Raw genomic sequence first — 288,358 nt, 5'->3', positions numbered from 1 at the left:
ACTCTAACATGTTCCACATGTTCCACATGTAGCCATCTTCTAACATGTTCCACATGTTCCACATGCATCCATCTTCTAACTCTAACATGTTCCACATGCATCCATCTTCTAACTCTAGCATGTTCCACATGCATCCATCTTCTAACTCTAACATGTTCCACATGTATCCATCTTCTAACTCTAACATGTTCCACATGTATCCATCTTCTAACTCTAACATGTTCCACATGCATCCATCTTCTAACTCTAACATGTTCCACATGTATCCATCTTCTAACTCTAACATGTTCCACATGTTCCACATGTAGCCATCTTCTAACATGTTCCACATGTTCCACATGCATCCATCTTCTAACTCTAACATGTTCCACATGTATCCATCTTCTAACTCTAGCATGTTGTGTGTTGTTTATGTGCAAAGTGTGTTTGTCTGTTGTTTATGTGCAAAGTGTGTTTGTGTGTTGTTTATGTGCAAAGTGTGTGTGTGTGTGTGTGTTGTTTATGTGCAAAGTGTGTTTGTGTGTTGTTGAAGTACAAAGTGTGTGTTTGTGTGTTGCTTATGTGCAAAGTGTGTGTGTTGTTGATGTGCAAAGTGTGTGTGTGTTGTTTATGTGCAAAGTGTGTTTGTGTGTTGTTTATGTGCAAAGTGTGTGTGTGTGTGTGTGTGTTGTTTATGTGCAAAGTGTGTGTGTGTGTTGTTTATTTGCAAAGTGTGTTTGTGTGTTGTTTATGTGCAAAGTGTGTTTGTGTGTTGTTTATGTACAAAGTGTGTTTGTGTGTTGTTTATGTGCAAAATGTGTTTGTGTGTTGTTTATGTGCAAAGTGTGTTTGTGTGTTGTTTATGTACAAAGTGTGTTTGTGTGTTGTTTATGTGCAACGTGTGTTTGTGTGTTGTTTATGTGCAAAGTGTGTTTGTGTGTTGTTTATGTACAAAGTGTGTTTGTGTGTTGTTTATGTGCAAAGTGTGTGTGTGTGTGTGTTGTTTATGTGCAAAGTGTGTGTGTGTTGTTTATGTGCAAAGTGTGTTTGTATGTTGTTGAAGTACAAAGTGTGTGTTTGTGTGTTGCTTATGTACAAAGTGTGTGTGTTGTTGATGTGCAAAGTGTGTGTGTGTTGTTTATGTGCAAAGTGTGTTGTGTGTTGTTTATGTACACTGCGTGTGTGTGTTGTTTATGTACAAAGTGTGAGTGTGTGTGTTGTTTATGTACAAAGTGTGTGTGTGTGTGTTGTTTATGTGCAAAGTGTGTTTGTGTGTTGTTGAAGTACAAAGTGTGTGTTTGTGTGTTGCTTATGTACAAAGTGTGTGTGTTGTTGATGTGCAAAGTGTGTCTGTGTGTTGTTTATGTGCAAAGTGTGTGAGTGTGTTGTTTATGTGCAAAGTGTGTGTGTGTATTATTTATGTGCAAAGTGTGTTTGTGTGTTGTTTATGTGCAAAGTGTCTTTGTGTGTTGTTTATGTGCGAAGTGTGTGTGTGTTGTTTATGTGCAAAGTGTGTTTGTGTGTTGTTTATGTGCAAAGTGTGTTTGTGTGTTGTTTATGTGCAAAGTGTGTTTGTGTGTTGTTTATGTGCAAAGTGTGTGTGTTGTTTATGTGCAAAGTGTGTGTGTTGTTTATGTGCAAAGTGTGTGTGTTTTTTATGTGCAAAGTGTGTGTGTGTTTTTTATGTGCAAAGTGTGTTGTGTGTTGTTTATGTACACAGTGTGTGTTGTTTATGTACAAAGTGTGTTTGTGTGTTGTTTATGTGCAAAGTGTGTGTGTTTTGTTTATGTGCAAAGTGTGTTTGTGTGTTGTTTTAGTACAAATTGCGTGCGTGTGTTGTTTATGTGCAAAGTGTGTGTTGTTTATGTACAAAGTGTGTTTGTGTGTTGTTTTAGTACAAAGTGTGTGTGTGTTGTTTATGTGCAAAGTGTGTGTTATTTATGTACAAAGTGTTTGTGTGTTGTTTATGTACAAAGTGTGTGTGTGTGTTGTTTATGTGCAAAGTGTGTTTGTGTGTTGTTTATGTTTAAAGTGTGTTTGTGTGTTGTTTATGTGCAAAGTGTGTCTGTGTGTTGTTTATGTGCAAAGTGTGTGTGTGTGTGTGTTGTTTATGTGTAAAGTGTGTGTGTGTGTTGTTTATGTGCAAAGTGTGTTTGTGTGTTGTTGAAGTACAAAGTGTGTGTTTGTGTGTTGCTTATTTGCAAAGTGTGTGTGTTGTTGATGTGCAAAGTGTGTGTGTTGTTTATGTGCAAAGTGTGTGTGTGTGTTGTTTATGTGCAAAGTGTGTGTTATTTATGTACAAAGTGTTTGTGTGTTGTTTATGTACAATGTGTGTTTGTGTGTTGTTTATGTGCAAAGTGTGTTTGTGTGTTGTTTATGTGCAAAGTGTGTTTGTGTGTTGTTTATGTTTAAAGTGTGTTTGTGTGTTGTTTATTTGCAAAGTGTGTGTGTGTGTTGTTTATGTGCAAAGTGTGTTTGTGTGTTGTTTATGTGCAAAGTGTGTGTGTGTGTGTGTTGTTTATGTGCAAAGTGTGTGTGTGTGTGTGTGTGTTGTTTATGTGCAAAGTTTGTGTGTGTTGTTTATGTGCAAAGTGTGTTTGTGTGTTGTTTATGTACAAACTGTGTGTGTGTTGTTTATGTGCAAAGTGTGTTTGTGTGTTTTTTATGTGCAAAGTGTGTTTGTGTGTTGTCTATGTACAAAGTTTGTTTGTATGTTGTTTATGTGCAAAGTGTGTTTGTGTGTTGTTGATGTACAAAGTGTGTGTGTGTGTTGCTTATGTGCAAAGTGTGTGTGTTGTTGATGTGCAAAGTGTGTGTGTGTTGTTTATGTGCAAGGTGTGTGTGTTGTTTATGTACAAAGTGTGTTTGTGTGTTGTTTATGTACACAGTGTGTGTGTTGTTTACGTACAAAGTGTGTGTGTTGTTTATGTGCAAAGTGTGTGTGTGTGTGTTTGTTTGTTGTTTATGTGCAAAGTGTGTGTGTGTTGTTGATGTGTAAACTGTGTGTGTTGTTTATGTGCAAAGTGTGTGTGTGTGTGTTTGTTTGTTGTTTATGTGCAAAGTGTGTGTGTGTTGTTGATGTGTAAACTGTGTGTGTTGTTTATGTACAAAGTGTGTCTGTGTGTTGTTTATGTGCAAAGTGTGTTTGTGTGTTGTCTATGTACAAAGTTTGTTTGTATGTTGTTTATGTGCAAAGTGTTTTTGTGTGTTGTTTATGTACAAAGTGTGTGTGTTGTTTACGAACAAAGTGTGTGTGTTGTTTAGGTGCAAAGTGTGTTTATGTGTTGTTTATGTACAAAGTGTGTGTGTTGTTTATGTACAAAGTGTGTGTGTTGTTTATGTGCAAAGTGTGTTTGTGTGTTGTTTTAGTACAAAGTTTGTTTGTATGTTGTTTATGTGCAAAGTGTTTTTGTGTGTTGTTTATGTACAAAGTGTGTGTGTTGTTTACGAACAAAGTGTGTGTGTTGTTTAGGTGCAAAGTGTGTTTATGTGTTGTTTATGTACAAAGTGTGTGTGTTGTTTATGTACAAAGTGTGTGTGTTGTTTATGTGCAAAGAGTGTTTGTGTGTTGTTTATGTACAAAGTGTGTGTGTTGTTTATGTGAAAAGTGTTTGTGTGTTGTTTATGTTTAAAGTGTGTTTGTGTGTTGTTTATGTGCAAAGTGTGTCTGTGTGTTGTTTATGTGCAAAGTGTGTGTGTGTGTGTGTTGTTTATGTGCAAAGTGTGTGTGTTGTTGATGTGCAAAGTGTGTTTGTGTGTTGTTTATGTACAAAGTGTGTTTGTGTGTTGTTTATGTGCAAAGTGTGTTTGTGTGTTGTTTATGTGCAAAGTGTGTTTGTGTGTTGTTTATGTACAAAGTGTGTGTGTTGTTTACGTACAAAGTGTGTGTGTTGTTTATGTGCAAAGTGTGTTCGTGTGTTGTTTATGTACAAAGTGTGTGTGTGTGTGTGTGTGTGTGTGTGTGTGTTGTTTATGTGCAAAGTGTGTTTGTGTGTTGATGTGTAAAGTGTGTGTGTTTTTGATGTGCAAAGTGTGTGTGTTGTTTATGTGCAAAGTGTGTTCGTGTGTTGTTTATGTACAAAGTGTGTGTGTGTGTGTGTGTTGTTTATGTACAATGTGTGTGTGTGTGTTGTTTATGTACAATGTGTGTGTGTGTGTGTTGTTTATGTACAAAGTGTGTGTGTGTGCATGTTTTTGATGTGCAAAGTGTGTGTGTTGTTTATGTGCAAAGTGTGTGTGTGTTGTTGATGTGTGTTGTGTACATGCGACGTGTGTAACATCTGGCGCGGGGGTGATTGGTGTGGCGAGCCCTGCGGCCTAACCCAGGTGATAGATGACACCTGTCAGCAGGGAGCCAGCCGGCCAACAGGCCAGCCAATCAGAAGCCTCCATCTTCACTCTCCTGTTTGCTATTCGCTGTGACTTCCCAGCGGCGACCAGACGAAGCAAGCGAGTGCGGAGAGAAAGTGGCTGACTTTTATGGACAACATGCGGCACTTTTACACAACACAAAGGAAAACAACTATCGTAAAATGGAACGACCTAAGAGAGCTGCTGCGCATTACAATTACGGTTTTTTTTTGTTTTTTTTTAAAGTAATCCAGAAAGTGTTTTTTGTAAGTACTTTTTTTTTTTTTTTTTTACTTCTGTTTGTAATGATTTATATTTCATTACATACTGTAAGTATTTACATCTATTTCATTTGACAATATTGCATTCAAATAAGTCTCTTTCTTTAGATTTCACATTTTGAATTTTTACATGACACCGAAACCTGTATATAGTATGTGTGAGTGCGTGTGTGTGTGCGTGTGTGTGTGTGTGTGTGTGTGTGTGCGTATGTGTGTGTGTGTGTGTGTGTGTGTGTGTGTGTGTGTGTGTGTGTGTGTGTGTGTGTGTGTGTGTGTGCGTGCATTTGACCAACCTACTCCAACCTCCGAGGACAAAGCTACGAACAATGGGAGACCGGGCTTTCTGCTCCGCCGCTCCCAGTCTGTGGAACGCTCTCCCTGACCACCTGAGGGCACCACAGACTGTGAATATTCTTAAAAAAGGCTTAAAAAACCCTCTTTTTTTTTTTGAAAGCCTTTTGTTAGATATATGCATTCTAGTTTTAGCTATTTGGCTGTTCTAGTTTTTATTTTTATTTATTTTTTATTATCTTTTTATTTTTATTTTTTTAAATACACTGCACTTTGAGGTTGTTTACCCCACGTAAAGTCCTTTTTACAAATAAAATCTATTATTATTATTATTATTATTATTTCTATTCCTAAATACAGCAACAAAAATGATTAGATTTGACATTTTATATTTTATTATACAGTTTTCAGATTTTTTTTATTTTGTTTGTGCATTGTGCAACTTAGCATTTTTTTAAATTTTAATTATTTTATGAAATAGACCCGTTTGAGCATAATAGCATGAACTTTCTAAACCACAGAGAACAAGTGAAAACGATCACTTTCTCGGTTGTGATCTGTCGGGGGCCGCAGTGGTACTCACTTGTAATACACTTTTCCACCACTTGTGGCAGTAAGGGCAATACAAAAAAAAAACAAAAAAACAGAAGAAGTCTGAAGCTAAAGTCATAGGGAAGTTCCTTTTTTAATTTTTTTTTTAGGGAAGTTTCTTAAGTGCACAAATTATGACTGAAGTCGTGAAGCTGTATTTTTTTTTGGCACTTTAATTTTATTGACAGTTTATTTAAGAACCATAAATATTATTATTATGTATTCTTTTTAGCACTGCATAATTGTATCGGAATTAATTTTTCATCAATTTTTAGGAGTTACTTCTTTTGCAGTTTGTTTGGTTAGTATTTATATTTTTTTCAATCAGCCTGACCTAAGCCTGGGTCATAATCTTTGTGATTAAAACACGCTTTTCATATCATTTGTCAAGGTGTTTCCTCTTTAAACTGTAAGTAGGTTAGATATAATGATCAAATATGGTCGGACTAAGACGACTAATTCAGTGTTCATGTTTGACGGGGCCCCTCTGTAGTGGAAAAAATTGGGCCCCCATGTCAAAAAGGCGACAAGTTCCGCCAAAAATGTGAAAATTGTATCTTCAGTTGTCATTAAAAAAATGCAAAGCTACATCCCAGTGAATGAGATGAATGAATGAATTGATTAACGTGGACCCCGACTTAAACAAGTTGATAAACTTATCGGGGTGTTACGATTTAGTGGTCAATTGTAGGGAATATGTACTGTACTGCGCACAGTACGTGACGGAATGTGCTGGGGGCCTTGTGATTTCGCCTTGTCTCCGCTTCGTCTGCGTGTTGTCATCTTATCTTCGTTGAGGTCCTTGAAGTCAATCAATCAATCAATCAATCAATTCCTTTATTGTCAATAATACTTAAGTAATACTTAAGTCATACATGAACAACGAGGTTTTGTTTGAGCTTTGTCCAGCGGCATAGAAACTGCATTGATGTGCAGGTTGACAATAGTTTACATTTTAGCATTTTAGCATTGTCAGGAAGATCGCGATAAGACGATGACATTGCTGGTTTTGCCAGCAGAGGAGCATGTTGGGCAGCGCACACACACAGAGTACTTACAAGCAGACACAGTGTGTAGACAGAAAAGGGAGAATATATGCATTTTGTCTTAAAAACTACCAAATGTGTTTTAGCTACTTCTAAATCACTAATCTTCGCCTCCATGGTGACACATAAAGTAAGTTTCTTACAAGTAGCATTATCACTGGAGGACAAGGAATAGCACCGTAGGAGGATACAATAGCTCACCGCTAACACAATAGCACTCCTCAATGTAAACAAATGCCATGGGTGGATCTACACCTGATATCCACTCTAATGATACCAAGTACAAGAGCGTTTCTAATCGATACTACTATGATTACATCGATATTTTGTAGCATCACTAAATCTTTTTTTCGTTTTTTATTTATTTATACGATACACATGAGGACTTTGAATATGACCAATGTATGATCCTGTATCAATACCTAAATGTGTGGTATCATCCAAAACTAATGTAAAGTATCCAAGAAGAAAATAAGCAGATATTAACAGTAAATGAACAAGTCGATTAATAGTCAATTTTTTACAGTTTGTCCCTCATAATGTGTACAAAATAATAGGTGTATAAATGACACAATATGTTACTGCAGACTAATTAGGAGTCTTTGTTTGTTTACTTACTACTAAAAAACAAGTTGTTTTTATTTTATTTAAGGACTAAATGACAATAATAAACATATGTTTCATGTAACCTAAGATTTTTTGTTCAAATAAAGCCAATAGTGACATTTTTTGTGGTCCCCTTTATTTAGAAAAGTATCGAAAAGTATCGAAATAAAACATAACACAAGGAATCCACCATGATGGATTTTTAATTAGGTTTGGATGGTGAGAAGAGGTGCCAGGAACGAGACGTGCAATATTCTCCGTATATAAAGTCAGTAAATACGTCCCTGGACACATGAGGACTTTGAATTTGACCAATGTATGATCCTGTAACTACTTGATATCGCATCGATACCTAAATATTTGGTATCATCCAAAACTAATGTAAAGTATCAAAGAAGAGAAGAATAAGTGACTATTACATTTGAACAGAAGTGTAGATAGAACATGTTAAAACAGAAATTAAGCAGATATTATCAGTAAATGAACAAGTTGATTAATAGTCAATTTTTTTACAGTTTGTCCCTCATAATGTGTACAAAATAATAGGTGTATAAATGACACAATATGTTACTGCAGACTAATTAGGAGTCTTTGTTTGTTTACTTACTACTAAAAAACAAGTTGTTTTCATTTTATTTAAGGACTAAATGACAATAATAAACATATGTTTCATGTAACCTAAGATTTTTTGTTCAAATAAAGCCAAAAGTGACATTTTTTGTGGTCCCCTTTATTTAGAAAAGTATCGAAAAGTATCAAAATAAAACATAACACAAGGAATCCACCATGGATTTTTAATTAGGTTTGGATGGTGAGAAGAGGTGCCAGGAACGAGACGTGCAATATTCTCCGTATATAAAGTCAGTAAATACGTCCCTGGACACATGAGGACTTTGAATATGACCAATGTATGATCCTGTAACTACTTGGTATCGCATCGATACCTAAATGTGTGGTATCATCCAAAACTAATGTAAAGTATCAAAGAAGAGAAGAATAAGTGATTATTACATTTGAACAGAAGTGTAGATAGAACATGTTAAAACAGAAATTAAGCAGATATTAACAGTAAATGAACAAGTCGATTAATAGTCAATTTTTTACAGTTTGTCCCTCATATTGTGTACAAAATAATAGGTGTATAAATGACACAATATGTTACTGCAGACTAATTAGGAGTCTTTGTTTGTTTACTTACTACTAAAAAACAAGTTGTTTTTATTTTATTTAAGGACTAAATGACAATAATAAACATATGTTTCATGTACAAACATTTTTTGTTCAAATAAACACAATAATGACACTTTTTGTGGTCCCCTTTATTTAGAAAAGTATCAAAATAAAACATAACACAAGGAATCCACCATGGATTTTTAATTAGGTTTGGATGGTGAGAAGAGGTGCCAGGAACGAGACGTGCAATATTCTCCGTATATAAAGTCAGTAAATACGTCCCTGGACACATGAGGACTTTGAATATGACCAATGTATGATCCTGTAACTACTTGATATCGGATCGATACCTAAATGTGTGGTATCATCCAAAACTAATGTAAAGTATCAAAGAAGAGAAGAATAAGTGATTATTACATTTGAACAGAAGTGTAGATAGAACATGTTAAAACAGAAATTAAGCAGATATTAACAGTAAATGAACAAGTCGATTAATAGTCAATTTTTTACAGTTTGTCCCTCATAATGTGTACAAAATAATAGGTGTATAAATGACACAATATGTTACTGCAGACTAATTAGGAGTCTTTGTTTGTTTACTTACTACTAAAAAACAAGTTGTTTTTATTTTATTTAAGGACTAAATGACAATAATAAACATATGTTTCATGTAACCTAAGATTTTTTGTTCAAATAAAGCCAATAGTGACATTTTTTGTGGTCCCCTTTATTTAGAAAAGTATCAAAATAAAACCTAACACAAGGAATCCACCATGGATTTTTAATTAGGTTTGGATGGTGAGAAGAGGTGCCAGGAACGAGACGTGCAATATTCTCCGTATATAAAGTCAGTAAATACGTCCCTGGACACATGAGGACTTTGAATATGACCAATGTATGATCCTGTAACTACTTGATATCGCATCGATACCTAAATGTGTGGTATCATCCAAAACTAATGTCAAGTACCAAAGAAGAGAAGAATAAGTGATTATTACATTTGAACAGAAGTGTAGATAGAACATGTTAAAACAGAAATTAAGCAGATATTATTAGTAAATGAACAAGTCGATTAATAGTCAATTTTTTACAGTTTGTCCTTCATAATGTGTACAAAATAATGGGTGTATAAATGACACAATATGTTACTGCAGACTAATTAGGAGTCTTTGTTTGTTTACTTACTACCAAAAAACAAGTTGTTTTTATTTTATTTAAGGATTAAATGACAATAATAAACATATGTTTCATGTAACCTAAGATTTTTTGTTCAAATAAACACAATAATGACACTTTTTGTGGTCCCCTTTATTTAGAAAAGTATCGAAATAAAACATAACAAAAGGAATCCACCATGGATTTTTAATTAGGTTTGGATGGTGAGAAGAGGTGCCAGGAACGAGACGTGCAATATTCTCCGTATATAAAGTCAGTAAATACGTCCCTGGACACATGAGGACTTTGAATATGACCAATGTATGATCCTGTAACTACTTGGTATCGCATCCATACCTAAATGTGTGGTATCATCCAAAACTAATGTAAAGTATCAAAGAAGAGAAGAATAAGTGATTATTACATTTGAACAGAAGTGTAGATAGAACATGTTAAAACAGAAATTAAGCAGATATTAACAGTAAATGAACAAGTGGATTAATAATCAATTTTTTACAGTTTGTCCCTCATAATGTGTACAAAATAATAGGTGTATAAATGACACAATATGTTACTGCAGACTAATTAGGAGTCTTTGTTTGTTTACTTACTACTAAAAAACAAGTTGTTTTTATTTTATTTAAGGACTAAATGACAATAATAAACATATGTTTCATGTACACTAACATTTTTTGTTCAAATAAAGACAATAATGACACTTTTTGTGGTCCCCTTTATTTAGAAAAGTATCGAAATAAAACATAACACAAGGAATCCACCATGGATTTTTAATTAGGTTTGGATGGTGAGAAGAGGTGCCAGGAACGAGACGTGCAATATTCTCCGTATATAAAGTCAGTAAATACGTCCCTGGACACATGAGGACTTTGAATATGACCAATGTATGATCCTGTAACTACTTGGTATCGCATCGATACCTAAATATTTGGTATCATCCAAAACTAATGTAAAGTATCAAAGAAGAGAAGAATAAGTGATTATTACATTTGAACAGAAGTGTAGATAGAACATGTTAAAACAGAAATTAAGCAGATATTATCAGTAAATGAACAAGTTGATTAATAGTCAATTTTTTTACAGTTTGTCCCTCATAATGTGTACAAAATAATAGGTGTATAAATGACACAATATGTTACTGCAGACTAATTAGGAGTCTTTGTTTGTTTACTTACTACTAAAAAACAAGTTGTTTTTATTTTATTTAAGGACTAAATGACAATAATAAACATATGTTTCATGTAACCTAAGATTTTTTGTTCAAATAAAGCCAATAGTGACATTTTTTGTGGTCCCCTTTATTTTGAAAAGTATCGAAAAGTATCGAAATAAAACATAACACAAGGAATCCACCATGGATTTTTAATTAGGTTTGGATGGTGAGAAGAGGTGCCAGGAACGAGACGTGCAATATTCTCCGTATATAAAGTCAGTAAATACGTCCCTGGACACATGAGGACTTTGAATATGACCAATGTATGATCCTGTAACTACTTGGTATCGCATCTATACCTAAATGTGTGGTATCATCCAAAACTAATGTAAAGTATCAAAGAAGAGAAGAATAAGTGATTATTACATTTGAACAGAAGTGTAGATAGAACATGTTAAAACAGAAATTAAGCAGATATTAACAGTAAATGAACAAGTCGATTAATAGTCAATTTTTTACAGTTTGTCCCTCATAATGTGTACAAAATAATAGGTGTATAAATGACACAATATGTTACTGCAGACTAATTAGGAGTCTTTGTTTGTTTACTTACTACTAAAAAACAAGTTGTTTTTATTTTATTTAAGGACTAAATGACAATAATAAACATATGTTTCATGTAACCTAAGATTTTTTGTTCAAATAAAGCCAATAGTGACATTTTTTGTGGTCCCCTTTATTTAGAAAAGTATCAAAATAAAACCTAACACAAGGAATCCACCATGGATTTTTAATTAGGTTTGGATGGTGAGAAGAGGTGCCAGGAACGAGACGTGCAATATTCTCCGTATATAAAGTCAGTAAATACGTCCCTGGACACATGAGGACTTTGAATATGACCAATGTATGATCCTGTAACTACTTGATATCGCATCGATACCTAAATGTGTGGTATCATCCAAAACTAATGTCAAGTACCAAAGAAGAGAAGAATAAGTGATTATTACATTTGAACAGAAGTGTAGATAGAACATGTTAAAACAGAAATTAAGCAGATATTATTAGTAAATGAACAAGTCGATTAATAGTCAATTTTTTACAGTTTGTCCTTCATAATGTGTACAAAATAATGGGTGTATAAATGACACAATATGTTACTGCAGACTAATTAGGAGTCTTTGTTTGTTTACTTACTACCAAAAAACAAGTTGTTTTTATTTTATTTAAGGATTAAATGACAATAATAAACATATGTTTCATGTAACCTAAGATTTTTTGTTCAAATAAACACAATAATGACACTTTTTGTGGTCCCCTTTATTTAGAAAAGTATCGAAATAAAACATAACAAAAGGAATCCACCATGGATTTTTAATTAGGTTTGGATGGTGAGAAGAGGTGCCAGGAACGAGACGTGCAATATTCTCCGTATATAAAGTCAGTAAATACGTCCCTGGACACATGAGGACTTTGAATATGACCAATGTATGATCCTGTAACTACTTGGTATCGCATCCATACCTAAATGTGTGGTATCATCCAAAACTAATGTAAAGTATCAAAGAAGAGAAGAATAAGTGATTATTACATTTGAACAGAAGTGTAGATAGAACATGTTGAAACAGAAATTAAGCAGATATTAACAGTAAATGAACAAGTCGATTAATAGTCAATTTTCTTACAGTTTGTCCCTCATAATGTGTACAAAATAATAGGTGTATAAATGACACAATATGTTACTGCAGACTAATTAGGAGTCTTTGTTTGTTTACTTACTACTAAAAAACAAGTTGTTTTTATTTTATTTAAGGACTAAATGACAATAATAAACATATGTTTCATGTACACTAACATTTTTTGTTCAAATAAAGACAATAATGACACTTTTTATGGTCCCCTTTATTTAGAAAAGTATCGAAATAAAACATAACACAAGGAATCCACCATGGATTTTTAATTAGGTTTGGATGGTGAGAAGAGGTGCCAGGAACGAGACGTGCAATATTCTCCGTATATAAAGTCAGTAAATACGTCCCTGGACACATGAGGACTTTGAATATGACCAATGTATGATCCTGTAACTACTTGGTATCGCATCGATACCTAAATATTTGGTATCATCCAAAACTAATGTAAAGTATCAAAGAAGAGAAGAATAAGTGATTATTACATTTGAACAGAAGTGTAGATAGAACATGTTAAAACAGAAATTAAGCAGATATTATCAGTAAATGAACAAGTTGATTAATAGTCAATTTTTTTACAGTTTGTCCCTCATAATGTGTACAAAATAATAGGTGTATAAATGACACAATATGTTACTGCAGACTAATTAGGAGTCTTTGTTTGTTTACTTACTACTAAAAAACAAGTTGTTTTTATTTTATTTAAGGACTAAATGACAATAATAAACATATGTTTCATGTAACCTAAGATTTTTTGTTCAAATAAAGCCAATAGTGACATTTTTTGTGGTCCCCTTTATTTTGAAAAGTATCGAAAAGTATCGAAATAAAACATAACACAAGGAATCCACCATGGATTTTTAATTAGGTTTGGATGGTGAGAAGAGGTGCCAGGAACGAGACGTGCAATATTCTCCGTATATAAAGTCAGTAAATACGTCCCTGGACACATGAGGACTTTGAATATGACCAATGTATGATCCTGTAACTACTTGGTATCGCATCTATACCTAAATGTGTGGTATCATCCAAAACTAATGTAAAGTATCAAAGAAGAGAAGAATAAGTGATTATTACATTTGAACAGAAGTGTAGATAGAACATGTTGAAACAGAAATTAAGCAGATATTAACAGTAACTGAACAAGTCGATTAATAGTCAATTTTTTACAGTTTGTCCTTCATAATGTGTACAAAATAATGGGTGTATAAATGACACAATAAGTTACTGCAGACTAATTAGGAGTCTTTGTTTGTTTACTTACTACTAAAAAACAAGTTGTTTTTATTTTATTTAAGGACTAAATTACAATAATAAACATATGTTTCATGTACACTAACATTTTTTGTTCAAATAAACACAATAATGACACTTTTTGTGGTCCCCTTTATTTAGAAAAGTATCGAAATAAAACATAACACAAGGAATCCACCATGGATTTTTAATTAGGTTTGGATGGTGAGAAGAGGTGCCAGGAACGAGACGTGCAATATTCTCCGTTTATAAAGTCAGTAAATACGTCCCTGGACACATGAGGACTTTGAATATGACCAATGTATGATCCTGTAACTACTTGGTATCGCATCGATACCTAAATGTGTGGTATCATCCAAAACTAATGTAAAGTATCAAAGAAGAGAAGAATAAGTGATTATTACATTTGAACAGAAGTGTAGATAGAACATGTTAAAACAGAAATTAAGCAGATATTAACAGTAAATGAACAAGTCGATTAATAGTCAATTTTTTACAGTTTGTCCCTCATAATGTGTACAAAATAATAGGTGTATAAATGACACAATATGTTACTGCAGACTAATTAGGAGTCTTTGTTTGTTTACATACTACTAAAAAACAAGTTGTTTTTATTTTATTTAAGGACTAAATGACAATAATAAACATATGTTTCATGTACACTAACATTTTTTGTTCAAATAAAGACAATAATGACACTTTTTGTGGTCCCCTTTATTTAGAAAAGTATCGAAAAGTATCGATATAAAACATAACACAAGGAATCCACCATGGATTTTTAATTAGGTTTGGATGGTGAGAAGAGGTGCCAGGAACGAGACGTGCAATATTCTCCGTATATAAAGTCAGTAAATACGTCCCTGGACACATGAGGACTTTGAATATGACCAATGTATGATCCTGTAACTACTTGATATCGCATCGATACCTAAATGTGTGGTATCATCCAAAACTAATGTAAAGTATCAAAGAAGAGAAGAATAAGTGATTATTACATTTGAACAGAAGTGTAGATAGAACATGTTAAAACAGAAATTAAGCAGATATTATTAGTAAATGAACAAGTCGATTAATAGTCAATTTTTTACAGTTTGTCCCTCATAATGTGTACAAAATAATAGGTGTATAAATGACACAATATGTTACTGCAGACTAATTAGGAGTCTTTGTTTGTTTACTTACTACTAAAAAACAAGTTGTTTTTATTTTATTTAAGGACTAAATGACAATAATAAACATATGTTTCATGTACACTAACATTTTTTGTTCAAATAAAGACAATAATGACACTTTTTAGGGTCCCCTTTATTTAGAAAAGTATCGAAATAAAACATAACACAAGGAATCCACCATGGATTTTTAATTAGGTTTGGATGGTGAGAAGAGGTGCCAGGAACGAGACGTGCAATATTCTCCGTATATAAAGTCAGTAAATACGTCCCTGGACACATGAGGACTTTGAATATGACCAATGTATGATCCTGTAACTACTTGGTATCGCATCCATACCTAAATGTGTGGTATCATCCAAAACTAATGTAAAGTATCAAAGAAGAGAAGAATAAGTGATTATTACATTTGAACAGAAGTGTAGATAGAACATGTTAAAACAGAAATTAAGCAGATATTATTAGTAAATGAACAAGTTGATTAATAGTCAATTTTTTTACAGTTTGTCCCTCATAATGTGTACAAAATAATAGGTGTATAAATGACACAATATGTTACTGCAGACTAATTAGGAGTCTTTGTTTGTTTACTTACTACTAAAAAACAAGTTGTTTTTATTTTATTTAAGGACTAAATGACAATAATAAACATATGTTTCATGTAACCTAAGATTTTTTGTTCAAATAAAGACAATAATGACACTTTTTGTGGTCCCCTTTATTTAGAAAAGTAGCGAAATACAGTTTCGTATTTTTGGACAACCCTATGAGAAACAAACATGTCTTTTCCCTTTCTAAATAGTAAAAGACTGCTAGTACGAGGTGTCTTAAAATGTTCAACTGGCGGCCTGCCAAAGTTTTCCTTTTGGCCCCGCCAAACATCTCCCAAATAGGGTCACGTGGTCCTACATTTGAACATTGAAGCTCTTCAAGGCTACTTCCAGTAGAAGTCAGCCATGACATAGCAGAGACATCTTGTTGATCAATATCCAATTGAAGAAGAAGTCCAATTGAGACCACAGTCCATCCATCCATCCATCCATCTTCTTCCGCTTATCCGAGGTCGGGTCGCGGGGGCAGCAGCCTAAGCAGGGAAGCCCAGACTTCCCTCTCCCCAGCCACTTCGTCCAGCTCTTCCTGTGGGACCCCGAGGCGTTCCCAGGCCAGCCGGGAGACATAGTCTTCCCAACGTGTCCTGGGTCTTCCCCGCGGCCTCCTACCGGTCGGACGTGCCCTAAACACCTCCCTAGGGAGGCGTTCGGGTGGCATCCTGACCAGATGCCCGAACCACCTCATCTGGCTCCTCTCGATGTGGAGGAGCAGCGGCTTTACTTTGAGCTCCTCCCGGATGGCAGAGCTTCTCACCCTATCTCTAAGGGAGAGCCCCGCCACCCGGCGGAGGAAACTCATTTCGGCCGCTTGTACCCGTGATCTTGTCCTTTCGGTCATAACCCAAAGCTCATGACCATAGGTGAGGATGGGAACGTAGATCAACCGGTAAATTGAGAGCTTTGCCTTCCGGCTTAGCTCCTTCTTCACCACAATGGATCGATACAGCGTCCGCATTACTGAAGACGCCGCACCGATCCGCCTGTCGATCTCACGATCCACTCTTCCCTCACTCGTGAACAAGACTCCGAGGTACTTGAACTCCTCCACTTGGGGCAAGATCTCCTCCCCAACCCGGAGATGGCACTCCACCCTTTTCCGGGCGAGAACCATGGACTCGGACTTGGAGGTGCTGATTCTCATCCCAGTCGCTTCACACTCAGCTGCGAACCAATCCAGTGAGAGCTGAAGATCCTGGCCAGATGAAGCCATCAGGACCACATCATCTGCAAAAAGCAGAGACCTAATCCTGCAGCCACCAAACCAGATCCCCTCAACGCCATGACTGCGCCTAGAAATTCTGTCCATAAAAGTTATGAATAGAATCGGTGACAAAGGGCAGCCTTGGCGGAGTCCAACCCTCACTGGAAACGTGTCCGACTTACTACCGGCAATGCGGACCAAGCTCTGGCACTGATCATACAGGGAGCGGACTGCCACAATCAGACAGTCCGATACCCCGTACTCTCTGAGCACTCCCCACAGGACTTCCCGAGGGACACGGTCGAATGCCTTCTCCAAGTCCACAAAACACATGTAGACTGGTTGGGCAAACTCCCATGCACCCTCAAGGACCCTGCCGAGAGTATAGAGCTGGTCCACAGTTCCACGACCAGGACGAAAAAGACCACAGTCTTTAGTGACAAACTTTGACACGTCCATGGTCTACAGAGATCTCCATGGCTACAGACTTGACCCAGTACCAACAAAGTGTAGGTTTTCCTGCTAATAATTGATGGATGACTGCGTCCAGGACTCTGACAGGCTGCTTGCTGGCCTTCAACCCTCACTTCTGTGAAATAGCCAATTAGTGCCACACCTATTCAAAGTAAGAGGCTGACGATGGAGGATCCTCGTAGGAGGAGAATGAAGAATACAATCTGGATAGCGTTGGCGGGAATAAGGTCAGTGAGGTGATTCTTTTCTCCTCCCCCGTCTTGTATTGACTTAAACTTTACGATCCGTGCTGCACTCCTGTTCTACAGGAGCTCATTTGCCCAAATAAATCCTTCCTTCAAGGGGCTGTTAAATGGCTAATGGAAGCATTAAATGTGGCTTTTTGCAGCGGGATGGAAAGGAATGTGAAGTTATTGGCCGCACTAACACTAGCCAGCTATAGCTATTGACGTCTTTGTAGCAGTTCTGGAATCATCTTAGCAGAAGTACAAGATGAAGGCATGTAAAGGTGTGGAGGGTTGTATGTTTGGAGAAAGGAGAATGTTGAAGATGAAGGCATCTAAAGGTGTGGAGGGTTGTATGTTTGGAGAAAGGAGAATGTTGAAGATGAAGGCATCTAAAGGTGTTGTATGTTTGGAGAAAGGAGAATGTTGAAGATGAAGGCATCTAAAGGTGTTGTATGTTTGGAGAAAGGAGAATGTTGAAGATGAAGGCATCTAAAGATGTTGTATGTTTGGAGAAAGGAGAATGTTGAAGATGAAGGCATCTAAAGATGTTGTATGTTTGGAGAAAGGAGAATGTTTAAGATGAAGGCATCTAAAGGTGTTGAGGATTGTATGTTTGGAGAAAGGAGAATGTTGAAGATGAAGGCATCTAAAGGTGTGGAGGGTTGTATGTTTGGAGAAAGGAGAATGTTGAAGATGAAGGCATCTAAAGATGTTGTATGTTTGGAGAAAGGAGAATGTTGAAGATGAAGGCATCTAAAGATGTTGTATGTTTGGAGAAAGGAGAATGTTGAAGATGAAGGCATCTAAAGGTGTTGAGGGTTGTATGTTTGGAGAAAGGAGAATGTTGAAGTTGAAGGAATCTAAAGGTGTTGTCTGGAGAAAGGAGAATGTTGAAGATGAAGGCATCTAAAGGTGTTGAGGGTTGTATGTTTGGAGAAAAGAGAATGTTTAAGATGAAGGCATCTAAAGGTGTTGTATGTTTGGAGAAAAGAGAATGTTTAAGATGAAGGCATCTAAAGGTGTTGAGGATTGTATGTTTGGAGAAAGGAGAATGTTTAAGATGAAGGCATCTAAAGGTGTTGTATGTTTGGAGAAAGGAGAATGTTGAAGATGAAGGCATCTAAAGGTGTTGTATGTTTGGAGAAAGGAGAATGTTTAAGATGAAGGCATCTAAAGGTGTTGTATGTTTGGAGAAAGGAGAATGTTTAAGATGAAGGCATCTAAAGGTGTTGTATGTTTGGAGAAAGGAGAATGTTTAAGATGAAGGCATCTAAAGATGTTGAGGATTGTATGTTTGGAGAAAGGAGAATGTTTAAGATGAAGGCATCTAAAGGTGTTGTATGTTTGGAGAAAGGAGAATGTTGAAGATGAAGGCATCTAAAGATGTTGTATGTTTGGAGAAAGGAGAATGTTTAAGATGAAGGCATCTAAAGGTGTTGAGGATTGTATGTTTGGAGAAAGGAGAATGTTGAAGATGAAGGCATCTAAAGGTGTTGAGGGTTGTATGTTTGGAGAAAGGAGAATGTTGAAGTTGAAGGAATCTAAAGATGTTGTATGTTTGGAGAAAGGAGAATGTTGAAGATGAAGGCATCTAAAGGTGTTGAGGGTTGTATGTTTGGAGAAAAGAGAATGTTTAAGATGAAGGCATCTAAAGGTGTTGTATGTTTGGAGAAAAGAGAATGTTTAAGATGAAGGCATCTAAAGGTGTTGAGGATTGTATGTTTGGAGAAAGGAGAATGTTTAAGATGAAGGCATCTAAAGTTGTTGTAAGTTTGGAGAAAGGAGAATGTTGAAGATGAAGGCATCTAAAGGTGTTGTATGTTTGGAGAAAGGAGAATGTTTAAGATGAAGGCATCTAAAGGTGTTGTATGTTTGGAGAAAGGAGAATGTTTAAGATGAAGGCATCTAAAGATGTTGAGGATTGTATGTTTGGAGAAAGGAGAATGTTTAAGATGAAGGCATCTAAAGGTGTTGTATGTTTGGAGAAAGGAGAATGTTGAAGATGAAGGCTTCTAAAGGTGTTGAGGATTGCATGTTTGGAGAAAGGAGAATGTTTAAGATGAAGGCATCTAAAGGTGTTGAGGATTGTTTGTTTGGAGAATGTTTAAAATGAAGGCATCTAAAGGTGTTGTATGTTTAGAGAAAGGAGAATGTTGAAGATGAAGGCATCTAAAGGTGTTGTCTGTTTAGAGAAAGAAGAATGTTTTAGATGAAGGCATCTAAAGGTGTTGTATGTTTGAAGAAAGGAGAATGTTGAAGATGAAGGCATCTAAAGGTGTTGTCTGGAGAAAAGAGAATGTTTAAGATGAAGGCATCTAAAGGTGTTGAGGATTGTCTGTTTGGAGAAAGAAGAATGTTTAAGATGAAGGCATCTAAAGGTGTTGAGGATTGTATGTTTGGAGAAAGGAGAATGTTTAAGATGAAGGCATCTAAAGGTGTTGTATGTTTGAAGAAAGGAGAATGTTGAAGATGAAGGCATCTAAAGGTGTTGTCTGGAGAAAAGAGAATGTTGAAGATGAAGGCATCTAAAGGTGTTGAGGGTTGGAGAAAGGAGAATGTTTAAGATGAAGGCATCTAAAGGTGTTGAGGGTTGTCTGCTTAGAGAAAGAAGAATGTTTAAGATGAAGGCATCTAAAGGTGTTGAGGATTGTATGTTTGGAGAAAGGAGAATGTTTAAGATGAAGGCATCTAAAGGTGTTGAGGGTTGTATGTTTGGAGAAAGGAGAATGTTTAAGATGAAGGCATCTAAAGGTGTTGTCTGGAGAAAAGAGAATGTTTAAGATGAAGGCATCTAAAGGTGTTGAGGATTGTCTGTTTGGAGAAAGAAGAATGTTTAAGATGAAGGCATCTAAAGGTGTTGAGGATTGTATGTTTGGAGAAAGGAGAATGTTTAAGATGAAGGCATCTAAAGGTGTTGTATGTTTGAAGAAAGGAGAATGTTGAAGATGAAGGCATCTAAAGGTGTTGTCTGGAGAAAAGAGAATGTTGAAGATGAAGGCATCTAAAGGTGTTGAGGGTTGGAGAAAGGAGAATGTTTAAGATGAAGGCATCTAAAGGTGTTGAGGGTTGTCTGCTTAGAGAAAGAAGAATGTTTAAGATGAAGGCATCTAAAGGTGTTGAGGATTGTATGTTTGGAGAAAGGAGAATGTTTAAGATGAAGGCATCTAAAGGTGTTGAGGGTTGTATGTTTGGAGAAAGGAGAATGTTGAAGATGAAGGCATCTAAAGGTGTTGTATGTTTGGAGAAAGGAGAATGTTTAAGATGAAGGAATCTAAAGGTGTTGTCTGGAGAAAAGAGAATGTTGAAGATGAAGGCATCTAAAGGTGTTGAGGGTTGGAGAAAGGAGAATGTTTAAGATGAAGGCATCTAAAGGTGTTGAGGATTGTTTGTTTGGAGAATGTTTAAGATGAAGGCATCTAAAGGTGTTGTATGTTTAGAGAAAGGAGAATGTTGAAGATGAAGGCATCTAAAGGTGTTGTCTGTTTAGAGAAAGAAGAATGTTTTAGATGAAGGCATCAAAAGGTGTTGTATGTTTGAAGAAAGGAGAATGTTGAAGATGAAGGCATCTAAAGGTGTTGAGGGTTGTATGGTTGGAGAAAGGAGAATGTTTAAGATGAAGGCATCTAAAGGTGTTGAGGATTGTCTGTTTGGAGAAAGAAGAATGTTTAAAATGAAGGCATCTAAAGGTGTTGAGGATTGTATGTTTGGAGAAAGGAGAATGTTTAAGATGAAGGCATCTAAAGGTGTTGTCTGGAGAAAAGAGAATGTTGAAGATGAAGGCATCTAAAGGTGTTGAGGGTTGGAGAAAGGAGAATGTTTAAGATGAAGGCATCTAAAGGTGTTGAGGGTTGTCTGCTTAGAGAAAGAAGAATGTTTAAGATGAAGGCATCTAAAGGTGTTGAGGATTGTATGTTTGGAGAAAGGAGAATGTTTAAGATGAAGGCATCTAAAGGTGTTGTATGTTTAGAGAAAGGAGAATGTTGAAGATGAAGGCATCTAAAGGTGTTGTCTGTTTAGAGAAAGAAGAATGTTTTAGAAGAAGGCATCTAAAGGTGTTGTATGTTTGGAGAAAGGAGAATGTTTAAGATGAAGGCATCTAAAGGTGTGGAGGGTTGTATGTTTGAAGAAAGGAGAATGTTGAAGATGAAGGCATCTAAAGGTGTTGTATGTTTGGAGAAAGGAGAATGTTTAAGATGAAGGAATCTAAAGGTGTTGTCTGGAGAAAAGAGAATGTTGAAGATGAAGGCATCTAAAGGTGTTGAGGGTTGTATGTTTGGAGAAAGGAGAATGTTTAAGATGAAGGCATCTAAAGGTGTTGAGGATTGTTTGTTTGGGGAATGTTTAAGATGAAGGCATCTAAAGGTGTTGTATGTTTAGAGAAAGGAGAATGTTGAAGATGAAGGCATCTAAAGGTGTTGTCTGTTTAGAGAAAGAAGAATGTTTTAGATGAAGGCATCTAAAGGTGTTGTATGTTTGAAGAAAGGAGAACGTTGAAGATGAAGGCATCTAAAGGTGTTGTCTGGAGAAAAGAGAATGTTTAAGATGAAGGCATCTAAAGGTGTTGAGGGTTGTATGGTTGGAGAAAGGAGAATGTTTAAGATGAAGGCATCTAAAGGTGTTGAGGGTTGTCTGCTTAGAGAAAGAAGAATGTTTAAGATGAAGGCATCTAAAGGTGTTGAGGATTGTATGTTTGGAGAAAGGAGAATGTTTAAGATGAAGGCATCTAAAGGTGTTGTATGTTTGAAGAAAGGAGAATGTTGAAGATGAAGGCATCTAAAGGTGTTGTCTGGAGAAAAGAGAATGTTGAAGATGAAGGCATCTAAAGGTGTTGAGGGTTGGAGAAAGGAGAATGTTTAAGATGAAGGCATCTAAAGGTGTTGAGGGTTGTATGTTTGGAGAAAGGAGAATGTTGAAGATGAAGGCATCTAAAGGTGTTGTCTGTTTGGAGAAAGGAGAATGTTGAAGATGAAGGCATCTAAAGGTGTTGTCTGTTTGGAGAAAGGAGAATGTTGAAGATGAAGGCATCTAAAGGTGTGGAGGGTTGTTTGTTTGGAGAAAGGAGAATGTTTAGAATGAAGGCATCTAAAGATGTTGAGGGTTGTATGTTTGGAGAAAGGAGAATGTTGAAGATGAAGGCATCTAAATGTGTTGAGGGTTGTATGTTTGGAGAAAGGAGAATGTTTAGAATGAAGGCATCTAAAGATGTTGAGGATTGTTTGTTTGGAGAAAGGAGAATGTTTAGAATGAAGGCATCTAAAGATGTTGAGGGTTGTTTGTTTGGAGAAAGGAGAATGTTTAGAATGAAGGCATCTAAAGATGTTGAGGGTTGTATGTTTGGAGAAAGAAGAATGTTGAAGATGAAGGCATCTAAAGGTGTTGAGGGTTGTATGTTTGGAGAAAGGAGAATGTTTAGAATGAAGGCATCTAAAGATGTTGAGGGTTGTTTGTTTGGTGAAAGGAGAATGTTTAGAATGAAGGCATCTAAAGATGTTGAGGGTTGTTTGTTTGGTGAAAGGAGAATGTTTAGAATGAAGGCATCTAAAGATGTTGAGGGTTGTATGTTTGGAGAAAGGAGAATGTTGAAGATGAAGGCATCTAAAGGTGTTGAGGGTTGTATGTTTGGAGAAAGGAGAATTATTAAGATGAAGGCATCTAAAGGTGTTGTCTGTTTAAAGAAAGGAGAATGTTGAAGATGAAGGCATCTAAAGGTTTTGAGGATTGTATGTTTGGAGAAAGGAGAATGTTGAAGATGAAGGCATCTAAAGGTGTTGAGGGTTGTATGTTTGGAGAAAGGACAATGTTTAAGATGAAGGCATCTAAAGGTGTTGTCTGTTTGGAGAAAGGCGAATGTTGAAGATGAAGGCATCTAAAGATGTTGTATGTTTGGAGAAAGGAGAATGTTTAGAATGAAGGCATCTAAAGGTGTTGAGGGTTGTATGTTTGGAGAAAGGAGAATGTTTAAGATGAAGGCATCTAAAGGTGTTGTCTGTTTGGAGAAAGGAGAATGTTGAAGATGAAGGCATCTAAAGATGTTGTATGTTTGGAGAAAGGAGAATGTTGAAGATGAAGGCATCTAAAGGTGTTGTCTGTTTGGAGAAAGGAGAATGTTGAAGATGAAGGCATCTAAAGGTGTTGTATGTTTGGAGAAAGGAGAATGTTGAAGATGAAGGCATCTAAAGGTGTGGAGGGTTGTATGTTTGGAGAAAGGAGAATGTTGAAGATGAAGGCATCTAAAGGTGTTGTCTGTTTGGAGAAAGGAGAATGTTTAAGATGAAGGCATCTAAAGGTGTTGAAGATTGTATGTTTGGAGAAAGGAGAATGTTGAAGATGAAGGCATCTAAAGGTGTTGTCTGTTTGGAGAAAGGAGAATGTTGAAGATGAAGGCATCTAAAGGTGTTGTCTGGAGAAAAGAGAATGTTGAAGATGAAGGCATCTAAAGGTGTTGTCTGTTTAGAGAAAGAAGAATGTTGAAGATGAAGGCATCTAAAGGTGTTGTCTGTTTAGAGAAAGAAGAATGTTGAAGATGAAGGCATCTAAAGGTGTTGTATGTTTGGAGAAAGGAGAATGTTTAAGATGAAGGCATCTAAAGGTGTTGTATGTTTGGAGAAAGGAGAATGTTTAAGATGAAGGCATCTAAAGGTGTTGAGGATTGTATGTTTGGAGAAAGGAGAATGTTTAAGATGAAGGCATCTAAAGGTGTTGTATGTTTGAAGAAAGGAGAATGTTGAAGATGAAGGCATCTAAAGGTGTTGAGGATTGTATGTTTGGAGAAAGGAGAATGTTTAAGATGAAGGCATCTAAAGGTGTTGAGGGTTGTAAGTTTGGAGAACTTGTCCTTGGGCAAGACACTTTACCCACCTGCTCCCAGTGCCACCCACACTGGTTTAAATGTAACTTAGATATTGGGTTTCACAATGGAAAGCGCTTTGAGTCACTTGAGAAAAAGCGCGGTATAAATGTAATTCACTTCACACTTCACTTCTTTTTGCACTGCTCTCCAAATCAACATTGGAACTATTTAACTGGCCTCAACGAAATTGACAAGATCTTGGGTTTGGGGGGAACCTGCTTGTCGTGACGGAGCGGTTGTTGCTGGACACACGACGGACTCTTGGGAGAAGAAGGAGTGCCTGGCGACCCTTTTCTGTCGAGGACGTGAAGATATCTACCTATTGGGAATGATGACAACAGGACATCTGCTGATTGGAGTAAGCGTTGCTCTGGTTTGTCCACAAATTGGAAGTTGCTGGCAGTCTTCAAAGTACCCCAAAGCTGCCACAAATGATTGGAGGATGCGGGAAGAACTGTGGACACTCTTGTGATTTTTGGATCACTGTGGACACTCATGTGATTTTGGATCACATCGGACTGTCTGCCCCGCAGGTTTGAGGACCAGTCATAGACAATTTAGAGTGAAAAGCAAATTTTATTTTCACATTCTAACTTGGATTGTTTCCCTGGCTTGGAGACTCTCCTGAAGGACAGTGCAGCGAAGACACAACAAACTCCCTTCTTGTCTCTCATGGACACACAGCTGTTGTTGTTGACTTTGGACTAGCGATTGCACAAGATCAAGGCCGCGGAACAGAGACACACTGCAGGCTTACACACAAAACATGCATCCACAAACATATACGCCACACATTAGAGATGCGCGGTTTGCGGACACAACCGCGGAGTCCGCCCGGGCGGTTGAAATAAAAAAAAATTAGATTTTATCCGCGGGTCGGGTCGGGCGGTTGAAATAAAAAAAAAATTAGATTTTAAATAGATTCAGGCGGGTGGCAGTTAAACCAATTGGGAAATATATATACATAGTTAAATGTTGTTACCCACATACGAAAAACGAGCAGGCACCTGCAGCATATGCCACAACAGAAGAAGAAAAAAAAAAGAGATGGACACTTTCACGGAGCGGAGAAGGGACGCCTCGCCGGGGTCCGGGACCGAGGCCCCTTCCCCCGAGAGGGCCCCACCGGGAGCCGTAGCTGAGGTGATCCGCGAGAAGGGCCCGACGCACGTCCAGGGTCACCACCGCGCCCACCGCACCGACACCCCGCCTCGTCCGCCTTCGCCGCGGCCGGCGTCACGCGCAGCAGTTAAGCAGCTTACCTGCCCGCCACCCCTGTTGCTGGGGGGCGCGTAACAGGGGTCACTCCGCGCGCAGTGCGCTCAGGAAAGGGGTGGGAAGACAGCAGGACGGTGGCCATGGAAGTCGGAACCCGCTAAGGAGTGTGTAACAACCCACCTGCCGAATCAACTAGCCCTGAAAATGGATGGCGCTGGAGCATCGGGCCCATACCCGGCCGTCGCCGGCAGCGAGAGCCGCGAGGGCTCGGCCGCGACGAGTAGGATGGCCGCCGCGGTGCGCGCTGAAGCCTCGGGCGCGAGCCCGGGTGGAGCCGCCGCGGGTGCGAGGGACACCTGAGCGCACCTCCAAGCGCTTGGAGGTGCGCTCAGCGCGGCTCCCATATGATTGCGCACTGGTGTGCGTCTGGGCCGTGACAGCGTGGCACGCATTGAATGTCTCTGCTCCATTGGATGAGTCTCCTTTCTTTAACAGGCAAAAGCTTTATAACCTCACTAATGCCTTGCATCGTCTATATTAGATATATAACAACGGGCGGGTGGCGGATGGCGGGCGGGTGCGGTTTTGATTAAATGTTAAAACGGGTGGATGGCGGATGGTTGACAACTTTCTGATGCGGTTGCGGATGAAATAATTGCCTATCCGCGCATCTCTACCACACATACACCCCCCACCCAACCCAACGCCCTCGACCCAAATCCCATAGGGGTGATGAAAGGATGGTCAGCGCCTGAGAGCTGCAGCCGATCATCATGACCCCGCACTCCCTTCCCTCTGTTGCTAGATATCTGGAAATGTACGTTGTAATATGTATATGTGCTTTGCAATGGAGGTTTTTTCCCACTCCAGATTGTATTTTTTTACTCATCCTTCCCCAGCGTTATACCTTTTTCCCCATCTTTTACGGGGCGCCTTGTGGCGACCCATCAGCGTTCCTGTTCTGTAACCCTGTACACTGTTTGTTTGTCTCATCTTGAACGGGTTTGTGCTGAAAACAAAGTTTTGTTGTACTTGTGCAATGACAATAAAGACCTATCCATCTATCTATCTATCTATCTATCTATCTATCTATCTATCTATCTATCTATCTATCTATCTATCTATCTATCTATCTATTCAGGAGCAAAGTGACGATCAACACACCGTTTCTTTGTCTCTCCGATGCTTTTTCAAACAAACACACTTTTGGACTTCCTGTCTCAGGACCACTTGCATAAAGCTTTGCTCTAATCCCAGTTGACAGTTACCTCCATTTATGCCTTTAAAGGCTGCCTCTTGAAAGAAAGCCCTTGGCGTGTTTCAGACCTCCCTTGCCCCGTTCCAGACCCGGGTGATGGATCCCCGCTCATCCATCACCTGGGTCCACCTGTCAGGCACTTGTCAGGAATTGGAAGCTCCGTAAATCCGGCTACTTCACTTCCGTAATGAAGCGGGAATAAACTCCTCTTTTGGATTGAACTGGGCCCCAAAAAGTGTTGTAAGGATTAGCACAAGTGATTTTTGCTCTTGACTTTTCCCCCGTTGGCAGGTGGTTGGTCAAAGCTTTGACTAATCCAGTGAAAGACCATCTTTAAAAGGGATTAGTAAAGCGTTTTGTGCATACTTCCCATTCCCTTGTTGAACCTTGATGCCTTGGCTGTGTTTTGGGTTCCCCCATGCTGCTCTGGGGAGGCAATTAGCATCTGAATACTCATCACTTCTTGAAGACCACGGTAAGATCCAGTCTTTGGCAAATATCGTTGTTGTTGCTGGTCTGCCATCTTGCACTGTATCAACCAACAAATAGCTGATGATATCTTCATATTGGTCTTAAACATATATAAGTTAACATTAAAGGCCTTAAAGGTTGTACTATTTGGACTTTGACTATTAATTAATATTTTTCTAAAGTCATGCATATCACACCTATTGTCAATTCTCTTCAACAGACTAACTCTTTACTCGTGGTATAATCTTTTTTTTGGTTTTGGTTTTTAATACGATATAATAATAGATCTTGCCCCAAGTGGAGGAGTTCAAGTACCTCGGAGTCTTGTTCACGAGTGAGGGAAGAGTGGATCGTGAGATCGACAGGCGGATCGGTGCGGCATCTTCAGTAATGCGGACGCTGTATCGATCCGTTGTGGTGAAGAAGGAGCTGAGCCGGAAGGCAAAGCTCTCGATTTACCGGTCGATCTACGTTCCCATCCTCACCTATGGTCATGAGCTTTGGGTCATGACCGAAAGGACAAGATCACGGGTACAAGCGGCCGAAATGAGTTTCCTCCGCCGGGTGGCGGGGCTCTCCCTTAGAGATAGGGTGAGAAGCTCTGTCATCCGGGGGGAGCTCAAAGTAAAGCCGCTGCTCCTCCACATCGAGAGGAGCCAGATGAGGTGGTTCGGGCATCTGGTCAGGATGCCACCCGAACGCCTCCCTCGGGAGGTGTTTCGGGCACGTCCGACCGGTAGGAGGCCACGGGGAAGACCCAGGACACGTTGGGAAGACTATGTCTCCCGGCTGGCCTGGGAACGCCTCGGGATCCCCCGGGAGGAGCTGGACGAAGTGGCTGGGGAGAGGAAAGTCTGGGCTTCCCTGCTTAGGCTGCTGCCCCCGCGACCCGACCTCGGATAAGCGGAAGAAGATGGATGGAATATTGTTTTAGCGTATTTTTCTGAGGTTTAAAAATTGTTTTTACGCTTTTGTGACCCGCGTTTACCCTTTCTTTGGGCAAGGGACCACATTTGAAACGTAACAATGAAAATAGTATCGAAAAAGTTCTTAGTTCAGTTTATTCATTTATATAGCACATTTGGGGCGGCATAGCTCGGTTGGTAGAGCGGCCGTGCCAGCAACTTGAGGGTTGCAGGTTCGATTCCCGCTTCCGCCATCCTAGTCACTGTCGTTGTGTCCTTGGGCAAGAGACTTTACCCACCTGCTCCCAGTGCCACCCACACTGGTTTAGATATTGGGTTTCACTATGTAAAGCGCTTTGAGTCACTAGAGAAAAGCGCTATATAAATATAATTCACTTCACTTCACTTCACTTGAAACAACCCCAGTTGGCCAAAATGCTGTACAGACGTAATATTATTATAATTTTTTTATATTTATATTGTAACACAAAAGGATGAACAAAAAAACAATAATAAAAAATACCTTAAAAGGAGGGCAAAATATATCAACTAATAAATAATAAATAAATAAAACGTGTATAAAACAAAAGTAGTACAATACATTGTACTGGTATATATAATTTTCAGGAATATGAATATATATATTGAAGAGCTCCTCTAATGCTGACAGTTATTTCATAGTTCTGGACCTAAAAATGTCTATAGGGAAAATTCCCCCCAAAATAGATACAATATAAATTTTTGCTTGTTTTCGAAGAATTTCAGCACATTTTTTAACACCCACTGTTAGCTCCAAAATATGGGCGGGCCAGCATCAGCCTATATATATATATATTAGAGATGCGCGGATAGGCAATTATTTCATCCGCAACCGCATCAGAAAGTCGTCAACCATCCGCCATCCATACCTAACATTTGATCAGAACCGCACCCGCCCGCACCCGCCCGCACCCGCCCGCACCCGCCTGTTGTTATATATCTAATATAGACGATGCAAGGCATTAGTGAGGTTATAAAGCTTTTGCATGTTAAAGAAAGGAGACTGATCCAATACAGCACAGACATTCGCGTGCCACGCTGTCACGACCCAGACGCACACCAGTGCGCAATCATATGGGAGCCGCGCTGAGCGCACCTCCAAGCGCGTCTCGATGCCGGCGACGGCCGGGTATGGGCCCGACGCTCCAGCGCCATCCATTTTCAGGGCTAGTTGATTCGGCAGGTGGGTTGTTATACACTCCTTAGCGGGTTCCGACTTCCATGGCCACCGTCCTGCTGTCTATATCAACCAGGGTGAGCCCCACCCCTTTCGTGAGCGCACTGTGCGCGGAGTGACCCCTGTTACGCGCCCCCGGCAACAGGGGTGGCGGGCAGGTAAGCTGCGCGGTCGGAGCGCGCGGAGTGACCCCTGTTACGAGCCCCCGGCCACGGAGGTGGCGGGCAGGTAAGCTGCTTACCTGCTGCGCGTGACGTCGGCCACGGCGAAGGCGGACGAGGCGGGGTGTCGGTGCGGTGGGCGCGGTGGTGACCCTGGACGTGCGTCGGGCCCTTCTCGCGGATCGCCTCAGCTACGGCTCCCGGTGGGGCCCTCTCGGGGGAAGGGGCCTCGGTCCCGGACCCCTTCTCCGCTCCGTAAAAGTGTCCATCTCTTTTTTTTTTCTTCTTCTGTTGTGGCATATGCTGCAGGTGCCTGCTCGTTTTTCGTATGTGGGTAACAACATTTAACTATGTATATATATTTCCCAATTGGTTTAACTGCCACCCGCCTGAATCTATTTAAAATCTAATTTTTTTTTATTTTAACCGCCCGACCCGACCCGCGGATAAAATCTAATTTTTTTTAATTTCATCCGCCCGATCCGCGGATAATCCGCGGACTCCGCGGTTGTGCCCGCAAACCGCGCATCTCTAATATATATATATATATATATATACACACATGTATATATACATATATATATATACACACACATATATATATATATATATATATATATATATATATATATATATATATATATATATATATATATATATATATATATGTCTTAATAAGGTTATCCAAAAAATAGTGCTCGATACCGTAGTAGAGCGCAATATATGTATGTGTGGGAAAAAAAATCACAAGACTATTTCATCTCTACAGGCCTGTTTCATGAGGGGGGGTACCCTCAATCATCAGGAGATTTTAATGTGAGCATTCGCATACCATGGTTTATATAGGGCACAGAGTGGGTGGGTACAGGCTGGCCTAGGGGCGTGGTGATTGGCTCATGTGTTACCTAGGAGGTGTTTCCGTCTGTGGCGGCATGCTGTTACAATTTCGCTGCGCTTGTTGAGGGATGACAGGTCTGGACGGTAAATAATAAACAGTTTCTCTTTCAAGCATAGGTTGCATCTTTTTTATTACCACTATTGTAAGGTGTGCTGGATGCAAGAATTTGCCATGTTATTGAATATTCAACATTATTGTCTTTGAGGTCCCAAATGTGTTTGCTGAGTTCTGTGGTATTTCGCAGGTTTTGGTTCCTGAAAGAAGCCTTGTGATTGTTCCATCTGGTTTTGAATTCTCCCTCGGTTAATCCTACATATGTGTCGGATGTGTTAATGTCCTTGCGTATTACCTTAGATTGGTAGACAACTGATGTTTGTAAGCACCCCCCGTTGAGAGGGCAATCAGGTTTCTTTCGACAGTTACAGTCTTTGTTGGTTTTGGAGTTGCTCTGTCTGGGGGCCGACGGCTCATTTGCAATTGTTTTGTTGTGGTTTGAGATGATTTGTCGTATATTGTTCATGCAGCTGTAGCTCAATTTAATGTTGTTCTTGTTGAATACTTTTCTTAGGGTGTTGTCTTTGGGAAAGTGTTTGTCAACACAAAAATCAAGGACAAAACACCACTCAACCAATGGAGAAATACAGCAGCAGTAATCAAATGGTTCAACAACATCCAAGACAAACAACAGCACAACTTTATCTCCTTTGATATCGAGGAATTTTACCCTTCCATCACGCAAGACCTACTGACTCAAGCACTAGACTTCGCCTCAGACTACGACTCAATCACAGGCAACGAAAGAAACATCATCATCCACGCAAAAAACTCCATTCTCATCCACAACAGTACACCATGGCAAAAAAAGAACAATGCAACATTTGATGTCACTATGGGAAGTTTTGACGGAGCAGAAACGCGTGAACTCGTTGGGAGTTTCCTCCTCTCCCAGCTCGCTAGCCTCAATCTGAACCTTGGTATTTACCGTGATGATGGACTGGCAGTGTGTCGCGCCTCGCCAAGGAGCAGCGAGAATACCAAGAAGTGCATATGCCAAATTTTCAAAGAGAACGGCCTACGGATCACGATTGAAGCCAACAAGCAAACCGTCAACTTCCTTGACGTCACTTTCAACCTGAGAAATAACAGCTACCAACCATTCACGAAACCCAACACAACACTCCAATACGTGCACCATGACAGCAACCACCCATATATATATATATATATATATATATATATATATATATATATATATATATATATATATATATATATATATATATATGTTTATATGTATATGTATATACGATGAAAATGCTAGATGGAAACAGATGATTTGTATTCCTTTTATCACGATGGTTGTGTTGAAGCCCAATGGTTCCTCCGCGTGCGGATGTTCCGCTGATGCTTTATGGCATTTAGTGAAATCCATGTAAAAATGTTCGGTCAGCCATTTCAAATCCCCAATATAACGGTGTTAAAGTAAAGATAATGAAATTAGCTGAGAGGTTCATTGGGTCCATTAGATGGATTTCCGTGATATTTCCCTCAGGGGCACTTTGACCACATTTGATGATTCCATATGTTTGCATTCTTGCAGTTGTTCCCAAAGGTGTTGGAGGACCAGAAGGTGTATCTATCTAAAGATACAAGTGTAGACTTGTCACTGATCAGACTGCAGTGCAGACACCTTAGTGATCAGACTGCAGTGCAAAACACCTTAGTGTTCCACAGCCTCGGGCCAGCATGGCTAGGACTTGACGGCGTGATTGACACGTCTGGGATTGAAGCTGGCGTGAACTCTGCTCGTGTTCCCTTCATTAGACGGGCCTGGCGGAATGACCCCGTGACCCCACGATGACCCCCCCGACACAATTACAAACCACATGATTGATGGCTGTCAGCGACATAAGCTGAGGCGCCACTCTGTCAGAACTATGGAGACAGCAAGCAAGAGTGGGCTTGTTGATGGATACTTGAGGGTGAAGAAGAGTAATACAAGTAATCATAAGAGTAATAGAAGTAATCATGAAAGTACAGAACTCTGCATGTGTCTAGTCTCCATGGAGTGAAGACTCTGCATGTGTCTTGTCTCCATGGAGTGAAGACTCTGCATGTGTCTTGTCTCCATGGAGTGAAGACTCTGCATGTGTCTTGTCTCCATGGAGTGAAGACTCTGCATGTGTCTTGTCTCCATGAAGTGAAGACTCTGCATGTGTCTTGTCTCCATGGAGTGAAGACTCTGCATGTGTTTTGGTCTCCGTGGAGTGAAGAATCTGCATGTGTCTTGTCTCCGTGGAGTGAAGACTCTGCATGTGTTTTGTTCTCCATGGAGTGAAGACTCTGCATGTGTCTTGTCTACATGGAGTGAAGACTCTGCATGTGTCTAGTCTCCGTGGAGTGAAGACTCTGCATGTGTCTTGTCTCCATGGAGTGAAAACTCTGCATGTGTCTTGTCTCCATGGAGTGAAGACTCTGCATGTGTCTTGTCTCCGTGGAGTGAAGACTCTGCATGTGTCTTGTTTCCATGGAGTGAAGACTCTGCATGTGTCTTGTCTCCGTGGAGTGAAGACTCTGCATGTGTCTTGTCTCCATGGAGTGAAAACTCTGCATGTGTCTTGTCTCCGTGGAGTGAAGACTCTGCATGTGTATTGTCTCCATGGAGTGAAGACTCTGCATGTGTCTTGTCTCCATGGAGTGAAAACTCTGCATGTGTCTTGTCTCCATGGAGTGATGACTCTGCATGTGTCTTGTCTCCATGGAGTGATGACTCTGCATGTGTCTTGTCTCCGTGGAGTTAAGACTCTGCATGTGTCTTGTCTCCATAGAGTGAAGACTCTGCATGTGTCTTGTCTCCGTGGAGTGAAGACTCTGCATGTGTCTTGTCTCCATGGAGTGAAAACTCTGCATGTGTCTTGTCTCCATGGAGTGATGACTCTGCATGTGTCTTGTCTCCAAAGAGTGAAGACTCTGCATGTGTCTTGTCTCCATGGAGTGATGACTCTGCATGTGTCTTGTCTCCGTGGAGTTAAGACTCTGCATGTGTCTTGTCTCCATAGAGTGAAGACTCTGCATGTGTCTTGTCTCCGTGGAGTGAAGACTCTGCATGTGTCTTGTCTCCATGGAGTGAAAACTCTGCATGTGTCTTGTCTCCATGGAGTGATGACTCTGCATGTGTCTTGTCTCCGTGGAGTGAAGACTCTGTATGTGTCTTGTCTCCATGGAGTGAAGACTCTGCATGTGTCTTGTCTCCATGGAGTGAAGACTCTGCATGTGTTTTGGTCTCCGTGGAGTGAAGACTCTGAATGTGTCTTGTCTCTGTGGAGTGAAGACTCTGCATGTGTCTTGTCTCCATGGAGTGAAAACTCTGCATGTGTCTTGTCTCCATGGAGTGATGACTCTGCATGTGTCTTGTCTCCAAAGAGTGAAGACTCTGCATGTGTCTTGTCTCCATAGAGTGAAGACTCTGCATGTGTCTTGTCTCCGTGGAGTGAAGACTCTGCATGTGTCTTGTCTCCATGGAGTGAAAACTCTGCATGTGTCTTGTCTCCATGGAGTGATGACTCTGCATGTGTCTTGTCTCCAAAGAGTGAAGACTCTGCATGTGTCTTGTCTCCATGGAGTGAAGACTCTGTATGTGTCTTGTCTCCGTGGAGTGAAGACTCTGCATGTGTTTTGTCTCCGTGGAGTGAAGACTCTGCATGTGTCTTGTCTCCATGGAGTGATGACTCTGCATGTGTCTTGTCTCCGTGGAGTGAAGACTCTGCATGTGTCTTGTCTCCGTGGAGTGAAGACTCTGCATGTGTCTTGTCTCCATGGAGTGAAGACTCTGCATGTGTCTTGTCTCCATGGAGTGAAGACTCTGTATGTGTCTTGTCTCCGTGGAGTGAAGACTCTGCATGTGTCTTGTCTCCATGGAGTGATGACTCTGCATGTGTCTTGTTTCCATGGAGTGAAAACTCTGCATGTGTCTTGTCTCCATGGAGTGATGACTCTGCATGTGTCTTGTCTCCGTGGAGTGAAGACTCTGCATGTATTTTGTTCTCCATGGAGTGAAGACTCTGCATGTGTCTTGTCTCCATGGAGTGAAGACTCTGCATGTGTCTTGTCTCCATGGAGTGAAAACTCTGCATGTGTCTTGTCTCCATGGAGTGATGACTCTGCATGTGTCTTGTCTCCGTGGAGTGAAGACTCTGCATGTGTCTTGTTCTCCATGGAGTGATGACTCTGCATGTGTCTTGTCTCCGTGGAGTGAAGACTCTGCATGTGTCTTGTCTCCATGGAGTGAAGACTCTGCATGTGTCTTGTCTCCGTGGAGTGAAGACTCTGCATGTGTTTTGTTCTCCATGGAGTGAAGACTCTGCATGTCTCTTGTCTCCGTGGAGTGAAGACTCTGCATGTGTCTTGTCTCTGTGGAGTGAAGACTCTGCATGTGTTTTGTTCTCCATGGAGTGAAGACTCTGCATGTGTCTTGTCTCCATGGAGTGAAGACTCTGCATGTGTCTTGTTTCCATGGAGTGAAGACTCTGCATGTGTCTTGTCTCCGTGGAGTGATGACTCTGCATGTGTCTTGTCTCCAAAGAGTGAAGACTCTGCATGTGTCTTGTGTCCATGGAGTGAAGACTCTGCATGTGTCTTGTCTCCGTGGAGTGAAGACTCTGCATGTGTCTTGTCTCCATGGAGTGAAAACTCTGCATGTGTCTTGTCTCCATGGAGTGAAGACTATGCATGTGTCTTGTCTCCATGGAGTGATGACTCTGCATGTGTCTTGTCTCCATGGAGTGAAGACTATGCATGTGTTTTGTCTCCGTGGAGTGAAGACTCTGCATGTGAACCGCATTTTTCGGACTATAAAGTCCTTTCATTTTCTCAAAGCTCGACAGTGCTCTTTATAACCCGGTGCGCCTAATGTACGGAATTTTCTGGCTGTGCTTACCGACCTGGAAGCTATTTTATTTGGTACATGGTATAATGATAAGCGTGACCCGTAGATGGCAGTCACACATAAGAGATACGTGCGACCTGCAAGATGACGCCAGTAAACAACACCAAAACTTTGAAAGTCCCATTGAGAATATAGAACATTACACACGGCGCTCAAAAATCTGTCAAAATGTTTTAGTATGATTTAGTAAGCTATGATTGTCGAAGCATTACGGCTACCATAGTCAGACGTACTGTGCTTCAACATACAGTATTATTATGGTGTGTGTGTATAAGGACCCCAAAATGGCACCTATTAGCAGACATTTCATAATATTATGCAAAAACAATTTCTCTTACCTATTGGTACATGCTGATGTGTATTTGGGATCTGCATAAGTTCCGAAAATTTGCGCGTAGCCGCCTTTGTAGTACGTGCCGACACCGTAGTTAATAAGCCCCTTCTTTTTTTTGCTATCTTCTCGTTATTGCCACTTCTTGCCATTTATTGGCTTGGTTGAAGCGAGTCATTGCAGACGCGTTGGACAAATGGGCGGGGCCAAGCCACATAATGGTTGGTGCGTGTCCTCCTTTAATGGACTCCCTGTCAAGGTCCGGGGTCAAGACAGGTCGACGTTCCCCGTGTTTACTTTGGCCAAGAGAAGGTCGAGGGGGGGGGGGGGGGGGGGCTTTCTCCTGCCAATTAGGACACAGGAGATAAATTAAGGCTCCGCCTCCTGGGAATAGTTTCCGCCTCACAGCACAGATTGGACCGGGGGCGGACCGGGGGGGGGGGGGGGGGGGGGTCCTTCAGGAACACAAAAATATCCTCACACTTGTCATCTTTTGCATGGCGCTAACAACTCATGCTAATGGCTGTTTTGGCGGAAATGTTAGCGTTCCTGTACGCCGGGTCTGGTGGTTGGTCCTGCAGCACCCGCTCACCCCCACCTGTTTTTTGTATCCCGTACCGAATGTTCTGCACCAAATAAACCAAATCAATGCACTCTTTTAAAACCTTTGTTTATAGTTTTTTTGCCAGCTTTTCTACTTCCTGTTTTTTTATGGTTCTGTCTCAATGAGACTCAGCTGGGATTTAGCAACTTCTTGGTTATCAAGGACTTTTCTTTGGATCTTCTTCTCATTGGGGACCAAGGTTAAGAGGGTGTTTACTGCGTAGGCTGAATTGTTTTTAACGATTTATTTGACTGGTTAACGTCTGGTCATTCTTCACAATTTACCCGACACATGAAAAGTCTCAGATGACAGTAGCGACGTGCCTCCACTTGGACAGCGTCTTCTCCCCGTCATCTTTGTTGTGGCGGTGTAGCGTGCAAGGACGGGAGTGGAAGAAGTGTCAAAAGATGGCGCAAACTGTTTTAATGCCATTCAGACTTTACTTCAATCAATAACGGAGCAGCATCTCCTCATTTAAGGCTCACTAGTGCAACATTAACGCCCGAAATGTGTCTCGTGAAAAAACGTCCAACCGGTCTCTCTAATAACTAAAGTTCCTTGGGTGAATAATGTACACTCACTACACCGGTATGTTTTAGTGCTTTTATGGTGAGTTTACTAACAGATATAAGTAAGAACTTTACCATACTTGCCAACCCTCCCGGATTTTCCGGGAGACTCCCGAAATTCAGCGCCTCTCCCGAAAACCTCCCGGGACAAATTTTCTCCCGAAAATCTCCCGAAATTCAGGCGGAGCTGGAGGCCACGCCCCCTCCAGCTCCATGCGGACCTGAGTGACGTGTTGACAGCCTGTTCACAACATTGCCGTAAACAGCAATGTCGTGACACTTTTAAACAGGACAATACTGCCATCTACTGTACATGCATATGTGACCCACCCATAATGTGTCACATTTTTGTGTTGATTTATTTATTTTATTTTGTGGTTTGAATTCGTTTTTGGAGCTGTCATTCCACATTTATCAGTATTCACATTGGTCAGTAGTGGGCAGTAGGGCGTTTCTTCCCAATTGAATGCTATCACCTGCAGACCAGAAGTGTCTTGTCATTCTGATGAGAACGACCAGTCTGTGAACAATTGAAACGTCCTGTGTGCTTTTTCCTCCTGTATAACAGGTTAGTTTTGGTGAATCAACTCACTGAATAATATCCATGTGATCTTTATAAGTTTAAGTACACATTCTGATGGTGGAGCCTAACTCTAAAGTGTTTGTGAGTTGTAGTTTGTATTTGTGAATGAATCCAGTGCACAGCTGCAGTAATCAATACAAAAAGGCGACGTGAGTGCGCAATGTTTATATAGGAACTTCTGATCCTAATTCAGACTCCCAAATTAGAGCTCCCGTTTTCTTATTGATTTTATAATGTATATTTGTATAATGTGTGTGTTCTGAAATAGTGACAGAGAATAGAACAAGGATGGCCAATTCAACCCTTAACTCAATGAGTAGGTGAGTGTTATGTGTGTGTATATGTGTAAATAAATGAACACTGAAATTCAAGTATTTCTTTATATATATATATATATATATATATATATATATATATATATATATATATATATATATATATATATATATATATATATATATATATATATCTTAACCACGCCCCCGCCCCACCCCCGACCACGCCCCCCACCTCCCGAAATCGGAGGTCTCAAGGTTGGCAAGTATGACTTTACACTACTTATATTAGAAATGGCAACAGTGGAGGATGAATGTCACATAACAAGAAGATAGAGAAAAAGAAAAAGCTTACCGACCACGGTGTTGGCACGGACTACAAAGGCGGATATGCACAAATTTTCAGGACTTATGCAGGTCTCAAATACACATCAGCAGGTACCAGAAGGTAAGAAAGGTTGGTTTTACATAACATTGTGAAGCACAGTACGTCTGACTATGGTAGTCGTAATGCTCCAACAATCCATCAAGCGGTGCGGCTTCAGAGCTCACCAAAGTCGTACTAAAACATTTTGACAGATTTTTGAGCGCCGTGTGTAATGTTCTTTATTTTCAATAGAACATCAAAGTTATAAATACATGAGTTGTTGTTGACTTAGTCAATGTGGGATAAATACATGAGTTGTTGTTGACTTAGTCAATGTGGGATAAATACATGAGTTGTTGTTGACTTAGTCAATGTGGGATAAATACATGAGTTGTTGTTGACTTAGTCAATGTGGGATAAATACATGAGTTGTTGTTGACTTAGTCAATGTGGGATAAATACATGAGTTGTTGTTGACTTAGTTTATGTGGGATAAATACATGAGTTGTTGTTGACTTAGTTTATGTGGGATAAATACATGAGTTGTTGTTGACTTAGTCAATGTGGGATAAATACATGAGTTGTTGTTGACTTAGTCAATGTGGGATAAATACATGAGTTGTTGTTGACTTAGTTTATGTGGGATAAATACATGAGTTGTTGTTGACTTAGTCAATGTGGGATAAATACGTGAGTTGTTGTTGACTTAGTCAATGTGGGATAAATACATGAGTTGTTGTTGACTTAGTCAATGTGGGATAAATACATGAGTTGTTGTTGACTTAGTCAATGTGGATAAATACATGAGTTGTTGTTGACTTAGTCAATGTGGGATAAATACATGAGTTGTTGACTTAGTCAATGTGGGATAAATACATGAGTTGTTGTTGACAAAGTCCATGTGGATAAATACATGAGTTGTTGTTGACTTAGTCAATGTGGGATAAATACATGAGTTGTTGACTTAGTCAATGTGGGATAAATACATGAGTTGTTGTTGACAAAGTCCATGTGGGATACAGACATGAGTTGTTGTTGACTTAGTCAATGTGGGATAAATACATGAGTTGTTGTTGACAAAGTCAATGTGGGATAAATACATGAGTTGTTGTTGACAAAGTCTATGTGGGATAAGTACATGAGTTGTTGTTGACTTAGTCAATGTGGGATAAATACATTAGTTGTTGTTGACTTAGTCAATGTGAGATAAATATATGAGTTGTTGTTGACTTAGTCAATGTGGGATAAATACATGAGTTGTTGTTGACAAAGTCAATGTGGGATAAATATATGAGTTGTTGTTGACAAAGTCTATGTGGAATATATACATGAGTTGTTGTTGACTTAGTCAATGTGGGATAAATACATGAGTTGTTGTTGACGTAGTCCATGTGGGATAAATACATGAGTTGTTGTTGACTTAGTCAATGTGGGATAAATACATGAGTTGTTGTTGACAAAGTCAATGTGGGATAAATACATGAGTTGTTGTTGACTTAGTCAATGTGGGATAAATACATGAGTTGTTGACTTAGTCAATGTGGGATAAATACATGAGTTGTTGTTGACTTAGTCAATGTGGGATAAATACATGAGTTGTTGTTGACTTAGTCAATGTGGATAAATACATGAGTTGTTGTTGACTTAGTCAATGTGGGATAAATACATGAGTTGTTGACTTAGTCAATGTGGGATAAATACATGAGTTGTTGTTGACTTAGTCAATGTGGGATAAATACATTAGTTGTTGTTGACTTAGTCAATGTGAGATAAATATATGAGTTGTTGTTGACAAAGTCAATGTGGGATAAATACATGAGTTGTTGTTGACAAAGTCTATGTGGAATATATACATGAGTTGTTGTTGACTTAGTCAATGTGGGATAAATACATGAGTTGTTGTTGACGTAGTCCATGTGGGATAAATACATGAGTTGTTGTTGACTTAGTCAATGTGGGATAAATACATGAGTTGTTGTTGACAAAGTCTATGTGGGATAAATACATGAGTTGTTGTTGACTTAGTTTATGTGGGATAAATGCTGAGAAGCTGTATCCTCGGTGTGAGATCCTTCATCCCTTCGGTTGTGACTTTGCACTGGCCATGATTCAAGTTGCATTTAGAAGAAGGAGGTGAAGCCTCCATCTTACAGATGTTGCTGAGAGAAAGACATGGTCCTTCACTCCCCTTCCGAGCATTAGAAGATGATTTCACCCTGGTTTAAAAGTGCTGCGTCAGCACTTTCTCATCGTTGTGTCTTTATTGGCCCCCAGATGTTGCAGCAACATCATGAACGAGTCATCAGAGCTGTTCTCCCGCGGATGAAATCATTCAATTATTTATTCATTATCGCTTCATTCACAAAAGTTTGAAGACACAATTGATCAATTTATTATTCCATTTGGGGGTCGGGCTCCATGAATATTGCATCCTGATTAAGACATGAAGGATCCTGGGAGATAATGAAAACTCTGTTCTACAACCTTTGTTTATTGGTTTCTTTTCGCCAGCTTTTCTACTTTCTGGGTTTTTTTTATGGTTCTGTTTGGCTCAACAAGACTCAGCTGGAATTGAGTTTTTTTTTTTGCTTCTTAACTCAATCAATCAATCAATCAATGTTTATCTATATAGCCCTAAATCACAAGTGTCTCAAAGGGCTGCACAAGCCACAATGACATCCCCGCGGTTCAGCGCCCACATAAGGGCAAGGAAAAACTCACAACCCAGTGGGACGTCGATGAGAATGTCTATGAGAAACCTTGGAGAGGACCCCTAGGGAGACCGGGTGCAATGGACGTCGAGTGGGTCTGACATAATATTGTGAAAGTCTAGTCCATAGTGGATCTAACATAATAGTGAGAGTCCAGTCCATAGTGGATCTAACATAATAGTGAGAGTCCAGCCCATAGTGGATCTAACATAATAGTGTTGAGAGTCCAGTCCATAGTGGATCTAAAATAATAGTGAGAGTCCAGTCCATAGTGGATCTAACATAATAGTGTGAGAGTCCAGTCCATAGTGGATCTAACATAATAGTGAGAGTCCAGTCCATAGTGGATCTAACATAATAGTGTGAGAGTCCAGTCCATAGTGGATCTAACATAATAGTGTGAGAGTCCAGTCCATAGTGGATCTAAAATAATAGTGAGAGTCCAGTCCATAGTGGATCTAACATAATAGTGTGAGAGTCCAGTCCATAGTGGATCTAACATAATAGTGTGAGAGTCCAGTCCATAGTGGATCTAACATAATAGTGTGAGAGTCCAGTTCATAGTGGATCTAACATAATAGTGAGAGTCCAGTCCATAGTGGATCTAACATAATAGTGAGAGTCCAGTCCATAGTGGATCTAACATAATAGTGAGAGTCCAGTCCATAGTGGATCTAACATAATAGTGAGAGTCCAGTCTATAGTGGATCTAACATAATAGTGTGAGAGTCCAGTTCATAGTGGATCTAACATAATAGTGAGAGAGTCCAGTCCATTGTGGATCTAACATAATAGTGAGAGTCCAGTCCATAGTGGATCTAACATAATAGTGAGAGAGTCCAGTCCATAGTGGACCTAACATAATAGTGAGAGTCCAGTCCATAGTGGATCTAACATAATAGTGAGAGTCCAGTCCATAGTGGATCTAACATAATAGTGAGAGTCCAGTCCATAGTGGATCTAACATAATAGTGTGAGAGTCCAGTCCATAGTGGATCTAAAATAATAGTGAGAGTCCAGTCCATAGTGGATCTAACATAATAGTGTGAGAGTCCAGTCCATAGTGGATCTAACATAATAGTGAGAGTCCAGACCATAGTGGATCTAACATAATAGTGAGAGTCCAGTTCATAGTGGATCTAACATAATAGTGAGAGTCCAGTCTATACTGGATCTAACATAATAGTGTGAGAGTCCAGTCCATAGTGGATCTAAAATAATAGTGAGAGTCCAGTCCATAGTGGATCTAACATAATAGTGTGAGAGTCCAGTCCATAGTGGATCTAACATAATAGTGTGAGAGTCCAGTCCATAGTGGATCTAACATAATAGTGTGAGAGTCCAGTTCATAGTGGATCTAACATAATAGTGAGAGAGTCCAGTCCATTTTGGATCTAACATAATAGTGAGAGTCCAGTCCATAGTGGATCTAACATAATAGTGAGAGTCCAGTCCATAGTGGATCTAACATAATAGTGAGAGTCCAGTCTATAGTGGATCTAACATAATAGTGTGAGAGTCCAGTCCATAGTGGATCTAACATAATAGTGAGAGTCCAGTCCATAGTGGATCTAACATAATAGTGAGAGTCCAGTCTATAGTGGATCTAACATAATAATGTGAGAGTCCAGTCCATAGTGGATCTAACATAATAGTGTGAGAGTCCAGTCCATAGTGGATCTAACATAATAGTGTGAGAGTCCAGTTCATAGTGGATCTAACATAATAGTGAGAGAGTCCAGTCCATAGTGGATCTAACATAATAGTGAGAGTCCAGTCCATAGTGGATCTAACATAATAGTGAGAGTCCAGTCTATAGTGGATCTAACATAATAGTGTGAGAGTCCAGTCCATAGTGGATCTAACATAATAGTGTGAGAGTCCAGTTCATAGTGGATCTAACATAATAGTGAGAGTCCAGTCTATAGTGGATCTAACATAATAGTGTAAGAGTCCAGTCCATAGTGGATCTAACATAATAGTGTAAGAGTCCAGTCCATAGTGGATCTAACATAATAGCGAGAGTCCAGTCCATAGTGGATCTAACATAATAGTGAGAGTCCAGTCTATAGTGGATCTAACATAATAGTGTGAGAGTCCAGTTCATAGTGGATCTAACATAATAGTGAGAGAGTCCAGTCCATTGTGGATCTAACATAATAGTGAGAGTCCAGTCCATAGTGGATCTAACATAATAGTGAGAGTCCAGTCCATAGTGGATCTAACATAATAGTTTGAGAGTCCAGTCCATAGTGGCTCTAACATAATAGTGTGAGAGTCCAGTCCATAGTGGATCTAACATAATAGTGAGAGTCCAGTCCATAGTGGATCTAACATAATAGTGAGAGTCCAGTCCATAGTGGGGCCAGCAGAAGACCATCCCGAGCGGAGACGGGTCAGCAGCGCAGAGATGTTCCCAACCGATGCACAGGTGAGCGGTCCACCCCGGGTCCCGACTCTGGACAGCCAGCACTTCATCCATGGCCTCCGGACCTGTGTGTCTCCCCCCTCCACAAGGGAGAGGGGGGCAGAGGAGAAAAGAAAAGAAACGGCAGATCAACTGGTCTAAAAAGGGGGTCTATTTTAAATGCTAGAGTATACAAATGAGTTTTAAGATGGGACTTAAATGCTTCTACTGAGGTAGCATCTCTAACTGTTACCGGGAGGGCATTCCATAGTACTGGAGCCCCAATAGAAAACGCTCTATATTTTTTTGGGCTCTGGGAATTGTCATGATCTGTGGTCTGGATCATGTTTTTTGTTATTTTCGGTTTAAGACTCCATAGTTCCTGTTTGCGCTCCCTTGTTTGTTTTAGTTTCCACGACGACTGATTAGTTTCACCTGTCTCATGTGTTTGACTCACGCACCTGCTCTAATCAGAGACTATTATTTAAGCCTGTTTTGCCAGTTAGTCGTCCTGGCGACATTGCTCCGTTTTGACTTTTCTTGCCATAGTTCATGCTGTTCGATTCATGCCGTGTCCGGTAAGTCTTTTTGTTTCATGTCCGTAGTTCTTGCTATTTGTTTCAAGCCACAGTTTAGTGAGTTTTTTGTCATGTTTTTAGTTTCATGGTTCATGTCCGTAGCTAAATCTCAGCTTTTGTTTCCTGCGTTAAGCTTGTCTTCGCCTTGAGCGCTTTTTGTAGTACTTTGCGTTTGAATAATTAAATAATGTTCCTACCTTCAAGCCTTGTCCAGTGTAGTCCGATTGCATCCCGGTAGAACAATCCTCGCAGTAAGCTGCGAAAACCTCGTCATGACAGGAATCACTAATAAACCGGAGTTCTTTGAACGCAGATTTCTTGCCGGGACATATGGTACGATACAATCGGCAAGATAGGATGGAGCTAGCTAGCTATACGTATTGATGGCACCTGGCTCATCCATCCATCCATCTTCTTCCGCTTATCCGAGGTCGGGTCGCGGGGGCAGCAGCCTAAGCAGGGAAGCCCAGACTTCCCTCTCCCCAGCCACTTCGTCCAGCTCTTCCTGTGGGACCCCGAGGCGTTCCCAGGCCAGCCGGGAGACATAGTCTTCCCAACGTGTCCTGGGTCTTCCCCGCGGCCTCCTACCGGTCGGACGTGCCCTAAACACCTCCCTAGGGAGGCGTTCGGGTGGCATCCTGACCAGATGCCCGAACCACCTCATCTGGCTCCTCTCCATGTGGAGGAGCAGCGGCTTTACTTTGAGCTCCTCCCGGATGGCAGAGCTTCTCACCCTATCTCTAAGGGAGAGCCCCGCCACCCGGCGGAGGAAACTCATTTCGGCCGCTTGTACCCGTGATCTTGTCCTTTCGGTCATAACCCAAAGCTCATGACCATAGGTGAGGATGGGAACGTAGATCGACCGGTAAATTGAGAGCTTTGCCTTCCGGCTCAGCTCCTTCTTCACCACAACGGATCGATACAGCGTCCGCATTACTAAAGACGCCGCACCGATCCGCCTGTCGATCTCACGATCTACTCTTCCCTCACTCGTGAACAAGACTCCGAGGTAGTTGAACTCCTCCACTTGGGGCAAGATCTCCTCCCCAACCCGGAGATGGCACTCCACCCTTTTCCGGGCGAGAACCAAGGACTCGGACTTGGAGGTGCTGATTCTCATCCCTGCACCTGGCTATCAGTTTAAAAGACGCAACCTCCAAACTCCACTTTATTCCTTTTCCTGCACTCTCACCTCAAGGTTATTGTTGACTTGTGTTGACGTTTCCTTTTATTTCTGCTTTAAACCCTGAGATATCATCACCAGAGGATCGTTACGTTTGAAATAAAAATGTTGACATGTTTTTTTTCTCTCCCGCTCCTTGTTTTCCATAGGTCGTTAAAAAAAAAAAAACATCAATCATTATCGATCCCGAGCAACAAAGAAATACGGTTTTCAGCCCTGATTGTACAGGAAGAATACAACTTCTTTTGTTCCACATGCACAAGTCAATCAGAGCGAGAGAAATGAACGTAATCATCCTGAGTGATGATGATGTGTCACGTAATAAAACTCTCCTCCTTGACAAATGGTCCATGACGCTAACATATGACACACTTTATGTAGCCTCCGGCTGTAAATCCTCTAACTTCATCATTTACATTAGGACCAGGAGCTGAACTCTCTTCGTTAAGCTCAAATTGGACTTATGTTTAATAAGCCCATTTGCATTCTAGTCCTGTGGCGGTACATTAGAACCTCTGAAGTCCCACACTGTGATACTTGGAGACAGTGATGGGCAGTAACAGGCTACATGTAGTTTAATATTGTATAAACTCATGCTTACCTTAGCTAAAGCTAAATATTACTCAAATCTCATCCGCCTCAACAAAAACGACCCTAAATTTTTGTTTAGTACAGTAGCATCGCTAACCCAACAAGGGACTCCTCCCAATAGCTCCACCCACTCGGCAGATGACTTTATGAATTTCTTTAATAAGAAAATTGAACTCATTAGAAAGGAGATTAAAGACAACGCATCCCAGCTACAACTGGGTTCTATTAACACAGATACAACTGTATCTACGACGGATAATGCAATACAAAATAGTCTCTCTCTTTTTGATGAATTAACATTAGAGGAACTATTACGGCGTGTAAGTGGGATAAAACAAACAACAACTATACTGGACAAGGCTTGAAGGTAGGAACATTATTTAATTATTCAAACGCAAAGTACTACAAAAAGCGCTCAAGGCGAAGACAAGCTTAACGCAGGAAACAAAAGCTGAGATTTAGCTACGGACATGAACCATGAAATTAAAAACATGAAAAAAAACTCACTAAACTGTGGCTTGAAACAAATAGCAAGAACTATGGACATGAAACAAAAAGACTTACCGGACACGGCATGAATCGAACAGCATGAACTATGGCAAGAAAAGTCAAAACGGAGCAATGTCGCCAGGACGACTAACTGGCAAAACAGGCTTAAATAATAGTCTCTGATTAGAGCAGGCGCGTGAGTCAAACACATGAGACAGGTGAAACTAATCAGTCGTCGTGGAAACTAAAACAAACAAGGGAGCGCAAACAGGAACTATGGAGTCTTAAACCGAAAATAACAAAAAACATGATCCAGACCACAGATCATGACAATTCCCAGAGCCCAAAAAAATATAGAGCGTTTTCTATTGGGGCTCCAGTACTATGGAATGCCCTCCCGGTAACAATTAGAGATGCTACCTCAGTAGAAGCATTTAAGTCCCATCTTAAAACTCATTTGTATACTCTAGCCTTTAAATAGCCCCCCTTGTAGACCAGTTGATCTGCCGTTTCTTTTCTTTTCTCCTCTGCTCCCCTCTTCCTTGTGGAGGGCGGGGGCGCACAGGTCCGGTGGCCATGGATGAAGTGCTGGCTGTCCAGAGTCGGGACCCGGGGTGGACCGCTCGCCTGTGCATCGGCTGGGAACATCTCTGCGCTGCTGACCCGTCTCCGCTCGGGATGGTGTCCTGCTGGCCCCACTATGGACTGGACTCTTACTATTATGTTAGATCCACTATGGACTGGACTCTCACTATTATGTTAGATCCACTATGGACTGGACTCTCACTATTATGTTAGATCCACTATGGACTGGACTCTCACTATTATGTTGGATCCACTATGGACTGGACTCTCACTATTATGTTAGATCCACTATGGACTGGACTCTCACTATTATGTTAGATCCACTATGGACTGGACTCTTACTATTATGTTGGATCCACTATGGACTAGACTCTCACAATATTATGTCAGACCCACTCGACATTCATTGCATTCGGTCTCCCCTAGAGGGGGGGTTACCCACATATGCGGTCCTCTCCAAGGTTTCTCTTAGTCATTCACATCGACGTCCCACTGGGGTGAGTTTTTCCTTGCCCTTATGTGGGCTTTGTACCGAGGATGTCGTTGTGGCTTGTGCAGCCCTTTGAGACACTTGTGATTTAGGGCTATATAAATAAACATTGATTGATTGATTGATTGATGTAGCTAAGCTTTTTTTGATTGAACCTTGTATTAGTAGATTGCACAGTACAGTACATATTCCGTACAATTGACCACTAAATGGTAACACCCCAATAAGTTTTTCAACTTGTTTAAGTCGGGGTCCAAGTAAATCAATTCATGGTATAAATATATACTATCATCATAATACAGTCATCACACAAGTTAATCATCAGAGTGTATACATTGAATTATCTACAATCCGGGGGGTGGGATGAGGAGGGTTTAGTTGATATCAACACTTCAGTCATCAACAATTGCATCATCTGCAGAGGTGGGTAGTAACGCGCTACATTTACTCCGTTACATCTACTTGAGTAACTTTTGGGATAAATTGTACTTCTAAGAGTAGTTTTAATGCAACATACTTTTACTTTTACTTGAGTATATTTATAGAGAAGAAACGCTAGTTTTACTCCGCTACTTTTATCTACATTCAGCTCGCTACTCGCTACTCATTTTTATCGATCTGTTAATGCACGCTTTGTTTGTTTTGGTCTGTCAGACAGACCTTCATAGTGCCTGCGTTTCAACAAATACAGTCACTGGTGACGTTCACTCCGTTCCACCAATCAGATGCAGTCACTGGTGACGTTGGACCAATCAAACAGAGCCAGGCGGTCACATGACCTGACTTAAACAAGTTGAAAAACGTATTGGGGTGTTACCATTTAGTGGTCAATCGTACGGAATATGTACTGTACTGTGCAATCTACTAATACAAGTTCCAATCAATCAATCAAAAGTGTGAAGGAAAAAAGACCCTTTTTTATTTTAACCGTACATCCCGTCAAAAGCCTAAAGACTGACTGCACAGTTCCTGTCTTCACAATAAAAGTGCCGCTCCATCGCCGCCTGCGCTTTCAAAACAAGAGTCTCCGAAAGCCAGCGCAAACAAGCTAGCAAGCTACGGAGTTTGCCGCCAATGTATTTCTTGTAAAGTGTATAAAAACGAATATGGAAGCTGGACAAATAAGATGCCAAAAACCAACCACTTTCATGTGATATTAGACAGAAAGGAGGAACTTTTTTTCTCCTCCATTTGAAAACGTGGACGTTATCATCACTACTGTCTGATTACAATCAATGCAAGTCATCAGAATCAGGTAATACACCAACTTATATTCTTGTTTTCATGAAAGAAAGGAATCTATATGTGTTAAACATGCATGTATATTCATTAAAACATCTTTAACATGTAAACAAAAACGGCAAAATAAATAAATATAAATTATATACTGTATATATCAATGTATGTATACATATATATGTGTGTGTATATATATATATATGTATGTGTGGGAAAAAAATCACAAGACTATTTCATCTCTACAGGCCTGTTTCATGAGGGAGGGTACCCTCAATCATCAGGAGATTTTAATGGGAGCATTCGCATACCATGGTTTATATAGGGCACAGAGTGGGTGGGTACAGGCTGGCCTAGGGGCGTGGTGATTGGCTCATGTGTTACCTAGGAGGTGTTTCCGTCTATGGCGGCATGTTGTTACAATTTCGCTGCGCTTGTTGAGGGATGACAGGTCTGGACGGTAAATAATAAACAGTTTCTCTTTCAAGCATAGGTTGCATCTTTTATTACCACTATTGTAAGGTGTGCTGGATGCAAGAATTTGCCATGTTATTGAATATTCAACATTATTGTCTTTGAGGTCCCAAATGTGTTTGCTGAGTTCTGTGGTATTCCGCAGGTTTTGGTTCCTGAAAGAAGCCTTGTGATTGTTCCATCTGGTTTTGAATTCTCCCTCGGTTAATCCTACATATGTGTCGGATGTGTTAATGTCCTTGCGTATTACCTTAGATTGGTAGACAACTGATGTTTGTAAGCACCCCCCGTTGAGAGGGCAATCAGGTTTCTTTCGACAGTTACATCCTTTGTTGGTTTTGGAGTCGCTCTGTCTGGGGGTCGACGGCTCATTTGCAATTGTTTCGTTGTGGTTTGAGATGATTTGTCGTATATTGTTCATGCAGCTGTAGCTCAATTTAATGTTGTTCTTGTTGAATACTTTTCTTAGGGTGTTGTCTTTGGGAAAGTGTTTGTCAATCAGATTGAGGAATTTGTGTCCAATGTTCGTTGAGACGTTTTTGCTGTATGGGGGGTTGTACCAGATGATGTCGTTTCGTTTTCTGTTCTATATATATATATGTGTGTGTGTGTGTGTATATGTTACTCATCAGTTACTCAGTACTTGAGTAGTTTTTTCACAACATACTTTTTATTTTTACTCAAGTAAATATTTGGGTGACTACTCCTTACTTTTACTTGAGTAATAAATCTCTAAAGTAACAGTACTCTTGCTTGAGTACAATTTCTGGCTACTCTACCCACCTCTGATCATCTGAGAAATGGACATTGAAACAGTGTAGGTGTGACTTGGTAGGATATGTACAGCGAGCAGTGAACATAGTGAGTTCAGAAAGCATAAGAACGAGTATATACATTTGATTATTTACATTTGATTATTTACAAACCGGGGAGGTGGGATGTGGAGGGGGGAGGGTGTTAGTTTAGGGTTAAAGTTGCCTGGAGATGTTCTTTTAGTGCGGTTTTGAAGGAGGATAGAGATGCACTTTCTTTTACACCTGTTGGGAGTGCATTCCATATTGATGTGGCATAGAAGGAGAATGAGTTAAGACCTTTGTTAGATCGGAATCTGGGTTTAACGTGGTTAGTGGAGCTCCCCCTGGTGTTGTGGTTATGGCGGTCATTTACGTTAAAGGGGAACATTATTACAATTTTAGAATTGTTAAAACCATTAAAAATCAGTTCCCAGTGGCTTATTATATTTTTCGAAGTTTTTTTCAAAATTTTACCCATCACGCAATATCCCTAAAAAAGGCTTCAAAGTGCCTGATTTTAACCACCCGTCCATTTTCCTGTGACGTCACATAGTGAAGCCAACACAAACAAACATGGCGGAAAGAACAGCAAGCTATAGCGACATTAGCTCGGATTCAGACTCGGATTTCAGCGGCTTAAGAGATTCAACAGATTACGAATGTATTGAAACGGATGGTTGTGTTATGATCCGCTGCCCGGATCATAGTTTGTTTATGTTTTCTCGTCACATGTGTTTTCAGGACCTTGAGTTCCGTTTGTTTCTGTTGCCATGACGGCAGATTGTATACACCTGCCTCTGGTTAGTGTCCGGGACGCGCACCTGTTGCCCGGGCGCTAATCAGAGGGCTATTTAGTCTTTGCCCTGGCCTCACTCGGTCTGGCTTCCTAGTTTGTTCCCATACAACTGATAACGACTACTTAGATTTCATGCTATGCTATTTTTGCCTGCTAGCTCCCACGCTAGTCCTTTTGTTTTGCCTTTTGTGCTACGTGCATGTCTTTTGTTTGTTCATCGAATGATTTATATTTTGAATAAATCATTTTCCTACCTGCAAGCTGTGTCCGAAGCCGTCTGCATCCTTGGGAGAACCACACCCGCATCACGATGCGACCAAGTCGTTACAGGTTGTAGTGTGGAGGCAGGTAGCGAAAACCAAATTGAAGAAGAAACTGAAGCTATTGAGCCATATCGGTTTGAACCGTATGCAAGCGAAACCGACGAAAACGACACGACAGCCAGCGACACGGGAGAAAGCGAGGACGAATTCGGCGATCGAAGTAACTTGTAGCTTGGTTACGTTGAATGGAGAGCAACTTGTAGCTTAGTTACATTTAATGGAGAGTAACTTGTAACTTAGTTACATTTAATAGAGAGTAACTTGTAGCTTAGTTACATTTAATGGAGAGTAACTTGTAACTTGGTTACATTTAATGGAGAGTAACTTGTAGCTTAGCTACATTTAATGGAGAGCAACTCGTAGCTTAGTTACGTTTAATGAAGAGTAACTTGTAGCTTAGTTACATTTAATGGAGAGTAACTCGTAGCTTGGTTACGTTTAATGGAGAGTAACTTGTAGCTTAGTTACATTTAATGGAGAGTAACTTGTAGCTTGGTTACGTTGAATGGAGAGTAACTTGTAGCTTAGTTACATTTAATGGAGAGCAACTTGTAGCTTAGTTACATTTAATGGAGAGAAACTTGTAACTTAGCTACATTTAATGGAGAGTAACTTGTAGCTTAGCTACATTTAATGGAGAGTAACTTGTTGCTTAGCTACATTTAATGGAGAGTATTTTGTCGCTTAATTACATTTAATGGATAGTAACTTGTAGCTTAGTTACATTTAATGGAGAGTAACTTGTAGCTTAGTTACATTTAATGGAGAGCAACTTGTAGCTTAGTTACATTTAATGGAGAGTAACTTGTAACTTAGCTACATTTAATGGAGAGTAACTTGTAGCTTAGCTACATTTAATGGAGAGTAACTTGTTGCTTAGCTACATTTAATGGAGAGTATTTTGTCGCTTAATTACATTTAATGGATAGTAACTTGTAGCTTAGTTACATTTAATGGAGAGTAACTTGTAGCTTAGTTACATTTAATGGAGAGTAACTTGTAGCTTAGTTACATTTAATGGAGAGTAACTTGTAGCTTAGTTACATTTAATGGAGAGTAACTTGTAGCTTAGCTACATTTAATGGAGAGCAACTTGTAGCGTAGCTACATTTAATGGAGAATAACTTGTTGCTTAGCTACATTTAATGGAGAGCAACTCGTAGCTTCGTTACGTTTAATCGAGAGTAACTTGTAGCTTAGTTGCATTTAATGGAGAGTAACTTGTAACTTGGCTACATTTAATGGAGAGTAACTTGTAGCTTAGCTACATTTAATGGAGAGCAACTCGTAGCTTAGTTACGTTTAATGAAGAGTAACTTGTAGCTTAGTTACATTTAATGGAGAGTAACTCGTATCTTGGTTACGTTTAATGGAGAGTAACTTGTAGCTTAGTTACATTTAATGGAGAGTAACTTGTAGCTTGGTTACGTTGAATGGAGAGTAACTTGTAGCTTAGTTACATTTAATGGAGAGCAACTTGTAGCTTAGTTACATTTAATGGAGAGTAACTTGTAACTTAGCTACATTTAATGGAGAGTAACGTGTAGCTTAGTTACATTTAATGGAGAGTAACTTGTAGCTTAGTTACATTTAATGGAGAGTAACTTGTAGCTTAGTTACATTTAATGGAGAGTAACTTGTAGCTTAGCTACATTTAATGGAGAGTAACTTGTAGCTTAGTTACATTTAATGGAGAGTAACTTGTAGCTTAATTACATTTAATGATAGTAACTTGTAGCTTAGTTACATTTAATGGAGAGTAACTTGTAGCGTAGCTACATTTAATGGAGAGTAACTTGTTGCTTAGCTACATTTAATGGAGAGCAACTTGTAGCTTAGTTACATTTAATGGAGAGTAACTTGTAGCTTAGCTACATTTAATGGAGAGCAACTCGTAGCTTGGTTACGTTGAATGGAGAGCAACTTGTAACTTAGTTACATTTAATAGAGAGTAACTTGTAGCTTAGCTACATTTAATGGAGAGTAACTTGTAGCTTAGCTACATTTAATGGAGAGCAACTCGTAGCTTAGTTACGTTTAATGAAGAGTAACTTGTAGCTTAGCTACATTTAATGGAGAGTAACTTGTTGCTTAGCTACATTTAATGGAGAGCAACTTGTAGCTTAGTTACATTTAATGGAGAGTAACTTGTAGCTTAGCTACATTTAATGGAGAGCAACTCGTAGCTTCGTTACGTTTAATGGAGAGTAACTTGTAGCTTAGTTGCATTTAATGGAGAGTAACTTGTAACTTGGTTACATTTAATGGAGAGTAACTTGTAGCTTAGCTACATTTAATGGAGAGCAACTCGTAGCTTAGTTACGTTTAATGAAGAGTAACTTGTAGCTTAGTTATATTTAATGGAGAGTAACTCGTAGCTTGGTTACGTTTAATGGAGAGTAACTTGTAGCTTAGTTACATTTAATGGAGAGCAACTTGTAGCTTAGTTACATTTAATGGAGAGTAACTTAGCTACATTTAATGGAGAGTAACTTGTAGCGTAGCTACATTTAATGGAGAATAACTTGTAGCTTAGCTACATTTAATGGAGAGTGACTTGTAGCTTAGCTACATTTAATGGAGAGCAACTCGTAGCTTCGTTACGTTTAATCGAGAGTAACTTGTAGCTTAGTTGCATTTAATGAAGAGTAACTTGTAACTTGGTTACATTTAATGGAGAGTAACTTGTAGCTTAGCTACATTTAATGGAGAGCAACTCGTAGCTTAGTTACGTTTAATGAAGAGTAACTTGTAGCTTAGTTACATTTAATGGAGAGTAACTCGTAGCTTGGTTACGTTTAATGGAGAGTAACTTGTAGCTTAGTTACATTTAATGGAGAGTAACTTGTAGCTTGGTTACGTTGAATGGAGAGTAACTTGTAGCTTAGTTACATTTAATGGAGAGTAACTTGTTGCTTAGCTACATTTAATGGAGAGTATTTTGTCGCTTAATTACATTTAATGGATAGTAACTTGTAGCTTAGTTACATTTAATGGAGAGTAACTTGTAGCTTAGTTACATTTAATGGAGAGTAACTTGTAGCTTAGCTACATTTAATGGAGAGCAACTTGTAGCTTAGTTACATTTAATGGAGAGTAACTTGTAGCTTAGCTACATTTAATGGAGAGCAACTCGTAGCTTGGTTACGTTGAATGGAGAGCAACTTGTAACTTAGTTACATTTAATAGAGAGTAACTTGTAGCTTAGCTACATTTAATGGAGAGTAACTTGTAGCTTAGCTACATTTAATGGAGAGCAACTCGTAGCTTAGTTACGTTTAATGAAGAGTAACTTGTAGCTTAGCTACATTTAATGGAGAGTAACTTGTTGCTTAGCTACATTTAATGGAGAGCAACTTGTAGCTTAGTTACATTTAATGGAGAGTAACTTGTAGCTTAGCTACATTTAATGGAGAGCAACTCGTAGCTTCGTTACGTTTAATGGAGAGTAACTTGTAGCTTAGTTGCATTTAATGGAGAGTAACTTGTAACTTGGTTACATTTAATGGAGAGTAACTTGTAGCTTAGCTACATTTAATGGAGAGCAACTCGTAGCTTAGTTACGTTTAATGAAGAGTAACTTGTAGCTTAGTTATATTTAATGGAGAGTAACTCGTAGCTTGGTTACGTTTAATGGAGAGTAACTTGTAGCTTAGTTACATTTAATGGAGAGCAACTTGTAGCTTAGTTACATTTAATGGAGAGTAACTTAGCTACATTTAATGGAGAGTAACTTGTAGCGTAGCTACATTTAATGGAGAATAACTTGTAGCTTAGCTACATTTAATGGAGAGTGACTTGTAGCTTAGCTACATTTAATGGAGAGCAACTCGTAGCTTCGTTACGTTTAATCGAGAGTAACTTGTAGCTTAGTTGCATTTAATGAAGAGTAACTTGTAACTTGGTTACATTTAATGGAGAGTAACTTGTAGCTTAGCTACATTTAATGGAGAGCAACTCGTAGCTTAGTTACGTTTAATGAAGAGTAACTTGTAGCTTAGTTACATTTAATGGAGAGTAACTCGTAGCTTGGTTACGTTTAATGGAGAGTAACTTGTAGCTTAGTTACATTTAATGGAGAGTAACTTGTAGCTTGGTTACGTTGAATGGAGAGTAACTTGTAGCTTAGCTACATTTAATGGAGAGTAACTTGTTGCTTAGCTACATTTAATGGAGAGTATTTTGTCGCTTAATTACATTTAATGGATAGTAACTTGTAGCTTAGTTACATTTAATGGAGAGTAACTTGTAGCTTAGTTACATTTAATGGAGAGTAACTTGTAGCTTAGTTACATTTAATGGAGAGTAACTTGTAGCTTAGCTACATTTAATGGAGAGCAACTTGTAGCGTAGCTACATTTAATGGAGAATAACTTGTAGCTTAGCTACATTTAATGGAGAGTGACTTGTAGCTTAGCTACATTTAATGGAGAGTAACTTGTAGCTTAATTACATTTAATGATAGTAACTTGTAGCTTAGTTACATTTAATGGAGAGCAACTTGTAGCTTAGTTACATTTAATGGAGAGTAACTTGTAACTTAGCTACATTTAATGGAGAGTAACTTGTAGCTTAGCTACATTTAATGGAGAGCAACTTGTAGCTTAGTTACATTTAATGGAGAGTAACTTGTAGCTTAGTTACATTTAATGGAGAGTAACTTGTAGCTTAGTTACATTTAATGGAGAGTAACTTGTAGCTTAGCTACATTTAATGGAGAGCAACTTGTAGCGTAGCTACATTTAATGGAGAATAACTTGTAGCTTAGCTACATTTAATGGAGAGTAACTTGTAGCTTAGTTACATTTAATGGAGAGTAACTTGTAGCTTAGTTACATTTAATGGAGAGTAACTCGTAGCTTGGTTACGTTTAATGGAGAGTAACTTGTAGCTTAGTTACATTTAATGGAGAGTAACTTGTAGCTTGGTTACGTTGAATGGAGAGTAACTTGTAGCTTAGTTACATTTAATGGAGAGTAACTTGTAACGTAGCTACATTTAATGGAGAGTAACTTGTAGCTTAGCTACACTTAATGGAGAGTAACTTGTTGCTTAGCTACATTTAATGGAGAGTATTTTGTCGCTTAATTACATTTAGTGGATAGTAACTTGTAGCTTAGTTACATTTAATGGAGAGTAACTTGTAGCTTAGTTACATTTAATGGAGAGTAACTTGTAGCTTAGCTACATTTAATGGAGAGCAACTTGTAGCGTAGCTACATTTAATGGAGAGTAACTTGTAGCTTAGCTACATTTAATGGAGAGTAACTTGTAGCTTAGTTACATTTAATGGAGAGTAACTTGTAGCTTAGTTACATTTAATGGAGAGTAACTCGTAGCTTGGTTACGTTTAATGGAGAGTAACTTGTAGCTTAGTTACATTTAATGGAGAGTAACTTGTAGCTTGGTTACGTTGAATGGAGAGTAACTTGTAGCTTAGTTACATTTAATGGAGAGCAACTTGTAGCTTAGTTACATTTAATGGAGAGTAACTTGTAACGTAGCTACATTTAATGGAGAGTAACTTGTAGCTTAGCTACATTTAATGGAGAGTAACTTGTTGCTTAGCTACATTTAATGGAGAGTATTTTGTCGCTTAATTACATTTAGTGGATAGTAACTTGTAGCTTAGTTACATTTAATGGAGAGTAACTTGTAGCTTAGTTACATTTAATGGAGAGTAACTTGTAGCTTAGTTACATTGAATGGAGAGTAACTTGTAGCTTAGCTACATTTAATGGAGAGCAACTTGTAGCGTAGCTACATTTAATGGAGAACAACTTGTAGCTTAGCTACATTTAATGGAGAGTGACTTGTATCTTAGCTACATTTAATGGAGAGCAACTTGTAGCGTAGCTACATTTAATGGAGAATAACTTGTAGCTTAGCTACATTTAATGGAGAGTGACTTGTAGCTTAGCTACATTTAATGGAGAGTAACTTGTAGCTTAGCTACATTTAATGGAGAGCAACTTGTAGCGTAGCTACATTTAATGGAGAATAATTTGTAGCTTAGCTACATTTAATGGAGAGTAACTTGTAGCTTAATTACATTTAATGATAGTAACTTGTAGCTTAGTTACATTTAATGGAGAGTAACTTGTAGCTTGGTTACATTTAATGGAGAGTAACTTGTTGCTTAGCTACATTTAATGGATAGTAACTTGTAGCTTAGTTACATTTAATGGAGAGTAACTTGTTGCTTAGCTACATTTAATGGTTAGTAACTTGTAGCTTAGTTACATTTAATGGAGAGTAACTTGTAGCTTAGTTACATTTAATGGAGAATAACTTGTAGCTTAGCTACATTTAATGGAGAGTGACTTGTAGCTTAGCTACATTTAATGGAGAGTAACTTGTAGCTTAATTACATTTAATGATAGTAACTTGTAGCTTAGTTACATTTAATGGAGAGTAACTTGTAGCTTGGTTACATTTAATGGAGAGTAACTTGTTGCTTAGCTACATTTAATGGACAGTAACTTGTAGCTTAGCTACATTTAATGGAGAGCAACTTGTAGCTTAGTTACATTTAATGGAGAGTAACTTGTAGCTTAGTTACATTTAATGGAGAGTAACTTGTAGCTTAGCTACATTTAATGGAGAGTAACTTGTTGCTTAGCTACATTTAATGGAGAGTATTTTGTCGCTTAATTACATTTAATGGAGAGTAACTTGTAGCTTAGTTACATTTAATGGAGAGTAACTCGTAGCTTGGTTACGTTTAATGGAGAGTAACTTGTAGCTTAGTTACATTTAATGGAGAGTAACTTGTAGCTTGGTTACGTTGAATGGAGAGTAACTTGTAGCTTAGTTACATTTAATGGAGAGCAACTTGTAGCTTAGTTACATTTAATGGAGAGTAACTTGTAACGTAGCTACATTTAATGGAGAGTAACTTGTAGCTTAGCTACATTTAATGGAGAGTAACTTGTTGCTTAGCTACATTTAATGGAGAGTATTTTGTCGCTTAATTACATTTAGTGGATAGTAACTTGTAGCTTAGTTACATTTAATGGAGAGTAACTTGTAGCTTAGTTACATTTAATGGAGAGTAACTTGTAGCTTAGTTACATTGAATGGAGAGTAACTTGTAGCTTAGCTACATTTAATGGAGAGCAACTTGTAGCGTAGCTACATTTAATGGAGAACAACTTGTAGCTTAGCTACATTTAATGGAGAGTGACTTGTATCTTAGCTACATTTAATGGAGAGCAACTTGTAGCGTAGCTACATTTAATGGAGAATAACTTGTAGCTTAGCTACATTTAATGGAGAGTGACTTGTAGCTTAGCTACATTTAATGGAGAGTAACTTGTAGCTTAGCTACATTTAATGGAGAGCAACTTGTAGCGTAGCTACATTTAATGGAGAATAACTTGTAGCTTAGCTACATTTAATGGAGAGTAACTTGTAGCTTAATTACATTTAATGATAGTAACTTGTAGCTTAGTTACATTTAATGGAGAGTAACTTGTAGCTTGGTTACATTTAATGGAGAGTAACTTGTTGCTTAGCTACATTTAATGGATAGTAACTTGTAGCTTAGTTACATTTAATGGAGAGTAACTTGTTGCTTAGCTACATTTAATGGATAGTAACTTGTAGCTTAGTTACATTTAATGGAGAGTAACTTGTAGCTTAGTTACATTTAATGGAGAATAACTTGTAGCTTAGCTACATTTAATGGAGAGTGACTTGTAGCTTAGCTACATTTAATGGAGAGTAACTTGTAGCTTAATTACATTTAATGATAGTAACTTGTAGCTTAGTTACATTTAATGGAGAGTAACTTGTAGCTTGGTTACATTTAATGGAGAGTAACTTGTTGCTTAGCTACATTTAATGGACAGTAACTTGTAGCTTAGTTACATTTAATGGAGAGTAACTTGTAGCTTAGTTACATTTAATGGAGAGTAACTTGTTGCTTAGCTACATTTAATGGAGAGCAACTTGTAGCGTAGCTACATTTAATGGAGAATAACTTGTAGCTTAGCTACATTTAATGGAGAGCAACTCGTAGCTTAGTTACATTTAATCGAGAGAAACTTGTAGCTTAGTTACATTTAATGGAGAGTAACTTGTAGCTTGGTTACGTTTAATGGAGAGTAACTTGTAGCTTAGTTTCATTTAATGGAGAGTAGCTTGTAGCTTGGTTACGTTGAATGGAGAGCAACTTGTAGCTTAGTTACATTTAATGGAGAGTAACTTGTTGCTTAGCTACATTTAATGCATAGTAACTTGTAGCTTAGTTACATTTAATGGAGAGTAACTTGTAGCTTAGTTACATTTAATGGAGAGTAACTTGTTGCTTAGCTACATTCAATGGAGAGCAACTTGTAGCGTAGCTACATTTAATGGAGAATAACTTGTAGCTTAGCTACATTTAATGGAGAGTAACTTGTAGCTTGGTTACATTTAATGGAGAGTAACTTGTAGCTTAGTTACATTTAATGGAGAGTAACTTGTAGCATAGCTACATTTAATGGAGAATAACTTGTAGCTTAGCTACATTTAATGGAGAGTAACTTGTAGCTTAGCTACATTTAATGGATAGTAACTTGTAGCTTAGTTACATTTAATGGAGAGTAACTTGTAACTTAGCTACATTTAATGGAGAGTAACTTGTAGCTTAGCTACATTTAATGGAGAGCAACTTGTAGCATAGCTACATTTAATGGAGAATAACTTGTAGCTTAGTTACATTTAATGGAGAGTAACTTGTAGCTTAGTTACATTTAATGGAGAGAAACTTGTAGCTTAGTTACATTTGATGGAGAGTAACTTGTAGCTTAGCTACATGTAGCTAGTTACTGCCCATCACTGGTTGTTAGCTATATACCTGGTACTTGCCGTCTATTACAAATTGATTATGAATGAAAGGCTAAATTAAAAAGTGCAGTTCCCCTTTAATACTTGTTGCGTAGTATAATTACGTGAGTGCCATCTTCAGGCAGCCTCTGTGGTCGCGTCCCCCAAACAAACATCATATATCATGACATTGGCGAGCATGGGATGTGTTCTAGTGCAACACCCGTCCTAGACAATGTGCTATTTATATCAAGTTCCCACATGAATGAAACATGCATTTGAATAATTGATACTTGCTCTGAGACATGTTTTGCTCGGCGTGGCCACTTTGAAGGCCACGCAGCTGGACCCAGAGCTGCCATCCCACGCAGAGACCCAGGTGACCATGCACTCACCTGGGGAGTTGAATTACTGGCCGATCAGATCACAGGACGCCATCAGCAGGATTTCAAACCATTACTGTTGGCGCTCCATGAAAGATGTTTCTGTGTGCAGGCTTGCTTTTCCACACATGAGTGATCACACTTCTTATTACTTGTCTTTGAAGGTGTTTCCTTGTCTTGTTGCCAGGGTTACCGAGCGCCAGTGTTGTGATAAAGACGTCTTCTTTCCTAATCCTGAGCTTTTGCATGCGTGGTATTGAACTATCTAACCTCTATGATCCTTCTGGAAGAAGTCTTTTCCTTTTCATACCCATGGAAAAAGAAGTGAATGTGATAATAATAACAAAAGTGCAGATCACTCTTGAAAAAAAAAAAATATATATATATATATATACAGGTAAAAGCCAGTAAATTAGAATATTTTGAAAAACTTGACTTATTTCAGTAATTGCATTCAAAAGGTGTAACTTGTACATTATATTTATTCATTGCACACAGACTGATGCATTCAAATGTTTATTTCATTTAATTTTGATGATTTGAAGTGGCAACAAATGAAAATCCAAAATTCCGTGTGTCACAAAATTAGAATATTACTTAAGGCTAATACAAAAAAGGGATTTTTAGAAATGTTGGCCAACTGAAAAGTATGAAAATGAAAAATATGAGCATGTACAATACTCAATACTTGGTTGGAGCTCCTTTTGCCTCAATTACTGCGTTAATGCGGCGTGGCATGGAGTCGATGAGTTTCTGGCACTGCTCAGGTGTTATGAGAGCCCAGGTTGCTCTGATAGTGGCCTTCAACTCTTCTGCGTTTTTGGGTCTGGCATTCTGCATCTTCCTTTTCACAATACCCCACAGATTTTCTATGGGGCTAAGGTCAGGGGAGTTGGCGGGCCAATTTAGAACAGAAATACCATGGTCCGTAAACCAGGCACGGGTAGATTTTGCGCTGTGTGCAGGCGCCAAGTCCTGTTGGAACTTGAAATCTCCATCTCCATAGAGCAGGTCAGCAGCAGGAAGCATGAAGTGCTCTAAAACTTGCTGGTAGACGGCTGCGTTGACCCTGGATCTCAGGAAACAGAGTGGACCGACACCAGCAGATGACATGGCACCCCAAACCATCACCCAACCATGCAAATTTTGCATTTCCTTTGGAAATCGAGGTCCCAGAGTCTGGAGGAAGACAGGAGAGGCACAGGATCCACGTTGCCTGAAGTCTAGTGTAAAGTTTCCACCATCAGTGATGGTTTGGGGTGCCATGTCATCTGCTGGTGTCGGTCCACTCTGTTTCCTGAGATCCAGGGTCAACGCAGCCGTCTACCAGCAAGTTTTAGAGCACTTCATGCTTCCTGCTGCTGACCTGCTCTATGGAGATGGAGATTTCAAGTTCCAACAGGACTTGGCGCCTGCACACAGCGCAAAATCTACCCGTGCCTGGTTTACGGACCATGGTATTTCTGTTCTAAATTGGCCCGCCAACTCCCCTGACCTTAGCCCCATAGAAAATCTGTGGGGTATTGTGAAAAGGAAGATGCAGAATGCCAGATCCAAAAACGCAGAAGAGTTGAAGGCCACTATCAGAGCAACCTGGGCTCTCATAACACCTGAGCAGTGCCAGAAACTCATCGACTCCATGCCACGCCGCATTAACGCAGTAATTGAGGCAAAAGGAGCTCCAACCAAGTATTGAGTATTGTACATGCTCATATTTTTCATTTTCATACTTTTCAGTTGGCCAACATTTCTAAAAATCCCTTTTTTGTATTAGCCTTAAGTAATATTCTAATTTTGTGACACACGGAATTTTGGATTTTCATTTGTTGCCACTTCAAATCATCAAAATTAAAAGAAATAAACATTTGAATGCATCAGTCTGTGTGCAATGAATAAATATAATGTACAAGTTACACCTTTTGAATGCAATTACTGAAATAAATCAAGTTTTTCAAAATATTCTAATTTACTGGCTTTTACCTGTATATATATGTTTTGGATGTAAACAATTTGATGTTTCAACAGATTACTGTGAAAATGTGTGAAGGACGTGTGAAGATAATAAGTTTCATTGCAAACAAAGTGTTGATAGCTGGTCCATATGTGCAGTTTGCGTAGGTCTTTCAGGATGTCTCTTGGAAAGGTGGACTTTTATCTTCCTGGCGCCCTGGTGGCTCGGGCTGAGGGTGGAGAGTTGAGCAGCCTGGTGGACAAAGCTGGTATTGACATCATGTCAGGCAGACTTCCTGTGTGTCTAACAAAGGGAGTGAAAGGTGCAGGACCAGACCTCCTTAGAATGGTCTACAGACCCCCTTAGAATGGTCTTCAGACCTCCTTAGAATGGTCTACAGACCTCCTTAGAATGGTCTACCGACCTCCTTAGAATGGTCTTCAGAACTCCTTAGAATGGTCTACAGACCTCCTTAGAATGGTCTACAAACCTCCTTAGAATGGTCTACAGACCTCCTTAGAATGGTCTACAGACCCCCTTAGAATGGTCTTCAGAACTCCTTAGAATGGTCTACCGACCTCCTTAGAATGGTCTTCAGACCTCCTTAGAATGGTCTACAGACCTCCTTAGAATGGTCTTCAGACCTCCTTAGAATGGTCTACAGACCTCCTTAGAATGGTCTTCAGACCTCCTTAGAATGGTCTACAGACCTCCTTAGAATGGTCTTCAGACCTCCTTAGAATGGTCTACAGACCTCCTTAGAATGGTCTACAGACCTCCTTAGAATGGTCTACAGACCCCCTTAGAATGGTCTTCAGAACTCCTTAGAATGGTCTACCGACCTCCTTAGAATGGTCTTCAGACCTCCTTAGAATGGTCTACAGACCTCCTTAGAATGGTCTTCAGACCTCCTTAGAATGGTCTACAGACCTCCTTAGAATGGTCTTCAGACCTCCTTAGAATGGTCTACAGACCTCCTTAGAATGGTCTACAGACCTCCTTAGAATGGTCTACAGACCCCCTTAGAATGGTCTTCAGAACTCCTTAGAATGGTCTACCGACCTCCTTAGAATGGTCTTCAGACCTCCTTAGAATGGTCTACAGACCTCCTTAGAATGGTCTTCAGACCTCCTTAGAATGGTCTACAGACCTCCTTAGAATGATCTTCAGACCTCCTTAGAATGGTCTACAGACCTACTTAAAATGGTATACAGACCTCCTTAGAATGGTCTACAGACCTACATAGAATGGTCTTCAGACCTCCTTAGAATGGTCTACAGACCTCCTTAGAATGGTCTTCAGACCTCCTTAGAATGGTCTACAGACCTCCTTAGAATGGTCTTCAGACCTCCTTAGAATGGTCTTCAGACCTCCTTAGAATGGTCTACAGACCTCCTTAGAATGGTCTTCAGACCTCCTTAGAATGGTCTACAGACCTCCTTAGAATGGTCTACAGACCTCCTTAGAATGGTATACAGACCTCCTTAGAATGGTCTACAGACCTACATAGAATGGTCTTCAGACCTCCTTATACACACTGAGAAGCAGGGAAAGTCCATCCATCCATCCATTTTTTCTACCGCTTGTCCCTTTCGGGGTCGCAGGGGGTCGCTGGAGCCTATCTCAGCTGCACACGGGTAGAAGGCGGGGTACACCCTGGACAAGTCGCCACCTCATCACAGGGCCAACACAGATAGACAACATTCACACACTAGGGACCATTTAGTGTTGCCAATCAACCTATCTCCAGGTGCATGTCTTTGGAGGTGGGAGGGGCCTATCTCTCCAAAGACATGCACCTGTCTTTGGAGGTGGGAGGAAGCCGGAGTACCCGGAGGGAACCCACGCAGTCATGGGGAGAACATGCAAACTCCACACAGAAAGATCCTGAGCTCGGGATTGAACTCAGGACCTTCGTATTGTGAGGCAGACGCAATAACCCCTCTTCCACTGTGCTGCCCTATATTTGCATGTCTCATGACATATTATCTCATGTATTCCTCATCAGTTATACACACTGAGAAGCAGGTAAAGTCATGTATTCATAATCAGTTATACTGGGATACTTCTCTAATGATTAAGGTTGTATGATTATTTGTGTCAAATGTTTTGTTAGCTCCATAAACACTTCATGGATATTGTTTATATTGAAGTCTTTATAAGACCAAAAAGCTTCCCCACACTTAACTGAAATCTCATGGTACTCAAAGGCGCTTTCAAATCCTGACGAGCGGCGCGAAGGAAGTCCTGAGGTTCCAGCTGCCAGATCTATGGCTGTCCACCTTGTTTCCATTTGAATGTGCTTTGCAAGGAGCATCCGTCACTCTCAGCTGACCGCAGGCAGCGGCGACTGTATCGTCTCGCTTGGCGGGTGATGAGATCAACCATTTGGGTGACTGATGAGCCTCTTGACCTCAGGGGTCACTGATTGCCGTGTCACCGCGTAACGCTCGTTTTTCTACTTTCCAGCCAATAATGGATGCTGTCAGCACACTTGTGTATTATCTTGTTCTAACGCACAGCACATTGTGGCCAAGACTCTGATTCACATCTTCATTGTAGTCAAGCCAACATGGCAGCCTGCTTGTCGAAGTCAGTGCAACTATAAATACAAATAATCATCAAGTCAGTACATCTGACATTACCATACTTGCCAACCCTCCCGAATTTTAAGGGAGACTCCCGAATTTCAGTGCCTCTCCCGAAAATCTCCCGGGACAACCATTCTCCCGAATTTCTCCCGATATCCAGCCGGACAACTATATTGGGGGCGTGCCTTAAAGGCACTGCCTTTAGCGTCCTCTACAACCTGAAAAGGAGACCATTACATATGTCTCCGTTATCCATAGGTTTATCTATAACCCATAACACGGTGGCCGAATGGATATAGTCACTCATGAACGGTCAGAGAAGCACAAGCATACTTGCCAAACCTCCCGATTTTTCCGGGAGACTCCGGAATTTCAGTGCCCCTCCCGAAAATCTCCCGTGACAACCATTCTCCCGAATTTCTCCCGATTTTCCAGCCGGACAACAATAAACTGCCTTTAGCATCCTCTCTCACCTGAAAAGGAGACTATTATATATGTCCCCGTTATCCATAGGTTTATCTATAACCCATAAAGTAGGCAGGCACGGAGCTATTTCTCAGCGTGTGTTTATTCCAGCCGGTACCTGAATACACTGACACACAACATCCGGATTCCCATCATGCATTGCTTCAAAACTACGGCAAGTAGTAATGTCCAAAATTTCCAGCCGGACAAACAATATTGGGGGCGTGCCTTAAAGGCTTTGCCTTTAGCGTCCTCTCACCTGAAAAGGAGACTATTATATATGTCTCTGTTATCCATAGGTTTATCTATAACCCATAACACGGTGGCCGAATGGATATAGTCACTCATGAACGGTCAGAGAAGCACAAGCATACTTGCCAAACCTCCCGATTTTTCCGGGAGACTCCGGAATTTCAGTACCCCTCCCGAAAATCTCCCGTGACAACCATTCTCCCGAGTTTTTCCCGATTTTCCAGCCGGACAACAATAAACTGCCTTTAGCATCCTCTCACCTGAAAAGGAGACTATTATATATGTCTCCGTTATCCATAGGTTTATCTATAACCCATAAAGTAGGCAGGCACGGAGCTATTTCTCAGCGTGTGTTTATTCCAGCCGGCACGTTAATACACTGACACACAACGTCCGGATTCCCATCATGCATTGCTTCAAAACTACGGCAAGTAGTAATGTCCAAAATTTCCAGCCGGACAAACAATATTGCCTCTAGCGTCCTCTCTCACTTGAAAAGGAGACTATTATATATGTCTCTGTTATCCATAGGTTTATCTATAACCCATAACACGGTGGCCGAATTGATATAGTCACTCATGAACGGTCAGAGAAGCACAAGCATACTTGCCAAACCTCCCGATTTTTCCGGGAGACTCCGGAATTTCAGTGCCCCTCCCGAAAATCTCCCGTGACAACCATTCTCCCGAATTTCTCCCGATTTTCCAGCCGGACAACAATAAACTGCCTTTAGCATCCTCTCAACTGAAAAGGAGACTATTATATATGTCCCCGTTATCCATAGGTTTATCTATAACCCATAAAGTAGGCAGGCACGGAGCTATTTCTCAGCGTGTGTTTATTCCAGCCGGTACGTGAATACACTGACACACAACATCCGGATTCCCGTCATGCATTGCTTCAAAACTACGGCAAGTAGTAATGTCCAAAATTTCCAGCCGGACAAACAATATTGCCTTTAGCGTCCTCTCTCACTTGAAAAGGAGACTATTATATATGTCTCCGTTATCCATAGGTTTATCTATAACCCATAACACGGTGGCCGAATGGATATAGTCACTCATGAACGGTCAGAGAAGCACAAGCATACTTGCCTAACCTCCCGATTTTTCCGGGAGACTCTGGAATTTCAGTGCCCCTCCCGAAAATCTCCCGTGACAACCATTCTCCCGAATTTCTCCCAGTTTTTCCAGCCGGACAACAATAAACTGCCCTTAGCATCCTCTCTCACCTGAAAAGGAGACTATTATATATGTCCCCGTTATCCATAGGTTTATCTATAACCCATAAAGTAGGCAGGCACGGAGCTATTTCTCAGCGTGTGTGTATTCCAGCCGGCACGTGAATACACTGACACACAACATCCGGATTCCCGTCATGCATTGCTTCAAAACTACGGCAAGTAGTAATGTCCAAAATTTCCAGCCGGACAAACAATATTGGGGGCGTGCCTAAAGGCACTGCCTTTAGCGTCCTCTCACCTGAAAAAGAGACTATTATATATGTCTCCGTTATCCATAGGTTTATCTATAACCCATAAAGTAGGCAGGCACGGAGCTATTTCTCAGCGTGTGTTTATTCCAGCCGGCACGTGAATACACTGACACACAACATCCGGATTCCCGTCATGCATTGCTTCAAAACTACGGCAAGTAGTAATGTCCAAAATTTCCAGCCGGACAAACAATATTGGGGGCGTGCCTTAAAGGCACTGCCTTTAGCGTCCTCTCACCTGAAAAGGAGACTATTATATATGTCTCCGTTATCCATAGGTTTATCTATAACCCATAACACGGTGGCCGAATGGATATAGTCACTCATGAACGGTCAGAGAAGCACAAGCATACTTGCCAAACCTCCCGATTTTTCCGGGAGACTCTGGAATTTCAGTGCCCCTCCCGAAAATCTCCCGTGACAACCATTCTCCCGAATTTCTCCCGATTTTCCAGCCGGACAACAATAAACTGCCTTTAGCATCCTCTCTCACCTGAAAAGGAGACTATTATATATGTCTCCGTTATCCATAGGTTTATCTATAACCCATAAAGTAGGCAGGCACGGAGCTATTTCTCAGCGTGTGTTTATTCCAGCCGGCACGTTAATACACTGACACACAACATCCGGATTCCCGTCATGCATTGCTTCAAAACTACGGCAAGTAGTAATGTCCAAAATTTCCAGCCGGACAAACAATATTGCCTTTAGCATCCTCTCTCACTTGAAAAGGAGACTATTATATATGTCTCCGTTATCCATAGGTTTATCTATAACCCATAACACGGTGGCCGAATGGATATAGTCACTCATGAACGGTCAGAGAAGCACAAGCATACTTGCCAAACCTCCCGATTTTTCCGGGAGACTCCGGAATTTCAGTGCCCCTCCCGAAAATCTCCCGTGACAACCATTCTCCCGAATTTCTCCCGATTTTCCAGCCGGACAACAATAAACTGCCTTTAGCATCCTCTCTCACCTGAAAAGGAGACTATTATATATGTCTCCGTTATCCATAGGTTTATCTATAACCCATAAATTAGGCAGGCACGGAGCTATTTCTCAGCGTGTGTTTATTCCAGCCGGTACGTGAATACACTGACACACAACATCCCGATTCCCGTCATGCATTGCTTCAAAACTACGGCAAGTAGTAATGTCCAAAATTTCCAGCCGGACAAACAATATTGCCTTTAGCGTCCTCTCTCACCTGAAAAGGAGACTATTATATATGTCTCTGTTATCCATAGGTTTATCTATAACCCATAACATGGTGGTCGAATGGATATAGTCACTTATGAACGGTCAGAGAAGCACAAGCATACTTGCCAGACCTCCCAATTTTTCCGGGAGACTCCGGAATTTCAGTGCCTCTCCCGAAAATCTCCCGTGACAACCATTCTCCCGAATTTCTCCCGATTTTCCAGCCGGACAACAATAAACTGCCTTTAGCATCCTCTCAACTGAAAAGGAGACTATTATATATGTCCCCGTTATCCATAGGTTTATCTATAACCCATAAAGTAGGCAGGCACGGAGCTATTTCTCAGCGTGTGTTTATTCCAGCCGGCACGTTAATACACTGACACACAACATCCGGATTCCCGTCATGCATTGCTTCAAAACTACGGCAAGTAGTAATGTCCAAAATTTCCAGCCGGACAAACAATATTGGGGGCGTGCCTTAAAGGCACTGCCTTTAGCGTCCTCTCACCTGAAAAGGAGACTATTATATATGTCTCCGTTATCCATAGGTTTATCTATAACCCATAACACGGTGGTCGAATGGATATAGTCACTCATGAACGGTCAGAGAAGCACAAACATACTTGCCAAACCTCCCGATTTTTCCGGGAGACTCTGGAATTTCAGTGCCCCTCCCGAAAACAACCAATCTCCCGAATTTCTCCCGATTTCCAGCCGGACAACTATATTGGGGGAGTGCCTTAAAGGCACTGCCTTTAGCGTTGTCTCTCACCTGAAAAGGAGACTATTATATATGTCTCCGTTATCCATAGGTTTATCTATAACCCATAAAGTAGGCAGGCACGGAGCTATTTGTCAGCGTGTGTTTATTCCAGCCGGTACGTGAATACACTGACACACAACATCCGGATTCCCGTCATGCATTGCTTCAAAACTACGGCAAGTAGTAATGTCCAAAATTTCCAGCCGGACAAACAATATTGCCTTTAGCGTCCTCTCTCACCTGAAAAGGAGACTATTATATATGTCTCTGTTATCCATAGGTTTATCTATAACCCATAACACGGTGGCCGAATGGATATAGTCACTCATGAACGGTCAGAGAAGCACAAGCATACTTGCCAGACCTCCCGATTTTTCCCGGAGACTCCGGAATTTCAGTACCCCTCCCGACAATCTCCCGTGACAACCATTCTCCCGAATTTCTCCCGATTTTCCAGCCGGACAACAATAAACTGCCTTTAGCATCCTCTCACCTGAAAAGGAGACTATTATATATGTCTCCGTTATCCATAGGTTTATCTATAACCCATAAAGTAGGCAGGCACGGAGCTATTTCTCAGCGTATGTTTATTCCAGCCGGCACGTAAATACACTGACACACAACATCCAGATTCCCGTCATGCATTGCTTCAAAACTACGGCAAGTAGTAATGTCCAAAATTTCCAGCCGGACAAACAATATTGCCTTTAGCGTCCTCTCTCACCTGAAAAGGAGACTATTATATATGTCTCTGTTATCCATAGGTTTATCTATAACCCATAACGGTGGCCGAATGGATATAGTCACTCATGAACGGTCAGAGAAGCACAAGCATACTTGCCAGACCTCCCAATTTTTCCGGGAGACTCCGGAATTTCAGTGCCCCTCCCGAAAATCTCCCAGGACAACCATTTTCCCGAATTTCTCCCGATTTTCCAGCCGGACAACAATAAACTGCCCTTAGCATCCTCTCAACTGAAAAGGAGACTATTATATATGTCTCCGTTATCCATAGGTTTATCCATAACCCATGAAGTAGGCAGGCACGGAGCTATTTCTCAGCGTGTGTTTATTCCAGCCGGTACGTGAATACACTGACACACAACATCCGGATTCTCATCATGCATTGCTTCAAAACTACGGCAAGTAGTAATGTCCAAAATTTCCAGCCGGACAAACAATATTGCCTTTAGCGTCCTCTCTCACTTGAAAAGGAGACTATTATATATGTCTCTGTTATCCATAGGTTTATCTATAACCCATAACACGGTGGTCGAATGGATATAGTCACTCATGAACGGTCAGAGAAGCACAAGCATACTTGCCAAACCTCCCGATTTTTCCGGGAGACTCCGGAATTTCAGTGCCCCTCCCGAAAATCTCCCGTGACAACCATTCTCCCGAATTTCTCCCGATTTTCCAGCCGGACAACAATAAACTGCCTTTAGCATCCTCTCAACTGAAAAGGAGACTATTATATATGTCCCCGTTATCCATAGGTTTATCTATAACCCATAAAGTAGGCAGGCACGGAGCTATTTCTCAGCGTGTGTTTATTCCAGCCGGCACGTTAATACACTGACACACAACATCCGGATTCCCGTCATGCATTGCTTCAAAACTACGGCAAGTAGTAATGTCCAAAATTTCCAGCCGGACAAACAATATTGGGGGCGTGCCTTAAAGGCACTGCCTTTAGCGTCCTCTCACCTGAAAAAGAGACTATTATATATATGTCTCCGTTATCCATAGGTTTATCTATAACCCATAAAGTAGGCAGGCACGGAGCTATTTCTCAGCGTGTGTTTATTCCAGCCGGTACGTGAATACACTGACACACAACATCCGGATTCCCGTCATGCATTGCTTCAAAACTACGGCAAGTAGTAATGTCCAAAATTTCCAGCCGGACAAACAATATTGGGGGCGTGCCTTAAAGGCACTGCCTTTAGCGTCCTCTCACCTGAAAAAGAGACTATTATATATATGTCTCCGTTATCCATAGGTTTATCTATAACCCATAAAGTAGGCAGGCACGGAGCTATTTCTCAGCGTGTGTTTATTCCAGCCGGTACGTGAATACACTGACACACAACATCCGGATTCCCGTCATGCATTGCTTCAAAACTACGGCAAGTAGTAATGTCCAAAATTTCCAGCCGGACAAACAATATTGGGGGCGTGCATATAGGCACTGCCTTTAGCGTCCTCTCACCTGAAAAGGAGACTATTATATATGTCTCCGTTATCCATAGGTTTATCTATAACCCATAACACGGTGGCCGAATGGATATAGTCACTCATGAACGGTCAGAGAAGCACAAGCATACTTGCCTAACCTCCCGATTTTTCCGGGAGACTCTGGAATTTCAGTGCCCCTCCCGAAAACAACCAATCTCCCGAATTTCTCCCGATTTCCAGCCGGACAACTATATTGGGGGAGTGCCTTAAAGGCACTGCCTTTAGCGTTGTCTCTCACCTGAAAAGGAGACTATTATATATGTCCCCGTTATCCATAGGTTTATCTATAACCCATAAAGTAGGCAGGCACGGAGCTATTTCTCAGCGTGTGTTTATTCCAGCCGGTACGTGAATACACTGACACACATCATCCGGATTCCCGTCATGCATTGCTTCAAAACTACGGCAAGTAGTAATGTCCAAAATTTCCAGCCGGACAAACAATATTGGGGGCGTGCCTTAAAGGCACTGCCTTTAGCGTCCTCTCACCTGAAAAAGGAGACTATTATATATGTCCCCGTTATCCATAGGTTTATCTATAACCCATAACACGGTGGCCGAATGGATATAGTCACTCATGAACGGTCAGAGAAGCACAAGCATACTTGCCAACCCTCCCGATTTTTCCCGGGAGACTCCCAAATTTCAGTGCCCTTCCCGAAAATCTCCCAGGACAACCATTTTCCCGAATTTCTCCCGATTTTCCAGCCGGACAACAATAAACTGCCTTTAGCATTCTCTCTCACCTGAAAAGGAGACTATTATATATGTCTCCGTTATCCATAGGTTTATCTATAACCCATAACACGGTGGCCGAATGGATATAGTCACTCATGAACGGTCAGAGAAGCACAAGCATACTTGCCAGACCTCCCAATTTTCCCGGGAGACTCCGGAATTTCAGTGCCTCTCCCGAAAATCTCCCGTGACAACCATTCTCCCGAATTTCTCCCAGTTTTTCCAGCCGGACAACAATAAACTGCCCTTAGCATCCTCTCTCACCTGAAAAGGAGACTATTATATATGTCCCCGTTATCCATAGGTTTATCTATAACCCATAAAGTAGGCAGGCACGGAGCTATTTCTCAGCGTGTGTTTATTCCAGCCGGTACGTGAATACACTGACACACAACGTCCGGATTCCCATCATGCATTGATTCAAAACTACGGCAAGTAGTAATGTCCAAAATTTCCAGCCGGACAAACAATATTGCCTTTAGCGCCCTCTCTCACCTGAAAAGGAGACTATTATATATGTCTCCGTTATCCATAGGTTTATCTATAACCCATAACACGGTGGCCGAATGGATATAGTCACTCATGAACGGTCAGAGAAGCACAAGCATACTTGCCAAACCTCCCAATTTTTCCGGGAGACTCCGGAATTTCAGTGCCCCTCCCGAAAATCTCCCGTGACAACCATTCTCCCGAATTTCTCCCGATTTTCCAGCCGGACAACAATAAACTGCCTTTAGCATCCTCTCAACTGAAAAGGAGACTATTATATATGTCTCCGTTATCCATAGGTTTATCTATAACCCATAAATTAGGCAGGCACGGAGCTATTTCTCAGCGTGTGTTTATTCCAGCCGGTACGTGAATACACTGACACACAACATCCGGATTCCCGTCATGCATTGCTTCAAAACTACGGCAAGTAGTAATGGCCAAAATTTCCAGCCGGACAAACAATATTGGGGACGTGTCTTAAAGGCACTGCCTTTAGCGTCCTCTCACTTGAAAAGGAGACTATTATATATGTCTCCGTTATCCATAGGTTTATCTATAACCCATAACACGGTGGCCGAATGGATATAGTCACTCATGAACGGTCAGAGAAGCACAAGCATACTTGCCAGACCTCCCAATTTTTCCGGGAGACTCTGGAATTTCAGTGCCCCTCCCGAAAACAACCAATCTCCCGAATTTCTCCCGATTTCCAGCCGGACAACTATATTGGGGGAGTGCCTTAAAGGCACTGCCTTTAGCGTTGTCTCTCACCTGAAAAGGAGACTATTATATATGTCCCCGTTATCCATAGGTTTATCTATAACCCATAAAGTAGGCAGGCACGGAGCTATTTCTCAGCGTGTGTTTATTCCAGCCGGTACGTGAATACACTGACACACAACATCCGGATTCCCGTCATGCATTGCTTCAAAACTACGGCAAGTAGTAATGTCCAAAATTTCCAGCCGGACAAACAATATTGGGGGCGTGCCTTAAAGGCACTGCCTTTAGCGTCCTCTCACCTGAAAAGGAGACTACTATATATGTCTCTGTTATCCATAGGTTTATCTATAACCTATAACGGCGCCGAATGGATATAGTCACTCATGAACGGTCAGAGAAGCACAAGCATACTTGCCAGACCTCCCAATTTTTCCGGGAGACTCCGGAATTTCAGTGCCTCTCCCGAAAATCTCCCGTGACAACCATTCTCCCGAATTTCTCCCGATTTTCCAGCCGGACAACAATAAACTGCCTTTAGCATCCTCTCTCACCTGAAAAGGAGACTATTATATATGTCCCCGTTATCCATAGGTTTATCTATAACCCATAAAGTAGGCAGGCACGGAGCTATTTCTCAGCGTGTGTTTATTCCAGCCGGTACGTGAATACACTGACACACAACATCCGGATTCCCGTCATGCATTGCTTCAAAACTACGGCAAGTAGTAATGTCCAAAATTTCCAGCCGGACAAACAATATTGCCTTTAGCGTCCTCTCTCACTTGAAAAGGAGACTATTATATATGTCTCTGTTATCCATAGGTTTATCTATAACCCATAACACGGTGGCCGAATGGATATAGTCACTCATGAACGGTCAGAGAAGCACAAGCATACTTGCCAAACCTCCCAATTTTTCCGGGAGACTCTGGAATTTCAGTGTCCCTCCCGAAAATCTCCCGTGACAACCATTCTCCCGAATTTCTCCCGATTTTCCAGCCGGACAACAATAAACTGCCTTTAGCATCCTCTCAACTGAAAAGGAGACTATTATATATGTCTCCGTTATCCATAGGTTTATCTATAACCCATAAAGTAGGCAGGCACGGAGCTATTTCTCAGCGTGTGTTTATTCCAGCCGGTACGTGAATACACTGACACACAACATCCGGATTCCCGACATGCATTGCTTCAAAACTACGGCAAGTAGTAATGGCCAAAATTTCTAGCTGGACAAACAATATTGCCTTTAGCGTCCTCTCTCACCTGAAAAGGAGACTATTATATATGTCTCCGTTATCCATAGGTTTATCTATAACCCATAACACGGTGGCCGAATGGATATAGTCACTCATGAACGGTCAGAGAAGCACAAGCATACTTGCCAAACCTCCCAATTTTTCGGGGAGACTCCGGAATTTCAGTGCCCCTCCCGAAAATCTCCTGTGACAACCATTCTCCCGATTTTCCAGCCGGACAACAATAAACTGCCTTTAGCATCCTCTCAACTGAAAAGGAGACTATTATATATGTCCCCGTTATCCATAGGTTTATCTATAACCCATAAAGTAGGCAGGCACGGAGCTATTTCTCAGCGTGTGTTTATTCCAGCCGGTACGTGAATACACTGACACACAACATCCGGATTCCCGTCATGCATTGCTTCAAAACTACGGCAAGTAGTAATGGCCAAAATTTCTAGCCGGACAAACAATATTGCCTTTAGCGTCCTTTCTCACCTGAAAAGGAGACTATTATATATGTCTCCGTTATCCATAGGTTTATCTATAACCCATAACACGGTGGCCGAATGGATATAGTCACTCATGAACGGTCAGAGAAGCACAAGGCGGGTATGAACACCACACACACAAATCAAAACAACTCAACTAAAAAAAACATGTATTGGGCTCTGGACTTGTTGGACTAATGTTTGGAGCAATTCAAAGTTGTTTGGCTATTTTCAGCAGTCCTGCATCACAAGACTCTTTGATCTCAAAGAGCTTCTTCAGGAGCCTCCAATTGTGGAGGTTTGTAATCACCTAGCAACGACTCCTTGTTGGTTCTTGAGTATGAAGCCATGTTGACTGCGAGTGCTATTAGCCGTGACGTTGATCTGCGTCTGGCTCGCCTCCAGAAAATGAAAGCCCAGAAAATGGGATTATGAGGCTCCCCCGGGACGAGATGCCCGCTTGCCCGCTGATGAGCAGTGTTATTGGCTGGGAGGCCAATTTGTTAACAATTATTGCTCGTTAGCGGGGGCTTCCTGCTCGTCAGAGGGTTTTCCACAGTGGAGACAATAATAACGAAGGTATAGCAATTATCGCAGTTTGTGGGGAGACACAGGTCAATGTGGATTTCTTTTTCCCCAAATCTGCAGTTACTGATTGTCAATTTGCTGCAAACATCGCTCATTAGTGCTAACACCTGCGGTTCCATCGCGTTATAAATATGCAATCAGTTGTTTTTTTCAACCCCCCCCCTCAGACTTAATCAAGGTCAGGGCATGTTGGACTACTGACACAATGTCAGTGATTTGTGTTGAAAAGTCATGTCTTTTCTTGCATCAACAATATCTCTTAATACTTGTTCTGTTGATTTTTAACGTCCCAACGTTACTGTTTGCAACTTGCCCCAAGTTATATTTTTCAAACCAACAAATACAACAAGAACACAGCTTATGTTACATATGTCATGCCAAATATGACAGTGTGTGTATATACGAGTAAATTTCGGGGCTGTTAATGTTAACGTATGTGATTAATAACCAGAAGTGGGTAGTAACGCGCTACATTTACTCCGTTACATCTACTTGAGTAACTTTTGCGATAAATTGTACTTCTAAGAGTAGTTTTAATGCAACATACTTATACTTTTACTTAAGTATATTTATAGAGAAGAAACGCTACTTTTACTCCGCTACTTTTATCTACATTCAGCTCGCTACTCGCTACTCATTTTTATCGATCTGTTAATGCACGCTTTGTTTGTTTTGGTCTGTCAGACAGACCTTCAAAGTGCCTGCCTTACTGGTGACGTTTCACTTCGTTCCACCAATCAGATGCAGTCACTGGTGACGTTGGACCAATCAAACAGAGCCAGGCGGTCACATGACCTGACTTAAACAAGTTGAAAAACTTATTGGGGTGTTACCATTTAGTGATCAATTATACGGAATATGTACTGTACTGTGCAATCTACTAATACAAGTTCCAATCAATCAATCAAAAGTGTGAAGGAAAAAAGATACTTTTTTATTTCAACCGTACATCCCGTCAAAAGCCTAAAGACTGACCGCACATGAGGACGTTCCTGTCTTCACAATAAAAGTGCCGCTCCATCGCGCCTGCGCTTTCAAAACAAGAGTCTCCGAAAGCCAGCGCAAACAAGCTAGCAAGCTACGGAGTTTGACGCCAATATATTTCTTGTAAAGTGTATAAAAACGAGTTTGGAAGCTGGACAAATAAGATGCCAAAAACCCACCACTTTCATGTGGTATTAGACAGAAAGGAGGAACTTTTCTTCTCCTCCATTTGAAAACGTGGATGTTATCATCACTACTGTCTGATTACAATCAATGCAAGTCATCAGAATCAGGTAATACACCAACTTATATTCTAGTCTGCATGAAAGAAAGGAATCTATATGTGTTAAACATGCATGTATATTCATTAAAACACCTTTAACATGTAAACAAAAACAGCAAAATAAATAAATATAAATTATATACTGTATATATCAATGTATATGTATGTATGTATGTATATATATATATATATATATATATATATATATATATATATATATATATATATATATATATATATATATATATATATATATATATGATATGAGTGTGTATGTTACTCATCAGTTACTCAGTACTTGAGTAGTTTTTTCACAACATACTTTTTACTTTTACTCAAGTAAATATTTGGGTGACTACTCCTTACTTTTACTTGAGTAATAAATCTCTAAAGTAACAGTACTCTTACTTGAGTACAATTTCTGGCTACTCTACCCACCTCTGTTAATAACAAACAAAAGATCATGAATGAATCAAAATAAATCACAGCATTTGTAAAGCTGGAAATCTGCGCCTGTTGCGATCAGAGATCAGAGATCAGAGATCAGATGGAACTTTAGATCAAACTGAGGTCAATTGTTGTCATTGCAGTGACAAACTTGTTCATCATCGGCGCACAGCAAGTTAAAGATAGCAACTTAAAGCAAAGCACAAACACGGGCCATTAAAAAGCAATTCATGGATTTTGGGAACTTTAACGCCTTAAATAGCAGTGAGTTTGATGTCCAGAAACATGAAAGATGTTTATATATATATATATATATATATATATATATATATATATATATATATATATATATATATATATATATATATATATATATATATATATATATATATATATATATATATATACACATAGAGAGAGAGAGAGATATATATATAGATAAGAGAAATACTTGAATTTCAGTGTTCATTTATTTACACATATACACACATAACACTCATCTACTCATTGTTGAGTTACGGGTTGAATTGTCCATCCTTGTTCTATTCTCTGTCACTATTTTTCTAACCATGCTGAACACCCTCTCTGATGATGCATTCTGCTTCGTCTCCTTGTTGTGCGCGCAGTTGCGCACTGCACTCTCTAAAAAGCCCTAGATGTTATTGTCACATATGCATGTACAGTAGATGGCAGTATTGTCCTGTTTAAGAGTGTCACAACATTGCTGTTTACGGCAGACGAACTTGCTTTACGTTAGACGAAAAACGTGACTGCTGTTGTTGTGTGTTGTTACCGCGCTGGGAGGACGTTAATGAAACTGCCTAACAATAAACCCACATAAGAAACCAAAGAACTCGCCCTCGGTCATTCTACAGTTATAACGTGATTGGGGCAGGCACGCTGTTTATATTGTGGGAAAGCGGACGTGAAAACTGGCTGTCGACACGTCACTCGGGTCCGCCTGAATTTCGGGAGATTTTCGGGAGAAAATTTGTCCCGGGAGGTTTTCGGGGGAGGCGCTGAATTTCGGGATTATGTCTCAAGTATGCTTTTCGCTGTGTGCCATAAGAAAGATGCAACTTGATCTTATGTTTTTAGTCCTTGTTTAACCACTAATCATGAAGTTCCCATTTTTGTAGATGGTGTGGGCGCGAATGTAAAAAGCGACCAAGCAAGTAAAAAAAAAAAACCTAATGTAGCGTCCTCCTTGTAGTGTGTACTGATGTTAAAGACAATGCACACTTCATTACACATCTACCATAACACTATATCCATCATTAAATGCTTTATAATTCCACAAGGGTTTTGCAGTCCGTGTTCCTTTTATGTGCACTCAAACATGCAAAATGCTCTCCTTGGGTGGTTAGTGTGTGTGCGCTTCATGTCATACATCATCATGTTGCTGATTAAACATCTTATAATTCCACGAGTGTTGGCTTTCAGCAGCACAGGCGCACTTTAAACACGACAAAAAGAGATCATGTTCCAGGGCTGTGTGTACACGAGGCAGGTTATAAAGATGATGTACATGTCTAGTAATAATCATAATTAAAGCTGCAAGCAGCGTTGGTCGGGCCCGCGTATTTGGCAGGTGCTAGTCCTAAGTGTCCCAATACTTTTGTCTACTTGTAGTCTGAAGTGTCCCAAGACTTTTGTCTAGTGTACCTACCTTGTCTGCATTGTGTGGGCACGTTGGTGCTTCCTGCTTTTGAGCAGCCATCTTAAAAAAACAGCACCGCAGGAGCATCAGTGCAGCGGGTCTTTGAAGGGTCATAAAATCAAAACCGGAGCAGGTATCACAAAACGGTTCTGTTATTTTATGCACAAGGGTTTAATCTCTCTCCTGTGTTAGTTTGAAGGCAAAACGTCAAACGCGCTCAGAGGATTTCGTTTTTGAAGGAAGGTGACCGGTTTTTACAAAAAAATTGTTTTGAAGGGGGAATAGCAAACTTCCTGTTGATTTTTGCTGGGGGTTGTCAATTTATGAAATGTAGGTCTAAGTGAGACCTACATAGAGGTTTTTGTTTCATGTCTCTCCGACCTTCCCAGTGGGAGTTACAGGCAGTTTTGTAATTTTTTTCTTCCGAAGAGCAGTTTTTTCTCCGTTTTATTCAAAAATTGCTGTAGAGCGCAATTTTTGAATTTGGGGTTAGGTCTTTTTATTAGATCACAGTTTTTGCCAGTCCTGATGTGTGTGTTCAGTTTGGTGAGTTTTGAAGCATGTTAAGGGGTTCAAATTAGAGCTCAAAGAGGCAAAAGTGACTGTTTTTAGTACTTTTTTGTCTTGAAGGGGGAATTGCCAACTTCCTGTTGATTTCTGCCCAAGGATGTACGATTATGAAATCTAGGTGTAAGTCAGACCTAAATAGAGAATTTTGTTTCATGTCTTTCCGACCTTCCTAGTGGGAGTTACAGGCAGTCTAGTTTTTTTTTTCCTAGGGGGCGCTAGAGCGCAATTTTGAGTTTTGGGGTTCGGTTTTTTTATTAAAAGACAATTTTTGCAGGTCCTGATGTGTGGGTCAAATATGGTGAGTTTTGAAGCATGTTAAGTGGGTCAAATTACAGTTTGTTGTGGCGGCGGAAGAATAAAGAATAAATAATAATTAAAGCTGCAAGCAGCGTTGGTCGGGCCCGCGTATTTGGCAGGTGCTAGTCCTAAGTGTCCCAATACTTTTGTCTACTTTTAGTCTGAAGTGTCCCAAGACTTTTGTCTAGTGTACCTACCTTGTCTGCATTGTGTGGGCACGTTGGTGCTTCCTGCTTTTAAGCAGCCATCTTAAAAAAAAACAGCAGCGCAGCAGCATCAGTGCAGCGGGTCTTTGAAGGGTCATAAAATCAAAACCGGAGCAGGTATCACAACTCTTTCACCAACTTTTAATCAGAAGGGTTCAATCTCTCTCCTGTGTTAGTTTGAAGCCGAAACAACAAACGCGCTCAGAGGAGATAATGTTTGAAGAAAGGGGACGGGTTTTTACAAAAATGTTGTGTTGAAGGGGGAATATTAAAAAAACGGCACCGCAGGAGCATCAGTGCAGCGGGTCTTTGAAGGGTCATAAAATCAAAACCGGAGCAGGTATCACAACTCTTTCACCAACTTTTAATCAGAAGGGTTCAATCTCTCTCCTGTGTTAGTTTGAAGCCGAAACAACAAACGCGCTCAGAGGAGATAATGTTTGAAGAAAGGGGACGGGTTTTTACAAAAATGTTGTGTTGAAGGGGGAATAGCAAACTTCCTGTATATTTTTGCTGGGGGTTGTCAATTTATGAAATGTAGGTCTAAGTGAGACCTACAGAGAGGTTTTTGTTTCATCTCTCTCCGACCTTCCCAGTGGGAGTTACAAGCAGTTTTGTCAGATTTTTCATCCGAGGAGCAGTTTTTTGTGCGTTTTATTAAAAAATTGCTGTAGAGCACAATTTTTAGATTTGGGGTTAGGTTTTTTCATTAGATCACAGTTTTAGCCAGTCCTGATATGTGTGTGTTCAGTTTAGTGAGTTTTGAAGCATGTTAAGGGGGTCAAATCAGAGCTCAAAGAGGCAAAAGTGACTGTTTTTAGTACTTTTTTGTCTTGAAGGGGGAATTGCCAACTTCCTGTTGATTTTAGCCCGAAGATGTACAATTGAAAAATGTAGGTCTAAGTCAGACCTACATAAAGGTTTTTGTTTCATGTCTCTCCGACCTTCTTAGTGGGAGTTACAGACAGCGTAGTTTTTTCTTCTTCCTAGGGGGCGCTAGAGCGCAATTTTTATTTTTGGGGTTTGGTTTTTTCATCAAAAGGCAATTTTCGCAGGTCCTGATGTGTGGGTCAAATATGGTGAGTTTTGAAGCATGTTAAGTGGGTCAAATTAGTGCTCGAAGAGGCGGCGGAAGAAGAAAGAAAGAAAGAATAATTATTTTGAAGGGGGAATAGCAAAATTCCTGTTGATTTTTGCTGGGGGTTGTCAATTTATGAAATGTAGGTCTAAGTGAGACCTACGGAGAGGTTTTTGTTTCATGTCTCTCCGACCTTCCCAGTGGGAGTTACAGGCAGTTTTGTCAGATTTTTCATCCGAAGAGCAGTTTTTTTCTCCGTTTTATTCAAAAATTGCTGTAGAGCGCAATTTTTGAATTTGGGGTTAGGTCTTTTTATTAGATCACAGTTTTTGCCAGTCCTGATGTGTGTGTTCAGTTTGGTGAGTTTTGAAGCATGTTAAGGGGTTCAATTTAGAGCTCAAAGAGGCAAAAGTGACTGTTTTTAGTACTTTTTTTGTCTTGAAGGGGGAATTGCCAACTTCCTGTTGATTTTAGCCCGAAGATGTACAATTGCAAAATGTAGGTCTAAGTCAGACCTACATAAAGGTTTTTGTTTCATGTCTCTCCGACCTTCCTAGTGGGAGTTACAGGCAGCGTAGTTTTTTCTTCTTCCTAGGGGGTGCTAGAGCGCAATTTTGAGTTTTGGGGTTTGGTTTTTTTTCATTAAAAGGCAATTTTCGCAGGTCCTGATGTGTGGGTCAAATATGGTGAGTTTTGAAGCATGTTAAGTGGGTCAAATTAGTGCTCGAAGAGGCGGCGGAAGAAGAAAGAAAGAAAGAATTAAAGCTGCAAGCACCGTTGTTCGGGCCCGCGTATTTGGCAGGTGCTAGTCCTAAGTGTCCCAATACTTTTGTGTACTTTTAGTCTGAAGTGTCCCAAGACTTTTGTCTAGTGTACCTACCTTGTCTGCATTGTGTGGGCACGTTGGTGCTTCCTGCTTTTAAGCAGCCATCTTAAAAAAACAGCATTGCAGCAGCATCAGCGCAGCGGGTCTTTGAAGGGTCATAAAATCAAAACCGGAGCAGGTATCACAAAACGGTTCTGTTATTTTATGCACTCTCCTGTGTTATTTTGAAGCCGAAACGACTCAGAGGAGATAGTTTTTGAAGGAAGGTGACCGGTTTTTACAAAATAATTGTTTTGAAGGGGGAATAGCAAACTTCCTGTTGATTTTTGCTGGGGGTTGTCAATTTATGAAATGTAGGTCTAAGTGAGACCTACGGAGAGATTTTTGTTTCATGTCTCTCCGACCTTCCCAGTGGGAGTTACAGGCAGTTTTGTAATTTTTTTCTTCCGAAGAGCAGTTTTTTCTCCGTTTTATTCAAAAATTGCTGTAGAGCGCAATTTTTGAATTTGGGGTTAGGTCTTTTTATTAGATCACAGTTTTTGCCAGTCCTGATGTGTGTGTTCAGTTTGGTGAGTTTTGAAGCATGTTAAGGGGTTCAAATTAGAGCTCAAAGAGGCAAAAGTGACTGTTTTTAGTACTTTTTTGTCTTGAAGGGGGAATTGCCAACTTCCTGTTGATTTTAGCCCGAAGATGTACAAATGTAGGTCTAAGTCAGACCTACATAAAGGTTTTTGTTTTATGTCTCTCCGACCTTCCTAGTGGGAGTTACAGGCAGCGTAGTTTTTTCTTCTTCCTAGGGGGCGCTAGAGCGCAATTTTGAGTTTTGGGGTTTGGTTTTTTTTATTAAAAGGCAATTTTCGCAGGTCCTGATGTGTGGGTCAAATATGGTGAGTTTTGAAGCATGTTAAGTGGGTCAAATTAGTGCTCGAAGAGGCGGCGGAAGAAGAAAGAAAGAAAGAATAATTAAAGCTGCAAGCAGCGTTGTTCGGGCCCGCGTATTTGGCAGGTGCTAGTCCTAAGTGTCCCAATACTTTTGTCTACTTTTAGTCTGAAGTGTCCCAAAACTTTTGTCTAGTGTACCTACCTTGTCTGCATTGTGTGGGCACGTTGGTGCTTCCTGCTTTTGAGCAGCCATCTTAAAAAAACAGCAGCGCGGCAGCATCAGTGCAGCGGGTCTTTGAAGGGTCATAAAATCAAAACCGGAGCAGGTATCACAAAACGGTTCTGTTATTTTATGCACAAGGGTTTAATCTCTCTCCTGTGTTAGTTTGAAGGCGAAACGACAAACGCGCTCAGAGGAGTTCGTTTTTGAAGGAAGGTGACCGGTTTTTACAAAAAAATTGTTTTGAAGGGGGAATAGCAAACTTCATGTTGATTTTTGCTGGGGGTTGTCAATTATATGAAATGTAGGTCTAAGTGAGACCTACGGAGAGATTTTTGTTTCATGTCTCTCCGACCTTCCTTTAGATCACAGTTTTTGCCAGTCCTGATGTGTGTGTTCAGTTTGGTGAGTTTTGAAGCATGTTAAGGGGTTCAAATTAGAGCTCAAAGAGGCAAAAGTGACTGTTTTTAGTACTTTTTTGTCTTGAAGGGGGAATTGCCAACTTCCTGTTGATTTTTGCCCGACAATGTACAATTATGAAAGGTAGGTGTAAGTCAGACCTACATAGAGGTTTTTGTTTCATGTCTGTCTGACCTTCCTAGTGGGAGTTATAGGCAGTCTAGTATTTTTTTTTTCTAGGGGGCGCTAGAGCGCAAATTTGAGTTTTGTGGTTCGTTTTTTTTTTTTAAAAAGGCAATTTTCGCAGGTCCTGATGTGTGGGTCAAATATGGTGAGTTTTGAAGCATGTTAAGTGGGTCAAATTACAGTTTGTTGTGGCGGCGGAAGAATAAAGAATAATTAAAGCTGCAAGCAGCGTTGGACGGGCCCGCGTATTTGGCAGGTGCTAGTCCTAAGTGTCCCAATACTTTTGTCCAGTTTTAGTCCCAAGTGTCCCAATACTTTTGGCAAGTTGTAGTCCTAAGTGTCCCAATACTTTTGTCAAGTTGTAGTCCCAAGTGTCCCAATACTTTTGTCCAGTTTTTCGGCCTAAGTGTCCCAATACTTTTGTCCAGTTTTCGGCTTAAGTGTCCCAATACTTTTGTCCAGTGGTAGTCCTAAGTGTCCCAATACTTTTGTCTGGTGGTAGTCATAAGTGTCCCAATACTTTTGTCTAGTGTACCTACCTTGTCTGCATTGTGTGGGCACACTGGTGCTTCCTGCTTTAAAGCAGCCATCTTAAAAAAACAGCAGCGCAGCGGGTCTTTGAAGGGTCATAAAATCAAAACCGGAGCAGGTATTAAAAAGCTGTTCTGTTATTTTATACACAAGGGTTTAATCTCTCTCCTGTGTTAGTTTGAAGCCAAAACGACAAACGCGCTCAGAGGAGATAGATTTTGAAGAAAGGTGACCGTTTTTTACAAAAAGTTTGTTTTGAAGGGGGAATAGCAAAATTCCTGTTGATTTTTGCTGGGGGTTGTCAATTTATGAAATGTAGGTCTAAGTGAGACCTACATAGAGGTTTTTGTTTCATGTCTCTCCGACCTTCCCAGTCGGAGTTACAGGCAGTTTTGTCAGATTTTTCATCCGAGGAGCAGTTTTTTGTGCGTTTTATTAAAAAATTGCTGTAGAGCACAATTTTTAGATTTGGGGTTAGGTTTTTTCATTAGATCACAGTTTTTGCCAGTCCTGATATGTGTGTGTTCAGTTTGGTGAGTTTTGAAGCATGTTAAGGGGGTCAAATTAGAGCTCAAAGAGGCAAAAGTGACTGTTTTTAGTACTTTTTTGTCTTGAAGGGGGAATTGCCAACTTCCTGTTGATTTTAGCCCGAAGATGTACAATTGAAAAATGTAGGTCTAAGTCAGACCTACATAAAGGTTTTTGTTTCATGTCTCTCCGACCTTCCTAGTGGGAGTTACAGGCAGCGTAGTTTTTTCTTCTTCCTAGGGGGGCGCAATTTTGAGTTTTGGGGTTTGGTTTTTTTTTATTAAAAGGCAATTTTCGCAGGTCCTGATGTGTGGGTCAAATATGGTGAGTTTTGAAGCATGTTAAGTGGGTCAAATTAGTGCTCGAAGAGGCGGCGGAAGAAGAAAGAAAGAAAGAATAATAAAACCTTACAATAACAATAGGTCCTTATGTCCCATTGCGGGCCCTAATAATAATAATAATAGGAGGTGTAATGCCAGCAAGTCAGCTCTGGCTTCTTTTCCAGGCTTCTGATTGGACAGCAGGTGTGTGTGTTTGTGTGTAGACATAAACACTTTTCAAACTACACTCCTTTCAACCCCAAATATGTGCTTGTGAGCCTCTGTTGACGCGGACATGGCCTCAGCCTCTATCGTCAACATAATGAAGTAGGAGCACATCCCTGATGTCTCCATCCTCAGAAGTGAAGCGGCTCTCACACAAAGAAGCTCATCGTCTAAGCAGCCACACAAGCTCCTCCCCCTCTCCTCTCTAGTCCCGCCTCGCCGGCATCAGCAGCCTGCGTCATCATGTGATGGGAGGGCTGGTCCAGCCACAACTCCTCCAGCGTGCGAGACACACCGAGACGCGGGGAAGGAAGGACGAGGCGGCGGACGTGAAGCTGCCAAAGGAGAGTGGCGCCTCCTCTGCACCTGGAGATGACAAGCAGCGCTGCGCCGTGTGGACCCTGACCCCCTCCCCGCTGACCCCCTCCCCACTTCCCCTCTCGCTCGTGTCCGCCGCCGCGGAGGATTGGACGCCTGCCGTTTCCACGACAACTATAATGGGCTGCAATCTGTGCACTTTACAGAAGCGAGAGGAACACTACAAGCTGCTGTATGAGATAGGACAGGTGAGATGCTGCTGATGGAGGGCTGAAAGTGAAAGTGAAAGTGAGAGAGAGAGCGTCTTGACCTCCCAGCAGGTGTGTGGTGACCATAGTGTGAAGCGGTTTCCTTCTGCTGACGGAGGGATGGAAGTGAAAGTGAAAGTGAAGAGGTCTTGACCTCCCAGCAGGTGTGTGGTGACCATAGTGTGAAGCGGTTTCCTTCTGCTGACGGAGGGATGGAAGTGAAAGTGAAAGTGAAGAGGTCTTGACCTCCCAGCAGGTGTGTGGTGACCATAGTGTCAAGCTCTTTCCTTCTGCTGATGGAAGGATGAAAGTGAAAGTGAAAGAGGGGGTTTTGACCTCACATCAGGTGTGTGGTGACCATAGTGTCAAGCTCTTTCCTTCTGCTGATGGAGGGATGAAAGTGAAAGTGAAAGTGAAGGGGTCTTGACCTCCCAGCAGGTGTGTGGTGGCCATAGGGTCAAGCTATTTCCTTCTGCTGATGGAGGGATGAAAGTGAAAGTGAAAGAGGGGGTTTTGACCTCCCATCAGGTGTGTGGTGACCATAGTGTGAAGCGGTTTCCTTCTGCTAACAGAGGGGTGAAAGTGAAAGTGAAAGTGAAAGGGAAGGGGTCTTGACCTCCCAGCAGGTGTGTGGTGACCATAGTGTCAAACTCTTTTCTTCTGCTGATGGAGGGATGAAAGTGAAAGTGAAAGTGAAGGGGTCTTGACCTCCAAGCAGGTGTGTGGTGACCATAGGGTCAAGCTCTTTCCTTCTGCTGATGAAAGTGAAAGTGAAAGTGAAAGTGAAGGGGTCTTGACCTCCCAGCAGGTGTGTGGTGACCATAGTGTCAAGCTCTTTTCTTCTGCTGATGGAGGGATGAAAGTGAAAGTGAAAGTGTGAGAGAGCGTCTTGACCTCCCAGCAGGTGTGTGGTGACCATAGTGTGAAGCGGTTTTTTTCCGCTGACAGAGGGATGAAAGTGAAAGTGAAAGTGAAAGGGAAGGAGTCTTGACCTCCCAGCAGGTGTGTGGTGACCATAGTGTCAAGCGCTTTCCTTCTGCTGATGGAGGGATGAAAGTGAAAGTGAAAGTGAAGGGGTCTTCACCTCCCAGTAGGTGTGTGGTGACCATAGTGTCAAGCTCTTTCTTTCTGCTGATGAGGGATGAAAGTGAAAGTGAAAGTGAAGGGGTCTTGACCTCCCAGCTGGTGTGTGGTGACCATAGTGTGAAACAGTTTCCTTTTGCTGACGGAGGGTTGGAAGTGAAAGTGAAAGTGAAAGTGAAGAGGTCTTGACCTCTCAGCAGGTGTGTGGTAACCATAGTGTCAAGCTCTTTCTTTCTGCTGATGGAGGGGATGAAAGTGAAAGTGAAAGTGAAGGGGTCTTGACCACCCAGCAGGTGTGTGGTGACCATAGTGTGAAGCAGTTTCCTTTTGCTGACGGAGGGTTGGAAGTGAAAGTGAAAGTGAAAGTGAAGAGGTCTTGACCTCCCAGCAGGTGTGTGGTAACCATAGTGTCAAGCTCTTTCCTTCTGCTGACTTTCGCTTTTATGGAGTCTATTTGTTTCTAATCATTGGTAAAGTTTAGGCAGTGGTCAGGAGATCCTGCTTGGATAGGAATGTTTGTGTGTGAACTTTGCTCTCCTGGGACTTCCTCACCTTCTCTAAATCACATCTCGGTGGTGCAGAGACTTTCTTTTCTTTTCTTTGTTGTGACGCCAACTTGTGGTTGAGTGAGCGTGTGCTTGTTTCCCTCCTGAGGACTCTGCACTGCTCCTTGGAGTCTTGCTCATAAAAAGCTTATTTTTGGTTGGAGTCTTGCTCATAAAAAAGACTATTTTGTCCCAGAATTTGTAAATCTGAAAAAAAAAGAAATAAAATCCAAACAAACTGCGGAGGTCCTCAGGAGGACACATTCACCTCAATTATTCAACTCAATCAGGGGCCAATTTCTTTATTATTGGCCCTGGACAGATTTGAAATTAATTCATGATTATCGTCAAACAATTACTTTTTAAAATCAGATTAATCACACTTTTGAATGTAGATGAATCACTAATATTATTAGCAGAATGACTCACTTGCATTTAACTTACAAAAATAACCCCAATATTTGGACACAAATGCCATTTTACTGTTAGTATTGATTAGAAGGCATAGAAGAAATACATTGGGTGATTAATTTGCATATATACATGATTAATGCTATGTTTGTTGTGATTAATCTGCATATAAACATGATTAATGCTATGTTTGTTGGGATTAATCTGCATATATACATGATTAATGCTATGTTTGTTGGGATTAATCTGCATATAAACATGATTAATGCAATGTTTGTTGTGATTAATCTGCATATATACATGATTAATGCAATGTTTGTTGTGATTAATCTGCATATATACATGATTAATGCAATGTTTGTTGTGATTAATCTGCATATATACATGATTAATGCAATGTTTGTTGGGATTAATTTGTGTATATACATTATTAATGCTATGTTTGTTGTGATTAATCTGCATATATACATGATTAATACAATGTTTGTTGTAATTAATCTGTGTATATACATGATTAATGAAATGTTGTTTGTGATTAATCTGCGTATATACATGATTAATGCAATGTTTTTTGTGATTAATCTGTGTATATACATGATTAATGCAATGTTTGTTGTGATTAATCTGCATATATACATGATTAATGCAATGTTTGTTGGGATTAATCTGTGTATATACATGATTAGTGCAATGTTTGTTGGGATTAATCTGCATATATACATGATTAATGCTATGTTTGTTGTGATTAATCTGCATATATACATGATTAATGCAATGTTTGTTGGGATTAATTTGTGTATATACATTATTAATGCTATGTTTGTTGTGATTAATCTGCATATATACATGATTAATACAATGTTTGTTGTAATTAATCTGTGTATATACATGATTAATGCAATGTTGTTTGTGATTAATCTGCGTATATACATGATTAATGCAATGTTTTTTGTGATTAATCTGTGTATATACATGATTAATGCAATGTTTGTTGTGATTAATCTGCATATATACATGATTAATGCAATGTTTGTTGGTATTAATCTGCATATAAACATGATTAATGCAATGTTTGTTGTGATTAATCTGCATTTATACATGATTAATGCTATGTTTGTTGTGATTAATCTGCATATATACATGATTAATGCAATGTTTGTTGGGATTAATTTGTGTATATACATTATTAATGCTATGTTTGTTGTGATTAATCTGCATATATACATGATTAATACAATGTTTGTTGTAATTAATCTGTGTATATACATGATTAATGAAATGTTGTTTGTGATTAATCTGCGTATATACATGATTAATGCAATGTTTGTTGTAATTAATCTGTGTATATACATGATTAATGAAATGTTGTTTGTGATTAATCTGCGTATATACATGATTAATGCAATGTTTTTTGTGATTAATCTGTGTATATACATGATTAATGCAATGTTTGTTGTGATTAATCTGCATATATACATGATTAATGCAATGTTTGTTGGGATTAATCTGTGTATATACATGATTAGTGCAATGTTTGTTGGGATTAATCTGCATATATACATGATTAATGCTATGTTTGTTGTGATTAATCTGCATATATACATGATTAATGCAATGTTTGTTGGGATTAATTTGTGTATATACATTATTAATGCTATGTTTGTTGTGATTAATCTGCATATATACATGATTAATACAATGTTTGTTGTAATTAATCTGTGTATATACATGATTAATGCAATGTTGTTTGTGATTAATCTGCGTATATACATGATTAATGCAATGTTTTTTGTGATTAATCTGTGTATATACATGATTAATGCAATGTTTGTTGTGATTAATCTGCATATATACATGATTAATGCAATGTTTGTTGGTATTAATCTGCATATAAACATGATTAATGCAATGTTTGTTGTGATTAATCTGCATTTATACATGATTAATGCTATGTTTGTTGTGATTAATCTGCATATATACATGATTAATGCAATGTTTGTTGGGATTAATTTGTGTATATACATTATTAATGCTATGTTTGTTGTGATTAATCTGCATATATACATGATTAATACAATGTTTGTTGTAATTAATCTGTGTATATACATGATTAATGAAATGTTGTTTGTGATTAATCTGCGTATATACATGATTAATGCAATGTTTGTTGTAATTAATCTGTGTATATACATGATTAATGAAATGTTGTTTGTGATTAATCTGCGTATATACATGATTAATGCAATGTTTTTTGTGATTAATCTGTGTATATACATGATTAATGCAATGTTTGTTGTGATTAATCTGCATATATACATGATTAATGCAATGTTTGTTGGGATTAATCTGTGTATATACATGATTAGTGCAATGTTTGTTGGGATTAATCTGCATATATACATGATTAATGCTATGTTTGTTGTGATTAATCTGCATATATACATGATTAATGCAATGTTTGTTGGGATTAATTTGTGTATATACATTATTAATGCTATGTTTGTTGTGATTAATCTGCATATATACATGATTAATACAATGTTTGTTGTAATTAATCTGTGTATATACATGATTAATGCAATGTTGTTTGTGATTAATCTGCGTATATACATGATTAATGCAATGTTTTTTGTGATTAATCTGTGTATATACATGATTAATGCAATGTTTGTTGTGATTAATCTGCATATATACATGATTAATGCTGTTTGTTGTGATTAATCTGTGTATATACATGATTAATGCAATGTTTGTTGGGATTAATCTGTGTATATACATGATTAGTGCAATGTTTGTTGGGATTAATCTGCATATATACATGATTAATGCTATGTTTGTTGTGATTAATCTGCATATATACATGATTAATGCTATGTTTGTTGGTATTAATCTGCGTGTATACATGATTAATGCAATGTTTGTTGTGATTAGTCTGCATATATACATGATTAATGCTATGTTTGTTGTGATTAATCTGCATATATACATGATTAATGCTATGTTTGTTGGGATTAATCTGCATATAAACATGATTAATGCAATGTTTGTTGTGATTAATCTGCATGTATACATGATTAATGCAATGTTTGTTGTGATTAATCTGCATATATACATGATTAATGCAATGTTTGTTGTGATTAATCTGCATATAAACATGATTAATACAATGTTTGTTGTGATTAATCTGCATGTATACATGATTAATGCAATGTTTGTTGTGATTAATCTGTGTATATACATGATTAATGCAATGTTTGTTGTGATTAATTTGTGTATATACATGATTAATGCAATGTTTGTTGTGATTAATCTGCATATAAACATGATTAATGCAATGTTTGTTGGGATTAATCTGCATATATACATGATTAATGCAATGTTGTTTGTGATTAATCTGCATATATACATGATTAATGCTATGTTTGTTGGTATTAATCTGCGTATATACATGATTAATGCAATGTTTGTTGTGATTAATCTGCATATATACATGATTAATGCAATTTTGTTTGTGATTAATCTGCATATATACACGATGAATGCAATGTTTGTTGGGATTAATCTGCATATATACATGATTAATGCAATGTTTGTTGTGATTAATCTGCATATATACATGATAAATGCAATGTTTGTTGTGATTAATCTGCATATATACATGATTAATGCTATGTTTGTTTTGATTAATCTGAGTATAAACATGATTAATGCTATGTTTGTTGGGATTAATCTGCATATATACATGATTAATGCAATGTTGTTTGTGATTAATCTGCATATATACATGATTAATGCAATGTTTGTTGTGATTAATCTGCATATATACATGATTAATGCTATGTTTGTTTTGATTAATCTGCATATATACATGATTAATGCTATGTTTGTTTTGATTAATCTGCATATATACATGATTAATGCTATGTTTGTTGTGATTAATCTGCATATATACATGATGAATGCAATGTTTGTTGGGATTAATCTGCATATATACATGATTAATGCTATGTTTGTTGTGATTAATCTGCATATATACATGATTAATGCAATGTTTGTTGTGATTAATCTGCGTATAATCATGATCAATGCAATGTTGTTTGTGATTAATTTGTGTATATACATGATTAATGCAATGTTGCTTGTGATTAATCTGCATATATACATGATTAATGCAATGTTTGTTGTGATTAATCTGTGTATATACATGATGAATGCAATGTTTGTTGGGATTAATCTGCGTATATACACGATTAATGCAACGTTGTTTGTGATTAATTTGTGTATATACATGATTAATGCTATGTTTGTTGTGATTAATCTGCATATATACATGATTAATGCAATGTTTGTTGTGATTAATCTGCATATATACATGATTAATGCAATGTTTGTTGTGATTAATCTGAGTATAAACATGATTAATGCAATGTTTGTTGTGATTAATCTGCATATATACATGATCAATGCAATGTTTGTTGTGATTAATCTGCATATATACATGATTAATGCAATGTTTGTTGGGATTAATCTGCATATATACATGATTAATGCAATGTTTGTTGTGATTAATCTGCATATATACATGATTAATGCTATGTTTGTTGTGATTAATCTGCATATATACATGATTAATGCAATATTGTTTGTGATTAATTGCAGTTAGATTGTTTTGCAACTTGCTCACAGTTACATTTTTCAAACCAAAACGTACAACAAGAACTGGCTGGTTTATGTCACAGGACTTATATTTTTAGATGTGTATATTTTCACAACTACTAATCATATTAAATGTCATGCTGAGGAAGTAAGAGGGACCAACACGGAGATGCAGGGAGCGCAGAAAATATACGCACGTATCATGTTGTAACTGTAGACATGTTGGAAGTACACTAGGACCATGACCTAAAACATCTATCATTAGATAACATCACACACAGATATATATATATATATATGTGTGTGGTATACTTTCCCCATCAAGGTCACAAACAACTCCCTACTTTTCCCATCAAGGTCACAAACAACTCCCTACTTTCCCCATCAAAGTCAAAAACAACTCCCTACTTTTCTCATCAAGGTCACAAACAACTCCCTACTTTTGCCATCAAGGTCAAAAACAACTCCCTACTTTTCCCATCAAGGTCACAAACAACTCCCTACTTTTCCTATCAAGGTCGCAAACAACTACTTACTTTTCCCATCAAGGTCACAAACAACTCCCTACTTTCCCCATCAAGGTCGCAAACAACTCCCTACTTTTCCCATCAAGGTAAAAAACAACTCCCTATTGTCCCATCAAGGTCACAAACAACTCCCTACTTTTCCCATCAAGGTCACAAACAACTCCCTACTTTTCCCATCAAGGTAAAAAGAAACTCGTTACTTTCCCCATCAAGGTAAAAAAAACTCCCTACTTTCCCCATCAAGGTCACAAACAACTCCCTACTTTTCTCATCAAGGTCACAAACAACTCCCTATTTTCCCATCAAGATCACAAACAACTCCCTACTTTTCCCATCAAGGTCAAAAACAACTCCCTACTTTTCCCATCAAGGTCCCAAAAAACTCCCTATTTTCCCATCAAGGTCACAAACAACTCCCTATGTTTCCCATCAAGGTCACAAACAACTCCCTACTTTCCCCATCAAGGTCACAAACAACTCCCTACTTTTCTCATCAAGGTCACAAACAACTCCCTATTTTCCCATCAAGATCACAAACAACTCCCTACTTTTCCCATCAAGGTCAAAAACAACTCCCTACTTTTCCCATCAAGGTCCCAAAAAACTCCCTATTTTCCCATCAAGGTCACAAACAACTCCCTATGTTTCCCATCAAGGTCACAAACAACTCCCTACTTTTACCATCAAGGTCAAAAACAACTCCCTATTTTCCCATCAAGGTCACAAACAACTCCCTACTTTTCCCATCAAGGTCGCAAACAACTCCCTATTTTTCCCATCAAGGTCACAAACAACTCCCTACTTTTCCCATCAAGGTCACAAACAACTACCTACTTTTCCCATCAAGGTCACAAACAACTACTTACTTTTCCCATCAAGGTCAAAAACAACTCCCTACTTTTCCCATCAAGGTCACAAACAACTCCCTACTTTTCCTATCAAGGTCGCAAACAACTACTTACTTTTCCCATCAAGGTCACAAACAACTCCCTACTTTCCCCATCAAGGTCGCAAACAACTCCCTACTTTTCCCATCAAGGTAAAAAACAACTCCCTATTGTCCCATCAAGGTCACAAACAACTCCCTACTTTTCTCATCAAGGTCACAAACAACTCCCTATTTTCCCATCAAGATCACAAACAACTCCCTACTTTTCCCATCAAGGTCAAAAACAACTCCCTACTTTTCCCATCAAGGTCCCAAAAAACTCCCTATTTTCCCATCAAGGTCACAAACAACTCCCTATGTTTCCCATCAAGGTCACAAACAACTCCCTACTTTCCCCATCAAGGTCACAAACAACTCCCTACTTTTCTCATCAAGGTCACAAACAACTCCCTATTTTCCCATCAAGATCACAAACAACTCCCTACTTTTCCCATCAAGGTCAAAAACAACTCCCTACTTTTCCCATCAAGGTCCCAAAAAACTCCCTATTTTCCCATCAAGGTCACAAACAACTCCCTATGTTTCCCATCAAGGTCACAAACAACTCCCTACTTTTACCATCAAGGTCAAAAACAACTCCCTATTTTCCCATCAAGGTCACAAACAACTCCCTACTTTTCCCATCAAGGTCGCAAACAACTCCCTATTTTTCCCATCAAGGTCACAAACAACTCCCTACTTTTCCCATCAAGGTCACAAACAACTACCTACTTTTCCCATCAAGGTCACAAACAACTACTTACTTTTCCCATCAAGGTCAAAAACAACTCCCTACTTTTCCCATCAAGGTCACAAACAACTCCCTACTTTTCCCAACAAGGTGATGTGGCGGGAGAGTCTCTGGACTGGACTGGATGATGTGGTGAGACAGTCTCTGCACTGGACTGGATGATGTGGTGGGAGAGTCTCTGGACTGAACTGGATGATGTGGTGGGAGAGTCACTGAACTGGACTGGATGATGTGGTGAGAGAGTCTCTGAACTGGACTGGATGATGTGGTGGGAGAGTCTCTGGACTGAACTGGATGATGTGGTGGGAGAGTCACTGAACTGGACTGGATGATGTGGTGACAGAGTCTCTGGACTGAACTGGATGATGTGGTGGGAGAGTCTCTGAACTGGACTGGATGATGTGGTGAGAGAGTCTCTGGACTGGACTGGATGATGTGGTGGGAGAGTCTCTGGACTGGACTGGATGATGTGGTGGGAGAGTCACTGAACTGGACTGGATGATGTGGTGAGAGAGTATCTGGACTGGACTGGATGATGTGGTGGGAGAGTCTCTGGACTGGACTAGATGATGTGGTGGGAGAGTCACTGAACTGGACTGGATGATGTGGTGAGAGAGTCTCTGGACTGGACTAGATGATGTGGTGGGAGAGTCTCTGGACTGGACTGCATGATGTGGTGAGAGAGTCTCTGGACTGGACTGGATGATGTGGTGGGAGAGTCTCTGGACTGAACTGGATGATGTGTTGGGAGAGTCTCTGAACTGGACTGGATGATGTGGTGAGAGAGTCTCTGGACTGGACTAGATGATGTGGTGGGAGAGTCACTGAACTGGACTGGATGATGTGGTGAGAGAGTCTCTGGACTGCACTGGATGATGTGGTGAGAGAGTCTCTGGACTGGACTAGATGATGTGGTGGGAGAGTCTCTGGACTGGACTAGATGATGTGGTGGGAGAGTCTCTGGACTGGACTGGATGATGTGGTGAGAGAGTCTCTGGACTGGACTGGATGATGTGGTGGGAGAGTCTCTGGACTGAACTGGATGATGTGTTGGGAGAGTCTCTGAACTGGACTGGATGATGTGGTGAGAGAGTCTCTGGACTGGACTGGATGATGTGGTGGGAAAGTCTCTGGACTGGACTAGATGATGTCGCTGGGAGAGTGACTGGACTGGACTGAACGATGTCGCTGGGAGAGTGACTGGACTGGACTGAACGATGTCGCTGGGAGAGTCTCTAGACTTGGTTGGATGATGTCAGCTGGGCGACACTTTGGAAAACAAAATTATTTGTATCTCTAGCTACAAGCTAATGCTAACAAGTTAGAACGGATATTTTGGGGCAGATCTGTGGCATTAGCTGCACCATGTAGCATCTCTAAAGCTGATAACTTCAACCATGCTCAATATTTAAAGCATTAGAAAAAGCCGGGAGATAACTTTGTTCCCAAAATATTACTAAGTTGAGCTACCAATGTATTTATTTCTGTTTTAACAACAAAAACACTATTTGGAAAATACGATGTTAGAGCTGTTTCCATGCAACTTTTTCCACTTCTGATACCGATATTAGAGCCTTGAGTATTGGTCAATACTGAGCTTGAGCCGTTGCCGTGTCCGTAACCGACTTTGATACTGCCAACGATGTGGTGAAGACGGTGAGGATCATGAAGCCATGTTTGGATGGCGTTCCTGTAGGAAGTGACCATGAAAGGACTGTTGTCACCAGGACAGTGCTTATCCTTATGGACTGGGAGTATATGTGTGATAGACTGGGAGTATATGTGTGATGGACTGGGAGTATATGTGTGATGGACTGGGAGTATATGTGTGATGGACTGGGAGTATATGTTTGATGGACTGGGAGTATAGTTTGGGGTGAGGTAGCTGCTGGCAGAAGCTCTCCAGCGAGTCTGTCCACCTGCTGATCCACTGAGCCTGCTTGAGTCACAGCATCAGCATCTTCTCTCCGACTGCCCGCTGCGAGGGTTAAGGCTGTGAGAGTTAATGCTGCGAGGGTTCATGCTGCGAGGGTTAAGGCTGCGAGGGTTAAGACTGGGGACCATGCCGAGGATAAATATTGGGGGGAAAGAGAGGAAAAGAATCAGTCAAAGGCTTTTTTAAAGTGTGGCGTGGTGAGTCTCTTCCTAGTAGGGATGGCAATTGGTTGCATTTTTCTGGTTCCACTTTCGATACTGCTTAACGATTCGGTTCTTTATCGGTTCTCTCATTGATTGTTATTTGGGGGAAAAAAGCAAACAAATTGGGGGAGGGATTAGCCTCAACTGTGTTTAGCTGAGAGCTAACAGGACCTTACCAAGCCAACAGGGAGGTCTGAGGAGGCACACAGCCTGGAAAAACTACTTTTGGAAATACACGAAAAACATGAAAAATCTGTAGAATTTATTTTTTTTGATAGAAAGAGAAAAAAAAAGGAAGGCAGAGGGGAAAATTGCAAGGACAAGAGGGGGATAAGACAGAGAGAAACAATAACAACAATAACAGCAACAACAAAACAGCATCAGCAAATAGGATATGTACAAATATGATAGTAAAAGTGATAGCAAAGAAGTAGTTAGTGAAATAAATAATAATAATACAGAAATGACAATGAACATTATTAGACTACAAATGGATTAATACAAATACCAATAGAAATATCCATCCATCCATCCATCTTCTTCCGCTTATCCGAGGTCGGGTCGCGGGGGCAGCAGCCTAAGCAGGGAAGCCCAGACTTCCCTCTCCCCAACCACTTCGTCCAGCTCCTCCCGGGGGATCCCGAGGCGTTCCCAGGCCAGCCGGGAGAGATAGTCTTCCCAACGTGTCCTGGGTCTTCCCCGTGGCCTCCTACCGGTCGGACGTGCCCGAAACACCTTCCTAGGGAGGGGTTCGGGTGGCATCCTGACCAGATGCCCAAACCACCTCATCTGGCTCCTCTCGATGTGGAGGAGCAGCGGCTTTACTTTGAGCTCCCCCCGAATGACAGAGCTTCTCACCCTATCTCTAAGGGAGAGCCCGCCACCCGGCGGAGGAAACTCATTTCGGCCGATTGTACCCGTGATCTTGTCCTTTCGGTCATGACCCAAAGCTCATGACCATAGGTGAGGATGGGAACGTAGATCGACCGGTAAATTGAGAGCTTTGCCTTCCGGCTCAGCTCCTTCTTCACCACAACGGATCGATACAGCGTCCGCATTACTGAAGACGCCGCACCGATCCGCCTGTCGATCTCACGATCCACTCTTCCCCCACTCGTGAACAAGACTCCGAGGTACTTGAACTCCTCCACTTGGGGCAAGATCTCCTCCCCAACCCGGAGATGGCACTCCACCCTTTTCCGGGAGAGAACCATGGACTTGGACTTGGAGGTGCTGATTCCCATCCCAGTCGCTTCACACTCGGCTGCGAACCTATCCAGTGAGAGCTGAAGATCTTGGCCGGAGGAAGCCATCAGGACCACATCATCTGCAAATAGCAGTGACCTAATCCTGCAGCCACCAAACCAGATCCCCTCAATGCCTTGACTGCGCCTAGAAATTCTGTCCATAAAGGTTATGAACAGAATCAGTGACAAAGGGCAGCCTTGGCGGAGTCCAACCCTCACTGGAAACGTGTCCGACTTACTGCCGGCAATGCGGACCAAGCTCTGACACTGATCATACAGGGAGCGAACTGCCACAATAAGACAGTCCGTTACCCCATACTCTCTGAGCACTCCCCACAGGAATGTCTTCTCCAAGTCCACAAAGCACATGTAGACTGGTTGGGCAAACTCCCATGCACCCTCAAGGACCCTGCCGAGAGTATAGAGCTGGTCCACAGTTCCACGACCAGGACGAAAACCACACTGTTCCTCCTGAATCCGAGGTTCGACTATCCGATAGAAATATCACTATTGATAATGATAATAACAATAATTACCTCTATTATCAACAATACAGTTGTTCAAATGCAACAAGACATATATGTCATGATAACTTGAAATACAAAGGAAAGCAGAAAACTGGAGGGGAAGAAAGAGAAGCAAACTGTATTAACCTTGTAGATTGTTATAGTAAAACTAGGTTAAGTTTTGTCAGTGTGCCCTCGGGCAACAACGTTAATATATGTTTGATGAAACGTGATTATATTCTGTAGAATTCAACAAATTACAACATGTGGATATTACTCAAGAATGGAATATTTTGTAACATTTTACAACGTTGAAGAATCTTTGTCATCTACCTAGAAAATACACCGTGCAAAGGTTTGTTTACATTTACAAGGTGAAACTAATATATGACGTAGGCTATCTCAAACCTTCTTGTGATACAATGATGATGTGAATTGCTTACAGCTTATAAAGACCTCACATTGATCATCTCAGCTTATGAAGACCTCACATTGATCATCTATTGAGACACTTGTGATTTAGGGCTATATAAATAAACATTGATTTATATATATATATATATATATATATATATATGTCTTAATAAGGTTATCCAAAAAATAGTGCTCGATACCGTAGTAGAGCGCAATATATGTATGTGTGGGAAAAAAAAAATCACAAGACTATTTCATCTCTACAGGCCTGTTTCATGAGGGGGGGTACCCTCAATCGTCAGGAGATTTTAATGGGAGCATTCGCATACCATGGTTTATATAGGGCACAGAGTGGGTGGGTACAGGCTGGCCTAGGGGCGTGGTGATTGGCTCATGTGTTACCTAGGAGGTGTTTCCGTCTGTGGCGGCATGCTGTTACAATTTCGCTGCGCTTGTTGAGGGATGACAGGTCTGGACGGTAAATAATAAACAGTTTCTCTTTCAAGCATAGGTTGCATCTTTTATTACCACTATTGTAAGGTGTGCTGGATGCAAGAATTTGCCATGTTATTGAATATTCAACATTATTGTCTTCGAGGTCCCAAATGTGTTTGCTGAGTTCTGTGGTATTTCGCAGGTTTTTGTTCCTGAAAGAAGCCTTGTGATTGTTCCATCTGGTTTTGAATTCACCCTCGGTTAATCCTACATATGTGTCGGATGTGTTAATGTCCTTGCGTATTACATTAGATTGGTAGACAACTGATGTTTGTAAGCACCCCCCGTTGAGAGGGCAATCAGGTTTCTTTCGACAGTTACATCCTTTGTTGGTTTTGGAGTCGCTCTGTCTGAGGGCCGACGGCTCATTTGCAATTGTTTTGTTGTGGTTTGAGATGATTTGTCGTATATTGTTCATGCAGCTGTAGCTCAATTTAATGTTGTTCTTGTTGAATACTTTTCTTAGGGTGTTGTCTTTGGGAAAGTGTTTGTCAATCAGATTGAGGAATTTGTGTCCAATGTTCGTTGAGACGTTTTTGCTGTATGGGGGGTTGTACCAGATGATGTCGTTCCGTTTTCTGTTCTTTTTTGGCTGGTTTCCTGGCGTGGGTTCATAGGTGAGGGTGAAATTGTATCCGCTTTCATCAAGGGCTTTTTGGTACGGGGGGGTTGCTTGGTCAAATTCAGCTTTGCTAGATGACAGCATCGATAGCCTTTTATTGATTCCCGTAGGTGTTCTTTTCGTGGTGGTGGGTGGGTGGTTGCTGTCATGGTGCACGTATTGGAGTGTTGTGTTGGGTTTCGTGAATGGTTGGTAGCTGTTATTTCTCAGGTTGAAAGTGACGTCAAGGAAGTTGACGGTTTGCTTGTTGGCTTCAATCGTGATCCGTAGGCCGTTCTCTTTGAAAATTTGGCATATGCGCTTCTTGGTATTCTCGCTGCTCCTTGGCGAGGCGCGACACACTGCCAGTCCGTCATCACGGTAAATACCAAGGTTATATATATATATGTATGTATTTATACAGTATATGGCATCCTCACTGCTGCTGGTGGCATATACAGTGTAAAAGCACACCCATCTGGTTTTGAGATTATGCAGAGTTGCCTGGATATGAAAATGCAAATGAGACAGAAGCGTGACCGTCCGTGGTTTGATTCAGGGAGCAGAAGTCGGTCACGGCGGTTGCTTAGACGCCCGTTTCATTGGCACAAGAAGCACCACATCCCCCTTCCTTGCCTGACCCCACTGGATTTATGACTAATTTCCATCCCGTCCACTCCTCAATCTTCTCACTGACTGCTTGTCCTGCATGTGCACATGTTCTAAACTAAGTGTCCTGCATGTGCACATGTTCTAAACTAAGTGTCCTGCATGTGCACATGTTCTAAACTAAGTGTTCTGCATGTGCACATGTTCTAAACTAAGTGTCCTGCATGTGCACATGTTCTAAACTAAGTGTTCTGCATGTGCACATGTTCTAAACTAAGTGTTCTGTATGTGCACATGTTCTAAACTAAGTGTTCTGCATGTGCACATGTTCTAAACTAAGTGTTCTGCATGTGCACATGTTCTAAACTAAGTGTTGTGCATGTGCACATGTTCTAAACTAAGTGTCCTGCATGTGCATGTGTTCTAAACTAAGTGTTCTGCATGTGCACATGTTCTAAACTAAGTGTTGTGCTTGTGCACATGTTCTAAACTAAGTGTTCTGCATGTGCACATGTTCTAAACTAAGTGTTGTGCTTGTGCACATGTTCTAAACTAAGTGTTCTGCTTGTGCACATGTTCTAAACTAAGTGTTCTGCATGTGCACATGTTCTAAACTAAGTGTTCTGCATGTGCACATGTTCTAAACTAAGTGTCCTGCATGTGCACGTGTTCTAAACTAAGTGTTCTGCATGTGCACATGTTCTAAACTAAGTGTTGTGCTTGTGCACATGTTCTAAACTAAGTGTTCTGCATGTGCACATGTTCTAAACTAAGTGTTGTGCTTGTGCACATGTTCTAAACTAAGTGTTCTGCTTGTGCACATGTTCTAAACTAAGTGTTCTGCATGTGCACATGTTCTAAACTAAGTGTCCTGCATGTGCACATGTTCTAAACTAAGTGTCCTGCATGTGCACATGTTCTAAACTAAGTGTTCTGCAAGTGCACATGTTCTAAACTAAGTGTTTTGCATGTGCACATGTTCTAAACTAAGTGTTCTGCATGTGCACATGTTCTAAACTAAGTGTTCTGCATGTGCACGTGTTCTAAACTAAGTGTTCTGCTTGTGCACATGTTCTAAACTAAGTGTTCTGCATGTGCACATGTTCTAAACTAAGTGTTCTGCAAGTGCACATGTTCTAAACTAAGTGTTCTGCATGTGCACATGTTCTAAACTAAGTGTCCTGCATGTGCACATGTTCTAAACTAAGTGTTCTGCATGTGCACGTGTTCTAAACTAAGTGTTGTGCATGTGCACATGTTCTAAACGAAGTGTTCTGCATGTGCACATGTTCTAAACTAAGTGTTCTGCATGTGCACATGTTCTAAACTAAGTGTTGTGCAAGTGCACATGTTCTAAACTAAGTGTTGTGCATGTGCACATGTTCTAAACTAAGTGTTCTGCAAGTGCACATGTTCTAAACTAAGTGTTCTGCAAGTGCACATGTTCTAAACTAAGTGTTCTGCATGTGCACATGTTCTAAACTAAGTGTTGTGCATGTGCACATGTTCTAAACTAAGTGTTGTGCCCGGTGGTATTGATGATCTTTTCATGCTCTGTTTTGACTTTTCTTGCCATAGTTCATGCTGTTCGATTCATGCCGTGTCCAGTAAGTCTTTTTGTTTCATGTCCATAGTTCTTGCTATTTATTTCAAGCCAGAGTTTAGTGAGTTTTTTCACGTTTTTAGTTTCATGGTTCATAGTTTATGCTAAGTCTTAGCTTTTGTTCCCTGTGCATGTGCACATGTTCTAAACTAAGTGTTGCGCCCGGTGTTATTGATGATCTTTTCATGCTCTGTTTTGACTTTTCTTGCCATAGTTCATGCTGTTCGATTCATGCCGTGTCCAGTAAGTCTTTTTGTTTCATGTCCATAGTTCTTGCTATTTATTTCAAGCCAAAGTTTAGTGAGTTTTTTCACGTTTTTAGTTTCATGGTTCATAGTTTATGCTAAGTCTTAGCTTTTGTTCCCTGTGCATGTGCACATGTTCTAAACTAAGTGTTGCGCCCGGTGTTATTGATGATCTTTTCATGCTCTGTTTTGACTTTTCTTGCCATAGTTCATGCTGTTCGATTCATGCCGTGTCCAGTAAGTCTTTTTGTTTCATGTCCATAGTTCTTGCTATTTATTTCAAGCCAAAGTTTAGTGAGTTTTTTCACGTTTTTAGTTTCATGGTTCATAGTTTATGCTAAGTCTTAGCTTTTGTTCCCTGCGTTAAGCTTGTATTTGCCTTGAGCGCTTTTTGTAGTACTTTGAGTTTGAATAATCAAATAATTGTCATGACTTGGTCCTGGGTGTTTGCTTTTCCGGAATGCAACGGAAAGTTGGCTCGGGCGAGACGGGAATGTAAATACATGATTTATTTAATATATCAAAATAAAGTACAAACAAAAAGCGCGCTCAGTGGCGGAGAACAAACTATGAAACCAAAAGACTATAGCATTAATAAACAAAACTTACTTGGCATGGACTAAAAGGAGCAGGATGGACATGAAATCAAGTGTCAGAAATGTGCAGAGCATAATTGTGGGATGTCACCAGCAAGACAAACTGAAAACAATGAACTTAAATACTACAGACATGATTAACGAAAACAGCTGCGTGACTCAAAAACGTGAAACAGGTGCGTGACGTGACAGGTGAAAACTAATGGTTGCTATGGTGACAAAACAAAAGTGCACAAAAAGTCCAAAAAACAAAACCGAACATGACCAAAACAAAAACATGATCACACAGACATGACAATAATGTCCCTACCTTCAAGCCTTGTCCAGTATAGTACGATCGCATCCCGGGAGAACAATCCTTGCAGTAAGCTGTGAAAAAAAACCCTCGTCTTGACATAGACGTTCAACCCGCAGCACCTGCAGTGAACAAACTCGTCCAAAAGATGGTGCCGTAGCACACGCACTAACACACCTTTTCAGTGTCTCTGTCTGTGTTTTTAAACAATGTGTTGAATACAAAACATTATGGACGTTGGCGAATAAAAATCCGTAAATAAGCCGCGTCAATTTATAAGCCGCAGGGTTTAAAGGAGGGGGAAAAAAAGTAAAATAGGTAAATAATAATGTACAGCATTTATCTTATTTTTTCATGGATAAATGTTTAGATATTATTTTAACATTGTCGGCTAGCGCCAGACTCACATGTTTGAGTCTTCATCCTCGTGTGCTCCTCTTTTCTGTGTCGTGACAACGCCAGCCTGGATTCTTCTCTTCTGGACATCGTCCACTTGCACTTCTGACAAAAAACAGTCTGCCAGACTTTCTCAGCTTATTTTCTCTGCGAAACACAAAAGGTACGCTCCGTCTCATTGCAGCCGTGTCCATGTCTCTCCCCCCCCCCCCCGCCTGGGTGGTCTGCAGCCGCGAAGTCAGCTTTGAAGGCGCTCTCATTAGCACATGTTGATACTCGCCATGCAAGGCACATTTAATGGTCTTAGTGTCCCTTTACTGTCCAAAAATAACTCAAACTTAAGGTGTCAGGTTTATTTCTTTCTTTGCCAGAGTGGCTTCCTGGTGTACGCAGCATATCTGCTCGTTGTCAGTCTTGTTACAGTCTTGTTACAGTCTTATTACAGTCTTGTTACAGTCTTATTACAGTCTTGTTACAGTGTTATTACAGTCTTATTACAGTCTTATTACAGTCTTGTTACAGTCTTGTTACAGTCTTATTACAGTCTTGTTACAGTCTTATTACAGTCTTGTTACAGTGTTATTACAGTCTTATTACAGTCTTATTACAGTCTTATTACAGTCTTGTTACAGTCTCATTACAGTCTTGTTACAGTCTTATTACAGTCTTATTACAGTCTTATTACAGTCGTATTACAGTCTTATTACAGTCTTATTACAGTCATATTACAGTCCTTTTACAGTCTTATTACAGTCTTATTACAGCCGTATTAGAGTCTTATTACAGTCTTATTACAGTCGTATTACAGTCTTAATACAGTCTTATTACAGTCGTATTACAGTCTTATTACAGTCGTATTACAGTCTTATTACAGTCTTATTACAATCTTATTACAGTCGTATTACAGTCTTATTACAGTCTTATTACAGTCTTATTACAGTCGTATTAGTCGTATTACAGTCTTATTACAGTCGTATTAGAGTCTTCTTACAGTCGTATTACAGTCTTATTACAGTCTTATTACAGTCTTATTACAGTCGTATTACAGTCTTATTACAGTCTTATTACAGTCGTATTACAGTCTTATTACAGTCTTATTACAGTCTTATTCCAGTCGTATTAGTCTTATTACAGTCTTATTACAGTCTTATTACAGTCTTATTAAAGTCTTATTACAGCCGTATTACAGTCTTATTACAGTCTTATTACAGTCGTATTACAGTCTTATTACAGTCTTATTACAGTCGTATTACAGTCTTATTACAGTCTTATTACAGTCTTATTACAGTCGTATTACAGTCTTATTACAGTCGTATTCCAGTCTTATTACAGTCTTATTACAGTCTTATTACAGTCTTATTACAGTCGTATTACAGTCTTATTACAGTCTTATTACAGTCGTATTACATTCTTATTACAGTTGTATTACAGTCGTATTACAGTCGTATTACAGTCTTATTACAGTCGTATTACAGTCTTATTACAGTCTTATTACAGTCGTATTACAGTCTTATTACAGTCTTATTACAGTCTTATTACAGTCGTATTAAAGTCTTATTACAGTCTTATTACAGTCGTATTACAGTCTTATTACAGTCTTATTGCAGTCATATTACAGTCTTATTACAGTTATATTACAGTCGTATTACAGTCGTATTAGTCTTATTACAGTCTTATTACAGTCTTACTACAGTCTTATTACAGTAGTATTACAGTCTTATTACAGTCGTATTACAGTCGTATTACAGTCTTATTACAGTCGTATTACAGTCTTATTACAGTCTTATTACAGTCGTATTACAGTCTTATTACAGTCTTATTACAGTCTTATTCCAGTCTTATTACAGTCGTATTACAGTCTTATTACAGTCTTATTACAGTCTTATTACAGTCGTATTCCAGTCTTATTACAGTCGTATTCCAGTCTTATTACAGTCTTATTTCAGTCGTATTACAGTCTTATTACAGTCGTATTACAGTCTTATTACAGTCTTATTACAGTCGTATTAAAGTCTTATTACAGTCGTATTACAGTCTTATTACAGTCTTATTACAGTCTTATTACAGTCGTATTACATTCTTATTACAGTTGTATTACAGTCGTATTACAGTCGTATTACAGTCTTATTACAGTCGTATTACAGTCGTATTACAGTCTTATTACAGTCGTATTACAGTCTTATTACAGTCTTATTACAGTCATATTACAGTCGTATTACAGTCTTATTACAGTCGTATTCCAGTCTTATTACAGTCTTATTTCAGTCGTATTACAGTCTTATTACAGTCTTATTACAGTCGTATTACAGTCTTATTACAGTCTTATTACAGTCTTATTACAGTCGTATTACAGTCTTATTACAGTCGTATTAAAGTCTTATTACAGTCGTATTACAGTCTTATTACAGTCTTATTACAGTCTTATTACAGTCGTATTACATTCTTATTACAGTTGTATTACAGTCGTATTACAGTCGTATTACAGTCTTATTACAGTCGTATTACAGTCTTATTACAGTCTTATTACAGTCTTATTACAGTCGTATTACAGTCTTATTACAGTCTTATTACAGTCTTATTACAGTCGTATTACAGTCTTATTACAGTCTTATTACAGTAGTATTACAGTCTTATTACAGTCTTATTACAGTCTTATTACAGTTGTATTACAGTGTTATTACAGTCTTATTACAGTCGTATTACAGTCTTATTACAGTTGTATTACAGTCTTATTACAGTCTTATTACAGTCTTATTACAGTCGTATTACAGTCTTATTACAGTCTTATTACAGTTGTATTACAGTGTTATTACAGTCTTATTACAGTCGTATTACAGTCTTATTACAGTCTTATTACAGTCGTATTACAGTCGTATTAGAGTCTTATTACAGTCTTATTACAGTCGTATTACAGTCTTAATACAGTCTTATTAGAGTCTTATTAGAGTCTTATTACAGTCTTATTACAGTCGTATTACAGTCTTAATACAGTCTTATTACAGTCGTATTACAGTCTTATTACAGTCGTATTACAGTCTTATTACAGTCGTATTACAGTCTTATTACAGTCGTATTACAGTCTTATTACAGTCTTATTACAATCTTATTACAGTCGTATTACAGTCTTATTACAGTCTTATTACAGTCGTATTAGTCGTATTACAGTCTTATTACAGTCGTATTAGAGTCTTATTACAGTCGTATTACAGTCTTATTACAGTCTTATTACAGTCATATTACAGTCCTTTTACAGTCTTATTACAGTCTTATTACAGCCGTATTAGAGTCTTATTACAGTCTTATTACAGTCGTATTACAGTCTTAATACAGTCTTATTACAGTCGTATTAAAGTCTTATTACAGTCGTATTACAGTCTTATTACAGTCTTATTACAATCTTATTACAGTCGTATTACAGTCTTATTACAGTCTTATTACAGTCTTATTACAGTCGTATTAGTCGTATTACAGTCTTATTACAGTCGTATTAGAGTCTTCTTACAGTCGTATTACAGTCTTATTACAGTCTTATTACAGTCGTATTACAGTCTTATTACAGTCTTATTACAGTCGTATTACAGTCTTATTACAGTCTTATTACAGTCTTATTCCAGTCGTATTAGTCTTATTACAGTCTTATTACAGTCTTATTACAGTCTTATTAAAGTCTTATTACAGCCGTATTACAGTCTTATTACAGTCTTATTACAGTCGTATTACAGTCTTATTACAGTCTTATTACAGTCGTATTACAGTCTTATTACAGTCTTATTACAGTCTTATTACAGTCGTATTACAGTCTTATTACAGTCGTATTCCAGTCTTATTACAGTCTTATTTCAGTCGTATTACAGTCTTATTACAGTCTTATTACAGTCGTATTACAGTCTTATTACAGTCTTATTACAGTCGTATTACATTCTTATTACAGTTGTATTACAGTCGTATTACAGTCGTATTACAGTCTTATTACAGTCTTATTACAGTCGTATTACAGTCTTATTACAGTCTTATTACAGTCGTATTACAGTCTTATTACAGTCTTATTACAGTCTTATTACAGTCGTATTAAAGTCTTATTACAGTCTTATTACAGTCGTATTACAGTCTTATTACAGTCTTATTGCAGTCATATTACAGTCTTATTACAGTTATATTACAGTCGTATTACAGTCGTATTAGTCTTATTACAGTCTTATTACAGTCTTACTACAGTCTTATTACAGTAGTATTACAGTCTTATTACAGTCGTATTACAGTCGTATTACAGTCTTATTACAGTCGTATTACAGTCTTATTACAGTCTTATTACAGTCGTATTACAGTCTTATTACAGTCTTATTACAGTCTTATTCCAGTCTTATTACAGTCGTATTACAGTCTTATTACAGTCTTATTACAGTCTTATTACAGTCGTATTCCAGTCTTATTACAGTCGTATTCCAGTCTTATTACAGTCTTATTTCAGTCGTATTACAGTCTTATTACAGTCGTATTACAGTCTTATTACAGTCTTATTACAGTCGTATTAAAGTCTTATTACAGTCGTATTACAGTCTTATTACAGTCTTATTACAGTCTTATTACAGTCGTATTACATTCTTATTACAGTTGTATTACAGTCGTATTACAGTCGTATTACAGTCTTATTACAGTCGTATTACAGTCGTATTACAGTCTTATTACAGTCGTATTACAGTCTTATTACAGTCTTATTACAGTCTTATTACAGTCGTATTACAGTCTTATTACAGTCGTATTCCAGTCTTATTACAGTCTTATTTCAGTCGTATTACAGTCTTATTACAGTCTTATTACAGTCTTATTACAGTCGTATTACAGTCTTATTACAGTCGTATTAAAGTCTTATTACAGTCGTATTACAGTCTTATTACAGTCTTATTACAGTCTTATTACAGTCGTATTACATTCTTATTACAGTTGTATTACAGTCGTATTACAGTCGTATTACAGTCTTATTACAGTCGTATTACAGTCTTATTACAGTCTTATTACAGTCTTATTACAGTCGTATTACAGTCTTATTACAGTCTTATTACAGTCTTATTACAGTCGTATTACAGTCTTATTACAGTCTTATTACAGTAGTATTACAGTCTTATTACAGTCTTATTACAGTCTTATTACAGTTGTATTACAGTGTTATTACAGTCTTATTACAGTCGTATTACAGTCTTATTACAGTTGTATTACAGTCTTATTACAGTCTTATTACAGTCTTATTACAGTCTTATTACAGTCGTATTACAGTCTTATTACAGTCTTATTACAGTTGTATTACAGTGTTATTACAGTCTTATTACAGTCGTATTACAGTCTTATTACAGTCTTATTACAGTCGTATTACAGTCGTATTAGAGTCTTATTACAGTCTTATTACAGTCGTATTACAGTCTTAATACAGTCTTATTAGAGTCTTATTAGAGTCTTATTACAGTCTTATTACAGTCGTATTACAGTCTTAATACAGTCTTATTACAGTCGTATTACAGTCTTATTACAGTCTTATTACAGTCGTATTACATTCTTATTACAGTTGTATTACAGTCGTATTACAGTCGTATTACAGTCTTATTACAGTCGTATTACAGTCTTATTACAGTCTTATTACAGTCTTATTACAGTCGTATTACAGTCTTATTACAGTCTTATTACAGTCTTATTACAGTCGTATTACAGTCTTATTACAGTCTTATTACAGTAGTATTACAGTCTTATTACAGTCTTATTACAGTCTTATTACAGTTGTATTACAGTGTTATTACAGTCTTATTACAGTCGTATTACAGTCTTATTACAGTTGTATTACAGTCTTATTACAGTCTTATTACAGTCTTATTACAGTCTTATTACAGTCGTATTACAGTCTTATTACAGTCTTATTACAGTTGTATTACAGTGTTATTACAGTCTTATTACAGTCGTATTACAGTCTTATTACAGTCTTATTACAGTCGTATTACAGTCGTATTAGAGTCTTATTACAGTCTTATTACAGTCGTATTACAGTCTTAATACAGTCTTATTAGAGTCTTATTAGAGTCTTATTACAGTCTTATTACAGTCGTATTACAGTCTTAATACAGTCTTATTACAGTCGTATTACAGTCTTATTACAGTCGTATTACAGTCTTATTACAGTCGTATTACAGTCTTATTACAGTCGTATTACAGTCTTATTACAGTCTTATTACAATCTTATTACAGTCGTATTACAGTCTTATTACAGTCTTATTACAGTCTTATTACAGTCGTATTAGTCGTATTACAGTCTTATTACAGTCGTATTAGAGTCTTATTACAGTCGTATTACAGTCTTATTACAGTCTTATTACAGTCGTATTACAGTCTTATTACAGTCTTATTACAGTCGTATTACAGTCTTATTACATTCTTATTACAGTCTTATTACAGTCTTATTACAGTCGTATTACAGTCTTATTACAGTCGTATTACAGTCTTATTACAGTCGTATTACAGTCTTATTACAGTCTTATTACAGTCTTATTACAGTCGTATTAAAGTCTTAATACAGTCTTATTACAGTCGTATTACAGTCTTATTACAGTCTTATTACAGTCGTATTACAGTCTTATTACAGTCTTATTACAGTCATATTACAGTCTTATTACAGTTATATTACAGTCGTATTACAGTCGTATTACAGTCTTATTAGTCTTATTACAGTCGTATTAGTCTTATTACAGTCTTATTACAGTCTTATTACAGTCTTATTACAGTAGTATTACAGTCTTATTACAGTCTTATTACAGTCGTATTACAGTCTTATTACAGTCTTATTACAGTCTTATTACAGTCGTATTACAGTCTTATTACAGTCTTATTCCAGTCGTATTACAGTCTTATTACAGTCTTATTACAGTCGTATTACAGTCGTATTACAGTCTTATTACAGTCTTATTACAGTCGTATTAAAGTCTTATTACAGTCGTATTACAGTCTTATTACAGTCTTATTACAGTCTTATTACAGTCTTATTACAGTCGTATTACAGTCTTATTACAGTCTTATTACAGTCGTATTACAGTCGTATTACAGTCTTATTACAGTCTTATTACAGTCGTATTAAAGTCTTATTACAGTCGTATTACAGTCTTATTACAGTCTTATTACAGTCTTATTACAGTCGTATTACAGTCGTATTACATTCTTATTACAGTTGTATTGCAGTCGTATTACAGTCTTATTACAGTCTTATTACAGTCGTATTACAGTCTTATTACAGTCTTATTACAGTCTTATTACAGTCGTATTAGTCTTATTACAGTCGTATTACAGTCGTATTACAGTCTTATTACAGTCTTATTACAGTTTTATTACAGTAGTATTACAGTCTTATTACAGTCTTATTACAGTCGTATTACAGTCTTATTACAGTCTTATTACAGTCTTATTACAGTCGTATTACAGTCTTATTACAGTCTTATTCCAGTCTTATTCCAGTCGTATTAGTCTTATTACAGTCTTATTACAGTCTTATTACAGTCTTATTACAGTAGTATTAGTCTTATTACAGTCGTATTACAGTCGTATTACAGTCGTATTACAGTCTTATTGCAGTCGTATTACAGTCTTATTACAGTCGTATTACAGTCTTATTACAGTCTTATTACAGTCGTATTCCAGTCTTATTACAGTCTTATTACAGTCGTATTACAGTATTATTACAGTCTTATTACAGTCGTATTACAGTCTTATTACAGTCGTATTACAGTCTTATTACAGTCGTATTACAGTCTTATTACAGTCTTATTACAGTCGTATTACAGTCTTATTACAGTCTTATTACAGTCTTATTGCAGTCGTATTACAGTCTTATTACAGTCGTATTACAGTCGTATTACAGTCGTATTACAGTCTTATTACAGTCGTATTACAGTCTTATTACAGTCTTATTACAGTCTTTTTACAGTCGTATTACAGTCTTATTACAGTCTTATTACAGTCGTATTCCAGTCTTTTTACAGTCTTATTACAGTCGTATTACAGTCTTATTACAGTCTTATTACAGTCGTATTTTAGTCATATTACAGTCTTTTTACTGTCGTATTACAGTCTTATTACAGTCGTATTACAGTCTTATTACAGTCGTTTTACAGTCCTTTTACAGTCGTATTACAGTCTTATTACAGTCTTATTACAGTCGTATTACATTCTTATTACAGTCGTATTACAGTCTTATTACAGTATTATTACAGTTGTATTACAGTCTTATTACAGTCTTATTACAGTCTTATTACAGTCGTATTACAGTCTTATTACAGTCTTATTACAGTTGTATTACAGTGTTATTACAGTCTTATTACAGTCGTATTACAGTCTTATTACAGTCTTATTACAGTCGTATTACAGTTTAATTACAGTCTTATTACAGTCTTATTACAGTCGTATTACAGTCTTATTACAGTCTTATTATAGTCGAATTACAGTGTTATTACAGTCTTATTGTAGTCGTATTACAGTCTTATTACAGTCTTATTACAGTCGTATTACAGTCTTATTACAGTCGTATTACAGTCGTATTACAGTCTTATTACAGTCGTATTACAGTCTTATTACAGTCGTATTACAGTCTTATTACAGTCTTATTACAGTCGTATTACAGTCTTATTACAGTCTTATTACAGTCTTATTACAGTCGTATTACAGTGTTATTACAGTCGTATTACAGTCTTATTACAGTCTTATTACAGTCTTATTACAGTCTTATTACAGTCTTATTACAGTCTTTTTACAGTCTGCTGCTGTTGACAAGCAAATAGGAGCTTCTAGTACACTATATTGCCAAAAGTATTTGGCCACCTGCCTTGACTCACATATGAACTTTAAGTGCCATCCCATTCCTAACCCATAGTGTTCAATATGACCTTTTGCAGCTATTACAGCTTCAACCCTTCTGGGAAGGCTGTCCACAAGGTTGCGGAGTGTGTTTATAGCAATTTTCCACCATTCTTCCAATAGCGCATTGGTGAGGTCACACACTGAAGGCCTGGCTCTCAGTCTCCGTTCTAATTCATCCCAAAGGTGTTCTATCGGGTTCAGGTCAGGACTCTGTGCAGGCCAGTCAAGTCCATCCACACCAGACTCTGTCATCCATGTCTTTATGGACCTTGATTTGTGCAGTCATGTTGGAAGAGGAAGGGGCCCGCTCCAAACTGTTCCCACAAGGTTGGGAGCATGGAATTGTCCAAAATGTTTTGGTATGCTGGAGCATTCAAAGTTCCTTTCACCGGAACTAAGGGGCCAAGCCCAACTCCTGAAAAACAACCCTGCACCATAATTCCTCCTCCGCCAAATTTCACACAGCGTTTTCCTGGCAACTACCAAACCCAGACTGGTCCATCAGATTGCCAGATGGAAAAGCGTGATTCATCAGTCCAGAGAAGGCGTCTCCACTGCTCTAGAGTCCAGTGTTGATGTCCTTTACACCACTGCATCCCACGCTATGCGTTGGACTTGGTGATGAATGGCTTAGATGCAGCTGCTCGGCCATGGAAACCCATTCCATGAAGCTCTCTGCGTACTGTACGTGGGCTAATTGGAAGGTGACATGAAGTTTGGAGCTCTGTAGCGACTGACTGTGCAGAAAGTCTTTGCACTATGCTGACCCTCTCTGTCAGTTTACATGGCCTACCACTTGGTGGCTGAGTTGCTGTTGTTCCCAAACTCTTCACTTTCTTTTAATAAAGTCGACTTTGGAATATTTAGGAGGGAGGGAATTTCACGACTGGATTTGTCGCACAGGTGGCATCCTGTGACAGTTCCACGCTGGAAATCACTGAGAGCGGCCCATTCTTTCAAAAATGTTTGTAGAAACAGTCTGCATGAATAAGTGCTTTATTTGATACACCGGGCCAAGTGATTAGTGATTCTCATCACTTGGATGGCTGGTGTTGCATTTCATGACCTTTTGGTAGCGGGGGTGTATAATGTAGCCCGGAAGAGTTAGGGATACATGGGATTCTGGGTATTTGTTCTGTTGTGTTTATTTTGTGCTACGGTGCGGATGTTCTCCCGAAATGTGTTTGTCATTCTTGTTTGGTGTGGGTTCACAGTGTGGCGCATATTTGTAACAGTGTTAAAGTTGTTTGTACGTGTAACCTGTATGGCTGTTGACCAAGTATGCCTTGCTGTCACTTAAGTGTGCAAGCAGAAGCTGCATGCAATATGTGGCTGGGCTGGCACGCTGTTTGTACAGGTTGTAGAGGGCGCTAAATGCTGTGCCATCACGGGACGCCCCTTATTATTGTTGTTTGGGTGAAAATCGGAGAATATTTGCCCCGGGAGATTTCTGGGAGAGGCACTGAAATCCCGGAAGTCTCCCGGGAAAATCGGGAGGGTCGGCAAGTATGTAGCTGAGCCGCATCAGAGTGGTCAAAGAGCCGCGGGTTGCAGACCCCTGCTCTAGCCAAAACAAATGTCCATTATCGCTCTCTCTAACATTCCTCACTTCAAGGTTAAGCGCACAGTTTTGCAGACAACCAAAAGACCACATTTGGAAGGAAAAACACTAGCTGTTTTGTAATATGAAAATGAAATAAAAAGAAGTAACACTTAAATTCGGATATATGTAAATATCTGACAAATACTTTTGGCAATATAGTGTAACTTACTAGCAGGCATAGACATAAACATAAACATCTACAAATTATCATTCAAGTTTTTTACCATTTTCAAAAAAAAAAGGTGAAAAATGAAAGGTAATTACTACCAGGTGACGCCACCATGATGTCATGACAGTCCCGTCTCACCCCCATAAACGAAGGGCTGACAGAAATGAAACTTTAGATGATAACCTCGGCGCTCCCATCTTGCCTTATCTGACGGGACGCTGGGAGAGAAAATCATTTGTCACGGCGTGTTTGGGCCTCACCAGGGATGAAAGTGGTGAGGTGGACTTGATGCGGGCTGAAAAGGTCTCATTGAGATAAGGGAAGGATGAGAGGGAAAAGGTCAATTCATCATCAGCTCCCTCTGAGATGTAGTGATAACAAGTCATTGACCAACGTGCTGTGTGTGTGTGTGTGTGTGTGTGTGTGTGTGTGTGTGTGTGTGTGTGTGTGTGTGTGTGTGTGTGTGTGTGTGTGTGTGTGTGTGTGTGCAAGCGCCATCTTGAGCCTGCTAAGTGTCAGAATAGCATGAGACTGTCATGACTTGGTCCTTGGGTTTTGTTTTTCCTGAAGGCGACGGAAAGTTGGCTCGGGCGAGACGGGAATGTGAGTACATATTTTATTTGATATTATCAAAAAAAGAACAAACGAAAAGCGTACAAAACTTGACTAATGAAAACAAATCTTGCACATAGGCAGAAACTGTGAACAATGAAACAAAAACTTACTTGGCATGGGACTGTGAACATGGCTTGAGAGGATAAAGTGTGCAAAGCATAAATGTGACGTCGCCAGGCTGACCAACAGAAAAAGAAAAGCTTAAATAACACAGACGTGATTAACGAAAACAGGTGCGTGACTCAAAACGTGAAACAGGTGCGTGTGAAAACTAGTGGGTTGCTATGGAAACAAAACAAGGGAGTGAACAACCAGAAACTAAAGAGTCCAATACCTAACAAAACAAAACATGACTAAAACAAAACATGATTACACAGAGCATAAATGAGATGTCGCCAGGCTGACCAACAGAAAAAGAAAAGCTTAAATAACACAGATATGAATAACGAAAACTGGTGCGTGACTCAAAACGTGAAACAGGTGCGTGTGAAAACTAGTGGGTTGCTATGGAAACAAAACAAGGGAGTGAACAACCAGAAACTAAAGAGTCCAATAACTAACAAAACAAAACATGACTAAAACAAAACATGATTACACAGAGCATAAATGCGATGTCGCCAGGCTGACCAACAGAAAAAGAAAAGCTTAAATAACACAGACATGATTAACGAAAACAGGTGCGTGACTCAAAACGTGAAACAGGTGCGTGTGAAAACTAATGGGTTGCTATGGAAACAAAACAAGGGAGTGAACAACCAGAAACTAAAGAGTCCAATAACTAACCAAACAAAACATGACTAAAACAAAACATGATTACACAGAGCATAAATGCGATGTCGCCAGGCTGACCAACAGAAAAAGAAAAGCTTAAATAACACAGACATGATTAACGAAAACTGGTGCGTGACTCAAAACGTGAAACAGGTGCGTGTGAAAACTAATGGGTTGCTATGGAAACAAAACAAGGGAGTGAACAACCAGAAACTAAAGAGTCCAATAACTGACAAAACAAAACATGACTAAAACAAAACATGATTACACAGAGCATAAATGCGATGTCGCCAGGCTGACCAACAGAAAAAGAAAAGCTTAAATAACACAGAATGATTAACGAAAACAGGTGCGTGACTCAAAACGTGAAAGAGATGCGTGTGAAAACTAATGGGTTGCTATGGAAACAAAACAAGGGAGTGAACAACCAGAAACTAAAGAGTCCAATAACTAACAAAACAAAACATGACTAAAACAAAACATGATTACACAGAGCATAAATGCGATGTCGCCAGGCTGACCAACAGAAAAAGAAAAGCTTAAATAACACAGACGTGATTAACGAAAACAGGTTCGTGACTCAAAACGTGAAACAGGTGCGTGTGAAAACTAATGGGTTGCTATGGAAACAAAACAAGGGAGTGAACAACCAGAAACTAACAAGTCCAATAACTAACAAAACAAAACATGACTAAAACAAAACATGATTACACAGAGCATAAATGAGATGTCGCCAGGCTGACCAACAGAAAAAGAAAAGCTTAAATAACACAGACGTGATTAACGAAAACTGGTGCGTGACTCAAAACGTGAAACAGGTGCGTGTGAAAACTAATGGGTTGCTATGGAAACAAAACAAGGGAGTGAACAACCAGAAACTAAAGAGTCCAATAACTAACAAAACAAAACATGACTAAAACAAAACATGATTACACAGAGCATAAATGCGATGTCGCCAGGCTGACCAACAGAAAAAGAAAAGCTTAAATAACACAGACGTGATTAACGAAAACAGGTGCGTGACTCAAAACGTGAAACAGGTGCGTGTGAAAACTAATGGGTTGCTATGGAAACAAAACAAGGGAGTGAACAACCAGATACTAAAGAGTCCAATAACTAACAAAACAAAACACGACTAAAACAAAACATGATTACACAGAGCATAAATGAGATGTCGCCAGGCTGACCAACAGAAAAAGAAAAGCTTAAATAACACAGACATGATTAACGAAAACAGGTGCGTGACTCAAAACGTGAAACAGGTGCGTGTGAAAACTAATGGGTTGCTATGGAAACAAAACAAGGGAGTGAACAACCAGAAACTAAAGAGTCCAATAACTAACAAAACAAAACATGACTAAAACAAAACATGATTACACAGAGCATAAATGAGATGTCGCCAGGCTGACCAACAGAAAAAGAAAAGCTTAAATAACACAGACATGAATAACGAAAACTGGTGCGTGACTCAAAACGTGAAACAGGTGCGTGTGAAAACTAATGGGTTGCTATGGAAACAAAACAAGGGAGTGAACAACCAGAAACTAAAGAATCCAATAACTAACAAAACAAAACATGACTAAAACAAAACATGATTACACAGAGCATAAATGAGATGTCGCCAGGCTGACCAACAGAAAAAAAAAAGCTTAAATAACACAGACATGAATAACGAAAACTGGTGCGTGACTCAAAACGTGAAACAGGTGCGTGTGAAAACTAATGGGTTGCTATGGAAACAAAACAAGGGAGTGAACAACCAGAAACTAAAGAGTCCAATAACTGACAAAACAAAACATGACTAAAACAAAACATGATTACACAGAGCATAAATGCGATGTCGCCAGGCTGACCAACAGAAAAAGAAAAGCTTAAATAACACAGACGTGATTAACGAAAACAGGTTCGTGACTCAAATTGTGAAACAGGTGCGTGTGAAAACTAATGGGTTGCTATGGAAACAAAACAAGGGAGTGAACAACCAGAAACTAAAGAGTCCAATAACTGACAAAACAAAACATGACTAAAACAAAACATGATTACACAGAGCATAAATGCGATGTCGCCAGGCTGACCAACAGAAAAAGAAAAGCTTAAATAACACAGACGTGATTAACGAAAACAGGTGCGTGACTCAAAACGTGAAACAGGTGCGTGTGAAAACTAATGGGTTGCTATGGAAACAAAACAATCAATCAATCAATCAATCAATGTTTATTTATATAGCCCTAAATCACAAGTGTCTCAAAGGGCTGCACAAGCCACAACGACATCCTCGGTATAGCCCACATAAGGGCAAGGAAAAACTCACCCCAGTGGGACGTCGATGTGAATGACTATGAGAAACCTTGGAGAGGACCGCATATGTGGGTAACCCCCCCCCCTCTAGGGGAGACCGAATGCAATGGATGCCGAGTGGGTCTAACATAATATTGTGAGAGTCCAGTCCATAGTGGATCCAACATAACAGTAAGAGTCCAGTCCACAGTGGGGTCAGCAGGAAACCATCCCGAGCGGAGACGGGTCAGCAGCGCAGAGATGTTCCCAACCAATATACAGGCGAGCGGTCCACCCCGGGTCCCGACCCCGGACAGCCAGCACCCCATCCATGGCCACCGGATCTGTGTGTCTTCCCCTCCACAGGATAGGGGGGGGCAGAGGAGAAAAGAAAAGAAACGGCAGATCAACTGGTCTAAAAAAGGGGGGCTATTCAAAGGCTAGAGTATACAAATGAGTTTTGAGATGGGACTTAAATGTTTCTACTGAGGTAGCATCTCTAACTGTTACCGGGAGGGCATTCCATAGTACTGGAGCCCCAATAGAAAACGCTCTATAGCCCGCAGACTTTTTTTGGGCTCTGGGAATCACTAATAAGCCGGAGTTCTTTGAACGCAGATTTCTTGCCGGGACATATGGTACAATACAATCGGTAAGATAGGACGGAGCTAGACCGTGTAGTATTTTATACGTAAGTAGTAAAACCTTAAAGTCGCATCTTAAGTGCACAGGAAGCCAGTGCAGGTGAGCCAGTATAGGTATATATATATGTATATATGTATATAAAGGTATATACAGTATAGGCGTAATATGATCAAACTTTCTTGTTCTTGTCAAAAGTCTAGCAGCCGCATTTTGTACCAACTGTAATCTTTTAATGCTAGACATAGGGAGACCCGAAAATAATACGTTACAGTAATCGAGACGAGAAGCGCCGTCTTTTTCATGGACGCCCCTGCTTATTTCAGCAAGACAATGCCAAGCCACATTCAGCACGTGTTACAACAGCGTGGCTTCGTAAAAAAAAGAGTGTGGGTACTTTCCTGGCCCGCCTGCAGTCCAGACCTGTCTTCCATCGAAAATGTGTGGCGCATTATGAAGCGTAAAATACGACAGCGGAGACCCCCGGACTGTTGAACGACTGAAGCTCTACATAAAACAAGAATGGGAAACTTTCAAAGCTTCAACAATTAGTTTCCTCAGTTCCCAATCGTTTATTGAGTGTTGTTAAAAGAAAAGGCCATGTAACACAGTGGTGAACATGCCCTTTCCCAACTACTTTGTCACTTTTTGCAGCCATGAAATTCTAAGTTAATTATTATTTGCAAAAAAAAAAAAGACAGAGAGACGACAACAACAACAGCAAACACAACAATAACAACAATAACTACAACAGAACAACATCGGAGAATATGATATGTACCAGTGACGTGCGGGGAGGTTGATGACTGACTTCATCACAGTCAGATTTACAAACATATGAACCCTAAAGAGTATCTTATTCACCATTTGATTGGCAGCAGTTAACGGGTTATGTTTAAAAGCTCATACCAGCATTCTTCCCTGCTTGGCACTCAGCATCAAGGCTTGGAATTGGGGGTTAAATCACCAAAAATTAATCCTGGGCGCGGCGCCGCTGCTGCCCACTGCTCCCCTCACCTCCCAGGGGGTGATCAAGGGGATGGGTCAAATGCAGAGGACAAATTTCATTACACCTAGTGTGTGTGTGACAATCATTGGTACTTTAACTTAACTTTAACTTTACACATACAAACTGTAGCACACAAAAAAAGCACATTTAATTAAAAAAAAACGTTATCATGGTCTTACCTTTACTTATAAATGAAGTCCATGCACCGCAACTAAAGCCCTCACTTCAACTTTCCACGTGCAAGATTGAATCTATTTAAAAAAGTGTAAGCGAGGGTTTATAAATGTCGCCTATACTGTATGAAACTACAAAATAACAAACACGGAGGCTCCAGTTTTACACGAGGACCACTTTATTTACCTTCTTTCAAAAACCTCCGCTCCACTCCAACGTGTCGTCACTTCCGCTCTTAGCGCCTTCGAAATAAGAGCTCAAGGCATATACCGTATAACAGCGCATAACAGGAACTTAGCATCACAAAGAGAAAAGCCCATGAAAATAGGTTACAAAAGTTATTTAATAAGAAGCCAAAAAGTGTTGGAGGAGTTGTGAATTAGGTACACCTGCAGTCTGCAGGTGTACCTAATGTTGTGGCCCTGCAGTCATTCGCAACTCCTCCAACACGAACATTATTGTTTTTGCACTTTTTGGCTTCTTATGAAATAACTTTTTTAAATAGATTCAATCTTGCACGTGGTGGTGGTTCCTCTCTTTAAGAAGGGGAACCGGAGGGTGTGTTCTAACTATCGTGGGATCACACTCCTCAGCCTTCCCGGTAAGGTCTATTCAGGTGTACTGGAGAGGAGGCTGCGCCGGATAGTCGAACCTCGGATTCAGGAGGAACAGTGTGGTTTTCGTCCTGGTCGTGGAACTGTGGACCAGCTCTATACTCTCGGCAGGGTCCTTGAGGGTGCATGGGAGTTTGCCCAACCAGTCTACATGTGTTTTGTGGACTTGGAGAAGGCATTCGACCGTGTCCCTCGGGAAGTCCTGTGGGGAGTGCTCAGAGAGTATGGGGTATCGGACTGTCTGATTGTGGCAGTCCGCTCCCTGTATGCTCAGTGCCAGAGCTTGGTCCGCATTCCCGGTAGTAAGTCGGACACGTTTCCAGTGAGGGTTGGACTCCGCCAAGGCTGCCCTTTGTCACCGATTCTGTTCATAACTTTTATGGACAGAATTTCTAGGCGCAGTCAAGGCGTTGAGGGGATCTGGTTTGGTGGCTGCAGGATTAGGTCTCTGCTTTTTGCAGATGATGTGGTCCTGATGGCTTCATCTGTCCAGGATCTTCAGCTCTCACTGGATCGGTTCGCAGCTGAGTGTGAAGCGACTGGGATGAGAATCAGCAACTCCAAGTCCGAGTCCAGGGTTCTCGCCCGGAAAAGGGTGGAGTGCCATCTCCGGGTTGGGGAGGAGATCTTGCCCCAAGTGGAGGAGTTCAAGTACCTCGGAGTCTTGTTCACGAGTGAGGGAAGAGTGGATCGTGAGATCGACAGGCGGATCGGTGCGGCGTCTTCAGTAATGCGGACGCTGTATCGATCCGTTGTGGTGAAGAAGGAGCTGAGCCGGAAGGCAAAGCTCTCAATTTACCGGTCGATCTACGTTCCCATCCTCACCTATGGTCATGAGCTTTGGGTTATGACCAAAAGGACAAGATCACGGGTATAAGCGGCCGAAATGAGTTTCCTCCGCCGGGTGGCGGGGCTCTCCCTTAGAGATAGGGTGAGAAGCTCTGCCATCCGGGAGGAGCTCAAAGTAAAGCCGCTGCTCCTCCACATCGAGAGGAGCCAGATGAGGTGGTTCGGGCATCTGGTCAGGATGCCACCCGAACGCCTCCCTAGGGAGGTGTTTAGGGCACGTCCGACCGGTAGGAGGCCGCGGGGAAGACCCAGGACACGTTGGGAAGACTATGTCTCCCGGCTGGCCTGGGAACGCCTCGGGGTCCCACAGGAAGAGCTGGACGAAGTGGCTGGGGAGAGGGAAGTTTGGGCTTCCCTGCTTGGGCTGCTGCCCCCGCGACCCGACCTCGGATAAGCGGAAGAAGATGGATGGATGGATGGAATCTTGCACGTGGAAAGTTTAAGTGTGGGCTTTAGTTGATATAACAATTCTACGGCGGGGGTGCAGGAGGCGAGCCTCAGCCAGTGCGTCTTTTGCAGCCGTTTTATGATCGCTCAGCACAAAAAATACGTTACACACATACAGTTGTTGACAAAATACACTGTACATTATATACCTCAGCTAACTAAACTATGGAAATGTATAATATAATTCATATAGCAATACGGTCTCACTGCACAGCAGGCCAGCAGTTAGCCGAGTCCGGAATCCATGTTGAGGCACTGAGTGACGTGCCTCAACTGGCTGCTGTTCACCGCACCGTCTCTTCTCAGTATTTGAATGGCAAATGTGAAAATTCAGCGATTTTGAATAAAAAATAATCTAAAACTGGTGAAGTTAAATGGAAAATAACTCTATAGTATAATCACAGGATACATATAACAATTTAATTAATTTTGTTTCTTTTTACAAAGAAACAAAATTTTCTTTGTAAAGAGAAATTTTTTTTTACAAAGAAATTTTTTAAAATTTCTTTGTAAAAAAAAATTTCTTTTCTTTCTTTTCTGTTAAAGAAACAAATTAATTGTTTCTTTAACAATTAATTTGTTAAAGAAACAATTAATTTTGTTTCTTTAACAAAATTAATTTTGTTAAAGAAAATTAATTTTCTTTAACAAAAGAAAATTAATTTTCTTTTGTTAAAGAAAAGAAATTTTCTTTAACAAAAGAAAATTTTGTTAAAGAAAATTTAACAAAATTTTCTTTAACAAAAAAAATTTGTTAAAGAAAATTTAACAAATGTTTTTTAACAAAATTTGTTAAAGAAATTTTAACAAATTTAAAATTGTTAAATTTTAAATTTAACAATTTAAAATTGTTAAATTTTAAATTTAACAATTTAAAATTGTTAAATTTTAAATTCAACAATTTAAAATTAACAATTTTAAATTGTTAATTAATTTAATTGTTAAATTTAAAATTTAACAATTTTAAATTGTTAAATTTAAAATTTAACAATTTTAGAATTGTTAAATTTTAAATTTCTTTAAAATTTGTTAAAGAAATTTTAACAAATTTAAAATTGTTAAATTAACAATTTAAAATTGTTAATTTTAAATTTAACAATTTAAAATTTAACAATTTTAAATTGTTAAATTTAAAATTTAACAATTTAACAAGCTAAAATCATCAGCCCGGAGGTTGGGTCTTGGGCGCAGTTGGGTGTTAGTTACTTCACTATTTGCTTCTTTGATATCACTTTTACTATCATATTTGTACATATCAGTGACGTGCGGTCACTAGAGGCAGGTGAGGCAGGTGCCTCACCTGCCTCACCTGCAGCAGTTCCATTGGCAGCAAAACAGGCCCAGAGCATAATACTACCACCACCATGATTGACGGTAGGAATGGTGTAGTGATTGGTCCGGCAACACCGATGCATCGGCGCATGCGTCGAGCTCATAGAGCGAAACCCTGTACCGCTTTTAGAAAGTCACGTGACCGATCATGAGCTGTTTTGGTCACGTGACCGATACCCGAACTGTGTCGCACTGACGCCTCCTCTGTGCCCTGTGAGCGGCTCTTTTCTACAGCCGGAGAAATAATAACTAAGAAGAGAAATCGTCTAAAATGTAATACGTCGGAAAAACTTTTTTTTTTTTTTTTTTTTAAATAAAAATGTGTAAAAAAAATATATACTTTGTTACCCACATGCTTACGTTGGGAATAATGTGTCACTTGGGAGGAAGGAAACGACAACATACAACTCAGGACATTGCAAGTGGGAAAATGAGAAGTATTAATAAAATATATAAAGTCGGTCTTTAAGGCAATCAAGCTGAGGCATGAAGATATTTTTTTTACAGGACATCGATGCTCTTTTGTCAGTCTTGCAGCTCACATCAGCTGCCAAATTTGTTACAGTGGGAGGCAGAGTGCAGGTAAAAAGGAGGACATTTCTGTGGTCAGTCAACATCCATTCTGTCCACAGGCACACTTCCCCCCCCGTCACTTAAATGGCAGCAAACACACAAGTCCTCTCACAAGGTGGCGCTAATGAACTCGTGCAGCCAAGTGACTCGCCAAGGTCTTTGTTTTGCCAGCGAGGGCCTCGGCGGACGAGCCCTCCATCGTGATGTCGTGACCTGGGAGACGGCCAATGAAGAATGACGAGAGCAGATAATGTCTGGGCAGTGTTAGTCCATTTATGTTCCGTCAGCGCTCCTCCACACTTCCTCTCCATTTTCCAGCTGAAGCTTTTTCCAGCTGATTGATGTGGCTCTTACGGGATTGGTTGTGTTAAGCGGTCTGGTATTGACCTGCGGCTAACGTGCTTCAATGTTGATGAACAGGTAGATTCAATGTTCTTCTTTAGAAGTGTCTCCGCTCTCCAAGGGGAAGAGCAAGGTCGCCAATCAATGGCATGAATGTCCGTTTTTAGAACACGCCCACATTTAAACCCAATCGGCATTTTGATAGTAGGCTAATATACTGTAACTAATATAGACACTTACATCATGTGTTGTCTTCACACTTATATAAGACTTAAAGTCATTTTCATAGTAGGCTAATATAACTAATATGGACACTTGCATCATGTGTTGTCTTCATTATAACACTTATATAAGACTTTTAAAGTCATTTTCATAGTAGGCTAATATAACTAATATAGACACTTACATCATGTGTTGTCTTCATTATAACACTTATATAAGACTTTTAAAGTCATTTTCATAGTAGGCTAATATAACTAATATAGACACTTACATCATGTGTTGTCTTCATTATAACACTTATATAAGACTTTTAAAGTCATTTTGATAGTAGGCTAATATACCTTATATAGACACTTACATCATGTGTTGCCTTCATTATAACACTTATATAAGACTTTTAAAGTCAGTTTGATAGTAGGCTAATATAGCTCATATAGACACATCATGTGTTGCCTTCATTACAACACTTATATAAGACTTTTAAAGTCATTTTGATAGTAGGCTAATATAGACACTTACATCATGTGTTGCCTTCATTATAACACTTACTGTATATACGACTTTTAAAGTCATTTTGATAGTAGACTAATATAACTAATATGGACACTTGCATCATGTGTTGTCTTCATTATAACACTTATATAAGACTTTTAAAGTCATTTTGATAGTAGGCTAATATAGACACCGACATCATGTGTTTCCTTCAGTATCACATTTATATAAGACTTTTAAAGTCATTTTGATAGTAGGCTAATATACCTAATATAGACACTTACATCAGGTGTTGCCTTCATTACAACACTTATATAAGACTTTTAAAGACCTTTTGATAGTAGGCTAATATAGCTCATATAGACACTTCCATCAAGTGTTGTCTTCATTATAACACTTATATAAGACTTTTAAAGTCATTTTGAGAGTAGGCTAATAAAACTAACATGGACACTTACATCATGTGTTGTCTTCATTATAACACTTATATAAGACTTTTAAAGTCATTTTGATAGTAGGCTAATATAACTAATATAGACACTTACATCATGTGTTGTCTTCATTATAACACTTATATAAGACTTTTAAAGTCATTTTGATAGTAGGCTAATATAGACACTTACATCATGTGTTGTCTTCATTATAACACTTATATAAGACTTTTAAAGTCATTTTGATAGTAGGCTAATATACCTAATATAGACACTTACATCATGTGTTGCCTTCATTATAACACTTATATAAGACTTTTAAAGTCATTTTGATAGTAGGCTAATATAGACACTTACATCATGTGTTGTCTTCATTATAACACTTATATAAGACTTTTAAAGTCATTTTGATAGTAGGCTAATATAACTAATATAGACACTTACATCATGTGTTGTCTTCATTATAACACTTATATAAGACTTTTAAAGTCATTTTGATAGTAGGCTAATATACCTAATATAGACACTTACATCATGTGTTGCCTTCATTATAACACTTATATAAGACTTTTAAAGTCATTTTGATAGTAGGCTAATATAGACACTTACATCATGTGTTGTCTTCATTATAACACTTATATAAGACTTTTAAAGTCATTTTGATAGTAGGCTAATATAGACACTTACGTCATGTGTTGTCTTCATTATAACACTTATAAAATACTTTTAAAGTCATTTTGATAGTAGGCTAATATAGCTCATATAGACACTTACATCAGGTGTTGCCTTCATTACAACACTTATATAAGACTTTTAAAGTCATTTTGATAGTAGGCTAATATAGCTAATATAGACACTTACATCATGTGTTGCCTTCAATATAACACTTATATAAGACTTTTAAAGTCATTTTGATAGTAGGCTAATATACCTAATATAGACACTTACATCATGTGTTGTCTTCATTATATCACTTATATAAGACTTAAAGTCATTTTCATAGTAGGCTAATATAGCTAATATGGACACTTGCATCATGTGTTGTCTTCATTACAACACTTATATAAGACTTTTAAAGTCATTTTAATAGTAGGCTAATATAGCTAATATGGACACTTGCATCATGTGTTGCCTTCATTATAACACTTATATAAGACTTTTAAAGTCATTTGATAGTAGGCTAATATAACTAATATAGACACTTACATCATGTGTTGTCTTCATTATAACATTTATATAAGACTTTTAAAGTCATTTTGATAGAAGGCTAATATAGCTAATATAGACACTTACATCATGTGTTGTCTTCATTATAACACTTATAAAAGACTTTTAAAGTCATTTTGATAGTAGGCTAATATAACTAATACAGACACTTACATCATGTGTTGCCTTCATTATAACACTTATATAAGACTTTTAAAGTATTTTTGACAGTAGGCTAATTTAACTAATATAGACACTTACATCATGTATTGTCTTCATTATAACACTTATATAAGACTTTTAAAGTCATGTTGATAGTAGGCTATTATAACTAATATAGACACTTACATCATGTGTTGTCTTCATTATAAGACTTTTAAAGTCATGTTGATAGTAGACTAATATAACTAATATAGACACTTCCATCATGTGTTGCCTTCATTATAACACTTATTGAAGACTTTTAAAGTCATTTTGATAGTAGGCTAATATAACTAATATGGACACTTGCGTCATGTGTTGCCTTCATTATAACACTTATATAAGACTTTTAAAGTCATTTTGATAGTAGGCTAATATAACTAATAAGGACACTTGCATCATGTGTTGCCTTCATTATAACACTTATATAAGACTTTTAAAGTCATTTTGATAGTAGGCTGGTACAACTACTATAGACACTTACACTAGCATGTGTTGCCTTCATTATAACACTTATACAAGACTTTTAAAGTCATTTTGATAGTAGGTTAATATAACTAATATGGACACTTACATCATGTGTTGCCTTCATTATAACACTTATATAAGACTTAAAGTCATTTTCATAGTAGGCTAATATAGCTAATATGGACACTTGCATCATGTGTTGTCTTCATTATAACACTTATATAAGACTTTTAAAGTCATTTTGACAGTAGGCTAATATACCTAATATAGACACTTACATCATGTGTTGTCTTCATTATAACACTTATATAAGACTTAAAGTCATTTTCATAGTAGGCTAATATAGCTAATATGGACACTTGCATCATGTGTTGTCTTCATTACAACACTTATATAAGACTTTTAAAGTCATTTTAATAGTAGGCTAATATAGCTAATATGGACACTTGCATCATGTGTTGCCTTCATTATAACACTTATATAAGACTTTTAAAGTCATTTGATAGTAGGCTAATATAACTAATATAGACACTTACATCATGTGTTGTCTTCATTATAACATTTATATAAGACTTTTAAAGTCATTTTGATAGTAGGCTAATATAGCTAATATGGACACTTGCATCATGTGTTGTCTTCATTATAACACTTATATAAGACTTTTAAAGTCATTTTGATAGTAGGCTAATATAACTAATACAGACACTTACATCATGTGTTGCCTTCATTATAACACTTATATAAGACTTTTAAAGTATTTTTGACAGTAGGCTAATTTAACTAATATAGACACTTACATCATGTATTGTCTTCATTATAACACTTATATAAGACTTTTAAAGTCATGTTGATAGTAGGCTATTATAACTAATATAGACACTTACATCATGTGTTGTCTTCATTATAAGACTTTTAAAGTCATTTTGATAGTAGGATAATATAGCTAATATAGACACTTACATCATGTGTTGTCTTCATTATCACATTTATAAAATACTTTTAAAGTCATTTTGATAGTAGGCTAATATAGCTCATATAGACACTTACATCAGGTGTTGCCTTCATTACAACACTTATATAAGACTTTTAAAGTCATTTTGATAGTAGGCTAATATAGCTAATATAGACACTTACATCATGTGTTGCCTTCAATATAACACTTATATAAGACTTTTAAAGTCATTTTGATAGTAGGCTAATATACCTAATATAGACACTTACATCATGTGTTGTCTTCATTATAACACTTATATAAGACTTAAAGTCATTTTCATAGTAGGCTAATATAGCTAATATGGACACTTGCATCATGTGTTGTCTTCATTACAACACTTATATAAGACTTTTAAAGTCATTTTGATAGTAGGCTAATATAGCTAATATAGACACTTACATCATGTGTCGTCTTCATTTTAACACCTATATAAGACTTTTAAAGTCATTTGATAGTAGGCTAATATAGCTCATATAGACACTTACATCAGGTGTTGCCTTCATTACAACACTTATATAAGACTTTTAAAGTCATTTTGATAGTAGGCTAATATAGACACTTACGTCATGTGTTGCCTTCATTATCACATTTATATAAGACTTTTAAAGTCATTTTGATAGTAGGCCAATATAACTAATATAGACACTTACGTCATGTGTTGCCTTCATAACAACACTTATATAAGACTTTTAAAGTATTTTTGACAGTAGGCTAATATAGCTAATATAGACACTTACATCATGTATTGTCTTCATTATAACACTTATATAAGACTTTTAAAGTCATGTTGATAGTAGGCTATTATAACTAATATAGACACTTACATCATGTGTTGTCTTCATTATAAGACTTTTAAAGTCATTTTGATAGTAGGATAATATAGCTAATATAGACACTTACATCATGTGTTGTCTTCATTATCACATTTATAAAATACTTTTAAAGTCATTTTGATAGTAGGCTAATATAGCTCATATAGACACTTACATCAGGTGTTGCCTTCATTACAACACTTATATAAGACTTTTAAAGTCATTTTGATAGTAGGCTAATATAGCTAATATAGACACTTACATCATGTGTTGCCTTCAATATAACACTTATATAAGACTTTTAAAGTCATTTTGATAGTAGGCTAATATACCTAATATAGACACTTACATCATGTGTTGTCTTCATTATAACACTTATATAAGACTTAAAGTCATTTTCATAGTAGGCTAATATAGCTAATATGGACACTTGCATCATGTGTTGTCTTCATTACAACACTTATATAAGACTTTTAAAGTCATTTTGATAGTAGGCTAATATAGCTAATATAGACACTTACATCATGTGTCGTCTTCATTTTAACACCTATATAAGACTTTTAAAGTCATTTGATAGTAGGCTAATATAGCTCATATAGACACTTACATCAGGTGTTGCCTTCATTACAACACTTATATAAGACTTTTAAAGTCATTTTGATAGTAGGCTAATATAGACACTTACGTCATGTGTTGCCTTCATTATCACATTTATATAAGACTTTTAAAGTCATTTTGATAGTAGGCCAATATAACTAATATAGACACTTACGTCATGTGTTGCCTTCATAACAACACTTATATAAGACTTTTAAAGTATTTTTGACAGTAGGCTAATATAGCTAATATAAACACTTACATCATGTGTTGTCTTCACACTTATACAAGACTTTTAAAGTCATTTTGATAGTAGGCTAACATAGCTAATATAGACACTTACATCATATGTTGTCTTCATTATAACACTTATATAAGACTTTTAAAGTCATTTTGATAGTAGGCTAATATAACTAATATAGACACTTACATCATGTGTTGCCTTCATTACAACACTTATATAAGACTTTTAAAGTCATTTTGATAGTAGGCTGGTACAACTACTATAGACACTTACACTAACATGTGTATCACATGTATATAAGGCGCTTAATTGTTTGCGGCTCAAGACAGATGAATCGTTTTGTATTTTCGACATTTTGGGGTAGCGACTCCTGCCCTGGTTGACGAGCATCCTGTAACGAGGCTTTTCCTCCGTTTGTCAGCACCAAGGAACGTTTGGTGTGAAATCTTTGAAAGGGTGGCGGCCAAGAGACTCCCTCAGGTGTGTTGTGAGCGCTTCTCCATCACAGGATGACGAGCGCCGCCGAGAGACGTTTAATTACGTCCTGAAACTCATCATAGCGCGTCCATATGGACTCCCCCCCCCCCCCCTTGTCCCTCCGCCCACTGAGCTGTCACACTCCGGGTGCTAAATGTTGCCGTTTGGCAGACAATTCAATGTGCAAAAAAAAAAAAAAGCAGCGAGCGAGAAAAGTCGGCGCCGCCAGATGTGAGCGGGCCTTGTAACATGTTGCTGTTGGGACTAATTAGTGTTTGAACATCTTCACCTGCAATATCATTCATATTCTGCACAACTGTCTCCATCTAAACTTCTTTTATTTTGAAGGGAACCTGAGCACGGTGCCTTCCAATGGTGAGGGTGACTTGGTCCCATTCTGGTGTTGCTCCGGCTCCAATGTAACACTGCATATGTAGGACAATAAGATTGCACTGCATATGTAGGACAATAAGATTGCACTGCATATGTAAGACAATAAGATTGCACTGCATATGTAGGACAATAAGATTGCACTGCATATGTAGGACAATAAGATTGCACTGCATATGTAAGACAATAAGATTGCACTGCATATGTAGGACAATAAGATTGCACTGCATATGTAGGACAATAAGATTGCACTGCATATGTAGGACAATAAGATTGCACTGCATATGTAGGACAATAAGATTGCACTGCATATGTAGGACAATAAGATTGCACTGCATATGTAGGACAATAAGATTGCACTGTGTATGTAGGATAATAAGATTGCACTGCGTATGTAGGACAATAAGATTGCACTGCATATGTAGGACAATAAGATTGCACTGCGTATGTAGGACAATAAGATTGCACTGCATTTTTAGGACAATAAGATTGCACTGTGTATGTAGGATAATAAGATTGCACTGCGTATGTAGGACAATAAGATTGCACTGCATATGTAGGACAATAAGATTGCACTGCATATGTAGGATAATAAGATTGCACTGCATATGTAGGACAATAAGATTGCACTGCATATGTAGGACAATAAGATTGCACTGCATATGTAGGACAATAAGATTGCACTGCATATGTAGGACAATAAGATTTCACTGCATATGTAGGACAATAAGATTGCACTGCGTATGTAGGACAATAAGATTGCACTGCATATGTAGGATAATAAGATTGCACTGCGTATGTAGGACAATAAGATTGCACTTCATATTTAGGACAATAAGATTGCACTGCATTTTTAGGACAATAAGATTGCACTGTGTATGTAGGATAATAAGATTGCACTGCGTATGTAGGACAATAAGATTGCACTGCATATGTAGGACAATAAGATTGCACTGCATATGTAGGATAATAAGATTGCACTGCATATGTAGGACAATAAGATTGCACTGCATATGTAGGACAATAAGATTGCACTGCATATGTAGGACAATAAGATTGCACTGCATATGTAGGACAATAAGATTGCACTGTGTATGTAGGACAATAAGATTGCACTGCATGTGTAGGACAATAAGATTGCACTGCATGTGTAGGACAATAAGATTGCACTGCATATGTAGGACAATAAGATTGCACTGCGTATGTAGGACAATAAGATTGCACTGCATATGTAGGACAATAAGATTGCACTGCGTATGTAGGATAACAAGATTGCACTGCGTATGTAGGACAATAAGATTGCACTGCATATGTAGGACAATAAGATTGCACTGCATATGTAGGACAATAAGATTAAACTGCATATGTAGGACAATAAGATTGCACTGCGTATGTAGGACAATAAGATTGCACTGCATATGTAGGACAATAAGATTGCACTGCATATGTAGGACAATAAGATTGCACTGCATATGTAGGATAATAAGATTGCACTGCGTATGTAGGACAATAAGATTGCACTGCATATGTAGGACAATAAGATTGCACTGCATATGTAGGACAATAATATTGCACTGCGTATGTAGGACAATAAGATTGCACTGCATATGTAGGACAATAAGATTGCACTGCATATGTAGGACAATAAGATTGCACTGCATATGTAAGACAATAAGATTGCACTGCGTATGTAGGACAATAAGATTGCACTGCATATGTAGGACAACAAGATTGCACTACATATTTAGGACAATAAGATTGCACTGCATATGTAAGATAATAATATTGCACTGCATATGTAGGACAATAAGATTGCACTGCGTATGTAGGACAATAAGATTGCACTGCATATGTAGGACAATAAGATTGCACTGCATGTGTAGGACAATAAGATTGCACTGCATATGTAGGACAATAGGAATGCACTACGTATGTAGGACAATAAGAATGCACTGCATATTTAGGACAATAAGATTGCACTGCATATGTAGGACATATAAGGTGTGGTGGAACGGCAGCGTTGGTAAATCTAGTGGCAGATATCAACAAGGTTAATGTTACACGAGGGTGTGTTTCTTCATCTCTAACCTTAAATATCTTCTGTTGCCATGTTGCAGTTTAGAGGTGGGAGGGAGGAGGAGCATCACAGTGGGGTAAAAGCATCAGTTGTGGGGGGGATGGCTGCTAACTGCTAAAACGGGTGCAGATGTGCATGTCAGCATTGTGAGGACTAATGGAGCCGTCCTTGTGCTGAGTGAAGAAAACCAAGCAGAGCGCCTCTTAAAGTGCCAAGGACCACAAATGTCCAGGTTAATTCCACTAATCCCGCTTTCTTCAAACACTGAGGGACCACACGGGCGGCAGAAGGCGCCGCAAAGTTCCAGCGACGGGCCCCTCATGGCCCACCCCGTGGCAGACGAGGCAATGTAAAGTGGACAAGCACTACTTACCGTATTTTCCGCACCATAAGGCGCCCTGGGTTATAAGCCGCGCCTTCAATGAACGGCATATTTCAAAACTTTGTCCACCTATAAGCCGCCCCGTGTTGTAAGCCGCATCTAACTGCGCTAAAGGAATGTCAAAAAAACAGTCAGATAGGTCAGTCAAACTTTAATAATATACAGGTAAAAGCCAGTAAATTAGAATATTTTGAAAAACTTGATTTATTTCAGTAATTGCATTCAAAAGGTGTAACTTGTACATTATATTTATTCATTGCACACAGACTGATGCATTCAAATGTTTATTTCATTTAATTTTGATGATTTGAAGTGGCAACAAATGAAAATCCAAAATTCCGTGTGTCACAAAATTAGAATATTACTTAAGGCTAATACAAAAAAGGGATTTTTAGAAATGTTGGCCAACTGAAAAGTATGAAAATGAAAAATATGAGCATGTACAATACTCAATACTTGGTTGGAGCTCCTTTTGCCTCAATTGCTGCGTTAATGCGGCGTGGCATGGAGTCGATGAGTTTCTGGCACTGCTCAGGTGTTATGAGAGCCCAGGTTGCTCTGATAGTGGCCTTCAACTCTTCTGCGTTTTTGGGTCTGGCATTCTGCATCTTCCTTTTCACAATACCCCACAGATTTTCTATGGGGCTAAGGTCAGGGGAGTTGGTGGGCCAATTTAGAACAGAAATACCATGGTCCGTAAACCAGGCACGGGTAGATTTTGCGCTGTGTGCAGGCGCCAAGTCCTGTTGGAACTTGAAATCTCCATCTCCATAGAGCAGGTCAGCAGCAGGAAGCATGAAGTGCTCTAAAACTTGCTGGTAGACGGCTGCGTTGACCCTGGATCTCAGGAAACAGAGTGGACCGACACCAGCAGATGACATGGCACCCCAAACCATCACTGATGGTGGAAACTTTACACTAGACTTCAGGCAACGTGGATCCTGTGCCTCTCCTGTCTTCCTCCAGACTCTGGGACCTCGATTTCCAAAAGAAATGCAAAATTTGCATGGTTGGGTGATGGTTTGGGGTGCCATGTCATCTGCTGGTGTCGGTCCACTCTGTTTCCTGAGATCCAGGGTCAACGCAGCCGTCTACCAGCAAGTTTTAGAGCACTTCATGCTTCCTGCTGCTGACCTGCTCTATGGAGATGGAGATTTCAAGTTCCAACAGGACTTGGCGCCTGCACACAGCGCAAAATCTACCCGTGCCTGGTTTACGCAACATGGTATTTCTGTTCTAAATTGGCCCGCCAACTCCCCTGACCTTAGCCCCATAGAAAATCTGTGGGGTATTGTGAAAAGGAAGATGCAGAATGCCAGACCCAAAAACGCAGAAGAGTTGAAGGCCACTATCAGAGCAACCTGGGCTCTCATAACACCTGAGCAGTGCCAGAAACTCATCGACTCCATGCCACGCTGCATTAACGCAGTAATTGAGGCAAAAGGAGCTCCAAGCAAGTATTGAGTATTGTACATGCTCATATTTTTCATTTTCATACTTTTCAGTTGGCCAACATTTCTAAAAATCCCTTTTTTGTATTAGCCTTAAGTAATATTCTAATTTTGTGACACACGGAATTTTGGATTTTCATTTGTTGCCAAAATTAAATGAAATAAACATTTGAATGCATCAGTCTGTGTGCAATGAATAAATATAATGTACAAGTTACACCTTTTGAATGCAATTACTGAAATAAATCAAGTTTTTCAAAATATTCTAATTTACTGGCTTTTACCTGTATTAAAAACCAGCGTTCTAACAACTCTGTTCACTCCCAATATGTACGCAAATGTGCAATCCCAAACATACGTATATCAACATGGACAGAGCTGCGTGAAAAAAGCCACCCGGCCTCTTCGCGTAAACTTAAACTTACCTTAACCACTCGCTCATCTTTTCTTCATCCATCCCTTCGAGTTAGCTTTTATGATGACGCCGGCTGGAAAGGTCTCTTTTGGCAAGGTCTTCCTTTTGAATATCACCATGGGTGGAAGTTTCTGGCCATTAGCATGGCAAGCTAGAACCACAGTGAAGGATGACTTCTCATTCCCTGTGGTGCGAATATTCACCGTACGTGCTCCCGTTGTATCCACAGTGCGGTTCACAGGAATATCAGTTGCTGTGAAATAGTAATCCGCGGATGGAGAGATTGCGTCTTTTCATGAACCGGATCCCTGACGCTTAGTAGGAGCCATTTTGTGGTCTTTACAGATGTAAACACACAAAGGAAATGAAACGGTAATATCCGCGCGCTTTTTCTTCTTCTACGCGGGCGGGTGGTTGCTTACAGTAGAAGAAGAAGCGCTTCCTGTTCTATGGGGGCGGGTGCTTACCTTGGCGGTTGCTTGCGTAGAAGAAGAAGCGCTTCCTGTTCTACCGGGCAAAAAAAAAGATGGCGGCTGTTTACCGAAGTTGCGAGATCGAAACTTTATGAAAATGAATCGTAATATTAATCCATATATAAAGCGCACCGGGTTAAAAGCCGCACTGTCAGCTTTTGAGTAAATTTGTGGTTTTTAGGTGCGGCTAATAGTGCGGAAAATACGGTACACCAGACCCGGGCAAATGAAGGCCTACACCAGACTTGGGCAAATGAAGGCCCGGGGGCCACATGAGCTTTTCAATCTGGCCCGCCGGACATTCCCAAATAATTGTTTTAGATGTTTAAGATGTAAAGTGTAGCTGCCATTATGATGTGCACTCATCTTTTCTAATGACCGTAACTCTTCAACTATACTAAGTATTAGAATGCTTGGAATCTGCGCTTTTGCATGATATACTAGTTACTATGGTCATCTAATTAGTTACTATGGTAATCTAATTAGTTACTAATGTCATCTAATTAGTTACTATGGTCATCTAATTGTCAAGACTTGGTCCGGGGTGTGTGCTTTTCCAGGATGCAACGGAAAGTTGGCTCGTGCGAGACGGGAATGAAGGTACATGATTTATTATTATCAAAAAAAGGAATAAATGAAAGCGCGCACAGTGGCGGAGAATAAACTATAAAACCAAAAGACTATAGCAAAAAGTACAAACAAAAAACACGCACAATGGCGGAGAACAAACTATGCAACCAAAAAGACTATAAATATGGAACAAAAACTTACTTGGCTTGAGGAATTGACATGAAAAGAAGTATCAAGCATGAACAGAGCATAAATGTGTTGATAAATGTGTTGAGGTCGTCAGGACGAACAACAGAAAATGAATGAACTTAAATACTATGGACATGATTAGTGAAAGCAGGTGCGTGACTCAAAACGTGAAACAGGTGCGTGACGTGACAGGTGAAAACTAATGGTTGCTATGGTGACCAGACAAGGGAGTGAAAAGACAGAAACTAAACAAAACATGACTTAAAACAAAACATGATAATATAGACATGACACTAATGAGTTACTATAGTAATCTAATTAGTTACTAATGTCATCTAATGAGTTACTATGGTCATCTAATTAGTTACTATGGTCATCTAATTAGATACTATGGTCATCTAATTAGTTACTAATGTCATCTAATTAGTTACTATGGTCATCTAATGAGTTACTATGGTAATCTAATTAGTTACTATGGTCATCTAATTAGTTACTATGGTCATCTAATGAGTTACTATGGTAATCTAATGAGTTACTATGGTCATCTAATGAGCTACTATGGTCATTTAATGAGTTACTATGGTAATCTAATTAGTTACTATGGTCATCTAATGAGTTACTATGGTAATCTAATTAGTTACTAATGTCATCTAATTAGTTACTATGGTCATCTAATTAGTGACTTTGGTAATCTAATTAGTTACTATGGTCATCTAATGAGTTGCTATGGTAATCTAATTAGTTACTAATGTTATCTAATTAGTTACTATGGTCATCTAATTAGTGACTTTGGTAACCTAATTAGTTACTAAGGTCATCTAATTAGTTACTATGGTCATCTAATTAGTTACTATGGTAATCTAATAAGTTACTAATGTGATCTAATTAGTTACTATGGTCATCTAATTAGTGACTTTGGTAATCTAATTAGTTACTATGGTCATCGAATGAGTTACCATGGTAATCTAATTAGTTACTAATGTCATCTAATTAGTTACTATGGTCATCTAATTAGTGACTTTGGTAATCTAATTAGTTACTATGGTCATCTAATGAGTTACTATGGTAATCTAATTAGTTACTAATGTCATCTAAGTAATTACTTTGGTCATCTAATGAGTTACTATGGTAATCTAATTAGTTACTATGGTCATCTAATGAGTTACTATGGTAATCTAATTAGTTACTAAGGTCATAGTTACTATGGTCATCTAATGAGTTACTATGGTAATCTAATTAGTTACTAAGGTCATAGTTACTATGGTCATCTAATGAGTTACTGTGGTAATCTAATTAGTTACTAATGTCATCTAATTAGTTACTATGGTCATCTAATTAGTTACTATGGTAATCTAATTAGTTACTATGGTCATCTAATTAGTGACTTTGGTAATCTAATTAGTTACTATGGTAATCTAATAAGTTACTAATGTCATCTAATTAGTTACTATGGTCATCTAATTAGTGACTTTGGTAATCTAATTAGTTACTATGGTAATCTAATAAGTTACTAATGTCATCTAATTAGTTACTATGGTCATCTAATTAGTGACTTTGGTAATCTAATTAGTTACTATGGTCATCGAATGAGTTACCATGGTAATCTAATTAGTTACTAATGTCATCTAATTAGTTACTATGGTCATCTAATTAGTGACTTTGGTAATCTAATTAGTTACTATGGTCATCTAATGAGTTACTATGGTAATCTAATTAGTTACTAATGTTATCTAATTAGTTACTATGGTCATCTAATTAGTGACTTTGGTAATCTAATTAGTTACTAAGGTCATCTAATTAGTTACTATGGTAATCTAATTAGTTACTATGGTAATCTAATTAGTTACTATGGTCATCTAATTAGTGACTTTGGTAATCTAATTAGTTACTATGGTAATCTAATAAGTTACTAATGTCATCTAATTAGTTACTATGGTCATCTAATTAGTGACTTTGGTAATCTAATTAGTTACTATGGTCATCTAATTAGTTACTATGGTCATCTAATTAGTTACTAAGGTCATCTAATTAGTTACTATGGTCATCTAGTGAGTTACTATGGTAATCTAATTAGTTACTATGGTCATCTAATTAGTTACTATGGTAATCTACGTCACAGCAGTTCAGACGAGGCACCAAGCAGTGTGGGCGGGAAGCGTTTCCACAGACGCGGAAGGAGATTTTCACAACAAAGTTCTAAAGCTTAGTGATGTGTCAGCTATATCAGATTGTAGGTGGTTTTATTTTGTACCCTTCGCGTTCATATTTCACTGTTTGTTGCATTTTTGTTGCGTTCCACTTGATTGTAAAATATGTCGATCGAAAGGGGGTGTGACGTTCATATTTGGTCAATATTCAGTGTTTTATCGTTCATAGAAAAATTAAAAAATCCATTACGTTTTTTTTAAGGCGGTCTGTCATAACGTTATTAGCACAAATCTTATTGTCCTACATATTAGCATATACCGGCCCCCAGACACATTTTTTTCTCTAAATGTGGCCCCGAGTCAAAATAATTGACCAGGCCTGACTTACACCAACTTCCTCCATCTGTGAGGCCGTGCAGCTCTGTGTCTGTGGTCCATGATGGTGGTATAATGAACCAGGAGGGTCCGAGGGGTCACTCGGGATCCCCAAAGCTGCGCACTGATCTGCCCATTAGCCATGAATCCAGAAGAAAATGAAATGCTTTACACTTAGACCAGTGGTTCTTAACCTTGTTGGAGGTACCAAACCCCACCAGTTTCATATGTGCATCCACCGAACCCTTCTCCATCCATCCATCCATCCATCCATCTTCTTCCGCTGATCTGAGGTCGGGTCGCGGGGGCAGCAGCCTAAGCAGGGAAGCCCAGACTTCCCTCTCCCCAGCCACTTCGTCCAGCTCCTCCCGGGGGATCCCGGAGCGTTCCCAGGCCAGCCGGGAGACATAGTCTTCCCAACGTGTCCTGGGTCTTCCCCGTGGCCTCCTACCGGTCGGGCGTGCCCGAAACACCTCCCTAGGGAGGCGTGCGGGTGGCATCCTGACCAGATGCCCGAACCACCTCATCTGGCTCCTCTCCATGTGGAGGAGCAGCGGCTTTACTTTGATCTCCTCCCGGATGACAGAGCTCCTCACCCTATCTCTAAGGGAGAGACCCGCCACCCGGCGGAGGAAACTCATTTGGGCCGCTTGTACCCGTGATCTTGTCCTTTCGGTCATGACCCAAAGCTCATGACCATAGGTGAGGATGGGAACGTAGATCGACCGGTAAATTGAGAGCTTTGCCTTCCGGCTCAGCTCCTTCTTCACCACAACGGATCGATACAGCGTCCGCATTACTGAAGACGCCGCACCGATCCACCTATCGATCTCACGATCCACTCTTCCCTCACTCGTGAACAAGACTCCTGACCAGATGCCCGAACCACCTCATCTGGCTCCTCTCCATGTGGAGGAGCAGCGGCTTTACTTTGAGCTCCCCCCGAATGACAGAGCTTCTCACCCTATCTCTAAGGGAGAGACCCGCCATCCGGCGGAGGAAACTCATTTGGGCCGCTTGTACCCGTGATCTTGTCCTTTCGGTCATGACCCAAAGCTCATGACCATAGGTGAGGATGGGAACGTAGATCGACCGGTAAATTGAGAGCTTTGCTTTCCGGCTCAGCTCCTTCTTCACCACAACTGATCGATACAGCGTCCGCATTACTGAAGACGCCGCACCGATCCACCTATCGATCTCACGATCCACTCTTCCCTCACTCGTGAACAAGACTCCTGACCAGATGCCCGAACCACCTCATCTGGCTCCTCTCCATGTGGAGGAGCAGCGGCTTTAGTTTGAGCTCCCCCGGGATGGCAGAGCTTCTCACCCTATCTCTAAGGGAGAGACCCGCCACCCGGCGGAGGAAACTCATTTGGGCCGCTTGTACCCGTGATCTTGTCCTTTCGGTCATAACCCAAAGCTCATGACCATAGGTGAGGATGGGAACGTAGATCGAGCGGTAAATTGAGAGCTTTGCCTTCCGGCTCAGCTCCTTCTTCACCACAACGGATCGATACAGCGTCCGCATTACTGAAGACGCCGCACCGATCCACCTATCGATCTCACGATCCACTCTTCCCTCACTCGTGAACAAGACTCCTGACCAGATGCCCGAACCACCTCATCTGGCTCCTCTCCATGTGGAGGAGCAGCGGCTTTACTTTGATCTCCTCCCGGATGGCAGAGCTTCTCACCCTATCTCTAAGGGAGAGACCCACCACCCGGCGGAGGAAACTCATTTGGGCCGCTTGTACCCGTGATCTTGTCCTTTCGGTCATAACCCAAAGCTCATGACCATAGGTGAGGATGGGAACGTAGATCGACCGGTAAATTGAGAGCTTTGCCTTCCGGCTCAGCTCCTTCTTCACCACAACGGATCGATACAGCGTCCGCATTACTGAAGACGCCGCACCGATCCGCCTATCGATCTCACGGTCCTCTCTTCCCTCACTCGTGAACAAGACTCCTGACCAGATGCCCGAACCACCTCATCTGGCTCCTCTCCATGTGGAGGAGCAGCGGCTTTACTTTGATCTCCTCCCGGATGGCAGAGCTTCTCACCCTATCTCTAAGGGAGAGACCCACCACCCGGCGGAGGAAACTCATTTCGGCCGCTTGTACCCGTGATCTTGTCCTTTCGGTCATAACCCAAAGCTCATGACCATAGGTGAGGCTGGGAACGTAGATCGACCGGTAAATTGAGAGCTTTGCCTTCCGGCTCAGCTCCTTCTTCACCACAACGGATCGATACAGCGTCCGCATTTACTGAAGACGCCGCACCGATCCGCCTATCGATCTCACGATCCACTCTTCCCTCACTCGTGAACAAGACTCCTGACCAGATGCCCGAACCACCTCATCTGGCTCCTCTCCATGTGGAGGAGCAGCGGCTTTACTTTGATCTCCTCCCGGATGACAGAGCTCCTCACCCTATCTCTAAGGGAGAGACCCACCACCCGGCGGAGGAAACTCATTTGGGCCGCTTGTACCCGTGATCTTGTCCTTTCGGTCATAACCCAAAGCTCATGACCATAGGTGAGAATGGGAACGTAGATCGACCGGTAAATTGAGAGCTTTGCCTTCCGGCTCAGCTCCTTCTTCACCACAACGGATCGATACAGCGTCCGCATTACTGAAGACGCCGCACCGATCCACCTATCGATCTCACGATCCACTCTTCCCTCACTCGTGAACAAGACTCTGAGGTACTTGAACTCTGAATTTTTTTTAAATTCAAGACAAAGTTATGTCTTTTTACTGGTGCACAAAATGAACCGTGCATGAACATCACCTTGTTCAAAGAACAAAACCAACACAGTGAATGAACTCACAAGAAATTACACACCTGCAAATCAGATGGAAAATTAGAGGGAACATTCTTTGGCGGTCACTCGAACGAGTATGACGATCCTCCTGGTAGGGGTGTATCCCTTTATGGCGGATGCCTGTGCGTGACTATGTTTTACGTGGGGAGACTGGTGCACAGACAGTCACCACACGATCCTTGACAGAATCGGGTCAGGGTCCAGTGGCATGGAGTCCAAGACGACTGGGGAACCCTTTTCTGCTGCAGCCTTCCACCGCCATCCAGCCGTTTTAGTAGTTCCTAAATCTACAGTCTTCTGCCTGCTCCACCGTTGAGGTCTTCATCGTATCCCTGGCTAGGGGGCAGTCAGGTACTAGGCCTTTGCCAAGGGCCACCTGGGGTAACAGTAGTAAAAGGGTTGACATCCTAGTGCCCCAAGACCCCATAGAAGAGCCTCCACTGCCAGATGCACTTTAACGTCATGCCCAGGACTCAAATATCCCATAATACGCCGAGAGGGAGAAGTTTTTATTCACACGATGAGTCGGGTGTGTGAGCTCCGCGGCGGAGGCTCCGCCGAACCCCTGAGGCCGACTCACCGAACCCCTAGGGTTCGATCGAACCCAGGTTAAGAACCACTGACTTAGACTTAGACCTCCTTTTATTGTCATTCTAATGTGAACTTTACAGTACAGATAAGAACGGAATTCTGTTGCATTAGCTCATGGTAGTGCAGGATAAAAGAGCAATAAGGTGCGGATATAAATAAAGTATGTTATATTGTCTTTATATTCCAGCCACTTCATTCATTTTGGGGGGGAATTGAGGAGATTATTATGATGCGTTCAAGAGATTTACGGCCTGAGGGAAGAAGCTGTTACAGAACCTGAAGGTTCAGCTACGGAGGCTGCGGAACCTCTTTCTAGAGTCCGGCAGTGAAAACAGTCCTTGGTGGGGGTGGGAGGAGTCTCTGCAGATTTTCTGAACCATGGTCAGGCAGCGGCTTTTTGCGATCTCCTGGATAGGAGGAAGAGGAGTCCTGATGATCTTTTACCGCCGTCCTCACCACTCTCTGGAGAGACTTCCAGTCTGATGCACTGCAGGTTCCAGTCCAGACAGAGATGCTGTTGCTCTATAATGCCTCTGTAGAATGTGCTGAGAATGAGGGGACGGAGCTTTGCTCTTTTCATCCCACGCAAAAAGTGCATGCGCTGCTGAGCTCTTTTTACAAGAGCTCCAGTGTGTAGGGACCAGGCCATATTGTCAGTTATCTGCACCCGCAGGAACTTGGTGCTGCTTACTATCTCCACTGCTGTTGCCGTTGATGAAGAGTGGAGTGTGGCTGGACTGGTGCCTCCTGAAGTCGAGGCGACGTTCAGGACCAGGTTGTTGGTTCTGCACCAGTCAACCTTTAATGTGAGAAAGAGAAAGGGATGATTCAGTTCTGCAGTGACGGTCCAAACTGAAGGTTTTAGGAACATTTAACAATACTGTGGGTTCTGCACTGAAAATGACCAAAATGGGGAAAAAAAGGGATTTTTCTTTTTGTTCAATTGGTGCGATTTACTCATCCAGGCCCGGCCCTAACCAATCTGGCGCCCTAGGCAAGATTTTAGGTGCCCTACATATGAACAAAAGCCAAGGCATTGTGCGAGAACGTCATCGCTCACTATTTGGTACAGGAACATACCGACTACATAAAAGAAAACAACCTACCCTTTTCCGTGGCAACCGACGCCTCAAATAAAGGAACAAACAAGTGTTTTCCCATTGTGGTAAGGTATTTTCACTTTGATGAAGGCATCCAACATGTCCTGTTGGATTTTTATAGTGACAGCAACGAAACGTCAGAAGCCATAACAAACCAGCTGCTGGCAAAACTCTAGATGTCTGGCTTAGAGGTGAAAAACATGTCTGCATATGCAGCAGACAATGCCAGTGTCAATTGTGGCAAACATAACAGTGTGTATCAGAAGTTGAAACTGATGGACGGCGCCCTTAGCATTTGCCTATACGGCCTATGCCACGGGCCGGCCCTGTACTCATCACATGATAGTAAAAGACATGATGAATAAAAGCAAACAGGATTGCAACAACACTCCAGTGTCAACTAACAATTAAGGATTATGTTGATTGTTTTATTATTGTTTACTGTGCACGTTTGACTTTGACCTTGACTCGTTTTCAAGACCCATTCAGTTGTAACAAAAGAAAGGAATCACTGAGAAACAAATGGGTTTGGATTGATTACACAAAGTATGTCACCACAGTGGAAAATAAATCAACAGACTTTCATTTAGTGCCAAACATATTTTTATCCAGTGTTGTCAGGGTCATTTATTTAGATGAAGGAAAACAAGTGTAAGCAACAAATTAACGTGCCATTAATTAATTATGATTAAAATTGAATACATAAATATTTTATTAAATGTGTCTTTAATTGCATGTAATTATTCAATCTTTTAATACATTTTTTTAACGGGCCATTAATTAATTATGATTAAAATTTAATACATAAATATTTAATTTAGTTTATGTAGGGTACAATGGCATTTAAATATTTTATTAATTTGATTTCATTATTTAATCATATGGTTGATAAAATAATTAAATCAATACATAATTAATACAAATAATTCAATAAATCAACACAATTAATAACATGAAAAATAAATCATTGAATAAATAATAAAAACGTAAAATATATAAATCATGAAATAATACAAATCAAAAATTGGAGCTGCACACTTAGTCACAGTCTCGCCCTACGCTCTAAGGTTCAGCTACCGCCTCCTTCTATTTATTCAGGAGTTCCATAGTCAACATCACTGAGGCCGCCTCTAAAAGGAGTGGTCACATATATTATGCAAAGCAGGTCCAGGACGCACAGTACGTGACGGAATGTGCTGGGGGCCTTGTGATTTCGCCTTGCCTCGTCTGCGTGTTGTCATCTTATCTTCGTTGAGGTCCTTGAAGTCTCTGCTTCGTCTGTGTGCTGTCATCTTATCTTCGTTGAGGTCTTTGAAGTCTTTGGCTGTTAGCGGGCTAAAACAAAGATAACATCTGTGGCTGTTAATAGAAATGTGCATGGAATGATGTGAGATGTTAATAGAAATGCACATGAAATGATGTGAGATGTTAATAGAAATGTGCATGGAATGATGTGAGATGTTAATAGAAATGTGCATGGAATGATGTGAGATGTTAATAGAAATGTGCATGGAATGATGTGAGATGTCAATAGAAATGTGCATGAAATGATGTGAGATGTTAATAGAAATGTGCATGAAATGATGCGAGATGTTAATAGAAATGTGCATGAAATGATGCGAGATGTTAATAGAAATGTGCATGGAATGATGTGAGATGTTAATAGAAATGTGCATGGAATGATGTGAGATGTTAATAGATATGTGCATGGAATGATGTGAGATGTTAATAGAAATGTGCATGAAATGATGCGAGATGTTAATAGAAATGTGCATGGAATGATGTGAGATGTTAATAGAAATGTGCATGGAATGATGTGAGATGTTAATAGAAATGTGCATGGAATGATGTGAGATGTTAATAGAAATGTGCATGAAATGATGCGAGATGTTAATAGAAATGTGCATGAAATGATGCGAGATGTTAATAGAAATGTGCATGAAATGATGTGAGATGTTAATAGAAATGTGCATGAAATGATGTGAGATGTTAATAGAAATGTGCATGAAATGATGTGAGATGTTAATAGAAATGTGCATGGAATAATGTGAGATGTTAATAGAAATGCGCATGGAATGATGTGAGATGTGAATAGAAATGCGCATGGAATGATGTGAGATGTTAATAGAAATGCGCATGAAATGATGTGAGATGTTAATAGAAATGCGCATGGAATGATGTGAGATGTTAATAGAAATGCGCATGGAATGATGTGAGATGTTAATAGAAATGCGCATGGAATGATGTGAGATGTTAATAGAAATGTGCATGAAATTATGTGAGATGTTAATAGAAATGTGCATGGAATGATGTGAGATGTTAATAGAAATGTGCATGGAATTTAATGATGTGAGATGTTAATAGAAATGTGCATGGAATGATGTGAGATGTTAATAGAAATGTGCATTAAATCATGTGAGATGCATGGAATGATGTGAGATGTTAATAGAAATGTGCATGAAATGATGTGAGATGTTAATAGAAATGTGCATGGAATGATGTGAGATGTTAATAGAAATGTGCATGAAATGATGTGAGATGTTAATAGAAATGTGCATGGAATGATGTGAGATGTTAATAGAAATGTGCATGAAATTATGTGAGATGTTAATAGAAATGTGCATTAAATCATGTGAGATGCATGGAATGATGTGAGATGTTAAGAATGATGTGAGATGTTAATAGAAATGTGCATGGAATGATGTGAGATGTTAATAGAAATGTGCATGGAATGATGTGAGATGTTAATAGAAATGCGCATGGAATGATGTGAGATGGAGCTTTTTCAAACATGTATGAAAATAGAAAAAAATGTTTTTAGTTTGAATAAGGTTTGTGTAAGAGGACAAACATGACACAAACCTTCCTAATTGTTAGAAATCCCACTTTTTATACTAAACATGCTTCACTGATGACACTATTTGGCAAGCGCCGTTTTGTCCTACTAATTTCGGCGGTCCCTGAACTCACCATAGTTTGTTTACATGTGCTACAGAGAGATGTGTTTTATGCCACTCCTTCTTTGTCTCATTTTGTCCACCAAACCTTTTATGCTGTGCGCGAATGCACAAAGGTGAACTTTGTTGATGTCATTGACTTGTTGGAGTGCTAATCAGGAATATTTGATCACTGCATGACTGCAAGCTAATCAATGCTAACATGCTATTTAGGCTAGCTGTATGTACATATTGCATCATTATGCCTCGTTTGTAGCTATATTTGAGATCATATCCATTTTCCTTTACTAATATCCTCTGTGTATTTAATTTATATTTGCATCTCTCATGACAAGTGATCTGATAGTTGTTTGCGTGCCATGTTGTTCCAGACCACAGCAAACGTTACCCAGCTTGCAAAGATTGTAATAAATCCATTAGAAGAAAACATTTCCTTTAACCTGGACACACTCATCTATACCTTTGGCCATTCTAAGTCATTTCCAGGAGTTATCTCTCCCTATGAGAAGTTTTACTAATGTTTTAAAACATGAAAATGTTGTAAAAATGTGTAGAATAAATATTGCATTTCAACATTTCTGTCAACGAAGATTTGCGTCAGCCTGCGACACGTAGTCATTTTGATAGTAGGCTAATATAACTAATATAGACACTTGCTTCATGTGTTGTCTTCACACTTATTAAGACTTTTAAAGTCATTTTGATAGTAGGCTATTATAGCTAATATAGACACTTACATCATGTGTTGTCTTCATTATAACACTTATATAAGACTTTTAAAGTCATTTTGATAGTAGGCTAATATAGACACTTACATCATGTGTTGTCTTCATTATATCACCTTTATAAGACTTTTAAAGTCATTTTGATAGTAGGCTAATATAGCTAATATAGACACTTACATTATGTGTTGTCTACATTATAACACTTATATAAGACTTTTAAAGTCATTTTGATAGTAGGCTAATATAGACACTTACATCATGTGTTGTCTTCATTATATCACCTTTATAAGACTTTTAAAGTCATTTTGATAGTAGGCTAATATAGCTAATATAGACACTTACATTATGTGTTGTCTACATTATAACACTTATATAAGACTTTTAAAGTCATTTTGATGATAGGCTAATATAGCTAATATAGACACTTACATCATGTGTTGCCGTCATTATAACACGTATATAAGACTTTTAAAGTAATTTTGATAGTAGGCTAATATAACTAATATAGACACTTACATCATGTGTTGTCTTCATTATAACACTTATATAAGACTTTTAAAGTCGTTTTTCTAGTAGGCTAATACAGCTAATATAGACACTTGCTTCATGTGTTGTCTTCACACTTATTAAGACTTTTAAAGTCATTTTGATAGTAGGCTATTATAGCTAATATAGACACTTACATCATGTGTTGTCTTCATTATAACACTTATATAAGACTTTTAAAGTCATTTTGATAGTAGGCTAATATAGACACTTACATCATGTGTTGTCTTCATTATATCACCTTTATAAGACTTTTAAAGTCATTTTGATAGTAGGCTAATATAGCTAATATAGACACTTACATTATGTGTTGTCTACATTATAACACTTATATAAGACTTTTAAAGTCATTTTGATAGTAGGCTAATATAGACACTTACATCATGTGTTGTCTTCATTATATCACCTTTATAAGACTTTTAAAGTCATTTTGATAGTAGGCTAATATAGCTAATATAGACACTTACATTATGTGTTGTCTACATTATAACACTTATATAAGACTTTTAAAGTCATTTTGATAGTAGGCTAATATAGCTAATATAGACACTTACATCATGTGTTGCCGTCATTATAACACGTATATAAGACTTTTAAAGTAATTTTGATAGTAGGCTAATATAACTAATATAGACACTTACATCATGTGTTGTCTTCATTATAACACTTATATAAGACTTTTAAAGTCGTTTTTCTAGTAGGCTAATACAGCTAATATAGACACTTGCTTCATGTGTTGTCTTCACACTTATTAAGACTTTTAAAGTCATTTTGATAGTAGGCTATTATAGCTAATATAGACACTTACATCATGTGTTGTCTTCATTATAACACTTATATAAGACTTTTAAAGTCATTTTGATAGTAGGCTAATATAGACACTTACATCATGTGTTGTCTTCATTATATCACCTTTATAAGACTTTTAAAGTCATTTTGATAGTAGGCTAATATAGCTAATATAGACACTTACATTATGTGTTGTCTACATTATAACACTTATATAAGACTTTTAAAGTCATTTTGATAGTAGGCTAATATAGACACTTACATCATGTGTTGTCTTCATTATATCACCTTTATAAGACTTTTAAAGTCATTTTGATAGTAGGCTAATATAGCTAATATAGACACTTACATTATGTGTTGTCTACATTATAACACTTATATAAGACTTTTAAAGTCATTTTGATGGTAGGCTAATATAGCTAATATAGACACTTACATCATGTGTTGCCGTCATTATAACACGTATATAAGACTTTTAAAGTAATTTTGATAGTAGGCTAATATAACTAATATAGACACTTACATCATGTGTTGTCTTCATTATAACACTTATATAAGACTTTTAAAGTCGTTTTTCTAGTAGGCTAATACAGCTAATATAGACACTTGCTTCATGTGTTGTCTTCACACTTATTAAGACTTTTAAAGTCATTTTGATAGTAGGCTATTATAGCTAATATAGACACTTACATCATGTGTTGTCTTCATTATAACACTTATATAAGACTTTTAAAGTCATTTTGATAGTAGGCTAATATAGACACTTACATCATGTGTTGTCTTCATTATATCACCTTTATAAGACTTTTAAAGTCATTTTGATAGTAGGCTAATATAGCTAATATAGACACTTACATTATGTGTTGTCTACATTATAACACTTATATAAGACTTTTAAAGTCATTTTGATAGTAGGCTAATATAGACACTTACATCATGTGTTGTCTTCATTATATCACCTTTATAAGACTTTTAAAGTCATTTTGATAGTAGGCTAATATAGCTAATATAGACACTTACATTATGTGTTGTCTACATTATAACACTTATATAAGACTTTTAAAGTCATTTTGATAGTAGGCTAATATAGCTAATATAGACACTTACATCATGTGTTGCCGTCATTATAACACGTATATAAGACTTTTAAAGTAATTTTGATAGTAGGCTAATATAACTAATATAGACACTTACATCATGTGTTGTCTTCATTATAACACTTATATAAGACTTTTAAAGTCGTTTTTCTAGTAGGCTAATACAGCTAATATAGACACTTACATCATGTGTTGTCTTCACACTTATATAAGACTTTTAAAGTCATTTTGATAGTAGGCTAATATAACTAATATAGACACTTGCTTCATGTGTTGTCTTCACACTTATTAAGACTTTTAAAGTCATTTTGATAGTAGGCTATTATAGCTAATATAGACACTTACATCATGTGTTGTCTTCATTATAACACTTATATAAGACTTTTAAAGTCATTTTGATAGTAGGCTAATATAGACACTTACATCATGTGTTGTCTTCATTATATCACCTTTATAAGACTTTTAAAGTCATTTTGATAGTAGGCTAATATAGCTAATATAGACACTTACATTATGTGTTGTCTACATTATAACACTTATATAAGACTTTTAAAGTCATTTTGATAGTAGGCTAATATAGACACTTACATCATGTGTTGTCTTCATTATATCACCTTTATAAGACTTTTAAAGTCATTTTGATAGTAGGCTAATATAGCTAATATAGACACTTACATTATGTGTTGTCTACATTATAACACTTATATAAGACTTTTAAAGTCATTTTGATGATAGGCTAATATAGCTAATATAGACACTTACATCATGTGTTGCCGTCATTATAACACGTATATAAGACTTTTAAAGTAATTTTGATAGTAGGCTAATATAACTAATATAGACACTTACATCATGTGTTGTCTTCATTATAACACTTATATAAGACTTTTAAAGTCGTTTTTCTAGTAGGCTAATACAGCTAATATAGACACTTGCTTCATGTGTTGTCTTCACACTTATTAAGACTTTTAAAGTCATTTTGATAGTAGGCTATTATAGCTAATATAGACACTTACATCATGTGTTGTCTTCATTATAACACTTATATAAGACTTTTAAAGTCATTTTGATAGTAGGCTAATATAGACACTTACATCATGTGTTGTCTTCATTATATCACCTTTATAAGACTTTTAAAGTCATTTTGATAGTAGGCTAATATAGCTAATATAGACACTTACATTATGTGTTGTCTACATTATAACACTTATATAAGACTTTTAAAGTCATTTTGATAGTAGGCTAATATAGACACTTACATCATGTGTTGTCTTCATTATATCACCTTTATAAGACTTTTAAAGTCATTTTGATAGTAGGCTAATATAGCTAATATAGACACTTACATTATGTGTTGTCTACATTATAACACTTATATAAGACTTTTAAAGTCATTTTGATAGTAGGCTAATATAGCTAATATAGACACTTACATCATGTGTTGCCGTCATTATAACACGTATATAAGACTTTTAAAGTAATTTTGATAGTAGGCTAATATAACTAATATAGACACTTACATCATGTGTTGTCTTCATTATAACACTTATATAAGACTTTTAAAGTCGTTTTTCTAGTAGGCTAATACAGCTAATATAGACACTTGCTTCATGTGTTGTCTTCACACTTATTAAGACTTTTAAAGTCATTTTGATAGTAGGCTATTATAGCTAATATAGACACTTACATCATGTGTTGTCTTCATTATAACACTTATATAAGACTTTTAAAGTCATTTTGATAGTAGGCTAATATAGACACTTACATCATGTGTTGTCTTCATTATATCACCTTTATAAGACTTTTAAAGTCATTTTGATAGTAGGCTAATATAGCTAATATAGACACTTACATTATGTGTTGTCTACATTATAACACTTATATAAGACTTTTAAAGTCATTTTGATAGTAGGCTAATATAGACACTTACATCATGTGTTGTCTTCATTATATCACCTTTATAAGACTTTTAAAGTCATTTTGATAGTAGGCTAATATAGCTAATATAGACACTTACATTATGTGTTGTCTACATTATAACACTTATATAAGACTTTTAAAGTCATTTTGATGGTAGGCTAATATAGCTAATATAGACACTTACATCATGTGTTGCCGTCATTATAACACGTATATAAGACTTTTAAAGTAATTTTGATAGTAGGCTAATATAACTAATATAGACACTTACATCATGTGTTGTCTTCATTATAACACTTATATAAGACTTTTAAAGTCGTTTTTCTAGTAGGCTAATACAGCTAATATAGACACTTGCTTCATGTGTTGTCTTCACACTTATTAAGACTTTTAAAGTCATTTTGATAGTAGGCTATTATAGCTAATATAGACACTTACATCATGTGTTGTCTTCATTATAACACTTATATAAGACTTTTAAAGTCATTTTGATAGTAGGCTAATATAGACACTTACATCATGTGTTGTCTTCATTATATCACCTTTATAAGACTTTTAAAGTCATTTTGATAGTAGGCTAATATAGCTAATATAGACACTTACATTATGTGTTGTCTACATTATAACACTTATATAAGACTTTTAAAGTCATTTTGATAGTAGGCTAATATAGACACTTACATCATGTGTTGTCTTCATTATATCACCTTTATAAGACTTTTAAAGTCATTTTGATAGTAGGCTAATATAGCTAATATAGACACTTACATTATGTGTTGTCTACATTATAACACTTATATAAGACTTTTAAAGTCATTTTGATAGTAGGCTAATATAGCTAATATAGACACTTACATCATGTGTTGCCGTCATTATAACACGTATATAAGACTTTTAAAGTAATTTTGATAGTAGGCTAATATAACTAATATAGACACTTACATCATGTGTTGTCTTCATTATAACACTTATATAAGACTTTTAAAGTCGTTTTTCTAGTAGGCTAATACAGCTAATATAGACACTTACATCATGTGTTGTCTTCACACTTATATAAGACTTTTAAAGTCATTTTGATAGTAGGCTAATATAACTAATATAGACACTTGCTTCATGTGTTGTCTTCACACTTATTAAGACTTTTAAAGTCATTTTGATAGTAGGCTATTATAGCTAATATAGACACTTACATCATGTGTTGTCTTCATTATAACACTTATATAAGACTTTTAAAGTCATTTTGATAGTAGGCTAATATAGACACTTACATCATGTGTTGTCTTCATTATATCACCTTTATAAGACTTTTAAAGTCATTTTGATAGTAGGCTAATATAGCTAATATAGACACTTACATCATGTGTTGTCTACATTATAACACTTATATAAGACTTTTAAAGTCATTTTGATAGTAGGCTAATATAGCTAATATAGACACTTACATCATGTGTTGCCATCATTATAACACGTATATAAGACTTTTAAAGTAATTTTGATAGTAGGCTAATATAACTAATATAGACACTTACATCATGTGTTGTCTTCATTATAACACTTATATAAGACTTTTAAAGTCGTTTTTCTAGTAGGCTAATACAGCTAATATAGACACTTACATCATGTGTTGTCTTCACACTTATATAAGACTTTTAAAGTCATTTTGATAGTAGGCTATTATAGCTAATATAGACACTTACATCATGTGTTGTCTTCATTATAACACTTATATGAGACTTTTAAAGTGATTTTGATAGTAGGCTAATATAGCTAATATAGACACTTACATCATGTGTTGTCGTCATTATAACACTTATATAAGACTTTTAAAGTAATTTTGATAGTAGGCTAATATAGCTAATATAGACACTTACATCATGTGTTGCCTTCATTATAACACTTATATAAGACTTTTAAAGTCATTTTGATAGTAGGCTAATATAGCTAATATGGACACTTACATCATGTGTTGTCTTCATTATAACACTTATATAAGACTTTTAAAGTCATTTTGATAGTAGGCTAATATAGACACTTACATCATGTGTTGTCTTCACACTTATATAAGACTTTTAAAGTCATTTTGATAGTAGGCTAATATAGCTAATATAGACACTTACATCATGTGTTGTCGTCATTATAACACTTATATAAGACTTTTAAAGTAATTTTGATAGTAGGCTAATATAGCTAATATAGACACTTACATCATGTGTTGCCTTCATTATAACACTTATATAAGACTTTTAAAGTCATTTTGATAGTAGGCTAATATAGCTAATATGGACACTTACATCATGTGTTGTCTTCATTATAACACTTATATAAGACTTTTAAAGTCATTTTGATAGTAGGCTAATATAGACACTTACATCATGTGTTGTCTTCATTATATCACCTTTATAAGACTTTTAAAGTCATTTTGATAGTAGGCTAATATAGCTAATATAGACACTTACATTATGTGTTGTCTTCATTATAACACTTATATAAGACTTTTAATTTAATTTTGATAGTAAGCTAATACAACTAATATAGACACTTACATCATGTGTTGCCTTCATTATAACACTTATATAAGACTTTTAAAGTCATTTTGATAGTAGGCTAATATAGACACTTACATCATGTGTTGTCGTCATTATAACACTTATATAAGACTTTTAATTTAATTTTGATAGTAAGCTAATACAACTAATATAGACACTTACATCATGTGTTGCCTTCATTATAACACTTATATAAGACTTTTAAAGTCATTTTGATAGTAGGCTAATATAGACACTTACATCATGTGTTGTCGTCATTTTAACACTTATATAAAACTTTTACAGTAATTTTGATAGTAGGCTAATATAGCCAATATAGACACTTACATCATGTGTTGTCTTCATTATAACACTTATATAAGACGCTTAAAGTAATGTTGATAGTAGGCTAATATAGACACTTACATCATGTGTTGTCGTCATTATAACACTTATATAAGACTTTTACAGTCATTTTGATAGTAGGCTAATATAGACACTTACATCATGTGTTGTCTTCATTATATCACCTTTATAAGACTTTTAAAGTCATTTTGATAGTAGGCTAATATAGCTAATATAGACACTTACATTATGTGTTGTCTTCATTATAACACTTATATAAGACTTTTAATTTAATTTTGATAGTAAGCTAATACAACTAATATAGACACTTACATCATGTGTTGCCTTCATTATAACACTTATATAAGTCTTTTAATGTCATTTTGATAGTAGGCTAATATAGACACTTACATCATGTGTTGTCGTCATTATAACACTTATATAAGACTTTTACAGTAATTTTGATAGTAGGCTAATATAGCTAATATAGACACTTACATCATGTGTTGTCTTCATTATAACACTTATATAAGACGCTTAAAGTAATGTTGATAGTAAGCTAATATAGACACTTACATCATGTGTTGTCTTCATTATATCACTTATATAAGACTTTTAAAGTCATTTTGATAGTAGGCTAATATAGCTAATATAGACACTTACATCATGTGTTGTCTTCATTATAACACTTATATAAGACGCTTAAAGTAATGTTGATAGTAGGCTAATATAGACACTTACATCATGTGTTGCCTTCATTATAACACTTATATAAGACTTTTAAAGTCATTTTGATAGTAGGCTAATATAGCTAATATAGACACTTACATCATGTGTTGCCTTCATTATAACACTTATATAAGACTTTTAAAGTCATTTTGATAGTAGGCTAATATAGACACTTACATCATGTGTTGTCGTCATTATAACACTTATATAAGACTTTTACAGTAGTTTTGATAGTAGGCTAATATAGCTAATATAGACACTTACATCATGTGTTGTCTTCATTATAACACTTATATAAGACGCTTAAAGTAATGTTGATAGTAGGCTAATATAGACACTTACATCATGTGTTGTCTTCATTATATCACTTATATAAGACTTTTAAAGTCATTTTGATAGTAGGCTAATATGGCTAATATAGACACTTACATCATGTGTTGTCTTCATTATAACACTTATATAAGACGCTTAAAGTAATGTTGATAGTAGGCTAATATGGCTAATATAGACACTTACATCATGTGTTGTCTTCATTATAACACTTATATAAGACGCTTAAAGTAATTTTGATAGTAGGCTAATATAGCTAATATAGACACTTACATCATGTGTTGCCTTCATTATAACACTTATATAAGACTTTTAAATTCATTTTGATAGTAGGCTAATATAGCTAATATGGACACTTACATCATGTGTTGTCTTCATTATAACACTTATATAAGACTTTTAAAGTCATTTTGATAGTAGGCTAATATAGACACTTACATCATGTGTTGTGTTCATTATATCACCTTTATAAGACTTTTAAAGTCATTTTGATAGTAGGCTAATATAGCTAATATAGACACTTACATCATGTGTTGTCATCATTATAACACTTATATAAGACTTTTAAAGTAATTTTGATAGTAGGCTAATATAGCTAATATAGACACTTACATCATGTGTTGCCTTCATTATAACACTTATATAAGACTTTTAAAGTCATTTTGATAGTAGGCTAACATAGACACTTACATCATGTGTTGTCTTCATTATATCACCTTTATAAGACTTTTAAAGTCATTTTGATAGTAGGCTAATATAGCTAATATAGACACTTACATTATGTGTTGTCTTCATTATAACACTTATATAAGACTTTTAATTTAATTTTGATAGTAAGCTAATACAACTAATATAGACACTTACATCATGTGTTGCCTTCATTATAACACTTATATAAGACTTTTAAAGTCATTTTGATAGCAGGCTAATATAGACACTTACATCATGTGTTGTCGTCATTATAACACTTATATAAGACTTTTACAGTAATTTTGATAGTAGGCTAATATAGCTAATATAGACACTTACATCATGTGTTGCCTTCATTATAACACTTATATAAGACTTTTAAAGTCATTTTGATAGTAGGCTAATATAGACACTTACATCATGTGTTGTCTACATTATAACACTTATATAAGACTTTTAAAGTCATTTTGATAGTAGGCTAATATAGCTAATATAGACACTTATATCATGTGTTGCCGTCATTATAACACTTATATAAGACTTTTAAAGTCATTTTGATAGTAGGCTAATATAGACACTTACATCATGTGTTGTCTTCATTATAACACTTATATAAGACTTTTAAAGTAATTTTGATAGTAGGCTAATATAACTAATATAGACACTTACATCATGTGTTGTCTTCATTATAACACTTATATAAGACGCTTAAAGTAATGTTGATAGTAGGCTAATATAGACACTTACATCATGTGTTGTCTTCATTATATCACTTATATAAGACTTTTAAAGTCATTTTGATAGTAGGCTAATATAGCTAATATAGACACTTACATCATGTGTTGTCTTCATTATAACACTTATATAAGACTTTTAAAGTCATTTTGATAGTAGGCTAATATAGACACTTACATCATGTGTTGTCTTCATTATATCACCTTTATAAGACTTTTAAAGTCATTTTGATAGTAGGCTAATATAGCTAATATAGACACTTACATTATGTGTTGTCTTCATTATAACACTTATATAAGACTTTTAATTTAATTTTGATAGTAAGCTAATACAACTAATATAGACACTTACATCATGTGTTGCCTTCATTATAACACTTATATAAGACTTTTAAAGTCATTTTGATAGTAGGCTAATATAGACACTTACATCATGTGTTGTCGTCATTATAACACTTATATAAGACTTTTACAGTAATTTTGATAGTAGGCTAATATAGCTAATATAGACACTTACATCATGTGTTGTCTTCATTATAACACTTATATAAGACGCTTAAAGTAATGTTGATAGTAGGCTAATATAGACACTTACATCATGTGTTGTCTTCATTATATCACTTATATAAGACTTTTAAAGTAATTTTGATAGTAGGCTAATATGGCTAATCCCGTCTATGATATATTCCTTAACACAATAATTGAATCATACGACATGTAGAAGTAAAAAACACAAAGATAAAAAGCCTTGGATGACAAAAGCGTTGAGTAATGCATGCAGGAAAAATAATAAATTATTTAAAAACTTTTTAAAGGCCAGAAATGAGCAAACATTTGACAAATACAAACACTACAGAAATTAAAGCTGCAAGCAGCATTGGTTGTATTTGGCAGGTGGTAGTTGTAAGTGTCCCAATACTTTTGTTTAGTTTTCGTCATAAGTGTCCCAATACTTTTGTCTACTTTTAGTCCGAATTGTCCCAATACTTTTGTCTAGTGTACCTACCTTGTCAGCATAGTGTGGGCATGCTGGTGCTTCGTGCTTTTAAGCAGCCATCTTAAAAAAGCAGCAGTGCAGCAGCATCAGCGCAGCGGCTCTTTGAAGGGTCATAAAATGAAAACCGGAGCCGGTATCAAAACTCTTTCGTCAACTTTTAATCAGAAGGGTTTAATCTCTCTCCTGTGTTAGTTTGAAGCCGAAACAAACGCGCTCAGAGGAGATAATGTTTGAAGAAAGGGGACCGGTTTTTACAAAAAAAATTGTTTTGAAGGGGGAATAGCAAACTTTTTGTTGATTTTTGCTGGGGGTTGTCAATTTATGAAATGTAGGTCTAAGTGAGACCTACATAGAGGTTTTTGCTTCATGTCTCTCCGACCTTTCCAGTGGGAGTTACAGGCAGTTTTGTCAGTTTTTTCATCCGAGGAGCAGTTTTTAGTACATTTCATAAAAAAATTGCGCTAGAGTACAATTTTGAGATTTGGGGTTAGGTTTTTTTATTAGATCGCAATTTTTGCCAGTCCTGATGTGTGTGTTCAGTTCGGTGAGTTTTAAAGCATGTTAAGGGGGTGAAATTACAGCTCAAAGAGGCAAAAGTGACTGTTTTTAGTACTTTTTTGTCTTGAAGGGGGAATTGCCAACTTCCTGTTGATTTCTGCCCAATAATGTACAATTATGAAATGTAGGTCTAAGTCAGACCTACATAAAGAATTTTGTTTCATGTCTCTCCGACCTTCCTAGTGGGAGTTACAGGCAGTCTAGTTTATTTTTTTCCTAGGGGGCGCTAGAGCGCAATTTTGAGTTTTGGGGTTCGGTTTTGTTATTAAAAGACAATTTTCGCAGGTCCTGATGTGTGGGTCAAATATGGTGAGTTTTGAAGCATGTTAAGTGGGTCAAATTAGTGCTCGAAGAGGCGGCGGAATAATAATAATAATAATAATAATAATAATAATAATAATAATAAAACCTTAGAAAAACAATAGGTCCTTATGTCCCATTGCATAAGGACTCCCTTTGAGAGTCCTTTTGCAATGGGCCATGGCGGGCCCTAATAATAAAGAATAATAATAAAACCTTAGAATAACAATAGGTCCTTATGTCCCATTGCATAAGGACTCCCTGTGGGAGTCCTTTTGCAATGGGCCACTGCGGGCCCTAATAAAACCTAAGAAATACAATAGGTCCTTATGTCCCATTGCATAAGGACTCCCTGTGGGAGTCCTTTTGCAATGGGCCATGGCGGGCCCTAATAATAATAATAAAACCTTAGAAAAACAATAGGTCCAAAAGGACTCCCAAAGGGAGTCCTTATGCAATGGGCCATTGCGGGCCCTAATAAAGTGATTTATTTAATTAAAAAAAAACAACAGAAAAAGGACTATTATGATAAACTGTTGATGGATAACTGGAATTATACTAAAAGCCTGTGGTCTGTAATTCATCATTTTCAAATGGTGTTTTTCTTGATAAAATGAAGAAGGCGAGAGAGCTTCCTCCGTATAAAAGAATCTTGGAAACATTTTTGTTTGGATTGGGGGCAGCACTGTGGAAGAGGGGTTAGTGCATGTGCCTCACAATACGAAGGTCCTAAATTCAATCCCGGGCTCGGGATCTTTCTGTGTGGAGTTTGCATGTTTTCTCCCCGTGACTGCGTGGGTTCCCTCCGGGTACTCCGGCTTCCTCCCACCTCCAAAGACATGCACCTGGGGATAAGTTGATTGGCAACACTAAATGGTCCCTAGTGTGTGAATGTTGTCTATCTGTGTTGGCCCTGTGATGAGGTGGTGACTTGTCCAGGGTGTACACTGCCTTCCGCCCATGTGGTGCTCATGCACCCCCCGCAACCCCAAAAGGGACAATGGACAATGAACGGATGGATGAATGGGTTGGATCGGATTGAATGTCAGTCATCTGGACGCTTAAAAGGACTACCTTGGTGGAGGTCACAGGAACTAGTATGATTCTTTTCCAGCAATCTACAAACATTTTAGGAATTATTGCTCCACATCAAAGCAAAAACTCCATTCGAAAATATGTTTGTGTTCAATTATGCACTAGTTTCTTTTTAATGATGTTGGAGCAGCAATGTGTATCCCTCAAGCCTTTTTTCAGCTCCAAACACCAGGAAAATCCATCATCTCCCTCACTTGTGTGCTCCGTTTTTCAGTGAAGAGGCGTTCAAACGCTTGCTTTTCAAGTTCTCATGAGGTCACGGAGGAAAAAGTAAGCTCCTTGTGTCAATTCATGAATGGCTGGGTCATTTCCTTCACCGCCACTCTGGCTCGGTGCTGATTCTTGGAAGGCACGGCTTTCAAACCTGCTCCATGTGGGCTCTCCAGATTTCCCTCTCCCCAGCCACTTGGTCCAGCTCTTCCCGAGAGATCCCGAGGCGTTCCCAGGCCAGCCGGGAGACAAAGTCTTCCCAACGTGTCCTGGGTCTTCCCCGTGGCCTCCTACTGTTCGGAGGTGTTCGGGTGGCATCCTGACCAGATGCCCGAACCACCTCATCTGGCTCCTCTCCATGTGAGCTTTGAGCTCCTCCCGGATGACAGAGCTTCTCACCCTATCTCTAAGGGAGAGACCCACCACCCGGCGGAGGAAACTTATTTCGATCTTGATCTTGTCCCTTCAGTCATAAGCCAAAGCTCATGACCATAGGTGAGGATGAGAACGTAGATCGACCGGTAAATTGAGAGCTTTGCCTTTCGGCTCAGCTCCTTCTTCACCACAACGGATCGATACAGCGTCCGCATTACTGAAGACGCCGCACCGATCTGCCTGTCAATCTCCCCATCCACTCTTCCCTCACTCGTGAACAAGACTCCGAGGTACTTGAACTCCTTCACTTGGGGAAGGGTCTCCTCCCCAACACAGAGATGGCAGTCCACCCTTTTCCGGGCGAGAACCATGGACTCAGACTTGGAGGTGCTGATTCTCATCCCAGTTGCTTCACACTCGGCTGCGAACCGATCCATCCATCCATCCATCCATCCATCTTCTTCCGCTTATCCGAGGTCGGGTCGCAAAGGCAGCAGCCTAAGCAGGGAAGCCCAGACTTCCCTCTCCCCAGCCACTTCGTCCAGCTCCTCCCGGGGGATCCCGAGGCGTTCCCAGGCCAGCCGGGAGACATAGTCTTCCCAACGTGTCCTGGGTCTTCCCCGTGGCCTCCTACCGGTCGGACGTGCCCGAAACACCTCCCGAGGGAGGTGTTCGGGTGGCATCCTGACCAGATGCCCGAACCACCTCATCTGGCTCCTCTCCATGTGGAGGAGCAGCGGCTTTACTTTGAGCTCCTCCCGGATGACAGAGCTTCTCACCCTATCTCTAAGGGAGAGACCCGCCACCCGGCGGAGGAAACTCATTTTGGCCGCTTGTACCCGTGATCTTGTCCTTTCGGTCATAACCCAAAGCTCATGACCATAAGTGAGGATGGGAACGTAGATCGACCGGTAAATTGAGAGCTTTGCCTTCCGGCTCAGCTCCTTCTTCACCACAACGGATCGATACAGCGTCCGCATTACTGAAGACGCCGCACCGATCTGCCTGTCAATCTCGCCATCCACTCTTCCCTCACTCGTGAACAAGACTCCGAGGTACTTGAACTCCTTCACTTGGGGAAGGGTCTCCTCCCCAACACAGAGATGGCAGTCCACCCTTTTCCGGGCGAGAACCATGGACTCAGACTTGGAGGTGCTGATTCTCATCCCAGTTGCTTCACACTCGGCTGCGAACCGATCCATCCATCCATCCATCCATCCATCTTCTTCCGCTTATCCGAGGTCGGGTCGCAGAGGCAGCAGCCTAAGCAGGGAAGCCCAGACTTCCCTCTCCCCAGCCACTTCGTCCAGCTCCTCCCGGGGGATCCCGAGGCGTTCCCAGGCCAGCCGGGAGACATAGTCTTCCCAACGTGTCCTGGGTCTTCCCCGTGGCCTCCTACCGGTCGGACGTGCCCGAAACACCTCCCGAGGGAGGCGTTCGGGTGGCATCCTGACCAGATGCCCCAACCACCTCATCTGGCTCCTCTCCATGTGGAGGAGCAGCAACTTTACTTTGAGCTCCCCCCGGATGACAGAGCTTCTCACCCTATCTCTAAGGGAGAGACCCGCCACCCGGCGGAGGAAACTCATTTGGGCCGCTTGTACCCGTGATCTTGTCCTTTCAGTCATAAGCCAAAGCTCATGACCATAGGTGAGGATGGGAACGTAGATCGACCGGTAAATTGAGAGCTTTGCCTTTCGGCTCAGCTCCTTCTTCACCACAACGGATCGATACAGCGTCCGCATTACTGAAGACGCCGCACCGATCTGCCTGTCAATCTCCCCATCCACTCTTCCCTCACTCGTGAACAAGACTCCGAGGTACTTGAACTCCTTCACTTGGGGAAGGGTCTCCTCCCCAACACAGAGATGGCAGTCCACCCTTTTCCGGGCGAGAACCATGGACTCAGACTCGGAGGTGCTGATTCTCATCCCAGTTGCTTCACACTCGGCTGCGAACCGATCCATCCATCCATCCATCCATCCATCTTCTTCCGCTTATCCGAGGTCGGGTCGCAGAGGCAGCAGCCTAAGCAGGGAAGCCCAGACTTCCCTCTCCCCAGCCACTTCGTCCAGCTCCTCCCGGGGGATCCCGAGGCGTTCCCAGGCCAGCCGGGAGACATAGTCTTCCCAACGTGTCCTGGGTCTTCCCCGTGGCCTCCTACCGGTCGGACGTGCCCGAAACACCTCCCGAGGGAGGCGTTCGGGTGGCATCCTGACCAGATGCCCGAACCACCTCATCTGGCTCCTCTCCATGTGGAGGAGCAGCGGCTTTACTTTGAGCTCCTCCCGGATGACAGAGCTTCTCACCCTATCTCTAAGGGAGAGACCCGCCACCCGGCGGAGGAAACTCATTTGGGCCGCTTGTACCCGTGATCTTGTCCTTTCAGTCATAAGCCAAAGCTCATGACCATAGGTGAGGATGGGAACGTAGATCGACCGGTAAATTGAGAGCTTTGCCTTTCGGCTCAGCTCCTTCTTCACCACAACGGATCGATACAGCGTCCGCATTACTGAAGACGCCGCACCGATCTGCCTGTCAATCTCCCCATCCACTCTTCCCTCACTCGTGAACAAGACTCCGAGGTACTTGAACTCCTTCACTTGGGGAAGGGTCTCCTCCCCAACACAGAGATGGCAGTCCACCCTTTTCCGGGCGAGAACCATGGACTCAGACTCGGAGGTGCTGATTCTCATCCCAGTTGCTTCACACTCGGCTGCGAACCGATCCATCCATCCATCCATCCATCCATCTTCTTCCGCTTATCCGAGGTCGGGTCGCAGAGGCAGCAGCCTAAGCAGGGAAGCCCAGACTTCCCTCTCCCCAGCCACTTCGTCCAGCTCCTCCCGGGGGATCCCGAGGCGTTCCCAGGCCAGCCGGGAGACATAGTCTTCCCAACGTGTCCTGGGTCTTCCCCGTGGCCTCCTACCGGTCGGACGTGCCCGAAACACCTCCCGAGGGAGGCGTTCGGGTGGCATCCTGACCAGATGCCCCAACCACCTCATCTGGCTCCTCTCCATGTGGAGGAGCAGCAACTTTACTTTGAGCTCCCCCCGGATGACAGAGCTTCTCACCCTATCTCTAAGGGAGAGACCCGCCACCCGGCGGAGGAAACTCATTTGGGCCGCTTGTACCCGTGATCTTGTCCTTTCAGTCATAAGCCAAAGCTCATGACCATAGGTGAGGATGGGAACGTAGATCGACCGGTAAATTGAGAGCTTTGCCTTTCGGCTCAGCTCCTTCTTCACCACAACGGATCGATACAGCGTCCGCATTACTGAAGACGCCGCACCGATCTGCCTGTCAATCTCCCCATCCACTCTTCCCTCACTCGTGAACAAGACTCCGAGGTACTTGAACTCCTTCACTTGGGGAAGGGTCTCCTCCCCAACACAGAGATGGCAGTCCACCCTTTTCCGGGCGAGAACCATGGACTCAGACTCGGAGGTGCTGATTCTCATCCCAGTTGCTTCACACTCGGCTGCGAACCGATCCATCCATCCATCCATCCATCCATCTTCTTCCGCTTATCCGAGGTCGGGTCGCAGAGGCAGCAGCCTAAGCAGGGAAGCCCAGACTTCCCTCTCCCCAGCCACTTCGTCCAGCTCCTCCCGGGGGATCCCGAGGCGTTCCCAGGCCAGCCGGGAGACATAGTCTTCCCAACGTGTCCTGGGTCTTCCCCGTGGCCTCCTACCGGTCGGACGTGCCCGAAACACCTCCCGAGGGAGGCGTTCGGGTGGCATCCTGACCAGATGCCCGAACCACCTCATCTGGCTCCTCTCCATGTGGAGGAGCAGCGGCTTTACTTTGAGCTCCTCCCGGATGACAGAGCTTCTCACCCTATCTCTAAGGGAGAGACCCGCCACCCGGCGGAGGAAACTCATTTGGGCCGCTTGTACCCGTGATCTTGTCCTTTCAGTCATAAGCCAAAGCTCATGACCATAGGTGAGGATGGGAACGTAGATCGACCGGTAAATTGAGAGCTTTGCCTTTCGGCTCAGCTCCTTCTTCACCACAACGGAGCGATACAGCGTCCGCATTACTGAAGACGCCGCACCGATCTGCCTGTCAATCTCCCCATCCACTCTTCCCTCACTCGTGAACAAGAGTCTGAGGTACTTGAACTCCTATACTTGGGGCAGGGTCTCCTCCCCAACACAGAGATGGCACTCCACCTTTTCCCGGGCGAGAACCATGGACTCGGACTTGGAGGTGCTGATTCTCATCCCAGTCGCTTCACACTCGGCTGCGAACCGATCCAGTGAGTCTTTTGCCATGTTATTGAATATTCAACATTATTGTCTTTGAGGTCCCAAATGTGTTTGCTGGGTTCTGTGGTATTCCGCAGGTTTTGGTTCCTGAAAGAAGCCTTGTGATTGTTCCATCTGGTTTTGAACTCTCCCTCGGTTAATCCTACATATGTGTCGGATGTGTTAATGTCCTTGCGTGTTACCTTAGATTGGTAGACAACTGATGTTTGTAAGCACCCCCCGTTGAGAGGGCAATCAGGTTTCTTTCGACAGTTGCCGCCTTTGTTGGTTTTGGAGTCGCTCTGTCCGGGGGTCGTATATATATATATATATATATATATATATATATATATATATATATATATATATATCTACATCCTGAAAATATGCAAACAAAACTGTGTTTAGATAATTGATACTTCAAACTTGCATAAATAAATCTTAAGGAATATAACATAACTTGGCTTCTGAGAGCTTCAAAATGTAATGAATAAAATGCTAAAGTTGTTGATAAACAAGCAATTATTTTAATAATTAAATATGGTCATTTTAAATGAATTATTATGATAATTTAAAATTAATTATTTCAAATATGTTCATTTTAATGTATAATTCTAATGCCTGCATGTAATAAGGAGTCAGAAAAAAATACAAATAAAAATACAATTAATTTTGATGTTTTTAGCAAAATATAGTAAAAATTTATTTAGTTGTTTTTTTTAAATTAATAAATATATATGTCATCTGCTGGTGTCGGTCCACTCTGTTTCCTGAGATCCAGGGTCAACGCAGCCGTCTACCAGCAAGTTTTAGAGCACTTCATACTTCCTGCTGCTGACCTGCTCTATGGAGATGGAGATTTCAAGTTCCAACAGGACTTGGCGCCTGCACACAGCGCAAAATCTACCCGTGCCTGGTTTACGGACCATGGTATTTCTGTTCTAAATTGGCCCGCCAACTCCCCTGACCTTAGCCCCATAGAAAATCTGTGGGGTATTGTGAAAAGGAAGATGCAGAATGCCAGACCCAAAAACGCAGAAGAGTTGAAGGCCACTATCAGAGCAACCTGGGCTCTCATAACACCTGAGCAGTGCCAGAAACTCATCGACTCCATGCCACGCCGCATTAACGCAGTAATTGAGGCAAAAGGAGCTCCAACCAAGTATTGAGTATTGTACATGCTCATATTTTTCATTTTCATACTTTTCAGTTGGCCAACATTTCTAAAAATCCCTTTTTTGTATTAGCCTTAAGTAATATTCTAATTTTGTGACACACGGAATTTTGGATTTTCATTTGTTGCCACTTCAAATCATCAAAATTAAATGAAATAAACATTTGAATGCATCAGTCTGTGTGCAATGAATAAATATAATGTACAAGTTACACCTTTTGAATGCAATTACTGAAATAAATCAAGTTTTTCAAAATATTCTAATTTACTGGCTTTTACCTGTATTAGGTATAGTTGTAAGTAAAAAAAAGGTCAAAGACAAAGCTATTCGGTTTCTTGTGAGTATATACACTTCACTGCCGATGTGGGGGGGGGCGCCACCTAAAATCTTGCCTAGGGCGCCAGATTGGTTCGGGCCGGGCCTGGACACAGCATTAGCATTAAAGCTACAAACAAAGGACCTGATGTACTAAATGTGTGTACTAAATAGGGATGAAAACTTTCTTTATATTGATCGATATCAGGCCTCGATATCAGACATTCACCTATTGATTGAGGAAGACCTGCTACTTGTTTACAGTCCCAAACAAACGTGATCTGGAGCATAAATGCTTCTCTTTTATAACCTGGCTCCTGAGGATTGGACAGTAAAAGCTGGCGAGGCCACACCCGAGATTGCTGCTCAGGGAAGAAAATTGGCAGAATTCATCAAATCTTCTGCGGGTTTTCGGAGGCTGAAAATAAGCCAGAAGTGTTTTATGTGGTTGACGTGTCGCTCTGTGTTGAGATGTCAGCTTTCCCCCGGCGCCACCTTCTCTCTCTCTCAGTGTCATGTGACTTCATGCAGTCATCCTGTTATTCCAATCACACATTTGAGTGTCAAGTGGAAACAAAGAGGATGACAGAAAAAAGCCTCACAGTATTCGGAAGGAGAGCAAATATTAGTCCCAGTAAGATAACGGACAGTTAGTTTGTCCAGATTTGAATGATATCCTCATTTCCCGCCTTTTAAGCCGAATTGTATAAGAACAACATATTTTGACATATTTTAGCTGAACCGGACTACAAGCCGCATATACAAACAAAAATTTGTTTTGAAGGGGGAATAGCAAACTTCCTGTTGATTTTTGCTGGGGGTTGTCAATTTATGAAATGTAGGTCTAAGTGAGACCTACATAGAGGTTTTTGTTTCATGTCTCCCCAACCTTCCCAGTGGGAGTTGCAGGCAGTTTTGTCAGTTTTTTCATCCGAGGAGCAGTTTTTAGTACATTTCATAAAAAAATTGCGCTAGAGTACAATTTTGAGATTTGGGGTTAGGTTTTTTTATTAGATCGCAGTTTTTGCCAGTCCTGATGTGTGTGTTCAGTTCGGTGAGTTTTGAAGCATGTTAAGGGGGTGAAATTACAGCTCAAAGAGGCAAAAGTGACTGTTTTTAGTACTTTTTTGTCTTGAAGGGGGAATTGCCAACTTCCTGTTGATTTTTACAAGCCGCATATACAAACCCCGTTTCCATATGAGTTGGGAAATTGTGTTGGATGTAAATATAAACGGAATACAATGATTTGCAAATCCTTTTCAACCCATATTCAATTGAATGTAATACAAAGACAACATATTTGATGTTCAAACTCATAAACATTTTTTTTTTTTTTGCAAATAATCATTAACTTTAGAATTTGATGCCAGCAACACGTGACAAAGAAGTTGGGAAAGGTGGCAATAAATACTGATAAAGTTGAGGAATGCTCATCAAACACTTATTTGGAACATCCCACATGGTGAACAGGCTAATTGGGAACAGGTGGGTGCCATGATTGGGTATAAAAGTAGATTCCATGAAATGCTCAGCATCAGCGCAGCGGCTCTTTGAAGGGTCATAAAATCAAAACCGGAGCCGGTATCAAAACTCTTTCGTCAACTTTTAATCAGAAGGGTTTAATCTCTCTCCTGTGTTAGTTTGAAGCCGAAACAAACGCGCTCAGAGGAGATAATGTTTGAAGAAAGGGGACCGGTTTTTACAAAAAAAATTGTTTTGAAGGGGGAATAGCAAACTTCCTGTTGATTTTTGCTGGGGGTTGTCAATTTATGAAATGTAGGTCTAAGTGAGACCTACATAGAGGTTTTTGTTTCATGTCTCCCCGACCTTCCCAGTGGGAGTTACAGGCAGTTTTGTCAGTTTTTTCATCCGAGGAGCAGTTTTTAGTACATTTCATAAAAAAATTGCGCTAGAGTACAATTTTGAGATTTGGGGTTAGGTTTTTTTATTAGATCGCAATTTTTGCCAGTCCTGATGTGTGTGTTCAGTTCGGTGAGTTTTGAAGCATGTTAAGGGGGTGAAATTACAGCTCAAAGAGGCAAAAGTGACTGTTTTTAGTACTTTTTTGTCTTGAAGGGGGAATTGCCAACTTCCTGTTGATTTTTACAAGCCGCATATACAAACCCCGTTTCCATATGAGTTGGGAAATTGTGTTAGATGTAAATATAAACGGAATACAATGATTTGCAAATCATTTTCAACCCATATTTAGTTGAATATGCTACAAAGACAACATATTTGATGTTCAAACTCATAAACTTTATTTTTGTTTTGCAAATAATCATTAACTTTAGAATTTGATGCCAGCAACACGTGACAAAGAAGTTGGGAAAAGTGGCAATAAATACTGATAAAGTTGAGGAATGCTCATCAAACACTTATTTGGAACATCCCACAGGTGAGCAGGCTAATTGGGAACAGGTGGGTGCCATGATTGGGTATAAAAGTAGATTCCATGAAATGCTCAGCATCAGCGCAGCGGCTCTTTGAAGGGTCATAAAATCAAAACCGGAGCCGGTATCAAAACTCTTTCGTCAACTTTTAATCAGAAGGGTTTAATCTCTCTCCTGTGTTAGTTTGAAGCCGAAACAAACGCGCTCAGAGGAGATAATGTTTGAAGAAAGGGGACCGGTTTTTACAAAAAAAATTGTTTTGAAGGGGGAATAGCAAACTTCCTGTTGATTTTTGCTGGGGGTTGTCAATTTATGAAATGTAGGTCTAAGTGAGACCTACATAGAGGTTTTTGTTTCATGTCTCCCCGACCTTCCCAGTGGGAGTTACAGGCAGTTTTGTCAGTTTTTTCATCCGAGGAGCAGTTTTTAGTACATTTCATTAAAAAAATTGCGCTAGAGTACAATTTTGAGATTTGGGGTTAGGTTTTTTTATTAGATCGCAATTTTTGCCAGTCCTGATGTGTGTGTTCAGTTCGGTGAGTTTTGAAGCATGTTAAGGGGGTGAAATTACAGCTCAAAGAGGCAAAAGTGACTGTTTTTAGTACTTTTTTGTCTTGAAGGGGGAATTGCCAACTTCCTGTTGATTTTTACAAGCCGCATATACAAACCCCGTTTCCATATGAGTTGGGAAATTGTGTTGGATGTAAATATAAACGGAATACAATGATTTGCAAATCCTTTTCAACCCATATTCAATTGAATGTAATACAAAGACAACATATTTGATGTTCAAACTCATAAACATTTTTTTTTTTTTTGGCAAATAATCATTAACTTTAGAATTTGATGGCAGCAACACGTGACAAAGAAGTTGGGAAAGGTGGCAATAAATACTGATAAAGTTGAGGAATGCTCATCAAACACTTATTTGGAACATCCCACAGGTGAGCAGGCTAATTGGGAACAGGTGGGTGCCATGATTGGGTATAAAAGTAGATTCCATGAAATGCTCAGCATCAGCGCAGCGGCTCTTTGAAGGGTCATAAAATCAAAACCGGAGCCGGTATCAAAACTCTTTCGTCAACTTTTAATCAGAAGGGTTTAATCTCTCTCCTGTGTTAGTTTGAAGCCGAAACAAACGCGCTCAGAGGAGATAATGTTTGAAGAAAGGGGACCGGTTTTTACAAAAAAATTTGTTTTGAAGGGGGAATAGCAAACTTCCTGTTGATTTTTGCTGGGGGTTGTCAATTTATGAAATGTAGGTCTAAGTGAGACCTACATAGAGGTTTTTGTTTCATGTCTCCCCGACCTTCCCAGTGGGAGTTACAGGCAGTTTTGTCAGTTTTTTCATCCGAGGAGCAGTTTTTAGTACATTTCATAAAAAAATTGCGCTAGAGTACAATTTTGAGATTTGGGGTTAGGTTTTTTTATTAGATCGCAATTTTTGCCAGTCCTGATCTGTGTGTTCAGTTCGGTGAGTTTTGAAGCATGTTAAGGGGGTGAAATTACAGCTCAAAGAGGCAAAAGTGACTGTTTTTAGTACTTTTTTGTCTTGAAGGGGGAATTGCCAACTTCCTGTTGATTTTTACAAGCCGCATATACAAACCCCGTTTCCATATGAGTTGGGAAATTGTGTTGGATGTAAATATAAACGGAATACAATGATTTGCAAATCCTTTTCAACCCATATTCAATTGAATGTAATACAAAGACAACATATTTGATGTTCAAACTCATAAACATTTTTTTTTTTTTTGCAAATAATCATTAACTTTAGAATTTGATGCCAGCAACACGTGACAAAGAAGTTGGGAAAGGTGGCAATAAATACTGATAAAGTTGAGGAATGCTCATCAAACACTTATTTGGAACATCCCACAGGTGAGCAGGCTAATTGGGAACAGGTGGGTGCCATGATTGGGTATAAAAGTAGATTCCATGAAATGCTCAGTCGTTCACAAACAAGGACGGGGCGAGGGTCACCGCTTTGTCAACAAATGCCTGAGCAAATTGTTGAACAGTTTAAGAAACACCTTTCTCAACCAGCTATTGCAAGGAATTTAGGGATTTCACCATCTACGCTCCGTAATATCATCAAAGGGTTCAGAGAATCTGGAGAAATCACTGCACGTAAGCAGCTAAGCCCGTGACCTTCCATCCCTCAGGCTGTACTGCATCAACAAGCGACATCGGTGTGTAAAGGATATCACCACATGGGCTCAGGAACACTTCAGAAACCCACTGTCAGTAACTACAGTTGGTCGCTACATCTGCAAGAGCAAGTTAAAACTCTCCTATGCAAGGCGGAAACCGTTTATCAACAACACCCAGAAACGCCGTCGGCTTTGCTGGGCCTGAGCTCATCTAAGATGGACTGATACAGAGTGGAAAAGTGTTCTGTGGTCTGACGAGTCCACATTTCAAATTGTTTTTGGAAACTGTGGACGTCGTGTCCTCCGGACCAAAGAGGAAAAGAACCATCCGGATTGTTGTAGGCGCAAAGTGTAAAAGGCAGCATGTGTGATGGTATGGGGGTGTATTAGTGCCCAAGACATGGGTAACTTACACATCTGTGAAGGCGCCATTAATGCTGAAAGGTACATACAGGTTTTGGAGCAACATATGTTGCCATCCAAGCAACGTTACCATGGACGCCCCTGCTTATTTCAAGCAAGACAATGCCAAGCCACGTGTTACATCAACGTGGCTTCATAGTAAAAGAGTGCGGGTACTAGACTGGCCTGCCTGTAGTCCAGACCTGTCTCCCATTGAAAATGTGTGGCGCATTATGAAGCCTAAAATAGCACAACGGAGACCCCCGGACTGTTGAACAACTTAAGCTGTACATCAAGCAAGAATGGGAAAGAATTCCACCCGAGAAGCTTCAAAAATGTGTCTCCTCAGTTCCCAAACGTTTACTGAGTGTTGTTAAAAGGAAAGGCCATGTAACACAGTGGTGAACATGCCCTTCCCCAACTACTTTGACACGTGTTGAAGCCATGAAATTCTAAGTTAATTATTATTTGCAAAAAAAAAAAATAAAGTTTATGAGTTTGAACATCAAATATGTTGTCTTTGTAGTGCATTCAACTGAATATGGGTTGAAAAGGATTTGCAAATCATTGTATTCCGTTTATATTTACATCTAACACAATTTCCCAACTCATATGGAAACGGGGTTTGTATATACCGATACAAAATATGTATTACATGTTTATTTACATAACTTCATTGTTTCCACACCGTGCCTGTCACAAGGCAGTAAAATGGTCGATCAAACAAAACAGAAGTCCTGGTCATGGCTCTCCAAACAGCTAAACAGACTCAATAACACAATTGAGACGTTTTTGGTGAATTTGTGAAAGTGAAACAATACAAAAAGAATGCCACTGTAAGTTAATAATGCTAACACAGACACTTGTACACGTGTTAGCATATTTACCATGAATTGATTGACTTAAACAAGTTGAAAAACTTATTGGGGTGTTACCATTTAGTGGTCAATTGTACAGAATATGTACTGTACTGTGCAATCTACTAATAAAAGTCTCAATCAATCAATCAATCAATCAATCAATCGCTAGTGCTAATGGTGCTAGCTTGATTACATTATGATAGCGCGTCCAAATATGCATGAAAACACTCACACATGAGACACTTTAGTCAATAGTAACAGTTTTAGTTATATTGTAAAACCTACAAACGTTTCTTGGAGAGATGAATCATTTGGGGCGCAAACGTTTTTGAGGTACAGTAGACCAAACCGGTTCAAGGTGTGAAACCGGGAGTCAATTATTTTCAACCCACAGCACCTGCAGTGAGCAAAGTCGTCCAAAAGATGGCGCCATAGCACAAACACTTATCAGTGTCTGTGTTTTATTTGCCGAGCACAAAACCATATGGCCGTTACCGAAGACAAATCTCCTTTATAAGGCGCAGGGGTTAAAGCGTTGGGAAAAAAAACAGTTTTTATGCAAAAAAAAAAAAAGCAATTAGGGTTAGGAATAGTGAATTGACTGCGTTTGCTTGCGACGTGACCCCAGGATGCAGAGACGGGTGGAGGGTGTGCAGGTAATGTGATCATTTATGAAAACGTGTGTGCAGCTTGGGAGTGCACAAGAAAAGTAGCACCTGTCGAGGTAACGCAGCCACAAAACAATAATTCTGCTCCGTCCAGAGGAACAAGACAAGATTGGCAACCAGGCACAGAAATAAAGTGGCAGGGAATTGACAACACAGGAAGTGGAAATAAGAAAACAAGAGCGCTGCAAAAGGGAAATAACCGCAAGAAAGGGAAAGTCAAGAGAAGTCCCAAACTGTCATGGAGTTTTTTGTTTTTTATATATATATGTATGTGTGGGGGAAAAAAAATCACAAGACTATTTCATCTCTACAGGCCTGTTTCATGAGGGGGGGTACCCTCAATCATCAGGAGATTTTAATGGGAGCATTCGCATACCATGGTTTATATAGGGCACAGAGTGGGTGGGTACAGGCTGGCCTAGGGGCGTGGTGATTGGCTCATGTGTTACCTAGGAGGTGTTTCCGTCTATGGCGGCATGTTGTTACAATTTCGCTGCGCTTGTTGAGGGATGACAGGTCTGGACGGTAAATAATAAACAGTTTCTCTTTCAAGCATAGGTTGCATCTTTTATTACCACTATTGTAAGGTGTGCTGGATGCAAGAATTTGCCATGTTATTGAATATTCAACATTATTGTCTTTGAGGTCCCAAATGTGTTTGCTGAGTTCTGTGGTATTTCGCAGGTTTTGGTTCCTGAAAGAAGCCTTGTGATTGTTCCATCTGGTTTTGAATTCTCCCTCGGTTAATCCTACATATGTGTCGGATGTGTTAATGTCCTTGCGTATTACCTTAGATTGGTAGACAACTGATGTTTGTAAGCACCCCCCGTTGAGAGGGCAATCAGGTTTCTTTCGACAGTTACATCCTTTGTTGGTTTTGGAGTCGCTCTGTCTGGGGGTCGACGGCTCATTTGCAATTGTTTTGTTGTGGTTTGAGATGATTTGTCGTATATTGTTCATGCAGCTGTAGCTCAATTTAATGTTGTTCTAGTTGAATACTTTTCTTAGGGTGTTGTCTTTGGGAAAGTGTTTGTCAATCAGATTGAGGAATTTGTGTCCAATGTTCGTTGAGACGTTTTTGCTGTATGGGGGGTTGTACCAGATGATGTCGTTTCGTTTTCTGTTCTTTTTTGGCTGGTTTCCTGGCGTGGATTCATAGGTGAGGGTGAAATTGTATCCGCTTTCATCAAGGGCTTTTTGGTACGGGGGGGTTGCTTGGTCAAATTCAGCTTTGCTAGATGACAGCATCGATAGCCTTTTATTGATTCCGGTAGGTATTCTTTTCGTGGTGGTGGGTGGGTGGTTGCTGTCATGGTGCACATATTGGAGTTTTGTGTTGGGTTTCGTGAATGGTTCGTAGCTGTTATTTCTCAGGTTGAAAGTGACGTCAAGGAAGTTGACGGTTTGCTTGTTGGCTTCAATCGTGATCCGTAGGCCGTTCTCTTTGAAAATTTGGCATATGCGCTTCTTGGTATTCTCGCTGCTCCTTATATATATATATATATATAAGGAGTGCAGTGCGTAACTGCAACCAGCAGGGGCACTGTTTATTCATATTTAATGACTTCTGTTGGTCCATCCTGTAAATCTAAATCCAGGGATTACTCGCCAAGGGCCACCGCCATGTGTTGTCTTTTTTTCAGCAGTCTTACGAGATACCAGATGAGTCTTTAAAGCGCCCCACCATTTATGGGCGTGGGGGAAGGTATTCAAAGTCGCTATAAAAGCCGGAGAGAATGTGATTCCTCTCAAGAGAGGATAACTTCTTAATCTAGCAAACATCAGACCAGAAGGAGAGAAGGCAGGCAGATATGTTTGTGCATTTGTTTGCTGTCAGCACAACAGCTCGGAGACGTTGGGTAAAAGTGAGTGTGTGGCACACTCACTAGCTGTATGGACACTGCACTGATACTGTGTTGCTGTTTTATCACCGTCTTCTGTATTATGGTGGTAGTATTATGCTCTGGGCACATGCACTAACCCCTGTACCACCGTGCTGCCTGTATATATATATATATATATATATATATATATATATATATATATATATATATATATATATATATATATATATATATATATATATATATATATATATACACCCACTAAACCACAATGTTCTGCTATTTCTTGACCCACTAAACCACAATGCTCTGCTACTTCTTGACCCACTAAGCCACAATGCTCTGCTACTTCTTTGACCCACTAAACCACAATGCTCTGCTACTTCTTTGACCCACTAAACCACAATGATCTGCTATTTCTGTGACCCACTAAACCACAATGCTCTGCTACTTATTTGACCCCCTAAACCACAATGTTCTGCTACTTCTTGACCCACTAAACCACAATGCTCTGCTACTTCTTTGACCCCCTAAATCACAATGCTCTGCTACTTCTTTGACCCACTAAACTACAATGCTCTGCTACTTCCTTGACACACTAAACCACACCACTCTGCTACTTCTTTGACCCACTAAACCACAATGCTCTACTACTTCTTTGACCCACTAAACCACAACACTCTGCTACTTCTTGACCCACTGAACGACAATGCTTTGCAACTTCTTTGACCCACTAAACCACAACACTCTGCTACTTCTTTGACTCACTAAACCACAATGCTTTGCTACTTCTTTGACCCACTAAACCACAACACTCTGCTACTTCTTTGACCCACTAAACCACAATGCTCTGCTACTTCTTTGACCCACTAAACCACACCACTCTGCTACTTCTTGACCCACTAAACCACAATGCTCTGCTACGTCTTGACCCACTAAACCACAATGCTCTGCTATTTCTTTGACCCACTAAACCACAATGCTCTGCTACTTCTTGACCCACTAAACCACAATGCTCTGCTACTTCTTGACCCACTAAACCACAATGCTCTGCTACTTCTTTGACCCACTAAACCACAATGCTCTTCTACTTCTTTATCCACTCAACCACATTGCTCTGCTACTTCTTTGACCCACTAAACTACAATACTCTGCGACATCTTGACCCACTAAACCACAATGCTATGCTACTTCTTGACCCACTAAACCACAATGCTCTGCTACTTCTTGACCCACTAAACCACAATGCTCTGCTACTTCTTGACCCACTAAACCACAATGCTCTGCCACTTCTTTGACCCACTAAACCACAATGCTCTGCTATTTCTTTGACCTACTAAACCACAATGCTCTGCTACTTCTTTGACCTACTAAACCACAATGCTCTGCTACTTCTTTGACCCACTAAACCACAATGCTCTGCTACTTCTTGACCCACTGAACAACAATGCTCTGCTACTTCTTGACCCACTAAACCACAATGCTCTGCTACTTCTTGACCCACTAAACCACAATGCTTTGCTACTTCTTGACCCACTAAGCCACAATGCTCTGCTACTTCTTTGACCCACTAAACCACAATGCTCTGCTACTTCTTTGACCCACTAAACCACAATGATCTGCTATTTCTGTGACCCACTAAACCACTATGCTCTGCTACTTATTTGACCCCCTAAACCACAATGTTCTGCTACTTCTTGACCCACTAAACCACAATGCTCTGCTACTTCTTTGACCCACTAAACCACAATGCTCTTCTACTTCTTGACCCACTCAACCACATTGCTCTGCTACTTCTTTGACCCACTAAACTACAATACTCTGCTACATCTTGACCCACTAAACCACAATGCTCTGCTACTTCTTGACCCACTAAACCACAATGCTCTGCTACTTCTTGACCCACTAAACCACAATGTTCTGCTATTTCTTTGACCCACTAAACAACAATGCTCTGCCACTTCTTTGACCCACTAAACCACAATGCTCTGCTATTTCTTTGACCCACTAAACCACAGCGCTCTGCTACTTCTTGACCCACTAAACCACAATGCTCTGCTTCTTCTTTGACCCACTAAACCAAAATGCTCTGCTACTTCTTGACCCACTAAACCACAATGTTCTGCTACTTCTTGACCCACTAAACCATAATGCTCTGCTACTTCTTTGATCCACTAGACCACAACACTCTGCTACTTCTTGACTCACTAAACCACAATGCCTTGCTACTTATTTGACCCACTAAACCACAATGCTCTGCTACTTCTTTGACCCACTAAACCACACCACTCTGCTACTTCTTTGACCCACTAAACCACAATGCTCTGCTACTTCTTTGACCCACTAAACCCAAATTCTCTGCTACTTCTTGACCCACTGAACGACAATGCTCTGCTACTTCTTGACCCACTAAACCGCAATACTCTGCTACTTCTTGACCCTCTAAACCACAATGCTCTGCTATTTCTTTGACCCACTAAACCACAATGTTCTGCTACTTCTTGACCCACTAAACCACAATGCTCTGCTACTTCTTTGACCCACTAAACCACAATGCTCTGCTACTTCTTGACCCACTGAACGACAATGCTCTGCTACTTCTTGACCCACTAAACCACAATGCTCTGCTACTTCTTTGACCCACTAAACCACAATGCTCTGCTACTTCTTTGAGCCACTAAACCACAACACTCTGCTACTTCTTGACCCACTGAACAACAATGCTTTGCTACTTCTTTGACCCACTAAACCACAACACTCTGCTACTTCTTTGACCCACTAAACCACAATGCTCTGCTACTTCTTTGACCCACTAAACCACACCACTCTGCTACTTCTTGACACACTAAACCACAATGCTCTGCTACTTCTTTGACCCACTAAACCACAATGCTCTGCTACTTCTTGACCCGCTGAACGACAATGCTCTGCTACTTCTTGACCCACTAAAAGGCAATACTCTGCTACTTCTTGACCCACTAAACCACAATGCTCTGCTATTTCTTTGACCCACTAAACCACAATGCTCTGCTATTTCTTTGACCCACTAAACCACAATGCTCTGCTACTTCTTTGACCCACTAAACCACAATGCTCTGCTATTTCTTTGACCCACTAAACCACAATGCTCTGCTACTTCTTGACCCACTAAACCACAATGCTCTGCTACTTCTTTGACCCACTAAACCACACCACTCTGCTACTTCTTGACCCACTAAACCACAATGCTCTGCTACTTCTTTGACCCACTAAGCCACAATGCTCTGCTACTTCTTTGACCGACTAAACCACAATGCTCTGCTACTTCTTTGACCCACTAAACAACAATGCTCTGCTACTTCTTTGACCCACTAAACTACAATGCTCTGCTACTTCTTTGACCCACTAAACTACAATGCTCTGCTACTTCTTTGACCCACTAAACCACACCACTCTGCTACTTCTTTGACCCACTAAACCACAACACTCTGCTACTTCTTTGACCCACTAAACCACAATGCTCTGCTACTTCTTTGACCCACTAAACCACACCACTCTGCTACTTCTTGACCCACTAAACCACAATGCTCTGCTACGTCTTGACCCACTAAACCACAATGCTCTGCTATTTCTTTGACCCACTAAACCACAATGCTCTTCTACTTCTTGACCCACTCAACCACATTGCTCTGCTACTTCTTTGACCCACTAAACTACAATACTCTGCTACATCTTGACCCACTAAACCACAATGCTCTGCTACTTCTTGACCCACTAAACCACAATGCTCTGCTACTTCTTGACCCACTAAACCACAATGTTCTGCTATTTCTTTGACCCACTAAACAACAATGCTCTGCCACTTCTTTGACCCACTAAACCACAATGCTCTGCTATTTCTTTGACCCACTAAACCACAGCGCTCTGCTACTTCAGCATTGCCTTGAAATTGAAAACAATTCATTAGTATTCCACACCGTCAAGTAATATCTGCAGTTAATTCATAAAGCATTAAAAGCTAATGGACTCGCTGAGTCTCCCGCCCGGGGGCTGCCTTGCCTTGATGAACAAGTCCATCAATCACTTCCATCGCTGATCCGCCGCCAGCTTCAGGCTGCGCCTTGTGACACCAGCTGCAGGCTGAGGCTGAGGCCTTGTGACGCCAGCTATGTTGACATGGCAACTGATCAAGTAGATCGATTTCACTGTCACTGGGCCTCTGGCAATGAAATACACCTTCACTGTAGGAATCCGTGGAAAACGAATTGGTCAGTTCCAGGGTCAAACTATCGTCATCCTTAAGACGTGTAATAAAGGGGACATGATGTCTAATTTGCATAATTGGCCAGAACACATGTGCTTGTAATTGTAATGGACACTGTAGGAGCGAGGGAGAAACAAAAAGAGTTGTGTTGTCTTATGAGACAGAATCATGCACTGACCTGATATCAAACCCACAATGTTGGTTCTCAAACTCAATTCATGCACAAAATCATTTAAAAAAATCGCAATTAATGGCGTGATTAATCAGCAACGATTAATACGGTAATAATAGTCAACATTTCATTTTGGACAGCCCTAAAAAGGCGGGTAAAAATGATGACAATCAAAACGAGGGTGGATCAAGTATGCAGTACTGCCACCACCCTGCAGGGGTGACAGCGAGTCATATGTGTCACAGTGTCATGTGTGCAGTACTGCCACCACCCTGCAGGGGTGGCAGCGAGTCATATGTGTCACAGTGAAGCAGCAGTAGAAGAAGAATACTCACTCAACCCTGAAAACAATCTAAATAAATGGTAAAAATCTGACTTTTGACAGCAACCGGACAACAAAGTATGAATGTTATACCCCGAGTCTTTGTTTCCTGTGGGGACCTTTTAAGTGACGGACACATTGATGCAGACAAGCAGCAACAGTGGTAGAAAAATGTAATCTCCTTTGCTTTAATTGTGGTGTCACATGCAGTGTGTGCAATGTTTGGTGTGTGAATGTTGTATGATTTCTATATGTGTAAACATTTGTAGTTCATTGTGTGAATATAATAACACTAAACCATACTTGCCAACCCTCCCGGATTTTCCGGGAGACTCCCGAAATTTAGCGCCTCTCCCGAAAACCTCCCGGGACAAATTTTCTCCCGAAAATCTCCCGAAATTCAGGCGGACTCAGGTCCATGAGGACCTGAGTCCACTAACCCACAATATAACCAGCATACCTGCCCAATAACGTTATAACTGTAGAATGATGGAGGGCGAGTTCTTGGTTTCTTATGTGGGTTTATTGTTAGGCAGTTTCATTAACGTCCTCCCAGCGCGGCAACAACACACAACAACAGCAGTCACGTTTTCGTATACCGTAAAGCAGTTTGTCTGCCGTAAACAGCAATGTTGTGACACTCTTAAACAGGACAATACTGCCATCTAGTGTTATGTGTGTGTATATGTGTAAATAAATGAACACTGTAGCTGAGATAGGCTCCAGCGCCCCCCGCGACCCCAAAGGGAATAAGCGGTAGAAAATGGATGGATGGGATGAAATTCAAGTATTTTTTTATATATATGTATATATATGTATATATATATATATATATGTATATATATATATATATATATATATATATATATATATATATATATATATATATATATATATATATATATATATATATATATATATATATATATATATATATATATATATATATATATATAATTAAATTAATATATATATAAACGTATATATATATACATATAATAAAATATATATATATATATATATATATATATATATATATATATATATACGTATATATATATATATATATATATATATATATATATATATATATATATATATATATATATATAGCTAGAATTCACTGAACGTCAAGTATTTGTTTATATATATATATATATATATATATATATATATATATATATATATGTCTTAATAAGGTTATCCAAAAAATAGTGCTCGATACCGTAGTAGAGCGCAATATATGTATGTGTGGGAAAAAATCACAAGACTATTTCATCTCTACAGGCCTGTTTCATGAGGGGGGGTTCCCTCAATCATCAGGAGATTTTAATGGGAGCATTCGCATACCATGGTTTATATAGGGCACAGAGTGGGTGGGTACAGGCTGGCCTAGGGGCGTGGTGATTGGCTCATGTGTTACCTAGGAGGTGTTTCCGTCTATGGCGGCATGTTGTTACAATTTCGCTGCGCTTGTTGAGGGATGACAGGTCTGGACGGTAAATAATAAACAGTTTCTCTTTCAAGCATAGGTTGCATCTTTTATTACCACTATTGTAAGGTGTGCTGGATGCAAGAATTTGCCATGTTATTGAATATTCAACATTATTGTCTTTGAGGTCCCAAATGTGTTTGCTGAGTTCTGTGGTATTTCGCAGGTTTTTGTTCCTGAAAGAAGCCTTGTGATTGTTCCATCTGGTTTTGAATTCACCCTCGGTTAGTCCTACTAACCGAGGGTGAATTCTGGAGCTTTTGTTTCTTCATGTTGAATTCACCCTCGGTTAGTCCTACTAACCGAGGGTGAATTCAAAACCAGATGGAACAATCACAAGGCTTCTTTCAGGAACAAAAACCTGCGAAATACCACAGAACTCAGCAAACACATTTGGGACCTCAAAGACAATAATGTTGAATATTCAATAACATGGCAAATTCTTGCATCCAGCACACCTTACAATAGTGGTAATAAAAGATGCAACCTATGCTTGAAAGAGAAACTGTTTATTATCTACCGTCCAGACCTGTCATCCCTCAACAAGCGCAGCGAAATTGTAACAACATGCCGCCAACACCTCCTAGGTAACACATGAACCAATCACCACGCCCCTAGGCCAGCCTGTGCCCACCCACTCTGTGCCCTATATAAACCATGGTATGCGAATGCTCCCATTAAAATCTCCTGACGATTGAGGGTACCCCCCCTCATGAAACAGGCCTGTAGAGATGAAATAGTCTTGTGATTTTTTTCCCACACATACATATATATATATATATATATATATGTATATATATATAGCTAGAATTCACTGAACGTCAAGTATTTGTTTATATATATATATATATATATATATGAAATACTTGACTTGGTGAATTCTAGTTGTAAATATACTCCTCCCCTTTTAGCCACGCCCCCGACCACGCCCCCTTCTACCCCGACCATAATGCACTAAACCTTCTAATTTATTATTGTCAAATACACAAAGGACGTTATACTTTTGTTATGTTTATTCTATGTTGATATTTTCAGTCTTACAAACCTGGAAAAAAGAAAGAAGTGTAAAAAAATTAAACCGAGGAAGGAAAACAATTAAAAAGAAGTGAACATCAATCCCAAACAAAACTTCTGGAGCTTTTGTTTCTTCATGTTGTTAAGTGGCTGCACACGCTGGAAACGAGTAGCGAGGTCAGAATAATGAATTTATTGACAGTGCCGTGTGAAAGACGATGTGTTGACTTTGTAAATAAGTAAACACAGTCTTAGAGGAAAATGACCTGTGGAGGTATTTTCTGACAAAACATCCGCATTACGATGTCTGGCCCCCGGGCCCCTGGGCCCTTGTGCTCTTAAAACTGCTGCCCTCTGGACTCTCCAGCCTTGCTTCTGGAAATCCTTCCCATCTGTGGGATCCACCAAAGTGGATCCACTCGTGCAGGACTTAAGTCCACTTAACATGTTCCTTTTCATTGAGGATGAAATACTCCCATCTGCTCTTGGAGCCACAAGGAAGTTCTCCAGAGGGTTCTAGCTGGGCAATGTCAGCATTTTTCTGCAGGACTGTCCTAGAATCTTGGCAGCCTCCTTTATCTGCTCCTTTGTTGCCAGCAGCAGGAGGAAGGACTACAGTAGAGTAATAAAATGTATTGTTGTTGTAAATATACATCATGTACATACAGTAGAATAATATAATGTATTGTTGTTGTAAATATACATCATGTTCATACAGTAGAGTAATATAATGTATTGTTGTTGTAAATATACATCATGTACATACAGTAGATTAATAAATATACATCATCATGTACATACAGTAGAGTAATAAATATACATCATCAGTTAAAAATAGCGTCAGACTTTCTGTGATTTCTTCTGGGGACGACAATATATTATATTACTTTAAATTGTATTCAAGTAAAACAAAAAGCCCTTATTGACAAGGTGTGGCGGTAATAAAAATAAAAAATGCCATGGCGGCGCGCCACATTCAATGACATTACGGGGAAACCCCGGAGTGTGAAAGCGACACGCCGGCTGAAAAAATCTTCACTTACACTGCAAAACGTCCGTGTTCAAAAACAAGAAAAACAAAAATGAGGGGTATTTTACTTGAACTAAGCAAAATGATCTGCCAATAGAACAAGAAAAGACTTTCCAAAACAAGTAAGATTAAAGCTGCAAGCAGCGATGGACGGAACCGAATTTGAGGGCTCATAAAATCCAAACCGGAGCAGTAATTAAAACTATTTCATCAGCTTTTAATCAGAAGGGTTCAATCTCTCCCCTGTGCTAATTTGAAGCCGACACGACAAACGCGCTCAGAGGAGATAATGTTTGAAAAAAGGTGACTGTTTTTACACAACTTTTGTTTGAAGGGGGAATTGCAAACTTCCTGTTGATTTTTTGCTGGGGGTTGTCAGTGTATGAAATATAGGTCTAAGTGAGACCTACATAGAGGCTTTTGTTTCATGTCTCTATGACATTCCTACTGGGAGTTACAGGCAGTTTTGTCTGTGTTTTCTTCCTAGGGGGCGCTAGAGCGCAATTTTATATATATTTTTAATTATTTTTAAGGGCCCCTTTAATGCCCTTCTAGCCTTCATTTCAGTACTGTTATTGCACTGGAGAATAATACAATCTGTTGATCAACTTGACATGCATTTGCATCACTGAACTCTGCTAAGCAATGTGGTCTACATACAACACACAAAGACAAAGATATGTTTCAAAGGGCCAATTTGTTTCAGGCCAGAACAAATTGACAAAACTATTTTAAATAGCTGCAACATAACATACATAAGTAACAAACAGGATAATAACAACATGGCTGTAAACCAAGGAAAGGAACACACTACATACACAAAGCCTAACCAGGCGTTTTTTTCTCTCAAGGAATTGTGAAATAAAATCATGTCTGAAGCCCAGAACACTCTACACATTTCCCCAGTTTTAGTTTAGAGATAAGGAAAGATTGGCCTGGCCCACTAGCATCCCTCTTTATGTTTGTAAACTTGATAGTCTATACATTTAGAGTGATGTGATAATCAAACACTTTAGAAGTCTAGACAGAAAGAGTATATAAGAGAATTGACAGAGTGTGTGTACCTTCAGTGCGCAGTGCCTCGTTAAAATCCAGTTGCTTAGGAGGTGAAGTCTGTCTCTCTTTACTAGCTTTGTCGAAGCATGTTGCTTTTGTAGCTGTTTCAGCAGATTTGAGTTTTGGGGTTTGGTTTTTTTGATTAGATCGCAGTATTTTTGCCAGTCCTGATGTGTGTGTCCAATTTGGTGAGTTTTGAAGCACGTTAAGAGGGTCAAATTACAGCTCAAAGAGGCGGCGGTATAATAATAAAAGGCTAGAAATACAATACGGTCCTCTGTCCCAAAGGGACCCTAATTAGCTAACCTCAATGAACCCAAAAATACCTTAAGATAAGTATATTCTCACTAATAACAGCTGTATTGTATGTGTGTGTATATGAGTATGTATCTTCTATTGTTTCATTGAAAATAAAACAGCAAATAACTCAAACTCAAACTCAAACTTGAAAACTTGAACTCAAACTTATAATAAATAATTCACACCTATACAATATCCTATCCTAATACCCTACTGCGCAATATTACCCTTCGAGTGCAATACATCCGACACTGATTGTTATTACTCCCGTACTCTTGTCTTGTTCTGTATGTTGTACAGTACTTTGTATATTGTACAGGATTGCTTATTATTTTTATTGGATAGTAGTCTGTTTATCTAAATTCTTATTTTTTATCTTTATTACTTCTTGTGTAATTTTTTTTTTTTATCCCATATTTGTTTCCACTACCGCACCTTAAGTTGGAGTCCTTAATCTCGTTATATTAGATTTAGATTTATTGGTCCCCTTGGGGAAATTCATTTAAACAATAGACATTACACATCACAAAAAATAACAAAAAGACATTATACATGACCAACACACATTTACAGGCTTGTCAATCAGGTCGGCCGGGCCTGCTGTTAAGGGCGGTTATAGCTGCAGGGATAAGGCTTTTCCTCAGGCGGGCCCTCCGGAATGTGATAGTTCTGTACCTGCGCCCTGATGGTAGTGGGATGATGTATTGGTGTAGTGGGTGAGTGATATCCTGTGGTTTAAGTCTGAAATGTTGGGTGTGGGTAGGCCGATGATTTTAGCTGCTATGTTTGTAATGCGTGTGAGTTTGGTCCGGTTGGTTACAGAAAGCATGGTGAAAAAAACCCAAAACATTTAAAGCTGCAAGCAGCGATGGACGGGACCGACTTTGACGGCACATAAAATCCAAACCGGAGCAGTAATTAAAACTTTTTCGTCAACTTTTAATCAGAAGGGGTTCAATCTCTTTCCTGTGCTAGTTTGAAGCTGACACGACAAACGCGCTCAAAGGAGATAATGTTTGAAAAAAGGTGACCGGTTTTTACAAAACTTTTCTTTTGAAGGGGGAATTGCAAACTTCCTGTTGATTTTTGCTGGGGGTTGTCAATATATGAAATTTAGGTCTAAGTGAGACCTACATAAAGGTTTTTGTTTCATGTCTCTAAGACATTCCTACTGGAAGTTACAGCTGTTGTGTCTGTGTTTTCTTCCTAGGGGGCGCTAGAGCGCAATTTTGAGTTTTGTTTTTTTTTTTTTTTTTATTAGATCTCAATTTTTGCCAGTCCTGATGTGTGTGTCCAGTTTGGTGAGTTTTGAACATACCTGCCAACTACTCCGGTTTTCCCGTAATTAGTACGGTTTTCATCAACCTATTCCGGGTTACGGTTGCAGTGATAAAAAATACGGTTTTTCATTAATTTAAAAAAAAAAGGGTGAAAACTACGCGAATTGCACCTTGTGCAGACAAGATTTTTCGATCGGACACGGAGGAATTAGCGATGTAAAAGACCACGTTGGGACAAAAAAACACAAGTCTAATGCCGTTGCTAGCGATACAAGTGGAAAACTTTCAACGTTTTTCGTCGCCCAAACAGATTCTTTGGATGTGATAAATGCCGAAGTTTTATTTACGGAGGCAATAATTGAGCATGGACTTCCAATCGCACTGGCTGATCACGTGGGACAGTTAAATGTTTGTAATGCAACCTTTAAAAATCATTACACGGTGATCGCGGTCCCAAAAATAAACTTTTCTTGCATGATAATGTCCAGAAAAACTCACTTTATATTACTATAGAGTCCTTTTAACGAATGAGTTTGATGGTTTATCACAAACCTTAAATGAAAGAAGTCCTTTGTTCTCCTGCACCATGCATGCACTTTGGCCTGGCTTCGTGTTTGGTGCGCAATCCTGTCGGCTGTATTTCACAGCACGTCTTTGACAACTTGAAGTGGCATAAAACATTTAAAACAAAGGGGTTATAGGAACAATCACTTTCAGTGTTTTATGCCACTTCAAGTTGTCAAAGACGGTATGCTGGTGCCCGACTGCCACAAGTGGAACAAACATTTGAAACAAAGGGGTTATAGGAACAATCACTTTCAGTGTTTTATGCCACTTCAAGTAAACTTATCATAAAGTTACCATATCATTTTTGCAGTATGATCAATCTGATAGAATAAATTTGGATTTTAGCCACAAAAAGGTAATGACAGCAATGTTATCTATTGGAATTGTTTAGTACTGTTATACTGTTAAAAGTGTTTATACTATTTATGCTTTCATGTCCAAGTTGAAGAAATCTTGTTAAATGTTGACAGCATAACTACCAAAATACATTAGAGATGTGATGTGCCACTTTTCAAGTGTCTGATGGCTTCAATTAATTTTTCATATTTTGAATTCTTTTGAAAGGCTTACAAAAAAACTACATTTGAATTGTAATTCCATGCTATTGACAGGACTATTAATTTTAATGAAGTTAGCTTACCATGTTTACAGTATGATAATTGTGATAGAAATGTGAATTTTAGGCACAGAATATTTTTTACAATTGAACAAGGCAGTAGATTATACAAGCTTGGACAGAAAGTTAATAATGACACCAATTTTTATTTTAATGGAATTGTTTAGTACTGTTTTACCATTTGTTTACTGTAAAAAGTGTTTATACTTTCAATTAACAAATTGAAGTCTTGTGAAAGGTTGACAGGATAACTGGCATTAACTGTCAAAATAATTTCAAACTATTGAAGTTAGCTTACAGAATAAACATGTCAATCAACCCATATGATTTTTGCTGTAATATTTTTGTTTTGAAAAGTCACTGTGACTGATAGAAAAGTGATGGTTTTAGCAACATTTTAACCTGTCTGAATGCTAATAATCATTTTGCATCGGGGGGCGAAGCCCTGAACCCCCCAACAGGACTTTGTCCTGGACCTACCGGGGCCTGCGGCCCTTGGACCCTGGCTACTAGGTTTTTCTGATTTCAAAAGTTGGCAGGTATGTTTGAAGCATGTAAAGGGGGTCAAATTACAGCTCAAAGAGGCAAAAGTGGCTGTTTTTAGTAAACCTTTGTTTTGAAGGGGGAATTGCCAACTTCTTGTTGATTTTTGCTGAAGGATGTCAATGTATGAAATCTAGGTTTTAGTGAGACCTACATAGAGGTTTTTGTTTCATGTCTCTATAACATTCCTACCGGAAGTTACAATAAGTTTTGTCTGTGTTTTTTCCTAGGGGGCGCTGGAGCGCAATTTTGAGTTTTTTTTTTTTTTTTTATTAGATGGCAATTTTCGTCAGTCCTGATGTGTGTGTCAAATATGGTGAGTTTTGAAGCATGTTAAGGGGCTCAAATTACAACTCAAAGAGGCGGCCGGTATAATAATAATAATAAAATCTTACAATTACAATAGGGTCCTCTGTCCCAAAGGGACATTGCGGTCCCTAAATAAGCAAATATCAGCCTTATTTGAGATATTTCATTTTACTTAGATTTCAGTTTTTGTAGTGTATAAGGTTTGGTGGTAATATAAATGTTGTGGCGGCGCCACATTTCATTTAAATTAAGGGGAAAGGGTTAGGGTTAGGGTTAGGGTTAGGGTTAAGATTAGGGTTAGGGTTTGGGTAATTTTTTTTTTTAAAAAGTTAAAAAAAAGTTTTAAAAAAAAGTTAAAAAAAGTTAAACAAATTAAAAAATATTTAATTTTTTTTTTAAATATTTTAAAAATATTTTTAAAAAATTAAAAAAAATTAAAAAAAATAAAAAAAAATTAAAAAAAATTAAAAAAAATTAAAAAAAATTAAAAAAAATTAAAAGAAATTAAAAAAAATTTAAAAAAAATTAAAATAAATTAAAACATTTAAAAAAAATTTAAAAAAATTAAAAAAAATTAAAAAAAATTAAAACATTTAAAAAAAAATTAAAAAATTATAAAAAAATTTTTTTTTTAATTTAAAAAAATGTACAGGATAGTCCTGTTTACGATATATATTAACAATGTATATTTTTGAAATATACATTTTAAAAAAAAAATTAAAAAATTATAAAAAAAAATTTTTTTTAATTTAAAAAAATGTACAGGATAGTCCTGTTTACGATATATATTAACAATGTATATTTTGAAAATATACATTCTGGTACTTTTGGAGAGGACATACTGTATCTTGTACTTATTATGGAGACCACAAGGAAGTGTGTTAATTACAATCATCTTGAATATTTCATTTGAGTTTCCTGTACAAGCAAAAAAAAGCCACCTCGTTAAACTAGCGAGTGTATAAAGCCTGATTACAGCACTTTCTGCCCTTTATCTAAATGATCAGCGTGCGGAGGTCTCTTCCAGGGAAACGACTGCTGCTAAATGAAGCAATGACTTCCTTTTATCCGTGCCAGCTGCACCGCGAATACTTTTCAATCTGCCGGAAAATTCCGCTCCTTTCACGGCGACGAAGGGTTTGAACGTCTTGCTTCATGCTGCTTTTTTCCCTCCTTCAAGTCCTTCTAACAGGATGTCTCGCTCCTCCTCAGGTCAACGGCAAGGAGCTGTCCAAGTCCAGCCATGAGGAGACCTTCCGGCCCGCCAAGGACCCCGTGGTGGTTCAGGTCATCCGGCGGACCCCCAGCGGCCGACCCCGCGGCCCGCCTCAGGAAATCCGTGTGGTGGATGTGTGCACGCAGACCGACATCACCTTTGAACACATCATGGCGCTGGCCAAGCTGCGACCTTCCACGCCTCCCGTGCCTGACGTCTGTCCCTTCCTGCTGTCCGACAGGTTGGTGTCTTCCTTCAGTCACGGTACTGCTCTCACTTCTTCTTCTCTCAGAGACAATGTCATCGTTTGGTCCCTTGTCGTCGCCCCCAAGGTCATGTGATCCGTAGTCAGTTAGTTAGCCACATCTCTCAAATAGTTACGGGCCGAGTTCATGAAACTTCCGTAAAATGTCCCAAGTTGGGACAAATGTTTGGATATTTTTATATATTACTTGGTCAACAACCACACAGGTTACACTGACGGTGGCGGTATAAAAAAAACTATGTGAACCCACACCAAACAAGAATGACAAACACATTTCGGGAGAACATCTGCACAGTAACACAACATAAACACAACAGGACAAATACCCAGAATCCCATACAGCCCTAACTGTTACGTCTTCGACGCATGGTTGTGGTTGTCGTGTTCCTTCCAAGGCAGGAGACAAGCAGGAGCGGAGTGCAGGTAAGATTTTAAGTATATTTAATAAATAAAAGGCAGGACAAAAATACAAAACTGAGGACGCTAGCAAGCGTGGAGCTAAATAAAAACCAAAATGTCACCAAGGGTGAAAAAACCGGGATTCTGTTCGGCAGAATAATATAAAGAGCGTGGAGCAAAAACAGAAGGACGTAAATGTTGCCTATTGCAAACATTGACCCAGCACTTACTGCTGGGTGACAGGAAACTATAAAGGGGAGTGATTAGCCAAAACACCTGGTGGAAACACTAATTGCAAAACTAAGACAGGTGAGGAGAATCAGTGCCCATGGAAACCAAGAATAAACAGGGAAAGAGGGTGCAACCAGGAAACAGACTAAAACCAGAAACATAACCAACATAAATCATGCCATGATCCGGGTAACGATCATGACACTAACTCTTCCGGGATACATTATTCACCCCCGCTACCAAACCCCGCCCACCTCAACCGACGCACAGAGGGTTGGGGTGGGGGCGGGGTTTGGTGGTAGCAGGGGTGTATAATGTAGCCCGGAAGAGTCAGGGCTGCATGGGATTCTGGGTGTTTGTTCTGTTGTGTTTACGTTGTGTTAAGGTGCAGATGTTCTCCCGAAATGTGTTTGTCATTCTTGTTTGGTTTTGGTTCAAAGTGTGGCGCATTATTAGTAAGAGTGTTAAAGGGTTTTTTTATATGGTGACCGTCAGTGTAACCTGTGTGGCTGTTGACCAAGTATGCCTTGCTGTCACGTACGTGTGCAAGCAGAAGATGCATATAGTATAACAAGTGTTGGGCTGGCACGCTGTTTATACAGATTGTAGAGGCCGCCAAATGTTGTATCATCATGGCACGCCCTTATTATAACTGTAAGGGTGAAAATCGGTGAACATTATTCCCGGGAGTTTTCCGCGAGAGGCACTAAAATCCGGAAGTCTCACGGGAAAATTGGGGGGTTCAGCAAGTAAGCTGCTGAGCCGCATCAGAGTGATCAAAGAGCCGCATGCGGCTCCTGAGCCGCGGGTTGCCGACCCCTGGTCTGTGTGACCATGTTTTGTATTAGTCATGTTTTGTTTTGTTCAGTTATTGGACTCTTTAGTTTCTGGCTTTTCACTCCCTTGTCTTGTTTCCATGGTTACCCATTAGTTTCACCTGTTCCACGTTTGGACTCATTGTGCACTCTTGTTTGTCACCATAGCAACCCATTAGTTTTCACCTGTCACATCACGCACCTGTTTCACGTTTTGAGTCGCGCACCTGTTTTCGTTAATCATGTCTGTAGTATTTAAGTTCATTGTTTTCAGTTTGTCTTCCTGGCGACATCATGCCCCTGTCACACTCTGTTAACGTCTGCGCACTTCATGCCATGTCCAAGTAAGTTTTCTTTATTCATGCCACAGTTTGCAAGTTTTGTTTCTTTGTTCATAGTTTCTGCCGTTGTGCAAGTTTTGTATTTATAGTCAAGTTTTGTACTTCCGCCCTTGTGCGCGCCTTTTGTTTACTTCCTTTTTTTTGTAGTTATAGTGTTTAAATAAATCATGTACTCCCCTTCACGCCACATCTGGTCCAAATCTTTTGCACCTCGGGAGAACAAACCACGTCATGACAGTCTATTTCCTTCGGCCCGAGAACAAACACGCTCACAAGCTTATGGGGATTTGATTGACAAGGATATTGTTATTATTTTCTATTGGGAGGTGAAGTACAAACCCCGTTTCCATACGAGTTGGGAAATTGTGTTAGATGTAAATATAAACGGAATACAATGATTTACAAATCCTTTTCAACCCATATTCAATTGAATGCACTACAAAGACAAGATATTTGATGTTCAAACTCATAAACTTTATTTTTTTGTGTGCAAATACCGTATTTTTTGGAGTCTAAGTCACACCTGCCAAAAATGCATAATAAAAAAAGAAAAAAACATATATAAGTCGCTTGTGGAAATCACACATGAATACCTTAAGAGAAAGCCATTGCAGCTATTCGGGATACAACACTTCTCAGACGCCGAGAGAACTTTCCAATGTCCGGTTGGGTCTGCTGTGATGCTACTTAGCGAAAAACTTGACAAAGGAGAGTCAACGAGAATGCAAGCTGATTAAAACGGTAGCGTGAGCTTTGTATTACCTAGTCGTCGAGGGAAGACTATGGAAAACGGCGAATGCTTTTGGACTGGCAAAGCAGACTGTATCAGTTGTTGTCCGCCATGTATGTCGCGGACTCAACGTCTAGCTCCAGAGTATATAAAGTCACCAAAAAGGAATGGACAATGAAGGTTGAAGGCAAAAGAGTGAGGAGTGTCCTGACCAGATATCTAGACCCCTAGACTGATTCATGTCAAATGTTCTTCATCACAAAGATTTGATTAATTTATGATGTCTCAGGTGTGATTCACTACAATAGTCACACTGGATCATACTTGCCAACCCTCCCGGAATTTCCGGGAGACTCCCGAAATTCAGCGCCTCTCCCGAAAACCTCCCGGGACAAATTTTCTCCCGAAAATCTCCCGAAATTCAGGCGGAGCTGGAAGCCACGCCCCCTCCAGCTCCATGCGGACCTGAGTGACGTGTCAACAGCCTGTATTCACGTCCGCTTTCCCACAATATAAACAGTGTGCCTGCCCAATCACGTTATAACTGTAGAATGATGGAGGGCGAGTTCTTGGTTTCTTATGTGGGTTTATTGTTAGGCAGTTTCATTAACGTCCTCCCAGCGCGGTAACAACACACAACAACAGCAGTCATGTTTTATTCTACCGTAAAGCAGTTTGTCTGCCGTAAACAGCAATGTTGTTGTAATATATTGAGTTGGAGGCAATCACCAGGCGAGGTGGTGAAGTACGTCTCTTTACTGTAGACTTCAGAACAGACTCACACACTTGACGTCGGGTGCGCAACACCACGTAAATCGTTGGCCAACCAAAAAGTAACCCCAGTACGCTATAGCCAACATTCACCAGGAGATGGCAACAGACAAACATAGATCACTCGATTACATTCCTCCCCTTTTAGAATTGAAGAAGTTACTCAAAATAAATAAACAACCCAACCAAAAAATGCAGCAGCTCAATTAAAAAACTGTACTTAAGCCACATTCTTTTTCTTTTTTTTTAGTACTGAACTCTTAACCCTCATTTGTAAACAATAACATGCTTATTATACAAACAGTATTTGTACACCTTTAACACAGATTTTTATACCGTCTTCAGAGATTCCGTTTTTTTGGTGGTACTCGAAACCTTTCTGGTACCTGCGAAAGGGTGTTCAGCATGGTTAGAAAAATAGTGACATAGGAATCGAACAAGGATGGACAATTCAACCCTTAACTCAACAATGAGTAGATGAGTGTTATGTGTGTGTATATGGGTAAATAAATGAACACTGAAATTCAAGTATTTCTTTTATTTATATATATATATATATATATAATAAAATAAATATATATATAGCTAGAATTCAGTGAAAGTCAAGTATTTCTTATATATATATATATATATATATATATATATATATATATATATATATATATATATATATATATATATATATATATATATATATATGAATTTCTTATATATATGTATTTCTTATATATATATATGAATTTCTTATATATATGTATATATATATATATATATATATATATTTCTTTTTTTATATATATATATATATATATATATGTATATATATATAAGTCAAGTATTTCTTAGCCACGCCCCCAACCACGCCCCCGCCTCACCCCGACCACACACCCCACCCCCCACCTCCCGAAATCGGAGGTCTCAAGGTTGGCAAGTATGCACTGGATTCCAGCTCATCACAAATCTGCAGGTTTTACATTTCATTTAGCATTAGAAGGAGGACTTTACTGCGTACCTCTTGCTTGGCCCCCGCTATAAGCTGTTTGTTTGCCTCACAGAATTGCTATTGCGACATCCAGTTTGACACCCCTGCTAAAAAATATGCAACTTTTTACGCCCAACCTTAACGTAGCAGTAGAGTTACTACTATATACAGTCGTGCTCATAAGTTTACATATCCTGGGAGGATTTATGATTTCTTGGCCATTCTTCAGAAAACCTTTCTTCCACTCATGCTTAATGGTTGTGTGAAGCTATTTATTGGCAAACAACTGTGTTTACCCTTTTTAAATCAAAATGACAAAAGAAAGTACCCAAATGACCCTGATCAGAAGTTTAAATACCCCAGTGACTTTGATCTGATAGCATGCACAAAAGTTGACACAAACAGGTTTGAATGGCTAATCAAGGTTCCAATCCTCACCTGTGACCTGTTTGTTTGTAATGAATGTGTGTGTATAAAAGGTCAGTGAGTTTCTGGGCTTCTGACAGACCATTGCATCTTTCATCCAGTGCTGCACAGATGTTTCTGGATTCTGAGTCACGGGGAAGGCAAAATAATTGTCAAAGGATCTGCGAGAAAAGGTAATTGAACTGCATAAAACAGGAAAGGGGTATAAAAAGATATCCAAGGAATTGGGAATGGCAATCAGCAGTGTTCAAACGCTGATTAAGAAGTGGAAAATGAGGGATTCAGGTAGACCAGCAAAGATTTCAGCCACAACTGCCAGGAAAATTGCTCGAGATGCAAAGAAAAATCCACAAATAACTTCACCTGAAATATAGGACTCTCTGAAAAATTGTGGTGTGGCTGTTTCAAGATGCACAATAAGGAGGCACTTGAAGAAAAATGGGCTGCATGGTCGAGTCACCAGAAGAAAGCCATTTCTGCGCAAATGTCACAAAGTATCCCGCTTACATTACGCCGAATAGCACAGAGACACGCCTCAAAACTTCTGGAACAAAGTAATTTGGAGTGATGAGACCAAAATTGAACTTTTTGGCCACCAAGAAATCATAAATTCTCTCAGGGTATGTAAACTTATGAGCACAACTGTATATCTCATTTATGACACCTAAAGACTTACAATGTTTGCAGATAATTAGATATGATCAAAATAATAACAATCTGACAGGTGTGGCTGTTTCAAGATGCACAATAAGGAGGTACTTGAAGAAAAATGGGCTGCATGGTCGAGTCACCAGAAGAAAGCCATTTCTGCGCAAATGTCACAAAGTATCCCGCTTACATTACGCCAAACAGCACAGAGACAAGCCTCAAAACTTCTGGAACAAAGTAATTTGGAGTGATGAGACCAAAATTGAACTTTTTGGCCACCAAGAAATCATAAATTCTCTCAGGGTATGTAAACTTATGAGCACAACTGTATATCTCATTTATGACACCTAAAGACTTACAATGTTTGCAGATAATTAGATATGATCAAAATAGTAACAATCTGACAGAGATTCCAGAGCCATTTTGAGAGATAATGAGCAAGCCAGTTATGTGATCCAAAGATCCCTTCCCCATCAACAACAATGCTAATCAAGCAGATTTTGTGAGATTATGATCCAGAACCTTGTATTTTTGAGCCCGAACACAAAGAGGATGAGTAATACGTTTTAGAAGCTGAGTGATGAATGCAGTTTCATTGTGACACTATAGCATTAGCAGCATTGCTAGGTGCTAAACATACAAACTGACAATAACCAACCAAAGGAAAACAAAGATTTACTATAATATTTCCACTCTCGCTGGGATGCCGACTGACGGGAAGCTCACATAATCCTGTTTGGACGAAGAATCAATCCCAATTCTCAGGAAGGGTTACAAAGGAAGGAAGGGGTTTTGTGAAAGTGTACCAGCCTGTCAGACCATGGTCACATTTTGTGAGAGATGCATGAATTATAATCTAGAATGAACTTTTAGCAAGTTTGAGACCAAACAGAAGTCAACAATAGCAGCGTATGCTAGCGTTAGCTCACTGCTATCAAACCACTAAAATAGTCTTGTCTTATTGTAACAATATCACTCATATTTGGTTACTTTTCAGGTCCATCCATCCATCCATCCATCCATCTTCTTCCGCTTATCCGAGGTCAGGTCGCGGGGGCAGCAGCCTAAGCAGGGAAGCCCAGACTTCCCTCTCCCTAGCCACTTCGTCCAGCTCCTCCCGGGGGATCCCTAGGCGTTCCCAGGCCAGCCGGGAGACATAGTCTTCCCAACGTGTCCTGGGTCTTCCTCGTGGCCTCCTACCGGTCGGACATGCCCTAAACACCTCCTTAGGGAGGCGCTCGGGTGGCATCCTGACGAGATGCCCGAACCACCTCATCTGGCTCCTCTCGATGTGGAGGAGCAGCGGCTTTACTTTGAGCTCCCCCCGGATGACAGAGCTTCTCACCCTATCTCTAAGGGAGAGCCCCGCCACCCAACGGAGGAAACTCATTTCGGCCGCTTGTACCCGTGATCTTGTCCTTTCGGTCATAACCCAAAGCTCATGACCATAGGTGAGGATGGGAACGTAGATCGACCGGTAAATTGAGAGCTTTGCCCTCCGGCTCAGCTCCTTCTTCACCACAACGGATCGATACAGCGTCCGCATTACTGAAGACGCCGCACCGATCCGCCTGTCGATCTCACGATCCACTCTTCCCTCACTCGTGAACAAGACTCCGAGGTACTTGAACTCCTCCACTTGGGGCAAGATCTCCTCCCCAACCTGGAGATGGCACTCCACCCTTTTCCGAGCGAGAACCATGGACTCGGACTTGGAGGTGCTGATTCTCATCCCAGTCGCTTCACACTCAGCTGCGAACCGATCCAGTGAGAGCTGAAGATCCTGGCCAGATGAAGCCATCAGGACCAAATCATCTGCAAAAAGCAGAGACCTAATCCTGCAGTCACCAAACCGGATCCCCTCAACACCTTGACTGCGCCTAGAAATTCTGTCCATAAAAGTTATGAACAGAATCGGTGACAAAGAGCAGCCTTGGCGGAGTCCAACCCTCACCGGAAACGTGTCCGACTTACTGCCGGCAATGCGAACCAAGCTCTGACACTGATCATACAGGGAGCGGACCGCCACAATCAGACAGTCCGAAACCCCATACTCTCTGAGCACTCCCCACAGGACTTCCCGAGGGACACGGTCGAATGCCTTCTCCAAGTCCACAAAACACATGTAGACTGGTTGGGCAAACTCCCATGCACCCTCAAGGACCCTGCCGAGAGTATAGAGCTGGTCCACAGTTCCACGACCAGGACGAAAACCACACTGTTCCTCCTGAATCCGAGGTTCGACTATCCGGCATAGCCTCCTCTCCAGTACACCTGAATAGACCTTACCGGGAAGGCTGGGGAGTGTGATCCCACGATAGTTAGAACACACCCTCCGGTTCCCCTTTTTAAAGAGAGGAACCACCACCCCGGTCTGCCAATCCAGAGGTACTGCCCCCGATGTCCACGCGATGCTGCAGAGTCTTGTCAACCAAGACAGCCCTACAGCATCCAGACCCTTTTCAGGTCACGAAATATAAATGGAATATTGTTGGCACTTTCTGGAAGTTTTTAGAGATATAATGAGAGGACCCTCCACCTGTTGACTCAATTGTTAGATATTTATTTACCATTTAGAATGCATCAAAAAGCCAAGCATGTGTTCTTGTCTAATATAAAGATTGTGAATGATACACACCACATGCATATTTCATTGATTTATGACTGATCGGATGATATGCAGTGTTGGATTAGTTACTGAAAACCAGTAACTAGTTACAGTTACTTTATTTCAAAAGTAACTCAGTTACTAACTCAGTTACTTACACCAAAAAGTAATGCGTTACTGTAAAAAATAACTATTTAGTTACTTACCGTATTTTCCGCACCATAAGGAGCCCTGGGTTAAAAGCCGCGCCTTCAATGAACGGCATATTTCAAAACTTTGTCCACCTATAAGCCGCCCGGTGTTGTAAGCCGCATCTAACTGCGCTAAAGGAATGTCAAAAAAACAGTCAGATAGGTCAGTCAAACTTTAATAATATATTAAAAACCAGCGTGATGTGGGCGCGCATGGAGTCGTATATCAACATGGACGGAGCTGCGTGAAAAAAGCCACCCGGCCTCTTCGCGTAAACTTACCTTAACCACTCGCTCATCTTTTCTTCATCCATCCCTTCGAGTTAGCTTTTATGATGACGCCGGCTGGAAAGGTCTCTTTTGGCAAGGTCTTCCTTTTGAATATCACCATGGGTGGAAGTTTCTGGCCATTAGCATGGCAAGCTAGAACCACAGTGAAGGATGACTTCTCATTCCCTGTGGTGCGAATATTCACCGTACGTGCTCCCGTTGTATCCACAGTGCGGTTCACAGGAATATCAAAAGTCAGTGGAACCTCGTCCATGTTGATAATGTTCTCTGGCCGGATCTTTTTTTCAGCTATCTTGTTTTTACAATATGCACGGAAAGTAGCCAGCTTTTCTTGAAAGTCTTTAGGCAGTTGCTGTGAAATAGTAATCCGTGTGCGGATGGAGAGATTGCGTCTTTTCATGAACCGGATCCCTGTCGCTTAGTAGGAGCCATTTTGTGGTCTTTACAGATGTAAACACACCAAGGAAATGAAACGTAATATTCGCGCGCTTCTTCTTCTTCTACGCGGGCGGGTGGTTGCTTACAGTAGAAGAAGAAGCGCTTCCTGTTCTATGGGGGCGGGTGCTTACCTTGGCGGTTGCTTGCGTAGAAGAAGAAGCACTTCCTCTTCTACGGGGAAAAAAGATGGCGGCCGTTTACCGTAGTTGCGAGACCGAAACTTTATGAAAATGAATCTTAATATTAATCCATATATAAAGCGCACCGGGTTATAAGGCGCACTGTCAGCTTTTGAGAAAATTTGTGGTTTTTAGGTGCGCCTTATATTGCGGAAAATACGGTATATATTTTTTTTTTTAATTTAAGGGCCCCTTTAATGCCCTTTTAGCCTTCATTTCAGTACTGCTATTGCACTGGAGAATAATACAATCTGTTGACATGCATTTGCATCACTGAACTCTGCTAAGCAATGTGGTCTACATACAACACACAAAGACAAAGATATGTTTCAAAGGGCCAATTTGTTTCAGGCCACAACAAATTGACAAAACTATGTTAAATAGCTGCAACATAACATACATAAGTAACAAACAGCATAATAACAACATAGCTGTAAACCAAGGAAAGGAACACACTACATACACAAAGTCTAACCAGGCATTTTTTTCTCTCAAGGAATTCTGAAATAAAATCATGTCTGAAGCCCAGAACACTCGACACATTTCCCCAGTTTTAGTTCAGAGATAAGGAAAGATTGGCCTGGCCCACTAGCATCCCTCTTTATGTTTGTGAACTTTATAGTCTATACATTTAGATTGATGTGATAATCAAACACTCTAGAAGTCTAGAATGAAAGAGTATATAAGAGAATTGACAGAGTGTGTGTACCTTCAGTGCGCAGTGCCTCGTTAAAATCCAGCCGCTGTTGCTTAGGAGGTGAAGTGTGTCTCTCTTTACTAGCTTCGTCGAAGCATGTTGCTTTTGTAGCTGTTTCAGCAGATTTGAATTGCTAGGATAGGATCTTTGATCCAAGACAAATGTTCCTTTCTTTGTGGTCGACAAAAGAAAAGTAGTGAGAATATCTCCATGTTAAGAAACTCGACTTTGGCTCTGCCATGTCTTGTTAGTAAAAACAGACACGCCCCCCCCCGCTCCACACCCACACACAGAGCAGACGCCTCTCCGTCGCCTTTTCTGCAGCTCTCCAATAAAACACACTCAGATCCTCTCAGTTTCTAGCCGATACTACATAAAAACATAACGTAAAATAACGCAGTAACGCATCATGTCGCTAGGGTTAGGGTTAGGGTTAGGGTTAGGGTTAGGGTTAGGGGTTAGGGTTAGGGTTAGGGTTAGAGTTAGGGTTAGGGTTAGGGTTTAGGGTTTAGGGTTAGGGTTAGGGTTAGGGTTAGGGTTAGGGTTAGGGTAAGGGTTAGGGTTAGGGTTAGGGTTAGGGTTAGGGGTTAGGGGTTAGGGTTAGGGTTAGGGTTAGGGTTAGGGTTAGGTTTGGGGGTAGGTTTTAGGTAAGGAGAAGGGAATGGTTAGGGTTAGGGAAGAGGGGGGTGGGGGATATGGGAAAAATAAAGAAGGGAAAAACGGGAATGTGCACTGTCCGTCACAATCCAACGGGCTCACACTCACACCTCATTTAGGCCCCCTGGATGTCTGGTACCCAATTTGGAGATCCAAAGGAGCTCCGCCCGGTGGGTTAGGGTTAGGGTTAGGGTTAGGGTTAGATAACGCGTTAGATTACTATTTACCGACAAAAGTATCGTTACTTTGTAACGCGTTAGTCCCAACACTGATGACATGTCAGAGTGCAGAAGCATGACATCATCCAACCCCAAATCTGCGGAAATCGCTGAAGATGGGTCGGGTTGTACTTGTATAGCGCTTTTCTACCTTCAATGTACTCAAAGCGCTTTGACACTACTTCCACATTTACCCATTCACACACACATTCACACACTGATGGAGGGAGCTGCCATGCAAGGCGCTAACCAGCACCCATCAGGAGCAAGGGTGAAGTGTCTTGCTCAGGACACAACGGACATGACGAGGTTGGTACTAGGTGGGGATTGAACCAGGGACCCTTGGGTTGCGCACGGCCACTCTCCCACAGCGCCACGCCGTCCCTTTATATTGGGAGCGGAATAATCAAAATGGCCGACTGAATTTGTGGAATGTTGTGATGTTTAGATGGTATTTTGTGGTGTAAATACAATTGGATATGTTTAATGGACACAATGAAACTGTCATGATCCGTGGTCCGAATCATGTTTTGTGTTTTCTGTTTGTTTTGGACTCCTTTAGTTCCTGTTTGTGTACCTCCTGAGTTTGTTACCATGGCTACTTATGATTTTCACCTGCCTCTGTTGTTCCGGACGCGCACCTGTTGCTCATCAGAGACACTATTTAAGCCTGCCTTTGCCGGTCACTCGTGCTGACTTCTTTGTTTGCTTCATGCTCTCGTCACGTACGTTTTGCTTGTCTCCTAGCCCATGCTAAGTTTAGTTTTGAGTGCGTTTGACACGTCTTTCCTTTGACTTGTTTTCTGTTGTTGGTGGTGCTTTGATTTGTTTGAGGATTAAATGATGTTCCTACCTGCAAGTCCTGTCCAGAGTCGTCCGTTTGCATCCCGGGAAAACGAACCGCGCAGTAAGCCGCAAACACACTCTACTCATACTTGCCAACCTTGAGACCTCCGATTTCGGGAGGGTGGGGGGCGTGGTCGGGGGTGGGGTAGGGGCGTGGTTGGGGGAGTGGTTAAGATATATATATATATAAGAAATACTTGACTTTCAGTGAATTCTAGCTATATATATATATATATATATATATATATATATTTTTGTATTACATATATATATATATATATATATATATATATATATATATATATATATATATATATATATATATATATATATATATATATAAATAAATAAAAGAAATACTTGAATTTCAGTGTTCATTTATTTACACATATACACACACATAACACTCATCTACTCATTGTTGAGTTAAGGGTTGAATTGTCCATCCTTGTTCTATTCTCTGTCACTATTTCAGAACACACACATTATACAAATATACATTATAAAACCAATAAGAAAACGGGAACTCTAATTTGGGAGTCTGAATTAGGATCAGAAGTTCCTATATAAACATTACGCACTCACGTCGCCTTTTTGTATTGATTACTGCAGCTGTGCACTGGATTCATTCACAAATACAAACTACAACTCACAAACACTTTAAGAGTTAGGCTCCACCATCAGAATGTGTACTTAAACTTATAAAGATCACATGGATATTATTCAGTGAGTTGATTCACCAAAACTAACCTGTTATAGAGGAGTAAAAAGCACACAGGACGTTTCAATTTTTCTGGTCGCTCTCATCAGAATGACAAGACACTTCCGGTCTGCAGGTGATAGCATTCAATTGGGAAGAAACGCCCTACTGCCCCCTACTGACCAATGTGAATACTGATAAATGTGTAATGACAGCTCCAAAAACGAATTCAAATCACAAAATAAAATAAATAAATCAACACAAAAATGTGACACATTATGGGTGGGTCACATATGCATGTACAGTAGATGGCAGTATTGTCCTGTTTAAAAGTGTCTCAACATTGCTGTTCACGGCAGACGAACTGCTTTACGGTAGACGAAAACTTGACTGCTGTTGTTGTGTGTTGTTGCCGCGCTGGGAGGACGTTAATGAAACTGCCTAACAATAAGAAACCAAGAACTCGCCCTCCGTCATTAGCTGTTTATATTGTGGGAAAGCGAACGTGTGAACAGGCTGTCAACACGTCACTCAGGTCCGCATGGCCCGAATTTCGAGAGATTTTCGGGAGAAAATTTGTCCCGGGAGGTTTTCGGGAGAGGCGCTGAATAGTGATGGGTCCGGTAACACCGATGCATCGGCGCATGCGTCGAGCTCATAGAGCGAAACCCTGTGTCGGTGCGCGTACCGCTTTTAGAAAGTCACGTGACCGATCATGAGCTGTTTTGGTCACGTGACCGATACGCCAACTGTGTCGCCTCCTCTGTGCCCTGTGAGCGGCTCTTTTCTACAGCCGGAGAAATAATAACTAAGAAGAGAAATCGTCTAAAATGTAATACGTCGGAAAAACTTTTCTTTTTTTTTTATAAAAATGTGTAAAAAAATAAAATTTAAAAAATTCCCAGTCCACAATCATCCACAACACGTTCTCTTAAATGTCCATGTTATGATACATGTTCACGTTATTTATTGACTGTATCTAAAAAAGATACAAATATATTTGTATTTAAATGAAGATATGAAATAATCCTAAATGAAATATTTATATTATTGTATATACTAGGGCAGGGGTCACCAACGCGGTGCCCGCGGTCACCAGGTAGCCCGTAAGGACCAGATCAGTCGCCCGCTGGCCTGTTCTAAAAATAGCTCAAAGAGCAGCACTTACCAGTGAGCTGCCTCTATTTTTTAAATTGTATTTATTTACTAGCAAGCTGGTCTCTCTTTGCTCGACATTTTTAAATTCTAAAAGAGACAAAACTCAAATAGAATTTGAAAATCCAAGAAAATATTTGAAAGACTTGGTCTTCACTTGGAATATCCATCCATCTCCATCCATCTTCTTCCGCTTATCCGAGGTCGGGTCGCGGGGGCAGCAGCCTAAGCAGGGAAGCCCAGACTTCCCTCTCCCCAGCCACTTCGTCCAGCTCCTCCCGGTGGATCCCGAGGCGTTCCCAGGCCAGCCGGGAGACATAGTCTTCCCAACGTGTCCTGGGTCTTCCCCGTGGCCTCCTACCGGTCGGACGTGCCCGAAACACCTCCCGAGGGAGGCGTTCGGGTGGCATCCTGACCAGATGCCCGAACCACCTCATCTGGCTCCTCTCGATATGGAGGAGCAGCGGCTTTACTTTGAGCTCCCCCCGGATGGCAGAGCTTCTCACCCTATCTCTAAGGGAGAGCCCCGCCACCCGGCGGAGGAAACTCATTTCGGCCGCTTGTACCCGTGATCTTGTCCTTTCGGTCATGACCCAAAGCTCATGACCATAGGTGAGGATGGGAACGTAGATCGACCGGTAAATCGAGAGCTTTGCCTTCTGGCTCAGCTCCTTCTTCACCACAACGGATCGATACAGCGTCCGCATTACTGAAGATGCCGCACCGATCCGCCTGTCGATCTCACGATCCACTCTTCCCTCACTCGTGAACAAGACTCCGAGGTACTTGAACTCCTCCACTTGGGGCAAGATCTCCTCCCCAACCCGGAGATGGCACTCCACCCTTTTCCGGGCGAGAACCATGGACTCGGATTTGGAGGTGCTGATTCTCATCCCAGTCGCTTCACACTCGGCTGCGAACCGATCCAGTGAGAGCTGAAGATCTTGGCCAGATGAAGCCATCAGGACCACATCATCTGCAAAAAGCAGAGACCTAATCCTGCAGCCACCAAACCAGATACCCTCAACGCCCTGACTGCGCCTAGAAATTCTGTCCATAAAGGTTATGAACAGAATCGGTGACAAAGGGCAGCCCTGGCGGAGTCCAACCCTCACTGGAAACGTGTCCGACTTACTGCCGGCAATGCGGACCAAGCTCTGACACCGATTATACAGGGAGCGAACCGCCACAATAAGACAGTCCGTTACCCCATACTCTCTGAGCACTCCCCACAGGACTTCCCGGGGTACACGGTCGAATGCCTTCTCCAAGTCCACAAAGCACATGTAGACTGGTTGGGCAAACTCCCATGCACCCTCAAGGACCCTGCCGAGAGTATAGAGCTGGTCCACAGTTCCACGACCAGGACGAAAACCACACTGTTCCTCCTGAATCCGAGGTTCGACTATCCGGCGTAGCCTCCTCTCCAGTACACCTGAATAGACCTTACCGGGAAGGCTGAGGAGTGTGATCCCACGATAGTTGGAACACACCCTCCGGTTCCCCTTCTTAAAGAGAGGAACCACCACCCCGGTCTGCCAATCCAGAGGTACCGCCCCCGATGTCCACGCGATGTTGCAGAGTCTTGTCAACCAAGACAGCCCCACAACATCCAGAGCCTTAAGGAACTCCGGGCGGATCTCATCCACCCCCGGGGCCTTGCCACCGAGGAGCTTTTTAACTACCTCGGCAACCTCAGCCCCAGAAATAGGAGAGCCCACCACAGATTCCCCAGGCCCTGCTTCCTCATAGGAAGACGTGCTGGTAGGATTGAGGAGGTCTTCGAAGTATTCTCTCCACCGATCCACAACATCCGCAGTCGAGGTCAACAGAGCACCATCCCCACCATACACGGTGTTGACACTGCACTGCTTCCCCTTCCTGAGGCGGCGGATGGTGGTCCAGAATTGCTTCGAAGCCGTCCGGAAGTCTTTTTCCATGGCCTCACCGAACTCCTCCCATGTCCGAGTTTTTGCCTCCGCGACCGCTGAAGCCGCACACCGCTTGGCCTGTCGGTACCTGTCTGCTGCGTCAGGAGTCCCATGAGCCAAAAGAACCCGATAGGACTCCTTCTTCAGCTTGACGGCATCCCTCACCGCCGGTGTCCACCAACGGGTTCTAGGATTACCGCCACGACAGGCACCAACTACCCTGCGGCCACAGCTCCAATCGGCCGCCCCGACAACAGAGGTACGGAACATCGTCCACTCGGACTCAATGTCCAGCGCCTCCCTCGTGACATGTTCAAAGTTCTTCCGGAGGTGGGAATTGAAACTCTCTCTGACAGGAGACTCTGCTAGACGTTCCCAGCAAACCCTCACAATGCGTTTGGGCCTGCCAGGTCTGTCCGGCATCCTCCCCCACCATCGCAGCCAACTCACCACCAGGTGGTGATCGGTAGAAAGCTCCGCCCCTCTCTTCACCCGAGTGTCCAAAACATGAGGCCGCAAATCCGATGACACAACTACAAAGTCGATCATGGAACTGCGGCCTAGGGTGTCCTGGTGCCAAGTGCACATATGGACACCCTTATGTTTGAACATGGTGTTTGTTATTGACAATCCGTGACGAGCACAAAAGTCCAATAACAAAACACCACTCGGGTTCAGATCCGGGCGGCCATTCTTCCCAATCACGCCTCTCCAGGTTTCACTGTCGTTGCCAACATGAGCGTTGAAGTCCCCCAGTAGAACGAGGGAATCACCCGGGGGAGCACTCTCCAGTACTCCCTCGAGTGAATCCAAAAAGGGTGGGTAATCTGAACTGCCGTTGGGCGCGTAAGCGCAAACAACAGTCAGGACCCGTCCCCCCACCCGAAGGCGGAGGGAGGCTACCCTCTCGTCCACCGGGTTGAACTCCAACGTGCAGGCTTTGAGCCGAGGGGAAACAAGAATTGCCACCCCAGCCCGTCGCCTCTCATTGCTGGCAACGCCAGAGTGGAAGAGAGTCCATCCCCTGTCAAGAGAACTGGTTCCAGAGCCCTTGCTGTGCGTCGAAGTGAGTCCGACTATATCTAGCCGGAACTTCTCCACCTCACGCACTAGCTCAGGCTCCTTCCCCCCCAGCGAGGTGACGTTCCACGTCCCAAGAGCTAGCTTCTGTAGCCGAGGATCGGACCGCCAAGTGCCCTGCCTTCGGCTTCCGCCCAGCTCACATCGCACCCGACCTCTATGACCCCTGCTATGGGTGGTGAGCCCATTGGAGGGGGGACCCACGTTGCCTCTTCGGGCTGTGCCCGGCCGGGCCCCATGGGGGCAGGCCCGGCCACCAGGCGCTCGCCATCGTGCCACACCTCCGGGCCTGGCTCCAGAGGAGGGCCCCGGTGACCCGCGTCCGGGCGAGGGAAATCTGGGTTCCTTGTTCGTGTTCTTCATAGAGGTCTTCGAGCTGCTCTTTGTCTGATCCCTCACCTAGGACCAGTTTGCCTTGGGAGACCCTACCAGGGGGCATAGAAGCCCCCGGACAACATAGCTCCTAGGATCATCACTTGGAATAAACGGTAGAAAATGGATGGATGGATGGATGGGTCTTCACTTGTTTAAATAAATTCATTTATTTTTTACTTTGCTTCTTATTACTTTTAGAAATACAATTTTAGAGGAAAAAATACAACCTTAAAAATGATTTTAGGATTTTTAAACAAATATACCTTTTTACCTTTTAAATTTCTTCCTCTTCTTTCCTGACAATTTAAATCAATGTTCAAGTAAAAAAAAAATGTTTTATTGTAAAGAATAATAAATATTTTAGCTTCTGTTTTTTCGACGAAGAATATTTGTGAAATATTTTTTCAAACTTACTAGGATTGTCATGTCTGTGTGATCATGTTTTGTTTTAGTAATGTTCGGTTTAAATTTTGGACTTTTTGTGCTGTTTTGTTTTGTCACCATAGCAACCATTAGTTTCACCTGTCACGTCACGCACCTGTTCCACGTTTGGACTCATTGTGCACTCTTGTCACCATAGCAACCATTAGTTTTCACCTGTCACGTCACGCACCTGTTTCACGTTTTGAGTCACGCACCTGCTTTCACTAATCATGTCCATAGCATTTAAGTTCATTCATTTTCTGTTGTTCGTCCTGACCACACCCCATATATGCTTCTGCACATGATAGTAATTTGGAGTGATGAGACCAAAATTGAACTTTTTGGCCACCAAGAAATCATAAATTCTCTCAGAGTATGTAAACTTATGAGCACAACTGTATATCTCATTTATGACACCTAAAGACTTACAATGTTTGCAGATAATTAGATATGATCAAAATAATAACAATCTGACAGGTGTGGCTGTTTCAAGATGCACAATAAGGAGGCACTTGAAGAAAAATGGGCTGCATGGTCGAGTCACCAGAAGAAAGCCATTTCTGCGCAAATGTCACAAAGTATCCCGCTTACATTACGCCGAACAGCACAGAGACACGCCTCAAAACTTCTGGAACAAAGTAATTTGGAGTGCTTTCACTAATCATGTCCATAGTATTTAAGTTCATTCATTTTCTGTTGTTCGTCCTGACCACACCCCATATATGCTTCTGCACATGATCCTTGATGCTCTGTTCATGCCTCTAACACTTTTTTCATGCCGGTTCCATGCCAAGTAAGTTTTTGTTTATCAAGCCACAGTTAATGTTTTTGTTTAATTGTTCATAGTTTATTCTCCGCCACTGTGCGCGCTTTTTGTTTGATCTTTTTTTTGTATTTATAGTTAATAAATAAATCATGTACCTTGGTTCCCGTCTCGCCCGTGCCAACTTGCCGCTGCATCCCGGAAAAGCAAACTCCAAAGACCAAGTCTTGACAAGGATTAAAATTCAAAAAAATTATTCTGGCAAATCTAGAAAATCTGTAGAATCAAATTTAAATCTTATTTCAAAGTATTTTGAATTTCTTTTAAAATTTTTGTTCTGGAAAATCTTGAAGAAATACTGATTTGTCTTTGTTAGAAATATAGCTTGGTCCAATTTGTTAAATATTCTAACAAAGTGCAGATTGGATTTTAACCAATTTTAAAAACATGTCATCAAAATTCTAAAATGTATCTTAATCAGGAAAAATTTATTCCATAAATTATTTTTTGAATTTTTTCAAAAAGATTCAAATAAGCTAGTTTTTCTCTTCTTTTTTGTCGGTTGAATTTTGAATTTTAAAGAGTCGAAATTGAAGATAAACTATGTTTCAAAATTGTATTTTAAATTTTTGTCGTGTTTTCTCCTCTTTTAAACCGTTCAATTAAGTGTTTTTTTCATCATTTATTCTCTACAAAAAATCTTCCGTAAAAGGAAAAAAAAATGTACGACGGAATGACAGACAGAAATACCCATTTTTGTATATATATAAATGTATTTATTTAGCTATTCTTGTTAAAATCACACTTACATGTAACTTACAAATGACAATATATTTATTTATTTAAGTGTGTATCAAACTGGTAGCCCTTCGCATTAATCAGTACCCAAGAAGTAGTTTTTGGTTTCAAAAAGGTTGGTGACCCCTGTACTAGGGCATCAAATCAGTGTCAGTTGAGTCGGTCCATAGGTTGCCTGTAGGCATTTTTAATGTCCAGCAGATGTCAGTATTTAGTGACACAGTATCGACACAGTATCAATACAGTTTTGCAATGTGTCGAAACGCTTCATGACGCCTCACCAACCCATCACTAGCGCTGAATTTCGGGAGTCTCCCGGAAAATCCGGAAGGGTTGGCAAGTATGACTCTACTGCAACTTTAATCAAAGCCTTAGTTGTTTGTGCCAAACACTTTCCTCACCAGCATGGCCTTTTCCCGTCCCTTCTACCCCTGCACAAGGAGGTAAAGATGTAGCAAAAGGAATGAGGTCAAGATGTGTACCGTATTTTCCGCAATATAAGGCGCACCTAAAAACCACAAATTTTCTCAAAAGCTGACAGTGCGCCTTATAACCCGGTGCGCTTTATATATGGATTAATATTAAGATTCATTTTCATAAAGTTTCGGTCTCGCAACTACGGTAAACAGCCGCCATCTTTTTTCCCCGTAGAAGAGGAAGTGCTTCTTCTTCTACGCAAGCAACCGCCAAGGTAAGCACCCGCCCCCATAGAACAGGAAGCGCTTCTTCTTCTACTGTAAGCAACCACCCGCCCGCGTAGAAGAAGAAGAAGCGCGCGGATATTACGTTTCATTTCCTTTGTGTGTTTACATCTGTAAAGACCACAAAATGGCTCCTACTAAGCGACAGGTTTCCGGTTCATGAAAAGACGCAATCTCTCCATCCGCACACGGACTACTATTTCACAGCAACTGCCTAAAGACTTTCAAGAAAAGCTGGCTACTTTCCGTGCATATTGTAAAAACAAGATAGCTGAAAAAAAGATCCGGCCAGAGAACATTATCAACATGGACGAGGTTCCACTGACTTTTGATATTCCTGTGAACCGCACTGTGGATACAACGGGAGCACGTACGGTGAATATTCGCACCACAGGGAATGAGAAGTCATCCTACATACAATTACACAAGGCGAATCAGTAAAGAATCTGGGTATTATCTTCGACCCAACTCTCTCGTTTGAGTCACACATTAAGAGTGTTACTAAAACGGCCTTCTTTCATCTCCGTAATATCGCTAAAATTCGTTCTATTTTATCCACTAGCGACGCTGAGATCATTATTCATGCGTTCGTTACGTCTCGTCTCGACTACTGTAACGTATTATTTTGGGGTCTCCCTATGTCTAGCATTAAAAAATTACAGTTGGTACAAAATGCGGCTGCTAGACTTTTGACAAGAACAAGAAAGTTTGATCATATTACGCCTATACTGTATATACCTTTATATACATATATACATATATATATACCTATACTGGCTCACCTGCACTGGCTTCCTGTGCACTTAAGAAGTGACTTTAAGGTTTTACTACTTACGTATAAAATACTACACGGTCTAGCTCCGTCCTATCTTGTCGATTGCATTGTACCATATGTCCCGGCAAGAAATCTGCGTTCAAAGAACTCCGGCTTATTAGTGATTCCCAGAGCCCAAAAAAAGTCTGCGGGCTATAGAGCGTTTTCTATTGGGGCTCCAGTACTATGGAATGCCCTCCCGGTAACAATTAGAGATGCTACCTCAGTAGAAGCATTTAAGTCCCATCTTAAAACTCATTTGTATACTCTAGCCTTTAAATAGCCCCCCTGTTAGACCAGTTGATCTGCCGTTTCTTTTCTTTTCTCCTCTGCTCCCCTTTTCCTTGAGGGGGGGGGGGGCACAGGTCCGGTGGCCATGGATGAAGTGCTGGCTGTCCAGAGTCGGGACCCGGGGTGGACCGCTCGCCTGTGCATCGGCTGGGAACATCTCTACGCTGCTGACCCGTCTCCGCTCGGGATGGTGTCCTGCTGGCCCCACTATGGACTGGACTCTTACTATTATGTTGGATCCACTATGGACTGGACTCTCACAATATTATGTCAGACCCACTCGACATCCATTGCTTTCGGTCTCCCCTAGAGGGGGGGGGTTACCCACATATGCGGTCCTCTCCAAGGTTTCTCATAGTCATTCACATCGACGTCCCACTGGGGTGAGTTTTTCCTTGCCCGTATGTGGGCTTTGTACCGAGGATGTCGTTGTGGCTTGTGCAGCCCTTTGAGACACTTGTGATTTAGGGCTATATAAATAAAGATTGATTGATTGATTGATTGATCCTTCACTGTGGTTCTAGCTTGCCATGCTAATGGCCAGAAACTTCCACCCATGGTGATATTCAAAAGGAAGACCTTGCCAAAAGAGACCTTTCCAGCCGGCGTCATCATAAAAGCTAACTCGAAGGGATGGATGAAGAAAAGATGAGCGAGTGGTTAAGGTAAGTTTACGCGAAGAGGCCGGGTGGCTTTTTTCACGCAGCTCCGTCCATGTTGATATACGACTCCATGCGCGCCCACATCACGCTGGTTTTTAATATATTATTAAAGTTTGACTGACCTATCCGACTGTTTTTTTGACATTCCTTTAGCGCAGTTAGATGCGGCTTATAACACGGGGCGGCTTATAGGTGGACAAAGTTTTGAAATATGCCGTTCATTGAAGGCGCGGCTTATAACCCAGGGCGCCTTATGGTGCGGAAAATACGGTACATAAAAAGGAGCATCAACAAGAGGTTCCCTTGAAGAAAAGCAATGGCAGTCATTATTTCCTGTTTTTGTTTTTTGCTTCCCTTCACATCACAAACTATAAACAGGGAAAGTTTTGCCGCTGCTATTTTCTAAACTAGGCTCCACCTCCTGGGAATGAAACTGCGTTAGCTTTTTTGTTTGTTTGTCTGCAACATCATTGTTTTTTCCAGCCACTTTTAATACGAGAACTTGTTTTGTCCCCCTCATATAAACACGATGAATCACTCCTCGCGCCGCAGTTGGTATAAAGCAGAGAATTATTGACACGTGAATGTACAAAATTCCCCACAGGACCTTGTCAAGCATTATTGCAAGAAGGCCCATTTAGTCTCATCCAAGGTTTACTAGGTGATTAAAGCAAATGGGCTCGTAAAAAAAAAAGTGGGCAACACATTGGAGCGGGCCACTTACAGCCTGCGGCCTCACCCAAATGTAATCAATGCGCCCCATAAAACTCTCATTTTCCTCCTCTTCATCTGTGCACAATTCAACATGGTGCTGATTTTTATAGATATGACAAATGTTTGTCACGTGTAATCATGTTGTGAGCACCTGCTGCCAGAAGTCGTTATGTTTCGAGTTGTGCGTAATAAGATGAGAACTGTTTTTAATTTGCTGTGGTCCTGATGCTGCTGCCTGATGGCATCACAATAGAATGGGGGGGGGGGGGGGGGCTGTCAGTCAAGAGCAGGGGGCAAATCACAGGGATGAGCTCGTTATTAGCGAGCGGCTTTACTTTTATCGCACACACTCAAACTGTAGTGAAAGCCCTCGACGCCTCCATTATTGCCGCCCAGACAAAAAGGGGGAGGACGGCGTTTCTTTCAGTCTTTCTTTTAGTTTATTTCGAACATGAACACACTTACAGTATAATACACAGAGGTGGGTAGAGTAGCCAGAAATTGTACTCAAGTAAGAGTACTGTTACTTTAGAGATTTATTACTCAAGTAAAAGTAAGGAGTAGTCACCCAAATATTTACTTGAGTAAAAGTAAAATGTACAGGTAAAAGCCAGTAAATTAGAATATTTTGAAAAACTTGATTTATTTCAGTAATTGCATTCAAAAGGTGTAACTTGTACATTATATTTATTCATTGCATACAGACTGATGCATTCAAATGTTTATTTCATTTCATTTTGATGATTTGAAGTGGCAACAAATGACAATCCAAAATTCCGTGTGTCACAAAATTAGAATATTACTTAAGGCTAATACAAAAAAGGGATTTTTAGAAATGTTGGCCAACTGAAAAGTATGAAAATGAAAAATATGAGCATGTACAATACTCAATACTTGGTTGGAGCTCCTTTTGCCTCAATTACTGCGTTAATGCGGCGTGGCATGGAGTCGATGAGTTTCTGGCACTGCTCAGGTGTTATGAGAGCCCAGGTTGCTCTGATAGTGGCCTTCAACTCTTCTGCGTTTTTGGGTCTGGCATTCTGCATCTTCCTTTTCACAATACCCCACAGATTTTCTATGGGGCTAAGGTCAGGGGAGTTGGCGGGCCAATTTAGAACAGAAATACCATGGTCCGTAAACCAGGCACGGGTAGATTTTGCGCTGTGTGCAGGCGCCAAGTCCCGTTGGAACTTGAAATCTCCATCTCCATAGAGCAGGTCAGCAGCAGGAAGCATGAAGTGCTCTAAAACTTGCTGGTAGACGGCTGCATTGACCCTGGATCTCAGGAAACAGAGTGGACCGACACCAGCAGATGACATGGCACCCCAAACCATCACTGATGGTGGAAACTTTACACTAGACTTCAGGCAACGTGGATCCTGTGCCTCTCCTGTCTTCCTCCAGACACTGGGACCTCGATTTCCAAAGGAAATGCAAAATTTGCTTTCGTCAGAAAACATGACTTTGGACCACTCAGCAGCAGTCCAGCTCTTTTTTTCCTTAGCCCAGGTGAGACGCTTTTCGCGCTGTTTCTTGGTCAACAGTGGCTTGACACGAGGTATGCGGCAGTTGAAACCCATGTCTTTCAAGCGTCTCTTGGTGGTGGATCTTGAAGCACTGACTCCAGCAGCTGTCCACTCCTTCTGAATCTCCCCCACATTTTTGAATGGGTTTTTTTTCACAATCTTGACCAGGGCGCAGTGATCCCTATCGCTTGTACACTTTTTCTGACCACAGTTTTTCCTTCCCTTTGCCTCTCCATTAATGTGTTTGGACACAGAGCTCTGAGAACAGCCAGCCTCTTCAGCAATAACCTTTTGTGTCTTTCCCTCCTTGTGCAATGTGTCGATGGTTGCCTTTTGGACAGCTGTCAAATCTGAAGTCTTCCCCATGTATGTGTAGGCTTCAGAACTGGACTGAGAGACCATTTAAAGCCCTTTGCAGGTGTTTTGAGTTAATCAGCTGATTAGTTTGTGGCATCAGGTGTCTTCAAAATTTAACCCTTACACAATATTCTAATTTTGTGACACACGGAATTTTGGATTTTCATTTGTTCATCAAAATTAAATGAAATAAACATTTGAATGCATCAGTCTGTGTGCAATGAATAAATATAATGTACAAGTTACACCTTTTGAATGCAATTACTGAAATAAATCAAGTTTTTCAAAATATTCTAATTTACTGGCTTTTACCTGTATACTGTCAAGACTTGGTCTTGGGTGTTTGCTTTTCCGGGATGCAACGGAAAGTTGGCACGGGCGAGACGGGAATGAAGGTACATGATTTATTTATTATATAAAAAAAAAAGTGCAAACGAAAAGCGCGCACAGTGGCGGAGAATAAACTATGAAACCAAAAGACTATAGCAAAAAAAGTACAAACGAAAAAACACGCACAATGGCGGGGAACAAACTATGAAACCAAAAAGACTATAAACATGGAACAAAAACTTACTTGGCTTGGACAAAAATAGTTGCATGAAGAATGGACATGGAAAGAAGTATCAGGCATGGACAGAGCATAAATGTGGTGAGGTCGTCAGCACGACAAACTGAAAAGAATGAACTTAAATACTATGGACATGATTAACGAAAACAGGTGCGTGACTCAAAACGTGAAACAGGTGCGTGACGTGACAGGTGAAAACTAATGGGTTGCTATGGTGACAAACAAGAGTGCACAATGAGTCCAAATGTGGAACAGGTGAAACTAATGGGGTAATCATGGAAACAAGACAAGGGAGTGAAAAGACAGAAACTAAAGAGTCCTATAACTAAACAAAACATGATTACACAGACATGACATATATATATATATATATATATATATATATATATATATATATATATATATATATATGAAATACTTGACTTTGTGAATTCTAGCTGTAAATATACTCCTCCCCTCTTAGCCCCGCCCCCAACCACGCCCCCGCCCCACCCCGACCACGCCAATACCCCCACCCTCCACCTCCCGAAATCGGAGGTCTCAAGGTTGGCAAGTATGCCTCTTTCCCACTTCAGAGCGTTTACAATTATATAGAATCATTTACTGACCTTTTTACATAATAAAATAACATCTGTGAATTAGTATACACAACAGTTTTGTAAAATATATTTAATTAATTCAGTCATTATTAACATACTGAGATGAAGAATAGATTCAAGATCCAAGATGATTTATTGTCAATTCTTAACATGCACAAGACACATAAGAAGTGAAAGGTATATTTTCGGCACAGTCCCACTAAGAGCAGACATACGTTACAGGGAGACAAGACGAGACCGCAAGCGGAGCAGCCATTTTTACGGCGCTCCTTAAAAAAAAGGTGGGAAAAAGGTGATATTGGGAAATGGGGGAGAGTAAAAAAAGGGAGGGGAGGGGGTCCAGACTGAGTCCAAAGGAAAAAAACCTCATTTGCAATGCACATATCAACACGTTACATTTAAATCACAGCAAACTCGCAACAGAGGGAGGGGGAGTTGGAGCAAACAAGCGGTGGTGAGGGCGTGGTTGGGGGAGGGGAGGTGCGTGCTTGTATGCCCAATTGTCTTGGGTGTGATGTTGAATTGTTTTTGTATCTGTTTTGTATATCTTACTTTCAATAAGGTTGAAAGTATTTCTCATAATTCTTCTACTTTGTAAGCACTATTATTTTGAACAACCTCTTAAAGGGGAACATTATCACCAGACCTATGTAAGCGTCAATATATACCTTGATGTTGCAGAAAAAAGACCATGTATTTTTTTTTACCGATTTCCGAACTCTAAATGGGTGAATTTTGGCGAATTAAACGCCTTTCTAATATTCGCCCTCGGAGCAATCGGGAGGCAATCCGCCATTTTCTCAAACACCGAGTCAAATCAGCTCTGTTATTTTCCGTTTTTTTCGACTGTTTTCCGTACCTTGGAGACATCATGCCTCGTCGGTGTGTTGTCGGAGGGTGTAACAACACCAACAGGGACGGATTCAAGTTGCACCAGTGGCCCAAAGATGCCAAAGTGGCAAGAAATTGGACGTTTGTTCCGCACACTTTACCCACGAAAGCTATGCTACGACAGAGATGGCAAGAATGTGTGGATATCCTGCGACACTCAAAGCAGATGCATTTCCGACGATAAAGTCAAAGAAATCTGCCGCCAGACCCCCATTGAATCTGCCGGAGTGTGTGAGCAATTCAGGGACAAAGGACCTCGGTAGCACGGCAAGCAATGGCGGCAGTTTGTTCCCGCAGACGAGCGAGCTATCGACCCTAGCTTCCCTGGCCTGCTGACATCAACTCCAAAACTGGACAGATCAGCTTTCAGGAAAAGAGCGCGGATGAGGGTATGTCTACAGAATATATTCATTGATGAAAACTGGGCTGTCTGCACTCTCAAAGTGCATGTTGTTGCCAAATGTATTTCATATGCTGTAAACCTAGTTCATAGTTGTTAGTTTCCTTTAATGCCAAACAAACACATACCAATCGTTGGTTAGAAGGCGATCGCCGAATTCGTCCTCGCTTTCTCCCGTGTCGCTGGCTGTCGTGTCGTTTTCGTCGGTTTCGCTTGCATACAGTTCAAACCGATATGGCTCAATAGCTTCAGTTTCTTCTTCAATTTCGTTTTCGCTACCTGCCTCCACACTACAACCATCCGTTTCAATACATGCGTAATCTGTTGAATCGCTTAAGCCGCTGAAATCCGAGTCTGAATCCGAGCTAATGTCGCTATAGCTTGCTGTTCTTTCCGCCATGTTTGTTTGTGTTGGCTTCACTATGTGACGTCACAGGAAAATGGACGGGTGTATATAACGATGGTTAAAATCAGGCACTTTGAAGCTTTTTTTAGGGATATTGCGTGATGGGTAAAATTTTGAAAAAAACGTCGAAAAATACAATAAGCCACTGGGAACTGATTTTTAATGGTTTTAACAATTCTGAAACGGTTCCTCTCTTTAAGAAGGGGAACCGGAGGGTGTGTTCTAACTATCGTAGGATCACACTCCTCAGCCTTCCCGGTAAGGTCTATTCAGGTGTACTGGAGAGGAGGCTACGCCGGATAGTCGAACCTCGGATTCAGGAGGAACAGTGTGGTTTTCGTCCTGGTCGTGGAACTGTGGACCAGCTCTATACTCTCGGCAGGGTCCTTGAGGGTGCATGGGAGTTTGCCCAACCAGTCTACATGTGCTTTGTGGACTTGGAGAAGGCATTCGACTGTGTCCCTCGGGAAGTCCTGTGGGGAGCGCTCAGAGAGTATGGGGTATCGGACTGTCTGATTGTGGCAGTCCGCTCCCTGTATGATCAGTGCCAGAGCTTGGTCCGCATTGCCGGCAGTAAGTCGGACACGTTTCCGGCGAGGGTTGGACTCCGCCAAGGCTGCCCTTTGTCACCGATTCTGTTCATAACTTTTAAGGACAGAATTTCTAGGCGCAGTCAAGGCGTTGAGGGGATCCGGTTTGGTGGCTGCAGGATTAGGTCTCTGCTTTTTGCAGATGATGTGGTCCTGATGGCTTCATCTGGCCAGGATCTTCAGCTCTCACTGGATCGGTTCTCAGCCGAGTGTGAAGCGACTGGGATGAGAATCAGCACCTCCAAGTCCGAGTCCATGGTTCTCGCCCGGAAAAGGGTGGAGTGCCATCTCCGGGTTGGGGAGGAGATTGTGCCCCATGTGAAGGAGTTCAAGTACCTCGGAGTCTTGTTCACGAGTGGGGGAAGAGTGGATCGTGAGATCGACAGGCGGATCGGTGCGGCGTCTTCAGTAATGCGGACGCTGTATCGATCCGTTGTGGTGAAGAAGGAGCTGAGCCGGAAGGCAAAGCTCTCAATTTACCGGTCGATCTACGTTCCCATCCTCACCTATGGTCATGAGCTTTGGGTTATGACCGAAAGGACAAGATCACGGGTACAAGCGGCCGAAATGGGTTTCCTCCGCCGGGTGGCGGGTCTCTCCCTTAGAGATAGGGTGAGAAGCTCTGCCATCCGGGCGGAGCTCAAAGTAAAGCCGCTGCTACTCCACATCGAGAGGAGCCAGATGAGGTGGTTCGGGCATCTGATCAGGATGCCACCCGAACGCCTCCCTAGGGAGGTGTTTAGGGCACGTCCGACCGGTAGGAGGCCGCGGGGAAGACCCAGGACACGTTGGGAAGACTATGTCTCCCGGCTGGCCTGGGAACGCCTCGGGGTCCCACAGGAAGAGCTGGACGAAGTGGCTGGGGAGAGGGAAGTCTGGGCTTCCCTGCTTAGGCTGCTGCCCCCGCGACCCGACCTCGGATAAGCGGAAGAAGATGGATGGATGGAATTCTGAAATTGTGATAATGTTCCCCTTTAAACTAGATCATAAGAGTACAATGTTTAACTTCCTTACTTAATCCATTCCATAATTTAATTCCACATACAAATATGCTAAATGTTCTAAGTGTTGTACGTGCATAAAAATGTTTTAAATAATTTTTTCCTCTAAGGTTATATTTCTCCTCTTTAGTTGAGAAGAATTGTTGTACTTTCTTTGGTAGCAGGTTATAGTTTGCTTTGTACATCATTTTAGCTGTTTAGCAATTTTACCAAATCACCGAACTTTAATATTTTTGACCTTATAAATGAAGGGTTTGTATGTTCTCTATATCCAACATTATGTATTATTCTAACTGTTTGTTTGGAAATAAAACGATGCTTTCCTTACGTTGTGTTGCTCTGCCTCCCTGCACAGCTGCCACTCCCTGCACACCCTGGAGCAGGATTACTACCCAGGGACCGACTACCTCTCGCCCGTTCCGCTTGACGGCGAAAGGACGGAAGAGTTGGAGTACGAGGTAAGAATCCAGTTAGTCAGCGCTGCGTTTCAAGGCTGGCAAATACATGACCCTCCCAGCCAGCAGAGGGCATGCTAACGTAGCAAATATGGATGGCATACTTTTCAGCTTCTTGCCTCTTCAGGTTGAAAGTGGTACTACGGACTTGGGATTTATGGACCAAGTTGAGATGTTTCATTTCAAATGGCAGAAAGCACCGGACCAATGAACTACCGTCTTACTTTTACAAAATGAAATCCCCATGCCCTCATGACATATACCCCCCTACTCGGGTTGTCCCCATACCCAAATGCATATCGATATTTTTCCAAATAAAGGGAACTACGAAAAATGGCAATCCATCCATCCAAATAAAGGGAACTACGAAAAATGGCAATCCATCCATCCATCCATTTTCTACCACTTGTCCCTTTTGGGTTCGCGGGGGGTGCTGGAGCCTATCTCAGCTGCAATCGGGCTGAAGGCGGGGTACACCCTGGACAAGTCGCCACCTCATCACAGGGCCAACACAGATAGACAGACAACATTCACACTCACATCCACACACTAGGGCCCATTTAGTGTTGCCAATCAACTTATCCCCAGGTGCATGTCTTTGGAGGTGGGAGGAAGCCGGAGTACCCGGAGGGAACCCACGCATTCACAGGGAGAACAAAACAAACATCCATCCATCCATCCATCCATCTTCTTCCGCTTATCCGAGGTCGGGTCGCGGGGGCAGCAGCCTAAGCAGGGAAGCCCAGACTTCCCTCTCCCCAGCCACTTCGTCCAGCTCCTCCCGGGGGATCCCGAGGCGTTCCCAGGCCAGCCGGGAGACATAGTCTTCCCAACGTGTCCTGGGTCTTCCTCGTGGCCTCCTACCGGTCGGACGTGCCCTAAACACCTCCTTAGGGAGGCGCTCGGGTGGCATCCTGACCAGATGCCCGAACCACCTCATCTGGCTCCTCTCGATGTGGAGGAGCAGCGGCTTTACTTTGAGCTCCCCCCGGATGGCAGAGCTTCTCACCCTATCTCTAAGGGAGAGACCCGCCACCCGGCGGAGGAAACTCATTTCGGCCGCTTGTACCCGTGATCTTGTCCTTTCGGTCATAACCCAAAGCTCATGACCATAGGTGAGGATGGGAACGTAGATCGACCGGTAAATTGAGAGCTTTGCCTTCCGGCTCAGCTCCTTCTTCACCACAACAGATCGATACAGCGTCCGCATTACTGAAGACGCCGCACCGATCCGCCTGTCGATCTCACGATCCACTCTTCCCCCACTCGTGAACAAGACTCCAAGGTACTTGAACTCCTCCACTTGGGGCAAGATCTCCTCCCCAACCCGGAGATGGCACTCCACCCTTTTCCGGGCGAGAACCATGGACTCGGACTTGGAGGTGCTGATTCTCATCCCAGTCGCTTCACACTCAGCTGCGAACCGATCCAGTGAGAGCTGAAGATCCTGGCCAGATGAAGCCATCAGGACCAAATCATCTGCAAAAAGCAGAGACCTAATCCTGCAGCCACCAAACCGGATCCCCTCAACGTCTTGACTGCGCCTAGAAATTCTGTCCATAAAAGTTATGAACAGAATCGGTGACAAAGTGCAGCCTTGGCGGAGTCCAACCCTCACCGGAAACGTGTCCGACGTACTGCCGGCAATGCGAACCAAGCTCTGACACTGATCATACAGGGAGCGGACCGCCACAATCAGACAGTCCGAAACCCCATACTCTCTGAGCACTCCCCACAGGACTTCCCGAGGGACACGGTCGATTGCCTTCTCCAAGTCCACAAAGCACATGTAGACTGGTTGGGCAAACTCCCATGCACCACAAAAACAAAAACAAAAACATACACTGTGGTGGCCTCTGCAATGTTCCGCGCCATCGTCTGCTGGGGTCGGGGAGCATGGCCAGAGACAGGAGCAGACCCAACAAAGCAACCAAGAGCGCCGACTCCACCCTCGGCAGCCCACTAACTCTCAGCCAGTGTCCAGTCTGCATAGATGAGCGAGTATGCGTCTAAAGAGACCGAGGTGTCCGATAAATAAACATGGATGCTCTTTTCATGAGGACTAAATCAACAACTACTACTTACTACTTACGTATAAAATACTACACGGTCTAGCTCCAGCCTATCTTGCCGATTGTATTGTACCATATGTCCCGGCAAGAAATCTGCGTTCAAAGAACTCCGGCTTATTAGTGATTCCCAGAGCCCAAAAAAAGTCTGCGGGCTGTAGAGCGTTTTCTATTCGGGCTCCAGCACTATGGAATGCCCTCCCGGTAACAGTTAGAGATGCTACCTCAGTAGAAACATTTAAGTCCCATCTCAAAACTCATTTGTATACTCTAGCCTTTGAATAGCCCCCCTTTTTTAGACCAGTTGATCTGCCGTTTCTTTTCTTTTCTCCTCTGCTCCCCCCTATCCCTTGTGGAAGGGGAGACACACAGATCCGGTGGCCATGGATGGGGTGCTGGCTGTCCGGGGTCGGGACCCGGGGTGGATCGCTCGCCTGTATATCGGTTGGGAACATCTCTGCGCTGCTGACCCGTCTCCGCTCGGGATGGTTTCCTGCTGACTCCACTGTGGACTGGACTCTTACTGTTATGCTGGATCCACTATGGACTGGACTCTCACAATATTATGTCAGACCCACTCGACATCCATTGCATTCGGTCTCCCTAGAGGGGGGTGTTACCCACATATGCGGTCCTCTCCAAGGTTTCTCATAGTCATTCACATCGACGTCCCACTGGGGTGAGTTTTTCCTTGCCCTTATGTGGGCTATACCGAGGATGTCGTTGTGGCTTGTGCAGCCCTTTGAGACACTTGTGATTTAGGGCTATATAAATAAACATTGATTGATTGATTGAACACTAAACTAAGTCCAAATTAGGTCTTGAGTCCAATATTGGCTTTATTTTAACATAACTTTATACACTCACAGTCAAAGAACCCTAGGCAATTAAACACATTTTGTTTCACTTGTTGTGCTCAAAGAACAATTTGCATTTTTCCATATTACATATACCGTAGTCTGCCATAGTCAAGGGTTAGCTTAGAATACTACAGAAAGTTTTACTGACATTATATGAAATTTTCCAGGATTTAAGCTTGGCACTCCTGGTCTGTGCTTTAAGAAAAATACAATTATTAATTTGTTCTTAAAACAAAACTATGGATAAATGTTCACAGACACGTCATGTAGCAGGTAAAACACACATCTGTTAAAGATTGTAGGACTTTGTTACAAAATAGTCATTCCACTTGCATTAGTTGATGCTTGACTGGCGGTTAAGCCAAGCAGCTTTATCTACATGTTATGAATCTACATGTTATGTATCTACCAGAGGTGGGACCAAGTCATTGTTTTGCAAGTCACAAGTAAGTCTCAAGTCTTTGCCCTCAAGTCCGAGTCAAGTCCCGAGTCAAGACAGGCAAGCCCCGAGTCAAGTCCAAAGTCAAGACTGGAAAGTCTCAAGTCAAGTCCTAAGTCCTGCATTTTGAGTTTCAAGTCCTTTTAACCACAGACTAATATATTAACACAGATTGTGTATGCTTTTCAAACGCTGTATTTATTTATTAAAACAAGTGCATTTTAAATTGCAGGAAAGAAAATTGTGCTGACATTGCACTTTATAATAGCACTATTAACCAGTCATTTTAAACATTAACTCATTCCTTTACAGAACAAACACATTGAAAAATAAAGTGCAAATGTACTTATTTGTACAAAAGTGTTAACATTGAAAAAAACATGACATATACGTGAACATAACAAAAAAGTTGTACTTTTTATATGTCAGGGCCCTATGCTGCATTGCATTTGCAAAAGACCAAATTAGCCAAGAGTCTGTCAGTCATTTGTGCACGATGGGGGCGTAGTATGATGCCATCATGGCTGAAAACTCGCTCCACTGGAGCACTGGAGGCAGGCACTGCCAAGACTCTCATGGCCACTCGGAACAGTGAAGGAAGAGTCTTCATGTTCAATGCCCAGAACAAAAGGGGGGAGAGAGTTGTTTTGGGTTGGTGCACTACTTGTAAGTGTTTTTTATGTTGATTTAATTAAAAAAAGAAAAAAAAAAATGTATTTCTTGTGCGGCCCGATACCAATCGATCCACGGACCAGTACCGGGCCGCGGCCCGGTGGTTGGGGACCATTGAGGTAAACAACCAACAGTATGTCAGAAAGCTAGCTAAAAAGGTACACATATTCATAATATAGTATACATTTTAACTGACCTTTATTTTACTATTTTTGTCTTTTTTTAGGTGGCTAAAATACGCGGTGCTGCTGACCGCCGTCTAACGTTACGTGTGATATATTGACTAACGTAACCCTGCTTAAAAAAAAATCACTGAACAAAAAGTATGAATAAGGTAGTGAACTGCAACAGATTCCCGTGTTTGCAATAACGTTATAACGTTAGCAGTGAGTTTACAGCCTCACTGATTTAACTACACAGCAAATAAAAGTCACGTTACTTAGCCAATAAACGTTATCTTACATTCAAAACTTACCGTTCTTTGTGCAACTTCAAATGCCGGACGAAGTTGGAAGTTGTTGCCTCTCCATCAGTCATTTTGGAACCGCATGTGTTGCATACTGCAAACCGTTTTGTGTTGACCACCTCGTCATTTTTATACCCAAACAAAATTATTTTAGGTATCATTTTTTGTTCACTGGCGTGTGGTTTGGACATGTCTTCTTCCTTGGTTGTCCTGCAATTTGATTGGATGAATGCTGTGTGATGAAAACAAAGTAGATCTAATTTGATTGGCTGTTGTACTGAGAGCACACCAGCTGACACACGCAACGCTGATAGACAAGTACACAATGAAAAATACGGAGCGCTCCCGAATAACTTTTTCATCTTTGGGTTTTGGGGAAAGTAGCAAGTCATGTCAAGTCATGTCAATTCAAAAGGCTCAAGTCCAAGTGAAGTCACAAGTCATTGATGTTAAAGTCGAAGTCGAGTTGCAAGTCTTTTTACATTTTGTCAAGTCGAGTCTAAAGTCATCAAATTCATGATGACGTTAGAACAGAAATACCATGGTCCGTAAACCAGGCACGGGTAGATTTTGCGCTGTGTGCAGGCGCCAAGTCCTGTTGGAACTTGAAATCTCCATCTCCATAGAGCAGGTCAGCAGCAGGAAGCATGAAGTGCTCTAAAACTTGCTGGTAGACGGCTGCGTTGACCCTGGATCTCAGGAAACAGAGTGGACCGACACCAGCAGATGACATGGCACCCCAAACCATCACCCAACCATGCAAATTTTGCATTTCCTTTGGAAATCGAGGTCCCAGAGTCTGGAGGAAGACAGGAGAGGCACAGGATCCACGTTGCCTGAAGTCTAGTGTAAAGTTTCCACCATCAGTGATGGTTTGGGGTGCCATGTCATCTGCTGGTGTCGGTCCACTCTGTTTCCTGAGATCCAGGGTCAACGCAGCCGTCTACCAGCAAGTTTTAGAGCACTTCATGCTTCCTGCTGCTGACCTGCTCTATGGAGATGGAGATTTCAAGTTCCAACAGGACTTGGCGCCTGCACACAGCGCAAAATCTACCCGTGCCTGGTTTACGGACCATGGTATTTCTGTTCTAAATTGGCCCGCCAACTCCCCTGACCTTAGCCCCATAGAAAATCTGTGGGGTATTGTGAAAAGGAAGATGCAGAATGCCAGACCCAAAAACGCAGAAGAGTTGAAGGCCACTATCAGAGCAACCTGGGCTCTCATAACACCTGAGCAGTGCCAGAAACTCATCGACTCCATGCCACGCCGCATTAACGCAGTAATTGAGGCAAAAGGAGCTCCAACCAAGTATTGAGTATTGTACATGCTCATATTTTTCATTTTCATACTTTTCAGTTGGCCAACATTTCTAAAAATCCCTTTTTTGTATTAGCCTTACACAATATTCTAATTTTGTGACACACGGAATTTTGGATTTTCATTTGTTGCCACTTCAAATCATCAAAATTAAATGAAATAAACATTTGAATGCATCAGTCTGTGTGCAATGAATAAATATAATGTACAAGTTACACCTTTTGAATGCAATTACTGAAATAAATCAAGTTTTTCAAAATATTCTAATTTACTGGCTTTTACCTGTACTGTACATGTTATGTATGTACATGTTATGAATCTACATGTGAGGTATCTTCATGTTATGTGTTTTCACGTTATGTATCTACATGTCATGTATCTACATATTATGTATCTTCATGTTACGTATATACATGTTACGTATATACATGTTACGTATCTACACGTTATGACTCTACATGTTATGTATCTACATGTCATGTATGTCATGTCATATTATGTATCTACATGTTACGTATATACATGTTATGTATCTACATGTTACGTATATACATGTTATGTGTTTTCATGTTATGTATCTACATGTTATGAATCTACATGTTACGTATATACATGTTATGTGTTTTCATGTTACGTATCTACACGTTATGAAGCTACATGTTATGTATCTACGTGTGCACAGCAGGGGAGCTGATTAATTTACTGGAGTAGCGTACAGTATGTGTGTGTGTGAGAATGCCAATGTGTTGGCTGAATGACATCAGTGAGTGAGTGGGCAAGTGCAGAGAGGGAGATGTAGCGCTGCACTGCGCAGTAGAGTGATGAATGGGTCCAGTTGTGTCCTGCAAAACTAATAGCAAAGCAACCAGATTGTCACAAATGGGCAGCTTCTTCGTGGACAAATTGTAAAGTGAAGTGTGTTAACCCGACGAAAACATGGACCCTGAAGGGAACGTCTGTCCTGTGCTCCTCTACTACGGTCTGGGATTCGACAAGCAGGAGAGATGTAAAACACCTTGTTTAAAGTCTCACCTTTGTCGTTAGCTTTGAAGTCTAAATACCTCCATATTGTACTTCACACATTCTTTGTTAACCAGTAAAATTTTAGTTTTTATTGTTAGTTTTGAAGTCCAAACAGATCCATATTGTACTTCACCACAATCTTTATTAACCTGTAGAATTATAGTTTTTATTGTTAGTTTTGAAGTCCAAAAACCTCCATATTGTACTTCACGCATTCCTTATTAACCAGTAGAATTGTCGTTTTTATTGTTAGTTTTGAAGTCCAAATACCTTCATATTGTACTTCACCACACTCTTTATTAACCAGTAGAATTGTAGTTTTTATTGTTAGTATTGAACTTTAGCCACCCCGTCTAATTTGTCCATGAATTCCAGTTTTACAGACATCATGAATCAATGTATTTGTTATATATGTATTATTATCATCAATTATTATTGATAAGTATTATTATGTTAATGTTATATATATATATATATATATATATATATATATATATATATATATATATATATATATATATATATATATATATATATATATATATATATATAACATTAAAAGAAATAATACGTAATAATTATCTTAATGTTATATATATATATATATATATATATATATATATATATATATATATATATATATATATATATATAATTTTTCCATGAATTCCAGTTTTACAGACAACATGTATCAATGTATTTGTTATATATGTATTATTATCATTAATTATTATTGATAAGTATTATTATGTTAATGTTATATATATATATATATATATATATATATATATATATATATATATATATATATATATATATATGTATATATATATATAACATTAACATAATAATATGTAATAATTATGTTAATGTTATATATATATATATATATATATATATATATATATATATAATTTGTCCATGAATTCCAGTTTTACAGACATCATGAATCAATGTATTTGTTATATATGTATTATTATCATTAATTATTATTGATAAGTATTATTATGTTAATGTTATATATATATATATATATATAACATTAACATAATAATATGTAATAATTATGTTATGTTATATATATATGTTATATTATATATACATATATATATATATATATATATATATATGTATATATATATATAACATTAACATAATAATATGTAATAATTATGTTAATGTTATATATATATATATATATATATATATATATATATATATATATATAATTTGTCCATGAATTCCAGTTTTACAGACATCATGAATCAATGTATTTGTTATATATGTATTATTATCATTAATTATTATTGATAAGTATTATTATGTTAATGTTATATATATATATAACATTAACATAATAATATGTAATAATTATGTTAATGTTATATATATATATATATATATATATATATATGTATATATATATATATATATATATATATAATTTGTCCATGAATTCCAGTTTTACAGACATCATGAATCAATGTATTTGTTATATATGTATTATTATCATTAATTATTATTGATAAGTATTATTATGTTAATGTTATATATATTTATATATATATATATATATATATATATATATATATATATATATATATATATACATACATATATATAACATTAACATAATAATATGTAATAATTATGTTAATGTTATATATATATATATATATATATATATATATATATATTTATATATATACATATATATATATATATATATATATATATATATATATATATATATATATATATATATATATATATATATATATAACATTAACATAATAATACTTATCAATAATAATTAATGATAATAATACTTATATAACAAATACATTGATTAATGATGTCTGTAAAACTGGAATTCATAGACAAATTAGACGGCAATTTATATATATATATATATATATATATATATATATATATATATATATATATATATTTTTTTTTTTCCTTATTTATTATTTGTACTTATTTCCTTCTAATTGTATTTAGTATTGTATTTATTTGTGTCACTACCCTCCCTTCAAAAAAAAAAAAAAATGCAGCACAAAGAAGCCGCAGAAAAAGCACAATACAATTGTGGACTTCATTGTTGGGTAATGTAAAGGTTACTTTATTTTGAACAGGCATAGTAAGTAGTGTTTAATACAAGCTACATTCAGCAACATCTGGTGTTTACACAAATCAACATGTCGGAAAAGAAGCACAGCAACGCAGAAGAGAATAGCTCTCGCTCAGCGGCATCTCTTCTAAGAGCACACACACACACACACACACACACACACACACACACACACACACACACACACACACACACACACACACACACACACACACACACACACACACACACACCTCCCCTCCCTTTGCCAGCTGCTCATTTGTTGATGACAATGTAAAGCAGATATCACTTTTAGAAATGTTTATTATTGTAGCAATATGATTGTTAAAGTTAAGGATTGTTGTGATTTCTGATCAATTGTGAGGGCACAGATGGGACTTATGTGTGTGCGTTTTGGACCGTTGCTGTTTTGGCTGGTTAACAATGAATAATGAATCCCCCCTGGTGTTATGTACAGTACTGTATAGCACTTTGTCTCGCCTTCAGAGTGTACACTCAAATATTGTCCCGACTAGTACCCAGTATTTATGTTGACCTTGTTTTTAGAGAGACTTTTTGCTTCACGACACAAACTTTTCTATTTACTGCTCAAGAACCAATCGAGTTTGTACATGGAGGTATTGCTTGCTTTTAATGGGACTTTTCCAGGAATTCTTTGGATACTTTTCAGCTCCGAGTTGACTTCTTGAATGATGATTTGTTTTCCTGCCTGTCACCAAATGATGGAACCAACCACAGCAAAGTGTTTCCATCATGAACTGTTGTGTGTGTGTGTGTGTGTGTGTGTGTGTGTGTGTGTGTGTGTGTGTGTGTGTGTGCCTTTTTCAACCTGTGGCTGTCAAGTAGAGCCCTGCAGGCACTGGGAGCAGGACTTAGTCCCTGCTGGTCCACTCTAATTCCCTTCATTCAAAAACTTCCTGCTCCTTTGACACAACCTTACACAGCCATACTGTATTTACTACTGTACTTACTACTGTACTTACTACTGTACTACCACACGTGGCAGCCAGGATGACACCATAGAACAGTGGTTCTCAAATGGTACTTGAAGGTATGCCAAGGGGTACGTCAGAATATTTAAATATTCCAAAAAAAAGCAACAATTCAAAAATCCTTTATGAATATAAATAAAACCCTATCTTTTTTTCCAAATATTTCAAGAAAGACCACTACAAATGAGCAATATTTTGCACTGTTTTATATATATATATATATATATATATATATATATATATATATACATATAAATATGTATCCATATGTATATACTGTATATGTATATGTATATGCATACATTTGTATATACTGTATATGTACACACACATACGCATAAGCCGCAGGCCTATTTTTTTCTCTCAATGTGGCCCCTGAATCTAAATAATTGTCCAGGACAGTTCTATAGCGTCAATCTGGCTTAACAATAGGCACAGACTTCCAAGTTTACAATAAGTGGGATTCATTTTAATACATTTATGATCACGCAATAATTGTTTTTATTAATCACATGCCTTAACGTTGACAGCCCCAATATATATATATATATATATATATATATATATATATATATATATATAAAAATAATAATAATAAAAAAATAATTTTATATATATATATATATATTTAAAAATAACAATAAAATATATATATATATAAAAAAACAAAAAAAAACAATAAAATATTTTAAAAAAATTATATATATATACGACACTATACGACAAATCATCTCAAACCACAACAAAACAATTGCAAATGAGCCGTCGGCCCCCAGACAGAGCGACTCCAAAACCAACAAAGGCTGTAACTGTCGAAAGAAACCTGATTGCCCTCTCAACGGGGGGTGCTTACAAACATCAGTTGTCTACCAATCTAAGGTAATACGCAAGGACATTAACACATCCGACACATATGTAGGATTAACCGAGGGAGAATTCAAAACCAGATGGAACAATCACAAGGCTTCTTTCAGGAACAAAAACCTGCGAAATACCACAGAACTCAGCAAACACATTTGGGACCTCAAAGACAATAATGTTGAATATTCAATAACATGGCAAATTCTTGCATCCAGCACACCTTACAATAGTGGTAATAAAAGATGCAACCTACGCTTGAAAGAGAAACTGTTTATTATTTACCGCCCAGACCTGTCATCCCTCAACAAGCGCAGCGAAATTGTAACAGCATGCCGCCATAGACGGAAACACCTCCTAGGTAACACATGAGCCAATCACCACGCCCCTAGGCCAGCCTGTACCCACCCACTCTGTGCCCTATATAAACCATGGTATGCGAATGCTCCCATTAAAATCTCCTGATGATTGAGGGTACCCCCCCTCATGAAACAGGCCTGTAGAGATGAAATAGTCTTGTGATTTTTTTCCCACACATACATATATATATATATATATATATATATATATATATATATATATATATATATATATATATATATATATATATATATATATATATATATATATATATACACACACACACACACTGTATACTGTATACACACATATGTATATATATATATATATATATATATATATATATATTAAAAAAATAATAATAAAAATAAAATAAAAAACGATGCACAGGCGAGCGGTCCACCCCGGGTCCTGACTCTGGACAGCCTGCACTTCATCCGTGGCCACTGGACCTGTGCCCCCCCTCCACAAGGAAGAGGGGGGCAAAGGAGAAAAGAAAAGAAACGGCAGATCAACTGGTCTAAAAAGGGGGGTCTATTTAAAGGCTAGAGTATACAAATGAGTTTTAAGATGGGACGTAAATGCTTCTACTGAGGTAGCATCTCTAACTGTTACCTGGAGGGCATTCCAGAGTACTGGAGCCCCAATAGAAAACGCTCTATAGCCCGCAGACTTTTTTTGGGCTCTGGGAATCACTAATAAGCCGGAGTTCTTTGAACGCAGATTTCTTGCCGGGACATATGGTACAATGCAATCGACAAGATAGGACGGAGCTAGACCGTGTAGTATTTTATACGTAAGTAGTAAAACCTTAAAGTCACATCTTAAGTGCACAGGAAGCCAGTGCAGGTGAGCCAGTATATGTATATGTATATATGTATATAAAGGTATATACAGCATAGGTGTAATATGATCAAACTTTCTTGTTCTTGTCAAAAGTCTAGCAGCCGCATTTTGTAACCAACTGTAATCTTTTAATGCTAGACATAGGGAGATCAGAAAATAATAGGTTACAGTAATCGAGACGAGACATAACGAATGCATAAATATGATCTCAGCGTCGCTAGTAGACAAAATGGAATGCATTTTAGCGATATTACGGAGATGAAAGAAGGCCGTTTTAGTAACACTCTTGATGTGTGACTCAAACGAGAGAGTTGGGTGGAAGATAATACCCAGATCCTTTACTGAGTTGCCTACAGAACCTCGAAGAATCGCTGAAAAAACACCAACTTCTTTCATTTCTTCCAACACCTGAGGCTACATTTTTTTGATGTTTTCTTTTTTCCCTCTCCACATAGGAAGTGGAATTGTGCCGACTCAGCAGCCAAGAAAAGCTGGGGCTGACTCTGTGCTACAGGACGGACGAGGAGGAGGACGTGGCCATATACGTCAGCGAGGTCAAACAACTTCCACTTTATGGACTTTATCATTCTCATTCATTGCCATTCATCACAAAGAAATCACTCGCTTGCATGAACTTTAACAGAAGACACCAATATATGCACGCAAAATGTTTGGGGTAGCCATCAGAGCATGTGCTGTCCAGAAAAATCTGTTCATACATGATTCATGCAATATTTGGATTGGATCCTCAGCCTTCCCGGTAAGGTTTATTCAGGTGTACTGGAGAGAAGGCTACGCCGGATAGTCGAACCTCGGATTCAGGAGGAACTGTGTGGTTTTCGTCCTGGTCGTGGAACTGTGGACCAGCTCTATACTCTCGGCAGGGTCCTTGAGGGTGCATGGGAGTTTGCTCAACCAGTCTACATGTGCTTTGTGGACTTGGAGAAGGCATTCGACCGTGTCCCTCGGGAAGTCCTGTGGGGAGTGCTCAGAGAGTATGGGGTAACGGACTGTCTTATTGTGGCGGTTCGCTCCCTGTATAATCAGTGTCAGAGCTTGGTCCGCATTGCCGGCAGTAAGTCGGACCCGTTTCCAGTGAGGGTTGGACTACGCCAAGGCTGCCCTTTGTCACCCATTCTGTTCATAACCTTTATGGACAGAATTTCTAGGCGCAGTCAAGGCGTTGAGGGGATCTGGTTTGGTGGCTGCAGGATTAGGTCTCTGCTTTTTGCAGATGATGTGGTCCTGATGGCTTCATCTGGCCAGGATCTTCAGCTCTCACTAGATCGGTTCCTAGCCGAGTGTGAAGCGACTGGGATGGTAATCAGCACCTCCAAATCCGAGTCTATGGTTCTCGCCCGGAAAAGGGTGGAGTGCCATCTCTGGGTTGGGGAGGAGATCTTGCCCCAAGTGGAGGAGTTCAAGTACCTCGGAGTCTTGTTCACGAGTGAGGGAAGAGTGGAGCGTGAGATCGACAGGCGGATCGGTGCGGCGTCTTCAGTAATGCGGACGCGGTATCGATCCGTTGTGGTGAAGAAGGAGCTGAGCCGGAAGGCAAAGCTCTCAATTTACCGGTCAATCTACTTTCCCATCCTCACCTATGGTCATGAGCTTTGGGTCATGACCGAAAGGACAAGATCACGGGTACAAGCGGCCGAAATGAGTTTCCTCCGCCGGGTGGCGGGTCTCTCCCTTAGAGATAGGGTGAGAAGCTCTGTCATCCGGGGGGAGCTCAAAGTAAAGCCGCTGCTCCTCCACATCGAGAGGAGCCAGATGAGGTGGTTCGGGCATCTGGTCAGGATGCCACCCGAACGCCTCCCTCGGGAGGTGTTTCGGGCACGTCTGACCGGTAGGAGGCCACGGGGAAGACCCAGGACACGTTGGGAAGACTATGTCTCCCGGCTGGCCTGGGAACACCTCGGGATCCCCCGGGAGGAGCTGGACGAAGTGGCTGGGGAGAGGGAAGTCTGGGCTTCCCTGCTTAGGCTGCTTCCCCCGCGACCCGATCTCGGATAAGCGGAAGAAGATGGATGGATGGATGGATGGATGGATCTGCCATTAATTGCATGCATTAACTTTGAAAGCCTGAAGCAAAATATAGCAAAACTCTTCCTGTTCAGTTTTCCCTTCAGTTCCAATGGACGTAGAAATACTGCAATGTTCTGGTGCCATCAGAACACAATTACTAGCAGCAAGAAGTAACATTTGTACATTCTTATCTGCCGTACACCTGTGTGTATGTATGTATATATATATATATATATATAGATATATATATATATATATATAAATATCAATACGTTAATCACTATCAATATCTAAACGTCGGAACCTTTTAAAGCAGGGGTGTCAAAGTGATTTTAACGTTACTGCGTTATTTTACGTTATTTTTTATGTAACTGAGAGGATCTGAGTGTGTTTTATTGGAGAGCTGCAGAAAACGCGATATAGAAGAGGCACGCTGCTCTGTGTGTGGGTGTGGGGAAGGGGGGCGCGTCTGTGTTTACTAACAAGACATCATGCCGGAGCCAAAGTAGAGTTTCTTAACATGGAGATATTCTCACTACTTTTCTTTTGTCGACCACAAAGAAAAGAACATTTTAGTTAAATGTAAGTTGTGTCTTGGATCAAAGATCCTATCTTAGCAATGCAAATCGGCTGAAACAGCTACAAAAGCAACATGCTTCGACGAAGCTAGTAAAGAGAGACACACTTCGCCTCCTAAGCAACAGCGGCTGGATTTTAACGAGGCGTCCTGTTGTAAGAACAAGAACATATTGGCCTTGTTTTGTTTAGATTGTGTGCACGTTCAACCAGCCAGTGTTGTAATGTGCATGCCAGGCCTGTAGGTGACTTTGTGAAGACACACGTAGTTGCCAAGTGTGTGGTGGAAATGAACGCAGGAAACAACTTCAAATGATTGGTGACGGTGGAGTCCGCGGGGAGAGATGCAACAATTTGGAAAAAAGAAAAGCTGCTAAAGAACTGATAAAAATTGAGATGAATATGGAAAAATGGACCGACTGGTCATTTATCTGTCGCGCATGTGCGAAACTATTCAAACGACCCACCCAGACTTTGACTAAGCCACCGCCCTATGACGTAAAGCCGGCAGCGTCTTTGTACCCACTTTTGACAGTCACAGGAGGAGCCCTGGTGCTGGAAACAGAAACTAAGCTCTCTGGTCCACCCCCTTCTCGGGTGCCAAGAGAGGGCGGTGCTCACACAACCCCTCTAACATTGAATCCTCCTCCAAAACTAACGCTGTCTCCTGAGTGTAAATCACCTCTGGTGCCTATGCCTCAAAATGACAACCTCCCAGCGGAAAACCTCTTTAATATGCCTAACCTAAGTAGACAGCAGATAATACATGAGTCAACGCCAAACTCCTCACTTTACACGCCAGACCATTTTGGGTGTGCGCGATAGAAGGTTCTAGGGTTAGACTGGTCTCAATCAAAATGTATATTGGCAAAGCTTTGAGAATATACAACAAAATACCTATTCTGTCTCTGGTGGTTTTTCAACTCAGTTTTAAGTGTCGGAAAGAACTTGGGAGCGAATTGTGACTTGAATTCCCTGGGAGGAACAACTGGTCCAAAACGCAACAGTTTTATTGGAGAGCTGCAGAAAACGCGATATAGAAGAGGCGCGCTGCTCTGTGTGTGGGTGTGGGGAAGGGGGGCGCGTCTGTGTTTACTAACAAGACATCATGCCGGAGCCAAAGTCGAGTTTCTTAACATGGAGATATTCTCACTACTTTTCTTTTGTCGAGCACAAAGAAAATAACATTTTAGTTAAATGTAAGTTGTGTCTTGGATCAAAGATCCTATCTTAGCAATGCAAATCGGCTGAAACAGCTACAAAAGCAACATGCTTTGACAAAGCTAGTAAAGAGTGACACACTTCGCCTCCTAAGCAACAGCGGCTGGATTTTAACGAGGCATCCTGTTGTAAGAACAAGAACATATTGGCCTTGTTTTGTTTAGATTGTGTGCACGTTCAACCAGCCAGTGTTGTAATGTGCATGCCAGGCCTGTAGGTGACTTTGTGAAGACACACGTAGTTGCCAAGTGTGTGGTGGAAATGAACGCAGGAAACAACTTCAAATGATTGGTGACGGTGGAGTCCGCGGGGAGAGATGCCACAATTTGGAAAAAAGAAAAGCTGCTAAAGAACTGATAAAAATTGAGATGAATATGGAAAAATGGACCGACTGGTCATTTATCTGTCGCGCATGTGCGAAACTATTCAAACGACCCACCCAGACTTTGACTAAGCCACCGCCCTATGACGTAAAGCCGGAAGCGTCTTTGTACCCACTTTTGACAGTCACAGGAGGAGCCCTGGTGGTGGAAACAGAAACTAAGCTCTCTGGTCCACCCCCTTCTCAGGTGCCAAGAGAGGGCGGTGCTCACACAACCCCTCTAACATTGAATCCTCCTCCAAAACGAACGCTGTCTCCTGAGTGTAAATCACCTCTGGTGCCTATGCCTCAAAATGACAACCTCCCAGCGGAAAACCTCTTTAATATGCCTAACCTAAGTAGACAGCAGATAATACATGAGTCAACGCCAAACTCCTCACTTTACACGCCAGACCATTTTGGGTGTGCGCGATAGAAGGTTCTAGGGTTAGACTGGTCTCAATCAAAATGTATATTGGCAAAGCTTTGAGAATATACAACAAAATACCTATTCTGTCTCTGGTGGTTTTTCAACTCAGCTTTAAGTGTCGGAAAGAACTTGGGAGCGAATTGTGACTTGAATTCCCTGGGAGGAACAACTGGTCCAAAATGCAACAGTTTTATTGGGGAGCTGCAGAAAACGCGATATAGAAGAGGCGCGCTGCTCTGTGTGTGGGTGTGGGGAAGGGGGGCGCGTCTGTGTTTACTAACAAGACATCATGCCGGAGCCAAAGTCGAGTTTCTTAACATGGAGATATTCTCACTACTTTTCTTTTGTCAAGCACAAAGAAAATAACATTTTAGTTAAATGTAAGTTGTGTCTTGGATCAAAGATCCTATCTTAGCAATGCAAATCGGCTGAAACAGCTACAAAAGCAACATGCTTCGACGAAGCTAGTAAAGAGAGACACACTTCGCCTCCTAAGCAACAGCGGCTGGATTTTAACGAGGCATCCTGTTGTAAGAACAAGAACATATTGGCCTTGTTTTGTTTAGATTGTGTGCACGTTCAACCAGCCAGTGTTGTAATGTGCATGCCAGGCCTGTAGGTGACTTTGTGAAGACACACGTAGTTGCCAAGTGTGTGGTGGAAATGAACGCAGGAACACATCTTCAAATGATGTTTTTGAACGTGATTACCTCCGTTAAAAAGAGTGACTTTAACAAAATGATGACATTATTTACCATTGCCAACACAAAATAAGCACTTTGGCGAACTCATGTTTGTTTTTTTTGCCTGATTTGTCGCTAAAATGATGAAGTTTGTTTGTTGCCATCATTTTCCTCCATTCGGCTTCACTTTGTCTCAGAGTTGTTTGAATTTGAGAGCTGGGTGGAATATAAATCTGACAGCTACTAAAAAAAAAAGGAAAAGAAAAGTTGGGCTGGCAGGAGAGTGTGCTGCATTTAGATGAAGTGTCTATTGAACGCAGCACCTATAACGTAACATAACGTGTTATATATATATATATTTATATATATTATATATTAATTTTTTTTTTACAAATACATGCCGACATATTCATTATAAAGTGGCCCGAGTATGAGTTTAAATAAATAATAATATAACCTGTCATTATTCACTCAGTTTCCCCTCACTTCATAGCGTAAGGTAGAGAGCCCCTTTAGTGTGTCAGTATCCAATCCATTCCACTTGTTCATATAGAAAATGCCCACATCACTCAAAATCCAGTCCGCATTTTCTCCGCGACCTTGCTTGCGGTCCTTGGACTTGTTCATATAGAAAATGCACCACATCACACAAAATCCAGTCCGCATTTTCTATGCGACCTTGCTTGCGGTCCTTGGACTTGTTCATATAGAAAATGCCCACATCACTCAAAATCCAGTCCGCATTTTCTATGCGACCTTGCTTGCGGTCCTTGGACTTGTTCATATAGAAAATGCCCACATCACTCAAAATCCAGTCCGCATTTTCTATGCGACCTTGCTTGCGGTCCTTGGACTTGTTCATATAGAAAATGCCCACATCACTCAAAATCCAGTCCGCATTTTCTATGCGACCTTGCTTGCGGTCCTTGGACTTGTTCATATAGAAAATGCCCACATCACTCAAAATCCAGTCCGCATTTTCTATGCGACCTTGCTTGCGGTCCTTGGACTTGTTCATATAGAAAATGCCCACATCACTGAAAATCCAGTCCGCATTTTCTATGCGACCTTGCTAGCGGTCCTTGGACTTGTTCATATAGAAAATGCCCACATCACTCAAAATCCAGTCCGCATTTTCTATGCGACCTTGCTTGCGGTCCTTGGACTTGTTCATATAGAAAATGCCCACATCACTCAAAATCCAGTCCGCATTTTCTATGCGACCTTGCTTGCGGTCCTTGGACTTGTTCATATAGAAAATGCCCACATCACTCAAAATCCAGTCCGCATTTTCTATGCGACCTTGCTTGCGGTCCTTGGACTTGTTCATATAGAAAATGCCCACATCAATCAAAATCCAGTCCGCATTTTCTATGCGACCTTGCTTGCGGTCCTTGGACTTGTTCATATAGAAAATGCCCACATCACTGAAAATCCAGTCCGCATTTTCTATGCGACCTTGCTTGCGGTCCTTGGACTTGTTCATATAGAAAATGCCCACATCACTCAAAATCCAGTCCGCATTTTCTATGCGACCTTGCTTGCGGTCCTTGGACTTGTTCATATAGAAAAGGCCCACATCACTCAAAATCCAGTCCGCATTTTCTATGCGACCTTGCTAGCGGTCCTTGGACTTGTTCATATAGAAAATGCCCACATCACTCAAAATCCAGTCCGCATTTTCTATGCGACCTTGCTTGCGGTCCTTGGACTTGTTCATATAGAAAATGCCCACATCACTCAAAATCCAGTCCGCATTTTCTATGCGACCTTGCTTGCGGTCCTTGGACTTGTTCATACAGAAAATGCCCACATCACTCAAAATCCAGTCCGCATTTTCTATGCGACCTTGCTTGCGGTCCTTGGACTTGTTCATATAGAAAATGCCCACATCACTCAAAATCCAGTCCGCATTTTCTATGCGACCTTGCTTGCGGTCCTTGGACTTGTTCATATAGAAAATGCCCACATCACTCAAAATCCAGTCCGCATTTTCTATGCGACCTTGCTTGCGGTCCTTGGCCTTGTTCATATAGAAAATGCCCACATCACTCAAAATCCAGTCCGCATTTTCTATGCGACCTTGCTTGCGGTCCTTGGACTTGTTCATATAGAAAATGCCCACACCACTCAAAATCCAGTCCGCATTTTCTATGCGACCTTGCTTGCGGTCCTTGGACTTGTTCATATAGAAAATGCCCACATCACTCAAAATCCAGTCCGCATTTTCTATGCGACCTTGCTTGCGGTCCTTGGACTTGTTCATATAGAAAATGCCCACATCACTCAAAATCCAGTCCGCATTTTCTATGCGACCTTGCTTGCGGTCCTTGGACTTGTTCATATAGAAAATGCCCACATCACTGAAAATCCAGTCCGCATTTTCTATGCGACCTTGCTTGCGGTCCTTGGACTTGTTCATATAGAAAATGCCCACATCACTCAAAATCCAGTCCGCATTTTCTATGCGACCTTGCTTGCGGTCCTTGGACTTGTTCATATAGAAAATGCCCACATCACTCAAAATCCAGTCCGCATTTTCTATGCGACCTTGCTTGCGGTCCTTGGACTTGTTCATATAGAAAATGCCCACATCACTGAAAATCCAGTCCGCATTTTCTATGCGACCTTGCTTGCGGTCCTTGGACTTGTTCATATAGAAAATGCCCACATCACTCAAAATCCAGTCCGCATTTTCTATGCGACCTTGCTTGCGGTCCTTGGACTTGTTCATATAGAAAATGCCCACATCACTGAAAATCCAGTCCGCATTTTCTATGCGACCTTGCTAGCGGTCCTTGGACTTGTTCATATAGAAAATGCCCACATCACTCAAAATCCAGTCCGCATTTTCTATGCGACCTTGCTTGCGGTCCTTGGACTTGTTCATATAGAAAATGCCCACATCACTCAAAATCCAGTCCGCATTTTCTATGCGACCTTGCTTGCGGTCCTTGGACTTGTTCATATAGAAAATGCCCACATCACTCAAAATCCAGTCCGCATTTTCTATGCGACCTTGCTTGCGGTCCTTGGACTTGTTCATATAGAAAATGCCCACATCACTGAAAATCCAGTCCGCATTTTCTATGCGACCTTGCTTGCGGTCCTTGGACTTGTTCATATAGAAAATGCCCACATCACTGAAAATCCAGTCCGCATTTTCTATGCGACCTTGCTTGCGGTCCTTGGACTTGTTCATATAGAAAATGCCCACATCACTCAAAATCCAGTCCGCATTTTCTATGCGACCTTGCTTGCGGTCCTTGGACTTGTTCATATAGAAAAGGCCCACATCACTCAAAATCCAGTCCGCATTTTCTATGCGACCTTGCTAGCGGTCCTTGGACTTGTTCATATAGAAAATGCCCACATCACTCAAAATCCAGTCCGCATTTTCTATGCGACCTTGCTTGCGGTCCTTGGACTTGTTCATATAGAAAATGCCCACATCACTCAAAATCCAGTCCGCATTTTCTATGCGACCTTGCTTGCGGTCCTTGGACTTGTTCATATAGAAAATGCCCACATCACTCAAAATCCAGTCCGCATTTTCTATGCGACCTTGCTTGCGGTCCTTGGACTTGTTCATATAGAAAATGCCCACATCACTCAAAATCCAATCCGCATTTTCTATGCGACCTTGCTTGCGGTCCTTGGACTTGTTCATATAGAAAAGGCCCACATCACTCAAAATCCAGTCCGCATTTTCTATGTGACCTTGCTTGCGGTCCTTGGACTTGTTCATATAGAAAATGCCCACATCACTCAAAATCCAGTCCGCATTTTCTATGCGACCTTGCTTGCGGTCCTTGGAATTGTTCATACAGAAAATGCCCACATCACTCAAAATCCAGTCCGCATTTTCTATGCGACCTTGCTTGCGGTCCTTGGACTTGTTCATATAGAAAATGCCCACATCACTCAAAATCCAGTCCGCATTTTCTATGCGACCTTGCTTGCGGTCCTTGGACTTGTTCATATAGAAAATGCCCACATCACTCAAAATCCAGTCCGCATTTTCTATGCGACCTTTCTTGCGGTCCTTGGACTTGTTCATATAGAAAATGCCCACATCACTCAAAATCCAGTCCGCATTTTCTATGCGACCTTGCTTGCGGTCCTTGGACTTGTTCATATAGAAAATGCCCACACCACTCAAAATCCAGTCCGCATTTTCTATGCGACCTTGCTTGCGGTCCTTGGACTTGTTCATATAGAAAATGCCCACATCACTCAAAATCCAGTCCGCATTTTCTATGCGACCTTGCTTGCGGTCCTTGGACTTGTTCATATAGAAAATGCCCACATCACTGAAAATCCAGTCCGCATTTTCTATGCGACCTTGCTTGCGGTCCTTGGACTTGTTCATATAGAAAATGCCCACATCACTCAAAATCCAGTCCGCATTTTCTATGCGACCTTGCTTGCGGTCCTTGGACTTGTTCATATAGAAAATGCCCACATCACTCAAAATCCAGTCCGCATTTTCTATGCGACCTTGCTTGCGGTCCTTGGACTTGTTCATATAGAAAATGCCCACATCACTCAAAATCCAGTCCGCATTTTCTCCGCGACCTTGCTTGCGGTCCTTGGACTTGTTCATATAGAAAATGCCCACATCACTCAAAATCCAGTCCGCATTTTCTATGCGACCTTGCTTGCGGTCCTTGGACTTGTTCATATAGAAAATGCCCACATCACTCAAAATCCAGTCCGCATTTTCTATGCGACCTTGCTTCCGGTCCTTGGACTTGTTCATATAGAAAATGCCCACATCACTCAAAATCCAGTCCACATTTTCTATGCGACCTTGCTTGCGGTCCTTGGACTTGTTCATATAGAAAATGCCCACATCACTCAAAATCCAGTCCGCATTTTCTCCGCGACCTTGCTTGCGGTCCTGCAGTTGTACGAAGCACATTAGCACACAGCACTGCAGAACAAGAACGTGAACGGATGCAAAATGGACATAAGAAACTTTTTCAAGAAAGTAATTATTCATCACTGCTTGTAGTAAAATGTATTAGCTCCACTTTACACCAGGTCTGTGTTTGACAAAAAGTTGACATTCCCGCTCTAAAACAATGCTGCTACTTAGTTAGCTAGTTAGCCTGAAATGCATCATTAAGGTCCTGAATATTTATAAAGTTAAATGCGCACTCTTTTTTTTACCATTTGCTATCTTTGGGGTTACTTCCTTCTGGAGCATCAGCTGTGTTTCTCACTTTACACATGGAGGAGAACAGGAGCTGAGCTCATCCACGTATGACTATATTATTCTGACATTATTCTTGTAATGTTTCATCTTTATCGCCAAAACTTTTGTCTCATAATATTACATCGTTTAGCTTACAACGTTTTTTTCATTGATAACATTTTCTTGATGGTGAGTTGACCACATGATGGTGAGTTGACCACATGATGGTGTGTTGACCACATGATGGTGACTTGACCACATGATGCTGTGTTGACCACATGATGGTGAGTTGACCACATGATGGTGAGTTGACCACATGTTGGTGAGTTGACCACATGATGGTGAGTTGACCACATGTTGGTGACTTGACCATATGATGCTGTGTTGACCACATGATGGTGAGTTGACCACATGATGGTGAGTTGACCACATGATGTGTGTTGATCACATGATGGTGAGTTGACCACATGATGGTGAGTTGACTACATGATGGTGAGTTGATCACATGATGGTGAGTTGACCACATGATGGTGAGTTGACCACATGATGTGTGTTGACCACATGATGGTGAGTTGACCACATAATGTGTGTTGACCACATGATAGTGACTTGACCACATGATGGTGAGTTGACCACATGATGGTGTGTTGACCACATGATGGTGAGTTGACCACATGATGGTGAGTTGACCACATGATGTGTGTTGACCACATGATGGTGAGTTGACCACATGATGGTGAGTTGACCACATGATGCTGTGTTGACCACATGATGGTGTGTTGACCACATGATGCTGTGTTGACCACATGATGCTGTGTTGACCACATGATGGTGAGTTGAGAACTTGATGTGTGTTCACCACATGATGGTGTGTTGACCACATGATGGTGTGTTGACCACATGATGGTGAGTTGACCACATGATGGTGAGTTGACCACATAATGTGTGTTGACCACATGATGGTGAGTTGAGAACTTGATGTGTGTTCACCACATGATGGTGTGTTGACCACATGATGGTGTGTTGACCACATGATGGTGAGTTGACCACATGATGGTGAGTTGACCACATAATGTGTGTTGACCACATGATAGTGACTTGACCACATGATGGTGAGTTGACCACATGATGGTGTGTTGACCACATGATGGTGAGTTGACCACATGATGGTGAGTTGACCACATGATGGTGAGTTGACCACATGATGTGTGTTGACCACATGATGGTGAGTTGACCACATGATGGTGAGTTGACCACATGATGCTGTGTTGACCACATGATGGTGTGTTGACCACATGATGCTGTGTTGACCACATGATGCTGTGTTGACCACATGATGGTGAGTTTAGAACTTGATGTGTGTTCACCACATGATGGTGTGTTGACCACATGATGGTGTGTTGACCACATGATGGTGAGTTGACCACATGATGGTGAGTTGACCACATAATGTGTGTTGACCACATGATAGTGACTTGACCACATGATGGTGAGTTGACCACATGATGGTGTGTTGACCACATGATGGTGAGTTGACCACATGATGGTGAGTTGACCACATGATGGTGTGTTGACCACATGATGGTGAGTTGACCACATGATTGTGAGTTGACCACATGATGGTGAGTTGACCACATGATGGTGACTTGACCACATGTTGGTGAGTTGACCACATGATGTGAGTTGACCACATGATGGTGAGTTGACCACATGATGGTGAGTTGACCACATGATGGTGAGTTGACCACATGATGGTGACTTGACCACATGATGGTGAGTTGACCACATGATGGTGAGTTGACCACTTGATGTGTGTTCACCACATGATGCTGTGTTGACCACATGATGGTGTGTTGACCACATGATGTGTGTTGACCACATGATGGTGTGTTGACCACATGATGGTGACTTGACTACATGATGTGTGTTGACCACATGATGGTGAGTTGACCACATGATGGTGTGTTGACCACATGATGGTGACTTGACTACATGATGTGTGTTGACCACATGATGGTGAGTTGACCACATGATGGTGAGTTGACCACATGATGTGTGTTGACCACATGATGCTGTGTTGACCACATGATGGTGAGTTGACCACATGATGGTGAGTTGACCACATGATGGTGAGTTGACCACATGATGGTGACTTGACCACATGATGGTGAGTTGACCACATGATGGTGACTTGACTCAATGATGTGTGTTGACCACATGATGGTGAGTTGACCACTTGATGTGTGTTCACCACATGATGCTGTGTTGACCACATGATGGTGTGTTGACCACATGATGTGTGTTGACCACATGATGGTGTGTTGACCACATGATGGTGACTTGACTACATGATGTGTGTTGACCACATGATGGTGTGTTGACCACATGATAGTGAGTTGACCACATGATGGTGAGTTGACCACATGATGGTGAGTTGACCACATGTTGGTGAGTTGACCACATGATGGTGACTTGACTACATGATGTGTGTTGACCACATGATGGTGAGTTGACCACATGTTGGTGAGTTGACCACATGATGGTGACTTGACTACATGATGTGTGTTGACCACATGATGGTGAGTTGACTACATGATGTGTGTTGACCACATGATGGTGAGTTGACTACATGTTGGTGAGTTGACCACATGATGGTGAGTTGACCACATGATGGTGAGTTGACCACATGATGGTGAGTTGACTACATGATGGTGAGTTGACCACATGATGGTGAGTTGACCACATGATGGTGACTTGACTACATGATGTGTGTTGACCACATGATGTTGACTTGACCACATGATGGTGTGTTGACCACATGATGGTGAGTTGACTACATGATGTGTGTTGACCACATGATGGTGAGTTGACCACATGATGGTGAGTTGACCACATGATGGTGACTTGACCACATGTTGGTGAGTTGACCACATGATGTGAGTTGACCACATGATGGTGAGTTGACCACATGATGGTGAGTGGACCACATGATGGTGAGTTGACCACATGATGGTGAGTTGACTACATGATGTGTGTTGACCACATGATGTGTGTTGACCACACGATGGTGACTTGACCACATGATGTGTGTTGACCACATGATGGTGAGTTGACCACATGATGGTGAGTTGACCACATGATGTGTGTTGACCACATGATGGTGAGTTGACCACATGATGGTGAGTTGACCACATGATGGTGTGTTGACCACATGATGGTGAGTTGACTACATGATGGTGAGTTGATCACTTGATGTGTGTTCACCACATGATGGTGTGTTGACCACATGATGTGTGTTGACCACATGATGGTGAGTTGACCACTTGATGTGTGTTCACCACATGATGGTGTGTTGACCACTTGATGGTGTGTTGACCACATGATGGTGAGTTGACCACATGATGGTGAGTTGACCACATGATGCTGTGTTGACCACATGATGGTGAGTTGACCACATGATGGTGACTTGACCACATGATGGTGAGTTGACCACATGATGGTGACTTGACCACATGATGGTGAGTTGACCACATGATGTGTGTTGACCACATGATGGTGAGTTGACCACATGATGTGTGTTGACCACATGAGGGTGGGTTGACCACATGATGCTGTGTTGACCACATGAGGGTGTGTTGACCACCTGATGCTGCCTGTGTGTCCGATGTCAGGTTGGCGTGTGTAACGTCCTCTCTTTGTGTTTATCTCTACAGATCTGTCCCAACAGCATCGCCGCTAAAGATGGCCGCATCCGAGAGGGGGACCGCATACTGCAGGTACGAGCTGATGACCGAGCGTGCTGGACCCCTCGTGTTTAATATCAGGCAATCCCCCCCCTGCTGTGAGTGTTAAAAGGACACGATGGCGCCTGTGGCGGTTTTACTTACACACTCAGCAGTAGCTGCTTTGCTTCTTGAGCAGCACTTCTTGCACACACACACACACATACACACACACACACACACACACACACACACACACACACACACACACACACACACACATTAGACCAGTGCTTTAGTTTCATGCACTGGGTGGCTTCACACATACTGGAAAAAGTAGGAAATAAATGACTTTTATCTCTTAATAGTATTTGTTTATTCTATTCAAATGACCATTTTGTATCTATTACTATATTATATATATATTATTTAATATATTTATTATATAATATCTATATCTGTTACGTCTTGGGCGCATAGCTGCGCTGGTCGTGTTCCCTCCGACGCAGAAAACAAGCAGCAGCGGCGTGCAGGTAGGATGAGTTTTAATATTAAAAAATGCAGGACAAAAATACAAAACAAAACTCAAGACGCTAAACCAGCGTGGAGCAAAGAAATAAAATCGTCACCAAAGGTAAACAGTGAGAAATAGTGGAGTGCGAAAAACTAGAAGTCACATAACTGTTGCGTATAGCAAGCGTTGACCCAGCAACTAGTGCTGGGTGACAGAAACCTATAAAGTGATCAACCAAAACACCTGGTGGGAACACTAATTCCTAAACTAAGACGGGTGAGGAGAATCAGTGCCCATGGAAACCAACAGTAAACAAAAGGAAAGAGGGTGCACCCAGGAAACAGACTAAACCACAGAAACTACCAAACATAAATCATGTCATGACCCTGGTAACGGATCATGACACACCATATAATTATATAATATATTATATACATTATATAATTGTTATGTTATTATATATATATATATATATATATATATATATATATATATATATATATATATATATATATATATATATATATATATATATATATATATATATATATATATATATATATATATATATATATATATATATATATATATATATACCAGTGACGTGCAGTCACTAGAGGCGGGGCCTCACCTGCCATCATGGAAAGAAAAAAAATGTAAAAAGAACAAAATTTATATTAAATTGTTAAATGTATCCAGTGATTATACTATAAAGTTATTTTCCATTTAACTTCACCAGTTTTAGATTATTTTTATTCAAAATCGCTGAATTTTCACATTTGCCGTTCAAATACTGAGAAGAGACGGTGCGGTGATCAGCAGCCAGTCGAGGCGCGTCACTCAGTGCCTCAACATGGACGGACTCGGCTAACTGCTGGCCTGCTGTGCAGTGAGACCGTATTGCTATATGAACTATATTATACATTTCCATAGTTTAGTTAGCTGAGGTATATAATGTACAGTGTATTTTGTCAACAACTGTATGTGTGTAACGTATTTCTTGTGCTGAGCGATCATAAAACGACTGCAAAAGACGCACTGGCTGAGGCTCGCCTCGTGCACCCCCGCCGTAGAATGCACTGCAACACCTGACGAGAGTGTTATATCAACTAAAGCCCACACTTAAACTTTCCACGTGCAAGATTGAATCTATTTAAAAACGTTATTTCATAAGAAGCCAAAAAGTGCAAAAACAATAATGTTTGTGTTGGAGGAGTTGTGAATGACTGCAGGGCCACAACATTAGGTACACCTGCAGACTGCAGGTGTACCTAATTCACAACTCCTCCAACACGAACATTATTGTTTTTGCACTTTTTGGTTTCTTATCAAATAACTTTTGTAACCTATTTTTATGGGCTTTCCTCTTTATTTTAGTATATGCCTTGAGCTCTTATTTTGAAGGCGCTAAGAGCGGAATTTTGACACGTTGGAGTGGAGCGGAGGTTTTTGAAAGAAGGTAAATAAAGTGGTCCTCGTGTAAACTGGAGCCTCCGTGTTTGTTATTTTGTAGTTTCATACAGTATAGGCGACATTTATAAACCCTCGGTTACACTTTTTTAAATAGATTCAATCTTGCACGTGGAAAGTTGAAGTGAGGGCTTTAGTTGATATAACACTCCCGTCAGGGGGTTCATTAATCCAGCACAACAGTGGCACATTTCTAAGTAAAGGTAAGACCATAATAACGTTTTTTTATTAAATGTGCTTTTTTGTGTGCTACAGTTTGTATGTGTAAAGTTAAAGTTAAGTTAAAGTAGCAATGATTGTCACACACACACTAGGTGTGGTGAAATTTGTCCTCTGCATTTGACCCATCCCCTTGATCACCCCCTGGGAGGTGAGGGGAGCAGTGGGCAGCAGCGGCGCCGCGCCCGGGAATCATTTTTGGTGATTTAACCCCCAAAGTGGCAACAAATGAAAATCCAAAATCCCGTGTGTCACAAAATTAGAATATTACTTAAGGCTAATACAAAAAAGGGATTTTTAGAAATGTTGGCCAACTGAAAAGTATGAAAATGAAAAATATGAGCATGTACAATACTCAATACTTGGTTGGAGCTGCTTTTGCCTCAATTACTGCGTTAATGCGGCGTGGCATGGAGTCGATGAGTTTCTGGCACTGCTCAGGTGTTATGAGAGCCCAGGTTGCTCTGATAGTGGCCTTCAACTCTTCTGCGTTTTTGGGTCTGGCATTCTGCATCTTCCTTTTCACAATACCCCACAGATTTTCTATGGGGCTAAGGTCAGGGGAGTTGGCGGGCCAATTTAGAACAGAAATACCATGGTCCGTAAACCAGGCACGGGTAGATTTTGCGCTGTGTGCAGGCGCCAAGTCCTGTTGGAACTTGAAATCTCCATCTCCATAGAGCAGGTCAGAAGCAGGAAGCATGAAGTGCTCTAAAACTTGCCGGTAGACGGCTGCGTTGACCCTGGATCTCAGGAAACAGAGTGGACCGACACCAGCAGATGACATGGCACCCCAAACCATCACTGATGGTGGAAACTTTACACTAGACTTCAGGCAACGTGGATCCTGTGCCTCTCCTGTCTTCCTCCAGACTCTGGGACCTCGATTTCCAAAGGAAATGCAAAATTTGCTTTCGTCAGAAAACATGACTTTGGACCACTCAGCAGCAGTCCAGCTCTTTTTTTCCTTAGCCCAGGTGAGACGCTTTGCGCGCTGTTTCTTGGTCAACAGTGGCTTGACACGAGGTATGCGGCAGTTGAAACCCATGTCTTTCAAGCGTCTCTTGGTGGTGGATCTTGAAGCACTGACTCCAGCAGCTGTCCACTCCTTCTGAATCTCTGTGGTCTCTAACTTGCTGGTAGACGGCTGCGTTGACCCTGGATCTCAGGAAACAGAGTGGACCGACACCAGCAGATGACATGGCACCCCAAACCATCACCCAACCATGCAAATTTTGCATTTCCTTTGGAAATCGAGGTCCCAGAGTCTGGAGGAAGACAGGAGAGGCACAGGATCCACGTTGCCTGAAGTCTAGTGTAAAGTTTCCACCATCAGTCATTACCTGTATATATATATATATCATCTAATTTTATATATATAATATATATATATCATACAATCTATTATTATTATTATTATTCCGCCGCAAAACTCTGGCACGCTCCACAGCTCAGTGTTCGACCGATCGAACCTTTCAAGTAAGAAAACGTTCGGCTTGATTGGGAATCATGAGCTCCCCATAACATTTTTTTTTAAATTAGCCCAGATTACCCAGAATTTCCGGTTTTCCAGGTCATTTTGTCCATTGAACATAATTGGGCCATTTTTTCGAACTTGCACAATATCCCACATTTCTCAACGGTCTTCCATCCATCCATCCATCTTCTTCCGCTTATCCGAGGTCGGGTCGCGGGGGCAGCAGCCTAAGCAGGGAAGCCCAGACTTCCCTCTCCCCAGCCACTTCGTCCAGCTCCTCCCGGGGGATCCCGAGGCGTTCCCAGGCCAGCCGGGAGAGATAGTCTTCCCAGCTTGTCCTGGGTCTTCCCCGTGGCCTCCTACCGGTCGGACGTGCCCGAAACACCTTCCTAGGGAGGCGTTCGGGTGGCATTCTGACCAGATGCCCGAACCACCTCATCTGGCTCCTCTCGATGTGGAGGAGCAGCGGCTTTACTTTGAGCTCCCCCCGGATGACAGAGCTTCTCACCCTATCTCTAAGGGAGAGACCCACCACCCGGCGGAGGAAACTCATTTCGGCCGCTTGTACCCGTGATCTTGTCCTTTCGGTCATGACCCAAAGCTCATGACCATAGGTGAGGATGGGAACGTAGATCGACCGGTAAATCGAGAGCTTTGCCTTCCGGCTCAGCTCCTTCTTCACCACAACGGATCGATACAGCGTCCGCATTACTGAAGATGCCGCACCGATCCGCCTGTCGATCTCACGATCCACTCTTCCCCCACTCGTGAACAAGACTCCGAGGTACTTGAACTCCTCCACTTGGGGCAAGATCTCCTCCCCAACCCGGAGATGGCACTCCACCCTGATGGCACTCAACGGTCTTGTCTATTCCAACATCCACACACTCCACTCACCTTGGACAATCAAACTACCATTTTCCAAGTTCAAACAAAATTCCAGGATTTCCCAGAATTCCCGGTTTTCCAAAGCCCTATTTTCACCTCTCCCTGGAAAGTTTTCACAGTCCACATTTTTCATCCATTTTTGACCATTCCACCTTCAAAACATTCTTCTTAATTGGACAACAAAACAACATTTCTGGTTTTCCCAAAATTCTACTAATTGTGAAATACCCATTTAAATTCAGACTGGGGTGTTGGTTCCTCTCTTTAAGAAGGGAAACCGGAGGGTGTGTTCCAATTATGGTGGGATCACACTCCTAAGCCTTCCCGGTAAGGTCTATTCAAGTGTACTGGAGAGGAGGCTACACCAGATAGTCCAACTTCGGATTCAGGAGGAGCAGTGTGGTATTCATCCTGGTCGTGGAACTGTGGACCAGTTCTTTACTTTCTTCTTTACTTCTTTACGTTCACATCCTTACCTATAGTCCTGAACTTTGGGTCATGACCGAAAGAACAAGATCACTGGTACAAGATCCACGTTCCCATCCTCACCTTTGGTCCTGATCTTTGGGTTACGACCAAAAGGACAAGATCACGGGTACAAGATCTACGTTCCCATCCTCCCTATGGTCCTGAGCTTTGGGTTACGACGAAAAGGACAAGATCTCGGGTACAATATCCACGTTCCCATCCTCACTTATTGTTATGATCTTTGGGTTATACCCAAAAGGACAAAATCACGGGTACAAGATCCATGTTCCCATCCTCACCTATGGTCCTGATCTTTGGGTTATGATTAAAAGAACAAAATCATGGGTACAAGATCTACATTCCTATCCCCACCTATGGTCGGGATCTTTGGGTTATGACCGAAAGAACAAGATCACTGGTACAAGATCCACGTTCCCATTCTCACCTATGGTCCTGATCTTTGGGTTACGACCGAAAGGACAAGATCACGGGTACAATATCCACGTTCCCATCCTCACTTATTGTTATGATCTTTGGGTTTTGACCAAAAGGACAAAATCACAAGTACAAGATATACGTTCCCATCCTTACCTATGGTCATGATCTTTGGGTTATGACCGAAAGGACAAAATCATGGGTACAAGATCCACATTCCCATCCTCACCTATGGTCCTGAGCTTTGGGTTATGACCGAAAGGACAAGCTCACAGGTACAAGATCCAAATTCCCCTTAAAAGCCCTTCTTTTAAAAAAAAAAAGGCAATTTTTTTTAGATATGTGCATACTAGCTATAGCTATTTGGCTGTTCTAGTTTTTATTTTTATTTATTTCTTTATTATCTTTTTTATTTATTTATTTTTTTTAATACACGGTAGCACTTTGAGATTGTTTACTCAATATAAAGTGCGTTTTACAAATAAAATCTATTATCATTTTTCTGCTCCGGCGCTCCCAGTCGGTGGTACGTTCTCCCTGACCACCTGAGGGCACCACAGACTGTGGATGCTTTTAAAAAAAGCTTAAAAGCCCTTCTTTTTTAAAAAAAGCCTTTTTTTTTTAGATATGTGCATACTAGCTATAGCTATTTGGCGGTTCTAGTTTTTATTTTTATTTATTTATTTATTATCTTTTTTATTTTTATTTTTTTTTAATACACTGTAGCACTTTGAGATTGTTTACTCAATATAAAGTGTGTTTTACAAATAAAATCTATTATTATTTTTCTGCTCCGGTGCTCCCAGTCTGTGGAACGCTCTCCCTGACCACCTGAGGGCACCACAGACTGTGGATACTTTTAAAAAAGGCTTAAAAGCCCTTCTTTTTAAAAAAAAAAAAAGGCTTTTTTTTTTTTTAGATATGTGCATACTAGCTATAGCTATTTGGCTGTTCTAGTTTTTATATTTCTTTATTTCTTTATTATCTTTTTTATTTATTTATTTTTTTAATACACGGTAGCACTTTGAGATTGTTTACTCAATATAAAGTGCGTTTTACAAATCAAATCTATTATTATTTTTCTGCTCCGGCGCTCCCAGTCTGTGGAACGCTCTCCCTGACCACCTGAGGGCACCACAGACTGTGGATGATTTTAAAAAAAGCTTAAAAGCCCTTCTTTTAAAAAAAAAAGGCTTCTTTTTTTTTTAGATATGTGCATACTAGCTATAGCTATTTGGCTGTTCTAGTTTTTATATTTATTTATTTCTTTATTATCTTTTTTATTTATTTATTTTTTTTAATACACGGTAGCACTTTGAGATTGTTTACTCACTATAAAGTGCGTTTTACAAATAAAATCTATTATTATTTTTCTGCTCCGGCGCTCCCAGTCGGTGGTACGTTCTCCCTGACCACCTGAGGGCACCACAGACTGTGGATGCATTTAAAAAAAGCTTAAAAGCCCTTCTTTTTTAAAAAAAAAGGCTTTTTTTTTTTTTAGATATGTGCATACTAGCTATAGCTATTTGGCTGTTCTAGTTTTTATATTTATTTATTTCTTTATTATCTTTTTTATTTATTTATTTTTTTTAATACACGTTAGCACTTTGAGATTGTTTACTCAATATAAAGTGCGTTTTACAAATAAAATCTATTATTATTTTTCTGCTCCGGCGCTCCCAGTCGGTGGTACGTTCTCCCTGACCACCTGAGGGCACCACAGACTGTGGATGCTTTTAAAAAAAGCTTAAAAGCCCTTCTTTTTAAAAAAAAAAAGCCTTTTTTTTTTTAGATATGTGCATACTAGCTATAGCTATTTGGCTGTTCTAGTTTTTATTTTTATTTATTTCTTTATTATCTTTTTTATTTATTTTATTTTTTTTAATACACTGTAGCACTTTGAGATTGTTTACTCAATATAAAGTGCGTTTTACAAATCAAATCTATTATTATTTTTCTGCTCCGGCGCTCCCAGTCGGTGGTACGTTCTCCCTGACCACCTGAGGGCACCGCAGACTGTGGATGCTTTTAAAAAAGGCTTAAAAGCCCTTCTTTTTAAAAAAAAAAGGCTTTTTTTTTAGATATGTGCATACTAGCTATAGCTATTTGGCTGTTCTAGTTTTTATTTTTATTTATTTATTTATTATCTTTTTTATTTATTTATTTTTTTTAATACACGGTAGCACTTTGAGATTGTTTACTCAATATAAAGTGCGTTTTACAAATAAAATCTATTATTATTTTTCTGCTCCGGCGCTCCCAGTCGGTGGTACGTTCTCCCTGACCACCTGAGGGCACCGCAGACTGTGGATGCTTTTAAAAAAGGCTTAAAAGCCCTTCTTTTTAAAAAAAAAAAAGGCTTTTTTTTTAGATATGTGCATACTAGCTATAGCTATTTGGCTGTTCTAGTTTTTATTTTTATTTATTTATTTATTATCTTTTTTATTTATTTATTTTTTTTAATACACGGTAGCACTTTGAGATTGTTTACTCAATATAAAGTGCGTTTTACAAATAAAATCTATTATTATTTTTCTGCTCCGGCGCTCCCAGTCGGTGGTACGTTCTCCCTGACCACCTGAGGGCACCACAGACTGTGAATGCTTTTAAAAAAAGCTTAAAAGCCCTTCTTTTTTAAAAAAAAGGCTTCTTTTTTTTTTAGATATGTGCATACTAGCTATAGCTATTTGGCTGTTCTAGTTTTTATTTTTATTTATTTCTTTATTATCTTTTTTATTTATTTTATTTTTTTTAATACACTGTAGCACTTTGAGATTGTTTACTCAATATAAAGTGCGTTTTACAAATCAAATCTATTATTATTTTTCTGCTCCATCGCTCCCAGTCTGTGGAACGCTCTCCCTGACCACCTGAGGGCACCGCAGACTGTGGATGCTTTTAAAAAAAGCTTAAAAGCCCTTCTTTTAAAAAAAAAAGGCTTTTTTTTTTAGATATGTGCATACTAGCTATAGCTATTTGGCTGTTCTAGTTTTTATATTTATTTATTTATTTATTATCTTTTTTATTTATTTATTTTTTTTAATACACGGTAGCACTTTGAGATTGTTTACTCAATATAAAGTGCGTTTTACAAATAAAATCTATTATTATTTTTCTGCTCCGGCGCTCCCAGTCGGTGGTACGTTCTCCCTGACCACCTGAGGGCACCACAGACTGTGGATGCTTTTAAAAAAAGCTTAAAAGCCTTTTTTTTTAGATATGTGCATACTAGCTATAGCTATTTGGCTGTTCTAGTTTTTATTTTTATTTATTTATTTATTATCTTTTTTATTTATTTATTTTTTTAATACACTGTAGCACTTTGAGATTGTTTACTCAATATAAAGTGCGTTTTACAAATAAAATCTATTATTATTTTTCTGCTCCGGCGCTCCCAGTCGGTGGTACGTTCTCCCTGACCACCTGAGGGCACCACAGACTGTGGATGCTTTTAAAAAAAGCTTAAAAGCCCTTCTTTTAAAAAAAAAAAGGCTTTTTTTTTTTTTAGATATGTGCATACTAGCTATAGCTATTTGGCTGTTCTAGTTTTTATATTTATTTATTTCTTTATTATCTTTTTTATTAATTTATTTTTTTTAATACACGGTAGCACTTTGAGATTGTTTACTCAATATAAAGTGCGTTTTACAAATAAAATCTATTATTATTTTTCTGCTCCGGCGCTCCCAGTCGGTGGTACGTTCTCCCTGACCACCTGAGGGCACCACAGACTGTGGATGCTTTTAAAAAAAGCTTAAAAGCCCTTCTTTTAAAAAAAAAAAAAAGCCTTTTTTTTTTAGATATGTGCATACTAGCTATAGCTATTTGGCTGTTCTAGTTTTTATTTTTATTTATTTATTTATTATCTTTTTTATTTATTTATTTTTTTAATACACTGTAGCACTTTGAGATTGTTTACTCAATATAAAGTGCGTTTTACAAATCAAATCTATTACTATTTTTCTGCTCCGGCGCTCCCAGTCTGTGGAACGCTCTCCCTGACCACCTGAGGGCACCACAGACTGTGGATGTTTTTAAAAAAAAAAAAAGCTTAAAAGCCCTTCTTTTTTTTTAAAAAAAGCCTTTTTTTTTTAGATATGTGCATACTAGCTATATCTATTTGGCTGTTGTAGTTTTTATATTTATTTATTTCTTTAGTATCTTTTTTATTTATTTTATTTTTCTTAATACACTGTAGCACTTTGAGATCGTTTACTCAATATAAAGTGCGTTTTACAAATCAAATCTATTATTATTTTTCTGCTCCGGTGCTCCCAGTCTGTGGAACGCTCTCCCTGACCACCTGAGGGCACCACAGACTGTGGATGCTTTTAAAAAAGGCTTAAAAGCCCTTCTTTTAAATAAAAAAAAGCCTTATTTTAGATATGCGCATACTAGCTATAGCTATTTGGCTGTTGTAGTTTTTATTTTTATTTATTTCTTTATTATCTTTTTTATTTTTTTTATTTTTTTTAATACACTGTAGCACTTTGAGATTGTTTACTCAATATAAAGTGCGTTTTACAAATCAAATCTATTATTATTTTTCTGCTCCGGCGCTCCCAGTCTGTGGAACGCTCTCCCTGACCACCTGAGGGCACCGCAGACTGTGGATGTTTTTAAAAAAAAGCTTAAAAGCCCTTCTTTTTTTTTTAAAAAAGCCTTTTTTTTTTAGATATGTGCATACTAGCTATAGCTATTTGGCTGTTGTAGTTTTTATATTTATTTATTTCTTTAGTATCTTTTTTATTTATTTTATTTTTCTTAATACACTGTAGCACTTTGAGATCGTTTACTCAATATAAAGTGCGTTTTACAAATAAAATCTATTTTTATTATTATTATTATTATTATTATTATTATTATTTTCATAGTTTCACAACTTTCATGGGCTTGTAATATAATGACTTCACTCCTGGAGCCTCCCATTATATATTGTGATTTCATTCAATCAATCAATCAATCAATGTTTATTTATATAGCCCTAAATCACAAGTGTCTCAAAGGGCTGCACAAGCCACAACGACATCCTCGGTACAGAGCCCACATAAGGGCAAGGAAAAACTCACCCCAGTCCTTACATTACGACTTGAATTAGCATACAACTCTGTTATTCTCTTTTGACTCTTCAGTGTGGTCCTAATGCTGCTCCATAGAAACATAATGATAATAATAATACCTGGGATTTATATAGCGCTTTTCTAAGTACCCAAAGTCGCTTTACATGTAGACACTGGTGGTGGTGGTAAGCTACTTTCATAGCCACAGCTGCCCTGGGGTAGACTGACGGAAGCGTGGCTGCAATTTGCGCCAACGGCCCCTCCGATCACTACCATTCATCAATCAATTCACCGGTGTGAGTAGCACCGGGGGAAAAGGGTGAAGTGTCCCGCCCAAGGACACAACGGCAGCGATTTTTGGATGGTAAGAGGCGGGGAGCGAACCTGCAACCCTCAGGTCTCTGGCACGGTTGCTCGACCCACTACGCCATGCCGCCCATACATGTTTCTTTCCTTCAAACGCTTGGTGTGTACAGTAATGGTGTTGGGGGAGTGATCCTATTCACAAAAGGGGGTGGGGCGGCTGTTTACGTGTACACTGGCGCCATTATCTACCAGTGACAGCACCATTCGTCTCGCTGGCCACAAGACGGACGCCGGCTGTCATGGGCCAGTTAATTGTGTGCCCACTGTACCTCCACTGTCCCATTCATAATGACCGCCACAGCTTTGAGCTTTTTATTGCATGGCTGCTGACCTATTTTTTTTGGTGCGTAAGTACTCTTTGTGCCTCCTGCTAATCCAGTTTGCGTGTCATCTTCTAGATCAATGGTCGGGATGTCCAGGACCGAGAGGAGGCCATGGCTGCGCTCTCCAACGAGGACTGTCGCAGCATTCTGCTGCTGGTGGCCAGGCCGGAGATACAGGTGCATCTTGCATTCAAATGACCCTCAATAACTTACAAACAGCAATACTTATATATAATATGCTCACACTTTTTCTGCAGGCGAGCTACTTTTCAATTGATCAAGTCGTGGGGATCTACCTCATTCATATATATCATTTATATTTACTTATTTATGAAATATATGTTTTTGTTAACAAGTTAAAGGTGTTTAATGATAATGCAAGCATGTTTAACACATATAGTTAATATTGTTAACAACTTAAAGGTGTTTAAAGATAATACAAGCATGTTTAACACATATAGTTAATATTGTTAACAACTTAAAGGTGTTTAAAGATAATACAAGAATGTTTAACACATATAGTTAATATTGTTAACAAGTTAAAGGTGTTTAAAGATAATACAAGCATGTTTAACACATATAGTTAATATTGTTAACAAGTTAAAGGTGTTTAAAGATAATACAAGAATGTTTAACACATATAGTTAATATTGTTAACAAGTTAAAGGTGTTTAAAGATAATACAAGCATGTTTAACACATATAGTTAATATTGTTAACAAGTTAAAGGTGTTTAAAGATAATACAAGAATGTTTAACACATAGTTAATATTGTTAATAAATTAAAGGTGTTTAATGATAATGCAAGCATGTTTAACACATATAGTTAATATTGTTAACAACTTAAAGGTGTTTAATGATAATACAAGCATGTTTAACACATATAGTTAATATTGTTAACAAGTTAAAGGCGTTTAAAGATAATACAAGCATGTTTAACACATATAGTTAATATTGTTAACAAGTTAAAGGCGTTTAAAGATAATACAAGCATGTTTAACACATATAGTTAATATTGTTAACAACTTAAAGGTGTTTAATGATAATACAATAATGTTTAAAACATATAGTTAATATTGTTAACAACTTAAAGGTGTTTAAAGATAATACAAGCATGTTTAACACATATAGTTAATATTGTTAACAACTTAAAGGTGTTTAAAGATAATACAAGCATGTTTAACACATATAGTTAATATTGTTAACAAGTTAAAGGTGTTTAAAGATAATACAAGAATGTTTAACACATATAGTTAATATTGTTAACAAGTTAAAGGCGTTTAAAGATAATACAAGCATGTTTAACACATATAGTTAATATTGTTAATAAATTAAAGGTGCTTAAAGATAATACAAGCATGTTTAACACATATAGATTCCTTTCTTTCATGAAGACAAGAATATAAGTTGGTGTATTACCTGATTCTGATGACTTGCATTGATTGGAATCAGACAGTGGTGCTGATAACGTCCGCATTTTCGAATGGAGGAGAAAAAAAAGTCCTCCTTTCTGTCCAATACCACATGAAAGTGGTTGGTTTTTGGCATCTTATTTGTCCAGCTTCCGTACTCCTTTGTATACACTTTACAAGAAATATATTGTCGGCAAACTCCGTAGCTTGCTAGCTTGTGCTATGATGGAGGGCGAGTTCTTGGTTTCTTATGTGGGTTTATTGTCAGGCAGTTTCATTAACGTCCTCCCAGCGCGGCAACAACACACAACAACAGCAGTCACGTTTTTGTCTACCGTAAAGCAGTTTGTCTGCCGTAAACAGCAATGTTGTGACACTCTTAAACAGGACAATACTGCCATCTAGTGCATTTGATGAAAGCACTTTTGTGCGTGCCACACAGAATGCATCATCAGAGAGGGTGTTCAGCATGGTTCGAAAAATAGTGACAGAGAATAGAACAAGGATGGACAATTCAACCCTTAACTCAACAATGAGTAGATGAGTGTTACGTGTGTGTATATGTGTAAATAAATGAACACTGAAATTCAAGTATTTATTTTATTTATATATATATATATTTTTATATATATATATATATATATATATATATATATATATATATATATATATATATATATATATATATATATATATATATATATATATAATAAATATCTATATATATATATATATATATTTATATATATATATATATATATAGCTAGAATTCACTGAACGTCAAGTATTTCTTATATATATATATATATATATATATATATATATATATATATATATATATATATATATATATATATATCCATCCATCCATCCATTTTCTACCGCTTATTCCCTTTTGGGGTCACGGGGGGCGCTGGAGCCTATCTCAGCTACAATCGGGCGGAAGGCGGTGTACACCCTGGACAAGTCGCCACCTCATCGCAGGGCCATATATATATATATATATATATATATATATATAATCTATGAAATACTTGACTTGGTGAATTCTAGCTGTAAATGTACTCCTCCCCTTTTAGTCACGCCCCAACCACGCCCCCAACCACGCCCCCGTCCCACCCCGACCTCCCGAAATCGGAGGTCTCAAGGTTGGCAAGTATGCATTAACATTAGCTGGTCGTTATAGTGTGAATGGATATATATATACATATATATATATATATATATATATATATATATATATATATATATATATATATTTATAGCCTATTATTTGTGCATTATTGACAAAAACATGACCACTGGAAAAAAGACTTTGATCACTGAAAACTGCGCTACTGAAACCGGATGTAAACAAAACACACACCATTGTCTGGAGCCTTGTCAGCATGTCTGTGATGTGGATGTGATTTTTATATGTATATTGCAGATATACCTGCGGACAGCCATTTACAAAATGTGCAAATATTAAGAGGACAGTGGCGGCTTTTAAGAAGAGAAAGTGAAAGTAGAGCACCAAGTGTGACGTCATGCTAACTGCAGCCCCTTTAGTCAGGGACAAGGAGGGACAGAAGTAGTCTCTAAACACCAGTATTCTATAATAACACCAGAAGAAGATGCTAGATTTGTTACCATTTGTTTTTAATTAAAATAAAGTCATTTAAAGTCTGTAAACACTTTAAATAATCTCAAGAAAGTACCTTGTACAAAAAGCAGCAACGATTGAAAATATGACACAACGATAAAAAAAAATATGTTAACACTAATTAATAAAAACAGGTTTGTTTTAAATTTATGTATACCTTTTTTAAGTCTTAAAGAAAATCATATCATAGCAAATTATGCAAACTACTCAATGACGTCATGGCATACTTGCCAACCCTCCCGGATTTTCCGGTCGACTCCCGAAATTCGGCGCCTCTCCCGAAAACGTCCCGGGACTAATTTTCTCCTGAAAATCTCCCGAAATTCAGGCGGACTCAGGTCCTCCACAATATAAAAAAAGCATACCTGCCCAATCACGTTATAACTATAGAATGATGGAGGGCGAGTTCTTGGTTTCTTATGTGGGTTTATTGTTAGGCAGTTTCATTAACGTCCTCCCAGCGCGGCAACAACACACAACAACAGCAGTCACTTTTTTGTATACCGTAAAGCAGTTCGTCTGCCATAAACAGCAATGTTGCGACACTCTTAAACAGGACAATACTGCCATCTAGTGCATATGTGTGTGTATATATGTAAATAAATGAACACTGAAATTCAAGTATTTATTTTATATATATATATATATATATATATATATATATATATATATATATATATATATATATATATATATATATATATATATATATATATATATATATATGTATGTGTGGGAAAAAAAATCACAAGACTATTTCATCTCTACAGGCCTGTTTCATGAGGGGGGGTACCCTCAATCATCAGGAGATTTTAATGGGAGCATTCGCATACCATGGTTTATATAGGGCACAGAGTGGGTGGGTACAGGCTGGCGTAGGGGCGTGGTGATTGGCTCATGTGTTACCTAGGAGGTGTTTCCGTCTATGGCGGCATGCTGTTACAATTTCGCTGCGCTTGTTGAGGGATGACAGTTCTGGACGGTAAATAATAAACAGTTTCTCTTTCAAGCATAGGTTGCATCTTTTAATACCACTATTGTAAGGTGTGCTGGATGCAAGAATTTGCCATGTTATTGAATATTCAACATTATTGTCTTTGAGGTCCCAAATGTGTTTGCTGAGTTCTGTGGTATTTCGCAGGTTTTTGTTCCTGAAAGAAGCCTTGTGATTGTTCCATCTGGTTTTGAATTCTCCCTCGGTTAATCCTACATATGTGTCGGATGTGTTAATGTCCTTGCGTATTACCTTAGATTGGTAGACAACTGATGTTTGTAAGCACCCCCCGTTGAGAGGGCAATCAGGTTTCTTTCGACAGTTACAGCCTTTGTTGGTTTTGGAGTCGCTCTGTCCGGGGGCCGACGGCTCATTTGCAATTGTTTTGTTGTGGTTTGAGATGATTTGTCGTATATTGTTCATGCAGCTGTAGCTCAATTTAATGTTGTTCTTGTTGAATACTTTTCTTAGGGTGTTGTCTTTGGGAAAGTGTTTGTCAATCAGATTGAGGAATTTGTGTCCAATGTTCGTTGAGACGTTTTTGCTGTATGGGGGGTTGTACCAGATGATGTCGTTTCGTTTTCTGTTCTTTTTTGGCTGGTTTCCTGGCGTGGGTTCATAGGTGAGGGTGAAATTGAACCCACGCCAGGAAACCAGCCAAAAAAGAACAGAAAACGAAACGACATCATCTGGTATATATATATATATATATATATATGAAATACTTGACTTGGTGAATTCGAGCTGTAAATATACTCCTCCCCTTTTAGCCACGCCCCCGTCCCACCCCGACCACGCCCATCCCCACCCCCCTCCCCCCACCTCCCGAAATCGGAGGTCTCAAGGTTGGCAAGTATGCGTCATGGTGACCACGCCCCATGACCACCCCCCTCACAGGTATCTTGGCAGTGTAGGGAAATACCCTGACTCAGATAACCAAAAATGGCGTGCCGTAAGAAAAGATCCGGTATTCATCCGCCTGTTCCTTGCACACCAAAATGTGAGCCATTGTGGTAACTTTGACCGTCCCGTGTGGCTGCAGAACAGTGACGATGGCACTATCCACTCCATGCCAACATGATCAGTGCATGGTGGCATTCCACCGTCTCCGCAGGCCAAACGTGTGTCGGAAGCCAACTCATCATGGCGCGTTTTTTTATGTAGCGCCGCTGTAATTGACTCCCCGCGTAAAAACTACTGGCACGCTGATGCTGAATAGGCCAGGACTCCCACCTCCGTGCAGCCATTTTCTTTGTGATTAAAAGGGCCGCTGAGTAGTAAATGTGAAATCTTCCCACATGCATGGTTGTGGACAGTGTTTGGCCTGACAGGTCAAAGGTGAGAGTGCACAGTTCATGGTGTTGGAGCAGAACTAATGACCTTCTCCGTCCTCAGCTGGAGGAGGCCTGGCTGGACGACGAGCACAGCGACTTCTTGGAGCAGCTGAAAATAGAAATGCTGGAGGAACAGCAGCGCGAGGACAAGGAGTTGGCCGCCTTCCGAGAGGAGCAGGTACGCCAGCAGGTGCCACATTCCAACGCTCTGGGTGACCTAATGACAGTAGATAACCCCCATCCCGTCTCCTCCCATCGTGCACAATGGAATTTTTCCAAGCCTTTGCTTGGTGCAACAAAAACAGCCTCTTGTCTGTTCATTGGGAACTCAGAACGGAAAGTTTTTTGATAATTTACATACAATTTTTATGACCCGTCGCATCATTTTATATAGCCTGCCAACACCTGGAAATAATAACATAATAATAATACAATATAATGATACAAAATAATAACATAATAATAATAGCACCAATGAAGTATTTATTTTTTCCATTGTAACACAAACATTCTTTGATAATATCCAATAATGCAACAAATATTATCTACAAATAATTAAGTAGTATCCAATAATGTAATAAGTAATATAAATAAAAACTTAAATAATATCCATTAATGCAACACATATTATCTACAAATAATTAAGTAGTATCCAATAATGTAACAAGTAATATAAACAAAAAACTTAAATAATATCCATTAATGCAACAAATATTATCTACAAATAATTAAGTAGTATCCAATAATGTAACAAGTAATATAACAAAAAAACTTAAATAATATCCATTAATGCAACACATATTATCTACAAATAATTAAGTAGTATCCAATAATGTAACAAGTAATATAACAAAAAAACTTAAATAATATCCATTAATGCAACACATATTATCTACAAATAATTAAGTAGTATCCAATAATGTAATAAGTAATATAAATAAAAACTTAAATAATATCCATTAATGCAACACATATTATCTACAAATAATTAAGTAGTATCCAATAATGTAACAAGTAATATAACAAAAAAACTTAAATAATATCCATTAATGCAACACATATTATCTACAAATAATTAAGTAGTATCCAATAATGTAATAAGTAATATAAAAAAAAACTTAAATAATATCCATTAATGCAACACATATTATCTACAAATAATTAAGTAGTATCCAATAATGTAACAAGTAATATAAAAAAAACTTAAATAATATCCATTAATGCAACAAATATTATCTACAAATAATTAAGTAGTATCCAATAATGTAACAAGTAATATAAACAAAAAACTTAAATAATATCCATTAATGCAACAAATATTATCTACAAATAATTAAGTAGTATCCAATAATGTAACAAGTAATATAAACAAAAAACTTAAATAATATCCATTAATGCAACAAATATTATCTACAAATAATTAAGTAGTATCCAATAATAGGGACGGCGTGGCGCAGTGGAAGAATGGCCGTGCGCGACCCGAGGGTCCCTGGTTCAATCCCCACCTAGTACCAACCTCGTCATGTCCGTTGTGTCCTGAGCAAGACACTTCACCCTTGCTCCTGATGGGTGCTGGTTAGCGCCTTGCATGGCAGCTCCCTCCATCAGTGTGTGAATGTGTGTGTGAATGGGTAAATGTGGAAGTAGTGTCAAAGCGCTTTGAGTACCTTGAAGGTAGAAAAGCGCTATACAAGTACAACCCATTTATCATTTATTTATTATAATGTAACAAGTAATATAACAAAAAAACTTAAATAATATCCATTAATGCAACACATATTATCTACAAATAATTAAGTAGTATCCAATAATGTAACAAGTAATATACAAAAAAAACTTAAATAATATCCATTAATGCAACACATATTATCTACAAATAATTAAGTAGTATCCAATAATGTAACAAGTAATATAAACAAAAAACTTAAATAATATCCATTAATGCAACAAATATTATCTACAAATAATTAAGTAGTATCCAATAATGTAACAAGTAATATAAACAAAAAACTTAAATAATATCCATTAATGCAACAAATATTATCTACAAATAATTAAGTAGTATCCAATAATGTAACAAGTAATATAACAAAAAAACTTAAATAATATCCATTAATGCAACACATATTATCTACAAATAATTAAGTAGTATCCAATAATGTAATAAGTAATATAAATAAAAACTTAAATAATATCCATTAATGCAACACATATTATCTACAAATAATTAAGTAGTATCCAATAATGTAACAAGTAATATAAACAAAAAACTTAAATAATATCCATTAATGCAACAATATTATCTACAAATAATTAAGTAGTATCCAATAATGTAACAAGTAATATAACAAAAAAACTTAAATAATATCCATTAATGCAACACATATTATCTACAAATAATTAAGTAGTATCCAATAATGTAATAAGTAATATAAATAAAAACTTAAATAATATCCATTAATGCAACACATATTATCTACAAATAATTAAGTAGTATCCAATAATGTAATAAGTAATATAAATAAAAACTTAAATAATATCCATTAATGCAACACATATTATCTACAAATAATTAAGTAGTATCCAATAATGTAACAAGTAATATAAACAAAAAACTTAAATAATATCCATTAATGCAACAAATATTATCTACAAATAATTAAGTAGTATCCAATAATGTAACAAGTAATATAAAAAAAAAACTTAAATAATATCCATTAATGCAACAAATATTATCTACAAATAATTAAGTAGTATCCAATAATGTAATAAGTAATATAAATAAAAACTTAAATAATATCCATTAATGCAACAAATATTATCTACAAATAATTAAGTAGTATCCAATAATGTAACAAGTAATATAACAAAAAAACTTAAATAATATCCAATTTTGCAACAAATATTATCTACAAATAATTAAGTAGTATCCAATAATGTAACAAGTAATATAAACAAAAAACTTAAATAATATCCATTAATGCAACAAATATTATCTACAAATAATTAAGTAGTATCCAATAATGTAATAAGTAATATAAATAAAAACTTAAATAATATCCATTAATGCAACACATATTATCTACAAATAATTAAGTAGTATCCAATAATGTAACAAGTAATATAAACAAAAAACTTAAATAATATCCATTAATGCAACAAATATTATCTACAAATAATTAAGTAGTATCCAATAATGTAACAAGTAATATAACAAAAAAACTTAAATAATATCCATTAATGCAACACATATTATCTACAAATAATTAAGTAGTATCCAATAATGTAATAAGTAATATAAATAAAAACTTAAATCATATCCATTAATGCAACACATATTATCTACAAATAATTAAGTAGTATCCAATAATGTAACAAGTAATATAAACAAAAAACTTAAATAATATCCATTAATGCAACAAATATTATCTACAAATAATTAAGTAGTATCCAATAATGTAACAAGTAATATAAAAAAAAAACTTAAATAATATCCATTAATGCAACACATATTATCTACAAATAATTAAGTAGTATCCAATAATGTAACAAGTAATACAAACAAAAAACTTAAATAATATCCATTAATGCAACAAATATTATCTACAAATAATTAAGTAGTATCCAATAATGTAACAAGTAATATAAAAAAAAAACTTAAATAATATCCATTAATGCAACAAATATTATCTACAAATAATTAAGTAGTATCCAATAATGTAACAAGTAATATAAAAAAAAACTTAAATAATATCCATTAATGCAACACATATTATCTACAAATAATTAAGTAGTATCCAATAATGTAACAAGTAATATAAACAAAAAACTTAAATAATATCCATTAATGCAACACATATTATCTACAAATAATTAAGTAGTATCCAATAATGTAACAAGTAATATAACAAAAAAACTTAAATAATATCCATTAATGCAACACATATTATCTACAAATAATTAAGTAGTATCCAATAATGTAATAAGTAATATAAATAAAAACTTAAATAATATCCATTAATGCAACACATATTATCTACAAATAATTAAGTAGTATCCAATAATGTAACAAGTAATATAAACAAAAAATTTAAATAATATCCATTAATGCAACAAATATTATCTACGAATAATTAAGTAGTGTCCAATAATGTAACAAGTAATATAAACAAAACACTTAAATAATATCCATTAATGCAACAAATATTATCTACAAATAATTAAGTAGTATCCAATAATGTAATAAGTAATATAAATAAAAACTTAAATAATATCCATTAATGCAACACATATTATCTACAAATAATTAAGTAGTATCCAATAATGTAACAAGTAATATAAAAAAAACTTAAATAATATCCATTAATGCAACAAATATTATCTACAAATAATTAAGTAGTATCCAATAATGTAACAAGTAATATAACAAAAAAACTTAAATAATATCCATTAATGCAACACATATTATCTACAAATAATTAAGTAGTATCCAATAATGTAATAAGTAATATAAATAATAACTTAAATAATATCCATTAATGCAACACATATTATCTACAAATAATTAAGTAGTATCCAATAATGTAACAAGTAATATAAAAAAAAAAACTTAAATAATATCCATTAATGTAACACATATTATCTACAAATAATTAAGTAGTATCCAATAATGTAACAAGTAATATAAAAAAAAACTTAAATAATATCCATTAATGCAACACATATTATCTACAAATAATTAAGTAGTATCCAATAATGTAACAAGTAATATAAACAAAAAACTTAAATAATATCCATTAATGCAACACATATTATCTACAAATAATTAAGTAGTATCCAATAATGTAACAAGTAATATAAAAAAAAAACTTAAATAATATCCATTAATGCAACAAATATTATCTATAAATAATTAAGTAGTATCCAATAATGTAACAAGTAATATACAAAAAAAACTTAAATAATATCCATTAATACAACACATATTATCTACAAATAATTAAGTAGTATCCAATAATGTAACAAGTAATATAAAAAAAAAAACTTAAATAATATCCATTAATGCAACACATATTATCTACAAATAATTAAGTAGTATCCAATAATGTAACAAGTAATATAACAAAAAAACTTAAATAATATCCATTAATGCAACACATATTATCTACAAATAATTAAGTAGTATCCAATAATGTAACAAGTAATATAAACAAAAAACTTAAATAATATCCATTAATGCAACACATATTATCTACAAATAATTAAGTAGTATCCAATAATGTAACAAGTAATATACAAAAAAAACTTAAATAATATCCATTAATGCAACACATATTATCTACAAATAATTAAGTAGTATCCAATAATGTAACAAGTAATATAAAAAAAAAAACTTAAATAATATCCATTAATGCAACACATATTATCTACGAATAATTAAGTAGTATCCAATAATGTAACAAGTAATATAAACAAAAAACTTAAATAATATCCATTAATGCAACAAATATTATCTACAAATAATTAAGTAGAATCCAATAATGTAACAAGTAATATAACAAAAAAACTTGAATAATATCCATTAATGCAACACATATTATCTACAAATAATTAAGTAGTATCCAATAATGTAATAAGTAATATAAATAAAAACTTAAATAATATCCATTAATGCAACACATATTATCTACAAATAATTAAGTAGTATCCAATAATGTAACAAGTAATATAAACAAAAAACTTAAATAATATCCATTAATGCAACAAATATTATCTACAAATAATTAAGTAGTATCCAATAATGTAACAAGTAATATAACAAAAAAACTTAAATAATATCCATTAATGCAACACATATTATCTACAAATAATTAAGTAGTATCCAATAATGTAACAAGTAATATAAAAAAAACTTAAATAATATCCATTAATGCAACAAATATTATCTACAAATAATTAAGTAGTATCCAATAATGTAACAAGTAATATAAAAAAAAACTTAAATAATATCCATTAATGCAACAAATATTATCTACAAATAATTAAGTAGTATCCAATAATGTAACAAGTAATATACAAAAAAGACTTAAATAATATCCATTAATGCAACACATATTATCTACAAATAATTAAGTAGTATCCAATAATGTAACAAGTAATATAAACAAAAAACTTAAATAATATCCATTAATGCAACAAATATTATCTACAAATAATTAAGTAGTATCCAATAATGTAACAAGTAATATAACAAAAAAACTTAAATAATATCCATTAATGCAACACATATTATCTACAAATAATTAAGTAGTATCCAATAATGTAACAAGTAATATAAACAAAAAACTTAAATAATATCCATTAATGCAACACATATTATCTACAAATAATTAAGTAGTATCCAATAATGTAACAAGTAATATACAAAAAAAACTTAAATAATATCCATTAATGCAACACATATTATCTACAAATAATTAAGTAGTATCCAATAATGTAACAAGTAATATAAAAAAAAAAACTTAAATAATATCCATTAATGCAACACATATTATCTACAAATAATTAAGTAGTATCCAATAATGTAACAAGTAATATAAACAAAAAACTTAAATAATATCCATTAATGCAACAAATATTATCTACAAATAATTAAGTAGTATCCAATAATGTAACAAGTGATATAACAAAAAAACTTAAATAATATCCATTAATGCAACACATATTATCTACAAATAATTAAGTAGTATCCAATAATGTAATAAGTAATATAAATAAAAACTTAAATAATATCCATTAATGCAACACATATTATCTACAAATAATTAAGTAGTATCCAATAATGTAACAAGTAATATAAACAAAAAACTTAAATAATATCCATTAATGCAACAAATATTATCTACAAATAATTAAGTAGTATCCAATAATGTAACAAGTAATATAACAAAAAAACTTAAATAATATCCATTAATGCAACACATATTATCTACAAATAATTAAGTAGTATCCAATAATGTAATAAGTAATATAAATAAAAACTTAAATAATATCCATTAATGCAACACATATTATCTACAAATAATTAAGTAGTATCCAATAATGTAACAAGTAATATAAACAAAAAACTTAAATAATATCCATTAATGCAACAAATATTATCTACAAATAATTAAGTAGTATCCAATAATGTAACAAGTAATATAACAAAAAAACTTAAATAATATCCATTAATGCAACACATATTATCTACAAATAATTAAGTAGTATCCAATAATGTAATAAGTAATATAAATAAAAACTTAAATATTATCCATTAATGCAACACATATTATCTACAAATAATTAAGTAGTATCCAATAATGTAACAAGTAATATAAACAAAAAACTTAAATAATATCCATTAATGCAACAAATATTATCTACAAATAATTAAGTAGTATCCAATAATGTAACAAGTAATATAAACAAAAAACTTAAATAATGTCCATTAATGCAACACATATTATCTACAAATAATTAAGTAGTATCCAATAATGTAACAAGTAATATAAAAAAAAACTTAAATAATATCCATTAATGCAACAAATATTATCTACAAATAATTAAGTAGTATCCAATAATGTAACAAGTAATATAAAAAAAAAACTTAAATAATATCCATTAATGCAACAAATATTATCTACAAATAATTAAGTAGTATCCAATAATGTAACAAGTAATATAAACAAAAAACTTAAATAATATCCATTAATGCAACAAATATTATCTACAAATAATTAAGTAGTATCCAATAATGTAACAAGTAATATAAAAAAAAACTTAAATAATATCCATTAATGCAACAAATATTATCTACAAATAATTAAGTAGTATCCAATAATGTAACAAGTAATATACAAAAAAAACTTAAAAAATATCCATTAATGCAACACATAGTATCTACAAATAATTAAGTAGTTTCCAATAATGTAACAAGTAATATAAAAAAAACAACTTAAATAATATCCATTAATGCAACACATATTATCTACAAATAATTAAGTAGTATCCAATAATGTAACAAGTAATATAAAAAAACAAACTTAAATAATATCCATTAATGCAACACATATTATCTACAAATAATTAAGTAGTATCCAATAATGTAACAAGTAATATAAAAAAAACCTTAAATAATATCCATTAATGCAACACATATTATGAAAAACCTTGAATAGTATCCAATAATTCAACAAATATTATTTAAAAAAATTAAATGGTATCCAATAATGCAACAAATATTATAATAACAAATAAATAGTATCCAATAATGTAACAAATATTATTAAAAAAAACTTCAATAGTATCCAATTTTGCAACACATATCAAAAAACTTCAATAGTATCTAATAATGCAACAAATATTATGAACAAAAATTTAATTGTATCTAATAATGCAACAAAGATTATTAAAATACACTTGAATCGTATCCAATAATGCAACACATATTATTAAAAAAAAACTTCAGTAGTATCTAATGGTTCAACAAATATTATACTATCATACAATCCAAACGTTTCTGGTTGAAATATAAATAAATACTTAAATATCTGCTTGACTCAGGATCTCAAAGTAAGTATTCATCAAGTTGTACGCTGTAAAAAATGGCAATAGATTTCACATTAAAAACAGCAACCTTAAGATTTTACTGTAAAATAATAGTGGTTGTTTTTCTATTTACAATAATGCTGTGACAACCATCATATATTTTACGATTTTAACATCTACAGATTTTTTGATTTTTTTTACAGCGTACACTAAAACAATATAGAACAATCAAATACATGGGAAGTTGTGTAAAAATATCACAAGGCATATAGGGTCACAAAATTAGATACATGCATAAATCTAATGAGCCATTGTTTTGTAAAAATAAATAATGATGAAAAATAATATACATAATTTAGTTTTTGATAGAGGGATGTCTTTTTTTTTAAATGATTTATTTATGTTTTTAAACGTTTGTTTTTATCCTCTGTAAAATCCTAAAAAAAACAACAACAAAGAAGTGTGTTCTTGTCTCTCGTAATGATTGTAAATGATAGGCAACATTACAACAACAAAAAAAGTGCAGTCCCCCTTTAAGTCTAAGACTAGATCCTACCAACCTAAGTCTATGAGCATGAACTGATGAAGCCTACTGAGGTATTGGCACCAGCCGCTAGACTAGATCTGACCAACCTAAGTCTAAGACTAGATGTGACCAATCTAAGTTTAAGAGCATAAACAGATGAAGCCTACTGAGGTATTGGCACCAGCTGCGAGACTAGATGTGACCAATCTAAGTCTAAAACTAGATGTGACCAATCTAAGTCTAAGACTAGATGAGACCAATCTACGTCTAAGACTAGATGTGACCAATCTAAGTCTAAGACTAGATGTGACCAGTCTAAGACTAGATGTGACCAATCTAAGTCTAAGAACATGAACTGATGAAGCCTACCGAGGTATTGGCACCAGCTGCTAGACGAGATGTGACCAATCTAAGTCTAAGACTAGATGTGACCAATCTAAGTCTAAGACTAGATCTGACCAATCTAAGTTTAATAGCATGAACTGATGAAGCCTACTGAGGTATTGGCACCAGCTGCGGGACTAGATGTGACCAATCTAAGTCCAAGACTAGATGTGACCAATCTAAGTCTAAGACTAGATGTGACCAGTCTAAGACTAGATGTGACCAATCTAAGTCTAAGAACATGAACTGATGAAGCCTACCGAGGTATTGGCACCAGCTGCTGGACTGGATGTGACCAATCTAAGTCTAAGACTAGATGTGACCAATCTAAGTCTAAGACTAGATGTGACCAATCTAAGTCTAAGACTAGATGTGACCAGTCTAAGTCTAAGACTAGATGTGACCAGTCTAAGACTAGATGTGACCAATCTAAGTCTAAGAACATGAACTGATGAAGCCTACCGAGGTATTGGCACCAGCTGCTAGACTAGATGTGACTAATCTAAGTCTAAGACTAGATCTGACCAATCTAAGTTTAAGAGCATGAACTGATGAAGCCTACTGAGGTATTGGCACCAGCTGCGAGACTAGATGTGACCAATCTAAGTCTAAGACTAGATGTGACCAATCTAAGTCTAAGACTAGATGTGACCAATCTAAGTCTAAGACTAGATGTGACCAGTCTAAGACTAGATGTGACCAATCTAAGTCTAAGAACATGAACTGATGAAGCCTACCGAGGTATTGGCACCAGCTGCTAGACTAGATGTGACCAATCTAAGTCTAAGACTAGATCTGACCAATCTAAGTTTAAGAGCATGAACTGATGAAGCCTACTGAGGTATTGGCACCAGCTGCGAGACTAGATGTGACCAATCTAAGTCTAAGACTAGATGTGACCAATCTAAGTCTAAGACTAGATGTGACCAATCTAAGTCTAAGACTAGATGTGACCAGTCTAAGACTAGATGTGACCAATCTAAGTCTAAGAACATGAACTGATGAAGCCTACCGAGGTATTGACACCAGCTGCGAGACTAGATGTGACCAATCTAAGTCTAAAACTAGATGTGACCAATCTAAGTCTAAGACTAGATGTGACCAGTCTAAGACTAGATGTGACCAATCTAAGTCTAAGACTAGATGTGACCAATCTAAGTCTAAGACTAGATGTGACCAATCTAAGTCTAAGACTAGATGTGACCAGTCTAAGACTAGATGTGACCAATCTAAGTCTAAGAACATGAACTGATGAAGCCTACCGAGGTATTGGCACCAGCTGCGAGACTAGATGTGACCAATCTAAGTCTAAGACTAGATGTGACCAATCTAAGTCTAAGACTAGATGTGACCAGTCTAAGACTAGATGTGACCAATCTAAGTCTAAGAACATGAACTGATGAAGCCTACCGAGGTATTGGCACCAGCTGCTAGACGAGATGTGACCAATCTAAGTCTAAGACTAGATGTGACCAATCTAAGTTTAAGAGCATGAACTGATGAAGCCTACTGAGGTATTGGCACCAGCTGCGAGACTAGATGTGACCAATCTAAGTCTAACACTAGATGTGACCAATCTAAGTCTAAGACTAGATGTGACCAATCTAAGTCTAAGACTAGATGTGACCAATCTAAGTCTAAGAACATGAACTGATGAAGCCTACCGAGGTATTGGCACCAGCTGCTAGACGAGATGTGACCAATCTAAGTCTAAGACTAGATCTGACCAATCTAAGTTTAAGAGCATGAACTGATGAAGCCTACTGAGGTATTGGCACCAGCTGCGAGACTAGATGTGACCAATCTAAGTCTATGACTAGATGTGACCAATCTAAGTCTAAGACTAGATGTGACCAATCTAAGACTAGATGTGACCAATCTAAGTCTAAGAACATGAACTGATGAAGCCTACCGAGGTATTGGCACCAGCTGCTAGACGAGATGTGACCAATCTAAGTCTAACAACATGAACTGATGAAGCCTACCGAGGTATTGGCACCAGCTGCTAGACTAGATGTGACCAATCTAAGTCTAAGACTAGATCTGACCAATCTAAGTTTAAGAGCATGAACTGATGAAGCCTACTGAGGTATTGGCACCAGCTGCGAGACTAGATGTGACCAATCTAAGTCTAAGACTAGATGTGACCAATCTAAGTCTAAGACTAGATGTGACCAATCTAAGTCTAAGACTAGATGTGACCAATCTAAGTCTAAGAACATGAACTGATGAAGCCTACCGAGGTATTGGCACCAGCTGCGAGACTAGATGTGACCAATCTAAGTCTAAGACTAGATGTGACCAATCTAAGTCTAAGACTAGATGTGACCAATCTAAGTCTAAGACTAGATGTGACCAATCTAAGTCTAAGACTAGATGTTACAATCTAAGTCCATGATCATGAACTGATGAAGTCTACTCAGATGAGAGACAAAACGCCTTCTAAGACAAACCAAACAGTCCAGTTGTGATCTGAGATGACTGTGGTCAGATTATGAAAGCAATGATTATTAATCAAAATAACATCAAAACAGAGAGGATGACAATATCATTGCAGTATATAACAATAATATGATTATTAGAAAATAAGGCGAAGGGTCTCTTCCTCCCGTGTGCAGCTGGGATAGGCTCCGGCACCTCCCGTGACCCTGAAAGGGACAAGCGGTAGAAAATGGATGGATGGATGGATCATTAGAAGAAACCTTCATTTTACCATAAATAATGCATGCAGCCTCTGATGGACCTCATGAAATTGCACAGGTGTACCTTGAGTCCAGACCTGAACAGTATCGAAAGGCAATCAACTTTTTCACTAACTTTCTTCCCAGAACTGAGTCAGAGAGTACGTCTGGATCCTAGATGACGACACTGAATATTTATGAAAGATAATAATAATAATATTAATACATTTTATTTATAAGGCGCCTTTCTGGGCACTCAAAGACACCGTACCAAATCAAAACAATAAAATCAAATTGGATAAAAACAACAATAACAACAACAACAAAGATAGAGAAGAAAAGATGATTACAATGAATAAGCAGTCAGGAATAGGTGTGTTTTGAGTCTTGATTTGAAGAGGGATATTGAGTCTTGATTTGAAGAGGGATATTGAGTGTAAGTTACGAAAGTCTGGTGGCAAAGAGTTCCAAAGATGTGGGGCAGAGCGACTGAAAGCTCGGGCACCCATGGTGGACAGTTTAAATAAAGGGACAGTGAGATGGATGGATGAAGAGGATCTTAGGGAACGTGAGGGCGTGGGGACATGGATCAGGTCAGAGAGATAAGATGGAGAGAGGTTATGGATGGCTTTGAAAGTGAGGATAATTATTTTAAAGTGGATACGATGTTTGATGGGTAGCCAGTGGAGTTGCTGCAGAACAGGGGTGATAAGCTGGATTGATTTGAAGAGGGATATTGAGTCTTGATTTGAAGAGGGATATTGAGTGTAAGTTACGAAAGACTGGTGGCAAAGAGTTCCAAAGATGTGGGGCAGAGCAACTGAAAGCTCGGGCACCCATGGTGGACAGTTTAAATAAAGGGACAGTGAGATGGATGGATGAAGAGGATCTTAGGGAACGTGAGGGCGTGGGGACATGGATCAGGTCAGAGAGATAAGATGGAGAGAGGTTATGGATGGCTTTGAAAGTGAGGATAATTATTTTAAAGTGGATACGATGTTTGATGGGTAGCCAGTGGAGTTGCTGCAGAACAGGGGTGATAAGCTGGATTGATTTGAAGAGGGATATTGAGTCTTGATTTGAAGAGGGATATTGAGTGTAAGTTACGAAAGTCTGGTGGCAAAGAGTTCCAAAGATGTGGGGCAGAGCGACTGAAAGCTCGGGCACCCATGGTGGACAGTTTAAATAAAGGGACAGTGAGATGGATGGATGAAGAGGATCTTAGGGAACGTGAGGGCGTGGGGACATGGATCAGGTCAGAGAGATAAGATGGAGAGAGGTTATGGATGGCTTTGAAAGTGAGGATAATTATTTTAAAGTGGATACGATGTTTGATGGGTAGCCAGTGGAGTTGCTGCAGAACAGGGGTGATAAGCTGGATTGATTTGAAGAGGGATATTGAGTCTTGATTTGAAGAGGGATATTGAGTGTAAGTTACGAAAGTCTGGTGGCAAAGAGTTCCAAAGATGTGGGGCAGAGCGACTGAAAGCTCGGGCACCCATGGTGGACAGTTTAAATAAAGGGACAGTGAGATGGATGGATGAAGAGGATCTTAGGGAACGTGAGGGCGTGGGGACATGGATCAGGTCAGAGAGATAAGATGGAGAGAGGTTATGGATGGCTTTGAAAGTGAGGATAATTATTTTAAAGTGGATACGATGTTTGATGGGTAGCCAGTGGAGTTGCTGCAGAACAGGGGTGATAAGCTGGATTGAAGGGGTTCTGGTGATTAACCGGGCTGCAGAGTTCTGGAGAAGCTGAAGTTTGTGAAGTGACTTGTTAAGGGGGACCAAACAGGAGAGAGTTGCAGTAGTCCAGGCGAGGATGGGAGGTTTCTATCGCAAACAGTTATTCTCCTTTCAAATGAAATGATGTTTGGTCGGGAAAGAAGAAAATTAATTTTGCATGAAAAAAGTAACAAAGATGTTTGCTTGCAGAGAGCAGAGGACGACCGGCCCACATGCTCCTCGCGGACCCTCAGAGACCAAATGGACAGTTCGGAGGAGGACGTCCTGGCGCACATCCAGAGACGTCTGTCCCAGTGTCTCCTGGACAACTCGGACACGCGCCGGCCGGAGGGCCAGGAGGACAATGAGGACGAGGAAGCGGCAGGCGAGCGCTTCCAGCAGCTCCTGGAGCTCAAGTGTCAGATCCGGAACAGTGGCGAGTACGACCTGTTCTACAGCCGCCGCAGCACCATCGAGTGCAGCATGGCCGAGCAGGGCGGCGTCCAGCATGAGCTGCGCATGCTCAACGAGGAGCTGCGCAGCATCGAGCTGGAATGCCAGAACATCATGAAGGCCCACAAGATCCGCAAGAGCCTGCAGTCGCCCTCCACCACCGGGTGCTCGGTGCCCTCTGAGCCCAGGGACCAAAACCTCCACAAGGGGAGTGAGGACAAGGACAGCTCCAGTGCCTACAACACAGCGGAGAGTTCGCGGAGCACCCCGTTGGCCATGGATCGCTCTCCGGAACATTCCCTCCAGAGGATGGTGAGCCTCACCAACCAGAGGAACCGCCGCAGCAGCCTTGCCAGCCCCATCCCCGTGGCAGGATGCAGAGCGCCCCTCCTGGGCAAGAGCAGCAGCCCGGACCACAGCAACCCCTCGGACCAGTCGGATCAGACGCTTCTGCCCGAGGAGGACCATAAAGGGAAGCTGAGGCCTGGCGTTTCCCAAATCCCTTACTTCTCCCCGTCCCAGCACCGGCAGAGCAACATCCCAGAGCACGCCCACCACTACCAGAGCTACATGCAGCTGATCCAGCAGCGCTCGGCGGTGGAGTACGCCCAGAGCCAGCTCAGCCTGCTCAGCATCTGCAAGGAGCCCCAGAGCCCCCTCAACCAGCCCAAGATGGAATGGAAGGTGAAGATCCGCAGCGACGGCACGCGCTACATCACCAAGCGGCCCGTGCGGGACAAGATCCTGCGGGAGCGCGCCCTGAAGATCAAGGAGGAGCGCAGCGGCGGCATGACCACGGACGACGACGCCATGAGCGAGATGAAGATGGGCCGCTACTGGAGCAAAGAGGAGAGGAAGCAGCATTTGGTGCGAGCCAAGGAGCAGAAGAAGAGGCGGGAGTTCATGCAGAGGAGCCGCCTGGAGAGCTTGAAGGAGAACCCTCAGAGCAGCAGCGAGGTCAGCATCATCGAGCTGAGCCACAAGAAGATGATGAAGAAGCGCAACAAGAAGATCCTGGACAACTGGATGACCATCCAGGAGCTGATGACTCACGGGGCCAAGGCTCCGGAGGGAGCGCAGGTGCACAACGCCTTCCTCTCGGTCACCACCGTATGATACGAGAACTTCCTTTCTACCCGCGTGGTATGAGATGATTGCCTCGTTCAATGTGGCCTTTTTATCAGGACAATAGGAGTATTTTTCACACTTTGTAGGCGCAAAGAGCATTTTGTAAAGAATTTATGGCGTCCCCTTCACTTTTTCTATCGGACATCTTCTTACGTTCCCCCTTCTTTTTTACATCTACGCTAGCGCTCAGAAGTTTGTGGACACTTTTCCATTCAGTGGGACGTGTGTGTCAGAGTTTGACTGATATGGTTTGTTGGAACCATATACAGTACAACTTTTCCACGTGTGTGTGTGTGTGTGTGTGTGTGTGTGTGTGTGTGTGTGTGTGTGTGTGTGTGTGTTTCATACGCAAAACTGGTTTGAATGCTTGTCCACTCCTCTATACATTGTTTACATGGCTAACACTTCTCTACACACTTCATCGGTACACTTGAACTATCTGACCCTCGAAGAGAGCTATATCCAAAAATCTGCCATTTAACATATTTAAAAGGGAACTGCACTTTTTAGGGAATGTTGCCTATCATTCATTCATTCATTATGAGAGACAACAATTTAACAAGTCTTTTTTTTTTTTTAAGGCCTTTAAAGCGCTTGAAAGATGCAACTAATGAGAGTCACCGTTGTAACCTTCAAAAACTTCAAAACCCTCCAACATTTTATATACACACTGCAAGTATTTATATATAATGTAGAAACAGACACCTTCATAACAATATGTAATATGTACAATATACACACTGCAAGTATATATATAATGTAGTAACAGACGCCTTCATAACAATATGTATTATGTACAATATACACACTGCAAGTATTTATATATATATATATATATATATATATATATATATATATATATATATATATATGTATATATATAATGTAGTAACAAACACCTTCATAACAATATGTAATATGTACAATATACACACTGCAAGTATATATATATTGTAGTAACATACACCTTCATAACAATATGTATTATGTACAATATACACACAGCAAGTATATATATAATGTAGTAACAGACGCCTTCATAACAATATGTATTATGTACAATATACACACTGCAAGTATTTATATATATATATATATATATATATATATATATATATATATATATATATATATATATATATATATATATATATATATGTATATATATAATGTAGTAACAAACACCTTCATAACAATATGTAATATGTACAATATACACACTGCAAGTATATATATATTGTAGTAACATACACCTTCATAACAATATGTATTATGTACAATATACACACTGCAAGTATATATATAATGTAGTAACAGACACCTTCATAACAATATGTATTATGTACAATATACACACTGCAAGTATATATATAATGTAGTAACAGACACCTTCATAACAATATGTAATATGCACAATATACACACTGCAAGTATATATATAATGTAGTAACAGACACTTCATAACAATATGTACAATATACACACTGCAATTATATATATATAATGTAGTAACAGACACCTTCATAACAATATGTAATATGTACAATAAACACACTGCAAGTATATATATATATATAATGTAGTAACAGACACCTTCATAACAATATGTAATATGTACAATATACACACTGCAAGTATATAGATATATAATGTAGTACCAGACACATTCATAACAATATGTATTATGTACAATATACACACTGCAAGTATATATATAATGTAGTAACAGACACCTTCATAACAATATGTAATATGTACAATATACACACTGCAAGTATATATATAATGTAGTAACAGACACCTTCATAATAATATGTATTATGTACAATATACACACTGCAAGTATATATATAATGTAGTAACAGACACCTTCATAACAATATGTAATATGCACAATATACACACTGCAAGTATATATATAATGTAGTAACAGACACTTTCATAACAATATGTAATATGCACAATATACACACTGCAAGTATATATATAATGTAGTAACAGACACTTTCATAACAATATGTAATATGTACAATATACACACTGCAAGTATATATATAATGTAGTAACAGACACCTTCATAACAATATGTAATATGCACAATATACACACTGCAAGTATATATATAATGTAGTAACAGACACCTTCATAACAATATGTAATATGTACAATATACACACTGCAAGTATATATATATATATATATATATATATATATATATATATATATATATATATATATATATATATATATATATATATATATATATATACATATATATGTATATATATAATGTAGTAACAAACACCTTCATAACAATATGTAATATGTACACTATACACACTGCAAGTATATATATAATGTAGTAACAGACACCTTCATAACAATATGTATTATGTACAATATACACACAGCAAGTATATATATAATGTAGTAACAGACACCTTCATAACAATATGTAATATGTACAATATACACACTGCAAGTATATATATAATGTAGTAACAGACACCTTCATAACAATATGTAATATGTACAATATACACACTGCAAGTAATGTAGTAACAGACACCTTCATAACAATATGTAATATGTACAATATACATACTGCAAGTATATAGATATATAATGTAGTACCAGACACATTCATAACAAAATGTATTATGTACAATATACACACTGCAAGTATATATATAATGTAGTAACAGACACCTTCATAACAATATGTAATATGTACAATATACACACTGCAAGTATATATATAATGTAGCAACAGACACCTTCATAACAATATGTATTATGTACAATATACACACTGCAAGTATATATATAATGTAGTAACAGACACCTTCATAACAATATGTAATATGTACAATATACACACTGCAAGTATATATATAATGTAGTAACAGACACTTTCATAACAATATGTAATATGCACAATATACACACTGCAAGTAATGTAGTAACAGACACCTTCATAACAATATGTAACATGTTCAATATTTACCGTATTTTGATCATTTAAATCAATGCTGGGACTGATTTCTTTCGCTCATTGATTTCTGTTTCTATAGCAACGCACATCTGACTTCCGGATTCAAACGTGAGTGTGTTTCCTAATCAGGCCGGTACAGCTCGGTTGGCAGAGTGGCTGTGCCAGCAACTTGAGGGTTCCAGGTCCGATCCCCGCTTCCGCCATCCTAGTCACTGCCGTTGTGTCCTTGGGCAAGACACTTCACCCACCTGCTCCCAGTGCCACCCACACTGGTTTAAATGTAACTTAGATATTGGGTTTCACTATGTAAAGCGCTTTGAATCACTAGAGAAAAGCGCTATATAAATAGAATTCACTTCACACTAATCATGGCAGACTTGGTAACAGAGATGACTATTTTTTGGACAAATGAGGATTCACAACATTAAACTTGAAGTTGAAGTGATTTTGAAGCTATAAATATGGAACTTGGAGACAAATTATTTCGACATAAATGGATTGCTTAACCAAAATCGACAGGAAACATCACCGTACATTACACTACATACAAAACATGAAATAATACTTTACACATACTGTAATATGATTGTTCATGTTTTTCACTCAGTACAGACTGGTGTTCTATCACAGTGTTGTGTGTTACTATTGATCATGGTGTTCCATCACAGTGTTGTGTGTTACTATTGATCATGGTGTTCTATCACAGTGTTGTGTGTTACTATTGATCATGGTGTTCTATCACAGTGTTGTGTGTTACTATTGATCATGGTGTTCTATCACAGTGTTGTGTGTTACTATTGATCATGGTGTTGTGTGTTACTATTGAGCATGGTGTTCTATCACAGTGTTGTGTGTTACTATTGATCATGGTGTTCTATCACAGTGTTGTGTGTTACTATTGATCATGGTGTTCTATCACAGTGTTGTGTGTTACTATTGATCATGGTGTTCTATCACAGTGTTGTGCGTTACTAATGATCATGGTGTTCTATCACAGTGTTGTGTGTTACTATTGATCATGGCGTTCTATCACAGTGTTGTGTGTTACTGTTGATCATGGTGTTCTATCACAGTGTTGTGTGTTACTATTGATCATGGTGTTCTATCACAGTGTTGTGTGTTACTATTGATCATGGTGTTCTATCACAGTGTTGTGTGTTACTATTGATCATGGTGTTCCATCACAGTGTTGTGTGTTACTATTGATCATGGTGTTCTATCACAGTGTTGTGTGTTACTATTGATCATGGTGTTCTATCACAGTGTTGTGTGTTACTATTGATCATGATGTTCTATCACAGTGTTGTGTGTTACTATTGATCATGGTGTTCCATCACAGTGTTGTGTGTTACTATTGATCATGGTGTTCTATCACAGTGTTGTGTGTTACTATTGATCATGGTGTTCCATCACAGTGTTGTGTGTTACTATTGATCATGGTGTTCTATCACAGTGTTGTGTGTTACTATTGATCATGGTGTTCTATCACAGTGTTGTGTGTTACTATTGATCATGGTGTTCTATCACAGTGTTATGTGTTACTATTGATCATGATGTTCTATCACAGTGTTGTGTGTTACTATTGATCATGGTGTTCTATCACAGTGTTGTGTGTTACTATTGATCATGGTGTTCTATCACAGTGTTGTGTGTTACTATTGATCATGGTATTCTATCACAGTGTTGTGTGTTACTATTGATCATGGTGTTCTATCACAGTGTTGTGTGTTACTATTGATCATGGTGTTCTATCACAGTGTTGTGTGTTACTATTGATCATGGTGTTCTATAACAGTGTTGTGTGTTACTATTGATCATGGTGTTCTATCACAGTGTTGTGTGTTACTATTGATCATGGTGTTCTATCACAGTGTTGTGTGCTACTATTGATCATGGTGTTCTATCACAGTGTTGTGTGTTACTATTGATCATGGTGTTCTATCACAGTGTTGTGTGTTACTATTGATCATGGTGTTCTATCACAGTGTTGTGTGTTACTATTGATCATGGTGTTCTATCACAGTGTTGTGTGTTACTATTGATCATGGTGTTCTATCACAGTGTTACTATTGATCATGGTGTTCTATCACAGTGTTGTGTGTTACTATTGATCATGGTGTTCTATCACAGTGTTGTGTGTTACTATTGATCATGGTGTTCTATCACAGTGTTGTGTGTTACTATTGATCATGGTGTTCTATCACAGTGTTGTGTGTTACTATTGATCATGGTGTTCCATCACAGTGTTGTGTGTTACTATTGATCATGGTGTTCTATCACAGAGTTGTGTGTTACTATTGATCATGGTGTTCTATCACAGTGTTGTGTGTTACTATTGATCATAGTGTTGTGTGTTACTATTGATCATGGTGTTCTATCACAGTGTTGTGTGTTACTATTGATCATGGTGTTCTATCACAGTGTTGTGTGTTACTATTGATCATGGTGTTCTATCACAGAGTTGTGTGTTACTATTGATCATGGTGTTCTATCACAGTGTTGTGTGTTACTATTGATCATGGTGTTCTATCACAGTGTTGTGCGTTACTATTGATCATGGTGTTCTATCACAGTGTTGTGTGTTACTATTGATCATGGTGTTCTATCACAGAGTTGTGTGTTACTATTGATCATGGTGTTCTATCACAGTGTTGTGTGTTACAATTGATCATGGTGTTCCATCACAGTGTTGTGTGTTACTATTGATCATGGTGTTGTGTGTTACTATTGATCATGGTGTTCCATCACAGTGTTGTGTGTTACTATTGATCATGGTGTTCTATCACAGTGTTGTGTGTTACTATTGATCATGGTGTTCTATCACAGTGTTGTGTGTTACTATTGATAATTATGTTCTATCACAGTGTTGTGTGTTACTATTGATCATGGTGTTCTATCACAGTGTTGTGTGTTACTATTGATCATGGTGTTCTATCACAGTGTTGTGTGTTACTATTGATCATGGTGTTCTATCACAGAGTTGTGTGTTACTATTGATCATGGTGTTCTATCACAGTGTTGTGTGTTACTATTGATCATGGTGTTCTATCACAGTGTTGTGTGTTACTATTGATCATGGTGTTCTATCACAGTGTTGTGTGTTACTATTGATCATGGTGTTCTATCACAGTGTTGTGTGTTACTATTGATCATGGTGTTCTATCACAGTGTTGTGTGTTACTATTGATCATGGTGTTCTATCACAGTGTTGTGTGTTACTATTGATCATGGTGTTCTATCACAGTGTTGTGTGTTACTATTGATCATGGTGTTCTATCACAGTGTTGTGTGTTACTATTGATCATGGTGTTCTATCACAGTGTTGTGTGTTACTATTGATCATGGTGTTCTATCACAGTGTTGTGTGTTACTATTGATCATGATGTTCTATCACAGTGTTGTGTGTTACTATTGATCATGGTGTTCCATCACAGTGTTGTGTGTTACTATTGATCATGGTGTTCTATCACAGTGTTGTGTGTTACTATTGATCATGGTGTTCTATCACAGTGTTGTGTGTTACTATTGATCATGGTGTTCCATCACAGTGTTGTGTGTTACTATTGATCATGGTGTTCTATCACAGTGTTGTGTGTTACTATTGATCATGGTGTTGTGTGTTACTATTGATCATGGTGTTCTATCACAGTGTTGTGTGTTACTATTGATCATGGTGTTCTATCACAGTGTTGTGCGTTACTATTGATCATGGTGTTCTATCACAGTGTTGTGTGTTACTATTGATCATGGTGTTCTATCACAGTGTTGTGTGTTACTATTGATCATGGTGTTCTATCACAGTGTTGTGTGTTACTATTGATCATGGTGTTCTATCACAGTGTTACTATTGATCATGGTGTTCTATCACAGTGTTGTGTGCTACTATTGATCATTGTGTTCTATCACAGTGTTGTGTGTTACTTTTGATCATGGTGTTCTATCACAGTGTTGTGTGTTACTATTGATCATGGTGTTCTATCACAGTGTTGTGTGTTACAAACTCAAACGTGTTCCTGTTAACGTAGAAGCTAGATCATCTCTAGTTAGCGTTTACAGCTAATACCGTAGCACGCAGATGTGTTAGTACGCTCAAAAAATAGTCACTCTTACAATAACAATGTTGTACAGTTTGTTATTATACATGTTACACAACATAAATGAAGTATTGTTGACGCTTTTTGAATACATTTTTTAAAGTGATTTAGAGGTAGAATTGTTTGCTAACATTAGCTGCATCGCTAGCCACCAAGAACGAGACAATTTTTGTACGTTAGAAAGCAAGAAAAACTAAACTTTTGACTTCTTGTCTCTCATAACGATTGTGAAAGATAGGCATCATTCCAAAAAAAAGTGCAATTCCCCCTTCAATGTCGACTTAAATATTATACTATGATCGTAGTTTGCAGTGGTGTAAAAAACATTTATCCATCCATCCATCCATCTTCTTCCTCTCCCAAGCCACTTGGTCCAGCTCTTCCCGGGGGATCCCGAGGCGTTCCCAGGCCAGCCGGGAGACATAGTCTTCCCAACGTGTCCTGGGTCTTCCCCGTGGCCTCCTACCGGTCGGACGTGCCCTAAACACCTCCCTAGGGAGGCGTTCGGGTGGCATCCTGACCAGATGCCCGAACCACCTCATCTGGCTCCTCTCCATGTGGAGGAACAGTGTCCTGGGTCTTCCCCGTGGCCTCCTACCGGTCGGATGTGCCCTAAACACCTCCCTAGGGAGGCGTTCGGGTGGCATCCTGACCAGATGCCCGAACCACCTCATCTGGCTCCTCTCCATGTGGAGGAACAGTGTCCTGGGTCTTCCTCGTGGCCTCCTACCGGTCGGACGTGCCCTAAACACCTCTCTAGGGAGGCGTTCGGGTGGCATCCTGACTAGATGCCCGAACCACCTCATCTGGCTCCTCTCCATGTGGAGGAACAGTGTCCTGGGTCTTCCCCGTGGCCTCCTACCGGTCGGACGTGCCCTAAACACCTCCCTAGGGAGGCGTTCGGGTGGCATCCTGACCAGATGCCCGAACCACCTCATCTGGCTCCTCTCCATGTGGAGGAACAGTGTCCTGGGTCTTCCCCGTGGCCTCCTACCGGTCGGACGTGCCCTAAACACCTCCCGAGGGAGGCGTTCGGGTGGCATCCTGACCAGATGCCCGAACCACCTCATCTGGCTACTCTCCATGTGGAGGAACAGTGTCCTGGGTCTTCCCCGTGGCCTCCTACCGGTCGGACGTGCCCTAAACACCTCTCTAGGGAGGCGTTCGGGTGGCATCCTGACCAGATGCCCGAACCACCTCATCTGGCTCCTCTCCATGTGGAGGAACAGTGTCCTGGGTCTTCCCCGTGGCCTCCTACCGGTCGGACGTGCCCTAAACACCTCCCTAGGGAGGCGTTCGGGTGGCATCCTGACCAGATGCCCGAACCACCTCATCTGGCTCCTCTCCATGTGGAGGAACAGTGTCCTGGGTCTTCCCCGTGGCCTCCTACCGGTCGGACGTGCCCTAAACACCTCCCTAGGGAGGCGTTCGGGTGGCATCCTGACCAGATGCCCGAACCACCTCATCTGGCTCCTCTCCATGTGGAGGAACAGTGTCCTGGGTCTTCCCCGTGGCCTCCTACCGGTCGGACGTGCCCTAAACACCTCCCTAGGGAGGCGTTCGGGTGGCATCCTGACCAGATGCCCCAACCACCTCATCTGGCTCCTCTCCATGTGGAGGAACAGTGGCTTTACTTTGAGTTCCTCCCGGATGACAGAGCTTCTCACCCTATCTCTAAGGGAGAGACCCGCCACCCAGCGAAGGAAACTCTTTTTGGCCGCTTGTACCCGTGATCTTGTCCTTTCGGTCATAACCCAAAGCTCATGACCATAGGTGAGGATGGGAACGTAGATCGACCGGTAATTTGAGAGCTTTGCCTTCCGGCCCAGCTTTTTCTTCACCACAACGGATCGATGTAGCGTCCCCATTACTGAAGACGCCGCCTGTCGATCTCACGATCCACTCTTCCCTCACTCGTGAACAAGACTCCGAGGTACTTGAACTCCTCCACTTGGGGTAGGGTCTCCTCCCCAACCCGGAGATGGCACTCTACTGTTTTCCGGGCAAGAACCATGGACTCGGACTTGGAGGTGTTGATTCTCATCCCGGTCGCTTCACACTCGGCTGCGAACCGATCCAGTGAGAGCTGGCCAGATGAAGCCATCAGGACCACGTCATCTGCAAAAAGCAGAGACCTAATCCTGCAGCCACCAAACCGGATACCCTCAACACCCTGACTGCGCCTAGAAATTCTGTCCATAAAAGTTATGAACATAATCGGCGACAAAAAACACATTTTATTATTATTTAGACTTTCTCACGTCAGCATATGAACTAAAACACTACAAATAGCTTTAAAAACTTGTAAAAGCAGAACTTTGGATTGATCTCTTGTATGTGCAAGTGTACTCTTTGGTGTGCGCACACGATATTGCAATAAAAGTTCAGGTATGAAAGACAAAGCAACAAAAAGGTGAGAATATTTCCTGTTTTCTTTTTTTGTCTTGTTGATTTGTTTCTTCTCCATACTTGAACACGAGCATAACAATTGTAAAGATTTTAAAAAAGTCACGCTGGAAAGGTTTGATGCTGAGCAGGACTCAGAACTGATGGAATACAATCCAAGGCGAATCTTGTTTCTTGTTGTTACATTTTCAAGGGAAATATTGTAAATTCCACTTTTCGGAGCGACCCGCTGTCGTCCTTTTTGAGTCGGTGTCCCATTGATGGTGGTCAGCAAATCTGTAGCCCGTTGAAAACATGTGTGACCATGGTGATCTTTGCAGAAGGGAAAAAAAAACAATAAACTTTTGCTTTTTTTTGGGATGGCTATGACAGTGTGGTTATTCTTCAGAAGGTTGCGCCGAAAATGTAGTTTTAGACCAGGGGTCGGCAACCCGCGGCTCCGGAGCCGCATGCGGCTCTTTGATCACTCTGATGCGGCTCGGCAGCTTACTTGCTGAACCCCCCAATTTTCCCGTGAGACTTCCGGATTTCAGTGCCTCTCGCACTTGCCTCTCGGTCTTGATATTCACCGATTTTCACCCTTACGGCTATAATAAGAGCGTGCCATGATGGTACAACATTTGACGCCCTCTACAATCTGTATTAACAGCGTGCCAGCCCAACACTTGTTATACAATATACATCTTCTGCTTGCACACGTACGTGACAGCAAGGCATACTTGGTCAACAGCCACAACGGTGGTCATATAAAACAACTTTAACACTCTTACTAATAATGCGCCACACTTTGAACCAAAACCAAACAAGAATGATAAACACATTTCGGGAGAACATCTGCACCTTAACACAACATAAATATTTTATTAGAGCGTATCAAAACACGTATTGGTATGTCAGACTTAGCTTTGTCGTGGTTTAACTCTTATCTTACTGACAGGATGCAATGCGTCTCCCATAATAATGTGACCTCGGACTATGTTAAGGTAACGTGCGGAGTTCCTCAGGGTTCGGTTCTTGGCCCTGCACTCTTTAGTATTTACATGCTGCCGCTAGGCGACATCATACGCAAATACGGTGTTAGCTTTCATTGTTATGCTGATGACAGCCAACTCTACATGCCCCTAAAGCTGACCAACACGCCGGATTGTAGTCAGCTGGAGGCGTGTCTTAATGAAATTAAACAATGGATGTCCGCTAACTTCTTGCAACTCAACGCCAAGAAAACGGAAATGCTGATTATCGGTCCTGCTAAACACCGACATTTATTTAATAATACCACCTTAACATTTGACAACCAAACAATTACACAAGGCGAATCAGTAAAGAATCTGGGTATTATCTTCCACCCAACTCTCTCCTTTGAGTCACACATTAAGAGTGTTACTAAAACGGCCTTCTTTCATCTCCGTAATATCGCTAAAATTCGTTCTATTTTATCCACTAGCGACGCTGAGATCATTATTCATGCGTTCGTTACGTCTCGTCTCGACTACTGTAACGTATTATTTTCGGGTCTCCCTATGTCTAGCATTAAAAAATTACAGTTGGTACAAAATGCGGCTGCTAGACTTTTGACAAGAACAAGAAAGTTTGATCATATTACGCCTATACTGTATATACCTTTATATACATATATACATATATATATACCTATACTGGCTCACCTGCACTGACTTCCTGTGCACTTAAGAAGTGACTTTAAGGTTTTACTACTTACGTATAAAATACTACACGGTCTAGCTCCGTCCTATCTTGTCGATTGCATTGTACCATATGTCCCGGCAAGAAATCTGCGTTCAAAGAACTCCGGCTTATTAGTGATTCCCAGAGCCCAAAAAAAAGTCTGCGGGCTATAGAGCGTTTTCTATTGGGGCTCCAGTACTATGGAATGCCCTCCCGGTAACAATTAGAGATGCTACCTCAGTAGAAGCATTTAAGTCCCATCTTAAAACTCATTTGTATACTCTAGCCTTTAAATAGCCCCCCTGTTAGACCAGTTGATCTGCCGTTTCTTTTCTTTTCTCCTCTGCTCCCCTTTTCCTTGAGGGGGGGGGGGGGGGGGCACAGGTCCGGTGGCCATGGATGAAGTGCTGGCTGTCCAGAGTCGGGACCCGGGGTGGACCGCTCGCCTGTGCATTGGCTGGGAACATCTCTACGCTGCTGACCCGTCTCCGCTCGGGATGGTGTCCTGCTGGCCCCACTATGGACTGGACTCTTACTATTATGTTGGATCCACTATGGACTGGACTCTCACAATATTATGTCAGACCCACTCGACATCCATTGCTTTCGGTCTCCCCTAGAGGGGGGGGGGGGGTTACCCACATATGCGGTCCTCTCCAAGGTTTCTCATAGTCATTCACATCGACGTCCCACTGGGGTGAGTTTTTCCTTGCCCGTATGTGGGCTTTGTACCGAGGATGTCGTTGTGGCTTGTGCAGCCCTTTGAGACACTTGTGATTTAGGGCTATATAAATAAAGATTGATTGATTGATTGATAAACACAACAGAACAAACACCCAGAATCCCATGCAGCCCTGACTCTTCCGGGCTACATTATACACCCCTGCTACCACCAAACCCCGCACCCACCCCAACCCTGCTCCCTCACACATCAACCGCCCCCCCCCACACCCCCCTCTCTGTGCGTAGGTTGAGGTGGGCGGGGTTTGGTAGGGGGGGGAGGGGGTATAATGTATCCCGGAAGAGTTAGGGCTGCATGGGATTCTGGGTATTTGTCCTGTTGTGTTTATGTTGTGTTACGGTGCAGATGTTCTCCCAAAATGTGTTTGTCATTTTTGTTTGGTGTGGATTCACAGTGTGGCGCATTATTAGTAAGAGTGTTAAAGTTTTTTTTTTTTTATACCGCCACCGTCAGTGTGACCTGTGTGGTTCTTGACCAAGTATGCATTGCTGTCACCCACGTGAGCAAGCGGAAGCCCCATACAACGTGTGGCTGATCAGGCACGCTGGCTGTAGTGGGCGCTATATGCTGTACCATTACGGCACGCATGACGCTGACAACCGCTATTCATATAAAACCTGCGTGCCGCACCAGCTTTCAAATTCCACATATAGGTGTGGGCAGCGTGTCTACGACCCCTGGATTATACATAGCACAAAGCGAAAAAATAACTTTGTATGCAGTGTTATTTCATTTAAAATTTCAAAAATTTTTTGCGGCTCCCATTGTCTTCTATAATTTGTGAAACTGGTCAAAATGGCTCTTTGACTGGTAAAGGTTGCCGACCCCTGTTTTAGACTGTTGTGGTTTAACAGAGGGGAGGTGACGGCAACTGACACCAGGGACCTGTAATGTTCAAAGATTTATTATATAAATAGACCATATATATAATAATAAACAATACTAATAAACTATAGAATGGTGTGTGTGACAAAATCCAAAAGGGAATGGGTGACAGACTATGTGTCGTATTTAACTGGAGGGTTTAACCGTAAATGTTCGAGGTGCGTGTTTAGAGGAGCAATGCTGTCCGACAAGGGCAAGGCAGGCAGGGTTGTCCAGGGGCGGAAGCGAGGTCGAGGGGCAGGAGCAAGTCGTCGAGAACCAGGAAGCGCGAGGGAGGCAGGGAAGACGCAAGACGCACAGCTTGACTCGAGGATGCACACAGGTAAGGTACAGAAGACTATATTCCGGCGCGGCATGGCAGCTTGTGCAGGCTTAAGAAGGCAGTTTGATCATTACCGGCAGGTGCGCTGATTGGGCGCTGGCGGCTGCTGCAGGGCGG

The 288,358-nt window shown here is 39.6% G+C and overlaps 1 protein-coding gene across 1 annotated transcript; it reads left to right on the top strand.

Moving 5' to 3' along the window:
* The first annotated feature begins 84,970 nt into the window (after positions 1–84,970).
* On the top strand, positions 84,971–275,102 carry LOC133612755 (PDZ domain-containing RING finger protein 4-like). The gene is made up of 8 exons (XM_061970434.1): positions 84,971–85,210; positions 187,828–188,072; positions 216,665–216,767; positions 229,257–229,355; positions 243,014–243,076; positions 254,318–254,419; positions 259,688–259,816; positions 273,744–275,102. The coding sequence occupies exons 1-8, from the start codon at positions 85,142–85,144 to the stop codon at positions 275,100–275,102; spliced, it is 2,169 nt and encodes a 722-aa protein (XP_061826418.1). The 5' UTR covers positions 84,971–85,141.
* Positions 275,103–288,358: the final 13,256 nt, after the last annotated feature.

This window comes from Nerophis lumbriciformis, linkage group LG10, assembly GCF_033978685.3.
Source record: "Nerophis lumbriciformis linkage group LG10, RoL_Nlum_v2.1, whole genome shotgun sequence".
Taxonomy (NCBI): Eukaryota; Metazoa; Chordata; class Actinopteri; order Syngnathiformes; family Syngnathidae; genus Nerophis; species Nerophis lumbriciformis.
This window is presented reverse-complemented; position numbering and strand designations above follow the sequence as displayed.

Bases quoted from the DNA above. Each gene is read 5' to 3' on its own strand.
- LOC133612755 (XM_061970434.1), top strand. From the start codon at position 85,142: ATGGGCTGCAATCTGTGCACTTTACAGAAGCGAGAGGAACACTACAAG. The intron at 85,211-187,827 runs GTGAGATGCTGC...GCTCCTCCTCAG, and splicing joins TGCTGTATGAGATAGGACAG to GTCAACGGCAAGGAGCTGTC. The intron at 243,077-254,317 runs GTACGAGCTGAT...GTCATCTTCTAG, and splicing joins AGGGGGACCGCATACTGCAG to ATCAATGGTCGGGATGTCCA.